Consider the following 288358-nt stretch of genomic DNA (forward strand, 5'->3'; position numbering starts at 1 on the left):
GGCCAAATTATCTTTCAAAAATACACATGAGAAAAAGTATTTTTGAACAGAAAACAAAATGATCTCAATTTGCAGATGGTGTGTTCATATATATAGAAAATCCCAAATAATACATACAAATGCAAACACACACACACACACACACAGACAGACACACACACTACTAGAGTTAATAAGCGAATTCAGCAAACTTTCAGCAAGCAATCAGTTGTGTTAGCAATGAACAATCTGAGAAGAAAATTGACACAATGATTTCATTTATAATAGCACCTGTAAGAATAACATGCCTGGGAATAAATTTGTTCGAGAAGGTGCAGTACTTGTACACAGACAACTACAGAACATTGCTCGAGGAGATTAAGGAAGACCTAAATCAGTGGAAAGACATCTTATGTCCATGGGTTGGAAGTTGTAACATGGTGAAGATAAAAATACAACTCAAAGCAATCACAGATTCAATACAGTCCTATCAAAAAGTGGCCTTTTTTACAGGAATGGCTAAGAAGAACTCCATATTCCTAAAAAATAGCAAGTGTCCCCCCAAAACAAAAGCAATCTTGAAATGCAAGGAGGAACATTCTCTATTCCAAAGGTCTTTAACTGCTCTCAGCAATACTTGGTAGTCTTCAATATATAGGCTTTCACATCTTTTTTCTTCCTTTGTTTCTAGACACAATCTCACTCTTTCACCCAGGCTGGAGTACGGTGGCACGAACACAGCTCACTGCAGCATGGAATTCTCAGGCCTGTGACATCCTAGGGCCTCATCCACTGAGTACCTGGGACTACAGGCTCACACCACCACATCCGGATAATTTTTCTGGTTTTCGGTAGAAATGAGGTCTCACTATGTTGCCTAGGCTAGTTTCAAGCCTCTGAGCTCAAGCGACCGTCCTGCCACAGCCTTCCAAAGTGCTGGCATTTGAGGCTGAGCCTGGCTGGTTTTCACATCTTTGCTATGTAGTTTATATTTCTTGATGTTATTGTAAATGTTTATTAAAGGAATCTTTTAAAAATTTTGTATTAAAATTATATATTTAAGGAATTACATATATATATATTTAGGGAATACAACCTGAGGACTACATATACATATACATATACATATACATATACATATACATATACATATACATATACATAATGAGCTAATGCCTACTAGGTGAGGGCCTTGTGAGTAAACCCAAGGTCCCTGGTTCACGAAGACTTTGTCTAGAAGGATGGAGGGATCAGCAAGGTGGGCACACGGCAGGTTCTGTCTTTGGTGCGGGCACCTGCCCACTCGGGTTTCTGGCAATATTAACCAGGCTTCACAATGGGTGAGGTGAGCTAGGAATGGGAAAGTGGATGACCTCAGATCCAGAGACTGCAGTTGTCACCTGGGGACCTGGCATGTGTGTGGAGGAGTCTCCCATGGATTTGGCCCTGGGTCAATGCCCAAACATGCACAAGGACAGGACTCTCGGCCTCAATGTTTTAGGAGCCCCCGGTCTTCTAAAGAGGGTTTGTGGTGGGGAAGAATGTTCAACAAAACAGAACAGTTACGAGTACTCTAGCTTGGCAACAGAGAATACTTCCTTGTTCTACTAAATGGCAATATTTGACAATTATGGATGACACAATTGAGCAACAGCTTTCACTCTTTAACAAGCAGTGTCTCTGGAACCCTAGGTTAGTGCTATTGGATGTTGACTGAAAAGTCAGTGGTTTGAGCCCATCCAGTCACATTAATGTTTCTAGCTGACATGACTTTCCATCTGAAGAGTCTCTTCCTTGGACCAAATATATCTTAAAGCTTCTCTTCTTCTTGTCTCTTGTCTATTTTCCAAGGTGCCTCTTTGTTGCGTGGGGCAAAAAAAGTCCATTTTTAATCCACACCCAACAAACATCCACCATCTCTTATCCTGGTTTTTAGGGTTTTGAGTTTGTTTGTTTGTTTTCTCAGCTTCTCATATTTGGAATACTGTAAATTCCTAACGTGGAGAACGACAGAACCTGAATCACACCTATGGCGAAGCCACAGGCTCTGGATGAAAAACCTAATCTGCCAGGGTTTGTAGTTAAACACATTAATCTTCTGTGCCTCCATTTCTATCTGTTCAATGGGCTAAATCAGAACACTTAGGTCGTTCAATGTTTAAATGAGCAGTGCAGGAAAAGCGTGGAGCCAATGCCTGTCACATAGTAATTGGTCAACACGCATGAGCTCCTATCAGCGTCAGGGCCTCCAGCATTTCCATCAGGCTTTGATATTTGAAATGTCCTTCTGGATGTGAATGAATCGTTCTTCAAACATCCTCTAACCGATGGCCATGAAATTGCTCCAGTGTGTATTATTACAAATACAACTGCAGGGACCAGACTGACATATGCATCTGTCGTGCATTGCTTGTCTATTTCTCTGTAGACACCTGAGGATGGAATTGTCAGACCAAAGTGTTTATACATTTCAGATTTTGCTAATTTCTTTCTAAATTACTGTGAAAAGAAGATATAACAAATCATACTTTTAACATTTTATGAGAATTCTTTTCTTTCTCCATCTTCTGGCCAAAACTGGGAAGTACTTGCCTACCATTTGCTCTGAACTTACTTTTGCCAGCATTTCTGTAGTCATACAGTGGGATCACATTGTATGCATGACATCAAACTCAAATCCTTAAACGAAAAGAGGGATTAATATGATTGTATAAAAATTTATACTCAAAATACAATGAATGCAAATATATATGTGTATATAAATACATATATTCACACATACATATATGGGAAAGGAAATTTTTTATTTGGTTACTTCATCAAAGTTATATATACTTGAAAATTTGTTTAATAAAACAGCAGTCCCCTTGTGTACTCCCAGAGTTTCATCACATGAAGCAATTATTTATCTCCTTATGTCCAAACAGATATTATAATATTTTTGATTTTCAAGTTTAGGCACTATCTCTCCTTCACATACTTGCTCATCACCACCCCCCACCCAAACATGCCTCTCACTACCTCACCCTCTAACATGTTTGTGTCCTAGTTTGCTGGGTCAATTACTGCATTGTTATAACTTGTACATTTTATTCAGAGCTCAGTCACATTGGATATACATAGCAGGAATGAGAGGCCAGTATCTTCAGGTTCTCTCTCTCAAGTGGATAAGCTTCAGAGATTTTTGTAATCTTTGGTCACCCGTGCCATCTTTTTCCTATTCCAGGTAAGTACTGGATCTGATGGGTCCAGCTGAGGTCAGGCACTCACTCCTTTGAGGAGGGCAGAGCAGGACATCTTCATGTGTAGTACCAGGAAGACACTGTCCAAAGAGGGACAGGTAATTCTAAGACAGAAAAGTCAATCTGGGGTACGGGTAGGCAAAACAAGGACACAAAAAAAAGGTGTCTGTTCTGTGAGGGGAGCATGCAGTAGAGGGTGGATTCAGAGTGGGAGGGGAGAGTTTTGAGAGATATGGGCCATGGATATTCCTCCGTGGGCTGGAGCCACACAGGACTCTTGGGGTCTCTCAGGGGCAGGGAGCTGAGGAGAATCTGCCCTCCCCAACCTCGGAGACTGGTGAGGGGACTGTCCTTGTCACCAGACAGAAATGGGGTCTGGGCCAGGGCAGTTCTGGTGGGAAAGAAAGAACAGGACATCTCCTTAAGGTAAGGTCCTGAGTTCAAGTCTTGGCAGGGAGGGAGGTTACCTAGGGCATTGGCAGCTGAAGATGGTTGGCCAGATGAGGGCACCGAAATCTATGTACTATAAACTTGTAGTTCTAGTAAAAGAATAGCTGCAGTAAAGGGTCTTTAGGAAGAGGAGGTGAAAGACTTGATTTGGGTTGGGGGCTCCAAGAAGAATGTCTGCCTTGCTGTGCAGAAGCCTTCTGCATAACCTCTCTGGTCCCCTTGCTCAGTCTCCTGGCTAGACCCCCAGAGTCCCTGCCCTGTGTGCCCTGGAAGTGCACAGTCAGCTCAGCCAAGGCATCTCCAGCCGGGACTCATCCCTGGGCACTTCTGTGGCCTTGGGTGCCCTGGCCTTCTCCAGGCCCTGTCCTGTAGCCAATTGGCCTGCAAGGGAAAGGGGGAAGGAGGCTACTTGACCGTTAACTCTGAGCAGCTCCACAAGGTCCTGACTTAGCTCCTAGTCACTTGCAAACTTATATACCCCCATGTCATCCCCAAAACGATGAAAAGAAACTTTGCTGGGACTCATGCCAAATAGGGTGATAGGGTGGGACCGTTCCGTAGAGCTGAGTTCTTAGGACATCAATAAGAGATGGAAACCACCTGCTGGAAGATGCCACAGTGGGAACCTTGGGGGCAAGGAGCAGTCACTGAACTCTCAGGGTGAATCCTGGCTCCTGGCCCCCACACACCCTTTCTCCCCCTCCCTCCTTCTCTCCTCCCTCCTATCTGCTCTTTCCCCTCTCTCCCCTGCATCCCTCAGGTACCTTCTATGGGCCCTCACCCCTCCTTTTCAGAGGCTCCAAAGTGAGCCCTCAAAACACTTGGAAACCTTGGACATTTCCAGAACTGGAGAGATTTGGCCACACCATTTTTATGAGCTAGGAAGGTCCACCAGAGCTCTTGCCTAAATTTTTCTGCTGAGAAGAGAACAAAAGAGTTCTCATCTGATCTGGTCCTAAGGCAACTTCTCCTTGGAGCAGAGTCTGGGCAGGAAGAAGGGGGTTGCCCAGGGCCCTGGACTTGCCCCTCCCAGCTGCTCTGCTCCTCTGCCCTTCACTGCGGGAGAGCTGGCCAGGGATCAGGAACCGCTGTTCTCCACAGATGCTGGGATCCCAGGCTCAAATCTAAATATTGGCTGATTTAGGAGGCTAAGGGAGGCAATTTGTTGGAGAGAGGTATCAGGATTTGGGACAAGAGTAGGATCTAGTTGCCGTCCACAGACACCCCAAGGACAGGAATCCACTGGCAGCTGGTTGGAGGGGATCCCATGAAAACAAAATGAAACGCACACATTTGTACTGGACCCAAGGTCAGGAGGTTAAAAACTGTGCCATCCTAAGCGATGAAGGAATTTGGGCATCCCAGAAGTAAAGTTTTTCATATGGGTCATTTCTTCCGAAGAGACACAGGGCAGCGGCCCAATGACGTGAGTAAAAGAAAACTTGGGGTCTAGGATTGAGGGGAGGCAGCCTTTTTAGTGGAGGAGACCTGTCACCTGGAGGCCCAGGGTCACCCTGAGAAGGGAGGGGTCTTGCTGCATCACTGGGTCTGGGACTCCAATTGCACACAGCCAGTGGCCTGGAGGGTCCATGACCACGATTGGGGCAATTTCCCCCATTCCGCTTAGGGAGCAATAGAGAGGAACCTCACTGGAATTATACAGAAAGGTCCCACTGAAACCTGAAGTCTGATTACTGTGTTCAGAGTCCACAGCGCTCACCATTACACCATGGACCCTCACACTAGTTCATAGCTGGAGGTAACTGAGTTCATACTTAGCAGCCATAGTTCTCAGGCACCTATGTTAAAGCATTTCTTCTGATCCCTCAAGCAACACTGAGGAAAGTAGACCTGCGAGGGAGGAGTCGTCCTTTTTCTTTCTCTCTGCCCTCTCCATTGATCAACTTTTATCATTTCATTTGCACCTCAGAAAATGAGGCAAAATCCAGTTTGGGCTTAGGGCCAGAGAAGAGCCCTTGAGACTGCCCTCATGGAAAACATACTCTCTCAGTTTACCAGAGCTTCCTGCACCAAGGGGAAATTTCTGCAAACAGTAGTGTTATATTCTTTTTGCCTTCCCTCTTTTCCCTTTGCCCAGGAAGGCCAGATGATTGTCAGAACAGGACTTGGGACTTCCTGGGTGCCTTGCCCCCTTCCTCCATGTAATAAATAATGGCTGACACCAAGCAACGGTGATTGGGAGGCAGGGAATCTTTTATTTTCTTCTTCATATACTTCTACGTATGTTTGGTTGGTTTTGGCAAGATTTTCTCACCAGAAATAGAGATTTGTTGGATTTAAAATAAAAAGTAATCAGCCATGTTTTACATTTCTATAAAACACTCAAACCAGGCCATACTCCCCTTCTCCCAAAATCACCATATACTGTCAAGATCAGGAGGCAGGGCCCTGACACTTAAGTACAGTGTGTTTTCTCAGAATTGGCCAAGTTGACGCCATTCCAATTTCTCAATATACTACAACCCATTAATTGCAGTTTTTAAAAGTGTACACATATTTTTACCAAATCCCCAGGGGTTCAGTGTAGGTCCTGCTGCTCAGCACACAGAAAGCCAATGATTGAGACATTTAGTACTGCTGAAGAAGAAGGCTTTAATCAGGTGCGGCGGCCGAAGAGATGGGAGATAAGTCTCAAATCTGTCTCCTTGATCTACTAAAGTGAGGGGTTTATATAGTAGGGAAGAATCATAACTGTGTGTGGGAAAACAGGAACTGGGGAGGGGTGAGGAATCACTCATGATGAATGAGGGGTTTGGCATCTCATTATTTGGAGGCTGTGATCAGCTGAGTTTCAGGTCTATGATGCTTTTTGAAAGGCATGAGAGGCCTTTCCTGAGGAAAGAACTCAGATAAAACAAATATAAGTTTGTTTTATCAAATGGCTTGACCTCAGGAGTTTGAAACCATCCTGGGCAATATGATGAAACCCTGTCTCTACCAAAAATGCAAAAAAAAAAAAAAAAAAAAAAAAAAAAAAAAAAAAAAAAAAAAGGGGGTTGCTTCCAAGATAGCCGAATAGGAAGAGCTCCAGTCTACAGCTTCCCCCAAGATCAATGCAGAAAGCAGGTGATTTCTGAATTTCCAACTGAGGTACCTGGTTCATCTCATTGCAACCGGTTGGACAGTGGGTGCAGCCCATGGAGGATGAGCCAAAGCAGGGTGGGGTGTCACCTTACCCGGGAAGCGCAAGGGGTTGGGGGACTTCTTTTATCTAGCCAAGGGAAGCTGTGAGTGACTGTACCTGGAGGAGAAGTACATTCCTGCCCCAGTACTGTGCTTTTTCTACTGTCTTCTCAATCGACAGACCAGGAGAGTCCCTCCCATGCCTGGCTTGGCAGGTCCCATGCCCATAGAGCCTTGCCTGCTGCTAGTGCAGCAGTCTGAGATCAACCTGGGACACTGGAGCATGGCAGGAGAGGGGGTTCTGCCACTGCTGAGGCTTGAATAGGCAGTTCTATGGTAACAGTGTAAACAAAGTGGTAGGGAAGCTCAAATTGGGCAGAGCCCACTGCAGCTCAGCAAGGCCTACTGCCTCTCTAAATTCCACCTCTGGGGTCAGGGCATATCTGAATAGAAGGCAGCAGACAGCTTCTGTAGACTTAAACATCCCTGCCTGACAGCTCTGAAGAAAACAGTGGTTCTCCCAGCATGGCGTTCAAGCTCCAATAATGGACAGACAGCTTCCTCAAGTGGGTCCCTGACCACTGTGTAGCCTAACTGGGAGACACCTCCCAGTAGGGTCCAACAGACACTTCATACAGGCGGGTGCCCCTCTGGGATGAAGCTTCTAGAGGAAGGATCAGGCAGCAATATTTGCTATTCTGCAGCCTCTGCTGGCGATAGCCAGGCAAACAGGGTCTGGAGTGGACCTCCAGCAAACTCCAACAGACCTGCAGCTGAGGGGCCTGCCTGTTAGAAGGAAAATTAACAAAGAGAAAGAAATAGCATTAACATCAACAAAAAGGACATCCACACCAAAACCCCATCCATAGGTCAACAACATCAAAGACCAAAGTAGTAGATAAAACCACAAAGATATGGAGAAACCAGGGCAGAAATGCTGAAAATTCCAAAAACCAGAACACCTCTTCTCCTCCAAAGGAACACAACTCCTCACCATCAAGGGAACAAAACTGGATGGAGAATTACTTTGATGAGGTGACAGAGTAGGCTTCAAAAGGTCGGTAATAACAAACTTCTCTGGGCTAAAGGAGCATGATCTAACCCATCGCAAGGAAGCTGAAAACCTTGGAAAAAGGTTAGATGAATGGCTAACCAGAATAAAGTGTAGAGAAGAGCTTAAATGACCTAAAGGAGCTGAAAACCACAGTATGAGAACCTCGTGAAGCATACATAGGTTTCAATAGCTGATTCGATCAAGCAGAATAAAGGATATCAGTGATTGAAGATAAAATTAATGAAATAAAATGAGAAGACAAGATTAGAGAAAAAAGAGTAAAAAGAAATGAGCAAAGCCTCCAATAAATATGGGACTATGTGAAAAGACCAAATCTACATTTGGTTGGTGTACCTGAAAGTGTCAGGGAGAATGGAACCAAGTTAGAAAACACTCTTCAGGGCCGGGCGCGGTGGCTCAAGCCTGTAATCCCAGCACTTTGGGAGGCTGAGACGGGCGGATCACGAGGTCAGGAGATCGAGACCATCCTGGCTAATACAGTGAAACCCTGTCTCTACTAAAAATACAAAAAACTAGCCGGGCGAGGTGGTGGACGCCTGTAGTCCCAGCCACACGGGAGGCTGAGGCAGGAGAATGGCGTAAACCCGGGAGGCGGAGCTTGCAGTGAGCTGAGATCCGGCCACTGCACTCCAGCCTGGGTGACAGAGCGAGACTCTGTCTCAAAAAAAAAAAAAAAAAAAAGAAAACACTCTTCAGGATATTATCCAGGAGAACTTCCCCAACCTAGCAAGGCAGGCCAACATTCAAATTCAGGAAATACAGAGACCACCACAAAGATACTCATTGAGAAGAGGAACCCCAAGACACATAATTGTCAGATTCACTAAGGTTGAAATGAAGGAAAAAATGTTAAGGGCAGCCAGAGAGAAAGTTAGGGTTACCCACAAAGGGAAGCCTATCAGACTAACAGCAGATCTCTCAGCAGAAACCCTACAAGAAAGAAGAGAGTGGGGACCAATATTCAACATTCTTAAAGAAAAGAATTTTCAACCCAGAATTTCATATCCAGCCAAACAAAGCTTCATAAGCGAAGGAGAAATAAAATCCTTTACAGACAAGCAAATGCTCAGAGATTTTGCTACCATCAGGCCTGCCTTACAAGAGCTCCTGAAGGAAGCACTAAACATGGAAAGGAACAACCAGTACCAGCCACTGCAAAAACATGCCAAATTGTAAAGACCATCTACGCTAAGAAGAAACTGCATCAATTAATGGTTGAAATAACCAGCTAGTATCACAATGACAGGATCAAATTCGCACATAACAATATTAACCTGAAATGTAAATGGGATAAATGTCCCAATTAAAAAACACAGACTGGCAAACTGGATAAAGAGTCAAGACCCATCAGTGCACTGTATTCAGGAGACCCATCTCATGTGCAGAGACACACATGGGCTCAAAATAAAGGGATGGAGGAAGATCTAACAAGCAAATGAAAAGCAAAAAAAAGGCAAGGGTTGCAATTCTGGTCTCTGATAAAATAGACTTTAAGCCAACAAAGATCAAAAGAGACAAGGCCATTACATAATGGTAAAGGGATCAATTCAACAAGAAGAGCTAACTGTCCTAAATATATATACACCCAATACAGGAGCATCCAGATTCATAAAGCAAGTTCTTAGAGACCTAAAAAGAGATGTAGACTCCCACACAATAATAATGGGAGACTTCAATACCTCATTGTCAATATTAGATCAATAAGACAGAAAATTAACAAGGATATTCAGGACTTGAACTCAGCTCTGCACCAAGCTGACCTAATAGACATCTACAGAACTCTCTACCCCAAATCAACAGAATATACACTCTTCCCAACACCACATCACACTTATTCTAAAATTGACCACATATTTGGAAGTAAAACACTCCTCAGCAAATGTAAAAGAACAGAAATCACAACAAACTGTCTCTCAGACCACAGTGCAATTAAATTAGAACTCAGGATTAAGAAACTCACTCAAAACCACACAACTACATGGAATTAGCCTGCTCCTGAATGACTACTGGGTAAATAACTAAATGAAGGCAGAAATAAAGATGTTATTTGGAACCAATGAGAACAAAGACACAACATACCAGAATCTCTGGGACACATTTAAAGCAGTGTGTAGAGGGAAATTTATAGCACTAAATGCCCACAAGAGAAAGCAGGAAAGATCTAAAATCGACACCCTAACATCACAATGAAAAGAACTAGAGAAGCAAGAGGAAACAAATTCAAAAGCTATCAGAAGACAAGAAGTAATGAAGATCAGACCAGAACTGAAGGAGATAGAGACACAAAAACCCCTTTAAAAAAATCAATGAACCCCCAGGAGCTGGTCTTTTGAAAAAAATCAACAAAATAGACCGCTAGCAAGACTTATAAAGAGGAAAAGAGAGAAGAATCAAATAGATGCAATAAAAAATGAAAAAGGGGACATCACTACCGATCCCACAGAAATACAACTACCATCAGATAATACTATAACACCTCTACGCAAATAAACTAGAAAATCTAGAAGAAATGGATAAATTCCTGGATACATACAGCCTCCCAAGACTAAACCAGGAAGAACTCAAATCCGGGAATAGACCAATAACAGGTTCTGAAATTGAGGCAATAATTAATAGCCTACCAATCAAAAAAATTCCAGGACCAGACAGATTCACAGCCAAATTCTACCAGGGGTACAAAGAGGAGCTGGTACCATTCCTTCTGAAACTATTCCAATCAATAGAAAAAGAGGGAATCTTCCCTAACTCATTTTAAGAGACCAGCATCATCCTGATACCAAAGCCTGGCAGAGATAAAACAAAAAAAGATAATTTTAGGCCAATATCCCTGAGGAACATTGATGCAAAAATCCTCAATAAAATACTGGCAAACCAAATCCAGCAGCACATAAAAAAGCTTATCCACCATGATCAAGTGGGCTTCATCCCTGGGATGCAAGGCTGGTTCAACATACACAAATCAATAAATGTAATCCATCACATAAACAGAACCAATGACAAAAACCACATGATTATCTCAATAGATGCAGAAAAGACCTTCGACAAAATTCAACAGCCTTTCATGCAAAAAACTCTCAATAAACTAGGTATTGATTGAATGTATCTCAAAATAATAAGTGCTATTTATGACAAACCCACAGCCAATATCATACTGAATGGGAAAAACCTGGATGCATTCCTTCTGAAAACTGGCATAAGACAGTGATGCCCTCTCTCACCACTCCTATTCAATATAGTGTTGGACGTTCTGGCCAGGGCAATCAGGCAAGAGAAAGAAATAAAGAGTATTCAATTAGGAAATGAGGAAGTCAAATTGTCCCTGTTTGCAGATGACATGATTGTATATTTAGAAAACCCATTGTCTCAGCCCAAAATCTCCTTAAGCTGATAAGCAACTTCAGCAAAATCTCAGGATACAAAATCAATGTACAAAAATTACAAGCATTCCTATACACCAAGAACAGACAAACAGAGAGCCAAATCATGAGTGAACTCCCATTCACAATTACTACAAAGAGAATAAAATATCTAGGAATCCAACTTACAAAGGATGTGAAGGACCTCTTCAAGGAGAAATACAAACCACTGCTCAATGAAATAAAAGAGGACACAAACAAATGGAAGAACATTCCATGCTCATGGATAAGAAGAATCAATATTGTGAAAATGGCCATACTACCCAAGGTAATTTATAGATTCAATGGTATCCCCATCAAGCTACCACTGACTTTCTTCACGTAATTGGAAAAAACTACTTTAAACTTCATATGGAACCAAAAAAGATCCCGCATAACCAAGACAATCCTAAACAAAAGAAAAAAAGCTGGAGGCATCATGCTACCTGACTTCAAACTATACTAGAAGGCTACAGTAACCAAAACAGCATGGTACTCATACCAAAACAGCATGGTACTCATACCAAAACAGCATGGTACTCATACCAAAACACAGATATAGACCAATGAACAGAACAGAGGCCTCAGAAATAACACCATACATCTACAACCATCTGATCTTTGACAAACCTGACAAAAACAAGCAATGGGGAAAGCATTCCCTATTTAATAAATGGTGCTGGGAAAATTGGCTCACCGTATGTAGAAAGCTGAAACTGGATCCATTCCTTACATCTTACACAAAAATTAACTCAAGATGGATTAAAGACTTAAATGTAAGACATAACACCATAAAAACCCTAGAAAAAAACCTAGGCAATACCATTCAGGACATAGGCATGGGCAAAGACTTCATGATTAAAACACCAAAAGCAATGGCAACAAAAGCCAAAATACACAAATGGGATCTAATTAAACTAAAGAGCTTCTGCACAGCAAAAGAAACTATCATCAGAGTGAGCAGGCAACCTACAGAATGGGAGAAAATTTTTGCAATCTGTCCATCTGACAAAGGGCTAATATCCAGAATCATAAAGAACTTCAACAAATTTACAAGAAAAAACAACCCCATCAAAAAGTGGGCAAAGGATATGAACAGACACTTCTCAAAAGAACACATTTATGCAGCTAACAGACATATGAAAACATGCTCATCATCACTGGTCATCAGAGAAATGCAAATCAAAACCACAATGAGATACCACTCACGCCAGTTAGAATGATGATCATTAAAAAGTCAGGAAACAACAGATGCTGGAGATGATGTGGAGAAATAGGAACACTTTTACGCTGTTGATGGGAGAATAAATGAATTCAACCATTGTGGAAGACAGAGTGGCGATTCCTCAAGGATCCAGAACTAGAAATACCATTTGACCCAGCAATCTCATTACTGGGTATATGCCCAAAGGATTATAAATCATGCTACTATAAAGACACATGCACACCTATGTTTATTGCGGCAGTATTCACAATAGCAAAGACTTGGAACTAACCCAAATGTCCATCAATAATAGACTAAAGAAAATGTGGCACATACACACCAAGGAATACTATGCAGTCATAAAAAAGGATGAGTTCATGTCCTTTGCAGCGACATGGATAAAGCTAGAAACCATGATTCTCAGCAAAATATCACAAGGACAGAAAACCAAACTCCGTATGTTCTCACTCTTAAGTGAGAGTTGACCAGTGAGAACACATGGACACCGGGAGGGGAACATTACACACCAGGGCCTGTTGTGGGGCTGGGGGCTGAGGGAGGGATAGCGTTAGGAGAAATACCTAATGTAAATGATGAGTTGATGGGTCCAGCAAAACAACATGGCACATGTATACCTGTCTAACAAAATTGCAGGTTATACACATACACCCTAGAACATAAAGTACTAAAAAAAAAAAAAAAAAAAATTATTTCCTTGAATAAGCGTTCTACTCTTTGCTCCTCCTCAGCCCCCTCTTTGAGCCAATGAATCTTTGATTTTCTCTTTTGAGGTCCTCTTCTAGATCTCTTAAGCATTCTGTGTTCCTTCTCATTGTTCTTTTATTTTTTCTCCTAGGACTGTATTTTCAAATAGCTTTTTTGCATGCTCATTATGCTTGATCAATTCTACTGAGACCCACTAATGCATTTTCCAGCTCCAGAATTTGATTTTTTTCTCTTACTTCAGTATCCTTGTTAAATTTCTGATATATTTCTGAATTGTTTCTCTGTGTTTTCTTGAAGTTCATTGAGCTTTCTCAAAATAGCTATTCTGAATTCCCTGAGAGGTTACACATCTCCATCTCTCCAGGGTTGGTCACTGGGTGCCTTACTTGGTCCATTTGTTGAGGTCATATTGACTTCAATGTTATTGATACTGTCGATGTTTGTCAATATCTCGGCATTGAAGGATAAGGTGTTTATTCCAGCCTTTGCAGTCAGGTCTTGTTTGTACCTGCCCTTCAGAGGACCTTCCAGGAATTCAAAGTAGGCTGATGAGTTCCCTAGGCCAGTGATCACTGCAGCCATGTTTGTACTACAGGGCACCCCAGGCCCAGGTACACTGCAATTCTTACAGATTCCTAGGTCCCCAGCCCTGTGGACTTGGGGGAGATCGTGGATTATTCTCTGCATTCCCAGGTAAAGCCCCTAGCTTACTTCCCTTTCTTTCCCCCAAGCAAAAGGAATCTGTCTTCAGGCTGCACTGCCTGGAGTGTGGGGAGCGGTGATACAGGCATTCCCATAGCTGCTGCAGCTGCTGCCGTCATACTGGCTCACACCTCAAGTCCAGGGTCTTCCAGACCTATGCAGCATCAGGACTTGCCCAAGAACTGCGGTGACTACAGCCTGCCTGCCACTGAATTTTATTTGAAGCCCAGTAAATTTCCGGCAATAAAGCCGGCCAGAACCTTGGTGGGTTCTTCCTGCGGGGGCAGCTGATTCCCTTGTGGCCCAGGGTGGGTCTAAATGCTTCTTTTGTGGACACCAGCCTGGAATCAAGTGCTGTGGGGTTCTGTCCAGTGTCGTGTGTCACTATGGGAAGACTGGTACTAAGTTTCAATATAAAGTCCCACACTTTCCTCCTTGTCCCCAAGCCATTAGATTCTCTCTCGGAGATGCTTTCCTGTGGTTGGGGGAGAGGTGTCATAGGCAATGCAGGACTGTCCTTCCTCCTTTCTTCAATCATCTTTCCTTGTTATCATGTTAAAAGCAGGTGCTGTGATCTCTCACCTGGTTAGCTCTTGTGAAAGTGTTTTCTTGCATAGACAGTTGTTCAATTTGATGTTCCTTTGGGGAGACCATTGCTGGAGAATTCTATTCTACCATCTTTCTCCACCTTCTACCTATTTATTTTTTAAATGTTTCTAGTAAATAATTGTGAAATGGTAGCTTTATTTTAATCTTGGGGATCAAAAGCATGTAGCTAAGAACTTTTCCCAAGGAATATTTTAAAATTTTTATATCTATGTTTATGGAATGACATGCTTTTTGATTCAAGGTTCTTAAATGTCGTTTTAGTTTTGATTCAATGTTATACAACACTGTTTTTTTAAACAGTGATCTGCAGCCCACATGTAATGGAATCACCTGGGGTGCTTATATATATTTAAAAAATGCAGATTCTAGGGCTCACACCAACTAAATCTCCTGGGATTGGAGACCAGCAGGTAGCTCCTATAATCTCCGCAGCTGCTTCTAAGGCACACCAAGTTTAAGAAGCATTCTTTCATATTTTCAGACTGGGGATTCTTACAAAATGACAAAGAAGGAAAACCTTAATCTTTTAAAGTTAGAGTTCGGGCGTTAGACTGTGCACTTCTTCAACACAGTTTGTCTTTCCCATTCTCCCTTTCCAGTTCTTTATACTGTCAAGGGATTGGGGCAGAAATGGGAAACAAAGCAGCGAAAGAAAAACTATTTATTTCTTTATACACATTTTGCTTTAATAATCACCAAAAAGACTTTCATTTTCTGTCACCCACCCTGTCCACTGGTTGTGTTGGCCTTCAATATGTGGCAATAGCAACATATATAAATCTATATCATACATTTATACACACAACACATTCTACCAGCACTGTGCAGACAGACTAGGCTTTACTATGGCTGGGGGTCTCTCCCATGCCACTTAAAAATGAGCACAGGTTTGCTCTATGCAAGACTTTCAACAGAATTGGTCTGGCCATCAGTCCCCAATTTCCCCGAGGTAAGATAGGATGACAAAATGGGACAGCATATTTGAAGTGAGGTCAGTCCAATTTGGATATCATAGAAGAACAGAAATCAGATGTGCTAGGTTAAGCCTGAGATGGTATCTGGGAAGTCACCACATTCATGATGTAAACTCAAAGAACGCAGGTGCTACAGTATAGACCAAAGCCCAGCCTGACTCGACCCAACAGGGTCAGGTGTGGATCTGTGAGTAGTGCTCACTGAGCCCCACCAGCAGTGTCCAGCAGGGCACCGCTGCTCAGTAGTGTGCTTTTAGAACCTGCCAGAGGAGCTCCAGCATTGGGACCACGTGCCCCATTCATCAGAATCAGGGTCCTATATCCACTGAGCTTTCCATCTCAGGACAGCTGATGAGGCAAGAAATGTGCTGTTGCTAGTTCCCAAGCTGCTGGGGCTGTTGAGAAGCAGTACCACGAAACCTTCTATGTAAACTACGCATCTTCTGCTTAGTGCTGGGCCAGGTGGACCTTGGCTAACGGTATTCCACAGCTCTCAGAAAGGCTTTCTGGCTTCCTCCCAGCTCCACCAGGATACATCTCTGACTCCCTCTTCTGGACCCTCCGGTGGACTTGGAGGAACGAGGCCCAGATGCTCCTCAGCAGATAGGTAGCTGCACAAAAGGGGGACAGGCCCACCTTTCCTGCTGTTTTAAGGACTTCTGGTGGCTGCGCTTCTTGCATGGTGCCTGGAAGGCAAGGGTCATAAGACTGGAGTACACGACAGAGCCCTTAGGGATTTCACCTGCAGACAAAAATAAAACAATCCAAATCAGTGTATATTGCCAGGCCCTACTGATGGCTACCTGAAGCTGGAGTGAGAGCTACAGGGTGACCAAAGCCAGGAGCATGGTGACAGCCAGTTAAGAGGATGAGCTAAGAGCATGCGCTGCAGTCTGGAGGAGCAACAGGTACCCGAGGTTACGGGGAGCCTCCCCACCTCCCTGTGTGCTGAGATCCCTGCTCCAATTCACTGCACACTGGGTGGCTGGATCCTACCACTGCCTCTTTAGGGGCCAGGTGACTCTCCAAATCACTTTGCCTCAGCAGAAAGAGGCCTTTGCCATCTCCACCCAAGAAAGAAGTGCTTAGCATGAAACATGCACATACAGAAACAGCCTGTTGTAGGAAGAAGAGGACATTTTGTGGGGAAGTCCTCTGTTAAGTTTATGTCCAGTCGCCATAATGAGGGTGTGGAGGGGCCAAATCCAGAAGGACCTCAAAGCTCAACTAAGTCCAGTTCCATCTTTGACAGATGAGGGTGCAGCAGTCTCACAGAGACTAAGGGACAAGCCGAAGCCACAGGCCAGTTAGTGATAAGCCAGGGATTAGAACCGAGGCCTCGGGTCCTTTCCAGTGATCTATGGGAGGTGGAGGGGAAAGCTTCCACACTGGAGAAAGCCAGTGGATACTAGAGACTTTTGGGTTACCTTTTAGTGGATACTAGAGACTTTCTGGGTTACCTTTTCTGGGACAGGAATAAGGCTTTACAGAGGCAATCCTGTAAGTGTTGCTCTAAAGAGGCTCAGAAAAGAGAAGAATTATCAGAGAAAAACAAAAGGGAATTAGTGAAAAAAAAAAAAAAAAGAGCAAGTTAAACTGGCCCAAGCCATTTTCACACTGTGGAGATCAACATTCTCTCAGGTTACAGTTTAGAAACATTTTTAGGAATGTGCTCAATTGCTTATGGCAAAGCTTTGAAGTCCAGGTTTAGTTTCTGATTTTTAAACCATTTCACATACCTCAAGTTTTTCTTCAAAGCACTTCCTAGGGAATGACTAACAATTAAGTGTTTTAAGTAAACACAGATAATGTCTGGCACATTTGTAATATTCTCCCCCTGAAGGTTCAGTTGTTATTCACTAACAAATTCTCTTTTAGACGAATGAGCGCCAACAGATCTCTTTTGTCATGTTGCTTAAAGATACAGCAAAATCAAATTGCTGTTCTTAACCCAGGAGTGTGCAGTGAAATCAGTTTACTAGGTTGCAAATTGCTTTTACTTTTTCATGAAGAGTAGAACACATAACTGGCCTCAAGATCCCTCTACCAAAAGCTCATTCCGAGGCAGACTCCCGAATGTCTAATGACTTCAAGAGTCAACTGAATTGCATTTCTCCAGTCTCCTGACTTGGCATCAAAGAAGAAAAGTTGGAGTAAAAAGGAGAGATGATGACAATGTGAGAGTGAACCAAGATACAGGGGCAGGAGCTGATGGGGTGGGAGGGTGATGGGAACAGAAAGTAGCAGGACACTCACTGAGGACCTGTGATGTTGCAAGTGGACCCAAATCTTCTCCTGGAAGGCCAAAGCAGGCCAAGGTCACCTGCAAGATCTGCTAATGGATGGTGGTGGGTTGGGGACAGTCTTGGTGCCTCTGATTGGTGCAGTAGTTTCCTTACCTCTAAGTTAGTCCTTGCCTTCTTTAAAACATCGTGTGTTCTGGTTACTGAAACAACAAAAGAGCACCACAGAGTAGAAATCACCAGCAGAAATTAACCCTACTTGCTTAGCTGAGAATTCTAAACCATTTATTTCTTTCTGGCCATTCAGCTTGGAGTCTCCTTCTATCCACCCTGTCCTCCCCTCCCTCTTCATCCACAATTGCTCGTGGCACAGAAGGTTTGGGGACATCAAATCAGTCTCCACTCCCAACATCTCCAAACCCCCGGTCACTGCTCCTCTGCAGCACAAGTGGAGCATCGGGAAGACTGCCCGTTTCTTCCCCCATTCCCTCTCAGGGAACCTACGCTGGCTGACGATGAACTGCTCCATGCTCTCCTTCTGCTGGTTTGCAGTCTTCAGGCGCTCAGCTGTGCTCTGAAGGAGCCGCTCCTGTTTGGATACTTTGGTTCTCAGTTCCAGAAGTTCCCTTTCTGTTGATTCTCCCTGGATAACAGGAACAGACTGTTACTGAACAGGCAGAAGGCCTAAAGCACCCTGTGCTTCGTGGCTCTTTCCAATTCCAAGAAGGATTCTACAATCTTCTCCACCCTCCTGAACTGGATTTCCTCCTTCACAGCCTCAGATACCTCCAGCTGAGGACAGTTTAGGATGAGGCCATTAGGTAGGAATATTTAGACTCTGGAATTCCCCATGTAGACTAGCACAGGCCCACGCACCTGTAGCTTAAGAGAATGTCGCTTCAGGCTGGTATAAAACTCCCAACTCTGAAGAGGACCTTGCTTTAGTCCTGATATCAGTTCTGTCACTCTCCCTTCACAGGCAAGATTGAGAGTTCAGAAATGATATATTCGGGAGAGAGATCTGGACTCAGGAAGTTTGCAAGTTTGTAAATATTTGTGCCAATATGGAGATGGCAAAACACCCTCTCCCTGGAATGAGCCTAGCTGGATCCCAAAGGTATTGGTGACATTGATCTGGAGCTAGAATCCCTGGGGAGGGGATCCTGAAACCTGTCTCCTCGAGGGTCTGCCAATCAGAGTTAGCCTGAGCTCTGAGCAGATCCTGAGGGGTGGCTGACTTTCCCCAGGCCTGGTCCAGAGATGCCAGCTGAAGTGATATGCTGGGATTCCAGGCAGTGGCTGAAAAGGCTCAGTCTCATGGGGGCATTCTGTGATCATGTGACCATGGGACCTGAGGGGTGGGAGATGGGTGCTGAAGCTTTAACTGAATTTCAGCTCAGCCAAACTTCAGAGGTAAAGAAACTGAACCTTTATGGATTGCCAGGGTTACGATGTCTCTGCCTTCTCCACACCCCTTCCTCTTCTTCTTTGATTTCTTACCAGGGGCCAGGGGGCTGGTGGGGAATGGGATGTATTCAGAGCTGTAATGAAAGCAGCCACCATGGGTCAGAGATGTCCCTCCAGGGATACTCCTCTAAGGTCCTGTCTATCCCAATTCACTATGTGGCTCCTGATTTTCTGGAAAAGCTGTGACACTGAAGAGACAGAACAGTATTGGAGGGCAGGAGAATTGAATTTGAACCAAGAAAGGACACTGGCATCTTACCACTTTGCCAGGCAGCACAGGGATGTGGGTGCTTGGCAGGGCCGCTCTCCAGAACACGGTGAGGAGGGAAGCCGACTCCTCTAGGGCATGGTGCAGGGCACTGGTGCTGCTCCGAAGCTCATGAATGCCTTTGCTGCCCAGCACCTGGGGAAAGGTAACACCACAGGAGCGGAGAGATTACTTTCTTCCCCCTGCATGGGCTCCCGCTTCCTTTGTGAGTGAGGCACAGAACATGGACCTGCTTGAACTGGGAAGCCCTCGCACAACCATTTGCAGTTCTCAGAACTAAGGTGCTGGTGCCTTTACCAGGTATGCCTCCCTCCACCTGCAGAAGCCACAAGGCTTTCAAAACTCACCCCCCTTGCTATGTCCTCTAGGAACCTGTTACCTTCCTTGCCTGAGATAAATGACCACGTTTGCATTGGCGGCCTCACAGCACAGAGGATGACTTCTCATGCTGTGCCTGTAGCCCCTTACTGTGCTGATCTACTTGGGTGTGTGTCTTGCCCTCTAGTGTGGGGTTCTGTGGAGGCAGGGCTGCCCCTACGCATCCATGGGTCTCCAGCAGCTCAGACAGCATAGCCACTGGTGCCTGGTCTCTCTCACTGGCAAGGCGCTCTGAGAAGCTTTGCTGACTGCCTTCCCTCCATCTATGCAGTCTGCACAAGGAAATGCCATGGCTGCCAGGCTTCTCACCCCTTCCACATGTGGGGGCCATACACCTGCAAATCCTTCAGTTTCTGTCCATCCCATTGTGTCAACTCCGCCCACAGATGGTCATGTGCCTGCATAAAGCAATGGCAACAAAAGCCAAAATTGACAAATGGGATCTAATTAAACTAAAGAGCTTCTGCACAGCAAAGGAAACCACCATCAGAGTGAACAGGCAACCTACAGAATGGGAGAAAATCTTTGCAATCTACTCATCTGACAAAGGGCTAATATCCAGAACCTACAAAGAACTCAAATTTACAAGAAAAAAACAACCCCATCAAAAAGTGGGCAAAGGATATGAACAGACAGTTCTCAAAAGAAGACATTCATACAGCCAACAGACACATGAAAAAATGCTCATCATCACTGGCCATCAGAGAAATGCAAATCAAACCCACAATGAGATGCCATCTCACACCAGTTAGAATGGTGATCATTAAAAAGTCAGGAAACAACAAGTTCTGGAGAGGATGTGGAGAAATAGGAACACTTTTACACTGTTGGTGGGACTGTAAACTAGTTCAACCATTGTGGAAAACAGTATGGCGATTCCTCAAGGATCTAGAACTAGAAATACCATTTGACCCAGCCATCCCATTACTGGGGATATACCCAAAGGATTATAAATCATGCTGCTATAAAGACACATGCACACGTATGTTTATTGCAGCACTATTCACAATAGCAAAGACTTGGAATCAACCCAAATGTCCATCAGTGACAGACTGGATTAAGAAAATGTGGCACATATACACCATGGAATACTATGCAGCCATAAAAAAGGATGAGTTCGTGTCCTTTCTAGAGACATGGATGCAGCTGGAAACCATCATTCTCAGCAAACTATCGCAAGAACAGAAAACCAAACACTGCATGTTCTCACTCATAGGTGGGAACTTGACAATGAGAACACTTGGACACAGGAAGGGGAACATCACACACCAGGTCCTATTGTGGGGAGGGGGCAGAGGAGAGAGATAACATTAGGAGATTTACCTAATGTAAATGACGAGTTAATGGGTGCAGCACACCAACATGGCACATGTATACATATGTAACAAACCTGCGCATTGTGCATATGTACCCTAGAACTTAAGGTATAATAATAAAAACAAGAAAAGAGGGGGAAAAAAAAGCTCCCAAAGGCTTCTAGGCAATGCCATGTGTTTCTGTGGGGCTGAGGGGAAATATCCAGTCAGCTACATCTGGAAGAGAGCAGAACTCACAGTGAAAATAGGAGATAGAGAAGACAGGGCCTGGCTGCTGTACATGGAAGAGGAACCCTCAGCTGTTGAGAGATGCAAAGCATGAAAAACAAAAACAAAAACAAAAATGGTGGGAGAAGGAGTTAACATCAAAGGAAGAAGGGGCACAAGGAAACAGTGCATCTAAAGCTACAGGTGTGATTACCTCTGTGCCTTGTGCTTCAAGGCCAGGGAAGCTGCACGCTGACCTCACAAGAGACATTATCTTTTTGACCAGCAGCTTGCCCTCCGCAATCTGCTGTCTCAGGGCACTGTAGTCATCCATGTGGCCAATGACATGGCGGCCATGCTTATTGGCAAAGGAGCCATCAGTAGCGTCACCCTCCAGCTTGGGAGGGCTCTTCATTACTGGAGAAGTATCCAAACCCAAGCCTGAAAAAGAAAATGACAACACAACAGAATCTTCTGTTATTCATAATGATATTGTCAGTTTACTCCAACTCAAAAGAGGTAGGAGACAAGAAAAGGAAGAGGCTGGGAACAAGAAAGGAAGCCTTGGAATATACAAGGGTGGGGCAAAGTCCATAGAGTTCTTCTGGCTTCTATATTTTTATAATTTTTCTTACATTATCTCTTAATGATAAATTTGCCAGGGGGCAATTTTTCCTTATAGGCAAATGAAATAGGACAAATCATAATAAATAATAAGTTTCTGGGTAGAGAAAACACAGACAAGGAAATCAAGCTGGATACAGAGAACATTTTCAAGAATGGAGAGATTATGGTGCAATGAAGCATAAACACCAGTAGGAAAACTACAGGAGGATGAACAATGGCAAGAAAGGCAGCCACAGAAGGTGCAGTGAGTAGGGCTAAAGGCCTCAAGGCATGCAGAGAAAACTCTCTAAATACAGATAATATGTTTAGAGACAACAAAAGATTATTTGCATTAATCACTTTCCATCATCAGTCCCTGGGCCCTTTCGTTGCCATATTTACCATTTGTTCTGTGGATTATGGCCGGTTCTGAGCCAGGAGTAGAGGAGGCAGAGCTGGGGAAGACCAGAGCTGGGGAATTCATCGCAACATCCCGGACTGGAGGGGACACAGCTGAATCTAGGGGGTAAAGGCAACCACAGTTTTCAGGAGCCCTGGAATACACAGCACATGAAGCACACGCACACTTAGCCGTCCCCACTGAGGCCTAAGGTGGCAGGACTCTCCTCCTACAGAATTATCCATACCCCACAAGCAAAAGCAAAAGCCAGTGAGTCACTGAGTTCAGAATGTTTCCATTCTTCAGAACAAAAAGATATTCCTTTGACTGAGGGGTGTTCCATGAGAAAGAAACCTCTAGTTTGAAAAATTATTAGGTGTATTTTAATAAACCGAGTGTTGAGTATAACTTGTGTGTGGTATCTAATACGATGCCCTGTAACTAAATGTAATATGTATAAATAAACATAGTACATATTAAAATGTAGAATCAAGGAACCAAGGAATGAATGGATTCATGGGGGACTAAACTCAACATTCTAGTCATCATTCTGATGAGCTAATACTGAAAAAAATCGACTTGTATGAGAAGAACGGAGACAGAAGGCTTGGTGGGTTAACGTTGTCTTGCTGGAGACTAAAAAGTAACCCTATGGTGGAGGAATTGGAAAATATCACAAAGAAGGTAGAAAAGGTCCTGCTCAGGCAAGTGTGGCCCAGTGCCTGCTTTCCAGCTCAGGCCTCGGGGGTGCTGGAGAATGAGGGGCAGGGATGGTGCCAGTGGGGCTGAGTCTTGGCTGCTGTGTGGGAAGCCAGTGAGAGGGGAAGGCCTGGTTAGAAGGAAGAGTTGGAGACATAACTGAACACCACAACCATCAGGGCAGCCCAGAGGAGGGCAAGGCGTCCACCTAACGTTAGCTGAGAAGTTCCTGGCGGCCAGGCAGTTTGCTTTGTGTCCTACGTATGTTTTTTTTATTGAATTGCCAAAACAGCATAATCATGTTATTGTCACCTTCATTTGACAAATAAGGTTACTGTCAGATAAATGAGCATCTACAAGAACCAGAGAAACATAAAGATTCACATGACCCAGAAATAGTTGGCAGGAGAGTTTGAAAGCTCCGCTTTAGAGAAACTGAACAGAAGTGGCTCCTGATTTGAATGAAATTGAAGGTGTGGCCATGGAGGTGAGTGGAGATGGTGTACTAAATGGTGTATTAAAAGGAAAAAAGGACAGAGGAAGTAGAAATTGAACGATTTAAGAGACTAGGGGGACACCACTGACATTTCTATGAAAACTGGGAGAAGTGAGATTGATGGGGGATGTTGAGAAGAGAAGGGGGACCTGGTCAAACACACCTATCTGAAAAGGCAGGCAAGAGGTGGGGTAGAGAAAGCGAATGATGGCCACTCAAAATAAATCACCCACCATCCAGGACTTCCCCAGAGCCCTGTTTCCTTAGGTACAGGAACATTTTGCCACACACTGAGTTCCCCACCTGTGAGGGAAAGGGAGACTAGAGAATCTGGAAAGGTCGGCAATATGGAGACAGGGCACCATGAGCTGGAAGGAAGACAGACTGCAAATCACAACACCTGGTTCTGATCCTGACTTTGTCTATAACTTCTCTAAACCCTCGCTTGTCTGTTAATATCTCAAGACCTAAGTTTTCTTATGTGAAATACAGAGATAGCAAAACCTGCTTTACTTCAGATGAAATTATATATGTGAAAACACTTGGCTAATACTAAAGCACTAATCAAATCCAAGAAAACGATATGAACATACATAGCTGCTAATTACTGAGCAATTCTTAGTGTGCCATGCACTTGTAAGTGATTTCATTTAATGCTCAAAATCATATAAGGTATATATTATTATTATCCTCATCTTAAATATGAGGAAACTAAGGCTTAAACCTCTGAGACTTTAAACACCTTGCCCAAATCAAACGACCTCTAAGCTCAGAACCTGGAGCCTGGTCTGACCTAAATTCCATGCTTTCACTCAGGCTGCTAGACTAGAACATCTCTGATTTCAACCTGACCCCAAGGAGCATGGACCAGGCAGATTGTACCTTCTGCTACAGACATCCTGGTGATCTCCCCACTGGCTGAGGGCTTTCTAAGTCCCTTTTCCTTCCTACCTTGGAGGAGCAGCTGCTTGTTTCCAGGGTCAACGCTGGCTGGGAAGTTCTGGTTAACAGAGGAGGGGCTGAGGCTGGCTTTGCCAGCACCGCTATCCAGCTGCTGTTGCAGCTGCAGTCGCAGACAGTTGTTCCCCTGAATGCTCTGCTCCAGCTGCCCTCTCAGAGTTCGTACCTCTGCCACCAGGTGGCTCAGGTCACTGCTCAAAGGGATTTGGTGACAGGCATCCAGGCTGTAAGCTAAGAGAGAAGAGGAGTCTGGTAACATCGACCCAAGTATTTCCGAGCACTTGTCAGAACCCTCCTCTGTGACATTCTTTTCTGCCAAGGATCCCACTATCATCTGAGTCTCATGCAACCCATCTATGATAGAGATGTCACCATTTCTGTGTATGGCCTGGGGATGGCACTGAGATGGCACACATCCAGTCTGAAACTTCCCTGCGGTTTAAGTTACACACATGCACCTAAACAGCATTTGACTGACAGATGAGGATAATTGATCTAGAGAAGGGTAGCAGATGAGGGAGAAAGAGATTTGACAGTCTTCACTCTCAAAAATGAAAGACGAGGAGGAGGTCTTTTGGTAGCGTGTGAGAATGTGAGTTGGGCACCTTAGACCAGGAATTATAACTGAGTTTTTCAATTTCTCTCTCTCTCTCTCTCTATATATATATGTGTGTGTGTGTATATGTGTGTGTATGTATGTGTACATATATATGCCTACATATAGTGTGTATATATGTTGTGTGTGTATATACATACTATATAGATATATATGTACATATATACATGTACATATATGTACACACATATATATGCATATATATACACACACATATATAAAAAAATATAATGTATATTTACCTCCATTCACTACATGTCTATTTCTTCGTACTGGGGATGAAGAGATCTAAGAAATATTCTACAAGGCCACAATCCCTTATCTGAAAACCTTAATGCCAAATATATTTTGAAAGGTAAAATTTGTTTTAGTTTTTAGCAAGGCAACAGGGTGCATATATCATATATAACATGTACCCAGTTGCATGTGAGCCACAATCCTTAATAAAACATACAACTATCTCTGTAATCAGCTATGTGAATATTCTAAGTAGATAAATACTTAGGAATATCCTCTTGTCAGTTCATCTAGATTTTATCACTAAATGAGTATTTGAAAATTTTAATTTGGAGATCTTACTGGATTTTGAAATTACAGAGAAGAGATTCTGGAGCTTTAGTGGTTGCAGCTTTGAAATGAGTCCTAAAAGGCAGGGAGAAAAGCATGAAAGGAAAGGTAGCTCAGGAGGAAGTAGTTTTAGAGACTTTGGTAAATAATCTACTCTTGAATTTTGCCTAAAGTTTTATGATGTTCGTCTCTCTCTTCCTCAATCCAACTTCTCACTAAATTTTGCTTATTTTTTAAAGAGATGTTTTTAAATCTATCTATACCCTTTCATCTTCCCAATAGCACCTTATATTAGACTGTCATCTCTTAATGTGCCAGAATAGCACTACACCCATCCAGTAGGTTTCCCAGATTCTAGTGTCTCCCAACTCCAGGACATCCCCTGAGACTTAGCATCTTAAAGTTCTGTTTTCATCATATGCGTATCTTCTTTGAAAAAGAACAGACTTAGTTTAATTATCTCTATACAGAATGTCAACTTCCACCCTGACCGGTGAGCTTTCAAGATTTGGGGACTCTGCTCCTCCATCCTGACTTCTCATGCCCCCAACCCAAAGCTTCTCCTGTGGGCAGGCTGGTCGCACTGACCCAACACTCACCATGACTTTGTACGTAAGCTATTCTCCCAGCCTGGTGAGCCCCCTGTATTTCTTCAAGTTCCAGTTCACCTTCTCGTTAGAAAATCAGGAAACTAAATCAGGATTTATGATAATTCGAATCTAAATTCCACTGCCCTTCACCCTTTGTCTAGCCCTCTGAAGGGACATAAAATACATGAGTTTTTTTCACCCGACAGTTCTTCAAATACCCGAAGCCAGTTCTCATGTCCTCAAGATCTTTTGAAAGCCTAAATTTCTTTAGTTTCTTTGACCAGTTGGAGATTTCTGGTCTACACCATTGTGCACCCTGTCTTCATTATGTTCTCTAGTGTGTCAATGCCCTTTTCAAAGATGGTGCCCCTTAATCTAACAATATTTTAGACATGGTCCCCACAGGTGAACATCACACTTACACTACTGTAATGTCAGTTTGAGCTGGCATTTCTAGCAAACTTTGGCCTACGCCTTAGTTGTGTGAACATGTTTCTACCAAACCCCAAACCCTCAAGTCCATGAACGGCTGCCTGTCCTATATTTCTACCCTCTTCCTGTATTTCTATCACTGATATTTGTAATCGAGCTCAGGATTTTGCTTTTTATCTTTGCTAAATTTCATGACATTGATGTCAGTCCTCTGTTCAGCCTGCTGTGACTTACTATGTTTTGAGTACCCTTCTCCATTTAAAAAAGAATGAAGAAATATATCAAAATTCTCAAATATTAGATTATTACTTCAGCAGGCAGCAAAGTCTTCAATAAATGTTCTTATTATTTAAGTACAGGATTGAAATTTAGGTCCTATTAGTGGTATTTCTATAAGGTTTTTTTGTTTTCATGTCTTTTAATTTTTTCCTGTGGGCAGGCTGGTCCCCACTGACTCAACACTCACCATGACTTTGTACTTAAGCTATTCACCCAGCCTGGTAAGCCGCTGTATTTCTTCACATTCCAGTTCACCTTCTCTTTAGAAAATCAGGAGACTAAATCAGGATTTATGAAAATTAAATGAAATAAACTGAGAGCCAGATGTCACTACGGAAAGGGTAATGGTGGGAGCAGACTGCCTGCTGCATTGGGCTGAATGGGTTGTCAGTATGTATTACCGACAATATTAAAGGCCTTTTCAAATGATGATATCATTAGGACAGTTCTTTTGCTTTAAAAAAAGTTATAATCTAGACATTGATAGGAATGTCTAGATTTTCTTACAGTAATTAGGAATGATTAGGCTGGATCTTGCTCACGCCACCAACCTGTCCCCTTGAGGTTTGTGTATGAGAGTTCCTACTGGGAGCCCCAGGCTCAGGTGGGGGTTTCTGAGACAGAATTCTGTCGCTTCCCATGATCTCCACAACTCCCAAAGGAAAGACCTCACTAGCATGCTATGCGAGGGCAAAAAGCTCATGGGGTGAGGGGAGAAGAACACATACCTTTCAGCCCCTTCTTGGAATTGCCATAAAGTGCCTCGTAGATTTGTAGCTCTGACTGGAGGGACTCAAAGAGCTGCTGTTTCTCTTCACACTGTTGCTGCAGGAGGACCAGCTTGTGCTGCAGTCTGACCAGGGAGAGGCAAGGCCCACTGAGATGGCAGAGCCACTCAGCCACACCAGAGCAATAAGCTGAGAGCCAGATGTCAACTCAGGGGGTCATAAAGATTATGGTTAGGGTTACATCTGAGCCCCAGATGTCAACTCGGGGGATCATGAAGACCATCACTTTTATTTTGCAGATGTGGAAATGGAGGCTAAGGGAGGTCAAGTAACTTTGCTTGAAAACACACCATTACCTACATTAGTTCAGAGCAGAACAGACACACCAGCAGTCTCCTTACTGCTCCTACAGTGCTCTTTGCATTCTGACAAGCAGTTACAGGGCTTATGCTGGGACCAAGCATCACAGCCAGTATAGAAGCTTCCTAGGTGATGGTGAGACTAATGTCCTATATCTAACTGAAAGCATGGAAACCCTTCTTTTTCATGTCTCTCATATACTGAAGACTTCTATAATAGAGTTCTACTCTCTCAACTTGGGAGTGACAAGGCATTCCCAGAGAAGTCCTTTCTTCTGCTTAAAGCGCCCCCTGCCCCGATACACAAAAATCAGGAATAGCAGAGGGAACATGGAGGTTTCCAAAAGAGGACACCAATTGTCTTGCCAATATCCCGTCTTCTCATGTAAGAATGAATGTAGGAATGAAGAATGCTTCCTTCTCTGTCAATGGGTCCCCTCTTACCTGGAGTCGTTTTCCTGGAGGGAAAGACGTTCCTCCCTGAAATGCAAGACCTCTTGCTGCTTCTCCCTCAAGTCTTCCAAAAGCTGCTGCCTTTCCACCTTCTGATGCTCCAGCTCCTTTTCCAGCTCTTGAAGGTGGGATCGAGAGGACAGCAGAGCCTCCCTCAGGCTTTCCGTTTCCTGGGAGTGCTCTGGTGAGTGAACACAGGAGGATTGATTTATTATGATGGGGCTAGAGCTCAGCAGAAAGATAACCCCAAGCATATACACCCTGAAACAAAGCTAAGGAGTAGGAAAGGAAGGCCCTATGTTGGTGGGGAAGAGCATGCTGGTTCAACATATCCTGCAGCCTGGAGAATGCTGCATTTCTCTCTTTGCAAAACCCTTCATTCCACTTATTTAATCTGTCCTACCTTGCTCTTAGAGAAATTCTGGTTTCTAATGCTCACCATTTTCCAGTGCTCACATACCATCTGTTCAATAATCCATTCTTGAATTTTGACAAAGATCAACATCAAGATTTCTTTTTGGAATATATCATTTTCATTATTTTGAAAACTGGGATATTTGTTCTTTTTTGGAACTTGCAGCAGTTCTCTGATTTTCACAAGTTGTCAAAGATTATTGAAGGGACTCTGAAAATACAGCTGCAGGTTCAGTAATTCTCTGGGGAAAGATTCACCTAAGCCTGGCAAATTGTACTCGTTTAAATCTCTTACTGTCTTCTCACCTGTGAGGTCTGTTCTATTCTCTCCAAGCATGCAATGGTAGCTTAGTAGTTCTGACTTCTTTCTTATCTGTTAACTTTTGTTATCATCCCCCAGCAGTGACCTTTCCTCTTAACTCTTCTTGCTAATATAGAAATCAATTAATTAAATTAATTAATTAAGGTGGCTAATTTAGAAATATCTCTTGGTGGCTTTTTCCTTTTCCACAAACATTTCTTCATTCTGGGCTTAATCCTTTTGGACACTACTCTTAGTCTTTTTATGGCTGTTCAATATGTTATTAATAATACATTGATCTGATCAAGTAGACTAACACCAAGGTCAGCAGCCTCCCAGCCACACGAGAAATGATGCCTACCAGTGAGTGCCCCCTGGCTAGGGCTGGGAAAGTGCTGGGGGGCATTTGCTAGTGCCACTTGGCACGGAATCATAGGAGTACTGACCAGAGAGGAGCCCTGAGTGTATGAGTGAGGGATGTGGTGAGGAGGCAGAGGATGGCACAGCAGGGCCAGGAGGGACACATGCTGCTGCAGTAAAGTCTGGAGAAGCTTGAGAGGGAAGATAGGCATTCACACTCCCTCCTTTATTGGTTCCAAAACAGTTGTGAGTGAAGGGAGGTAGAACAGATACCAGACTGGTATCCAGATTGATAGCTCGTGACTCTGGATATATGCAGGTGGGCTTGTGCAGAAATGATGGATTTCCTAGAGCTCTTTGCTCCTGGGGACTAGGAGTCTGAGGGGCCCATAGTTGGAACATTTTAGAAAGCAGCCTTCTCTAGACTGAGAATAGCTGTAAGTTTGGGTTGGTGGATCTGAGCAGCTCTGTTACCTTACCTTCTTCTGTTTGCTTCTCCAGTTGGTGATTAGTGTGGCCAGGGAAGAAAGAAACTTAATAGTGACCACAGTTTGTGGGTTTTGACCACGTACCTCTGGAAACATGACTCAGTTGAGCCTGAAGTCTTCGATTTTCTTCCCTGAGGACTCTGTTCTCATTGCAGAGCTGAGGTATGGACTCCAGGCCCTGACTGCAGAAGTTAGAGGTGGATCCTGTCCCAGAAAGTACACATTCGGGTAACAGAAGCTTCCAAAAATTTCCCATTCTTCATCTCTCAAAGATACTGCCCCAACCCAGCAGAAAACCCCAAGGACTCAAGGCCTGACCCAGAATGAAGCATGGGGGGCTGGATACATGTTTTCTGTGTGCCTCTTCTCAGTGGATTCTTTGCATGCATCATCACATGCCATAACTGCAATGGTACAGGAGGCTCAATCTCCCTAAATAGCTGCTGCTGTGGTATAGGCCAGACAACAACATATGGAAAGACTGGCTTCCATGTGTCAGCAGCTCAGAAGAAGAGTGTAAGGAGAAAGGCAACCTTGGTAAAGCAGCCAGGGGTGGAGTTGGGAGGACCCTTACAGACCTGGCTCTACCACTTGTCAATCACACAACAAAGGCATAGACATCAGCAGGCAGTACATAAGCAGATTAAGTATGGGGTGAGAAGTCAGGTGATTCTGGGGACCAGACCTAGTCCTGCCTTAAAGAGAGTTACTCTCTAATCTCAGATATATTCAGAAAGTAGGGATGACAGTACTTGCCCACCTCCCTTGCTGGACTGTTCATAAGGAGCAAGTGAAGTAAAGAATATCTGTGAAGCTCTGCCTAAAGGTCCCTAAATAGAGCCAGAAACAGGAAGGTCTCGGCCTCTCCTACCACTTCCACGAGCAGCAGAGCTCAGTCGGTGTTCCAGTTGCTCCCGTAGGCGGTCATTGATGCAGATGGACTCCTCCAGGCGCTGGCGCAGGTTCCGGATTTCACCAAGATGCTCTTCCAGCAGGTCAGCCCCTGCAGCCAAACCACCAGGACATGGAGAGAGGTGGGAGATGGAGAATCCTGGTTACTGATGGGGGTGGGGCTCAGTCAGGAGTCTTGCAGAAAGACACGTAAATATCACTAGCCTTCTGCCAACTGTGGCCTCTCACATGGACACCCAAAGGAATGGTAGTTTTGTTTAAAGAGTAAATGTGCTTTCAAACACATAACAGTCACTTGCTAAAAAATCTCCATGGGCCTCCTCCCACACAGGGGTCTTGTGAGAGTTCCACATGTTTTAGAAAAATAACTGAGGGCTCTGGACAAGGCCTGTCTAGCATCCGGAAAGGTATGGCCACCTCCTGGGTGTGACTATGAGGTTGAGAGGTGAGCCCTCACTCTACCTTTCTTCTTACTGACACATGACAAACATTCTTTAGCAAGGGACAAAGCCCTTCCTCCCACCCTTAGAAAGAAGGCCTAAAGTAAAAGTATGCGATCTTACAGTCACCCTATGTGGTTAATGACTGACACTGAATGCGTCCCTGAAATCGCTTTTAATATGGAAGATGAAAGAATAGCCTGGAAGGATCTAGAGATCTGAAGGCAAATTAGAGAGGGGACGACACCCCCTCTCCCCCCACCAAACAAAGGAAAAAGATGCAGAAAAGTCAGAGGGATGCTTACACCAGACATTAACTGCACCATTTTGCTTTGGGCTCAGTCTTTTCCCGAAAATTACGATTGTCTTACTGTTGGAACTGAGTGGCATCCTAGCATTTATGAACTTAGCTATACCTCTCCACTTGCTGTGACTGAGTTTTGTGCACAGGATATATGTGCAGGGTCGGGGAGCTGCACCCTTGCACCCTTTCCTGTGACAAGTCCTGACTGATGGAAGAAAGTTCCGTCTATGCCTGGCATTCTGGAGGGGTCTAAGAGAATGGGCTGCAAAGAGGCCAGGCTGCAGGAAGATGGAAGGACATGAGTATAAGAGCACAAGAGGTGGGTCCCTGACTTTCCCATATCCCTACAGAGCACTGAGGCCCTGGGCAGGAGAATAAAGAAATGTACTTGGAAAGGACTGAGCCCTGATACAGCTCTTGCATTTTATACCCACTCTGTGAGCCAGGGATGGAGGAGGAATCAAAGACCTGCCTGAGTAGGAAAAGAGTAGACTCCGAATGAGACTTCTTTTCAAAGGCTGCCGTCTCCACTTTGTGCTTTACCTGTGGGTTTGGAGTTAAGCTGGTACACAGAGGAGCCTGAGGATAGGTCCCCAGATACACTCCCTTTCTGAGGCCTCATCATGTCCCACTGGCCACTGCTGCCCAGGTACCCAGGCTCCAGGATTCTTCCCAGTTCTATGGTGCCTCTTGGAGGCGAGTGAGGCTGGGCAGAGTTGAGGTAGTGGGAAGAGCCGGCTTCCAAGTCATTGCTCGGCAATGTAGCTGTGGAAGCAGGAGGAACGGTGCTGGCACCTGGGCAGAAAAAAACACGAGTAAGAAGCAAATGCAGTGTCAGAAGGGAAGGATTTGCAAGGAAGTGTGTGATTGCTAAGAATAGAGACTAAAAGGAGACCCGTGGAATGTCAGAGATCCCAGTTCACTGTGGTATACTAATTAGACTAAGGCTCGTAACCTAGAGGTTGTAACTCTCACCCTTTGTATTTCCTGGCAGCAGACATAAGAGGTAGAGAATAAAGTATCTTAAAATCATCAGTATACACAATGGAAAAGTCCAGTGGCCCCACTCCTGGCTCCTACTATAATCCTTCATGACAGACTCCAAGGAAAGTTCTAAAAGTAGGATTCACTCCCACAGTTAGAAGTTGTGAGAGCAGTGGCATACAGGATTGAGCTTACCTGTGAACACGAACATTTGTTTGTCTACATGTACTTGCCTTCCCCTGAAACTAACCAGTCAATATGTCAGTTCCACCTTGGAGTTTTTCAGATGAGAAAGGGGACATGAAGTCAAGCTGGATATGGTGTCCCTAGTTCCTCCAGACTGAAGAACTCTTTGCTGAGGCTGGGGAAGGGTCTATGTAAGGCAAGTATTCATTTGGATCCCATCCAACATATCTCAAGGAGCTGCAAAATGTCATGACTCCTGTCTAAAGAATCATTGAATACTATTCCACAGAGGCAGGTGGGACCTTTCATTTCACAGGCTGATATTTTCATAGACCCTTTGAAATCATAGGCCTTTCTCTTGAGCCCCATCATCTCCAGTTCTCTGTAAAAAGAAGCCCAGCATAGGGGAGATGGGGAAAGAGGTGGGCAGAGACACAGTTTAGGAGAAAATTCAGAAGCCTGCTTTCTTTCAGGGATTATGAACACGGGCAGCAGAATAGACAGGTAGCTGCTCCTAAGCAAGTGAGGTCATTGTTTCTTCCAAACAAGCCAAACTCCTCGGAGGGGTTAGTGTAATTGCCACTTGCCAGTTTTTAGCACCACTTGTAGCTAGTTCTCAAATTTGGGTACATATTGGAATCACCTGAGAAAATATGGAAACATACTGATTCCTGGATTCCAGAGATTTTGCCTTAATCAATATGGGATACATCTTGAACAATGGATGTTTTAAATTCATTCTAGGTGATTCTAATAGGCAGAAGTTTGAGAATTGTTGTCATGAGTCTCTCTTCCAATTTGCAAAATACTAGATGTTCATTAGGATCACTTAGTTAAGGAAGAAGATTAAAAATTTAAGCACCTACATTTTAGAAGAGATGCAACAAATACATGATTTCCTACCTCTTTCAAACTGCCTTCAACCCCATCCGAACACAAGGCAAAGGGGGAAATCAGTGGTTGTAGACAGTCAGCTTGCTTTTTAATCAAGGCCATGTGAGGTTTTAAGTCTATCAGTAACAGTGATCAGTATTCTCATGTTCCAGTCCCTTGGCCACACAATACACAGTACATGCTCTAAACCATGCAAAGATACCATATAGACTCTTGCACAAGATTTTAACCCAGGGACCTGAGAGGCCACCATGCACCACTGTCCACATGGAAACTTGGCTCAAAGCAAACGATGAGCTTGGATAAGCAATGGTCCCTTGGAGAGGACCTTGACTTCAAGTGGAGAAAGAAAGGGCTACAATCTTCTCATCTAGGCAGGGACCATTCGAACTCCGGTCAATGGCCTCAGACTTGATGTAATTCCAATTTAACCCCAAACAACAGACCCTACCCTTTTTCATGGACAGTGCTCTCCTTCCATCCTTCCCTTTGGGCAAAGACAAATGGACAAATGTGGAAAGATAAAGGAAAAGGAGGCAAGGGGAAGAAATGGAAGCTAGAAAATACTCTTGCCGTTTGTCATGGGGCACATTTGTTGCCCATCCATTGTTGGAGCCAGAACTGGTAAAGTAACAAGTCTTAGGTTAGAAACACCAGCATCTCCTACTGGTCTCTAAAGAGAGGGAAAAAATTATTGCAAGGAGTCCCTGGAGTTTGAACAGTTGAGCTCAGCCCCATACTCTAAGCAGGATGGTGACAAAGCCATCCTAAGTAGAAAAGATATAACAGAAACATGAAACCTGGAGCAGAAGACCAGATTCACGCCCATTTCTCCCACTTACTAGTGACCCTGAATAAGTAACTTCACTTTCCTGAGCTTTAGAGTTCCTTGCACTGGACAAAATATCCATTTCCTGGGTTGACAAAATAAATAGGCTACGCCAGGTGCAGTGGCTCATGCCTGTAATCCCAGCACTTTCAGAAACCTAGGTGGGCCAATCACTTGAGCTCAGGAGCTCTAGGCCAGTCTTGGCAACATGGCGAAACCCTGTCTCTACAAAAAGTACAAAACTTAGCCAGGTGTGGTGACACACACCTGTAATCCCAGCTACTAGGGGGGCTGAGGTGGGAGAGTTGCTTGAGCCCAGCAGGTCAAGGCTGCAGTGAGCTGAGATCGTGCCACTGCACTTCAGTCTGGGTGACAAAGTGAGACCCTACCTCAAAAAAAAAAAAAAAAGAGGAAGAAGGAAAGAAATAGGCTGGTCCACATGATGACATTTGGGGCTACAGGGAGGGGGATGCAAATTCTTGGCTGTTGTCTTGCGTCACTGGAAACTGCTGGCATGGTGACCCTATCAGTCTCTGGCTCACCTAAGCTTCTTTACAGGCACAGAAAGCGCCTGACAAATGAGTTTAAGTTCATTCAAACTGCTTTCTAACTGTTGTGCTTAAGGTGCTATGAGAGAGCAAATTCATGTGAAGGTTTATCATTTTTTTCTAAGCTATCAGTGACCACCAGCACACTAAATTTATGATGAGCATCCAGCCTACAAGTATATCCAAGCGTTTTCTAAAAGGTGGATAACTACATAACTACAGTCTACATAACTACATAAGGTCAATTATCTTTGGGAGTCAGAGGATGGGATTCACAGTCAGATGCCATGGCTGGTGCTGTGGTTCTAAGCTGCCTATGTGTCACCTGTCCCAGGGCAGGGATGAACCCTGTGCAGTAGGAAAAGTGACTCATCATTTCCTCTTCTGAATCCCTCTACCATTACCCTTTTTGCTCCAACCTAATGATGTCAGGAACTGAACTTGATTAACAGCATTTCACAGCAGAAAAATCTAATAGCCACACAAAGGATCCCACTGAATGTGGCCATCTTTTTCTTGGCCACTTCATCCTGCATAGGCAAAGCATAACATCTCTCTCCCATCCCCTACCAGTGAGCAGTCCACCAGTCTGTCAGGGATTCGGCATACTTGGTGGTATCCAGCGGTGTCTACAGTGTGAGAGCACTAGCTCTAGAACCTCGTGAACGTATCTACCTGTTAACTGATGAGACATACACACCAGAGAAATAACAGGAAATACATTTCCAAAAAATAAGCAAGCAGAGCTTTCCCTCAGTCTTCCATTTGTAACATGTACCCGTGTTGCATTTTTAAACTCTGCCATCCAGCCCGAGCCATGCAGAGCAACACAGTGTGGGGCTGCCATTCGCAAGCACACAAATGCAGAAGTGCTCACTTTCTCCCAACTGCTTCTGCAGCATCTGCAGCTCCTGCTGAGCCTCAGCCAAGGAGACCACCGGTGTCTCACAGCAGCCAAGGAGGGGAGGGCCAGTGGGGCTGAAAGGCAGGAAGCTGGATGGAGCTGAGGGCAATGGTGCCTGAGGAAGGCTAGCCAGCTTGGGTATGGAGTGAAAATGAAAGCCTAGGAACAGAAAGTTAGGGAGAAAAGAGACACATCACCAAAAGAAAATGAGAGAAAGAATGGGTAAAAGATTGAGAAGGTCAAACCATTCCCTGACCAGACATCACCCTGTGTAGTGGCTATTACCTTAGTGGTATAGGATAAGATAGCCAAGGGTGACCATTGCTACCAGAGAGGCTGGCCTGGTTGACCTTCCCTCTTCTCCCCTGCCAGGGCTATCCTGCATACATCCTCTATGTTCATCTTGAAAGCAATTGGCTAAAGAAGGTAAGGTGGCATTATTGAGACCCACCCCAGCAATCCTGGGCATGGACAAGTCAGAGAGCCTGAATCCTCTCAAGGGCCCACGGGGCTCTGCTCCCAGCATGTATCAGTCCTTGGCCCTGGGACAAGTTTCTTTCTCTACCTAGAACTCCTCTCTGATGGCATCAGGTCCCATCCTGAGTAGGAGAGATATGAACAAAGGCTGTGGGGAAATTTTCATTACTAGTGCATGTAGTTCAGGACTCTGATGGAAACAAACTTCAGAATTCCAAATCAATGCGTTCATTCACCAAATTAAAAATAGATGCCTTGGTAGAGTGGCTTAGACAAAATGGCCTGTAAACCCTTCTGGGCATTTAAATCACATAGCAAAAACTCTCAATATATGTAGATTCTTTAGGCCTTCTTGATTCTGTCTAGGCCTTAATGTAGACTTAGAGAATTATAAATTTTTGGAACAGAAAATTTGCATTAAAAAAAGTCTTCCCTGGCGATCTTTAGGCAGCCCATCTACAGACAGGTTTTTAGAAATCCTGGCAAGTTTCAATGTTTAAAATTGTTTCCTCTTCCCTAAAAGCAATTAAAGGGCAGGTAGCCAATGGAGGGAGAGCAGAAACCAAGGCTGACCCATAGAGAATGTCAAAGGTAGAAGACAATGATTACATCCTAAAACACATCCCAATGGTGCTGACACCATTTCAGATCAATACTGCAGATACACCAGATACACTCAAATTGCCAGGTAACACAGCCCAGGCATTCTTTGAGGAGGCATTCTGATTTTAAAATCCTCTATTCTTCATCTTCTGCTCTGTTTGAACCCAAAACATTTAAGCAGATGTCTACAAGTCTGGAAGCACAGCTTTTCCTCATGATTCTGGTCCAGCTGCTGCCCACTCTGGCCTAGAAACTTTGAAACCAGGCTCAGGAAGCATTGGAACACGTCCTCTTCCTTAAGATTTTGGTTGAATTGCCTTCAGGGAAATGAGGGCAGCAGAAGAAAGCACTGTGCCTTCTGGGAGCATCTCTACTCAAGTCAAACCTCACAGCAAACCACACTGAAGGCAGCCAGCCAGCTATGGTGGGAGGTAGGAGGTGAAGACAAGGTTTGACTTTTCCTTGCCATCCCTGGTACAGGGCTGTGAATGAGCAGTGTACCCTCCGGCAACTAAGCTGGACTTGTAAATGAAATGCACCCCTTTAACTGCCCCCAAGATATACACTATGTACATATCAAGGACTGCCAATCCATTCATACATCCATTAACGGTAACGTACCATGAACAGAACCTTGTCTGAGGCTGTTCTCAGCATCCTTGGCTATGAAATAAGTAGCACTACCTCTTGCAAGAGAATCACCATGCAGATTTAATGGGGAACACATACAGTGGATCAGGAGATGTGAATTTCTTTTCATCCTATGTCTGTTGTAATCCTGAGAGAAATATTTTGCCTCTTTGCTCCCAGGATAAAATGAGAGAAAACCAATAAAAATGTTTCTTTTTAAATGATTAGCCAACTGCTGGTCAAAGCTGGTATGCAGATCAAAACTTGATGTGGATTACTTATTTTCTAAAATATTTTCTTAAATCAGACACAACTGGCAAATGAGGATGGTTTCTTGATTCTGTCTAGGTTTTGATGCATTTAGGCCCCTAACAGTCCAAACCTCTGTCCTTGAAGAAAAGTCAAACAGGCAGCAGAGAAAGAGGAGATGAGGCTTCTGCCCCATTGGCTGTTGCATACCTGAATGGGCCTGGTTGGCCTCCTTGGGGGGATTCTGGGGAGTTGGCAAGATGATGGGGTTGCTGCTGGATTCGGCCTTAACCCCCTGAGATGCACTGGTTGATGATGGTTTAGAAGATAACACAGCAGAATGACTCGAATGATGGATGGAATCTATAAAACCCATGAATGAAAGAAAATGTTTGATGTTCTACAGAAACTGGAATCCTGGCCTTATATTTACCCAGGGATACCAAGGCTAGAGTCTTGCTTTCAGGGAAAGAACCAAGCACAAGCACTGTTAGCAGTTGTTCATTTTCTTGCTTGCAGACAGCTCCTATAGTAAGGCAAACCACCTTAGGGATGACAGTGGTGCTCTGAGCTCTGAAACATGAAAATGGCAACTCCAAAAATATCAGGCAAGACCAGCAGCATCTGTGGACACCCACATATACTTAGGGAACACTGCTCAGGAGTAAGTAGCAAGATCATTGCAGGAGAGATGAAGGAGGTTTTCCATCTTAAAGAAGATCTATCCGACAGAGTCACCGAAGAAGAATCTGCCGTGATCTTCTCACTCTCCCCACAATGGCTCACATTGTGCCCAACAGCATGTACACGCCCATGGAGGCCAGGGTAACAGAGGTAACGTGTAGAGTCAGGACCAGGGCAAAGATCCTGACCCACTGGTGCCTGTGTATGGCACTTGGCCCCACAGCCATGTTCAGCCTGATGCACACCATGGTGGAGCTATAAGGCCTGTTTCCTGAGGTCTCCACTCAGCCTAGACAAAGATGGTACCACCCAGAAAGTGGAGGCTACCTGAGTGACCGGGAGAAGCTTTCTTCTCTTCATAGTGTGTGTACTCGCTGGCTATGTCCATGTCAGAGCAGGCTTCCAGCTCATCAGACAGGAAAGAGGTGCTGCTGGGAGAGCGGTGGGAGTCAGACAAGGCACGGCTGCTGGAGGGTGTGAGGGACCGTGCATCCAGCTTGGCCTGCAGGACTTCAATGACTTTCTCCTTCTCCTGCAGCTCCCTGCTGAGCCTGGTGGGGAGAAGGGGGACAACAGGTAAAACCAAGGTCACCCAAACCAACCTGTCCTGACTCTGGCTCATAGGAAAAGCCAAGTAAGCCAAGGGGACCATGCCTGCAGAGAATAATGGAAATCACCCACCTCTGCTTAGGCATGGAGTGTAGGTGGGGTGTAGATGGAGAGAGAATAGCTACCCAGTGCTCTGACCACATAATATGCTGAGGACAAGCAAAGACACAGCTAGCCCTCCTTTTAAGGCACTGCTGCTTAAAGTATGATCCCTGGAACAGTTGCAACCTGCAAACTGTTTGTTACCATCTCCAGCAAGACAAGCATAACAACTGAAAGCAAGCATTGAGAAATGCAGAGCAAACCATTCTCCCAACATCCAAGTGCATGATAAGTGGAATTATGTAGTTAAATGAATTCAGACCATGTATGTTTCTATAATGGAATAGAAATAAAAACAAAACAAAACAAAACAAAACACTGTGTCCTTCACTACAGATATTTTCAGAAGCATTTATGAAGCCTGAGACACAATCATGACCCAAAGAACCCCAACTAGTGGCTACAACTGACTCTGAGCCATATTTCATTGATGATTGTATGAAGCAACTCACTGAGAACTGGTTCCTGAGGCACTGCAGCCTCCTGGTGATTTACACCATCTAGGCCTCTTTCACCAGGTCCTGGTATATGATTCCTTTTTTCCCCCAGGGCAATTGAGTGACTATTAAACTAGCTGTCAACCCAACTTGGGCCAGGCCAACTTTGGAAAAAGCTCATCCTACTTATTAAACACACAGCAGGAAAGCAGGACCCTTAGTGGGGCAGAAGACTCTTGAAACCTAGTTAGTTCACTTTTAGCTCAGACTGTTTCTAGGCTACTAAGCCTGGACAATTATGTGCCAATGTAATTAAACCAAAAGAGAAGAAAGAATTTAGTTAAAAACAATAGTGAAGTGTTCAATGAATGCATGAATTCAATACATTCAGCACTTTCCTTTATTCCCCTTGATTTCTGGAGTTGCCACCATCCTTGACCCTTTGGGCCTCAGTCCCAATCTCTTTACCAGATTCTCCTCTGAATTACCTGAGGGCCAGTGGCTCAGGTCCAGCTTGATCTTTCTCACTTTTATGATCCTCTGCAAACCAAATTTAGAAAGAAACAGTAAGAAATTAGGCTGGTCCCACTTCCCGCATTACAAACACAGGAGCCTATCTGGAGACAGAGTAGTGAGCATTTCATGCGTGTATCCAGAACAGTTATTCTGGGAGGCCTCAGCTTGGGTCTCTAGAGAAGTGACCCCACTGTCCCTGACCTGCCGGTCACCATGATGACTTCCTCTGCCCTAAATCGGGTAAAACATTTGTCTTTTGTTCAATTAATCATGAGGCCCTTGACCAGCTGCCCTGTTGGACACTCCAGCCTCCATGTCCTGCTGTAGACTAGCTCCCCAGTGCATATGTCCCACCACAGCTTTCATGCAGCATCTGCACAGGTCTCTGAGGAGATGACAAGAAGCCCTGCCCCACCTCTGCACCTGCACCAGGAGGTGAGCTGGGTGGTTCCCAAGTCTGATCCTACTTTACTCCCTTGGATATTCTCTAGAAATTCTGGGTAGAGGACCCCAATAATAACCAATGTAGTCATTGAACTACTGCAGCCAGTGCCTAAACCATGTACAAAAGAGCATGGCGCTTTATCCGTACATGGAGTACCTGCATGTACATTACCATGCCATATGGAGACACCACAAGGAAAGAGCATTTAGCAAGTTGGTGGCAGCATCCAGGCTAGAGCTTGGGTCTTGTAATTCTTAGTTCAGGCCTCTTCCTCCTATAACAAGGCCCTTCCATCTCATGTACCCTACTCCCTCTTAGCACCAGAAAGATGCTGCCCCTGCCCCACAGGTCACATTCTATGAGTGGTGAAGTTTCTATTGTTGTAACCATGGCATCTCCAGCCCTCTGTCTTCCTCTCCATGCTACCCACTGAGCAGTCTTGATCCTGTATTAGCCCCAGGAAATGAAATATAAACAGGACCCTAAGTTAAAAAATTGCAGTGGAGATGTGGTGGCCACCAGGGACTGGAACTGTGGGGGTGACTGAGAGTATTCCAAAGCCCTGTGGCCAACTTACTGGTGCTGAGTTTGCTGGTGAGCCTCTCTGTCAGCTGGCTTCCCTGGGTGAGTTGCTCCCGGAAGCTCTGTCCCAGGTAGTAGTCAATGTCATTGCTTCTTAGGAGATCCTCAAAAGATTTTACTGTATCTTTTGCATGCTGGGTGAGAAGATAACAAATACCTCTCCCTTCTCGTATTTTTTGCCGTAGGTAAGATAGTTCCCGGGCCTGATCCTGAATCAGGGAATCATATTTCCTAATGTAGAACAGAAGAGGAAAGAGTAAGTATGGAAAGAGTGGATGATAAGTTATGGGGCCTTCTGTAGAGAGTTCTATGAGAACATCTCTAAGGAACCACCAAGCTGAATTCTGGCACATAAGCCATAGGAGGTATTTAAGAGTAAATTCTACTGTGATAAAATGTTGCATCAAAAAGTTTAGTATGGGCCAGGCATGGTAGCTTACGCCTGTAATCCCAGCACTCTGAGAGGCCGAGGTGGGCAGATCACAAGGTGAGGAGTTTGAGACCAGCCTGGTCAATATGGTGAAAACCCCGTGTCTACTAAAAATACAGAAAAAATTAGCTGGGCATGGTGGTGCATGCCTGTAATCCCACCTACTCGGGAGGCTGAGGCAGAAGAATTGCTTGAACCTGGGAGGTAGAGGTTGTAGTGAGCCGAGATGGCGCCACTGCACTCCAGCCTGGGTGACAGAGTGAGACTCCATAACAAAACAAACAAACATAAAATTTAGTATGCCACTGTTCTTCAACTGTTATATATATGTTAATCATGTCCCTAGATAAATCATAAGGTCTGTGAGAATAAAGATAGTTCTGCATTTTATATTCCTTACAGCACCAGTATCACGCAGATTCACAGCAGTTACTCAATGAATAATTAGAATCATTTCATCCTAAGTCTAGATAGGACTTTTCATGTCTTCTGTTTTAACTATCACCTGATGCCTGAATTTCTCCTGTGTTATGATACTGTGGCTGACTATATTTTGCAATGATGGCCATCACATCAACTCTCATACCATCAATTGATGGAACCCAAAACAAGAGACCCTAAGTGACAGCCACCCAGCTGAGCCCAGTCAAACCACAGAACCAACCACGAAGCATAATAAAGTGTTGTTTGAAATCACTAGGTTTTAGAGTGGTTATTACTTAGCAATAGATAACCAGGACACATACCAAGATGAATGTCTGTGTTTTCAACACAAAGTATCAATAACACTTATAACTATGGCAAATAGCATTGAGAGCTTAATATATGCTAGGCACTATTCTAAGCACTTGTATTAATTTTTTTTTTTTTTTTTTTTTTGAGACAGAGTCTTGCTCTGTCACCCAGGCTGGAGTGCAGTGGTGCCATCTCGGCTTACTACAACCTCCACCTCCCAGGTTCAAGTGATTCTCCTGCCTCAGCCTCCCAAGTAGCTGGGGTTACAGGCGTGCACCACCATGCCCAGCTAATTTTTGTATTTTTAGTAGAGATGGGGTGAAACTCTACTAAACCACTAGGTTGGTCTCGAACTCCTGACCTCAGGTGTTCTGCCTGCCTTGGCCTCCCAAAGTGCTGGAATTACAGGCATGAGCTATCATGCCTGGCCAGCACTTGTATTAATTCATTTAAACCTAATATCCACCCTTTGAGATGGGTTCTCTTATCATCTTCATTTAATAGGTAAGGACAAAGGCACAGAAAGGTTAAGAAGTTTGCATGGGTAGTAAGCATCAGAGCTAGGCAGTCTTATTCCAGTATTACTACTATACTATACCATATATACTATTACTTTACTAATACATCCCTAAGAGGAAACCCCTGAGACCTGTTATCTGCCAGATACTGGGACATCATCCTATGCCCTCCTGGTTGCCTACCTGTCTTTTCCGCAGACCTATATCTACCATTTAAATCAGTGTCCTTGTGAATACCCAGACATGTTCTTTCTTCCAACTGCCTGAGCTACTCTACACCAAGCACGAACTTACACATTTTCAATCCAGAAAGTGCCCAAACAGTGTCATCCTTACCCAGGCCATGAGGCTGATCTCAGCTCCTCAGCCAGCTTCCCTTCTAGTCCATTTTTTGGGAGCTGGGCCTCTAGCTGGGATACTCTCTGGATGAGACTTTCCAGGTCCTTTTTGGCCTGAAGCCCTGGTGAGTAGAAAGCCCCAGTGCCATCAGACAGCCACCCCTCATCCTCATCAGGGACACTGTGAGGTGAAGATCCCTCCAGGGTGCCAACAGCTCTCTGCTTCCGGGGTCTTTCCAGACTAGATGAATAATCACTTGTAACTGAGAGGGACCGGACCCGGCTCTTGAGGTTTTGAATGACCTTGTTGGCATTCTGCAGCTGGGCCTTCAGATCTTTGATGTCCTTTCGTAGGACCAAGATGTTTTCTGACTTTCCATATACCCGGAAGTCTTCCTGCTTCCCTAGCTGGTTCTCCAAGGGCTTCCTCTTGGAGGAACCAGCCAGCGTTGAGCCCCGGCGCCCCTGCTCAGAGCACAGCCCCTCCATCGGGACCATCTCCTTGAGGCTGTTGTGCTCCTCACACTCTGAAAAAGGACAAAGATGTCTTCCTAAATAAAAGTTGGATGTGCTATTGTGGCCACTGCCTTTGAGAGAAGGTAAGTTTGGTCGTGAGGACAATAATTACTAGAGAAAAAGTTGAAGAAGTACTTTATTCAACCCTGACACTTACTAGGTATTCAAATACAATATTTCTTATCTTCCTTATACCTACAAGTTAGGTATCATCACTTTCTATTTTACTGACTGGGGAAACCAAAACTTAAAGAGAGGTGGTAAACTAGCTTGTTCCAGATCACTCAAACTAGCACATGGCAGAACCAGAATTCAAATCCTCCAACGTCCTGTGTTCGTTCCACACACACTGATGTTTCTTAAGACATTAACATGGCCTTATCTATTTAGGATGGCCACAAGAATGTAGGACAAGCTATTCCTGCATGCTGAAAGTTAAATGCTCTCTAAATTTTCCTATAATTTAAAAGTTTATTGGGTTACAACTGTGTGAAAAATAGGCATAAGAAAATAAGACTTTGAATAAATATATCAGCATGTTAACATCAGTGTATTAAGGCAGTGGTAGTCAGAATAAGAACTAATCCATGGCATTTTACCAGATGCCAGGCACTGTTCTAAAGCATTTTATAAGAATTTACTCATTTAATTGACATTGGTACCTGATGGGGTAGGTAGTTCCTTTATTACTATTTTAACATATGAAGAAACTGGGGCACAGGAAAGTTTACAAATTGGGATTTGAACCAACCAGCCTGGCCCCAGGATCTTTTCTCTTAACTGCCACACTACACTGCCTCAAGAATGAGAGAGATAGTGGTTTTCTTCTCTTCTGGTTTTCAACATGGTGGGTGGCCCTATAATTGTAGTCCTTTTATAATGCAAAACAAAATTATTTTTAACTTAGAGTTTGCATGTTTCCAAAACCTCATCTGGTCTCTAAGCAGGCCTTAGTATTTCTATAATAGTCTGTTGGCTAGAACTTTATATTATTATTATTAATATTATTATTATTATCATCATCAGTATGCCAACAACTAATTGTAGAAATTCAAACTTATACTCACTCTCATTTTGGGTAAGAGTTCTCCTATTAACCTCCTGTCCTCCTTTTCCCCACTACTTGTCAGGTGTGGAATTGGCCAACAGCACCCAAATGTGACAGTTGACTCCAGGGAGGGGTGAGCCCCACACCCTATGCTCTTACCGGGACTGGTGGTTTCCTCCCGTTCAGCCTCATTCTCGCTCCGGCCACAAGTCTCATAGCCCAGGTCCTGGAGGTCCACCTGGACCTGCTTGCTGTCCTGCTTCACCAAGGATTCACCTGCTTGGGAAGAGACAGCAGGTGTTACAGAATGTCTGAATTTCCCACATATGCCCTCAGCCTCAGTGGCACATACCCTAACCTTTTGGGGCAGGGAGGTCAGATCCACAGTGGGAGAGAAGCTTCTTTGAACTGGTGGGAGAAGAGACCACCAGCTCCAGGAAGCAGAATTTCTTTCTATAGGATAAGCCTGCATTTGCCATTGACAATCTCCCCTTAAGTCAGGGATTATATACTATCATCTGTAGCAGCCACATTGAAGCTGGCAAGTGCTTTATCCACAGGGGTTCAATAAATGTGGAATGGAGCTGAACTAATTTAGAGTCCCAAGACACCTAGACCTGTACTGTCCAATAAGAGAGTTAGTAGCCACATATGGCCACTTTATACTAAATTAACTAAAATTAAATAAAACCAAAGGTCCAAGTTGCACTAACCACACTTCATGTGCTCAATAACCACGTTATGTCGGTATAGAATGCACAGAAGTTATAAGATACACAGGCTACTTACTTTACTAGTAAGTCACAGTTACTTACTAAGTATAACTCTGTATTTCTCCAGCTCATTAGCCTGAGCAAAGACAGTGGCTTCTGATAGCAGCAGCTTCTCTTGGAGATCTTGATAGCGTTGTTTACATTGTGACAGCTGGGAGCGCAGGTGCTGGGTGGACCCTGGTAGGCTAAATGCTGACTGAGGCCCAGGGTCACGAGGCTGGGACTGGTTATCCAACTGTGAAAGGGTCCAATACAGGGATCAGGACAGTCTGAGGTCACCCCCATGCAATGACGACCACCGCCCCTTCTGAACCCTGTGGACTTTACTCAAGTCTGTCACAGCACTTCTCATGCCATTTGGCAGTGACTTGCTTTCCAGATGGAGCTCCTGGAGCACTGCGGTAACTTTTTCTTCATATCAGTATCCACAGCACACAGCACAGCGCCAATCAAGTCTACAGAGGAGCTCTCAGGAAATGTTTTCTCAGTGGTACAAAAGAGGAGTGTAACCCTCCACTCATCTCCCCTCGCATTCTGTCCCATTAGTTCTCTCAGAATCCCTGTATTCTCCATTTTACTGAATCTTCAGCATGGCTCCTTCCCTAAAGAGGATCCCAATAACCCATCTGAGGCCCAGGAACAGACACCTGTGATGGGCTGTGACAAAAAAAATGGCAGTGATAAGGGATGCCATTACATACCACTTGTCTGGGCTGCCTCCTAACTGATGCATCCCTATGTTACAGCAGTTACCACATCCTGTTAAAATTACCTGTTTGTGTGCCATCTTTCCTTACCATATTAAGTATCTCAAGGGCAGCCATTGGTTTTATTACCCCATGCCAATGCCTAGTGGGTTATCTGAAAAATTAAGTACTCAAGAAATATTTATGTTATAAAAGCCTTTCTAAAGGCTGAATGTAGACTGAATATTATTATTACTGTTTGTGGTACGAAGAGACCCTTCTCTTGGTACCTCCTGATTCACATGGGAGAACGTTTTAAGGTAAACACTGTCATCTCGAGCACTTCTCCAATTGTTTTTCATTCCATCTAAGCCCACACTTACTTGGTGGGCATCCACTGTGAAGGTAGCCCCAAGGTCAAGGCTCTTGGGTCTGGAGCAAGGCCTCACATTCACATTCCCCTCCTCTTGGTGTTGGTGCTTCCCAGGAGAACCAACCAGTTCTGTGTTTATTCTGTCGATGGTGCTGGTCAGATGCACAAGGAGATCTGGAGTAAGTTTACTATTCCCTTCTTTGCTACTCAGCACAAGTTGTTCTTTGAGGAGGTTGATGATATTGTGGGCATTCTTCAGTTTTCCCTGGAGCTTTCTGAACTCAGCCTGAAGGCTACTCTCACTCAGACCCTCTTTGGCTACCACAGTCTCAACCATCACCTCGCCCTTCTCCTTGTCTTCCTCGATCTCCCATCCATCAGACATTGCTTCTCCCATCTGCTCTTTCAGCTCTGCATTCTCAAGGCAAAGGCTCAGCATGGTGTTCCTGCAGGAAACACACATAATTGAGGGCTAGGTCTGGTACTGACAGCAGTTCCTATTAGTACCTCTTACCCACATCTCAGCCCACAATAAACTCAGACATACCCCAGAGCATGAAGCAACCTGAGACCTACAACAGCTCCCTAATTTTATATACAAGAAAGTCAAGGCTCAGGAAGAGTAAGAGACTTGCCCAAACTTCCACAGCTTCTTGGTGGCAGCACCATCACTAGAAGCCTTGGACTCAAGACAGGCAGGCTAGTTTTCTTTACTTGTGCCACGCAGCCTCATATGTTCTAATTTTTAGTAGCCTCTGGAATAAACAAGAGTACTTACACTGTTAAAAAAAAAAAAAAAGACCTTTTCTGTAACAAATTTATTGTTATAAATTCTGCAGTTCTATTTATCATCAGTCAGTTTCAAACCATTGGGACTTAGGAACACAGAATAAATAAATAACACTAATCAGAACTATTAATACAATCAAAACGTACTTAGATAATTATTTGCTTTACGTCTGGCTCGCATGATAGAGATAATCTTCTTGAGAGCAAGACTGTGTCTGTCCTATTCACCCCATATCCCCAGTGCCTACAAAAGTGCCTGCCACATAAATCATTCGTATTTGTTGAAGAAATAAAATTGACCAAAACAGCTATTTTTCACCAAGACATTCCGGATAAATTCTTTCCACAACAACGAACTCATACTAGGGTTGAGTGGAAGCAAACATGGCTGTAACAAGTCTATTCACTTAACTTCTTTGAGCCTCAGTTTCCTTTTATATAAAATAAGGATAATAACACTTACCTAGTGGAGTTAGCAGATGCTTAAATGTTTAAATGAAATTGTATATACAGTATGGCTAGCTCAGGGTCTAACAGGGAAGTCATTCAATCCCTGCTGTACTGGCTGCAGACCTGAGAAATACTAACAGCAGAATCCCATAAGGTGCTTGTTAAAAAGGCTGTATAGCTAAGGCCTATGAATCTACATTTTACTTAAGTTCTACAGGTGATTTTTAAATTATTATTTATTTATTTTTTTGAGACAGAGTCTCACTCTGTCACCCCGGCTGGAGTGCAGTGGCGAGATCTTGGCTCATTGCAACCTCCACCTCCTGGGTTCAAGCAATTCTGCTGCCTCAGCCTCCCGAGTAGCTGGGACTACAGGCATGCGCCACCATGCCCAGCTAATTTTTGTATTTTTAGTAGTGAAGGGGTTTCACCATGTTGGCCAGGCTGGTCTTGAACTCCTGACCTCAGGTGATCTGCCCACCTTGGCCTCCCAAAGTGTTGGGATTACAGGCATGAGCCACCATGCCCAGCCCACATGCTGGGCTAAGCATGCTAAATTGAGAACTCCTGGGCTACAGGATGCACAGGAAATGGGTAATTCACAACTGGAAGGATCAGCAGTGGGCTATGCACCTAGATTGAATTTCTCAGAATCCAGGAGTCTTGGAACCTAGAGCAGAGCTTGTCTGGTGTGTTTCTGGGAGGAAAATAGTATATAGGATACAGAAAGACAATCTATGAGATAGTTTCTCAATAAAGAAAAAGGGGATAGGCATTTTACCAAAACTGGGATGTAGAAGGGGGATAAAGTGGGCACATGTGTATATGGAAAAGAATATTTAATATTTCTAACTTCACATTTAGAAAAAAGTGATGTTTTTAAATACAAACATGTAGAAGAAAAACTCAACAAAACCTTCTTAAAAGGAAGAACAATGCATTAGATTCTACCTTCTACAGTATCAGTGATTCTGTAGGTTGGGTGGAGGGTTGAACAAATCAGAGTTTCAGGTTAGTAACAAAGGAAAATAATCCACAGGGATATCTACAGATGGTTTGATTGTAGGTTCAACAATAGAATCAAAAGAGATGTACTGTTCTTACCTATGACAACTCAATTAAGTTTACACATACAAAAATTTAAGTAAAATAATATTCTTTAAGTAGAACTTAAGGAAAAAGTTATTATGATAATTCAGAGCAAAAGAATCAGCATTAGAACCACCACAAGAATTTTTTTTAATTGTTTGACAAAGTGTATAGTATAGAAACGAGGTTTAGATGTTAGAAAATGGGAGCCACAGACTATTATGCAACCTTGAGCAAGTCACTTGAAACTTTCTAGGCCTGAGCTTCGTCAGCTATGAAACAAGGACATGAGGCTAGATGCCTAGGTCCTTTTCAAAGTGCTAACATTATTTGGGGAAGATTAAGTGGCAGGTAAGATGCAGGGAAACAACAGGGCATGATTTAGAAGTTGGACAGCTGTACTCCAAACAGGCAGTGATGATTGTAGTCCTGGGAGTGAATGAATAAATGGATCAGCCCTACAGTATCAGCATGTTCTCCAAGTATCTTTTGTCAAAAAGCCATCAAAGACAGAGTGGCCAGTCTAACCAATGAATGAGCTATCTGCTATTTTTGTAAAATTACTAAAGCAGCAGAGATGAAGGGGCCTCGACAGAAACCCTCTGGCCAGGCACAGTGGCTCACGCCTGTAATCCCAGCACTTTCAGAGGCCGAGGCAGGGGGATCAGGAGGTCAGGAGATTGAGACCATCCTGGCTAATACAGTGAAACTCTGTCTCTACTAAAAATACAAAAAAAAAAAAAAAAAAAATTAGCTGGTCATGGTGGCGGGTGCCTGTGGTCTCAGCTACTCGGGAGGCGGAGGCAGGAGAATGGTGCAAACCCGAGAGGCAGAGCTTGCAGTGAGTCAAGATCATGCCACTGCACTCCAGCCTGGGTGACAGAGCGAGACTCTGCCTCAAAAAAAAAAAAAAAAAAGAAAAAGAAAATACCTCTTCCTTTGTGGACTGTTCTGGTTCTCTATACAGCAGTGAAACATACTAGGTAGCAGGGATTCCTTATATGTTTCAGTCAATTAAAAAGAGCAATCCTGGTCATGTAATAAGGAGGTTTCCACCATGACTGTCATATGTATAACTGGCAGATGCACAATAATAGTGGGCATTGTTATACTGAATTAAGACCAGGATTATTTGAATAACAGAAAGTGATTACCATTAGCCAATATTACTTACTTTTATCTAAGGAATTTGTAGAAATATTAATGCATTTCTGCCTGGGATATGGACCAAGTAGCCCCTTGTCACACGGATGCCTTGGCTGCAGCAAGGCGAGGCCCTTGGCTGTGGTGCCTCAGGACCCACAAGCTCCCCTTCTCTGGGAAGAACGTCCTACCTGATGTGGGACACTGAGGAGAATCCTGCTTCCTCAATTTGAGCCTTTAGCTCCTTCAGTTCCTCCTCAGCTTTCCTCTTCTCTTCTAAGTGCTGGTGGATCTCAGCCCTCAGGTGGAGTATTTCTTCCTGAAGACACTTGTTACTGTCCCCTCCCATCGGGGAAGGAGGGGAAAAAGATGGGTTCTGGGTCTCCACAGTTGCGAGACTTTTCTCCAAAGCCACCTTGACAAGCTAAAAGAAAATTGTGGTTTGAAGAAGTTAGGCCATTAAAGAGGACCCAAGAGAAACATGAGATTGCAAAGGCAGTTCTCAATGAGAACAAAAACAAACAAAAAAAGCAGATCTAAAATGAACTCCCTACCCAGAACCTCCTTAGTCAGGCATAAGGGCTGGTTTGGGTGGGAAGGACACACCAAATGAACAGGAGGAATGGAGGAGTGGAGCAGCAGGAGTGGAGAACAGGAGAATCCAGAGATGGTGAGGGAGAAAAGCACATAAGAAATTAAAACAAATGCAAACAAACAAGGTTGAAACAGGACTGGAGGGTGTGAATGCGGTGATTCTTCTCTTCCCGAGGAGACAGAGTCCTGCGAGTTTTCTCACAAGTCAGGAAGCTTCATCAGCTCTGTAACACTTGAGTGCTGGATGGCGGGAGATGAAGGCTTAAGGTATCAGGGCGCAAAGCCTAAGGCCCTGCCTGTAACTCTGACTCCCTCAAGGACAGCTGAGAGGGAGGACTTGGGGCACTGGGGAAACAGTCAGCAGACATAGTCACAGAATTAGAATAAGGTGGAGCTACAGGGAAGACAACACCAACCATTTCACTGGCAGCAGAAGAATCACACTCTGCAGCTACTGGGAGGTACAGGTGGAACCACCCTGCCACGCAGCCGACCTCACTTTTTGGTTATTATCCTTATGCCGATGCTGCCAGACAAACTCTCTCTACAAATCTCAGCATGTGGAAGAAACAGAGGGAGGAACAATTGCCCAGCACCTTTTTATTTCTCGAGGACACTCTTGAAGTTATTCATCAATGTTTTAATTAAAGCAGATCTTATGGCTTTTCCTCAAATGGGAATTTGTTAACTTTTAGACTTTGTCTTGTTCATTTTGGGCTTTATTCCATGCTCTTAAAAGTGTAGAAATCAAAATCTGAGTATGATAATCTACTTAGCATATGACTAATTCCTTTAGTATAAGGAGCTCCTGCCTGTCTGTCCAATATTAATCTAAATACGTCCCAATGTCACACTGGCTTCTTTTTCTTCTCAGTGGCAGCATCTGGAGCTTTTACTTAACTTCAGGTCAATTTTGACCTCAATTTTCCACCCCTCCCCCACAGCTGTTGCTGGGTCGTATTGTTTTATCTCTATACATATTGTGACTTGTAATTGTCACTTACAAATTCATTCTAGATATACTGAATCATTCCCCAATTATCCAAGTCATCCAAATATTTGATGTGCATTTCTACAAATCATGTAGTGGCCCCCTGATTGGGGATGATTTGTAGAATTAATTACATGCTTTATATCTCCATTCAGGTCACCAATACATTGAACAGAGCAGGGCTGAGAACAGCTTACATGGATCAATGATTGACAGAGCTGCTGGGGTTGGCACAAAGCCACTGACTTTTGCTATTCCCCATAACAAAGTATGTTCAAATCTAGGTCACAGGTTTGTGGCAGGGTTGATTCACAGTATGCATGTGCAATGGTGTTCAGTAGCATAGCAGTTGAGGTTGTGAAGACCTGTGCACCCAGGTCAAAGAAGAAACATCCTTAGACAAAGCCACTCAATTCCCAGGCACCCAATCTTACTTGGGCTTTATGAGCCTGAGATTTGGCAGGCTCCCAGGAATGTCTGTCTCTAAGACTCTGCTGGCAGGCTTAATCATGCTGGTGGCCATCTCCATATGTGCCCTCCAGCATTTGTGACAAAATAAGGGAAGGGGGACCAAATAAAACCACTTCTGAAAGCTTATGATCCCATCCCTCATTTAAACTATGTGATGTTGCCATTCCATATAAACTCTTTCCAAGTAACTTAACTAAGATGCACTTTGCCATTAGTCTTGAGTGCAGGCACAGCATTTTTCTTTTCTAGGCCTTAAGGGTTCCTTCTGCTTAAAAATAATGTCTAACTTTAATGAAGTTTACCGATTATTAAAGTGCCTTCTGGATATATGTTACCTTGTTCTATTGGTTTCAATATACCTATTTTCTTTAAAAAGAAAAATTATGAACCATGAATGTTAACACCAGAAAAACCTTAAGGCACATCTGATCTAATTTCCCACTTCAAAGTGAGAAAATCAAACATTGCCTAGGGATCTGATTTTTTCCCAGGCTAATTTGGGTTTTCATATTTCCATCTCAAACTAGACTTTCTTTGGCTAAGTTTTAAATGTAAATGCCTGAAAAGTAACTCACGATCTAGCCTTTTCATTAGTTTTGATCACGTATGAAAGCAAATATTTCTTTCCCCCAAATGAAACCCCAGGGTTTCCAGTATCTGTAATGAGAGTGTGAATCCTACATTAGGTCTATTTTTAATTATATCTCTCTTGGGTTTTTTGCACATTTCCTAACTCACTTGTGATATTGCTTCCATATAATTCAACTTTTTGTGCGCTGGGTTCCCATTTGCCCCACAAAGGCCTATGTGCAAATCTGATATCCTGTTTGAATGACACTGTTTTGTTTTTACCCCATTGCTTCATATCTGCCACAATGTTAAGTCAGTGCTCAACATTAAGGCATTAAAAATGAGCTTTTCTCAAATGCTCAGCATCACTAATCATTAGGGAAATGCAAATTAAAACCATAATGAATATCATCTCATGCCTGTTAGAGTGGCATTTATCAGAAAGGTGAATGATGTGTTAGAGATAATGCAGAGAAAAGGGAACACACACATTGTGAATAGGTATGTAAATTAGTACAGCTGGTGTGGAAAACAGTATGGAGTTTCCTCAAAAACCTAAAAATAGAATCTACTCTATGATCCAGTAATCCCATTTCTGGGTATATATCCAAAGGAACTGAAATGAATGTGTTAAAGGTGTATCTGTACTCTCATGTTCATTACAGCATTATTCAAAATAGTCAAGATGTAGAACCAACCTAGGTCCATCAGTAGATAAATGGGTAAAGAAAATGTGGCAGATAATACACAATGGAATACTATTTAAACTTAAAATGTCAGGGGATAGGTCCTGTTATTTGTGACAACATGAATGAATCTGAAGGTCATTATGCTTAGTGAAATAAGTCAGGCACACAGAGACACATACCACATAAGCTCACCTATATGTGGGATCTAATAAAGTTGAACTCATAGAAGCAGAGAGTAGAATGGTGGTTATTAGAGGCTGGTGAAGTGGGGAGGGAGAGTAGAGGGAACCGGTGATCAAAAGTATCGACAAAAAGAGTAGGTCTTAAGATATATTGCATAGCAGGGTGACTATAGCCAATAAAATGTATATTTCAAAATAAGAGTAAATTTCCAATGTCTCACCATCAAAAATTATAAGTAGGCAAGTTGATGAATATGTAATTAGCTTGGTTTAATCATTCCATATTGTTTGTATGTATATGTGTGTGTGTGTATATATATATATAAAATCATATCATACCCCATAAATGTATACGATTTGTCAATCAAAAATAACTTTTTTTAAAATAGCTTTTTTCAAAATAGCTTTTTTCAAGTTTATCACACTTTGTCTACTAACGTCTGTTCTTCGTATTTGAATCTTGATTTTTTTTTCTTTAAGAGGTGGGGGTCTCATTATGTTGCCCAGGCTGGCCCTGAACTCCTGGGCTCAAGAGATTCTCTTGCTTCAGCCTCCTGAGTAGCTGCAACTATAGATGCACACTGCCTGGGCTTGAATCTTTATTCTTGATTAACTTTTTCTCCATTATAACACTTCACATAAAAAATACAATGGTTGATTACTCTAGTTTCTTTCACAGCAATTTCATAGGTATTTATGATAGATCTTACATCTGCTTGAGAATAGAATTTTGTGGGAGATAATCTAGGGAAAATTACCATCATGGCCAGACTTGAGGCTTCCTGAGGTGGCTGAGTCCAAAACATAAGGAGGAAGCAACTTGCATTGGCCAAAAGGTAATTATCACCTTGGAAGAAAGATAAGGTTGGATGTGTCTGTTAGGAAAAGTGTATGAATGCTTGGAGTAGGAAGGGAGCTTGGTGTCAAGCAAAAGTTTACCTTCCAAGGACGTAACAAGGAGAAGCTCAAAATCTACCTTGAGGGACCACTTCCCTGGAAACAAGCAAACAAATTTTGAGAATCTGGACACAAAACAGTTACGGCAAAGTAAGCTTTATTTAATTGGTAGCAGGAGAGTCACAACCTCAAACTCCAGAAAGATGAAGTAAATTTGCAATGATTTCATACCCCAAGATTCCTCCTACCCAAAGCTGAAGATGTATTTTCAAGGAAAGGTGATAGAAAGAAAAATGGTGCTTACCCAAGAGATTCTTCCATCCAGCAGGCACATACTTTGTCTATCATGAGTCAAGCCCTGATCCAAAGGCTTGTTAACTCATAATTACACTAAGCATGTCTCCTATGCCAAGTAATGTGGCAAGTATTGTGAGGGAAATACAAATGCCCTAATGTAAAATGTTCATTCCAGGGTGGACTGACCTTCTCAAAATGCAGTCTGGTCAGATTCTTCATTCTAGGCTATAGAAAAGAAGGCTGAAGAAGAAGCAACTTTACAACTCAGTTTGCCTACAGTTGAGAATTAGAGCAAATGACTTGCAATACCAGGAGCACTTCAGACCATATCAATCAGAATCTGACTGTCTTCATATCTGTGTCTCCTGTTCATTTATTCTGAAGTTAATCCTGTCCCACAGTCATTATAACCATCAGTGACCAGCCAACCTCCCAATCTAGCTCTCTTAGAGTAGACATTTGTTCATCCCGCAGGTCCCTCTCTCTCACCCAAGATCCTCAATGAAATCAGAGAGTGAGGACAGAGGGATCTGTCTGGAGGGACAGAGATGTATATAATTAAAGACACAACCATCAGTAACGAGGACTCAGGAGAAGCTGTTCAAGTAAAAGGAAAAGTGGAGCTCATGCAGGCACTCAAGGGAGCAGGGAAGGTCAGGTACAGCTATAGCAACAAGAAGGTTGATCCTACTACAAGAAGGTGATCCAACTACTATAAAGAAACTGTTGAGAACATGACATATCCCAGACAACTAGTCATGTCCCCAAGTGCCAAATCCCAAAAGATTTGAGGATGCTCACTTGGGCTCTTCTTATTGGTTGATTCAATGGCTCCTCTTTCTGTTATGCAGAAGACATACAGGCAGACCCAGAAAGTCTCATTTCTTGTATAGTTTTCCTAAAAGCCCCAAGAAAGCTGTCACTGGAAAGTCCAGCTGCTTGTGTGGGACACCTACCAATGATTCACTTTCTCCTTAAGAATCACAGGCACAGTCCATCTAGCAGATGAGATTGCTAAATGGCACGGACAAAGTGGAGACATTACAGGAGTTCCAGTGAGTGCTTGTGGGATCACTATTGGTGACTTAATCTCTGAAGTCCAGATTATTCACTCTTCTAACATGCTAGTTACATCTGCACTGATGGTGGATGGAAACAATGTTTCAGCCTCAAGTTCTGAGGCTTGACAGGGGATTGCTGTTGAAGAACCATCTGCTGATCATTGAGTCACCATGACCTCAGTGGTTTGTCAGGTTGCATAAAGTTCTCTCTGTATGATGAGATTTCACTGAGAAAGATCCTTGCTTTGGAAGCATTCCAGTCTTCTTGGAGTTTCTTCCCAAGCAGGTCCTTCACCCCAACACCTCCCCGAGCAGCCCTTTGATGACTCCCTGTCTTCTGTGGTGCTTTTCAGTTACAAAAAGCCCAAGGGGAATGTGTCCATTGTCTTGCAAGTAAAAATTCTTCTGAAGCTATAGCTACAGAGAATAAACAGAGGCAAAGGTGGGTAGGAAGGGGCAGGAAGCAGAAGAAAGAGATACAATACAAACCAAAGGGTGGATTGGAGAGAAAAATGGAGTGAAGACATGGGTTGGAAAGGCAGCTGGGAAGCTCAAGGAGAACAGGAAGATGACTGAGAAGTGGTTTATATAAAAAAAAAATCTTCTCACTCTAAGTCCACAAGGGCTGCAGGAGACCATCAGACCTCAGAAGGGCTGTGTGCCATCCACCCTGGAAGCTCCAGACCCTGACACTGACTTACTTGCTGGTGACTATGGTGTGTGGCCTCCTCCTCAATACTGTCAGTGAACTCAGTGCTTGCATCTTCCGTATCATCCCCTGCAGCTGCACCTGGAAATAAGTCCAGAAAAGAAAAGTGATTCCCTTCACAGATGGCTTCCAGACAGCAGGTTAAAGTATACTCTTTTTGCTAGCTGCCTCTGATTTCTTCCTTTCTCCATATACTTGGGGAAGAAATTCTCCCTAGCCAGCAGGGCTGGCAAGAAAAATAGAACTTTTTGTATCACAGACACTTTCTTACTCATAATCAAGTCTGAGCCTCACAACATAAGCTGACTTTGCCTGCACAGACCCATTTCTAAGGAGCCGACTGTCAGATACACTGGTTAACCCACTCAAATGTCAAAAAAGCCTGAATTATTCCCCACTGCCTGGCAACATAAAAACTTTCTCTTCCACAACATGAATCCAACATGACTAACCCCTTCCCACCACTGAGTGCCTGGAGATTAGAGCTGCCCTGATTCTCTCAGAGGTATCTATTGTTGGGATCATTTGTGCATAGGGTGACAATCTCTCTGAGGAACTTCCCTCTGGGGGTCCTGTGTCCTCATAAGGTTCAGGTCTAGTCAAGATTCAAGACACCCAATGATTCAGTTGTTCCATAATTTCTTCTTCTAACCTCCCTTCCTCCTCACCTCTCTCAAACTCTTATTCTATGCAGACACCCTTCGCCTGAAGGGTTTCTTGCACTGCTTTATCCACATGCGATTTAACCCATCCTTTCATTCTCCAAAGATGGACACAGCAACTCTAGGGCCCAAACATCTACACCTTGCTCTAAGGTACAAGTAGCTGCAGTTTGTCGTATGGGCAAAGGTCTAAGGCAGCACTGACCAAGAGGACTTTCTGCAATGACAGCAGTGTTCCATGCCAGTGTTGCCCAGTACAGTGGACACAGTCATATATGGCTATTGAGCATTTGAAATGTGGGTGGTAGAGCCCACATTTCAAATCACTGAATTTTAAATTTTATTTAAATTAACTTATATTTAAATGACTACATGTGGCTAGTGGCTACCCTCCTGGACAGCACAAATCTAGGGTGTTTCTTCCTCCTTATATTGATTAAAATTAAGACTGTTCATATATTTTAAGACCAAGAGCTATGTTTTACATTACTGATTTTTCGGGAAGTGTAGAAATTTGTTATGGTTAATTTATCAAAGAAAATCTACTGTGACACTCATTGTGTCTTATAGAACCTCCCCAACTTAAAGAATCTTGAAATCTTGTTCTGATCATAGCCTCAGCAACCAACCAGTTACAACTCCACTTCTGTCCACTGATTAACCTGGATCTCAAAGAGATTAGGTGGTGAGTCCAAGGTTACACAACTAGCCCTCACAAGAGCTGTGTCAATAAGTCAAGACTCTGGACTCTTAGAAGCCACTCACTTTTTCTTCTGGTGACAAATCAGATCTTTATCTTTGCTTCTTCCTCCAAGACCAAAGAACCTTCCATTGAGTTCAGACATCCAGGCATGAAAGGCTCTGCTTGAATCATGAGCATTCACTACCAAATGCAGGTAAGGTAAGTGGGGCAGTTCACATCTACATGCTTGCAATGGCCCAGGCTGATCTCATGGAAGTGCTAAGAGGTAGTAAGTTAGTAAGTATGCTGTGATAACAGCTTAGGTTTCCTCATCTACACCATGAACTTTGTGTTAACTTTGGATCAAAGAAAAGGCTTGTTCAGTGAAGCCCCTACCACTTCTACCACTCAGCATCTTTAGAGGTCTGTGGCAGACAGTGTACAAGAGGAATTTCCAATATTTACTCATTGAAACCAACCCCAGAAACCATCTCACTCAGGATGCTAGCTGAGTAGAGGTGTATGGACACATTCCCTAATCTTTTGCTGCTTTAAAAACTTACTGAACCCAGGATTTACCTAGGACACCCATATCATGTTATGCTTACTTTAGAAAATCTTTCCCTGTACAACAGTAGCAATCACAATCTTTTATGTTTTTCCAGCAAAGGAAATGAATTGTCTCACTCAATGACAGAAAACACTGTTCACATTGTTTCTCTTTTGAACACGGGGCTGGAGAAGGATCCTGTAGTTGAAGAAAGCTCAGCTCTATGAGGTCAGGATCCTCATCCCCTACCATTGTTGCTGGGTTGTGTAGTCAAGCTGGACTCACATCCCAGGACCATTCCTGCCAGGTTCCAGAAGCGAGAATTGAAAAGGGTGACTGTCACTGGTCTTGACGGTTTTTATCTGACACTTTCTGCCCTCCATTTATCTTGGCAGCCTTTCTGGTGCCACATCTGCATTCTAGGATAATGCTCCATCTCATTTCACTTAACAGCAGGATGCTATGGTTCTGGCTTCATAAGGAATTACATGGAGACAAACAAATGCTCATCTCATCTCAACACTCTACTACACAGGGGTTTTGTTTCTTCCCTTCTTTCTCTTCTTTAAGCTAGCTTGCAGTCTTCTTTCATTATGGCAACTTTAAGGGTTGCTCAGCCTTTTAATAATTTGAATTACAATGCTGAAATTTTTCTCCCATGTTTGAGGGGTAAAGCTAAAAAATTTATAGAAAATATGGGAATAAAAGAGTAAGTTATCTCATACAAGGTCCCATGTATAAGTTTAAATTAGACATCTTTTATCATTTTCCATTTTTTAAATTAATGATAGAACTTCTCTTTTGTGAGTGATACCCTTTTCTAAACTTTTACAGCACAACGAAACACTGTCTTCAGAACTAACTTGGCATACTTTGAATTTCTAATTTAAAGGTACCTATGCTTTTATATTGATGACTCTTCTGTTTATTTTTTGATAAAATATAAAATAGTCTGCTACCTTTAGATTCTCTGGAAGCTAAGAATGGCTTCATTTAACTTGCTTCTTCGAGATTAAGCTTTACATGTTAGACTGGCAATTTTATCAAAAACTTTTATTTGAGGCTTCAATAAAGGTTCTCAACTTGTGGTTCTTGGAAGTTTCTAGGCTTTGAACAACACAAAATGGAGGTGATACCAAGATGTCCCTTATTTAGATTTAGAAAATTATTTTCTATCAGCTATCTAATTCCACAAAGTACACAAAAATAAGCCTCTAAAACATAAGACTATAAAATCCTCGGGAGAAAATGTAAGCATTACGCAAATATAAGGTATTCTTATCACTGAGGCAAAAATTCATACTACTGTAGAACTTTTTAAATTGACTATGGTATAATAATAACATGAACTATGGAGATAGACTGTCTAGATTTGAATTGTGCTTTTTTCGTTAGTTATGTCACTTTAGGCAAGTCATAACCTTTCCATAACTAAGTTTCTTCATTTAATAATTAGGGTTAAGAACATTATCCGCTCCATACTGTCGTGAACTTTAAAGGGTTTGCTGATTTTGAAGTGCTTAGAACAGTGCTTGGTACACAGTGTGTACTCAATAAATATCATCCTTAAACAATATTATTATTATTGTTATTGTAAGTAAACTGAAGCGGTCCATGGGCTTATAAGTTGAAGCCTGAGAAAGTTGAAGGCCATAGAACCTGAATATCATCAGCAGAAGGAAGTTTTATACTTGATGTTATTATCTGAAAGATCTTGATGGATTCCACCTGCACTTCTTCATTTCTGAATACTTGTTTCCCCAGCAGGAGGCTTGAAATGACACTTTGCTCTCTGCCTCACAGGACATTGAAAAAGTAAGGAGTTGCCAGTAAAGTAGGTTGAACTCTTTGGAATAGGCGCCTTACAAAAAGGATTAATCATCATTAAACGATAACTGTCTTAAAACTCCAACATGCATAAATAAGCCTTAGGGGAAACTTCATGACCTTTTTTTGGTTTTGTTTTATTTTGCTTTAGGGATGAGGTCTCATTATGTTGCCCAGGCTGGTATTGAACTGCTAGGCTCAAGGGATCCTCCCACCTCAGCCTCCAAGTAACTGTGACTACAGGTGCATGCCACCACACCTGGCTCATGACATGTTAATTCTTTAGTAACTAGTCCAAACTGGGTGGAGTCAAGACCATTTCCCCCAAATTCTACTCTGTTGTCATTATTATCTTCCTTTAAGCCATTAATATGGGATCAACAGAAAAAGAGTGTTTTTCCATATAGTTACTTAGAACATGGCAATGTTCTAAGATATTTTATTAATTTTAAAAGGTGATCTGAAGAACTAAAACTTTAAGCATGAATAAGTTGGCAGTGCCAAGTGTTCTTTCCTTCGGTACTGGGCCCTTTTGTCCGATACTCTCAGCCCCATCTCACTTTCACTGCCAGGTGCTCTGCCATGCGTTCATTACAAGAACGCTCACATTTTCATGTCATGAACCAACTACTGCTGACTTTAATATTATGGTGCTGTATGAGAGAATCAAGGAAAAGAGGCCTCCTATCAAACTACAATTTCGCCTGCACACATTCCCTTCAGGATCATAAGAAAACTATTATGATTCCATATAGTCCTCCATAGTTTCTGCTAAGAAATAAAATTCTCTATCTAGACAGATTCTGATTATGGAACAGAAGTGGTAGAAAACTGCTGTCTTTATGGTGTATCTTTGTCTTTAAATTGCAACATCTCTTAGGTAGCCTTAGGGCTTTCCAGCACATATGTTTCAGAAAGTAGCTGTTTTAAGTGACTTGAAAAGGTCAAATCATAATCTAAAACACTTTTGGGGGTATGAAATCCCACTAAAATTCTGGAAAGAGTTTCTACTTCTCCAAAAGGGTAATTATTCAATACAGCTACAGTTTTCTATACTTAGGCTAACCAAGGCACATGTAAATTAGGACTCCTGGGCAGACCAGGAGATACAACCACTGCACCTATTCTGTGATGCCATAATTCTGTAATGTCAAGAAATTCTTCCTGCTCATGGTCTCTTTTTTCTTCAAAGAACACGAGAAACAGGCTTTTCTAGGAATGTTTAGAGACAGCACTACCCACCACAGTTGGCTCCTCAAACCTCTGTCATGCTTTCTACTCTTCTCCTACAGCAAAGAAAGCAAGCAATGGTTTTTAAGGTAAAGTAGCCTGTGTCACATTTCTGGGGAAAGTGTAATACTGTTTCTTTAGTCTTACTTCTTTGAGAGGAGAAAAATTCGGGTTTCTTCTTCCTTCCTTTAGTTAAATAAAGACTCATTCTATGAGCCTTGCTTTAACTTGGAATTTAGTAAATAATCAATAGACTGATTCTCCTATACGGAAAACAAAAAAGATACAAGCTTTCCCTACCTCCTTTTTTTTTTTTTTTTTTTTTTTAAATAAATCCTTTAAGAATAAAACCAAATAATTTCTTCTGGCCTTTGATAATTTTATTGGATCAGTAACAATTTTTTTTTGTTTCAACTAAGATAGCTAAAATTCTAACACTTATATATAAAAATTACACTGCATTTTAGCACAAATGTTAACACAAATTAACAGCACAGTGCCATGAAGAAATGAAAAATATACAGCTTATTTTGGTGGGGAAATGGTCTTGGAAACAATGTAATGCCAAGTTTCTGATCATTTAATAGATCACTCACCTCCTTCTTCATCTGATGTTATGAACCACTTTATTTATTTATTTGAGACGGAGTTTCACTCTTGTTGCCCAGGCTGGAGTGCAATGGCATGAGCTTGGCTCACTGCAACCTCCGCCTCCCAGGTTCAAGCGTGAAGTTATGAATCACTTTAATTCTTCTCAACAACCCACAAAATTTTAAGCGAAAACTAGTAAGACTTCATGGACGCAGACAGAAACTCATAATTTATAAAACATGCTGGTATAAACGCATGCCTCCAAAGGTTATAGATTGAGAGAGGTCAGTATCTTGGAGCTATGACTTTGATTATTGTAAAAAGAAGCACTACATATTCATGTTATATACTAAAAGTAAACCTACAAGGAAGCCAATCTGGTTTATGTACTTAAACCCCTATTCTTCATATTATTTTAAATACAACATTTTCTGACGTTGCTGAACTTTCTATTTTACTCTTCCAGTTTTAGTAAGAGGAAAACAGTATGATAAAGATTTTTACTTCTGGAATTTGATTTTAAACAACAAAAAGGGAGAGTAACACAAAAATAATCAGTATGTCCCTTTATAAGTTTAATTATTCTTATTTGAAACCTGGTAGAATTAGTACTGTCAGGACCACAGTGTTGTGTTTCCTTCCATTTCCCATTCTTTGTTGGAGGCAAATTACGATGCTATTTTTTATTTAGAGAATTCATCTTGGCCCAGGTAAGAACAGGGAGAAGTTGAAGACTTACCTTCTGTTAACACTTAGATTACTTAAAAGCAGCAGGCTTGTTATTTGATCATAATAAAATGTTTTAACAAAGCTACTGGTACAGAGGGTGAGAAGGTGGCTTAAATCCACATTCTAAAACACATTATAACTGAAATCATTACCCTACAGAAATTACTCCAATATATCCTAGTGACTCATTTCTTCTGTTTATTACTGTATTGCCATACTCAAGTTCCATATTTCCAGCTATTTTTTCTATGGTACATATGGTTCCACACTACCAAAGAGAAAAGAAAAGCTCACTGAGCTTTAACCCTGAGAGAACTGAGAGAAAATACTCTGTATTTTCTCAGGTATCTCACAGGATATACCTGGAAAAGAAAACTAATTTCATTTGTTCTATCTCTAGTACAAACTTCTACAAGGTAAAATGGAAAATGGACTGTAAGTGTGTGGATTACTAATATTTCTTCCTAACTTCACAGGAAGTTTGTCACCTTTCTTTGCAGGATGCTGACTGTAAAGTCAGTAATACTCCATGAAGCCCTATTTGAAAAGGCCACTTGAGCTTTTCAGGGATGCCAAATGTCAAGATTTTGTGATTGTTTTATAAAAAAGACCCTGAAATGGGAAAACAAGTTTATCCTATCAATGGGAACTAGAGTTTTCTAATACTACCTCAAGAAAAGCAAAGGTATTATTGTTCTCTCTAAGGCTTACAGTTCAAAGGAAAGTGACTTTAGGTAGCTCAATCAACCTTTATTTCTCAGTGAAAAGGACAATTTTCAATATAATGTGATCTGCTCTTCCTTTCCACAATCAGTAGACTCCAGATCCAACTGGAAGATCAACATAGAGAGAACTGAAATCAGTTTTCTTGAAGTTTTTTGAAGCTTTGAGCCAAACATCTCATGACCCAGACACTGAATTAGGAGGATGAATGAGCATAAAAGTGACAGGTTTTTAATGTATATCTGCCACAGAGTTTACTTATGTATAAACTGTGTAAACAGAATATACTCAAGAACCCTCAAAGAAACTAATTCTTATGGTTAGGAACACATATGCTATACAGATTAAGATTTTCTGGATCCTTAATAGATCTCTTGCTATATATAATGTAATAGAAACATCTTTTAAAAATATAAATAAGGAAAAATGTATTTCCTCTAAGAAGCAAAGGTACTGAAACTATTACTGCTGTCCACAACTGAATGAAGAGAAGAGGGTGTGGAGAAGGTTGGGTGACAGGTAAGAGTGCACATGATCAAAGGAGAAGGCGGACCTACTAACATAGTCCAATAATGTCTTTTCGAAAAAGTTATAACTTGGCTATCTAAAATGAGAACAGCAGATGAATGTTGATTTATACTAGGTGCTAATAGTCATCAAATTTTCAATACTATAAACTTTCAATAGCAAAGAGTTTAGGAACAATATCTGTCTAAGGACATTTAGTTCACTCATTAAATAAGTCCTCTTGGAGGTTCTTTTCAACTCTATACTTCTAAAACCTACAGACTTCATCTACCCTGAACTCTTACAACCATTACTCTGCATTATTTGCTATTATTCAAAAAGGAAATGTGAGAAAAACAAAATCTATCACATGAATTTTTTTTCTCAATTTAAGTTCTATGCTTCCAATTAAGTATGGCCTAAGGAAAAATTTACTTCATTATTTTTATTTGAAGATTATTTTTACTCAAGCACAAGGTTCTATAAGCACACGATGCTTTATCTAAAATTACTGTCATGTTGAAAAATGACTGTCAAAGGTAGAATAATCCAGTATGAGAAAGAGTCTGTGCTCCTGAAGAGAAAATGGAATATTATATCATGCTAAATACTATTAAATGATGTGTCCAACCACAGCATGATCTATGTGTGGATTATAAAATTTATCAGACTCATGCCCTCTAATCAGATGCCAAATTATCACCCAAAGTTGTTAGACCAGCAAGCTCTCTCCAGGTAACACTGTTTGCAAGCCTCATTCCAGCTATCTAGACCAGAAAAAGTTAGTACCATATTTTAGTCATATTTATGACATTAAGATCAGACTTTTAATTTATCCTGCTCTCAATCTACTCTTGCTGGAGGTTAAGAGAAGTAGAAGTGATTATTAACATAAACTGTAATCACTATGAGCCATTAGTAACCAAGAATCACCCAGAGCTGAATGTTAATAGCAGACTCAGAGAGCTTCCTTGGTCTATTAGTAAAATTAAGGAGAGATGTTCCCTAAATGCCTTGTTGTAACAACATGACAAACTAGTCTTCGATGGGTTGGCATTTCTACAGCTCCATTACCTTCCTCTTTACTTCTGGAAAGTTACAAAAAATTTTGTGCAAGAAACGGTCTCTTAAAATTAGGAGACTAAGAAAAGTGGATGGATCTGCCTACACTTCCTATCTCCTTCCTTAAATGACTCCTTTTTCCTCGAAAGCCATTGAAACTGAAATGGCAGATCCATTAAGAGTAAGGCTTATGGCTATCAATCTTTTGCAAATTACTTAATCAGAAGATTCCAGAATGCTTCCCCAGTAGAACATTTTCTCCCTGTCCACTCTAGTTTGACTGATGTTCTACCTGTTACAGACACAGCTAAAGTTACAGAAACAGATGAAATTTACAATGTAATACAAGCCATGTCAACATGTGAAAGAAATAAAGTGTCATGTAAAAAAAAAAAAAAAAGGAAAAAAAATTGTGCCCCACTTAGTTTAGAAAGGGTATCCAGTCACATTTATTGTGCTAGAAAGCCTCAATCACTGTTCCCAAATTTCATATTTAAAGTAACTGAAACCTCAGCTTCTAACCTAGGAAACGTACAACCACAGGAAATAAAAACAAACTCATGGTGTTGAACCCACAAAGCTGCAAAGCAATCTTGGTTACTTTTCACACTCATGATTGTTAAGATATCAGAAATACAATCTCCAGTGCCCCTCTCCTTACACCTGTCATGTTGCCACAAGAAAGCATTGAGACAATGATTAAAACTATAAACATACATCTGTAACATTTCTTTCTAAACTATTCAAGCACTTCAAAGCCTGAAGCCTATTACTAATTTTTATATGGAGAAATGTATACGTACTAAATAGTGAAAAATATAGGACCCTATTTAGTGCCACAAATGGAAGATGCAATACCCTCCTTTGGCTATAATGAGTTATTTGGTGAAACACTGAATGTAAAGAGGGATACTACATTTGAAATTATCTTTGTAAACAGAGATCATTCTGACACTGGAAGACCACTCTAGAAGTCATGTTCTAACTAAACAGCATGACCTTGGTTTAAAGAAACCTAAAGGAATCAATAAAGAACAAATTTTAAATAGAATTTAATCTGTACCTAATCTAATTTCACTTATGTACAACAGTCAACTCTGAGACAGTATTGGAGATAAAAGTTTACTATGATCACTTTCATAGTTTTTGCCTCTGTTCTTTAACTTGGCCTTCCCAATACTTGCAGTCTACTATTACAAGACTACTCTCCTGGTTTTGATTACCTTCTGATAAGGATTATATCACTTTTACGAAGTCATTCTTACAGACTCTCAATCTCCTTCCCACTCTCTCATCTTAAAACTCATCTTAAAACTTGTACTCTTTTGATTTAAAAAATGCTCTCACTCAAAGAGGAGTTGACTAAATGGCAAAAATAATACACACACATGCACTTATGATATGATATGGAACATATGAAATGGATTGTGAAAGTGGGGGAAGAATAAACTTTATTGGCCCACAGAAGGGATGAGGGAATGAGAAGGGGCTAGAGATAAGAATGAATAAAAGTGGAAAAACTAAAGCAAAATGATTTAAAATGTGCAAATACACTTTGCAACCTCCACCATTCAATTTGGGGATTGATATGTATGTACAGTGAGATCCATGTAGGCTAAAGTGAGTTTCACTTTGTAGTTGATGCTACTTGTACCAGTTCTATCATTAGTAAGTCACCGTTTAATTCTGCCAAAATCAGATAAGGATCTTTCTGGTTAGTGCAAACAAGGTTTTCCATCCTGGGCTGCAGTCTGACCAGCCAGTGCTCAGTAGGCATGCTTGTGATGAATTCGCACACTTTCCAGTTCCCCACCTCCAATGGCGGCCAGGGTCTCCAGCCTGTTTAAGCGCTCCAAGCTTCTTCCAAGAACTTCTTCTAGCCGACTGCGTAACACCTGAGCCCCTTCCAGTTCCACCTGCAGAGTTCGGTCTCTCTCAGAGCTGATTAAACATGCCACATGGAAGGAAAATGGATTAGCCATCAACTGTAGTGAGTCCACATTTGCTTCCAAAGAACCATCAATGCCACTTTGCGCCACACGACTTTGTAAAGTAATTGTTCTCCAGGACACAATAAATGAATGTAGTCTGTGTGGCATTTGTGTTCACCGCTGATAGATGAGTAAAGACTGCTCCCGTTTTTAAAAGCTTGCCCCTTATGCTAGATTCTGGGCCAATTTCACATAAAATTATAGCCCCTAAGATTTATCTCACACCCCTATAGCCTAAAAAAGAGAAATTTTATTATTTGACTAAAAGCTTTTTTTCCTGAAAAACTAAAACCCAGGACAAACTAAATATAAACTGGAGCAAGACTGAGCCAAGTAGAACCACTACTGAAGATACTTGTTTTCTCATTTGTTACCAAACTTGACTGTGGGATGGTGTGCTGAAAAGGAATCTGGTTCATAAACACTAAAGCTCCAGAGGCTCTTTAAAAAGTAACACAATCAACTGGTCCTATCAGACCTTTCCTCTACCTTAATTTTCCTTGTAGAAAGAATACATTTTTAAAGCCCAACAATAAACTACAAGAAACTGAATAGCAAAAATAATAATAACAATAAAAACTGAAAAAGAGTAAAAGGGGCTAGTAGGGAAGGCAAAATGAGAGAAAAAAATGAAGAGAATATAAAATGATCCAGAGAGGTATCATATATGTGACCAAAAATCAAGAGGTAGAAGAAAATATATTCATCATGATAGTTATCGGTGGTCCCAGGATGATTTAGCCATCCCAATTAATATATTTTCTTTGATGATATTAAATGAATATCAGTGCCCATGATAGCCTTACTTTTTTTTTTTTTTTGAGACAGAGTCTCACTCTGTCACCCAGGATGGAGTACAGTGGCAGGATCTTGGCTCACTGCAACCTCTGCCTCCCGGGTTCAAGTCATCCTCCTGCCTCAGCCTCCCGAGCAGCTGGGACTACACGCACGCGCTACCTCATCCAGCTAATTTTTGTATTTGTAGTAGAGGCAAGGTATAGCCTTACGTTTATAATAGAACAGCCTTTAACAGGACGTGGATCTCAGAAAAGAAATGAACATACATTGAGTGCTTACTCTATGCAAGGCATTGTTTGAGACACCAAAGCTGTCTTCTTATTTAATCTCTGCAATAGCTGCGTGAAACAGGCACTATTCCCGACTTAAGATTTTGACACTGAGGCTCAGAGCAATCCATAAAACAAATGACAAAGTGGGTAGCCCCAGGAATTGTCCCTGCTTTTTCTCCCCTCTTCAGTATCATAAGCATCTGCACTTAATGAAGAATAAAAGGCATAAAAATAATACAATAGTAAAAGAAATAAAGATTTCAATAAAGAATAAAAGGAAAAACAGCCAGTCTCTTACCTCTCTGGATGGGCATGGAACTTCACCAGACTGCTATACAGCTGTCTCTCTGCTTGTAAGGCCTCATTGAGCCGACTCCGTTCATCTACTAGTCCTTCTAGCATCAGCAGCAACTGGGGAAAGAAGAGAGAAGAAGCAACACACAAATGGCACAGTGAGACATGAAGCCACAGTTAACCCTGAGAAACAAGAAAATGCATTAGCATGTACTAGGACTTAAAAAGCCCACTATCTTAGTACTTAAGCTTTTGATACCATTTTATAGTTTTCAAATCAATGTCATATTACCTTTTTTTTTTTATCTTTAAAACCCTGTAAGGTGGAATTCAAACATGGGAGCAAAAAGAAGAAAAAGGAGAGAGAAGCTAGAAGCACAGGAAAGCAGCTAAGAGAAAGGAGTAAGAGGGAAACAGGACAGGCAAGAGGGAAATATGTATAATAGGACTCACTAATATTCTTCATTCATTCAATAAATATTTACTGAGCACCTTCTATGGGACAGACTGTTCTAGGTTCTAGGGGAAAGCTTACTATCTAGTGGAGGAAAAAGACGTTCATTAATCATAGATGTGTGTCACTGTGCATGTAATAAGTGCTATAAAGATAATGAGCTATGACAATGTATAATCGACAGAGTTGTTTAAGGTAGAGTTAAAAGTCAGAATGGAGTGGGGTGAGTAGTCAGTGAGAGGGATGATAATGGAGACAGGGAGTACAGGCAAGTAAGTCTTTTGGAAAAGTTTGGCATTGAAGAATGGTTAAATGAGGCTATAGCTACAAAGAAATCTGGGGAAAAGACAGGGGTTTCTCTCTCTCTCTCTCTTTTTTTTTTTTTTTTTTTTTAACTGGGAGAGACTTGAACATGGTTAAACACAGATAAAAGAGAAAGATTCAGTTGAGAGGGAGGTGACTTATGTATGAGTGTGAGGGGTAACTATTGGTATGTGTCCAAAAGAACTGCTGCTCTTTTCAGAACTACAAATGTCAGAAAGGGGCATCTATAGCTGCTACCGACCAAAGTAGGAAACTTTAGAGCACAGTTCTCTATGAAATACCATCAACTAACCCTCCACAAATAGCTGAGACTGACAGCTTTACCATGTTTTATTTCACAGTAGAAAAATAAGGCTTGAGCTGGGCGTGGTGGTGTACACCTGCAGCTCCAGCTACTCAGGAGGCAGAGGCAGGAAGATTCCTTGAGCCCCAGAGTTTGAGGCTGCAGTGAGCAGTGATCGTACCACTGCACTCGAGCCTGGGTGACACAGTGAGACCCTGTCTCAATGTGGTGACTCATGCCTGTAAGTAATTCCAGCACTTTGAGGAGCCGAGGAGGACGGATCACTTGTGGTCAGGAGTTTAAGACCAGCCTGACCAACATGGTGAAACTCTGTCTCTACTGAAAAAAAAAAAAAAGTAAATAAATAAATAAGTTTACATTCCAATAACTTACCTGTTGTCTTCGGTTTTCTGACATTTCTTGACCCTGGGATTCTACTGAAGCAACTTTTTCCCGAAGAAGTAAGACTTCCTGGGTCAGGCGTTCCATGGCTGGTATGTCTTCAGGATCAACCAGTTGCATCTGCAGGTCCTACAAGCCAAAAAATAAGTGTGGATGTGAAAACAGCAATAAAAGGGTTATTCAGCAGAGGAGCAGGGAACAAATGTTCTTGAAGTAGTCTGCCTATACTTTCAAGTGGGATATTGATAATCACTGGCCAAGGGATTCATGTGTGCAAATACTGTCTGAAGATGTCCTACAGCTATTCTGAGCTGTGAACATTTCTAATGGTCTTTGAAAAGTTTTGAAAGACCTTTATGAGATCTTCTTTAATCTGTATGTTCCTGGTCAGAGACTCCATGTCAGCAGCCTGCACCTGCAGCTCTTCTTCTTGCACAGCCATCATGGACTGTAGAGCAGAAAGTTCCATCTGTGAAAAGAGGAAACAGTATCTGCCATGTTTACATTTTAACACCGAGGCAAATGCTTTTGCATATCATATCACTATCAGCCAGTAATGCAAAAGAAAAAGAGAATATGAATAGGGCTCTACAGTATCAAATCAATAATCCATGCAGTATGGTACCAAAGGATGTTTTATGGGAAGATGTCATAGCTGTTCTTAATGACGTCTTCCACTTTAGCTGGCACTATAAAACACATCAAATTTGTTTAACAAGCTTATTATGATACTGAAAAAGAATGGTCACCATTAGCAGAAGCAAGAAGAGATGAAGTTTTTATGTATTTCACCCAACAGATGAAAAAATGACAGCATGAGGATATCTCCATTTTGCAACCCTTAATGAATAAATGGATAAGGCATCAAACAGCAACAGCTGCTAACGTCACGAGAGATCACCAAATATTACATGCCTCCTGATGGAAGAACATGCCACCACCTAGGAAGAAATATTGCCAAAAGCTGGCACTACCTGCCCTAAACTTTCAGTGTTCTCACCAGAAAATGACAAATACTTGGTTATGACAAAGTTCATTAAAAATCATAATAGGCCAGGCACGGTGGCTCACGCCTGTAATCCCAGCACTTTGGAAGGCTGAGGTGGGCGGATCACAAGGTCAGGAGTTCAAGACCAGCCTGACCAACATGGTGAAACCCATCTCTACTAAAAATACAAAAATTAGCCAGGCGTGGTGGTGTGTGCCTGTAACCCCAGCTACTCAGGAGGCTGAGGCAGGAAAATCGCTTCAACCTGGGAGGTGGAGCTTGCAGTGAGCTGAGATCACGCCACTGCACTCCAGCCTGGCAACAGAGTGAGACTCCGCCTCAAAAAAAAAAAAAAAAAAAAAAAAAAAATTTCATGATAATAACCATAGCTGCTAACACTATGCCCCGGGCTCTCAAATAAACGCTTTGTATATATTTAATCCTTTTAACAAACCTAGTGATCTGGCTCCTGCCTACTTTTCCTACTTTAATATCTGCCATTTTACTCCTCACTCATGACTCCGTAGGCACACTAGACTTTTTCTCTTCTAGGAACACCAGACTTTCTCTTGACTCGGCCTTTACAACTACTACTCCCTTTGCCTGAAATATCTTTCCCAGGGCTGCCTCCTGTTCATCCTCAGGTCCCAGCTTATGTGTCATCTGCTCAGAGAAGCCTTCTTTGGCCACCCTATTTAAGATGGTCTCCATCCATGTTGCTTTCTATCATTTTCCTCATATCACTTACTATACTCTATAACTATAATGTTTGTTTATTTATTGTCTGTATCTCCCCAGTAGAAATTAGCTATATAGAGCCAGAGACCTTACTGATTTCATTCACTACCTCATCCTCAGCACTAGCCCAAGCTTAGAGAAGGTCCCCATATAGCTAATGAATGAATGAGTGAACCCTCACAACAATCCTATGAGATAACTACTCTTTGATGTATACACAAGGTGACTTCTTCTACTCTTCAATTTACAGACAAGGTGATTGAGTCTGAGAGAAATTAAGGAACTTGTTCAAAAATCACAGGGCAGCTAGTAAGTGGTAAATCCAGAACGTGAACTCAGGGAAGCTGACTCAGAGCCACTAGGTAATAATGTCTTTCCTGTAGATACCATATATCCATACAGTCTTTATGGTAAGGACAAGCTATTTTAAATAAACCCTTTAAAGGAATTTAGCAATAGTTAAATATCACCCACTCAAAATACCCATTCACAGGCATTTCAATTTCATGACCCTGAAAACAGGACAGAACCAAAAAGTAACTTTACTTTGGATTTGATAAATGTGAGAAAAACAGGAAGAGGATGTGGAAACTAAAATATCTAACATGAATAATCAGATAACGGCTAAGGTAGAACCACAAAGAGGAAGGGAGACTAGGGGATTTTTAAAACTGGTATTTCTTAAACGCCACACCTTCTCATATCCTGAAAACTGAGTCATAAAACATGAGTCTGTTTGTAAGCAGAAATATGGTAATGAAATCAAAAGATAAAATATGATAATTCCATCACAAATACAAACACAGGTTTTATATTATAGATCTAGCTATGGCAAAAGGTAGAAAAAAACTAAGGAGCTATTTGGACTAGCTAGCTAAACTGAATTCAGGAAGCCATGACACTGACTGATCTTCTAAAAGAGATGCAACATAGTAACAAACAAGCTTTCAGTTTCAGTCTGTAACTCTGCGCTGTGGTCTTAGCATTTCTTCAACATCACATTTGAGTATGCAGCTAGCTGTGGAGGAAATGCAGGGGGAAGGGAATCTCTAAGGCTGAAAGGCCTCTTCTAAAAAAATTCATGAGAACTCTATGCTAGAGAGAGTTAAAGCGTAAGGTGGGAAAAATGTGCTCTAGGAAATGAATCTTCTTAGGAAGTATGTGAAGTCACAAAAGGCTTGAGTTTGAATCATAGCTCTGGCATTTATTAATTACATGATTATTCTCCACTCCCATTTTAAAAGAGAAATCAGTGTTTCAGCTTCTTCGTCTATAATAATTGGGTCGACACCACTTACTTCGTGTAGAGCTGTGAGCATTAGTGCTAATTTAAATACCTAGCACAGTACATTGCACATGAATACTTGATAAACTTTTGATTATACTCAAATTTCTCGTTTCATGTTTCTAAAACTAATTTCATGGGTCTAATGTCATAACTCTAAGCAGCAATCACACAACACTTCCTTTTTTCACTAGTGCTTTACAATTATTATTATTATTAGTGGTAGTAGTAGTATCTTGGAGGCGGAGTTTTGCTCTTGTTGCCCAGGCTGGAGTGTGATGGCATGATCTTAACTTACTGCAACCTCTGCCTCCCGGGTTCAAGTGATTCTCCTGCCTCAGGCTCCCAAGTAGCTGGGATTACAGGCGCCACTACAGCCAGCTAATTTTTGTATTTTTAGTAAAGACAGGGTTTTGTCATATTGGCCAGGCTGGTCTCGAACTCCTGACCTCAAGTGATCCGCCCACCTCGGCCTCCCAAAGTGCTGGGATTACAGGCGTGAGCCACCACTCCCAGCCTTTACAATTATTTTATTTCATTTAGCAATGGGGAGAGAGGGTTACGTTTTTCCAGCACTTAATAAGTTTTAATGGTCCCAATCTAAAAACAGGAGCATCTTTTTGAGATAATGTATATATAAAATAACTTTCTCCAAAAAGAAAAAAGTCATACCCGGCATTTGGACTCAGATATTATACTTGGAGAATTATATGCTTTTAAATATAAAGTATTTTGAAAGAAAAAATAACAGGGATTTTGAAATTAAGACTTAACTAGAAAACTCACCTGACTTTCTCTTTCCTTTTTAGCCATGAGTTCAAGTTCCTCTTTGGCATTACTCAGTTCTTTTTCTAGCCCTGCAACTGTGTCCAAGTCTCCTGAAATAAAAATATAGCGCTAGTTTTAATTGCTTTTAACATAATGTGGTATCTGCTGCTTCCTTTGAGTAATTTACAGAGGACATATTCCAATAATAAGAAAAAAGAAAACATACACACAGGTTGTTCTTTGTAGCATTATTTGTAAGAGCAAAACACTGCAATCATCCTAGATGCTATAAAGAAAAGACTGAATAAACAACAGTATATTCACAAATCCAACATTCTTTTATTCTTTGATTAGTATAAAGTTTTCCTACTAGAGAATGACTACTTGTAAGACTTTTCTAAACCATCCCCTGAATGGGGCTAGGCTTGGCAAATAACTCAATGTACACTGCCTACCCTTCCTAACAGTTTAATGTAGGTAGGTAATGTCAACTTACACTGAGTGTCCCCAGACTTGAAAGATACCCAGGAAAAGGTGTCAGCTCATGGCCCTGCTGGGCAGGAATGGAACCACTACCTCTTGCCCTTTCTGAATCCCTGCAAAGCTATCTGAAAAGGAGAATAAGGATAGAGTTTCTCTGGGTCAAATTGTGAACCCAGAGCAATAACCTCGACTCAATATAAGATAAGGACAGTTCTTCAGCCTTTCAGAGGAATTCCAAACTTATTTGTTCCATTAAGATAGGAAGAGAAAAGAGTCTTGGCCAAACCTATTAATACGGAGATTACTAGAAGGAAAAACAGGAGAAAAACAAAGTCCCTTAATGAAATGAAATTTGATACTTACCTAATGTGGATCTGGGTATGCTGGCATCCTCTTTGGCAGTCAGTGAAGTGCTACCATCTCTGGAAGGTATCTGCATTGAACCCTAAAAAATTGGAAAAGTCGGGGGACTTAGGAAGATGCAGGAACTATGATCACAATGACAGGACTGAGAATATTCTCAGAATTTCGTCTTAAAATTATCAAACATACACCTCAAATGTAAAAAGAAAATGGAATCAGCATGAATTATATAAGTCTATAGTTCTTACTTGATCAGTCTGTTCTCCAAGAGGGGGGCCACTGGGGGTAACTTCAGCTTGTTGGTTAGAGATGGGTGCTTGGGACATCAGGGAGTCTCTCCCTCCTAAATATTGGCGCAGGGCCTGTAATTCTGAATTTCTTTCCATTAAGGCTTGCACCATCTTCTCTGCAGCAGCCTAGTAAGAGGAAATCATAAATAACATTAGAAAGATATTCTAGTAAAACAAACTTTTTGTTCTGGTATTATTTCTTCAAAGTCAACCATTTGTAAAAAACAAACAAACAAATAAACAAACAACAGAAAACAGTGGGTCCTTAGGAAATAGTTTCCTTGCTTTCAGTTTACAGGGAAAAACATAGTTAAGTGAATGGAAAGAAAGTCTCACAGGCAGAATATTGGGAAAAAAACTGAATTTAACACATCTGTAACAGATAAGAGAATCTGAAATAGGTTCTGCTAGAACTGTCAGGCTAAGGTGTTAAGATTCTGGTTTGAATTAGTATAACAAATATCTTTATTCTTGGATCAGCTGCTTCTTAGGGGAAGATTGCTCTTCAATCAAACATTTGTGTGGTTTGCTCCATTCAGGTCGTGGCCAAATGTCACCTTATCAGGTTGGTCTTCCCTGTATATCCTATCCAAACAGCAGTCCGGCTGGCCAAAAAGTACAAGCTTTCAGGTATAAGATGAATATGTTTTGGGGATCCAATGTATAGCATGGTGACTTTAGTTAATAATACTGTATTATTTCCTTGAAATTTGCTAAGAGAGTAGATCTTAAGTGTCTTCACCATACACACATAAAATGTGTAGTGACAGCTGTGTTAATTTGAGTGTCGCAATCATTTCACAATGTATACGTATATCAACATGTCATGTTGTACACCTTGAATATATACAATACTTGTCAATTATACCTCAATAAAGCTGGGAAATTTTTTTTTTTAAACCCAGCAATCTCTTCTCTATCTCCAACACTCCTTACTGTGCCTATTTTTTTTTCAATGCACTTACCATTATCTAATCTCTCTCTCTCTCTGCTTCCCCTACATGGAATGTGAGGTTTCCTAAAGGCAACTTTGTGCTGAATCTCAAGCACCAAGTACGGTGTCTGGCACATAATAGACACTCACTACATATTTACTGAATGAATCAATTACACACATAAACATTTTTATCAGACCACATGATTAGGAGAATCTCAACCTCAAAATCACCAAACTCAGCTTGTTTCATTTCAAATCTCAGTTTTCTAAGACAGATGATGATACAATAAGGGAAAGAGCTAGAACATTTTTAACTATTAATGCACAGAAAGTCTACATTTAAACAGAAAATCTGGAAATCATAAATTGATATTAAAATTACTGAGGGTATATGATGATGAATCGTAACACCAACTGTCTCTGAGGAAAAGTACTACTGTTTTAAGGGAGAAGCTGACCTCTTGTCACAATTTCTAAGGGAAATACGAACAAAAAAAAAAACTTCAATTTTTCAGTAAGTAAAATGTGGGCTCTTTGGAGATTTGAATATAACAATTTTAGAAGTATCAGTATATTATTAAAGTACCTTAATAAAAATATCTGTGAAAACTGTGGGAAAAAAAACGTAATAAATAACATACAAGACATATACTGTGCTCTATCTGCCTTGGCGCTCTTTTTCTGGTAGGATTTAAGAGTTTTTAGCAGTGCCCCTCCAGTGCAGTCCATGAACCTGCAGCATCACTATCACCTGGAAACTTGTTAGAAATGCAAATTCTTAAAGTCCCATCTATACGTCCTAATTTCTTTCTCTGGAGTTGAGCTCTACAATCTACATCTTTAAAAAGCTATTCAGGTGATTTCTTTTGCATAAATTTAGAGAATCAGATGTAGAAGAATACAACCATCAATCTTCTTGAGTTGAAAAATCTCCTGTAATTTCCATCATCTCCATTATTCTATTACCAGCAGTGTATAATTTTTTTTTCTCAGGTATAATAAAGACTAATTCTTCCAAATCACAAAGAGGTTAAAAAGAAAACTCAAAGATCCTAGCCTCTTGCCAAAGACTTAAATTATTTAGAATAATGTTGTTAGGTCTATTTTAGAAACAATTTCTGAAGCACACAGCAGGACCTTTCTAGTAAGATGTGTGTTTACTTCAGTAGGCCTAGCAATTAGAACAGTGGTGTATAATCCTTTCACAATATGAGGAAATGTAAGAAAATATTATGGGGTCAAATAACATAGGCCAAAAAGAGTCTATCTTCCTCTAAAAACTGTCCAGGGGGATTCAGAGCTACTGGTATCTGAAATGCAGCATAAGTCAACTAAGAGTCTTTAGCCTTGAGAAGAAAACACATAGAAATGAGGAAAAATTAAGAATTTACTTATGGGCAGGGCATGGTGGCTCACGCCTGTAATCCCAGCACTTTGAGAGGCCGAGATGGGTGGATCACTTGAGGCCAGGAATGATCCAACATTTCAGCCTGGCCAACATGGTGAAACCCCATCTCTACTAAAAATACAAAACTTAGCAGGCATGGTGGTACATGCCTGTAATCCCAGCTACCTGGGAGGCTGAGGCAGGAGAATTGCTTGAACCCAGGAGGCAGAGGTTGCAGTGAGCCGAGATCGCGCTACTGCACTCCAGCTGGGTGACAGAGGGAGATGCCATCTCAAAAAAAAAAAACAAAAAACAATTTACTTCTTAAATATTATAGAATTAATATACCCCATACTATTATGAGATTGTTTATTCTCACCATGACCTCTGAAAAATGCAATCTTTTTTCCCTCTTAAGATAACTCAGATTTTACAAAAACTAAGAGTAAACATGTTGAGTGTAAGTTTTCCCATACCTTGACTGGAAATGCAAAATATCACTCAACTCTTAATAATTTAGAATCAAAATCAAAACACTCACAACCCCTATGCCTTTCTCTCAAAATGATCAGATTATTAAGGAAAAGAAAATGTATGTAATGAAGTTAATGGATACATGTATTGTTTAGGCACCCTTCCAAATGCAAGGTTTTTAAGAAATTTTTCATACTTTGATGATTAATGTAAAACTGTGGTCTCAGGCCAGGTACAGCAGCTCACACCTACAATGCCAGCAGTTTGGGAAGCCAAGACAGGATGATTGCTTGAGCCCAGGAGTTCGAGACCAGCCTGTACAACACAGCAAGATCCCCACCTCTAAATAAGTAAGTAAATAAATAAAACTGTGGTCTAGGTAATAAATAGAAGGAAAGAAACTAACAGAGTTGACTGTAAAATATATAAATATACACACATCTATAGTCTGCAAATGCTTCCTATTTGCAGACTATAAATGCACTACATGATACTTTTCTGATCTGTGCATTAATCCTTACTTGGCTTTCCTGCTCCCTGGTGCTCATAGACTGAAGCAGGCCTTGAATCTCCATTTCATGTTCCATCACTAGTTTGTTTCGATCACTTAGAAGGTCCTGCAGCATCCTTTCCTTTCGCTGTAGACGCTGGCACAGCTCCTCTGCTATCTCACTCTGCCCTGGTCCAAGTTTGCACAGCAATGTTGCACTAAGATCCTAATGCAGAAAGGACACTGTAAGTTTCTGGAGGAAAGAACTGCCTCTACTAAATATTAAAGGGCTTATAAGAATCTATCATAGAAGAAGGAGGTGTGAGATTCTTGAGAGTAAGTATCACGTTTTACTCATTTTTGTTTTACCAGATCTAGCACAGGCCTGGAACACAGAAGTCTCTAAATACATGTCCCAGGAATGAATACAAACAATACAGAAAACTATCTCTGGTGGCCACTTACATACATATTGTTTTCTGAAATAAGTCTTTTTCCTATTCGTTCAGGACATGTAACAATTAATGTTAGATGAGGATAAATGGACACTCAGTTCATTTATTTGTTTTCTCCCAGTGTAACTTTATAGGGGGAAGCATAAAACGAATTGCTGAAAGGAATACTAAACACTGTATTTGCTATCATAGTGATGGTTTCTATTTCTGTACTAACCACCAGCACATGGTGGAGGAAACGGAGGCACCATACTGCCTAGGTTGATACTGGATCTGCTACTTATTAGCTATGTTAGCTTGGACAAGTTACTTAGCTTCAGAAGTCTGTTTCCTCCTCTACAAAACAGGGATAATAGAATGTGCCTCATGGCCTTGTGAGGATTCAACGAGTGAATATCCATTGACATCTGAAAACAGCACCTGCCCCAGCATGAACACTGTAACTAATAAAGGTTAATAGCTGCCAGACGGAAGAGGCAATGTTTGGTCTCATTCATTCTCACATAACTTCTTTGAGAAAGTTAATTGCCAACTTAAGTTTCTAGATATGGGAAAAAAAAAATCCCAGTGAAAGTCAATGACCTGCCCAGGCACAGAATGAAATTAAAGACTTGGGTCACAGGCCTCCCGATCTGAAGAGTCCTAATCCAAGGCTGAGATTACATAATCACTGAACCAACTGCCTTTAAGTTAACTGAAGTCTTGCCTCCACTTCTTTGTTCCTATCATGCAGAGATGTCTGTAACTGCTGAATGATACTCTCTTGTTCCTTCTGCCAATGGCTAAATTTGGTTTCAATTTCTTCTTTCAGCCACCGGAGGTTTTGACAGGTAGTAGATAACTGTTCCACTTCCAGGCCTTTGGCCCTCAGGAGACTCTCCATACTCTACAGCCATAAAGAGAGCAATCATCAGTCAAAACGATTACCCCATACTCCTCAGGATAAACAACAAATTACATCCACTTTTAAATAATCTCCCATCAATTTATTTTTATTTGCGAGATGAGAGCATTGATCTAACAATGCCAGGCTAATCTATTTTTTTTTTTTTTTTTTGGTTTTTAGAAACTTTTATCTAGTTTGTGGAGAGATTAAATATAGAATATATGATAAAAGGAAGCATTTTGGAGGAAGTGCACTACACTATAAAGGATTTCTCAAAAAAGTGGCAGATACCTAAGCTCTAAAATAAATACACAAAAAAGCCCACAGTAAATATTGATAAACACGTGTTCTAATTATGGCAATTCATGGACATGTAGATAATATTAAGGTAGAAGACACAATTTAATAGTTGCACCCTGATAATGCTTCAGTAAAAGTAAGACAGAGAGAGAGGACAGTGTGTGTGCATGTGTATTTATGTATGAACAAGAACTGGAAATAAATCAGAACTACGTAAACAGAAATCAATATTCACTGGCTCGCCTCACAAAATTCATATTACAAACGAAAGTAGAAGTGCTAAAATCTCTCACTTCCTAATCGACAATGATGGAACTAGTGACTGCTATTTTTGGTTTTCTCCCCCCTTATAAAGCAAAATCCCTGGTTTTCAGAAAATGATGGAAGGGGGTCATGCTTCAGGCTTAGAATAGAAGTGGGAGAGGAACACCAAGTCAGAGATAGGTTTTGCTCTCACTTGCATAGTAGTTTCATTGGAGGAGAGGACACCTCTCAGTCTCTCTAAGTCATGATCTCGCTCTCTCACAGCAAGACGAAGCTGGCGCAGTTCTTTTTCTTTCTCTTCTAGAGCAGAGAATTTTTCATCTATAGCCCGCTGCAAGGAAAGGAAGACTCCTAAAGCTCTGTAAGATTTACTATCCTGATCACTCTTATTCCACAAGATGGCAGACTAGAAAACCAAATCCCAGAGCTGCAAATGTAAGTAAACACAAATTTCTATAATACCTATGTAGATAGAATAATCCATAGCATAGTGGGCAAAATGGTGATACATACCTCCAGAGCAACAGCTTTATCATGTATGCGCTGGCGAAGTTTCTCAAGCAACATTTCATTTGCTTCAAGGGTTTTGTCTGAGTTATCTCGATATTGTAGGAGCTCCCGAAATTCCTGAGACCAAAAAATCGTTTCTTTTATTCTTTTATCCAATATTAACTAAATTACCAAGTAATTTGTTAGTTATTCAGGATGAAAAAAAAACAAGATGTGATCACTCTCCTCAAAAGTAACAAGTTTAGCAGACATAACAGACATATAAATTGTACACTATTCTGCAACATACAACAGACACAACACATAGAATTAACTGTTCTGCATCCTACGCTAGCTACCAGGGGAACACAGGATGCACTGCCTAACTCTGCCTGCAGGTGTCAGTAAAGACCTCACAGAGGAGGTAACATTTGCGGTGAGCCTTAATTAAAGGACTAGGATTTCCTAAGTGAAGAAGGGAGAGGACTGTATGCTAGAGAAAAAAAATATGCACACTACGCATACAATGAAAAAATTGTACATTCAGTGAAATGTAGTGGATTCAATGTGACTGAAGCTTAGAGTAGGTGGCAGAACAGATCAGTCTCTTCTTAATGCTCCATTTTCCCCTCAAACTTTCATTCCATCATCAAAATGACTCTGGAAGTTTCTGTAGTTTGTCTTCATCTATTAAACTGAGAGCAGTAGCCAAATCTTTTGTCTTCCCAACGCCCAGAAAAGTGTGTGACTCACAGAGGTGCTTAATAACTATTTTCTGAATATTAAGTCTTTATAAAAGACTTCATAAAAGACTGCTTAAATCAGGGCTATATGTACTGTTTCTTACACTTGTTAGTAAGCATCTTAATTCACAAATTATACTTTCTATTTATTTTAAATCCTCTTGATTCCCACCTCTCAATGTTTTCCATATAGCAGGGACTCAACACAGGTGGAATATCTTAAATTTATATAAACAAATTTCAGAGTTCTATGAGCCCAGTTTTCATTGAAATCATGTAAACTTACCTGAAGCAATTGCTCCTTGTGAGTCAGACTATGGTTTAGGTGCTGGATGTTTTGTTCCTGGGTTCGAATCTCATTGTATTTTTCAGCATCCCGGGCACGAAGCTGTTGGCTCTTGTTCTGCAATTCTTCTTGTAGCTGCTGCAAGGCTTTCCGCAATTCCTGAATTAAACATATTACCTTTTTAAAGAGATCTAAAATTGTCACATGGTTATTAGATGTAGAGGACTTAATATTTTCAAGGTATATAAACTGAAAGAGCAGTAGAGGATGCCATTATTAAAATTGCTATAGAAGTATTATACATGAATTGAATGGGATATGGAAAATTATAAAAGTTGTGAATGGGTAGGACGTAAGCTTGATAATTATAGTTCAACACTTATTTTTTGGCTTAAAAAGGATACATGTGTAGAACCATTAAATGAGAATCTGTCCTATGGTAAACCTGAATTATTTACAGTAAGCTCAAGGATAAACTATTCCTATCATCCTTTTTTCTAAAGATCTCATAGAGACCATCACTCTTCTTTCTTAGCTTGCCATATTTATCTTTCTGATAAGAAAGTCAGTAATCTTTAAATCATCTGTTACTTTAGAGAGCTCCTAAAATACATATTCTCATCAACCAAACAAATCTTGGGAAAATGTTTCCTTTAGCTAAATAACAAAAAGTTAAGAATTATTTCTATCCCCATCCCTCCACCACTCCCCGACCCTGCCCAGACATCTGAAATTTTAATTTTTTTTTTTGAAATGGAGTCTCACTCTGTCGCCCATGCTGAAGTACAGTGGTACAATCTCGGCTCACTGCAACCTCCGGCTTCCAGATTCAAGCATTTCTCTGCCTCAGTCTCCCGAGTAGCTGGGATTACAGATGCCCGCCACCACGCCTGGCTAATTTTTGTAATTTTACTAGAGACGGGGTTTCACCATCTTGGTCAGGCTGGTCTTGAACTCCTGATCTCATGATCCACTGGCCTCGGCCTCCCAAAGTACTGGGATTACAGGTGTGAGCCACTGTGCCCGACCGAAATTTTAATATTTCAAAAGGAAATTCAGGGCTAATATTTAATCTCCAAACCACTAAACCAGGGAGATCCTTCAAAAATTACACTTTTAAACCTGAGTGTTAAAGAGCTTAAGAAAAGAGACCACGAAAAGAAAAATCTTTTAAATCTTAAACATATACGCTCTAAGCTAACAAGATAAAGGAACCATTTAAGAATTGTACATTTTGGCCCAGTGTGGTGGCTCATGCCTGTAATCTCAGCACTTTGGGAGGCCAAGGTGGGCAGATCACCTGAGGTTGGGAGTTTGAGACCAGCCTGACCAACATGGAGAAACCCTGTCTCTATTAAAAATATAAAATTAGCCAGGCATGGTGGTGCATACCTGTAATCCCAGCTACTGGGAGGCTGAGGCAGGAGAATCGCTTGAACCCGGGAGGTGGAGGTTGTGGTGAGCCAAGATTGCACCACTGCACTCCAGCTTGGGCAACAAGAGTGAAACTCCATCTCAAAAAAAAAAAAAAAAAGAAAGAAAGAAAAGAATTGTATATTTTATTATTCAAAAATAAAAAAAAAAAGACAGGGCTGATTATTATGCATGTCATTCCTCTGACCTTAGTGATTCTTCCCCACTTTTCTGACTGGTTTTAACCATCCTTCAAGAATAACCTCAGATGTCTCCTCCTTCATGAAGCTTTCCTTGATTCCTTTTCCTTGACTCCTTTCCTAGATATTCCTGTAGGACCCCATATATACATCCCCTTCAGAATTTACCACTCTGAAACTCAGCTTATGTGACTGTTTCTCTTACTGAACTATAAGTAACTTAAAAGAAAGGAGCCTGTGCTATTCATTCTTGTATTTCCAGGGCACAACTCAATACGGTAATCACCGCTTACCCACAGGGGATACATTCTAGGATGCCCAGTGGATGCTTGAAACCAGATAGCACATAGATAACTATGATAAAGGTTTACTTACAAATTAGACATACTAACAGATTAACAATAACAATAAAATAGAAGAATTGTAACAACATGCTGTAACAAAAGTTACATGAGGGAGGCCAAGGCAGGCAGATCACGAGGTCAGGAGATCGAGACCATCCTGACTAACATGATGAAAACCCGTCTCTACTAAAAATACAAAAACAAAATTAGCCGGGCGTGGTGGCGGGCGCCTGTAGTCCCAGCTACTCGGGAGGCTAAAGTGGGAGAATGGCATGAACCCAGGAGGCGGAGCTTGCAGTGAGCAGAGATCATGCCACTGCACTCCAGCCTGGGAGACAGAGTGAGATTCTGTCTCAAAAAAAAAAGTTACGTGAATGCGGTCTCTCTTGAAATATCTTAATGCTTTTTGTCTGTGGTTGACCCCAGATAACTGAAACCATGGAAGGTGAAACTGTGGATAAAGGGGGACTACTATAACTAGCATATGGTACAAGGGCAGCAAGTGTCGAACTGAAATACTTAGATTATGCAACTGATTCAAGGGTTCAACACAAACTATCCTGCTAAAAAGTTATTATCAGGGCAAAGTCAGCATTTAGGGAAATAAAATAGTTAATGATTTACCTGGTTATGTTTCCAAGAAGCCTCTTTCTGCTGTTCACTCTCGTGTGCTGCAGCCTCTACAAATTGCACACATTGTTTGGCATCAGCCAGTTGGCGCTCTTTCTGTCGTACCACCCTCTGGAGCTTCTGTATTTCCAGCTGGCTGCAGAATAAAGCACTCTGAAGATCAAGCAGAGCCACCTGTTGCTGAGCTGGGGAAGTACCCTCTGAGCTCTGAAAAGAGAGTAGAAATCACAATTACAAGGAGGGCAAGCACTGAGCTCCCACGAAGACTGAAAATAAAGTCAAGACTGCAACCAAAATGGCATATCCCCAACTGAACTCTCTTCTGTCCTATGTGACCCTCACATACGTGAAGTTGTCCAAGCTGGCTTTGGTGCAGCATTTCTCGAAGCTTTGCCATTGTGTCATTTTGACCTTCAATCACTTGGTACAACTCCTCAGTCTGAAAATGAGAGAGGGAATATCAAACATGTTAGTAAACTAATTATAAATTCCATTATCTCACCTGTACAGATTTTAGTAATGTGACTATTCCAAAATATCAATCGAGGTTAAGCTACAATATCTCCAGGCTAAGATACGTCTGACAATATTCATTTTGACAAAATATGAAATACTTGTCTACTTTGAAGGGACCAATTGTTTCCACACAGGTCCTTGATAGCTAAATATTTTACCTCACTTTCCCTGCTTTTCAGAGTTTCCTTGAGGTTCTGAATTGTACCATCTTGCTTTTGAGATGACTCCTGAGCACACTTTAGTTCATAGCTCATTTCATTAAGTTTCTCTTGAAGAATCTGAATTCAGCAAAGAAAAACAGTTTTTCAGGTCAATGATGTCTTTTAGCCTCAAATGAATAAAGTCTTTCCTCAAATCTTGGATTTAAAGAATTTCTTAGGGGATATTACCTTGTTATTTTTCCAACATATAGTAACCATTGAAGTGGTAAGTCAACCAGCAACAAATAGTAGCAGGAGAAATGAAATACTTCCTTCAATACTAAATTGTCTCAATTTTCATGCACTGTGATCGCTCTATGATGGCAGCCATACCAGGAACTTGTCCACATGGACCAAGTAGGCAAGTGGTTCCTAGTATGGATCCCTAATACAAGGACCAAAGAACTTCTGCTACCTAGCATAGGAGAGGGCACTATAGGGGAACAGAGGCCACAAGTTCAGCATCCCAAATGTAGCAATTTTCTTCTAAGCCAGACATTAAAATTCAGGCGCTAGAAAGTAGTAACAAGATAAGCTAAAATAAAAAACACAGACCTCCTATCTCAGTGTCTTTTACAGTGAAAGATTGCATGCAAGTTTTTTTTTTGAGACAGAGTCTCTCTCTGTTGCCCAGGCCTGAGTGCAGTGGCGTGGTCCTGGCTCACTGCAACCTCCACCTCCTGGGTTCAAGCAATTCTCCTGCTTCAGCCTCCCAAGTAGCTGGGATTATAGGTGTCTGCCACAACGCCTGGCTAATTTTTTGTATTTTTTAGTAGAGACAGGGTTTCACCATGTTGGCCAGGCTGGTCTCGAACTCCCGATCTTGTGATCCGCCTGCTTTGGCCTCCCAAAGCACTGGTATTACAGGCGTGAGTCACTGCACTGGCCCGCATGCAAGTTTTAATTACACACCTGAAAAGCACCAGAAATTATGATCTGTACAGAACAAGCTAAAATCTTGATAAGAATAAAGGGAAGAACTACACTTTTACACGAAATATTCCCTAGAGCACAAGGAGTACACAGTATCCATCTCCCAAGTCCTACACAGGTTGACAGACTCAGGCTACAGCCAGTCACATCCTCAGGAAAACCCTGTCATCTCCTAGGGGATAGTACTAATCATACCTTGTTGGTGGCCTCTGTTTGCTGGATTTTTTCCTGGAGTTCTGCCAAGTGGGAATCAGATACAGACTGCTGAGTTATAGTGGTCTCATGTGAATTCAGCTTTTGTTGTTTGAGTAACTCTTCAGTCATGGGCTAGGAAGAAACAGCAAAACAAGTAAGGTGAGTTAAACACGGCCAACAAAATTTTATTTCTATCTTCAAAAATATCTATTGCATCTTTTGCCAGAGATTTAGAGAATCAGATTTGTTGCATAAATTATCAGTATGAATTCCTAAAGACAGGCCTGTTCCTTATTAAGAACACTGATTCACCCCCATTTGTACTATGCTTCCCAGCTTCCCTTTCCACTTTTCCCTACCAATTCACACAAACACTACATGTTTATTCACTGAAAGCAAGTAATTCAGAGTTCAATGAGAAGGGGAGGATTTAATAAAGGAGATGATCACAATGACCAAATATTTGTTTTATTCTATTTTTAATCAAGGAGTTGAAAAGGCATACTCGTCAAACTTATACTACTCCTGAGAGAAGTTACATTTCAGCTACCTTTCTTACAACATGCTTGTTTCACATTATTGGAAAAAATTGGCAGATTTTGATATGGACTATATATTAGATAACAGTATTTTATCAATGTCTAATTTTCTAAATTTGATAATTGTACTGTAATTATATAAGAGATGTCCTTGTCCTTAGGAAATAATGCTGAAGTATTTAGGGTAAAGGAGTATACTATCTACAACTAATTCTCAAATGGTTCAAGAATTTTAAAAAAATACTGTGCAAATACAGAGAGTGGGAGAGTTTATAAAGCAAATGTGACAAAATATTTGCAACTGGTAAATCTGGGTAAGGGATATATGGGAGTTCTTGGTATTTCTCTTACAACGTCTCTGTACATTTGAAATTATTTCAAAATAAAAAGAGAATAAACTAAATTTAAAATAGATGTGCCTACTTAAAGGCAGATTTATAGCATAAGCACAGATAAATAATCCACAGTGAACTGGGAAGGAGACATATTTTATAGGAATATCGATTCACTTAAAAGATTCAGGAGGAAAAAAGTATGATTTACATATGGGGCAATTTATATATGGGACAATAAGATAAACTTATTGAACCATTCTTAGTAATCATTACAAGCTAAGGATGTTAAAATAAAACTTTACAAATTTACTGCGGCAATTACATTTGATCTTCCCGCCTCCATACCCTCTTCCATTCCAATTAGGAATATAAATTCATTAAGGGAAAAAAGACAACTGCTATTCATTCTTTCTTTCGCTCACATTTTCAGACTTGATTACCACCTTCAAGGCAGTGGAGTTACAGCTTACCTTAAATTCCTTCCTGCTAGCAACTGACTGGAAACATAAAGATTTCAGAAGAAAAATCTTTTCTATTCCTCCAGTGCTATTTATCAACTTTTCTAACACCTACTAAATGCTATAATAAGCAAAGCACCATGTGAGGCACTGTGAGGAATACCATGCTGACATAACATGTATCTGTTGCACACTAACTATGTGCTAGGCACTGTCCTGAAGATATATCATGCAAGACAAAGTCCCTGTGCTCTTGAAACTTATATTTTGCAGGTGTTGGAGGGGGGAGTACATGATAAACAAACAAGGAAATGCAAAAAATATTATGGACAAGCGCTATGTGGCAAAATAGGAAAGCATAATACAGAGTGGGTGGTTAAATTACTCTAAATTGCTTGATCAGAGAAAGGTCTTTATGAGGCAGCATTAAGTAGAGATCTGAAAGAAAAAGAATCAGTCCTGCAAAGATAAGCAGAAAAATCCAGGCAGAAAGAACAGCTAATGGAATATGAGCCTGGAAAAGAGAAAGGCCTCTGTGGCTAGAATAGCACTCTCTAACAGAAATATAATGTGAGTCCTGTATGTAATTTTTAATTTTCTAGTAGCTTCAATGAACAAATTACAAAATAAATAGGGAAACTTAATTTTAACAAAATATTTTTACCCAAAATATCCAAAATGTTATCATAAACATGTAAACAATATAAAATTATTGAGACACTTTACATGATTTTTCCTAAGTCTGAAATTCAAGGCATATTTTATACTCACAGCCCATCTCAATTTGGACTAGCCACATTTCAAGGGTTCAACAGCTCCTGAGACTAGTGGCTAGCTTACTGGATAGCACAGGGCTAGAGCATAGTGGGCAAAGGGGATAGGAACACTCAATGAGGTGGAGAGGCAGGCAGGCACTAGGTCACATCCAGCTTCAGACAACGGGGTTAATGAACTGGATTTCGTTTTAACTGAAATGAGAATAGACCGCAGTTTTTTAACAGGTAATCACACATAAGTTTTGAAAAGATCACGCTGTGGTGAATGAATTATTGGGGAGCACCAATAGAAGCAGAGAGACCAGGTGGGAGGCTGCTGCGGTAGTGCAGGTGAAAGACAATAGTAGCTTGGGTTCTGGTGCTTAGTAAGGGAGGGGGAAATAAATGGATAGATATGGATATGTTTTGAAAGTATAGCTAACAGGACTTGCTGGTGGACTGGATAGAGGGAGAGGGAAAAAAGCAGCAAGGATAATGACTTCTGGAAAAATTATTTGAGGTATTTGTTGTTGGGGGTATAACAGGAAGCTTTCACCTGAGGCAACGTGAACTATGTCACACCATGGGCCAAGTAACTGCATTAATAGATATTGACAACGATTCTAACTAATAAATAAATTTACCATTTACTTAATGATAAAACCACCTCTATAAAATTTGGTTTCTTACTTCTTCAGTGTAAAACAACAATAACATCTACAGTAAGATATTTTGAAATTCAAACGACAACAGGCAGAATTAAAAGAGCTTCAGGTTTAACATGGCAAGGAAGGTGGTCATATTTATTTACTTAAAACCAAACAATCTTAGAGCGGTAAAGGAAACTTTATAAACTAACCATCTGATCCGATCCTATTTCACATACAAGGAAATGGAAACTTAGAGAAGTAATTAGTCCAAAGTTTCCTGGGAAATCAGGAAAAAGATCCAATTAAACTGAACTGGATTCCCACTCAGGTTGGGAATGTATCCCTCATTTCTATAAACCCATTGCCTACCATAATGCTGGGAATACTGCAGAGATCAAAAGTTTTTGTTTAATGAATGAATAAGAACAATAAAAACAAACGAAAACGGGCCTTCAGTGGCTCTCTTAGAAATACGACTGTATGTAACATATATTCGAACAGCAACTTTAAAGCCAAAGAATGCCACAGGAAAATACATGAATCTGAATCTCACATGAATCAATCTTGACATGAATAATCATAAGAAACCTCTTTTTCTATAAATAATGTACTCACCTAAAAGTTGGAAGATATTTGTTTCTTCTTTATTTGTAATAATTTACTATTTTACATCTCAGAAAAATGTCCTTGCAGAGAACAGTCGCCAAAAGAGCACTTAGCAAGTACCACTAAGCCAACAACTTAATGAATTCTTGTGAAGTATCAAGTACATAAAACAGTCACTCCTACAATGATAGTGTAGCCCATGAAATAAGTAATACCTGGTTTGGTAGAATCAGTGTTACTCTCTAGACACTCAGGTACTAAAATCATGTGGAAATGTTAATATATTTTAAATTAAGTCACTTTTCACTCAGAATTAGGACAAAGGCTTTCCAGTATCAGAAAAGAGAACTGCTTCCAGGTCAAGTGTTGCACAATATGAGACTTTCAGGCTAAGGGCAGTGTTTAGACCTTTTGTGTTGACAGCATTTTTTTTGGCACTTTCTAGTCCTCACAGTAGTGAGTTATAGATCTCGAACTGCTATAATTGTCAACCCTATTGTTAATACTAGGAGACAGACAAGAACCATCGACTACCATCAAATTAAAGGCCTAATCTTTTACCAGCATCTAATGCCAACATCTTCCAAAGGGCCTGATCCACTTCCTAACTAAAATATGAGTGGGATAAATTTACCATAGTCACAAAGGAGCAGACCTTGGCATTGCAAGGTTTAAAGCAAAGATCTCCTGTTCTTTGACTTTAGATAGAAAGGGAAATTGCACATGGGCCAGAGCTCATTGCTGTTTACTAAGGGACCACACCCCTCCCATCATAGCTTTTCTAGTTCAGGGCCAGACAATAAAGAAGGGAATTACCAGCTAGAATAAGGCTTCAAACCTTTCTTTAGCTATCTGAATAGCTTTAGGTTGTCATACATAAATTCTGTAGAAGGGAAATAAATTACTTTGTGTAATATCAGAGTATCAGTAAGCAGAACTACACTGTTAGTTTTCTTTAATAAATAAGAAAGGAACAAAGAAAAAGAGAGGGAAAGAAGGAAAGAAAAAAGAAAGAGGAAAAGCAATCAGAAGGAATTCTGATGTCAATATTTAATAGTGCATACAGTATGGTAAGTGGAAGATTAAACAAAGGAATCCAAATGACCTTACAGAACAATCTTGCTCTTTAAGATAAAAGGTTTTCTCCATATTTGTGGCAGAACTGAACTAAAGGAAACATTTTTTTCTTCCATGGTTTCATGTTTTCACAAGCTAAAAGGAGAATTACCAAAAAAAAAAAAAAAATACATTGTTTCTATTCTTTCCACATTTGTTCAGAGAAATAGACAAAAACCAGTCTGCCATTGTCCTATCTAGCACTGGTTTTGTCATAAGGCTCTTAAGGAGCTTAAAAGTAACCGGATTGAAACAATAGATATGCTGCCCATTTTATTTACAAACACGTTGGGCCCAATTCATCTATTTTCCCTGACATCTTAAATTATTAGAGAAAATGGTATAATAATTAAATGCCACATTTCTTGAAAGTGAATGACATTTTCTCCCTCCCAATTTTTGTTTTTCTAGAAACAGTAAACAATGTAAGAATGTAAGTTAGGTCACAGCAGAAAGGTCATATGCTACTATTTTAAAGCTTTAATGTCCAAATTTAGTGAAGTAAAGGGACTTGACCTAAAGATACAGTTACCATAGTTTATATGTGTTCATTCAGATGACAATTTTTTTCACATAATCTCTAAAAAATCCCCCGAGCATCCTTAGGTTAGAGAAAGAGGGCTCCTGGTTTTAAAAAAGTACTTACTTAAATTTATATGCTTCAGACAATAGGGTTTAATGTATAGAATTAAAGTGTCTTGCCTGAGAATGGTCAGAAACCTTTGTCTGCATGGGCTAAGTTAGTTAAAGAATGAACTTTCTTTCCATATCTCCAAACTGAGAGACTGCCTGAAGATGATCTTTAAAATTCTTCTCAACTCCAAAATCCGGTCACCAACATATAGTATTTTATTTAAATATGGAGAAAAAAGGCCTTGTTTTGGCTGTTATTAACTCCAAAATCCGGTCACCAACATATAGTATTTTATTTAAATATGGAGAAGAAAGGCCTTGTTTTGGCTGTTATTTTCTCAGTCTTTATGTAATGTTCTACAATATTGGCCATATTTGGTGGCGGGTTGCCCCAACCACCACCGGGGAATGAGTTTATTTCCCATTCATCCTGGCCCAACTAATGTTAGACCCTAATAAGAAAATACCATGTTTAATTTGTAACACCTATGTCTGGTCATAGAAATACTGTAAAGCCCAAATTTAGCTGTGAGGCTCCACTGAAAGAAAAAGCAAAAGAAAAGAAGTACATACATTTTATACAAATGAAAAAGCACTGACTTTTTCATTTGTATGACCTTTCATGACACTTTCATCTCTGCTCTTTCTCATCTATGCTGCTACTCATAATTTTGTGTAAATTTAAAAACTTTTCTCCTGTTTGCTGCTTAGGTTCTTATTGTGATAGAAAGTATACATACCACAGAACTATTTTCCAAAAGTTTCATGTGACCATCAACAATGTCACTTATCAAGCTCTAAATTTCTGGAATGATGTTGACCAGTAGCAGGCTTTCTAAAAATGCCTTCTAGATCACATCTACCTTTGTGACAGTATCGCTAAATAAGTTGTATCAAGTGGAACATGCCAGTATGTTTCACAAAGTTAACTGAACCTAGCATTTACTGTTGCTATAGAAACAAACTACCATAGCTGAATTTAAAAGGTTGGTACAGAATCAATTGGGCAGACATGAATGGTTCAAATTAAGCAACTGTCATCCTCTAGTCATTAAGAATTCAAGACTATAATGAATGAAACTCTCCTCTGATCCAATAATGGGTTAATCCTTTCTTAATATCAAATATCTTCCAGTAGAACTCAGCAGAGTTCTGGCTGTGAACAGTTTATGCCTTAACGTTTTGAGTGACAATACTGTACTTGAATACTTGAATTCCTGTCTCTTTTATGAATGAGTCATCACTAATCCTCAAATGAACTGTTAATTATAATAAATATTGTCCAGATGTTATAATACTTTACTGGTGGATTAATAGGTTTCCCCCAAACCTTTTACCTTATGCTCTAATCATTTACAGGCATTTTGTGGATGAAAGCTTCAATGCTCTGGGAAGAACTAACTAGAGAACTAACTGCCTTACAGAAAGCCATTGGGAGGAAACGTCTATAAATCTGAAAACAAGAACAAATTTTAAAAGTTGTTTAAAAAAAAAAAGGAAAGAAAGGAGATAAGAGGAAAAGTTCTAGTGCCAGAAATGAGATTAAATGTCTTCTTTTTATACGATAAAAGTGAAGTGGGAATCTTTACCTTTTTGTTTTAAAAGGTATACAATTTTGATAATGGGAAGGCCAACAGATTTTACAAAGACTGTGAAAAGCAAATTATCTGAGTGCGAATCACGTTTACTAAATGAGACATAGAAAAGGTGCAGCAAAAATGGGCTCATGACTAATTTTCTCAAGTCTAGAATATTACTAACCTCCACCTAGACCGAAATCATGTGAAGCCAGAGGCCAGCTAGCTATAATCAGAAAGGCACTGTGTAGCCGTTTTGTATACCTGGACCCGGAGCGGCAAATAATCTTCACAGAGATCATCCCACAGCTCCTGCAGGTCTGAAAGCTCCAAGGGATAACTCACAGGTGTCTTGTAAAGGGGTTTCAAAGACCTGTTAAGGAAACCGGAACTAACTCCATCTGTCATGCTATGGCCAGGCTTGGCTCCAGGTGGGCTGGATTTCACTGGAATCGGAAGCCTGCTCCCTCGAGGGCTCTGGATGGGCTTATAATCAAGACCTTTAATCATGCTAAGAGCTAACTCCAGCTTGTGATTACACCCATGCGGCGGAGCCTGATCATCTGAACAACAGTCACACTTTCCAAGTTCCTTTGCACTTCTCTCAGTCTCCTCATCTTTCTGTTGTGGAGGGCTAGCCTGGACGCTTGCATCCAAAGATTCCACAGAGGAACCCGGCGTCTCTTCCTCCATGCTTTCTCCATCTGGGGGTACCTTTGTGCTTACTAAGTCGGGTGGCCCAACCTCAGACAACGCTGGTTCTTCAGTGCAAATGCTGGTCGACCACCTGCTAGAAGGGCCACAGGAGATACTTCTGGCCACCTTTCGAGGTACCTTACAAATGGCTTCATAGTCAGAATCAGCAACCCGCAAAGCTGCACAACCACGGCATCTCCTGGGTCGGTTTCCAGGGCCTTCCGAACCATGGCAACTGTGTGGCTCCTGGATCTGATCCTCATTCTCCACCCAGCACTCAAACCCTGAATAGGCGAAGTCCTCCTGGAGCAGTGCGGAGTATCTCGCATCGGGTAAGACGGACATGTCAACCGTCCCATTCCCCGCCTTGACCTCCGGGCCAGAGTCATCGTTATTCTTCCGATACATACTGGCAATGCAGAACTTGAGGCGATCCTTCTCCAGTAGCAGCTTTTGCAAGCGCTCAATAGAAAGTGCTTCGATCCGGGCAATAACCGTGTCGAATCGATAGATTCGATCAAGCATGAAAGCACACTTGCTGCAAGCGAACTCGGCTTTGCCATCGCGGGGGACATCCTTGCCCAGGACGTGCGAAAGCAGAACCTGGAGGTTGAGCTTGGACGCCGTGTGGAAGATCCAGCGCCGCTGGTTTCCACACAGCTCTCGGGCACAGATCCTGCAAATCTCCTTCATCTTCCCTCCTAGCGGGTGCCAAGCTACCTGAGGCGGCGGCGGCGGCGGCTACTGGATGACCACTCAATGGCTCTTCGCCGCGCTCTGTCTCCCGCCTCAGTGGTCTCCGGTCAGCATGGCACAGCCCAGTGGGGTCCCCACTCTGCAGGGGTGCACCCCTACCCCGTGCGCCGGCTCCGGGTACCACAGCCGTCAGCCCCGCCCCTTGGGCAGGGGGCGGGCGTGGAAACGTCTAAGAGGATGCTGAGTGACAGAGGCGCAGGCCGCGCTCCGACCCTGCCATGTCTCTCCCCAGCTGTCTCTCCCGCCAGCCGCCGCGTCCTCAACGTCCTACCCTTTTAACAGACTCGGCTCCCGGAGCAGCAGCGGCCGGCCGCGCAGACTCAAAGGCTCGGGGATTGAGAATCAGATTTCAAGATGGCGCCAGCGCCTCCACGTCTGCGGCTTCCACAAGGCTCCTCTGGGAGCTGTAGTCCGGTCAGCGGGCTCCCGGCTCTGCGCATGCGGGGTGGCCAGCACGCCCCTCGCCCCAACTCCGGTTGCGCACCTGGCTCACTGGGAGTGCAGAGCAGAAAGCACTACTGGCGCCGACCACAGCCAGCCGCTTTTATCTGCTAAGAGCTCACCTGAAAGGCGCACCAGTGCCCTCAAGGATCCTCCCGCCTCTGCAGGATGTCCCGAGGCTCCTCCTCGCGGGGAGGAGAAGGCCGAATCCCCTCCCCCTGGATCCTCGGACAGTGCCACGTCCTCCGGCTGCCAGCCGGGCAGCGCCGCTAGGTACCGCTGCGCGCCGCCGCCGCCTCCAGCCAGCAGCCCCACCTCTCCCGGCCTCGCCCCGCCTGGGTTCTAAGGCCCTGAGACTGCGAGGCGGGCGGGAGAAGGCTTGGTAACGGAGGGGCGGGTGGGGCGGGGCCGTGCAACCCTTACCTCGACTCTGAACCGGAATGTCCAGAAAAGAGTAGAGGACTGTTTCTTCCTTGATGTGGGTGGGGGAGGGTTAGCACCCTTGGGTGACTTTGCCCTACTTTCAGTAAAAAAGAGCACTGAGCAGTCACCTGAGAAAGCATCCTGCAAATACAATGTGAATCTGGTTAACCAAGATCTTGAAGATAGTAGAAGGGAAATGTGCGTTTTCAAGGATCAGCCAGCCGCGAGTGGATTACCGCCACTGAAGTCTGTTTCCCTCAGGTAGAGGGCATTCATTATTTTAGGGCAGGGGAGGGTAGACAAACACTAGCGCAAAAGACGGAGCTCCTTTCAGCAAGAGCTGGAGTGTCTGGGAATGCAGCTCGCGCCAGAAAGGACTGGGAACTTCACTGACTTCGGTGAGAACCCTGTCTTACTCAGCACTGTACAGTGGTAGGTCCTCCACCCTTGGGTCTAAAGCTTGGATTGCACACAAAGAGGAGGGAAGCTAGAACCCTGACTAGGTGGGATGCAGGTACCTCCGGCCATTTTTTTTTTTTTTTGGAGTGCAGTGGCGCGATCTTGGCTCACTGCAACCTTCGCTTCCCGGGCTCACGCCATTCTCCTGCCTCAGCCTCCTGAGCAGCTGGGACTACAGGCGCCCGCCACCACGCCCGGCTAATTTTTCGTATTTTTTTAGTAGAGACGGGGTTTCACCGTGTTAGCCAGGATGGTCTTGATCTTCTGACCTCGTGATCCGCCCGCCTGGAACTCCCAAAGTGCTGGGATTACAGGCTTAAGCCACCGCGCCCTCCGGCCATTTTTAATAAAGAATTCTCTTCCTGACCCGAGAGGCATTCAGACACGGAACAAGAGGAACAACCGCAGCAATCACTTGCAGTCCCCTAGAGCAGGTCATTTCTCAGTTCTAATCATGTTAAATTTATTTATTTATTTATTTATTTATTTATTTTTTATTTTTTATTTTTTTTTTACTAACTTGACCTTGTAAGCTAAGGCCAGCAACGTCTAAGTTTTTCTGAACCTCATCCCCAGGACAGAGCCCATCCTTCTAAACCTGAAGACATCCAAATGCCATCTATGAGAGTTCATAATAAGCCCCCCAAACTTCATATTGAAGACCAAATGAGATAATTTTGAGGAAATGCTTTAACTATGTTTAGCTCATTAAATAATGGCTATTATTATTTTAATATGAATTGGAATATTTTAAGTCACTTTAAAACATTATGGGGCTCTGCCTACATAAGATTGTATTGTTCTCTTAATCACCAAAGCAAAATCTTGTAGCTCTATTGTAAGAGAGAAAGACAGTACTTAGAGCTTTGGGCTTAGTAGGCGATATGATTTGAATATATGGCCCCACCAAATCCCATGTTGAATTGTAATCCCCAGTGTTGGAGGTGGGGCCTGGTGGGAGGTGTTTGGGTCAGGGGAGCAGATCCCTTTTGGGTTTGTGCTACCCTTGCAATAGTGAGTGAGTTTTTCTGAGATCTGGTCATTTAAAAGTGTGTGGTGCCTCCACCGCCCCATCTTGCTCCTGCTCTGGCCATGTGACTTGTTTGCTCCTGGTTCACCTTCCACCATGATTGTAACCTTCCTCAAGCCTCCCCAGAAGCCAAGCAGATACCAGCACCATGCTTCCTATAAAGCCGGCGGAACTGTGAGCCAATTAAACCTCTTTTCTTGATACATTACCTGGTCTGAAGTATTTATAGCAATGCAAGAATGGCCTAATATCATAGGCTGTAGAATTTTTGCATATGTAATTTCATCTACTGTGTGTATTCTGACTCAAAAACCAAAAATATAAAAGCGTTTCAAGTAAAACTACAGCTGCATTTTGCCTGCCTCTAGGTATGTGAGCTTCAAAGTTGGAAGAAATTAAGCAACGTGCTTTGGAATCTATGGTGATCTATAGAAAGGCAAAGAGTTTCTGGACTTACCCTGACTGATGGAAAGACAGACTGCCTGCCAGGACACTACCTTGCCGTACCCAGTCTTAAGTGTAATCAAGATCTCATTTTTTACTGTCAATGCAAGCCACATTTTCCTATTAGGAAAATGTGAATGAAAGAAAGTGCTCTTCAAGAGCAAACTCTGAATTATACTTTGGGTTATTCTCTGTTCCTCAAAAGGATTTTGCATCTAACTGATAGTCTCCAAATTTTAATGACAGTATATAGATAGCTTGGTGTAGTCATACAGGTCAATACAAATGGTGAAAAGGCAATTTGCCATTGAAGAATATGTTTGCTATAAGTAAAGATCAATATACTGAGAAAACTATACATATCTAGACTTCCAAAAACAGATGGGAATAAACCACTCAGCAATCAGAAAATGTGAAGATGGCAGTCTGTTCACTTCCAGAGAAAATAGTTCAAAACTGTATCTCAAAGTCGATATAAGCTGTTGTACTAGAATTAGTCCCTATATGAGCATTTGGTATTATGAAATAAGGTGTTCCCAATGAAAAGATCACTGGTATATAGAAAATAAAAATTAAAAAATAAAACTTAGAAAAATTATGTGATAATAAATTTTGCACTTCTTGGTCCTTATCATTTTTATCTTGTGGTCAAGAGTTTGCAGTTGAACTGGTTACCTATGGTGGGGCTATGCAAGGACATTTACTTTTTATTCTATATACTGTGTATCATTTGAATTTTGGACAATGAATGTTTATTCAGGTATTTTAGATTTTAATTTAGAAAATATTTTGTAGTTAAAATAAGGGCTGCCAATTTAACACACTAATATAGGGTCTAAGTGGTAAAACTTGAACCTAAAATAAGAATTTTTATACTACATATGATGATATATAATGTAAGAAGATAACTTATATAAACAAAAGTTCAAAGGGGATCCACAAGTTATTAGTAATGGTTATCTCTAGAGAGTGGAATTATGGATATTTATTTTCTTTTTTCCTTATTTTCTATAATTTTTTACATTATGTATTACATATTTTACATAACTTAACAGTAAGTACTTAACTGCTTTTGTGATAAGAAAAAAATATAATTGTTACTAAGAAAAAAGGTAGATGAAACACATTTTAGTGTATTCATACAATACAATACGGTACTAGCCAGCAATGAAAAAGAATGAACTCACATACATGCACCATGGATACATCTCAAAAACATCTTAAGTGAAACAAGCCATATGCAAATGAGTACATACTGTGTGATTCCATTTATTTGAAGTCTGACAACAGGTCTACGGCCGTACTACCCTGAATGTACCTGATCTCATCTGAAGTCTAAGAAACAGACTATAGAAAAAACAGGTCTATAGTGATGTAAGTCAGGAAGTGGTTGAATGGTGAAAGACAGGGTGAGAAGTGATTGAAAAGGGGCACAAAGAAATCTTCTGAGGTGATGAAGCTGTTCTGTATCTAGTTTTGGATGAAGATAACATAGGTGTGTAGAGTTGTTGAAGCTCATTGAATGGGGCACTTAGATCTGTAGATCGTGTACATATTAGTATATTTCAATCAAAAAGATTAAAAGGAGTAAATAAGTTAAAACTATGTATTGCCCCAAAAATTTTAATTTGAGGGATTTCTTTGGTAGAAAGTCACCCCACTTTAAGAACAGTTTTGAAAATTAGGAAAATACTATAAAATATAGCCCAGAAGAAATTCTGTAAAAGACCCAATTACAAATTAAAAACTTAAGCCTATCCATATGAGCTTTTTTTTTTTTTGAGACGGAGCCTCACTCTGTCATCCAGGCTGGAGTGCAGTGGCGCAATCTCGGCTTACTGCAACCTCTGCCTCCCGGGTTCCACTGCGCCCCACCCTAGTATAATATTTTATATGCATGTGTGCACCAAACACTTATGATTGAAGCAAGGCATGTTGTTAAGGTGAGACTTAGGGCTTCTGTAATGATTTAGTATAAAATTATTACTTCTAAAACTTAGTGAAGGCACATAACAAAAAATTTGAGAATAAGCTTCATATTATGATTAAACAAATTATTAATTTTATATATCAACAGTTCACCCTGAACATTGATTGATAAATACATTTATAAGCACTTCTTTGCTTTATGGCCTAGGTTAAGTCACTTATATCTGGCTTTTAATTTCCTGATCTACAATGAAATATGTTGAATTTAAATGGCAGTTTTCAAACTTAAGCATGCATCAGAATCACCTGGAGGGCTTGTTAACATAAATTATTGGGACCTACCCCCTTGAGTTCCTGACACAGTAAGGTCTGCGGTGGGGCCCAAGAATTTGCATTCCCGACAAGTTCCCAGATCACGTTGATGCTGCTATCTGGGAACCACACTTGGAAAACCACTGAAGGAGAACTATCCTAAGCTGTATCAGACAAAAGATCAGAACTTCTGCAGATAGAAAAGCACATCAATGAAGAACTACTTACAAAATCTATGTTGAATTTAGAGAACTGTATCCGCATTTGGAACAAGATTTATAAATATTACTGTGGTGTGGGGTCTTTCGCACTATCTCTGTTTTGATCTCTAAATGTTGCAGTCACCATTGTCTCTTTTGCACTCCTTGTGTGGCAACTGGGTGGTAGTGTTCTAAGACCTTCTTCTGGGCTGAGAGGGAGTTTCCAAAAGAATTGGAGAGGTGGAAAATCCCCATGTCCCAAACCAGTTGTATTAGGTTTCACTGCCCTAGTTATGACATGGGAAATAACTATTCTAATTACTAAAAAACTATGCACCAAAAGAAAAATGTGATTCTGGCAGAGAAACTAAGGCAGATGAGAAAATGCAAGAATGTCAAAGTAAAGCCAGTTAGGCTTTGTGGTAACACACAGGCAGGTGCGTGATTTCCCTGTGCTCTTTGAAAACCTTTAAGAAGTCAGAAACAATCATGCTTTCCATTAATTAACAACACAGCATTTTGAAATGCTTGTTTTAAAGCCAGGAGATTTCCAGTTCATCTGCAGATTATAGTAGTATGCTTCTCAGCAAAATCCATCTAATAGTAAACATTAGAGTCTTTCAAGTTATTAAATACCCATAGGTCGTTCAGTAAATTTTAAAGTATTTGTTAATCAATGAGCAAGAATGCAAACATACCTTTTTTTCTCTTTTCAGTGAACTTTCAGTTTAGTTAAAAGGGAGAAAAGGTGCACGCTACAGTTAGAACAATTGACTGGTAAACTAAATGGTACTGAGTTCAATTTAGTGTGAGTACAGAAAAAGTTGAGGTTAGTATGGGCTGGTATAGTTGAAGGGACAAGAGTGGCACTTGAGATGGGTGTTAGGATGAAGGAGGCCAAGGAAGGGACTCCAGCAAAATAAAACAGCTTCATTAAAAGCCACGGAACTTGGGTTAAACGCAGTGCTAGCCTGTAGGTAAAGGGAGATGTTGGGGATTTTTGAATGACCAGGTTCATCCACACATACATCTAATCCTCTATAGTTGTTCATTCAAAGAACATGTATCAAGAGCCAACTGTAAGCCAGACACTATGCTATGGAGTGCCTCGGCAACTAGAATTTGGTTAATGTTTTGACAAAGGCAAAAGAACTTGGACTTAATGTTATGGACTTAAGCAGAGAATGACATGATGAAAACCCTTTTTTAGGAAGATGACCCAGGCAACAGGATGGATTACACTTTCAAGGAGAACTTTGGGATAGCTACAGGAAGATCTGCTAAAAAGACCCTACAGTTATTCATGTGTGAGGTAATAAAGGTCTGGCATAGAAATGGAAAGAAAGTGGTAAATATGAGAATCACCTTGAAGAAATGAACAGCAGGACTTGATGGTGTATATGCAGAGAGGACAAAAGAAAAGAAAGGGTTTAAGATGGAGATAACGGTTTGGAGTCTGGAAGACTGGTAGAAAGTAGCATAAATAAACAAATGTAGGAGTTGGAGCATCTGTTTGCAAAAAAATAACACTTATTTGGGACATGCTGAGGTGACTGAGACAACTAAGTGGAATACTAAGTGGAGCAGTTGCACAGTCAAAGCACAGGTGGGAGGGGGAAGTTTCAAGAATGATAGGGATGGTTAACATTGTCAAAATCTAGAGAGAAATTAACAGGACAGATAAGGTGAGGCATAACATTTCCTAATATGACTGGGTGCAATGGGTAGACTTGTAAACCAAGTGGATTTGAAAACATCAGAGTAGACCTTTACTTCCCAGAATCCTTCCCTGTCAAGCCAAAAGCTAACTTCTTTTCTATCCTTTTTCTGAACATCTCTAGCATGTGTATCTTGCTTCACATTTTCACTGCACTTTCCATTTTCAGGTTCTTGAAACCTGATACCTGAATTGTATCACACAGCCTTAGAAGCTTACCACTGTAATTATCGTGCACGTTATTTGCAGAACATTCACAGTAAAGATCCATCATTGTGCACTACCTGTAGGTTGACATTTCGTTATCTCTACAAAAAGATCCTAACCTACTTCCCTTCCAGCTTCATCTCGTACTTCTTCCCTAGGCAGATGGTGAGAGGGTAAATGTTTGGATATACATTTGTTTTTTTACCTGTGTAATGTATCTCTGCCTCCCTCTTTTCTTTTTTTTCTTTTGTGAGACGGAGTTTCACTCTTGTTGCCCAGGCTGGAGTACAATGGCGCGATCTCGACTCACCGCAACCTCCACCTCCCGGGTTTAAGTGATTCTTCTGCCTCAGCCTTCCTGAGTAGCTGGGATTACAGGCATGCACCACCACACCCAGTTAATTTTGTATTTTTAGTAGAGACAGGGTTTCTCCATGTTGGTCAGGCTGGTCTTGAACTCCAGACCTCAGATGATCTGCCCACCTCAGCCTCCCAAAGTGCTGGGATTACAGGCGTGAACCACCGCGCCTGGCCCTCTCCTTCCCTCTTTTCTAATCTGATGATCAAGCCCTTGGCATTTCCTTGACTCTGGAATTTTTGCAGAGCAAAGAGCAGAGGATGTTTGAAGCCAAGTGCATTTCTAGACTTTTATGAAATTTTAAGCCCATTGAGAAGATTGAGCCAGATGTCCCATTGGTGAAGAGAGGAGAGAGAAAAGTTTTTGAAGTCAATGAAGAGGAGAGAGTGACATTTCACCCAGATGGAAAGAGACTGGAGGTCAAAGAGTAACAAGTACCCACCTCCATTCCATATCAGTGCCCTGGAGAAGCAGCAGGACCTCAGAGAGGGAAGTAATGGGGTGACTTGGAAAGGCTGCACTTTTCAGCAGGGGATTCTGGCTCCATAAAAGGTTCAATATAACAAGCTTCTAGGGTTGGCAAAAGCCTGCTTATTGAGGCAGGGATGCTTTAGTGGGAGATCGATGATCAGAGTAGTCTCCTTGGTGCTTTGGCACCTGGTGAAACCTACGGACCTTTAACTAGCTGAGAAAGTAGGGATAGGAGGAAATACCAAACGCATGAAATTGGATTTCTCACCATCCTGACTCAGACAGGGACTTTAAATTGATGACTGCCTTAGATTTATGAACTAAGAGTCATACACTGTGTACCTTTTGTTCATTGGTGCTCAGTCCTAGACCCTTTTCACCTCTCTGTTCTCTTCTGGTGTCATCTCATCCTTTCCCATCTTTATACTGGTGGCTTCCAATTTATATTTTTATTGTAGAATTCTCCTCTGAGTGCCACTCTCAAATACCGGGTTACCTATTTGATATCTGCATGTGGATGTGTCATAGACATCTCAAAATTACCGTAGGAAAGACTGATCTCCTGATTGTTGTCTTCCCCTTGTTTAAAGTGCCTCCCTTTCCTCCTAGTACTTTATATGAGGAGTCAGAAAACTATGGACTGTGGACGAAATCCAGTCCCCACCTGTTTTTGCAAATAGAGTTTTGTTGGAATACAGCCATGTTCATTCATTTGTGTTATGTATGACTGTTTTTATGCAACAATGGCAGAAACTTTACAGCCTGCACAGCTTATTTACTATCTGGCCCTATACAGAAAAAGTCTACCAATCCCTGCTCTTTGCTTTCTTCAATGTACTTATCACAATTTGAAGTTATATATTTATTTGATTATTTGGTTATTTATCTGTCTCCTTCATTAGAAGGTAATTCTCTAGTACCTAACAGCACCATTGCCTAGTCATGGTAAGCACTCAATAGTCATTGACTAGAATATATGAATGAGAAAATGAACTATTATATACTAAGATTTTATTTTGGTTTTTTGCCTTAGCACAAAATTTTCATCCTTCCTTACCCTCTAATGACTTCGTATCTTTTTTGTTGTTGTTGTTTTGTTTCGAGATGGAGTCTTGCTCTGTTTCCCAGGCTGGAGTGCAGTGGCACTATCTTGGCTCACTACAACCTCCACCTCCCAGGTTCAAGCAATTCTCCTGCCTCAGCCTCCTGAGTAGCTGGGATTACAGGCACGCATCACCACACCTGGCTAATTTTTGTATTCTTAGTAGAGGCAGGGTTTCACCATGTTGGCCAGGCTGGTCTCAAACTCTTGACCTCATGATCCACCCACCTCGACCTCCCAAAGTGCTGGGATTACAGGTGTGAGCCACTATGCCTGGCCCTAATGACTTCATATCTTAAGTAATAGAGTTCCAAAATAATGAGTCCCCTCAACTTCTTTGCCCTCTACTCTATCCTCCTTTCAGATTAAGCTTTCTAAAGCAGAGCTCAGATATCACTCTCCTTCAAAGAAACCTGGAGACCCAATGACTTGCCCATTAATCATAAACTTCTTTACCTGCCTCTTAAAGTTCTCTGAATCTGGCTCCACTCCATTTTTCTGTCCCCCTATATTCTATTCCTGCTACTATTTCTCTACCCTGAACTTCCCTACCTCTATACTTCATACACTTGGAATATTCTATCACTACCACCTCCACCTGTCACAATCCTATCCACCCGTCAAGTATTTCCTTCAAGCTGCCTTTCTAAGTACCACCAAAAGACATCTTTGTCTTCTTCCATCTTCCAAAATACTTTTTGTACATACAGTAATTTGTATGTCATTTCTCCATCCTGCCTTCTCCCCATTAACTGGTAAGCTACTTAAGAAAAGGAACCACAGCTTTCTCATCTTGGTATCTGCTATGGTTTGAATGTTTGTATTCCCCTCCAAATTCATATGTTGAAATCTTAACCCCCAGCATAACGGTATTAGGAGGTGGGGGCTTTGGGAGAAATTAGTGTCCTTATAAAAAAGAGACCTCAGAGAGTTAGCTAGTCCCTTCCACCATGTGAAGACACAACAGGAAATCCATAAACCAGAAAGTGGGCCCTCACCAGACACTGAAAATGCCAGTGCCCTGATCTTGGACTTCCCAGCCTCCAGAACTGTGAGAAATGAATTTCTATTGTTTATAAGCCACTCGGTCTGTGGTATTTTGTTATAGCAGCCTGAGTGGACTAAGACTGCTTCTGAAGTATTTGGAACAGTATCTTTCTAGATCTCAATAAATAATCATTGAATGAATGAATAAAGTAATGCCTTTCATTTTCATCTCTACTTAGTAAAATCCTACTCATTCCTCAGAGACCAAAATCTTTGCTTCTGAACCCCATCCATGATGATTTTTCCTTTCTGTACTGCCTTGTATTTTTTTCATCAGTGACTTTCTCCTATTGTAATCTCTAGAAGGCAGAGACTAAATCCTATACATTTTTGTGTTCTTCCTTCACCTAACAGTACGTCGTGCATTACAAGTGCTCAATAAATATTTTTCATTAAGTTGTAAAGCAGCTGCCTATTTTTCCACTTCCTTTGCTGCTCAAAAGGATTAGAGTAATGATTGTTTTAGCTGATAAGGCCTGCTTCGGAGACACATTATTAATGAAGGTTGTCTGGGAGACAATAATGTTGAACGGAGATTTGTAAATGAGTCTCCAGCTTCAACATTCATCAGTGAAAGAAGGCGATACTGAAAAGCTACTCTAAAAAAATCTCCTTATATGAAGTTGTCCAGAGCTGCCTGAGCTACTAATCCCTGCAAGGTTTTCAGTCTCTGCCTTGAGCGTTTAGAGCACATTCTTGCCTTAACCTCCAAGCAGATCTCTCCATGGTAACACAGGAATGTTTGCTATTTTAGGAAATATGCCTCACTGCATGCAGTACTATTTACATTAAGTTCCAAACAAGGCATAAATGCAACAGCTTGACTGTGCTAATTTGTGTGAGTGGGAAGGTCTCACTTACTTAATGTGGGCCTCTCCCTAATTGTGTTATCCTGTTTCATTTTATAAGCCAATAACAGTGAGATTACATGTTAATAAATTTTGCTTATCTTATACTGAAGGAGAAATGCAGAGAGAGAAAAAAGGCAACAAACAAAACAAGAATTCCTCCAGACCTCCCTTTGCAAGGGCATCATTTTTTCTGCCTTCACACCCTCCAGGTCTGGTTTCATTTAAAACCTTCATTGAGATGAAGCTTCTAACATGTAGAAGGAAATAATATCGATAACTGAAACAATTGCTAGCTTTTCCCTGCAACTTTGTAGATACCTTTACTGAGGAAGAGAAAAATGCTTTGTAAACTTTATTAGATTTTCTGACTCCCTAGTGAAAAAGATGTGGACAAGATGTCACAACCTCACATCAAAAAGCTCCTCAACACTCTGATCACACATACTATTGATCTGAATGGACATCAAGAAGGATTGGAAGGAAATATGGAATGATGTCAATCAATGGCATGTCTAGTTAGTGGTACTTTTTTTGTTTTGTGAGAATTATAGATGTTCATAAATATTGTACAAGTGCGCTCCCACTAAAATGAATGTTGTAGAATGTTTTGGTAGAATGGAAAAGGAAAACAGCTAAAAAGACTGTAAGATCAATTAAATAATCTTTATCAAAAGTGTCTGTCTTATTTGAGGGAATGAAGACTCTGAATGAACTTCCTGTACTCAGATATTATAATGAGTATATTATACTCATTATACTCCAGACTTTCATACTGGGATCACATGAGAAATAGTTATCTGTGGGATGTGGGGTCAATGAGTGTTCTTCACCTGGACAATTCAGACCTAGAAATGCAAGATCTGTGAGCTCTTCTTTCTTCTAGGGCTCAGCTGTTTGTGGTATTCTCAATTGTGAAGTGTAGGTGGAATTAAAGGACATGAATAAGTCTTTAGAACTCAAGCTCCTCCATCCTCCAGCTGAATCAGTGAGGGATTCCAGGGATGGCTTCACTGGAGTTGAGGAGATTCTTTAGCCTCTGAAGAATAGGCCCAGAGCTTAGAAATTGAACTTTTGCCTTCCACATTGTAAGGGTCTTTCTTCTGTGGTGACAGTTGGCATGGCAGACAAGGTTTGAGTAGAATACAGTGGAACTCTAACTGTTACAGCGGAAGTATACTGTTAGCAGACAAGGATAACACCCACAACATAGGCTCCAAGAGTCACAAATACCAAGGTTCATCATACATTACCTGTGCAGAGGGGAGAGACAAAGTGCTTTGTAATTGGTTTTATAATATTCTTTCCCCCAACCAATTCAAAGAACAGACTTGACAAAGCAGTTCATAGCTGTGTCAGATTATGATTTGCTCTCTCAACAGGTGACATCAATTATCTGCTCTTCAAACAATCCTCAGTATCCACGACAACTAGGATTGCCTTTCTAAATGCAAATCATATGCTTTTATTCCCCTTGCTTTTTTTTTTTTCTGGTGCCTACAACATGAAGCCCTTAGCTCAACATTTATGGTACTTTCCAGCTATGTATTTTATAATTCTCCAATACTTATTTTTGGTAACATCGATTACTCCCAATTCCAATTCCTTAGTTGTGTTCCACATCACTTTATATATTGCTCCATTTCCTATTTTCTACCTGGTGTTTCCAGTCTTTAAGGCTCAACAGAAGGGTGACCTCCAGGTGAGTTCCTCCTTGGAGTTAATCCCTTTCAGCTGTGGGTTCCTTTAGCACCATGCGTGTATTTCTGTCTCCTCATTTATCACACTGTATTTTAGTTCTTTGTTTACATACCAGTCTTTCATTGGACTATAAACCTTTGGAAGGCTAGGACTCCCTATACTAGTGGTACTCACTGAGCAACTGTCTCATCTCCTAGAGAGCATTTTGAAAATTTATGGGGGTGTTTCTTGTTTTTGATGTTGTCACAATGATAAGTGAGGCAAGGGATGTTACAGGACAAAGTATTGTCCCAAATTCCAAATGACTTTTGGAATTTGAATGTTCCATTGGTTGATGATAAAACTGTTTACAATCATCTGAACCTAGAACTTAATTCTTCTGTATATAGGAGCACGATGTTAATTTACACTAAATTTTTCCATGAATTAAACTACTATGTAAATTGAGGGAAGACACTACCAGTCCTTGGGCCCAATTTTATTTTATTTTATTTTTTTTTTCCCGTAAGACGTAGACCCAAAGGGAGAAACAAGGAAATATGCTATGGGAGGCTTTCTATTCTCCACACTCGAGAGGACCAACTATCAGAGGCCTCCTGTGGCAGAGGTTTCCAACCTGGGTATTCCAGCACAGTGTACCTCAGCATGGTCCACCATTGTGCAAAGATGCTGATCCCCTCACCTCTCAGGGTGGCGCATGGGTCCTGAGGGGGCCATGAGCAATTGCCTCAAACCGTGAGCAGCTATGGTCACTTATTTCAGAATACCATAGATGTACACATTTCCTACGAAAATGAATTTTCTATGAAAAAGGGTAGGAAACACGGTCTTATAGAACAAACAGCACAATGTATCAGGTTTCTAAATGTACAACGTATTGGGTAATAACAATAACAATAAATTTTTATTAGGCAATGTTAAAAAAGCATATCAATTTAGTACAGTTTATGTGATTTGATGCATTTCTTCTGCCCAATGGTCATGCAATATTATCCCCTGGATGCTGTACTTATTCTTGTTCTAAGCATCCTTTTAGAATAGAATATAAATTATTTAGTCTCTTTGAAATTATAACCTTTTGGTTCTTTAAGTCTTCTGAAAACTGGTACCAAACCAATTCCTTAATTAGCATCGAAAATACTGAACTAAATATATTGATTTCAGTGCTTACCAAAGATGATGAAAATACGTATATGTACAAAATATTTTAGTATTTATGTGCCTGTAAATAAAAAAGGAGCAATAAAAGTGATTTCATTTCAGAAGGTGAACATTTTGAAAGAAATAATACTTGTGTAAATTCTGAACTAAAATAGAATGAAATAAAATTCTGAAATAAGATAAAAATAGAATGTTAGCATTATAGGAAACTATAGAGATTATTTGAGGTAATCTTCCCATTTTATGTATATGGAAGCTGAGAAATGACATATTCATAGTCATACAGCTAACAAATAATCAGGATGGAAATTCAATTCTTATTCTCAGTTGAGCTTTTTTAAATTAAATGTATTATGAAATATTTTCGGCCAGGCATGGTGGCTCATGCCTGTAATCCCAGCACTTTGGGAGGCCAAGATGGACGGATCGCAAGGTCAGGAGATCGAGACCAACCTGGCTAACACAGTGAAACCCCGTCTCTACTAAAAATAACAAAAAATCAGCCAGGCGTGGTGGTGGGTGCCTGTAGTCCCAGCTACTTGGGAGGCTAAGGCAGGAGAATGGCGTGAACCTGGGAGGCAGAGTTTGCAGTGAACCGAGATCGCACCACTGCACTCCAGCCTGGGCAACAGAGCGAGACTCTGTCTCAAAAAAAAAAAAAAAGAAGAAATATTTTCAAGAGTCCCTTAAGAAAATTTCCATATATTTCAACATGTATCTTTCAAAAAGCCTATGAACTTCAATTTGTATTCATACTTGTAAAATTATGTGCACACACATCATTTCTTGAGTTTGTTAACCAGAGCTTTCCAACCAAAATGAAGCTGCAGTCTAAGAAGTTTGTAATTGTGGCCAAGATAGTGATTTTTTTTCTGCCCTCGTAGTGGCCTAAGCACCCAAATTGGCCACCTCCAAGTAAGAAGCTTCATCCGTTTACCTCCATACCTTACAAATATTACCATTTGCTATATGTGCCATGAAATGGAAAGGTTGGGAAGCAATGGTTTAAACTAATTCCTATCATTGCTCTTTTATCTTGACCCCAACCTTTCCATACGTGAACCAATAAAGTAAACCACCCACATTTTGTCTTATCAGTAGTCTAAGACCAGTGCAAGAATATAAGGATACCAGGTAATTGCTTATGTTGTTTGGGTGCAGGTATATTCTAAAGTTCTTTTAGAAAATATCTTTTTAATAAATTAAAAGTTGAATGAAGGAGAGGAGTTCCCTTTGAGGTAACTTCCCAGAAAATCAATGCAATTATTTTTACCACAGTGAGTTCTTTTTTTCAATATTAAAACCACATTATGGCCAGGTGCGGTGGCTCACGCCTGTAATCCCAGCACTTTGGGAGGCCGAGGCAGGCAGATCACCTGGGGTCAGGAGTGTGAGACCAGCCTGGCCAGCATGGTGAAACCCCATCTCTACTAAAAATACAAATATTAGCTGGGTGTGGTAGCATGTGCCTGTAATCCCAGCTACTCAGGAGGCTGAGGCAGAAGAATCTCTTGAACCTGGGAGGCAGATGTTGCAGTGAGCTGAGATCATGCCACTGCACTCCAGCCTGGGCAACAGAGTGAGACTCTGTCTCAAAAAAAAAAAAAAAAAAAATTTGGAGGCAAATTTCTGTCTTTGTCTGATAAAATTGTACAGAAATAGTAATCACCATTTTATCTAGTACCCAGCACATTTTCAAGGATCTGCAAGGTTCACACTCTAATATATACAAACAGAGAATATGCCTAGCTCATAGATGATTAGTAACTGTTTATTTGAACCCATAGTTTGTACACTTCAGCACAGTATTTTACAACTTAACCCTCAAGAAAACCCCTAAAACATTGTATGTTCTATATAATTATAAATCACTTGATGCGGCTGGCAAATTCTAAGGTAGTCCCTATAATTCTCACCCACTGGCCATCACATCTTTGTGTAATCCTCACCCCTTGAAGATGGGCAAAACCTATAACTTCTAACCACTATGGTAAAGGTGATGGGATGTCACTGCATAGTTATGCCATGTTATATGGAAAAAGTAAAGAGGTCGTATAGATGTAATTAAGGCTTCTAATCAGTTGATTTTAAGTTAACGAAAAGGGAGACTATGCTGGTGGGCCTGACCTAATGAGCCCCTTAAAAGAGGGTCTAGAAGTGAGAAAAGTAACAGACTCTTTCCGCTGCTGGCTATGAAGAAGGAAGTTGCCATAACTTCTACAGCCACACAGCAGTAAATCCTTCCAACAGCCTGAAGGAGCTTAGAAGTCGATCCTTCCCTAGGTGTGCCTCCAGATGAGAAAAGAGCCCAGTCTACACCTTGATTTCACACTTATGAGACTCCAAACAGAGATCCCAGCTAAGCCATATCTGGACTCTTGACTCACAGAAACTGTGAGATAACAAAAATAAGGTATTTTAAACTGCTAAGTTTGCAGTAATCTGTTACAAAGCAATAGATAACAAATACACGTAGATATTAAAAAGTAGGGCTTATGAAAGCATGAAGCAAGTGCCTCTGGATGTACTGACCAAGCCTTACCTGCACTTCCATGCTAGTTGGCTCCTCCAACAGATGTAGCAGTTGTTGTTTCTCCTGAGATAGCTGTTCTACAAGCCTCTCCTGGGCAGCCAGGCTCTGATTCAGTTCTTCGATTCTCCTGAAGCAAAGGAAAAGTAAGGACAATAATTATGATCATGATACTATTATTACCTTATTTTTTCACCTCATTCCAAAGATAGCATGGTCTAGTACAGCAGGTTTTTACCCTTTTGGATCATTGAACATTTTGATACATTTCTTTAGAAAACCATGTATTTTCTGCCCAGCCCCCAAATACATACACAAACAACTTTTTGCTTACATTTTCACCAGGTTCATGGACTTCCTGAAGTTTATTCATAGATCTTTAGACCGTAGGTATTTAACTCTTGGAATAAGGGCCTAGAATTTTTTGGTGGTGGTGGTAGTGGCTGTTCCATTCAAGAAACGGTTCTTGGATAACTATTTTGTGTACTCAATGCACTCTCCCAAGTACTGGAAATATGAAGTTGGAAAAGAAACAATCTCTGTTTTGCAAAAATTTAAATTCCACCGGCACATGTTTGCTAGTGATTTGGAGAGTGAGAAGACACACAGCTACAGTCATGTGCCATATCCTGTTTCTGTCAACATTATGTCATCATACTGCATATATCCTATCACCTAGTAAAGTCCTAGCTGCAGTAACATCATAGTGCAATGTATTTCCCACTTGTTTGTGGTGGTGTTGGTGTCAGCAAACCTACTGCACTGGCAGTTGTATAAAAACATACCATATGTATAGTATGTAATACTTGATAATAAATGTTACTGGTTTATGTATTTACTATACTATACTTTTATTGTTGTTTTAGAGTGTACTCTTTCTACTTATTAAACAACATAACCGTAAAGTAGCCTCAGTCAGGTCCTTCAGGAACTATTCCAGAAGAAGGTGTTGTTATCATAGGAGATGACAGCTCCATGCGTGTTATTGTCCCTGAAGATCTTCCAGGAGACAAGATGTAAAGGTGGAAGACAGTGGTGATGATCCTGACACTGTGTAGACCTAGGCTTATGTGTATGTTTGTGTCTTAGTTTTTAACAAAAAAGTTTAAAAAGTAAAAAAAAAAAAAAAAAAAAATTAAAAATTTAAAAACAGAATAAACCTTTTCTAGAATAAGGATATAAGGAAAATATTTTTGTATGACTATAAAATGTGTTTCAGGCCTTCATGTTCATTCACTTCACTACTCACTCACTCACCCAGAGCATGTTCCAGTCCTGCAAGTTCCATTTATGGTCAGTGCCCTAAACAGGTGTACTATTTGTTATGTTTTATACAGTATTTTTACTGTATCTTTTCTATGTTTAGATGCACAAATGGTTACCATTGTGTTACAATTGCCGATGGTATTCAGCACAGTAATATGCTGTACAGGTTTGTAGCCCAGAAGCCACAGGCTATACCATATAGCCTAGGTGTGCAGTAGCCTATCCCATCAAGGTTTGTGTAAGTATGCTCTGGGGTGGCCACACAATGAAGAATGAAATTGCCTAAAGATACATTTCTCAGAACATATCCCTGTAGTTTGTGATGCGTGCCTGTACATAAGCAAATAATAGTAATAGAATATAATAAATGCTACCAGAATGGAGGCACCATATAGTACATTGAGTGCTGCCATAGAGCTATAGGAAGAAAGATAAAGAAATGATTCATTTGACTTGAAGGAGTATAGTGATGCCCAGGAGAAGAGATTTTAAAGATTGAGTGGTTTCAGAATAAACAGAAAACCTACAGAATGGGAGAAAATATTTGAAAACTATGCAATGGACAAAGGTCCAATATCCAGCATCTATAAGAAATGTAAACAACAAGAGAAAAACAACCCCATTAAAAAAATTGGCAAAGGACATAAACAGACACTTCAAAAGACATACCTGCAGCCAACAAGCATATGATGAAAACCTCAACAACACTGATCACTAGAGAAATGCAATCAAAACCACCATGTGATACCGTCTCACACCAATCAGAATGACTATGGTTAAAAAGTCAAAAAATAACAGACGTTAGTGAGGTGCAGAGAAAAGGAAACACTTATACACTGTTGATGGGAGTGTTAAATTAGTCCAACCATTGTAGAAAGCAGTATGGCGATTCCTCAAAGAACAAAAAGCAGAACTACCATTCGACCCAGCAATCCCATTTCTGGGTATACCCAGAGGAATATAAATCTTTCTACCCTGAAGACATATACATGCAAATGTTCACTGCACACTATTTACAATAGCAAAGACTTGGGTGGTTTTCCAGGCTCAGAAGGAGGAAATTGAACAAAGGAACAAAGGCATGAAGACCCAGTGTACAATTTGGGAAGAGTCACTGGAACTAAGGCCCAGGGAAGAGGCAATGGCTGGAGAAGAGACTGAAAATTCAGACCCTCAGACTAGGGTTAAGTTTTAAAATATTGTGCTGAGGTATCCAAACTATGGGTTCAATTAAACTTATTGATCATCTATGTGCTAGGCATATTCTCTGTTTGTATATATTAGAACATGAACCTTCCAGGTCCTTGAAAATGCGTGCTGGGTACTAAATGAAATGTTTCCAGTTGTGATTTTTTTTTTTTTTTTTTTTTTTTGAGACGGAGTCTTTCTCTGTCGCCAGGCTGGAGTGCAGTGGCGCAATCTCAGCTCACTGCAACCTTCGCCTCCCCGGTTCAAGCGATTCTCCTGCCTCAGCCTCACGAGTAACTGGGACTACAGGCATGCACCACCACGCCCAACTAATTTTTGTATTTTTTAGTTGAGACGGGGTCTCACCATGTTGGCCAGGATGGTCTCAATCTCATGATCTGCCTGCCTCAGACTCCTAAAGTGCTGGGATTACAGGTGTGAGCCACCGTGCCCGGCAGAAATAACTTTAAAAACTTAACATTACAGGCTCACGCCTGTAATCCCTGTAAACCCAGCACTTTGGGAGGCCAAGGCGGGCGGATCACCTGAGGTCAAGAGTTTGAGATCAGCCTGACCAATGTAGTAAAACCCTGTCTCTACTAAAAATACAAAAATTAGCTGGGCGTGGTGGTGCACGCCTGTAATCCCAGCTACTAGGAAGGCTGAAGCAGCAGAATTGCTTGAACCCGGCAGGCAGAGGTTGCAGTGAGCTGAGATCTTGCCACTGTACCCCACCCTGGGCAACAGAGCGAGACTCCGTCTCAAAAAACAAAAACAAAAACAAATTTAAAACATTATACAAATGTAAACTGCAATGATGACGAGGAGGAGGAATGTGGACTCCATATGAAATTCCCTCATGGTATCTGCACTAGAACATCTCTACTTTTCTTAAACCTCAAACCTCGCTCATCTCTTTGACCCTCAGTCTCTACAGAGGATCTGTTCTCCCACTCTCCAAAATTGCTCAAGGCCATCTGATATGAGTGGCCTCAATTTATTTTCAGATATGCATGTGCTTTACTTGGGGTTTTGTTTTGTTTTGGTTTTTAGTTCAGTTTTTTTTTATTGGGGTTCAAATAGGAGACAGTCGTGGGGAACCTAGAAGGCAAAATCTGAAAGCAAGCAAATACAACACCACACTGAGAATTGTACTATATATATATAAAAGAAACAATACAGAAACTTCATTCTGCTATCACAAAGCCTTCAAAGAAACGACGATTGATGCCTTAGTGAGGTTCACTAGAAGGGAAAAAGTTGGCAGATGTTTCCTACAGAAGGAAAAGCATGAGCAAAATTCTGGAGACCTGCCATAGCTTCTTATGCTCCTGGAGGCAGTATGGATTCAGGGTTTGGATGTCAGCAATCCCTGAAACCATGTTTCACAACTCTCCAAATGCCAGTTTTTTCATTAATAAAGTATAATAATTCATATCTCATGGGGCTGTTAAACAAGAACATAAAGTACTCAGCTGTACGGTAAGAGCTCAACAAAGCCTGGCCATCATTATTATTATTACTAGCCTGGCATGAATGAAGTATGAAGGAATGGTGGTGGGTAATGAGTGTGGGAGAAATCAGAGGTTACATCATAAAGGCTCTGATGGCCACATGCTGAGTATGGATCTTACCTCCTAAAGGTATTGGAAAGCTTCTTAAATGGCTCTGCAATGGTGTGATTAAATTTATGTCTTGGAAAGATCACATTGGTCATGGTGTGCACATGTGGTTTTTGCCTATTCAACTAAAAGCTCCTTAAAGCTTTTTATGCCATCACAGTCTTACGCACCTAAGAGGCTAAAGAGGCTAAATTATTTGCCAATTTGTGGTTGTTGAATTATCTATTTCAGAACTACTCTGAATTATCAGGTTGAGATTGAATGAGAGGAGCAGGACTGGAAGTAGAGCGGACATTTAGAAAGTTTCCGCAGTAACCCAGACGGTAGATGGTGGTGACCTCAACAATTGCCCAGTTACCTTCAGGACCAAGTCCAAGTTCCTTGTAATGGTGTACAAAGCTGGCACAATCAGACCCCTGTTCTCAAAACAGCCTACCTCTCACTTGTCTTCTCACTTGCTCCACTTATGAACAATTATTTAAAGTTCTTGAAATATTCCTTTCCCTGTGTCTTCCCTCCATAGTTTTCCTTCTGCATAGAATATTTCCTTTCCCTATCCACTTTCTACCTATTTATTCTAGCTCCTATTCATCCTTCAAAGCTCAGCTCAGATTTCACTTCCTCTAGGAAACCGTCAATGTCATTATCTTAGTCTTTTTGGCCTGCTATAACAAAACACCATAAACTGGGTGGCTTATAAACAACGGAAATGTATTTCTCACAGTTTTGGAGGCTGGGAAGTCCTAGATCAAAGCACCGACAGGTTCAATGTCTGGTGAAGGTCCACACTCTGGCTCCTAATGGTGCATTCCCATTATATCCTCACGTGGTAGAAGGGGCTAACTAGCTCCCTGGGGCCTCTTTTACAAGCGTATTAATCCCATTTATGAGGGTTCCATCTCCCGTGTCTATGATCTAATCACCTCCTAATGGCTCCACCTCATAATACTTCTGGAGGCAGAAGTATTAACCTTAAGGGTTAAGATTTCAACACATGAGCTGGCGGGGGAGGGAGGTGGGGATGGGACACAAATATTCAGACCGTAGCAGACAACTTGCTCTTTTAATGTAGAATGGATGACCCTCTAATATTTCCCCAGAGCACTCCATGCTCTTCTATCAGGGAACTTACTAAAATCATGTAACATGTTTCTTGGTGACAAGAACTAGGTCTTTTGTTTCTGTAACTGAAGTGCTTAGCCCAGTATCTGGCATGTGACGTGCCCAGTAAATGTTTGCTGAATAAGTGAATCCATGTCTCTTGTTTGCCACTATTTGCCCACTGAATCCATTAAGTGAGTTTTCATAATGGATACCATTGAAAATTCAACCCTGAAAAGAACGACTTTGGTTGTGGACCCATAAAGTCTTAGAAATAGTGAAGCTCCTACTGTCAATCCTTGAAAGGGAACAGTGCAGCTGCTGTATGCCTTGAGAATGGGCAAAAGACAAGTGACAAAAAGAGCACCAAAGGCACCTACTTGTCCCTCTGGGCCAGGGCCTCAGCGTATTGGTCGGGCTTGACCTGGTCTCCTGGTACATCTTCCCAGTTTTTGGTGACTCCCTTCAGTTTCTCTGAGAGCTCCAGGTTACACTCCTTCTCTGCTTCCACCAGAGCTGCCATGCGTGCAGCTTCATTCTTTGCTAGCCTGGATTCCTGGAAAAAGAACAAAAACTGAGAGGCCACAAAATTTCTACCTAGGTTAGGAGCCCTAAGACCCAAGAACACTGATGAATTTGAGAGGAAAAGTAGAGATGGAAAAGGTGAATGCCAGAAGGCATGGCAGTAGGAAAAGGAGTATGAATAAAAGAGAACCCCTAGCTATGGACTTTGGGAGCTCCTCACCTCCTGCAGAAGCTGGATCTTATTCTCCAAGAGCTCATAAACATGCTCCGTCTCCAGCTGTCGCTCCTCAAACTGGCGTCGGAGCTCAGCTTCATTCTGACTGTTGAGATTCTCCACATCAGCCCTAAAACCACAGAGCATTAGCTGGTCAGAGCCAGACATACAGTTTAGCAAGTGGAACCATTAAGGTTGTTCCAGTAATTCAGAGTGACACCGATAAGAAGAAAAATTGAGCATTTTTTCCCTCTACAGTTATCTGTGGAACTGAGCTCTTCAACTTCTTCAGGTTGAAAAAGTTCCAAACTTTTAGAAACTCTAACTTTGTGTTGTTTGTCAAGTAGTATATACTTGACTTCCTAGTGCCTTCATTATCTTTATAGCTTCCAGAGGAACTTTCATTTGGAAGGCAAGTAGTCATCAAATGGCTCACATTCACTGTTATCTGTCCTGGGACTCTTCCACTGACACTGCCTCCTAGAATGCTTTGCTAGTTCCTTGCCTTTTTTGCTATTTGAAATTCAAGTGTTCTTTCCATTTAGGTTGCTGGGACAGGATATCCATTTGGACAGCCACAGAAATGCTCTCTTCCTTTAAAACCAGTAATCCATAGTAGGCTGTCCTACATCTGGGCTACCTATCTAGAGTTCTATCCAGCTTTCCCATGGTCCCATGCAGAGACATTTAATCCATGAAAGCTCAAGATTTGGGCTGAGCTTTGCCTCTCTGATATCCCTAGGATTGAATGTCCAGGCGCTAGCATGAAGTGGGTAAGGTATCATCAACTTATTTATAGTGAACAACAGCTGCCCTCAGATGTCTGAGGATTAGAAATTTGGGAGCAATATCAGATGCAGAATGATTTTGATTCCTATTGGTTTTATACCTGCTTTAAGCCATTTGTTGAGAACCATGGGCCGTCTTCTTGTTCTCAGGACAAAGAACAATATTGAACTGGTATAGGATTATGGGGCACTAAGACCAGTGGTACTTTAGTATTTGTCTCAGGGGGTTGTGTCCATGAAGAGCAAATGATGCTTCCCTAAAGATTACAGGATTCCTTGTTGAATAGTGGACACTACTGAGCACCATCCCAGGGGCTATATTTATCTTGAGCTCCTCTGTCATTATATAGCTTTTGGGGGGTATGAGGATCTTGACCACAAAAGAGACAAAAGTCAAGCGTATAACCCAAGACCCCCAAACACGCAGACTCCAGGAATCATCAACTTTTATTTTGAATCTATATTTGACTCCATATTTCTTGCTAGTGCAATAGATAACTACCAACTATAATCTATAGAGAATGGAAGTTACACATTTTCTGAGTAACTCCATTAGCCAGGAACGCCTTATTTAAGACGCTACGGCTGTTTGAAGTCAGAAGATCCTAAACTTTGGCTGGGCGCGGTGGCTCACGCCTGTAATCCCAGCACTTTGGAAGGCCGAGGCAGGTGCATCACAAGGTCAGGAGATCGAGACCATCCTGGCTAACACAGTGAAACCCCGTCTCTACTAAAAATACAAAAAAATTTAGCCAGGCGTGGTGGCGGGCACCTGTAGTCCCAGCTACTCGGGAGGCTGAGGCAGGAGAATGGCGTGAACCCGGGAGGCGGAGCTTGCAGTGAGCTGAGATCGCGCCACTGCACTCCAGCCTGGGCAGCAGAGCGAGACTCCATCTCAAAAAAAAAAAAAAAAAAAAAAAAGAAGATCCTAAACTTTATGACAGAAGATGGGGGTTCTGCCACTGATTTGAGAAGAATATACTTTAGTTTTCTCATTTCTTAAAAATAGAATAATGTCACCTGATTCAAATGACACTTTTAAAAGTTTTTTAAATCAAAGCATTACACAAATTTCAAAATTTATTGTCATTGTAAGTTGTTCTAACATTTATTAGCCTATTTAATGCCTTTAAATAGTAATACCAGCACATTGTGTGTAATTTAATTTGGTTTTAAATATTCTGAACTTGCTGGATTGTCATCCTAAATATCAAGAAATACTGTAGACACAGAAAGAATGCCAGATCAGATTGATTGTGTACTGATCCCAGGACATAATCTGAAAACATTGTTTTTTTTTTTGTTTTTGTTTTTTTGTGTTTTTTTTGCATTTATATATTATTTTCTTCTATTTTTCAACTTTTATTTCAGCTTCAGGGGCTACTTGTGTAGGTTTGTTACCTGAGTATATGACATGATACTGAGGTTTGGGGTACAAATGATTCCATCACCCAGGTACTGAGCACAGTACCCAATAGTTAGTTTTTCAACCCTTCCTCCACTCCCCACCTCCCCACTCTAGTAGTCCCCAGTTTCTACTGTTGCTATCTTTATGTCCATGAGTACTTGCTGTTTAGCTCCTGCTCACAAGTGAGAACATGCTACCGCATTTGATTTTCTGTTTCTGCATTAATTTTCTTAGGATAATGGCCTCCAGTGGCATCTGTGTTGCTGCAAAGGACATGATTTCATTCTTTTTTGTGGCTGTATAGTATTCCATGGCATATATGTAAATGTGATGTAACACTTTTTTAAAATCCAATCTACTGTTGATGGGCACCTAGGTTGATTCCATGTCTTTGCTATGGTGAAGAGTGCTGCAGTGAACATGTAAGTGTATGTGTCTTTTTGATAGATTTGTTTTGTTTTGGATGTATGCCCTAATGGGATATATCCAAATTAATGGATATATCCAATTAATATTTGGGTGCAATGGGATTGCTGGGTCAAATGGTAGTTCTGTTTTAGGTTCTTGGATAAATCTCCAGACTGCTTTCCACAGTGACTGAACTAATTTATATTTCCACCAACTAAGCATTCCCATTTCTGTGCAGCCTCGCCAGCATCTGTTGTTTTTAGACGTTTTAATAGTAGCCATTCTGACTGGTGTGCGATGGTATCTCATTGTGGTTTTGATTTATATTTCTCTGGTGATTAGTGATGTGGAGCAATTTTTCATATATTTGGTGGGCATTTGTATGTCTTCTTTTGAAAAGTGTTTGATCATGCCTTTTGCTCAGTTTTTAAATGGGGTTATTTGTTTTTCATTGTTCAATTGTTAAATTTCTTACGGATTCTGGATATTAGACCCTTGTCAGATGCTAGTTTGCAAATTTTTTTAGATTCTAGAGGTTGTCTGTTTACTCTGTTGATAGTTTCTTTTGCTGTGCAAAACTCTTTAAATAAATCCCACTTGTCTCTTTTTGTTTTTGTTGCAATTGCTTTTGAGGACTTAGTCATAAATTCCTGAGGCCGATGTCCAGAATGGTGTTTCTTGGGTTTTCTTTTAGGATTCTTATAGTTTGAGGTCTTACATTTACATCTTTAATCCATCTTGAGTTAATTTTTATATGTGCTGAAAGGTAGGGGCCCAGTTTCATTCTTTTGCATATGGCTAGCCAGTCATCCCAGCACCATTGAAGAGGAAGTCCTTTTCCCACTGCTTATTTTTGTTGATTTTGTCGAAGATCAGATTGCTGTAGGTGTGTGGCTTTATTTTTGGGTTCTCTATTTGTTTCCATTGGTCTATGTGTCTTTCTTTCCTTTTTTTTTCTTTTTTTTCCAGCAACATGCTGTTTTGGCAACTGTAGCCTTGTAGTATAGTTTGAAGTTGGATAGTGTGATGCCTCTGGCTTTGATCTTGGTCATTTGATGAATGACATTGGTAGTTTGATAGGAATAGTGTTGAATCTGTAGATTACTTTAGGCAGTGTGGCCATTTTAATCATATTGATTCTTCCAATCCATGAGCATGGAATGTTTTTCCATTTGTTTGTGTCATCTATGATTTCTTTTAGCAGTGTTTCATAGTTCTCCTTGTAGAAATCTTTCATTTCCTTGGTTAGATGTATTCCAAGGTATTTTTTTTTTTTAGTGGATATTGTAAATGGGATTGCATTCTTGATTTGGCTCTCAGCTTGAATGTTATTGGTGTGTAGAAATGCTACTGATTTTCGTATGTTAATTTTTGTATTCTGAAGCTTTATTGAAGTCTGAAAATATTTTTAATAATTCTAATACTTGTCATTTAACACTAAGTTTTTAAAAAACTATAAATTATAAAAGTAACCATTTGAGCAATGCAAATGTATATTAAATAAATATCAAGTCTTCTCCCTATCACGGACTGTGATCTCACTCTTCCTCAATATACTATAAATATCACTCAGCAACTTTCCCCCTTACTTAATCAAGGAATTCCCACTAGGACAATAATATAGAGCTAACTCATTCTTTAATAATTGCATAATAGTCCACCGTGTAGTAATACCAAAACTTATTCAATCAAAATTTATTCAATCAATTGGTAATTGTTTCTAGTTTTTTGCCATTACAACTAATGATGCAATAAACATCCTTATACGTTTATCCTTTCACACTAATGCTTTTATTTATAAGAAACAGATTCGTTCTAGGGATTGTTTGATCAAAGGAAATCCTCCTTTTTTACGATAATAGGTAACACCACATACTAAAAATGTTGTCACAATTTACACTCACTGGTAGTGTGTGAGAGTGCCCATTTTCCCCAAATGTTATCTCAGCCCTTGATGTTATTATAAGCTGACTGATACTTTTTTATAAAGCTTATTTGCATTTGCCTCTACTAAAAGTGGAAACATTCATTGTTTCTGTTTAATTGATTGCTGACTAAAAGGAAGTTTGCAATCTTAGGTCTGGTGGATTTACCAACTTATGGCAAGGTCCATCTGACCTAGTAATACACAGAGAGTCCAAGGGAAACACAGCATATGAAAATCTATTGTTTCAGTTCCTGAATCAGACACAGGATTCAAATGCCATAGATAGGTTAAGGAATTTGGTTCCAAATCTGTTGCTCTCAGGTTAGCAAGCCAGACTCTGGAAAGGACCAGAGCTTAAAATTACAACTCACCATGTTTTATCCAGATGCTGTTTCTTGTCCTGGAGTTCTCGTTTCAAGCTCTCCACTTCAACCTTCAGCTCAATGTTCTGAAAAGCACACAGGCATTAATTGTTATTAACTGCCACAGACCCTCTATCCTGGATCCAGGTTCCCATTTGAGTCTTGCCTTGGTCTACAGCCTCTCGCCTCATCTCTGTCCTCTTTGTGACCCTTGACGTAGTTAGCTATTTAGCTGGATCAGCAATCTAGTCAAGGAAGAATAAACTGTACAGCTTCAGGGTTTCCCCTGAGCTACCTTATCGATTTTCCCAACCTATTCATCATTACCCCTGGCTCATGAACACTGCTCAACCCTATTCGTTCTCTAAACCATTGCAGGACAGAGTATGTATTAAAATAAATTTTTCCTAACTAATACAGATTGTTCCTGACAACCAAATTGCTAGAATAATACTTTTAATAGAATTATAGTAATAGAATAATACTTTTAAACGCCTGGGGATTTAATTAGTTAAAGAAATTTGGTTGTAAACATTTTTAAAAACAATGCTTTTATCATAAAATTGGAATTTTATAAATTAGGTTTGCTTAAGGTGAGAGGGGACTCTGATGGTAAAGTTACACAGGGAACAATTAATTTTTATTGAGGTGAGGAAGCAACAAGATTTGGGGAAACAGAAATAAGGAAATAAAAAAATCCCAAGTGTGTCTGGTGCAGGTTAAGTGGCTTAGTGTGGGTAAGGAGTATAGAAAATAGTTTGCAACTAGTTTGTGAAAATCCTGCTAAGACAACTGGATAGGCCAGGCACGGTGGCTCACTCCTATAATCCCAGCACTTTGGGAGGCCAAGGTGGGTGGATCACTTGAGGTCAGGCTTTCGAGACCAGCCTGACCAACATGGTGAAACCCTGTCTCTACTAAAAATACAAAAATTAGTTGGGCGTGGTGATGCACGCCTGTAATCCTAGCTACTTGGGAGGCTGAAACAGGAGAATTGCTTGAACCCAGGAGGTGGAGGTTGCAGTCAGCCAAGATCATGCTGCTGCACTCCAGCCTGGGTGACAGAGCCAGATTCTGTCTCAAAAAAAAAAAAAAAAAAAAGCAAAAAAAAAAAAAAAAAGGATAATAATCAGTAGAGATCAAAGACTCATCAGGGAGCTTTAAGCAAAGTATTGCCATGATCAGGTCCATGTTGAAGAAGGAATTAGGAAGAAGATGGGTGGGTCAGGGGCAACTGACCAGAATAGGGAGGGGGACTGTCTAAGGACAAGAGGTACAGGGAGAAAGACTCAAAAGACGTTTTAGAGACAGAAGCCACAGGCCTTGATGACTTTTGAGATTCAGATTAGACTGGAGGGAGGACCAAAGACAATGCTGAAATTTCTAGCATGTCAGTGGGAATGCATTCTATTAACTAAAATAGGGGCAGGTTTGTGGGGGAACCTGAGGAGGACTCTGCAAAATGTTAGTTGAGGGATTACTTTTTTTTCAGTTTAAACCTCAGCATACAAAGATGAATTAGTCCGGTCCCTGATGAAGTCCATAATACAGTATTAGGCAAGAAGAATGTTATTAATTAAAAAAGTAAAGAAGTCTTTAGATCAGAGGTTGACAGAGAGACTGAAGGTATAGTAGCTAAAGTATGAAAAGTAGTATTGTGGGTACTAAAACAGTAGGGAGGATTTTACTTTACTACTTTACTACCATATAATAACCACCAACACCTAGACTTCTAGAAGTCCAAGGCAACACACAATAGCAGCATATTGCCTACCATACTTGTGAAGACATTTCATAACCCATGTTTCCATGCAGGGTGGTTGAAACACAAATACTATTGGGAAAAGTAGAAACCTGGTTTAGATATTTGAGAGTTACTTAGAATTAAAGAATTTTAGAGTTGGAAGGCAGTTGGACTCGAGGCATTTTAGATTATATTACTAGTATGTTTCTAGTGACATACTGAAAAGAATATTTGTTTCCCTCATAAGTAGGTACCTTTTGACTAAGGTTAGAACATTGGTTCGGATCCAGTGAGATGAAAATATCCTAATTTCTTCAAGGCTTACATTATAGCATGTAAGAAGAAAATGACAGCCCTGTCTTTTCAGGATATCCTTTAAAGTTATTATTTTATGAACACGAGATAGCATTACCAGATTTAGCAAATAAAAATATAAGATACCTAGTTCAATTTAAATTTCAGGTAAACAACAAATAATTTGTTTCATTACAAGTATATCCTTTGCAATATTTGAGACGTAACTTAAATGCTAAAACATTGTTTGTTGTTTATCTGAAATTTAAATTGAATTGAGTACCCTGTATTTTATTCTGCAATGCAAATACCAAAAGATTAACAAATGGAAACAAGCATATTTCAATTTTGCATGAGGAACAAGTCCAAGATCTCTATATCAGTTTCATGGTGTGGCACTGCGAGAATAATTCATCTGTACCAATTGATCAATCGGTAAAATAGAAGATTTGATAAACTGTTGCTATGTCCCCAGCTTTGTGGTCAATACTTAAAGGAATTCAAATGTCTTCATAAGAAATGGTCCCTAAGCTAGAGGCCCTTCATAGAGGTGAAGAAATATGCATTCAATTATGTGGCAAATGCAGAGAGGGAGCAATTTCCTCATCTGTAATATGCAGATAATTGTATCTTCCTCATTCATAAACCTACCTTAGAGGATTGTGAGGCATAAATAAATTAATACATGTAAAGGACTTAGGACAGTGTTTCTAACGCAGGTATAATTAAAATTTTAATTATAATAATATTATCACCATCATCATCAAGAACAACAGCATTATCATTTGGGAACAGCAGTTTGCTTTCCATGAGACCATAATATTTCAAGTGGATTCAGTGTTCAGGATATGGTACTGACACAGAGGACTCTTAAGTTTATTATTATTTCTGCCACCAATTGATTCACTTCTGTGACCTTGGGTAAAATTCTGCTAAGGCTTCTCCACCTGGAAAATGACAAAGAATGGGCAAAAAGCTATTTAAATCTCATATGAAAGAAAATGGAATCTATAATATGAAATGTTATTATCAATGATATTCCTATGCCTGGCTAATTTATATAAATCAGAAAAGTCTGGATATGCTAAACCACCTTAGATAAGCCAAAACTGCTTGAGCAGATTTTTTAAAAATCTCATATCTAAAAATACATGAGGTCTCCAATGACTGGAGCTATATCGATGCCCTCTGCCTAGTTCTCAGTCTCATGATGTGACATAGGGAATCTCTATCAGGTATAAACTGATCAACAGAAAGTTCCCTGAAAAGTCCCTTACTATTAATACTACTTTTGCATGAGGAATCTTTGAATATTCAAATAAAAATAAACAAACAACAGGGAATGTGAGAGGCACTATGAAACCAACCTAAGGCCAGAAAGAATTAAGTTCAAATCCTGGCTCTATCACTTTCCTGCTAGGTGACCTTGGGCAGGTTAACTCATCACTATGAGCCTCAGTTTTCTCCTAAGTATAGTGTGGTTGCTTTCTTTTTTAATGAAGATAAGTATTCACGAGGGATTCTGTGAGGATTAAATGAAACAATGTACATGATAAGCATAGAACAATGCCTTGCACACAGCTGTTCAACAACCTGGATTCACTGTCCCTTCATGTCCAGGCTAACTAGTACCAGTCAGAGACCTCAGCCTTACCAGGAAAAATACTTAGATCTAAAGGAAGAAAAATGGAGGACATAAATTAGTAGATTCTATCTGTTCTAAATCCTACTGAAGAAAATGAAGTCAATGCTTCGACCAATTTTGCCAAAGATTCACAGATTTGAAGACCTTAGCATTTCTGTGTTCTAGTTCTCTTAAAGACAAGGAAATTGAAATCCAGAAGGATTACCTCCAAGGTAAAAGCCGTAACTGAAACCAACCCTCCACTATTGCTTTAGCCTTTTACCAGAGAGACCAGCTCAGGAAACACTGCCCAGTTTTGTCTGATTTTGTAGAATGTGGTAAATTATAGAATTAGAGAATGTGCTGCCTGAAGTTAGTCTTGAAATAATATGTGGAGGCAGTAAGTATAATGGTCAAGAGCATAGGTGAAGGCGAGAAGAGGGCTTGACAAGTCACCTGCCCCTTCTAAGTGCCTCATTCACCTCATCTATCAAGGAGATAACAATGATATTAATCTACAAAGGATTTTAGGGAGACTAAATGAAATAATGCACAAAAATCACATTGCACAGTGCCTGGCATGCAGTCAGCATTCAGAAAATGATAACTATTATTAACTATAAAAACAATAACAATTTACCCACTCTGACTAGGATAGCTGAAATCCAGAAGGGTTTTCAAGGGAAAAGCAATAATTTATCTCCAAGGTAAAGGCAGTAAGTAGAAAAGGAAAATGAAAAAGCCTATTCAAATAGATAATAAAGTTTATGAGTCTCACACAGAACTGCTAAAATGGCTTTATCTCCACAAGATTAAATCCTGAATATTATAATCAATTATTTCAGTGGATCAAAGTGATTCAATTTCACAAGTAATACAAAATCTTACCCCATGAAAATGCAAGGACAAACCAGTTTACAGTATCTTACATCAAAGTCTAACCTTCTTGTACCTTCTTTCTATAGAAAAATCATCATATAGCTATCATATTTATTCATTCTCCATTAGTAAATATTCATGTGTAAATTGCTAAATTCTAAGTATAGCATAAGTAGATTCCAAATTAACTGCATTTGCTTATTTTATCACCAAGTCTTCTTGGCTCTTTGTCAAGATATCTAAGGAAATTGATGTACTCAAGAAAGGGTAGATGGGAAGAGAAAGCACTTCTCTTTCTTCATGCCTCCAAAGGAGTATTCGCCCATCTAACTCAAGAAAAAGTTTCAATGATGAAGCTGAAATTAAACTTTTACTATAATGTTAGTACCTAGAACTAGAGCACAGGGCTAACAAGTTTATGGATTAACTGTGTTTAGTTAGACTTTCTCTGTGTCCACAGCTTGTTTTGTTTCTGGAAACATCACTTGACCAGAGTCTTAACACCAATCCATGTTAAATACAGGATTGTACTGAAATGATTTCCACACTGATGTTTACTGCAAAGTTCAAAATAGGATTAGGTTAAAAGCAACCAGCAGTAACCAATTAGCTAACTCCTTTCCAAGGCTTCAAGTTTAACTCTATCACTTGTTCCATTGCTCATATAATCCACAATATGGCTATCTTTTTAAAAAGTATTATTTTCAAAATCTTGCCCCAACAGAAGTCATGGCAGAGCGAATCCTTAAAAACTACTTTTTACAAAAACAAAGAGAAATGGCTTTTCCTAATCAATTTTTAAAAATCTTAATCCAAAATTAATTATTTCATCATCAAATGCTGATTATTGTCTATTATTCTAACTCGGTCAATAGTTTGCACACTGCCTCCTATGTAATACTAATATTCCACAAAACATTTCTGCAAGTAGTGGAATGAGAAGTTTCAATCGAATACATCGCCAGGGAGTGTTAACAAATCCATTCGGACTCTTAAAGGATTGATTCTCCATACTTAGCAACTCTCTTAGTGTTGAAAGGGATTCAGAGGTCCTGTAAGGAATAATGGAGATGTCTGATGTGTATTTCTTATACTTGGTATGTCTGCAATCCAGTTGAGAGGCTGAGAGCAAAACACGAAGGTATGAATTTAAAATGCTAACGGTGAAGTTTGGTGAGGGAGTTCAGATATGGTTCAAGTTCCCAAGTAAGATTTAATGGGTAAGTAAGATATAGAGGGCTAGAGATATGATAGATAAGGAAATATGGTATTAAGAGTGAAACTGCTATACAACCCAAATGTACAAGTACCATTTGGTAGCTCACTTCCTTCAAGCATAAATATTTAATACAGCAAAGTTCTAGAACAATTTTTAAAACTTCATTAACAAATGATTGGATAAACAAAATGTGGTATATCTATACAATGAAGTATTATTTAGCCATATAAAGAAATGCTACCACATGGTCACCACATGGATGTCACCACATGGATGAACCTTGAAAATATTATGGTAAATAAAAGAAAGGCAGTCACAAGTCACAAAGAACCACATATTGTATCATTTCATTTATATGAAATGTCCAGAATAAGCAAATCCACAAAGCATAGATTAGTGGTTGATTGCAGCTGGGGGAATAGGGAAATTCGGTGCTGATGGCTGATGGGTCAGGGTTTCCTTTTAGAGTGATAACTGTCCTAAAATTCATTACAATAATTGCTGCACAACTCAATATACTAAAACACCGGTGTATACGGAATTCTACACTTCAAATGGGTGACTTGTAATGGTATGTGAATTATATTTCGATGAAGTGGCTATGAAAATGTTTCAAAAGGCCCTAGGAAGTTTTAATAGTTTATAATGAAATGATAATACTTATTAAATTAAATATACACTTAGAAAGTGTTTGGCAAATGTATTGCCTTCAAGTTCCTCTAACAGAGATTACTTATCACTGGATATTTCCAAATCTCTCTCCAATCTTGCCCCTCGTCTTCAGCCCTCTCCCCCACCCTCCCGGGTTACCACTCTATTAGGTATTTCTTCCTTCTCCCTAGGACTGGAGTACATGAATCGTCTCATATCTGGTTTCCCCAACCTGAGTCCCTCTACTGCTTCATTTTTTCCTAAACCATAGCTCTGGTTATTTCATTCCCTCTCTTCAAAAAGCATTTAATATGTGATGCAGGTCCAGCTAAAGAAGAAAAAGGAAAGAAAGAAAAAACCTTTTAATGATTTTTAACTGCACAGCAATTAAATTTTACACAACTGGCCTGATAATAGAGTCTATTCAAAATTTGACCTCAATCTACCTATCCAGCTTTATCTCCATCATTATCTGCTAGCCTAACTGGATTTCCCAAACATGCCCTATGCTTCTCGGTGCCACATCATTGTGTGCCCTTCAGCTTCAAGGTTAAATGCCATGTCCCCTGTGAGGCCTGCCTTTATCTCTCCAAATTAAAAGTAATTTCTCATGATGTGACATTATGAGCTTTCAAATATCTTTTCATACTGCAACACTATCATCCTGTGTAAATGCTTCATATTTCTACACCTGCCTTATTTACCCTTTTAAATTGCAAACTCCCTAAGGACAGAGGTAATGATGGTGTGGCGGAACTAGCCAGGTGCATGCTTCTTAAGATACTGCCTCTCAGCGTTGTCATGCTGGGGCAGGAATTTCAGGATAAGTAAACCTAGGTTCACATACCTTTCTGCCACTTCCTAACTGGGGGACATGTTTGTGTAAATTACTTAACCTTTTACAACCTAATTTCCTCATTTATAAAATAGGGGTTGCAAAAATTACCTCAAAGTCTGTAGTAGGAATAAATGAATTTTTGTAAAGTACCCAGCACAATGTCTGATACAAATAACCGGCAGCTCGGGCGCGGTGGTTCACGCCTGTAATCCCAGCACTTTGGGAGGCCGAGGTGGGTGGATCACGAGGTCAGGAGATCGAGACTATCCTGGCTAACACGGTGAAACCCCGTCTCTACTAAAAATACAAAAAAACTAGCCGGGCGTGGTGGTGGGCGCCTGTAGTCCCAGCTACTCGGAGGCTGAGGCAGGAGAATGGCTTGAACCCGGGAGGCGGAGCTTGCAGTGAGCCGAGATGGCGCAACTGGACCCCAGCCTGAGCTACAGAGTGAGACTCTGTCTCAAAACAACAACAACAACAACAACAACAACAACGAAAACAAATAACCGGCAGCTGTGACTAATCTGAGGTCCTCGCAGTGTCTCGCACCTCTATGTGCAGTAAAAGCATTGAAAGAGTGAACCAACAAGAGAACAAATAAGGAATAGATGACAAGAGTCAGAAGTGGAGTAACAATGATACGTTTGTTGAATGAGTGAGAAGGCGATAGATAATGCTGTGAGATTATATGGAAAACTTTTTATCTGAAGTCTTTAAAAGGCATTCTCAGTTTTGGCTGGGTGAAGTGGCTCACGCCTGTAATTCCAGCACTTTGGGAGGCTGAGGCGGGCGGATCACTTGAGGTCAGGAGTTCGAGACCAGCCTGGCCAAACTGGCGAAATGCTGTCTCTACTAAACATACAAAAATTGGCCGCACAGAGTGGTGGGTGCCTGTAATCCCAGCTACTCAGGAGGCTAAGGCAGGATAATCGCTTGAACCCGGGAGGCAGCGGTTGCAGTGGGCCAAGATTGTGCCCCTGTACTCCAGCCGGGGTGACAGAGCGAAACTCCTCCTCAAAAAAACTAAAAAATAAGGGCCAGGCACGGTGGCTCATGCCTGTAATCTCAGCACTTTGGGAGGCTAAGGCAGGTGGATCACGAGGTCAGGAGATTGAGACCATCCTGGCTAACACGCTGAAACCCCATCTCTACTAAAACTACGAACAATTAGTGGGGTGTGGTGGCGGGTGCCTGTAGTCCCAGCTACTAAAGGCGGCTGGGGCAGGAGAATGGCATGAACCTGGGAGGCAGAGGTTGCAATGAGCCGATCTCGCCACTGCACTCCAGCCCGGGTGACAGAGCGAGACTGCATCTCAAATAAATAAATAAATAAATACTTTTCCAGGTTTTTGTTTTGTTTTTGTTTTTTCGATGGAGTCTCGCTCTGTCGCCCAGGCTGGAGTGCAGTGGCGCGATCTCGGCTCACTGCAAGCCCCTCCTCCCGGGTTCACGCCATTCTCCTGTCTCAGCCTCCCGACTAGCTGGGACTACGGGCGCCCGCCACCACGCCCGGCTAATTTTTTGTATTTTTAGTAGAGACGGGGTTTCACCGTGTTAGGCAGGATGGTCTCGATCTCCTGACCTCGTGATCCGCCCGCTTCGGCGTCCCAAAGTCCTGGGATTACAGGTGAGACACCGCGCCCTGCGGACTTTTTCAGTTTTAAGCTAAGAGTGTTCTCTAATAGGTATATTATTGACCCATTGACAATGAAAGATCGCATACACTTTAGGATTCCAGCCTCCTCTTCTACTGCTCATGCTCTCAGGTGAGAAGGGCTAAACATCCTACTCCTGTGCACTACGTTGGAGCTCAGAAATACTGACTTAAAATCTCCAGATCTTAAGCTGAACGTTTTAGAGGGAAAATTGAGTATGGACCCAGTATTAGATGGTATTATGGAATTATTTTTAAGCTTTTCGGATACAATAATGGTACTGTGGTTATGTTTAAAAACAAAGCCTTCGCTGGGAGGGTTACATTCTGATATCTTTCCAGATAAAATTATATGATACCAGAGAGTTGCTGTAAGGGGTGGAGGAGGACAAGATGGGGAAAGAACAGTGCAGGGAGGTCACTGAAAAGAACAGCAAAATGTTGGGAACCGTTGAAGGTGAGTGATGGGAACATGGCTCCCTGGTAAATGGGACAGGTACATAGGGAGGTACTCTTCTCATAGTCTTTGTTTATATTTGAAAATTTTCAAACTTACATAATGAGAAGTCAAAAGGGGCATTTTCATCCCAAAAAAGTAAATGTCCATATTATTTTTTATTTTTTCATTTTCAATTCTGGAATTACCTAAACTCAGGTCATAGACAGCAATGAAAATTCGGCTCCCTGTGGCAGCTTCTTTCAGCCACCAGACTTACATAGACTCAGTGGTGCGGAGTCCGTTTCCCAATACTGAAGGATAAAGAAAATTAAACCTGCCTCTAGGCACGTCTCAAACTTGGGAGACTCAGAATACAACAGAGTATGGGTCACAGGGAGGAAAGAAGAGATGCAGAAATAAATTAAAAACAAGATTTGTTTAAAGAGGAACTGCAACTTCTTTAATTGGGCAGATTGAACCAATAAAAGCACAGTTCTCTCCCTTCACCTCTTTAGTCTCTTCGACTTTCACATTGTTTCACTCACTCTCTTCCTCTCCCTTTCACCCGCTCACCTTACCCAGCTTGAACTGTGCCCTCTGATCTGACACAGGATGACGATGACATCAGTCATTATCCGACAGCCATTTTTTCTGATAACTAAAGTTCTGAGTGATGATAGTTCATGGTGAGATAATTTCCAAGACCTCGCTAGCCATTGGCGGCACTACTCTCCATTAAAGACAAGTGCATTTATTGACTGAGAAATCAATTATACAAGTGTCCCTGGAGGCCACCAAGGCTTTGCCTGAACTGTTCTCAGCCTATGATGGTTTCTCTTTCTAAACCTGTTCTTCTAGGTTCAGCTCAAACATTCTCTCCTATACAAACCTTTCCCCAACCTCCCAGTCAGAACTAATAATTTGTTTTCACTTCAGCTGTACTTAGTTTATAATTTATATGACTATAATTTAATAACTGAGACTCTTCTGATAGTACAAAGAGGTGCCATCACAACTACCTCTGGGCAACAGGCAAAAATCAAGACTGTCCTTAGTAAACCAGGATTCATACGAGGTCATCTGATGTTTACCTCTAGTATAGCACTCATCCGTCTCTGCCTTGCATTGCTTATTTAAAATGTCTGCTTCCCCTTCTAGGTTTTAGAAAAGTTCTTTGCTCACAATAACTCTTAGTATAAGTTTCTGGAATAAACACTTTGTTATCACTCTTGAACTGATGACTTACATTTTTGTTTTGGCATTTAACTTCACATTTGTACATTCATGTGTATGCATTTCAACTCATCTACAAGCTTATATCCTTCAAAGTTTGCTGCTGGGCTAAGAGCAGACATTCAAAAAATAATAATAGGCCAGGCACGGCAGCTCACGCCTATAATCCCGGCACTTTGGGAAGCCAAGGCTTTGGGAAGCCGAGGCGGGTGGATTACTTGAGGTCAGGAGTTCGAGACCAGCCTGGCCAACATGGTGAAACCTCATCTCTATTAAAAATACATAAATTAGCCGGGCCTGGTGGCAGGCGCCTGTAATCTCAGCTACTCAGAAGGCTGAGACAGGAGAATTGCTTGAACCCAGGAGGCGGAGGTTGCAGTGAGCCAAGATCGCGCCACTGCACTCCAGCCTGGGCAAGAGTGAGACTCTGTTTCAAAATAAATAAATAAATAAATAAAAATAAAAATAAATTAAATAGTTTTTTAAAAAACCTTGATGGCATACCAGCATACATTCATTGATAAAGTCGATAAAAAAGTATTGGAGATTAAAGATTGCCAAAACCTAAATGCTTTCTTGGCATCATTGTCCTTGACCTCAAGGAGCTCTCAGTGTAATCAGAGTTGCGTTAAGGTCAGTGAGTGACGGAAATGGGTACTGCACCTTTGCAAGATAGTAGGAAGCAAGCCAGAGAGGAGCTGGCATTCCACAAAAGAGTCTTTATTTGGGACAAAAATCAACATGACCAAATCCCATTCTAATCAATTATGTAAACTAAAGGAATTTTTAAAAAATAATTTAGCAGGAGGAAGAGTTTCAAAATCTCATAGGGAGTCTCTGATGTAACTCCTGATTATTCACCCAAAGTGAAAAGTAACTATTAATGAATGGGTTTTATTTTCAAACCTTTCATTTTTAGAATCTTATCTCTTCTAGGAAAAGTATAGTACATACATATTTTTTGTATGCAGAGTGAATTTCTTCTCCAGGCTTCTCTGACATCAATGGGGCAAGGTCATAAATCTACAAAACAGGGAGAAGCACTGAGCATTTTCAGAAGGGACTCTATCAGTCTTGACCAAAAGACAAAGGACTGGTCATTGCAGGATCCCTAGAAATACATTTTAGTGGCTTCCAAGTGAATTCTTTAGTAAATGGAGTTTCTCTCCATTCATAAGTTTTAGAGCAAAAATGAAGCCTTAGTGGGTCTAGATATCTGGCTAACATTAGCTCCCTGTGTGACCTTAAACTAGTCGTCCCCAAAGCTTTATGTTTTTGTACAATTAACTTGAATTACAGCCTCTCCTTCTTGCCCATAAGAACGATAATATGACCTGCATTACTCATCTTTTATGCTTCTGTGAGACACCTAGCCACCAAGCAGAAGGTGTTCAAATGCAAAGCATTGAGTTTTTAGACTTTAATGTGAAGTGGAAGAAAGCCTTGATTCAGATGCACAATCTCTACCTTTCTACAGATTCCACATTTGCTGTCTTTTACTAGTGCAGTTAAGTCCCAAATTAGAAACATAAGTCACCCCAACATGTGACAAGTGTCCTTCGTTGCCAAAGAAAGGACAGCGGCGCTGTGTCCTCAGCCTTAGCAACCAGAAGATTCTGCAAGACCAGGACACTCTCCTGCCAGAGCCTGCTTTAGTGTCCAGTCCTGTTCTCCAAAGAGATGGAAAAAACCAAGTGGAGAAGTTTCAGTTTATTCAATGTAAGGCTCCATATTCAAATGGCAAAACTGCTCTGTTCAGGTCATGTTTCAAGCCCAACCTATGTCAGTCCTTAGTAAAAGCTTCAAAGCAATATCAATCCTTTCCCAGCCTGGTTTACCTTGATTAGACAAACACAGATATCCATGTCTGAGAAAGCACTGAGGCCACGGATGAGTGCTAAGGAGATTAGGTGTTTGGATAGACACAGCTAGTGTGTGTGTGTGTGTGTGCTAAGGAGATTAGGTGTTTGGATAGACACAGCTAGTGTGTGTGTGTGTGTGTGTGTGTGTGTGTGTGTAGACAAAGAAACAGAGGCAAAGACAGAGACAGTGCTCATTGGGCAGAGGACAGAGTAGCTGAGATAGTATCATTTGTTCATTTGTTTTTTCATAAAATACTTAGTAAGCACCTACTTTGTATGTGCAGACACTTTAATAGGTACTAGAAAGAGCAAGATAGACAGAATCAGTCTTCAGAGAATTTACAGCCTATGGGGGTAACTAAACCAATAATTATCATAGCATGTAACAAACAAAAGAGAACCTAGAGTCAGACAGCTGTATGGAAATGCACACAGGTGGCAGACATAAACAGCAGAAGATACACGAATCAATGCGGGTCCATCATGTAACTCCTAGCTTTAGTCTCTAAACCTAGGCTCCTACTCGACTCAACTCCTACTCTAACTCAAGATATACCATACCTTGGTTTGCTCTTTCTCTAAGCATCCCAGTTCTAGTTTTCTAGGGAGCAGGGATATAAATCTACATTTATGTGAAACTACAGCACCCCCAAGGGAAAATAAAGAATCCAGTGCTATTCTAGTAATTTTAGGGCAGTGGTACAGTACAATGCAAAGTATAGGCTTTAGAACTAAATTGGTCTGGGTTCAAATATGAGCCCTCTCACATTCTATTAGGTTGAACCATATAAAAATGGAGATATTCAATCATTTTTTACAGTTTCATTTAGTTCAGCTCTGTATTCTAGAGGTAAATCACTTTAACCTAAGTTTCATTTCCTTCTGTTGTTAGTTTTTTTTAATAGTGCTAAAACCCCTACCTTTCAGGGTAGTAAATGAAAAGATGTAAAAAAAAAAAAAAAAAAAAAAATACCTGACATATAGTGGGTGTTCAATAAATGTTAGTTTTCCCAAAGGTAGTCAGATGCATGAATCATAATAAGAGGAATTTCTGGTCAACACTAAGCTTAAGAACCCAAGAAAAGATATATTAAAATGAGACATCTTTGGGTTTTGATAGTGGGGGAGGCTGAATATACACGGGTATGTATGTAGGGACAGGCAGTAAATAGGAAATCTCTGGCTCTTCTGCTTAACTTTGCTGTGAACTTAAAACTGCTCTAAAAAAAATCTGACCCGGCCTGGTGGCTCACACTTGTAATCCTAGCACTTTGGGGGTGCTGAGGCAGAAGGATCCCTCGAGCCCAGGAGTTTGAGACCAGCCTGGACAACCGAGAAAGACCATATCTCATTAAAAAAAATTAAAAATTAAAAAATAAAATAAAAATCAAAATCCATTTTTTAAACAAAAAGAAAAATGGGGGAAAATGAGGTGTTCTGTTTGTTTTATTTAGACTCTGAGCACAGAGTTCCCAAGATACACTCTGCTGTGGTATTCACACTGATCTCCAATTAAACCCTTCTCAGTGTGTCATGAGCTATTCATTCCCGATAGTCACTCTGTTAGAATCTTGGTCGTGTCCCAGAGGCCTCTGTTGATGTGGCTCAACTGAGCTGGCAAGTGAGAAAACATACACATAAATACCAATGATCTCACTGATTCTCTCCCCTCCCCAGGACATTCCTTAGCAGAACCAATCTCTCTCACTTGGCTGGAGCCTCTCTGTTCACAGATAGGCCCGGCTGGGCTAAACTTAGCAAAGGGCAGGCCCCCTGCAAAAGCCAGGGGTAAGGCTGGAGCCCCTGCAATGCCCCAGGACACCTTGTGTGGAGACAGGAGCCCAGCCCTGCCGAAGTTGCTAAAGGGGATATCCAGAATGTTTGTTTTTCTCAGCTATTTAGGAACTGGAGCTCAAGGGAACCATCCTTTACTTCCTTAACTTCTCACATAAATGTTATCTTTGGGCAGCAGCTATAGAACTGGAAACGAAGCAAAACCTTCCTTTGGAATATAAAAATTATATTAATTTTTCTACAGATAAATTGTTGCATAGGAAACCTGCTAAATATTTTTAAATTATCTGTGACATCTAACATAATCTGACATTTATCCCCAAATTCAGCTTTCAATTCTGGATTGAAATATACTTTGATCTGTTCTCTAAAAAGGACAAAGCCAGTCACTGGTGTTTTGCAAAGTCTAGGACCATTTTTCCTACACAGAATCTCACACAACTAACAGACAAGATATTAGAAACTAAGTTCTAATATCTAGCAGTCACTCTTTCCCTGGAAGCCTGGCTGTGTCCTGAAGCCAGGTCCTATGACCAGGCAACACTTCTGAAGCTCTCCTTCCACTAGGGACAGCACTTACCCTGTAGACTCTACAGATGTGCCATCCAGGACGGCAGGCATGAGCCACATGTGGCCATTGAACCCTTGAGATGTGACTAGTCCAAATCAAAATGTGCTGTAAGGATTTCAGACTTAGCACACATTGGATTTCAAAGACTAACTACAACAAAAGAATGTGACATCTCATTAATAATTTTAAAATGTTGATTTAATGTTGAAATGGTAATGTTTTAAATATATTATTAACATTAATTTCACATATTTCTTTTTACTTTTTTTAATGTGGCCATCAGAAAAATTTAAATTACATGTGTGGCTTATATTTACATTGGACAGCACTGCTGTATAAGATGTTAGAAAAAAGACGTATTTGCTTTAAGTACTTTGCGTTAAGACATAGTGTGACCTGCATCACAGTTAATCCTGTGGTCTCATAGCATCTTAGAGAGTTTTGTGGGGTGCTGGCATCCATCAACCATCAAAATACCAAAATGACTCTAGGCAATTATAAGTGAAGCAAAACCATTGGGTAGGGATGATAACAGGCACTACACTTAACAGGAGTCAGCGCGTATCACAATGCTGCTCAGACTATGTTCAGACACTAAACTCTAAGTGTCATGAGGGCAGGGACTCCCTCTATCTTCTCATCACTGTAGCATCGCTAGCACAATGCCCACACATAGAAGATAATGATATATTTATCAAACAAATGGATGTTGTTCAAAATAAAAATATAGCCCTCTGGAAAAACAATTCTCCCTGTCAAACACTTCCTCTTCTTACTGTTTCTTTTCTCAATTTTTTTGCTTCCTACTTCCACCAACCCCTCTTGCAGAGACTGCTCCATTCCAGTAAAAGGCAAAGGTTCAACTGGAGTCCTCCAAAGTCAGCTGGGCCTAAGGTTTGGGTAGGCAATTGCTGGAAGAGCACAGAGAAGGAAAGATATCAGGTAGTGGTGATAAGAAAAGGCCCACCTGGGCCGGGTGCAGTGGCTCACGCTCACATAATCCCAGCACTTTGGGAGGCCGAGGTGGGCAGATCAAGAGATCAGGAGTTCGAGATCAGCCTGGTCAACATAGTGAAACCCCATCTCTACTAAAGATACAAAAAATTAGCCGGGCGTGGTGGCGCATGCCTGTAATCTCAGCTACTTGGTAGCCTGAGGTCAGAGAATCACTTGAACCCGGGAGGCAGAGGTTGCAGTGAGCCGAGATCGCGCCACTGCACTCCAGCCTGGGCAACAGGGAGAGACTCTGTCTCAAAAAAGGAAAAAAAACAAAACAAAAAAACCCCAAAAACAAACAAACAAACAAACAAAAACATAAGAAAACACTGGCAGTCTCTCACCACCATATCAGTCCATCTAAGGCATCTTGGGTCACATTCTCTGTCTTTCCACTTATGACCATAGATCAACTATCCGTGCTCCTATCTAAAGCCAAATCTTCCACTTATGTATTAATTAAGTGCTATTCCCCCTGCCTCTCAAAGGCACCACCTAGAAGGTCTCCCCTTCTTCTCTTTATCGATATTTCACTTTCTAATGGAAAATTATATTGGCATACAAAAATGCTATTATTCATTTATTTTTCTAGAAATCCACTATGGACCTCATACCCTTATCAGGTATGCCCCATTCTTTTCCTCTCCTTTGAAACAAAACTCAAAGTAATTATTCATTCTCATTGACTCCAATTCTTCTCCTCACATTGTTTCTTAAACCCACTGCAAGCAGGCTTTTGTCTCCACCACTCCACCAGAATTACATTAATTAAGATCACTAATGACATCCATGTTGCTAAATCCAAAGGTCAATTTTTTTTTTTTTGAAACAGAGTCTCGCTCTGTCGCCCAGGCTGGAATGCAGTGGTGCAATCTCGGCTACTGCAGCCTCTGCCTCCCGGGTTCAAGTGATTCTCCTGCCTCAGCCTCCTGAGTAGCTGGGATTACAGGCATGCACCACCACGCCTGCCTAATTTTCGTATTTTCAGTAAAGACCGGGTTTCATCATGTTGGTCAGGCTTGTCTCAAACTCCTGAACTCAAGTGATCCGCCTGCCTCGGCCTCCCAAAGTGCTGGGATTACCGGCCTAAGCCACCACGCCTGGCTGGCCAAAGGTCAATTCTTAATCATCATATTACTCAAGCTCTCAGCAGGATTTCGAAAGGTGGATCCTGTCCTCTTCCACTATACACATTCTTCATTTGGCTTCTGGGACTCCAGACTTTTTCTCCTACTTCACTGGTTTGTATGTTCTCTATCTCCGTTTCTGATTCTTCCTCTTTTCTCCAAATTATTAATGTTTGAGCTATACAGGACTTAGTCTCTGGTCCTTTTCTTTTCCACCTGGGAAGGTCTAACTCCAACTCCTTTGGTGATCTCCTATCGTTTCATGGCTTTAAATATTTAAATTTAATATTTAACCATCTATTTGCTGATAACTCCCAAATTTATGTCTCTAGCCCAGCCCTATTTCCTGAACTTTAGACTTATGTATTCAATTGCTTACTTAATATTGCCACATAAAATGTCTAGCAAATAGCTTACACACCAAAATTTCCAAAATTCTTCTATTCTCCACCTTCAAATCTCCTCCATCTATAGCCTTCCCTATCTCAGTTATGGCAACTCCATTCCAGTTGCTTACGCCAAAAACCCTGGAGTTTTCCTTGATTCCTTTCTTTCTCTCCCATTCCGCATCCAATCCATTGACGAATCCTTTTAGATTTGCTATCTTCACCATTTGTTCCCACATGCATCACTATTACCTAAGTCTGATCGCCATCGGCCCCTACATACGATACTGCAGTGTCTTCCTAAGAGTACTCCTGGTGTCTACTTTTGTTCTCCTATGGCCTATTTGCAACACTGTAACCAGATTTATCATTTCAACAGTCAGACAGGACTAGCATTTGTTAGACCCCTCCTCTGCTCAAAACCCTTCAATAAGTTCCCATGTCACTCTGAGTAAAAGCTGAAGTCTTTAAAATCATCTACAGGGACTTACTACACAAGCCCCATACCCTCTGAGGCCTCATCTTCCAGCCTGCTTAATCTTGATGCTTTGTCAGCCACAATGACTTTCTTGATGTTTCTCTGCCTGGAATATTCTTCCCCCAGTTCTCTGTTTGGCTAACTTCGTCATCTCCTTCAAGTTGCTATTTAAAAATTATTTTCTATGGCATAGCCACTTTGGAAAATAGTTAGTATCTATTTAGAAAATAGGCAGAAATACCGATTGGGCATCCCTAATCTAAAAATTCAAAATCCAGCATGTTCCAAAATCCAAAACTTTTTGAGGACCAACATGCCGCCTCAAGTGGAAAATTCCATACCTGACCTCGTGAAGGGTTGTAGCAAAAATGCAGGCACACAACACAGTTTATTCAGCATCCCCAAGAGAAAAATAAAATTACCTTCAGGCTATGTGTATAAGGTGTATATGAAACATAAATAAATTTCATGTTCAGACTTGGGTCCCATCCCCAAGATATCTCACCACATATATGCGAATATTCCAAAATCTGAACAAATCTGAAACGCTTCTTGTTGAAGCATTTCAGATAAGAGATATTTAATCTATATATACTTATTACATAACCTAACCGTTCCACTACTGGGCATTTACCCAAAAGAAATAAAAAAGACTTGTACATGAATATTCATAGCAGCTTGATCCATAATAGCCTGTCACTGAATACAACTCATACATTCATCAATAAATGAATGAATAAACAAACTGTATTATATTCATACAATGGAATACTACTCAGCAATAAAAATGAATGTACTACTGATACAAATAACATGGATGAAACTCTAATGATTAGTGATATTGAGCATGAGAATTTTTTCAAATATTTGTTGGCTCCATGTATATCTTTTGTTCATGTCCTTTGCCCATTTTGTAGTTGGGACAGGGTCTCAATCTGCCCAGGAGTGCAGTCTGATCACTGGAGTTCAGTGATGCAAACACACCTTACTGCAGCCTTGACCTCCTAGGCTCTAGCAATCCTCCCACCACTGCCTCCCAAAGTGCTGGAGTTTCAGATTTGAGCCACCACACCTTTGCTCATTTTCAAAGTGGGACAAGACACCCACTTCATAGGACTATTACATGATCGAGATTAAATATGTGTAAAATGCATAAATGGTGCCTGGCTTATAGTAAACACTAAATGGATTTCTTCTTCCATAGGATTTAAATAGGGAGCAATTTTTTTTTCCTATCAAAAGCTGATCAGAAATAAATGAGGAGCATTTAAATGCCCTCCTTCCCCTGCCCCAAGAGGACTTTCACTTTCCAACATTCTATGTATTTTATTTATTTATAATATCTATTGTTTATTTTCTGTCTACTCATGACAGAATATAAGTTCTATGAGGATGGGAATGGCTGTATGTGCTTATTACATGACCTAACAGTTCCACTACTGGATATTTACCCAAAAGAAATAAAACAAAGACTTATACATGAATATACTGATATATACTCCAGTCACTTCCAATAGAATCTAGAACACAGTAGGGGCTTAGAACATATTTTTAAATGAATGAAGCCTAATCTTTAGTTTAAACTAGGATTGACCTATTCTTATCCTCGGCAGGGATAGAGAATAACTAATTACCACTTGTCACATATTGAGACTTCAGGTACCTAAAAGGCACTATTAGGTCACCTCTAAGTCTGTTTCCCCTCAAAGTGAAAATCCCAGTTCCATGGCCCTTTTCACAGAAGTCTCATTTTCTAACTTTTTTAGTTTGGTTTGACTAATTTCCTATTTCCTCTGAATTCTGGAGTTCCAAACCAGACTCAGCACAAGTCTAACAGGGCAACCTACAGAGATAAGGACAGCCCAGGCACACTGCACATGGCAAGTTGCACCTGTTTTAAGAGTAAAAATGAGGTCAATGCCACCTTGTATTGCAGATACCTCAATGAGACAATGCCACCCCTTCTCCCACAATCTTGGCAAAAGTCACTATGAAAATAGGTAACATTTTACTAGGGCCCTTTCTTTCTCTCCAGTCAGACCTAACACAATGTAGTTATTCACTGGAAAACATCATTTGCATTTGAAAGAGTTACTAACTAAATTCTAAAGAATGTACCAAAGCCTTACTTAACTGTAGAATGAGGCCACACCGCTGCTGGGATACCAGGTACTCTCCCTGAGCCTATCAGTGGCAAATTTGGTCCTATGAAAAATGGGAACAAGACATCTACTTCATAGGACTATTATATGGTTGAAATTAAATATGTGTAAAATGCATAACATGGTGCCTGGCACAACAGCAAACACAAAACGGATTTCTTCCTCTATAGCATTTAAATGAGAAGCATTTAGCATTTACTTTCCATGTGCATAAGTGAATTTGAGGAAAGGGGGTAGAGGATATGGGGCAAAGAAGGACAGAAAGGGCCTAAGAGTAGGAAGAATTTAATACCATAAGATGGGACAAGACCTGGGTCCAGAAACCTCTTCTGCAGATAAAGTAGCTGCAAATTACAGAGAAGGAGTCCTCAGGCTGCTTTCCTTATGGCCATTTATTTTCCTGCATCTTATATCGAGAACCTTAGGCGCTGGTTAAGACCCTGTCCCCTTGCAGCAGTAGAGAAAACAGGAGGAGGGAGACGGGAGGTAGAAATTTGGAAGCTAGCAATTGAAGGCCAACTCAGAAAGCCTCAGGTGGAATTCCATTCCTAATTGACATCACCATCCTCTAACTGCAGCAATTCTCACCAGCCCTTTTATGTGCTCCCTACAGAATCTAGCTTTCACACAGCTGAAGGAACCTGTCTGCTTTCACCCCAGCTTCGCAGAAGGTGGCAGGGACTGGTTATTACTAACTTGCCTCAGAGTCTTCTGAGGCTCCAAATGGTTTTGTCAGTAAGCTGGGCTTCCCCACAATCCCACAGACTAGAAGGGGTCGGAAAGAACAAGCCTTAGAACAAATACTGCTCCCCACCTCTAAGGGATCTGCTCATCTGAGTCCCAGAAGTTCACTGCCTTCATTTGATCTCTGCTACAGGAAGACTCTGAGAATCCAGCTCTCCACCCAGCACTTCCTGATTTTTGAAGTAGAGAGTTGACAAGCCTGTTGTCATCAATACAACTATGCTAGGTGAGTGTGAAAGGAAAATATCTTGGGCGCCCAAAATCACTAAACTAAAAGGAAAACTCAGGATCATGGGGTACGGAACTCAGGACTAGATTGCAGCTTTGACTCGGATGCACAGAGAAGCATGTGGAGGCTTATATCATGAATTTTTGCTCATTACAAAACCTGAGAGGACCCACAGGCCCCCTGAAGGAAGCAGATTGCTCCTGCAGGACCCAGGAGACACCCTAAATACTATGTTAGTATTTACTTACAGAAATGCAAAATGGTCTGGAAAGGCTCAGTAATAGAATCAAACACGTCGAAGAAAGAAATTCAGAGCTCGAACACAAGGTCTTCAATTTGACCCAATCCAACAAAGACAAAGAAAAACAAATAAGGCCGGGTGCAGTGGCTCATGCCTGTAATCCCAGCACTTTGGGAGGCCGAGGTGGGTGGATCACTTGAGGTCAGGAGTTCGAGAACATCCTGGCCAACATGGTAAAACCCCGTCTTTACTAAAACTACAAAAATTAGCTGGGTGTGGTGGCATGTGCCTGTAATCCCAGCTACTTGGGAAGCTGAGGCAGGAGAATCACTGGAACCCGGGAGGTGGAAGTTGCAGTGAGCTGAGATCATGCCACTGCACTCCAGCCTGGCGACAAAGCGAGACTCGGTCTCAAAAAAACAAAACAAAACAGAAAAACAAATAAGAAAATATGAACGAAGCCTCCAAAAAGTCTGGGATTATGTTAAATGACCAAACCTAAGAATAATTGGCATTGCTGAGGAAGAAGAGAAATCTAAAATTTGAAAAGCATATTTGGGGGAAAAATTGAGGAAAATTTCCCTGACCTTGCCAGAGACCTAGACAAACACAAGAAGCACAAAGAACACCTGGGAAATTTATCACAAAAAGATCATCACCTAGGCACATTGTCATCAGGTTATCTAAAATTAAGACAAAAGAAAGAATCTTAAGAGCTGTGAGACAAAAGAACCCAGTAACCTATGAAGGAAAACCTGTCAGATTAACAGCAGATTTATCAGCAGGAATCCTACAAGCTAGAAGGGATTGGGCCCCTATCTTCAGCATCCTAAAACAAAACAATTATTAGCCAATAATTTTGTATCCAATGAAACTAAGCTTCATATATGAAGAGAGGATAGAGTATTTTCAGACAAACAAATGCTGAGAGAATTCGCCACTACTATGCCAGTGCTGCAAAAATTGTTAAAACAAGCTTCAAATCTTGAAACAAATCGTGGAAACACATCAAAACATAACCTCTTTAAAGTATAAATCTCATGGGACCTATAAAACAAAAATACAATTTAAAAAAACAAAACTCAAAAAACCAGGGTATACAGGCAACAAAAAGCACAATGAATGGAATGGCACCTCATATCCCAATACTGACATTGAATGTAAATGGCCTAAATGCTCCACTTAAAAGATCCAGAATTGCAGAATGGATAAGAATTAACCAACCAACTATCTGCTGCCTTCAAGAGACTCACCTAACACATAAGAGACTCATCTAACACATAAGGACTCACATAAACTTAAGGTAAAGGGGTGGAAAAAGACATTTCATGCAAATGGACACCGAAAGCAAAAGCAAGCAGAAGTAACTATTGTTTGTTTGTGATGGAGTTTCACTCTTGTAGTCTAGGCTGGAGTGCAATGGCACGATCTTGGCTCACTGCAACCTCTGCCTCCCAGATTCAAGCAATTCTGCTGCGTCAGCTTCCCAGGTAGCTAGAACTACAGGTGTGTGCCACCATGCCCAGCTAATTTTTGTATTTTTAGTACGGACAGGTTTAGTGCAGGCGGGGGTGATCTGCCTGCCTTGGTCTCCCAAAGTGCTAGGATTACAGGCATGAGCCACCATGCCCGGCCCAGCAGTAGCTATTCTTATATCAGACAAAACAAACTTTAAAGCAATTGCAGTTAAAAAAGACAAAGAGCAACATTATATAACGATAAAAGGCCTTGTCCAACATGAAAATATCACAATCCTAAACATATATGAACCTAATACTGGACCTCCCAAATTTATAAAACCACTACTAAAAGACCTAAGAAATGAGATAGACAGCAACACAGTAATAGTGGGGGACTTTAATACTCCACTGATAGCATTAGACAGGTCAATGAAACAGAAAGTCAACAAAGAAACAATGGATTTAAACTATACCCTGGAACACATGGACTTAACACATATATACAGAACATTCCATCCAACAACTGCAGAATATACATTGTATTCAACAGTGCATGGAACTTTCTCCAAGATAGACCGCATGGTAGGCCACAAAACAAGCCTTAATAAATTTAAGAAAATTGAAAGTATATCAAGCACTCTCTCAGGTCACAGTCAAATAAAACGGGAAATCAACTCCAAAAGGAGCTTTCAAAACCATGCAAATACATGGAAATTAATCTGCTCCTGAATGATCATGAAATCAAGATGGAAATTTTAAAATTCTTCAAACAGAAAAAAAATAATGACACAACCTATCAAAACTTCTGGAATACAGCAAAGTCAGTGCTAAAAGGAAAGTTCATAGCCCTAAACACTTACATCAGTCTAAAAGAGCATAAACAGACAATCGAAGGTCACACCTTGAGGAACCAGAGAAACAAGAACAAACCAAACCCAAACCCAGCAGAAGAAAGGAAATAGCCAAGATCAGAGCAGAACTAAATGAAATGGAAACAAACAAACAAAAAATACAAAAGATAAATGAAACGAAAACCTGGTTCTTTGAAAAGATAAATAAAGCTGCCAGGTGCTTGTAATCCCTGCAATCCCAGCACATTGGGAGGCCAAGGTGGGCAGATCACAAGGTCAGGAGATCGAGACCATCCTGGCTAACATGGTGAAACCCCGTCTCTACTAAAAATACAAAAAATTAGCTGGGCACAGTGGCGGGCACCTGTAGTCCCAGCTACTTGGGAGGCTGAGGCAGGAGAATGGTGTGAACCCAGGAGGCGGAGCTTGTAGTGAGCCGAGATCGTACCACTGTACTCCAGCCTAAGCGACAGAGCAAGACTACATCTCAAAACAACAACAACAACAAAAAACACCTAGAAGAGATGGATAAATTCCTGGAAAGATACAACCCTTCTAGCTTAAATCAGGAAGAATTAGATACCCTGAACAGACCAATAACAAGGAACAGGATTGAAATGGTAATTTAAAAATTACCAACAAAAAAAGTCCAGGACTGGATGGATTCACAGCAGAATGTCCAAGCATTCAAAGAATTGGTACCAATCCCACTGACACTATTTCACAAGATAGAGAAAGAGGGAACCCTCCCTAAATCATTCTATAAAGCCAGCATCACCCTAATACCAAAACCAGAAAAGGACATAACCAAAAAAGAAAACTGCAGACCAATATCCTTGATGAACATAGATACTAAAATCTTTAATAAAATACTAGCTAACCAAATCCAACAACATATCAAAAAGATAATCCACTATGATCAAATGGATTTCATACCAGGGATGCAGAGATTTTTAACATACGCAAGTCAACAAATGTGATACTCCACATAAACAGAATTAAAAACAAAAATCAACATGATCATCTCAATAGATGCAGAAAAAGCATTTGGCAAAATCCAGCATCCCCTTATGATTAAATTGGCATACAAGGGGCATATCTCAATGTAATAAAAGCCATCTATGACAAACCCACAGCCAATATAATAATGACTGGGGAAAAGTTAAAAGCATTTCCTCTGAGAACTGAAACAAGACAAGGATGTCCACTCTCACCACTTATCTTCAACATAGTTCTGGAAGTCCTAGCCAGAGCAAGACAAAAGAAAGAAATAAAGGGGATCCAAATTGGTATAGAGGAAGTCAAACTGTCACTGTTTGCTGAAGATATTATTGTTTACTTAGAAAATCCAAAGACTCCACCAGAAAGCTCCTAGAACTGATAAAACAATTCAGCAAAATTTCTGGATACAAAATTAATGCATGCAAATAAGTAGCTCTTTTATACACCAACAGTGACCAAGCTGAGAATCAAATCAAGAACTCAATCCCTTTTGCAACAGCTGCAAAAAATAAAATAAAATACTTAGGAATATACCTAACCAAGGAGGTGAAAGACCTCTAAAGGAAAACTACAAAACTTGCTGAAGGAAATCTTAGACGACACAAATGAATGGAAACACATCCCATGCTCATGGATAGGTAGAATCAATATTGTGAAAATTACCATACTGCCAAAAGCAATCTACAAATTTAACACAATTCCCATCAAAATACCACCATCATTCTTTACAGAATTAGAAAAAACAATTCTAAAACTCATATGGAATCAAAAAGGAGCCCGCATAGCTAAAGCAAGACTAAGTAAAAATAACAAATCTGTAGACCTCACATTACGTGATTTCCAACTACACTATAAGGCCATAGTAACCAAAACAGCATGATACAGGCATAAAAATAGGCACAGAGACCAATGGAACAGAATAGAAAACCCCATAAATAAACTCAAATACTTACAGCCAACTGATCTTCAACAAAGCCAACAAAAACATAAAGTGGGGAAAGGACACCCTTTTCAACAAATGGTGCTGGGATAATTGGCAAGCCACATGTAAGAGAATGAAACTGGATCCTCATCTCATACCTTACACAAAAATCAACTCAAGATGGATTAACGATTTAAACCTAAGACCTGAAACTATAAAAATTCTAGAAGGTAACATCAAAAAAAACCCTTATAGACATTGACTTAGGCAAGGATTTCATGAGCAAGAACCCAAAAGCAAATGCAATAAAAACAAAGATAAACAGCTGGGACCTAATTAAACTAAAAAGCTTTTGCACGGCAAAAGGAACAGTCAGCAGAGTAAACAGACAACCCACAGAGTGGGAGAAAATTTTCACAATCTGTACATCTGACAATGGACTAACATCCAGAATCTACAACAAACTCAAACAAGTCAGCAAGAAAAAAACAAACAATCCCATCAAAAAGTGGGCTAAGGACATGAATAGACAATTATCAAAAGAAGATATACAAATAGCCAACAAACATGTGAAAAAATGCTCAGCATCACTAATAATCAGGGAAACGCAAATTAAAACCACAATGTGATACTACCTTACTCCTGCAAGAATGGCCACAAAAAAAAAAAAAAAAAATAGTAGATGTAGATGTGAATGCAGTGAACAGGGAATACTTCTAGACTGCTGCTGGGAATGTAAACTAGTACAACCATTATGGAAAACAGTGTGGAGATTCCTTAAAAAACTAAAAGTAGAACTACCATTTGATCCAGCAATCCCACTACAGGGTATCTACCCAGAGGAAAAGAAGTCATTATACAAACAAGATACTTGAACACACATACGTATAGCAGCACGGTTCACAACTGCAAAAACATAGAACCAAACCAAATGCCCATCAATCAATGTGTGGATAAAGAAACTGGTGTGTATCTATAGTATATATATACACCCATCATATATGTGTGTGTATATATGATGGATATATATATGATGGAATACTACTCAGCCAATAAAATGAATAAATTAATGCATTCATAGTGATCTGGATGAGATTGGAGACTATTATTCTAAGTGAAGTAATGCAGGAAAGGAAAACCAAACATCGTATGTTCTCACTCATAAGTGGGAGCTAAGCTATGAGGATACAAAGGCAAAAGAATGACACAATAGACTTTGGGGACTCAGGCGGAAAGGGTGGGAAGTGGGTGAGGGATAAAGACTACAAATAGGGTGCAGTATATACTGTTTGGGTGATGGGTTCACCAAAATGTCACAAATCACCACTAAAGAAATTACTCATGTAACCAAACACCACCTGTTCCCCAATAACCTATGGAAATGAAAATACAAAAAATAAAAGGAAAATTCAAGCTAGAAACTGTTTAAGGCAAACCTGCCTTCCATTCTATTCAAAGTTATCTCTCTGCTCACTGAGATAAATGCATATCTGATCGCCTCCTTTGGAAAGGCTAGCTAGAAACTCAGAGGAATGCAACCATTTGTCTCTCACCTATCTGTGACCTAGAAGCCCCCTCTCCACTGCAAGTTTTCCTGCCTTTGCTTCACGTTGTCTCGCCTTTTCAGACCAAACCAATGTACTTCTTACATACATTGATTGATGTCTCATGTCTCCCTAAAATGTACAAAACCAAGCTGTGCCCCAAACACCTTGGACGCATGTCATAAGGACTTCCTGAGGCTGTGCCAGGGGTGTGTGTCCTCAACCTTGGCAAAATAAACTTTCTAAATTAACTGAGACCTGTCTCAAATTTTTGGAGTTCACAGTGGGCAAGACTAGATTTACTTTTGTGTTGAGCAGATACTGAGCTTGACTGATGAGAATCTGGGGTGGGAGGTCTGACGGAGTAACTCTGAGAGACGCAGCTACCTGTGTGGTCTCAGGGAGAAGATCTCAGACTTACCAAGAAAAAGTGACCTGAAAGAACTGACTGACTTCAGACCCTTGACCGGTGCCTAGACTCTCCTTTCGCAGCTCCAGATCATAGCCTTTATGCTGGTAGCCTCCCCGCCACTCACCCAGGGACCTTAAAGAAGGGCTTCCTCTTCCCAAGCCTTTGGGTGGGCTTTCTAAGGCCCTGTGTGCATGAAGAGGTGGCTCGTAGCCCTTCGCAGCAGCAGGGCTTCCATGAGGCTGGGAGATGAAAAGCTGGCATTACAAGGCAGCCTGTGCCTTTCATTCACTCCCCACTTCATCAAGCCAAGTTTCTAAATAACAGGGATGGTAACTGCCCACTGTGGTCCAAAGTCACTTCTAAAGTTGCTTGGCAAAAAGCCACAGGACTATTACTTAGCTCTCCACAGAACGGCATGTACCAAGTCGGATCACTGCTGTCGGTGTGTGAGTGGATTAGCTGCTATTGAACATGATAGGGCGGGCCCCTTTCCAGTCTGCACCAGCCCCCTCTGTGCCTACTCCATGGATCATAGAGCCACCTTTCTCTGCAAAGTTGAACTTGATCAGATGAGATGGCAAAAGCCAGAGCAGGGAGCAAGGCAAAAGAGAAAAATATGTTCACAGTGGCTTTTGAAAACACGGACGAAACTCCTGAGGAGGCTGAGGAACTAAATCTTTTCTTTTGGCAGTAGGCACAGAGTGCAGATTCATCTATCCGTGAATCACTCTAGCTCCTGCTACGTGGGTTCTATTTTAGCCCAGTGATGCAAAAAGAAAGAAAAACTAAGTTCTGACAAGCACTTACATTTCTTGAATTTTTGTTGAAGATCCCAGAGGTCATTCTAAGCAGCCTGAACAGGTAGTTAGGGCTCCTGGATTCTAGTCTCAGCTTGGCTACTAATTTACTGTGTGACGTTAGGCAAATTACTGTTCTGAGCTTTAGTCATCTTATCTTTAAAATGAAGGGTTTATTCTTTAGAGGAAACTGAGTGAATGGCATATGGGAACACTCTATACTATTTTTATAACTTTGCTGTAAGTCTCAAATTATTTTTAAATAAATGGTTTTCTTAAAAAGTGAAAGGATGGTGTAGATTATCTTCAAGATCCTCTCTACCTCCGAACAGTGATTTTATGTTCTTACTTATCTTCCTTCAGGTGAAAGTAAGTCTCTTTCCAGCTATCCAAACATGTATCAGAGTAGAATTTTTTCTCACTCCTTCTGCCCCAGGCAAGATGTTGATTAGCCCCAACGCAAACTTGTTTTCTGCTTTAAACATATCCTATACCTAGGGCAAAATTTAAATTATCTAAAACACATTTTAAAACACCCCATCCATACCCACTTTGTTCTTTCAAATAAGTAAATTCATCCAGCAGGGAAAAGCTGTTGCTGGCAGTCCACGCTTACAGAATCTCAGCCTTGCCCTAGCAACTAGGCTAATTATAACTCCGGCTACCTGGTAACAGCACTAGATTTCCCTGACATTGGCTGGCAGTTCTAAAGCCATCTCAGCTCTGCCTGCCACCCCCCATCCTAAGAAGCTGTCAGAGAAGCTGAGAAACTGAGTCTCTTTTAAGCAACTACCTAAGCTGGAGTGAGAACACCCATGTATCATAGAGCCTCCTTTCTCTGAGCCCAGAGAAAGGCTGCCTGCCCAGAATCACAGGACTTCATCTGGGAGGGATGCGTGTGTCGCTCCTGGTCCAGCCCAATCATTTAAACACAAAGAACCGGAAGCCCAGAAAAAGTGACTTGCCTTAGCCTGGCCTTCCTCTTGACTCCTTTCCCTCAATTCTCCCATCCTGATCAATCATCAAATCCTACAAATATTTTACCTCTTACATATTTTAAAGATGAGTTGCCTCCCCTCTATTCCTACTGCCACAGCCCTCATTCGGGCCTTCGTCTTCTTTGGCTTGGCCAGTTTGTTCTCACTCACTTCCTGTCTTGACTCTCTTGAATCCACCTTTCCCATGCATCAGAGGGATCTAGCAGGTTCCCTGCAGCTTAAAGCCCCTCAGTTGTGCCTTATCTTCCTCAGGATAAAGTCTACACCCTTTAAAATGGCACAAAAGACTATGTCCATCATATCAGTCTCATTCTTCTCCTAGTACTTAAATCCACCAACACTAAACCACTTCTAATTCTGTGCAAGCAACCTATGGTTTCTTGCCTCAAGGCTTTTGCTTGTGGCAAAAACTCTGTCCTTCCACTTCATCGTCCATTGACTGACTAGTGCTTACTCCCCTTTGAAGACGAAGTTCAGGGGTCATCACGAAGAATCCTTTGCAGATTTTCTTTCCATCCACTCTATTCATTTGGGATAGAAGTGCCCCCTTTGAGTTTCCTTACGCTTTGTACGTAGCTCTGCTACTGCCTTTTACTATACTCTGGCACCTGTGGTTTACTCATCTTTGAAGTCCCAACTTCTAGTACTTGGAACATAGCAGGTACCTAATGTTTATTAATGAATGAATGGATAATTCCAAAGCTTTCCATGATTTTTCCCCTGCAGCCTCATCTTACTACCACCACAAGCCCTCCAAATCACATGATCTAGCCATACTGAATGATTCGAGTGTGCCAAGTGCACATTGCTTTTGTACGCCTCTGTGCTTTTGTATATTGTTTCTTCTGTTTGAAATGCCTTTTTCCACCGGGCTCGGTGGCTCACGCCTGTAATCCCAGCACTTTGGGAGGCCAAGGCGGGCGGATTACCTGAGGTCAGGAGTTAGAGACCATCCTGGCCAACATGGTGAAACTCTCTCTCTACTAAAAATACAAAAATTAGCCAGGCGTGGTGGCACACGCCTGTAATCCCAGCTACTTGGGAGGCTAAGGCAGGAGAATCACTTGAGTCCGGGAGACGGAGGTTGCAGTGAGCCGAGATCATGCCACTGTACTCCAGCCTGGCTGACAGAGCAAGACTCTGTCTCAAAAAAGAAAACAAAAACAAAAACAAACAAACGAAAAGGCCGGGCGCGGTGGCTCACACCTGTAATCCCAGGACTTTCGGAGGCAAGGCAGGCGGATCACGACGTCAGGAGATCGAGACCATCCTGGCTAACATGGTGAAACCCCGTCTCTACTAAAAATACAAAAATTAGCCGGGCGAGGTGGTGGGCGCCTGTAGTCCCAGCTACTCAGGAGGCTGAGGCAGGAGAATGGCGTGAACTCGGGAGGCAGAGCTTGCAGTGAGACGTGATCGCGCCACTGCACTCCAGCCTGGGAGACAGAGCGAGACTCCATCTCAAACAGAAAAAAAAGAAAAAAAAAGAATGGAAACTTAATTCACACAAGTTGGACAAGTAGTCATCAGGGGCCAAAACCCAGTGGATGATGGTTTTGTGTGCTGTTTGGAGACTGGGTGTTTACCACACAGCAGTGGATTTCATAAATTCCAGGATCAGACATGATTGCAGTGGCGACATACTTGGCTAATATGAGAAAATGCAGGATTAGGCAATCAACAATGAGGAAGTCAGCCAAGTTGCCACCCAAAAATTACTTACCACAGCAGCTGCAGTCCAGAAATGCTAACAAGCCAGTCTCCCTAGGAGTGGGCCATACTCAGCTGTGGACCACTCACAACATTTTCTCACTTTATCTTGCTCCACTGTCCGTGTACTGCAATGATTTCTCCTTTGCTTGCTTTGTATGTTTAAAATTGTCTTCCCTAAAAACTGAACTTACAATTAATGTTTGCTACCAAGAGGGGGTAGCAGTGCCTAATCATGTAGGCATTTATCCCACTCTGTCGGTACTGAGGGTAAGCAGCCTCTTCCTTTTTAAACAATTTATTATGATGATTTACAAAAATGGGAACTTACAGGATAAACACTCAACAAAAAAGTAGCCAGTCTCAAGAAACCAATTTTTGTCTATGAATTAATACTATTTTATTAATCAATGGCCAGGATGATTCTTAAGATTATTTCTTAATTCTCTGAACAGCTTAAAAGAGAGAAACTCCTAACTTCTTTTTTATTTACTTGCTTTAAGGTTGATACTCAGGTTTTTAACACAACTCTCTAGCTTTGACAACTCCTCGTATAATTTAAAATCCTTATAGCTTCCATTTACAAGTAAGGATTATATCTCTTTTAGTCTCCTCAATCAACTACCTAGAAGACTTGCCACTTGGAAACAGAAGGATAGCACCCACTCTTCCCACTCTCTAGTCCTCTTCTCCCAAAGTTGCCCGTATTTCCCTTCCCTGAAGTCAATCAAATACTCTATTGTTTCTCGCTAAGAGTAATTTTTCACTCTTAAGTACGAATAGCTCAACAAAAATTCCCAGTAGCATAAATACGCACATCAATAAAATAATTACTACTCACAATAGACTTTCCATTACATATGTTTCACAAGCATTGGTTTTCTTAAAAAGAATCACGCATACAGCACTCAAATTATTGCAGATTCTAACTCAGTTGAGTTCGATTTAATGTTTTTGCTACTTTTTTTTTTTTTAAAGAAGTGTCCTTCCAACACTAAAGAAAAAAAATCAGAATCAAGAAAATTCTGTTTCTTAGCAACAGAAAAATCAAACTTCTGTTACTAAGTTTGGTAACAGAACAGTACTCTAAATTATCCTCTGAACCACACGATTTACCATGTGATACTGGGCACATTACCCATGACATCTCTTCACCAACATTGCTGCTAATTAATCTTCTTAATCTTGTGGGATCACAATATGAATAACAAGAATGAACATAAGACACATCTGTGGGAATTATGAAGGTGAGATTATAAAGAGTCAAACCTCGTCCCCATTTTTAAATTTTGTAATAACTATAACCACTAGTAGAAATATAACTACTACCCTCTCATATATATGTGATGTTATCAAGTTTACAAAGTGTTTTGATATTTCATCTTCATGGTTGCTATTTATTCATAGAAAAAATAATTCTCAGTTTCTGTAGCATTATTCTTAATGCCAGTCCTACAGAGGCTGAAACAGGCTCAGAGAGGCTAAATAACTTGCCTAGGTCTCCTGGTTGACAATAGGTCCAAAGGCAGTGTTTTCCGAATCCCTTGTTCTTACATCAAAACAGAACTGTGGCCGGGTGTGGTGGCTCATGGCTGTAATCCCAGCACTTTAGGAGGCCAATGTGGGAAGATCACTTGAGCCCAGGAGTTTGAGGCCAGCCTGGGCAACATAGTGAGACCTCAATCTCTGAAAAAAAAAAAAAAAAAAAAAAAAAAAAAAAATATATATATATATGTAATTAGCCAAGTGTGGTGGCACACCTGTAATCCCAGCTACTTGGGAGGCTGGGGTGGGAGGATCACTTAAGCCCAGGAGGTCAAGGCTGCAGTGAGTCATGATGGTCCCACTGCACTCTAGCCTGGGTGACAGAGCGAGACCCTGTCTCAAAAAATAAAATAAAATAAACCAGAACTGCTCTAGTTCCTATCAATCCCTCATCATGACATAGTGTGATAAACTAATTTCAACTCTGAATGGTTGATAATGACTTTATGTGTTCTGTTTCCCAAGTAATAAGAACATTTTAACACAAACCTTTAGCACTTTTCAAATAATCATAGCCAAATGAGAAAATTAATATGACAGGCAGATTGAACAAACATTTGGTGAGAAGGAAGAGGACAGAATACAATAGTTTGGATCCCTCAAATCATATGATGCAGTAGCTGCCTGACAACTCTGCTCACACGTAAGACTAGATAGAGACAGGACCATATCTACTTCCTGTAGGGGACCCATGGCAATGCTAGAGTCTAGCAAAAGGGTTGTCCTCTCTGCATGTGACAATATACTGTGTTCCACTCCCCCCACATACACCTTGTGCAGCTCCAATAATCTCATTCATCACACTTCTCCAGGTGAGAAATGGTGCCTTCTCACACCCCACCCAAAGTGTTTCCTAAAGATCTTTAGCTAGGGCGGAGCAGAGAGTGAGACCAAGTGATTCAGGCAGCCATCTGATTCAAGCTTTAAAAAAAAAAAAAGTCCTGGTGGGGTGCAGTGCTTCACGCCTGTAATTCCAGTACTTTGGGAGGCTGAGGTGGGCGGATTACCTGAGGTCAGGAGTTCGAGACCAGCCTGGCCAACATGGTAAAACCATGTCTCTACTAAAAATACAAAAATTAGCCAGGTGTGGTAGCAGGCGTCTGTAGTCCCAGCCACTCAGGAGAATCACTTGAACCCAGGAGGCGGATGTTGCAGTGAGCTGAGATTGTGCCACTGCACTTTAGCCTGGGTGACAGAGTGAGACTCTGTCTCAAAAAAAAAAAAATAAGAAACAAAAAACAAAACTCCTTTCCCTCAAATTACCTAAGAAATTGTCCTTTCCTTCTTTGCCTTGAAGACAGTTAATGGGGAAAGTTCCTCCCTCTGCACAGTGAACAAATCCATTCACTATTCCTACCCTAAGGCAAATCCTCCCACACATCCTCCATCTCTTACAATCTCTCTGTTACCAGCCCTCACTTGGCAATATCCTTCTTGACACCTGGCAGCTCCAGTGAGGGACACTCATTATATAGCTACATAAAAGATAAAAGGTGAATATGGACCAACTTCTGGAAAATTTGGACTTAAAACATGGAAACGCAGGAGAGACAGGAAATAGGGTTAAATCCCCCAGATTTAGCTATACACGTTAATTGAATTTACCAAATAATCCTTTGGGTCTCATAGACACCAGCTATTCCCCTGATCCAAGATGTTATCTAGCAGCCTGTAATGCTTCCCAATCATTCTCTTGACAGGACAGGGCACACATAGAAAATGATATTTGTATAGTTCTCTGGGGTAAACAGTTGGAGAGTTAGAATCTCTGATAAGGTCAGAAGCAACCAGTCCCCAGTCACTTGGGCCACTTCAGGTCCTGCTTGTCCAGACACAGAGAGGACTGAGGAAACCAATATTGTGGTGACCAGCTATGAGGCTTAATCTTCATAACTCATAGCCCAATGTCCTCTTACCAAGCTGTTGTCCTATCTCACCCACAGCTCAGCCAATCCAGTAGGTCTTCCTTCCCGACCCCGATCACTGACCCGTCAATCAAGATAGCCCTCCCATCCAAGGAAGCGGCCATTTCCCCTCCCACTCCACCCAGGCCAACTGCTATCCCACAGGTTACTCTCTTCTTCATTCTAAGGCAAGCTATTCCAAAGACTAAAAATGCCTAAGATTCTGTCTTAAAAGCTTATCTGCATAGTGATCTTCAAAAGCAAACATGAATTTCTCAAGGAACAGAAACACCCTTAGCCCCTGCCCTTTTCTCCATAGCATCATTCTCTGTCCCACAAAGCTGGAGCTGGGAAAGGCCTTTCTCTGGGAGAGGTATGACCTGGAGATGGTCTGCTTCAGAGCCACCTCAGGGATCTTGTTTAAAAATGCATATTTTGCCAGGCAAAGTGGCTCATGCCTATAACGCCAACAACTGCGGAGGCTGAGGTGGGAGGATCTAAAGGCCAGGAGTTTGAGACCAGCCTAGAAAACATAGTGCCAGCCCTTTGGGTTTTTTTTTTTTTTTTTTTTTGAGATAGAGTCTTGCTCTGTCACCTAGGCCACAGTACAGTGGCGCAATCTTGTCTCACTGCAACCTCCGCCTCCTGGGTTCAAGCAATTCTCCTGCCTCAGCCTCCCAAGTAGCTCAGACTACAGGCGCGTACCACCACACCCGCTAATTTTTGTATTTTTTTAAGTAGAGATGGGGTTTCACTGTGTCGGCCAGGCTGGTCTCAAACTCTTGACCTCAAGCCCTCCCTCTGCCTTGGCTTCCCAAAGTGCCGGGATTACAGGCATGAGCCACTGTGACCTGCCAAAATTTTTTTTTTTTAATTATCTGGGCCTGGTGTCCCATGCCTGTGGTCCCAGCTGCTCAGGAGGCTGAGCCAGAAGGCATCACTTGAGCCCAAGAGTTGGTGGCTTCAGCGCTATGATGGTGACACTGCACTCCAGCCTGAGCAACAGGGCAAGACCTGTTTCTAAAATAAATAAATAAATTTAAAAAAATGCAAATATCCACCCCAGCCCCACCCTCTAACCCCACCTTCCCCCACATTACTAAATCGGAATCCCTAGGGTGAGGCATGGAATCTACATTTTAAACCAGCTCCCAAGGTGATTGTTCCGCAGCATTCCACGTCAGAGTTTGAGAGAGCCTCTGATTTATTCCGGCCCTCTTTCTTTACAGAGAAGGAAAGCAGAAAGCAGGCACCAGAGAGGTGAAATGAGCTTGTCCAAGGTCACAGGTTGTTAAGGTGACCAGAGCTGGAGGAAACCCCATCTCTCTCGCTGACTAGAACAGCGCCAGCTAGGAAGAGCCTGGAATAGCGACCGACTGGCAGGCCAAACCGTCCCCTGCCCCTGCCCCTGCCCTGGAGAAGCGGGCCCCTGCACTCACCCGCTTGTAGATGTCCTCCCGGCTGGCCTCATACTTCTGTTGCATGCGCTCCTCCAGGAAGTAGATGCGCAGCTTGAGGCTGAAGTTCTCCTTCTTCAGGTCATTGAGGTGCTGGGACAGAGTGCGATATCCATTAGACATGATGGGCAACCCATGGGGAGGAGCGTGCCCGATTGCCCCCTCAACCCAGGAACATGGTGCAGCTGCACCGCAGCATGAAGCCAGCCGGCTGGGACGCTGCTGAGGCTGCGGACCGAGAGGCTGGGGCTATGGCGACATGGCCCCTATTGCTGGAGCTCTCTCCGGGACTCAGGACTGGGCTCACTGCTCTGGGTACTGGAGCGCAGCACACTTTCCTTTTTTACCTCAGGGAGATATTTGTGGAATCCCTGACAGAGGAACATGCTGCGTGAACTCAGACACAAGTGGTGTAACCCGACTCCAAGCCAGGACTCTGCTGTCACCCTCATGGAGCCTCCCAGGCCCAACTGTAGGCAGTGAACAGCTTCTCGGAAAGGAGAGAATGACCCCCAAGAGCTTCCAGGAAAGGCAGAGGGGAGTAATTCAAGGTGACAGTGAGGTTGCAAAGAAGAGAAGGAAATAAAGGGTGGGGAGGGGGTGTTTAAGTGACTTGCGGCTGATTTGGACTATAAGACCAAAAGGAGTGTGGCCAGAAGCAAGAAATAAGGTTGCTATAGAAAAGACCACATGTACATAAAATGGCCCACAAAATGGTAACCACATGTCAAATATCCCCTTTCTGTCCAGTGCAAATCTCAAAGAGCTTCTAACCAGAGGAGTCTCAATTTCCTTTGATAATCCAGAGCTCACCTCTAATGAGTTCCTTTGCAATTTTCAGCCCCAAGCTTTTCGAGCTCTGAGGCAGTTCAATTAATAGCCTTTATTGCCATGAGCCATCCCCCAAAACACACCATAGCTACCCACAAAGAAACAGCAAATCTTCTAGCTCAGTGGAATCTTTGCAGACTTCTGTTAACCAGTTACAAAGTTCAGAAAGAGGCAGGGTCAAGGGATCCTCCCTCCATGGAAGAAGGGATGGGCAGAAGAGAGTGTGGGAGGATGACAAAGAGGGAGCCGTCATCCTGGAGCCCAAAGATTTCAGGCAGTCACTGGTTCTTAACTCTGGCACCTGCCAAGTGGAGCCGGGCACTCATCACAGATCTTGCTCCTAAAGTAATTTAAGATCCTTGAGTGACAGCTGCAACATTAGCAGGAAGTATTATTTATACCACATTACACTGAAGGTGATGGGAGACAATCCCACAGCACAGATACCAAACACGGGTTCTTGGTGGCAATAATATCAGGTTGAAAAAAAATATATTAACATCCAAGGTAAAGGAAACTAAAAAATTTACACTTAATTCAAGCCCTCATTTCCTCCCCAACCTACCTGCTTTTCAGTCTTCCAAATCCTTCCCAAACCTTCATAATCATTCCAGTCAATAACTCCTGAGTACCCACCAGGTAGGACATTGGGCATGAGGGATATATAGATCAAGAAAGTCCCAACTCTGAAAGAGCTACGTGGCCATACAGCTGGTCATGACATGTTAAGATATGTGTTTTACATTATGATCCCCCAAACCTGTGCTTTTCAACTTTTACATGTTACATTGCAATCTAGTACATATGCATACACTCTTAATTGAAGTAAGTATTTCAAAAAGTAATTATCACCATCACTCCGTGTGATGTACCCTGTTATTTCCTATTTCTTTTTCTGGGAGTGACCCACCAGATGGATTTCATGACCCACTAAGAAGTTTCAGCCTAAGTTTGAAAAACGTTGACTCCGGGGGAGCCCGTAAGAAAGGGTAGTCAGTTCTTACTGGGGTGATCAGAGAAAGCTGCATTAGGAGTTGAATTTGCACTTTGCCTTGAAAGATAGAAAATGTTTCAGTGGATAAAGTGGCCTCAGGAGGGCATAATTAGAGCGAAGCATTTTCCCAAATAGATTTAGATTATAAATAGGCAAAATAGGCTAGCCAGAATATTTACCATTTGAAAAAACAAAACTACACATTTAAAATTCATTTAACTATTTTCACTAAATCTGAATTATTAGAATAAGAGAATGCCAATTAGGCTTAGTTAGAGACAGTGAAGAAAAAAGTCTAAGTTAAAACAACTCAAAATAACCTTTCCCATTCCCAGTTCTCTTACTAAATAGCTATGTTATCGACCATAGGCGTGCACTTCTCTAGAGGCCTAACTGTTCTCACTTTAAAATTGGTGATTTTTCTTTTTTCTTTTTTTTTTTTTTTGAGATGGAGTCTCACTCTGTCACCCAGGCTGGAGTGTAGTGGTGCAATCTCAGCTCACTGCAACCTCCGCCTCCCGGGTTCAAGCCATTCTGCTTCAGCCTCCTGAGTAACTGGGACTACAGGTGCCCGCCACCATGCCCGGCTAATTTTTCGTAGTTTTAGTAGAGACGGGGTTTCACCGTGTTAGCCAGGATGGTCTCGATCTCCTGACCTTGTGATCCTCCCACCTCGGCCTCCCAAAGTGCTGAGATTACAGGCATGAGCCACTGCGCCTGGCCAAAATTAGTGATTTTTAAGGCCCTTTCCTGGTCTAAGCTCTGCAAGGTGATAACCCAGTTATTATCACCTCCATTTTGCTCAAAGGAAGCCAGACTGCTAGAGTCTAGATTAGTGTTTAATCATGCTTTGGCTGTCTACTTAGATTCCTTTATCAGGTAAGATAATTTCAAATAAGTTTTACAGGAAGTAAAACTGCATATGAATCCATGCATAAGGGTATTCTTATGCATTCTAGATTTCTGTTGGACATTTATGCCTCTTTCCTCTGTGATATCTTGTTCTTCTATCTCTCTGGCTCCTTTTTCAATGTTTTTTGCCAGCTCCTGAAAGTGGGTATTTAAATAATGGTAAGTCCTTAGCCTTCTACTTTTTCCTTCTACATTTTTCTGTTCACACTTTTTTTTTTCCATGGAGGTTTTATCCACTTTTAGGGCTATACTTTCACCTTTGAAACAACTCCCAAATCTCCAACCACGTCTTCTCACCCAAGATCTAGCCCTACATATTCAACTCTTTGCTTAGATCATTCAACTTGAATGTTCCCAAATTCCACCCAAGCAAAGCCTTTCCTGTTACCCTAGCCTGAAAAGACTTCTTCCTCTTTTGAACTCTAAGGCAGATATTAACGTTCGACAAGTGTTCATCTGCTGCCTTATGATGTGGCTTTTGTTATCTTGAAGGTTATTTACATCTTTTAGAGTTATGTGACTTTTTGTGTGTTTGATCTTTCCAACTAGTCTGAAGCTGCCCCAGGAAAAAGTCAATGACTAATATGTCTTCATAAACTCCTACAGCTTCCATAACAACCTGAGACCTCTCCAGCAGCGTTCATCCCATTGTGCTGCCACAGCCTGTTTACAACGACCTCAACCCAGCTAGAGTGTTCTGAGGGCTGACAAGGCATATTTTGTGTCCTTGTATTCTTACTGCGTAATATTCAGGAAGCACTCCCTAAATATTTGTGGAATAAATGAATAGGTAAGTATTCCATAAATATCGTATGTTTTGCTTTGTTATATATGGCCTGGCTCATCTCATAGATTTCCAATACTATGAAAAAAGTTTATTTTAATAGTCCCAAAGAAACTATGTTTGGTAGAACACCTAGAATAGGAAAGAAAAGGACGTTTTGTTCACTTAAATTTCTAAGTTTATATGCCCACCCTGATCTTTTCCCTGAACTCCAATTGATATCTGACTTCCTAGTAGAAATCTCTGCTTGAATTTAGACTTCACATACTTGTGATATCTGAAACTGAATGCCTGATCTTTCCCGGTAAACATGCTCCTCCCTCACTACATGTTTTTTCAATTTGTAACAAGTCAATATTTTCAGATTTTTTGGCCTAAACCTTTGAATCATTCTTGATTCATTCTGTCTCCTACATATCATCTGTCTGCAAATCTTATTATATATACTATATATAATAGTATATATATAAATAACATATATGGTAGTACGTATATGGTGTAGCTGTTGTATTATGTATATAATATACATTATACTATATTATATATACTATCATACTACTATATATATATTTTATATATATGTTATACTACCGCTACTGCCACTGGTATTTCTACCACCCTGATCCACAGTACTGCCATCTTTTCCTTACACGACCTGAATAGCCCCTTAACTGGTGTTCCTGCTCCCACTCTTGTTCCCTTATAGTCTATTCTCAGCACAGCAGCCACAGTGACCCTTTTAAAATCCGTCGGATTACTCCTCTGCTGGAGAGCACCCCTGGCTTCCCATCTAACACAGAGTGAAAGGTGATGTCCCTTCACCAGACTGCAAGGCCTGAGGCCCTACACCCTCTTCTCGCCTCTCCTCTTACTTCCTCTACTTCTTCCTACCACTCTCCCCCTGCTCTCTGCTCCAGCCACACTGTTTCTCTTTGTTGTCTCTCAAAAACAGGAAGCAAGAGAAGGTTTCTTTTTCGATGCCTTTGAACTTGTTGACCCTTCTGCCTGGCTGCTTTTTCTCTAGGTAGATGCAGGATTCTCTCCTCACCTTCTTCATCTTTGATTGAATGTCACCTTCTCAGTGAAGTGAATACTCTATTTAGGCACCCCGTGCCTCATCCCAGCTCTCGGATTCCCCCTTCATTGTTTTTTATTCCGTAGCCCTATCACCTTCTAAAATACTACATGTACTTATTTGTTTTGTTTCTTGTCTGTCTCTCCCCACCAGCATGTAAACTTCCTGAGAAAAAGGGGCTGTTTTCTTGGTTTGTTCACTGCTGTGTCACCAGTGCCCTGCTGTGTCACCAGTGCCCAGAATGGTGCCTGGTACATGGCAGGTGCACAATAAATATTTGTTGAATTAAAGAATGGATAAGTAATTAACCTGCCGATTTATTTCTCATTGGATTAATATGACTTAATCTATACACAAGATTATGTAGATGTTTTAGGATAGAAAAGCACACCTAATAGCATTCCTCCTTATAAAAAGATTATAAGTAAAAGAAATTATTCTAACAGACTCATTTTAATATACCATGCAGAATCTGGACTTTCTACAACAGTTCTGAACAAATATGAACAAACACATATGACAAAATATAAAGGACAATATGAACTATACAAATAGTAAAAACTGGGTCATGCGCGGTGGCACACGCCTGTAATCCCAGCACTTTGGGAGGTCCAGATGAGTGGATCACATGAGGTCAGGAGTTCAAGACCAGCCTGGCCGACATGGTGAAATCCTGTCTCTACTAAAAATACAAATATTAGCTGGGCATGGTGGCACGTGCCTGTAGTCCCAGCTACTCAGCAGGCTGAGGCATGAGGATTGCTTCAATCTGGAAGGTGGAGGCTGCAGTGAGCAGAGATCATGCCATTGCACTCCAGCCTGGGCAGCAGAACAAGACTCTGTCTCAAAGGATGAGTCGAGCTTGGAAAGGCACAAGGCAGTCCAGGCAGGTGGAACATGAGCAAAAGTTCAGTGTCCACCAGGCCAAAGCAAAGGGCACATACTGTCCTGAAATAGGACACAGAGATGAGGGGAAATAAAAAGCCGTTTCAGGGAGATCTTGAAAGTCAGGGTGAGGAGCCTGGAGTTTGCCCCTCCAGGATCCTGGCTCTCAATCTGGAGAAGAGTTAGGGGAAGGGAAGTGGTGGGGAGAAGGGCAGTGGGGGTGGGGAGGGTCAGGAACTGCTGACTGGAAAGATTATTTTCTTTGTGTATTGCTTAGGTTTCGTCTTACTTCTTTCCTTGCAGCTTTAACAAACATCAGTGCTGCATGTGGAAACTTGGAAAAGAAATTAAAAAAAGCTTTACCAAACAAAAACACACATACCTGAGATGCACACGCAACCTACTAGCTCACAGCATACAGGCCTGTGTGTTGATAACCTCTGCATTGCTTAGGAAATAAAACACTGCAGATTCTTGAGCAAGGGGTTGTGCTTCTACCTTTGTTCTTGCTTTTTCTCATAGTACATCTAATATCTTTACTTTGGTCTCAAAATGTTTCTTGCAAACCTTAATGGCTCTTCCCTTCTTTTTCCTTAATTTCTTCATTCTACCCCTGGAATAACGTCCTAGTCCAGACTAGAAATACGACATAAATAAAGACTCAATCGATACCAACAGTAGGAGGAGGATTACCACCCAGCTGTTGCCTGTCATGCCCCATTAACACAACCAACTGTCAAGTCTGCCTTTAAAAAAACCCAGCTTGACATTTGCTTAATCATACTCAGACCCCCCAGATCGCTCATCTAATGAATGCACTTGAAAACATATTAATTTTTTACCAATCTTTCTCCTAAAAATAAAGCTTCACTAACAAAAAATGATTAATCATCTTAATCGACAAATTATTCTCAAATATAATAAAACTTACACAATTTTAACTCTACTAATTTGGTATCTGTGGATAATTTTTATCTTTATCTTCCTTGAACATAAAAATATTTTAAGGCCAGGCGTGGTGGCTCACGCCTATAATCCCAGCACTTCGGGAGGCCGAGGCGGGTGGATCATGAGGTCAGGAGATCGAGACCATCCTGGCTAACACGGTGAAACCCCGTGTCTACTTAAAATACAAAAAATTAGCCGGGTGTGGTGGTGGCAGGCACCTGTAGTCCCAGCAGTAGCTGAGACAGGAGAATGGCGTGAACCCGGGAGGCGGAGCTTGCAGTGAGCCGAGATCACACCACTACACTCCAGCCTGGACAACAGAGCAAGACTCTGTCTTACAAAAAAAAAAGAAAGAAAGAAAGAAAGAAAAGAAAAATATTTTAAAAATAAGTTAATATGGCAAACAGAAGAACAGAAGAGAAGTGCTTTAAGTAACCCTTGACACTTTACATCTGTTTACACATAGACAATAAATACGATCACTATTATACATATTTATCTAGGTTGGGTAGCATGGAATTGTGAAAAGAGCAATAGCTTTGAGCTAAGAAGAGCAATGTTCAAATCCCAGCTCTCCTTTTTTCTCATTGAGTCATTTTTTTTTTTTTTTTTTTTTGAGACGGAGTCTCGCTCTGTCGCCCAGGCTGGAGTGCAGTGGTGCGATCTCAGCTCACTGCAAGCTCCGCCTCCCGGGTTCATGCCATTCTCCTGCCTCAGACTCCTGAGTAGCTGGGAGTACAGGTGCCACCACCACGCCCGGCTAATTTTTTGTATTTTTAGTAGAGACGAGGTTTCACTGAGTTAGCCAGGATGATCTCGATCTCCTGACCTTGTGATCCGCCCGCCTCGGCCTCCCAAAGTGCTGGGATTACAGGCATGCTCATTGAGTCATTTTGAGGAAACTACTTAATAGTCAACTATAGGAAGGCAGTCAGAAGACTGGGATGTGGGCAGGATGCTAAGAAGGTTGCAATTGTATCTGTAATGCTCACTTTTGTTTCTTCACCTGAGACAAATAAACTAAAAATAATGTTTGCCACCATTTAGATACTCAATACATGGACAAGTGTTTAATTATTCTTTGAATATTCCTGTTGTTTGTAAAACAGCTTATAATTTTTAAAAAACTATTTTAAAGGGAATGAAAGTAGGAATTACAGGGAGGCAGTTATCAATTAGATATAAGGATAAATTCTCTAGTAAAGTTAGATGTAATAAAGATATTGCCACACTCTATCCATATGTCTATACATCAGATTTTTAGTGAGCACATACATCATAAGACAGAATAAACTTCCTGTCACAAAAGGGGCTTGACCAAAACTAAAGAATCACCTGTCAGGGATACTGTTAAAAGATTTCCCACATCAGCTAGGAGTTAGATCTAGAGGGCTTTTAAGACCTTTGGCCATCCTGAAATTCTGTGCTCAAAACACATTTTCTCATAGGAACACTCCTAGCAAAGGCCAGTGAGACAGCTATTACTTTCTGAAGAATTTCAGAATGCCCACAGGCTCTCCTGTAGCCCTAAAAGGTAATGAGAGTCTACCTGTTGAGACTGAGAGCTCTGGCTGCCTTGTGCTACAGAAGCGGTAAGTGCATGTAAAAGACACCATATTTCTAAGACAAAAGCAGTAACAATGACTCAAAGATGATGCCCAATAGGTGATTTAACCTATAACTTTACTAATTGTCATATTTTCAAAACAGCCCTATGGGAAGGGTACACAAATGTCTTGGGAGTATTTCCTGCTTTTTAGCATCCAGGGAACTACAACCAGGAGCTCAACTTATTTTGGATTGGGGATGGGGATAGACAAGAAGAGATGGGGCAGGAAGAAGAGAGGGCTGGTTCATTTTACATACACATATTTTATTTATAATACATCTATGTGTCTGAGCGTCTCTATGCTGTTCTCATAAAATCTGAATTGTACAGATAAAAAGTTTAATTCCTGGCTGTTTTGAATGACTTGGCCCTGTATTACGAAGTTAATCAGATACCATTATACCGTCTTCACAACAACAATCATCTACATTGGATTTGACAATGTACCAAGCACTTCCATGTGTATTATTTCATTTATCTTTACCACAACCTTTGAAGTAGGAGATATGATGATCCCCATTTTACTGCCTAGGACAGAGAGACATCAGGAGGTTAACTGAGTTGTTCACTGAGAAAGTGGAGGAGCACAGACTGTAACTCCAGCATTTTGACTCCATACTGCATACACATCAGGGCCTTAATCATGAGGCTGTATGACCCTTCTGAGCCTGGGATTCACTTGCAGCTGATAAGGTATTCCCTCTTCTACCTCAGGCCCCCTGTAACTTTTCAAAAAGTATCCTTCACTGTAAATAATCTTCCTGGTGACCCTAAAGGATCTGACCACCGATCTATCTTAAAAAAAATTGTTTTCTTCATTTTCAAGATGAATAAACTAAAGTTGGCTCTCAAAAGGTTAAACAAAGAGTTACCGTACGACCTAGCAATTCCTTTCCTAGTTATATACACAAGAAAATTGAAAACATATGGCCACATGAAATCTTGTATACAAATGTTCATAGCAGCATTATTCGTAATAGCCAAAATTGGAAGTATCTCAAATGTCCTTCAACTGATGAACGGATAAACAATATTTAGCATATCCAAATCATAGAACATTACTCAGCCGTAAAAAGGAATGAAGTACTGATACACGCTTCAACATAAATGACCTTGACAACATTATACGATAAGGTGAAAGAAGCCAGATACAAAAGGTCACGTACTGTATAATTCCATTTATATGAAATGTCCAGAATAGGCAAATCCAGGGAGAAAGTAGATTAGTGGTTTCTGGGAACCAGGGAGAGGGAAAATGGGAAGTGAGTGTTAACGGGTATGAGGTTTCCTACTGGAGTGAGAAGCACATACTGGAATTAGACAGTGGTGATGGTTGCACAACTCTGTGAATATACTAAAATCATAGAATTGTACGATTTAAGAAGGTGAGCTGTATAGAGTGTTCATCGTTTCAATAAAGCTTTGTTTTTAAAAGAAGACAAAGAGATAAACCAAAGCTGAGAGAAGTAACTAACCCAATCCTTTATCTTTTAAAAGAGATTATTTTTAATGATAAAGATTCAGTTAAAGTCAAATTTGATTCAATTCAGTTAAAGGTAAATGGCTGAGAATGAATCACGTCTAAATATTCTGTATACCACTCCTACCTATATTATACGGTCTTAAAAGAAGGGTCAGACGAAGTATCTATCCTCTAAGTGGCTCTCAATACTGAATACTCACAGATTATTAAGTTTTATAAAAAGGTAAAGTTTTGTGATAACCCTCAGATAAAACAGAAACATATGATCTAATATATAAGTATTAGGCTGTTCTGAAAAATATATATAACTTTCACACACCACATTCTACCATGGAAAATGTCAGCCAGAGCCAACCAACATGGTGTTTCCTTTTTTTTTTTTTTTTTTTTTGAGACGGAGTTTCGCTCTTGTTTCCCAGGCTGGAGTACAATGGCGCGATCTCAGCTCACTGCAACCTCCGCCTCCCAGGTTCAAGCAATTCTCCTGCCTCAGCCTCCCAAGTGCATGCCTGGGATTACAGGCATGCACCACCACGCCTGGATAATTTTGTATTTTTAGTAGAGATGGGGGTTTCTCCATGTTGAGGCTGGTCTCGAACTCCTGACCTCAGGTGATCCGTCCGCCTTGGCCTCCCAAAGTGCTGGGATTACAGGCGTGAGCCACCGCACCTGGATCAACATGGTGTTTCTACCCTTGTCTCAGAAGCCAACTACTGATACCTGCTTCAGAAAGCTGACTATGAATTCCACAAAGTCCTGCTTTTTTCTTTTGGATTATACCATAAACAAACAAGTCACCTTTCTAAAACTCTGTTTCTGAAATTTTAACAAAATTCCTGAAGTTCCAGAGTCTCTTAAATCCTAAAATATTAATAATACCGTTCAACTTTTTTTCCCCTAACACTCGGAAGCATACTGATACCCATCCTGTACACAGCCTTTTCTTGAAATAACTGGCCTGATAACAAGAGCACTAATGACAGAGCTATTGCATCAGGTTGATTAATAAACCCTGTCTTAGGCAGCCTCATCATGCGGATAAAGAACAGGAGTCAAGATAATGTTCCTGCTGCCTTCCCCAACACAGATACACACCCACACCACCCCCAATCCTGGAATAACCAGGTGTTATCTTCATCATCGCACTAGAGCACTGTAAACCATATCAAAACAAAACAAATAACAACTTCCCTGGCCACCAAAAATAAAGATAGCCCAGCCAGAAATAGTGCTGCCAGAGGCTGTTAAATGAGCTGCAAGGCAGGAATGATAGTTGAGCTGCAGTGATGCTGGGGCCTCCCAAGGATTACCAGACTCCAAACTAGATTCTCCATCACTTTGGCCCAATCAGCATCAACACGACTTGGTGTTTGTTCACAATTGGTTCAACTCAGATTATTTGCTAAGCTTCTGGAATTCAGAAAGAATGACTTATGGTCTCACCTTTTTCTCTAGATTTTAAATAATCCTTTCTCCATTTCTTTTCTAGGAGTGAAGGCAATTTTGAAGCCATGACTAGGACTTGCTCTGGTCACAAGAGCTAAGAGTTGCTGGGTACGGTGGCTCATACCTGTAATCCCAACACTTTGAGAGGCCAAGGCAGGAGGATTGCTTGAGGCCAGGAGCTTGAAACCAGCCTGGGTAACATAGTGAGACCCTTGTCTCTACAAAAAATAAAAAAACAGGCCAGGCGCAGTGGCACTTTGGGAGGCCAAGGCGGGTGGATCACCTGAGGTCAGGAGTTCAAGACCAGCCTGATCAACATGGAGAAACCCCATCTCTACTAAAAATACAAAATTAGACAGTGTGGTGGCACATGCCTGCTATCCCAGCTACTCAGGAGGCTGAGGCAGGAGAATCGCTTGAACCTGAAAGGCGGAGGCTGCGGTGAGCCGAGATCGCGCCATTGCACCCCAGCCTGAGCAACAAGAGTGAAACTCCATCTCAAATAAATAAATAAATAAATAAAACAAAGTTTAAAAAAATCAAAGTTAGCCAGGCATGATGGTATGTTCTTGTAGTCCCAGCTATTCAGGAGGCTGAGGTGGGGGATCTCTTGAACCCGGGAAGTCAAGGCTGCAGTGAGCCAAGATTGTGCCACTGCCCTCAAGCCTGGATGACAGAGCAAGACCATGTCTCAAAAAAAAAAAAAAAAGAAAAGAAACAAAGAGTCAAGAGTCCACAGTGACATCATGAATGCCCGTGGCTGCAACAATAATGCTTTGACCAGAAGTAGGGGGATAAGGGAAAAGACACAGCCAACATGAACCCCAATTGACCCTCCCTTGCTCCATCTATGACAGAAAGCCTCCTATTTCTGAATTCACCAGGCTCATGCTCCCTCCAGGACTTTGCATGGGGAGCAGCATTAGCCTAGAATGTCACTTCTCTTTAATTCCCACCCAGCTCTCACTTAACTAATCCCAACTCACCCATAGGATCTAAGTCAGAAATTACCTACTGAAAGAAACCTATCTGGCCCTAATGCCTGGGCAAGGGCTCCTCCTGAATGCTTCCACAGCACTGCGGACCTACTCTTATTGTGGCCCATTTCACAGTATATAGGGATTATCTGTTTGACTGTCTCCCCAGTAGATTTGGAGTTCCTTAATAACAGGAAGAATCTTCTTTACTTTTCTTCCAAAAACAGAAATCGCTTTACTGTTTTTTGGTTTGTGTTGCTGTTGCTTCACTGGTCATAAAAGTAGTACATGTGCCTGTTCCAGTTGCTCTCTTTCTCAGTGGAGGGCATAACCTAGTTGTTGCCCAAGCGAGAAAACTTGACATCATTTATTCATCCAAAACAAACAAAAAAGAAGAAAAGAAAAGGGACATGCCTACTATATACCAGGCATTATGCTAATCACTGTATCTAGCAGTGAAAAGACAACCACTGTCCCTGCTATGGTGAGCTCATGTTCTAACAGAAAAGGCAGACTTTGAACAAATAACTCATGTTATTGAAGAGAGAGGTGAAGGTAGTCTGGAAGTTTATGACAAGGTGACAGTGGGTAGGATGTGAGTGAAGAGATGAATGGGTGGTCAGTCATCTTTGGGTTTCTTCAGCCTCACTGGTTCTCCATCCAATCAATGGCTTAGCCCTATACATTGTGCCTCTGAAATCTCTTTCACCTGTCCATTTCTCTAATTTTTATACTGGCATCTCCACCAATGTTTGCCTGGAATGCTGCAACAGCCTCCTAACTGTTTTCTCTGCCTCTAGACTACTCCTCCTAGGCAGAGTCCATACAGAAGCCAAAAGGATCTTTCTAAGAGGAACATCCGATCATGTCGCCTCTCTGACTAAAAGCTTTCAGCAGTTCTCTTGAGCTCAGATAAAATGTGAAAGCCTTTACATAACTTGCAAGACTCTGTACGATGACTCCTCTCTCTTTTCTCCGGTTTCAATTCTCTGCATTCCTTACATCCCATGCTCTAGGAATACTGATTATGGTTCTTTCTCTCCTCTGGATCTTGATTCAAGCTATTTCCTATGCAAGGAACATTCTTCATTCTCACACTCCCACCCCCTTATTAGTGGCTAATTCTTATTCCTTCTTCAGGTCCCTGGTTAGAGGCAGTTTCCTCTAGGAAACTTTCCCTGAATCCCCCAACCTCTTCAGATTGAGTAAGTGCCCAGCTATATTTTCCATAGCACTCTTTACTTCTATTACAATAATAATTACATTCTCGTGGAATTTGCTAATCTGTAAACTCTATGAAGGCAGGAACCATGTTTGCCTATTCAGTATTGTATCTGCAATGCTTAAGGCGTGCTGCACATATTAAAAGTCTTAGAATATTTTCTCAGTGAATAGATAATTAAAATAATTATAATACTCAAAGTTTTAAAGAAGGCAATAGGCTAATTCCATCATCCAGACATAATCAATATCAATATTTTGGTATGTATCTTTCCAGACATTTCCATCTTTTCTCCCTCAAAAATGAGATCTTATTTTTTTGTAATATTTAGTCAAATTGTTGTTGCTGTTGTTTTGTTTAATCTCAAATTTGTTATAATGGACATCCTCCCAAGTCAGTACATTGCTCTATAATGTTCTATTGTATACATATTCCACACTTGAAATAATCCTCACCTTGAGTACTAATACTATATTGGTATAAAGAATACTGAAATAAACACTCATCCTTGAACATACATTTTCTTTTCTTTTCTTTCTTTTTTTTTTTTTTTTTTTTTTGAGACAGAGTCTAGCTCTATCACCCAGGCTAGAGTACAGTGGCAATCTTGGCTCACTGCAACTTCTGCCCCTGGGTTCAAGCAATTCTCCTGCCTCAGCCTCCTGAGTAGCTGGGATTACAGGAGTCCACCACCATGCCCAGCTAACTTTTGTATTTTTAGGAGAGACAGTGTTTCACCATATTGGCCACGCTGGTCTTGAACTCCTGACCTCAGGTGATCCACCTGCCTCAGCCTCCCAGAGTGCTGGAATTACAGGCGTAAGCCTCCACACCCAGCCGAAAATACATATTTTCATACATTCATCCTTGATCATTGTGCAACTAACAGGTAGAACATGGCCTGGCACACAGGACACACTCATAAGTGGATGAGTGGATTAACAAACAAATGAATAAGGGGGTCAGCTATCAATAGGCATAATAAAATTGTGACTAAGAGTTCAGGCATTAGAACCAGTACACTTATGTCCAAATGCCAGCTCCAGCACTTTCCATCAATTACTAGTGTTTTCCTAGCTCCAGTGTCTCTCTCTTTACAAATGAAGACAATGGTTGTACCAACCTCAAAAGACTATTAGGAGAACTGAATAAGATAATAAGGTCAAGTGCATTCTCAGAACTTGGCACACTGTAAGCACTTACAAATATTAATTGGTATCATGATCTTTGTTGTTATTTTTTAAATTTAGTATTGGAATGGAAATTATCATTAGAATGGAAACTTTGCAAAGTCCACAGAAAGCAAGATAGGGCTTCTCTTCGATCAATGGAGAAGAGAAGAAAACAAGTTCTAATGAGGAGACAGAAAGCAGATAATTTAAAATTACAAAAAGAATTATTCTAATTCAAGTGCTACATTCTCTGTGAAAGTGATTGCTCTCTTTTCTGTGTTGGTAATCATACCTTTCAGAATGTTCAGGGTTGTCCAACTTTTGTAATTTCATTCTTTTTGATAAAGTTTCTTTATTAATTGTATAACCAAATGTAAGCTAATATTTACAACTTTGAAAAGTTTACACACACACATACGCGCGCATGCAAATTAGAAAAAAAAGTTCTAGTATTTAAGATTTATTTATTTATTTGAGACAGAATCTTGCTTTGTAGCCCAGGCTAGAGTGCAGGGCTTGATCTCAGCTCACTGCAACCTCTGCCTTCTGGGTTCAAGCGCTTCTCCTCCCTCAGCCTCCTGAGTAACTGGGATTACAGGTGCATGCCACCACGCCTGGCTAATTTTTGTATTTTTAATGGAGATGGGGTTTCACCATGTTAGCCAGGCTGGTCTCAAATGCCTGACCTCAGGTGATTCGCTCGCCTCAGCCTCCCAAAGTGCTGGGATTACAGGCATGATCACCACGCCTGGCCATATTTAAGTTTTAAAAACATACGTTAGTTTGGCAAGTACTCCCATCTTGAAATATCTCTTTCAATATTGCCTTAGATGTTATTTAAATTAAATCTTGTATAATTTAAATTTTTTATGCCCCAATCAGATGGTACATTCTTTGAGAATGGAATCTCATGTCCATCTTTGTATCTTCTAGGCACTCAGAAGCATTCCTTTTACTCTGTAGTTCTTAAGAAAAAAGTAGTTGATTTGATTCATAACTTTGGTAATGTTGCTTAGGAATGAAAACTTTGCACAGAAAGTCTGTGGAATGACTGTGTGTGGAAGACCCCTCTTTCCCTTTTTAAACATGAGATTGAAAAGGGAAAACAAACTGCACTTGTGATTGCTGAAAGTTTAATAGTTACCCCCTGCCTCCTAATAACTTTTTGCATGTCTTAAGATACCCATGAAAATAAAACCAGTATGTTTGGGACACTGTGGTTTGGAAGAATGAATGCATTTTTTTAAAATAAAAATGCACTTTACCAGTAGCATTCATTTTCCAAGGTTGTAATTAGAGAGAAACACTCAAGAAGCACCAAAACTGTGGAACATAAAGAGGGCAGTGACAGGACCTCAGTTAACCTAAATTAGCACAGGTTACCCAGAGCTCCAGAAACTCCCCGAAATGAAAAGCCTTTTGCTTTTAGCACTTTTTTTTTTTCTTTTTTCCCCCCAACGACTTCAAGATCCAAGTGGAAAAGTTCGCCAGGATGGGTGGGACCTGAACAGGCTGACTCACTGCGGTTAGATTCAGACTGCCAGGGAAAGCTGCAGAGTACAGTTAGGCAAACACTACAGCTGGTTTTGATGATGTTTTCTTGTTAAAGACAACATTATTAGAAAAATGTGTAAACAGGACAGGGCAGTGGAGGCTCCCTCTTGATTGTATAGCCAAAGGCTCCCACCCTTCTGTGGCTTTTCTGTACCGTCTGCCATGTTGATTCTATGTAAAAAAACCCAACTGCAGGCATTCCACCAATGTAATGCTCTCCTTCTCTGAGAGTTCTTTCATTTCCCCAAGAACTTTGGAATCACGGGAGTTATAGTGGCTCCGTTACTTTATTCTTATATAACTTTGGGCAAGTTATTTGAACCTTGATCTCTTCACTAGTATAATGGTTGTAAAAATATCTATCTCATAAGTTAGGAAAATGAACTGAAAATACACTAAATTAAATATGTTAAATATCTAGAAAAGTGCCTGGTGTATAATGAGCACTCAGATAGTAGTTATTGTTATTAGCTACTATCGTGATCTTAACAAATCCTGTCAAATATGATTTCAGAAAGACTCTGTTTCTCTCCTGTCCTTTTCATTTTCAGTTTTATCATTCCATTCAAAGTGGAAAAGAGGCCAGGCGCGTAGTTTGCGCCTGAAATTCCAGCACTTTGGAGGCCAAGGAGGGCGGACCACTTGAGGCCAGGATTTGGAGACCAGCCTGGCCAACTTAGCGAAACTCTGTCTCTACTAAAAATACAAAAAATTAGCCGGGTGTGGTGGCAGACTGAGGCAGGAGAATCGCTTGAATCTGGGAGGCAGAGGTTGCAATGGAGCTGAGATTGCGCCTCTGCACTCCAGCCTGGGCGACACAGCGAGACTCCGTCTCGAAAAAAATGAACAATAAAAAAATAAAATAAAGTGGAAAAGAAATGTACATTTCTTGACTTCCTGGTTTCCCATCCTACCCAATCAATGAACACACCAATACCCTCCTTAAAAATATTCAACTTATTGTGAATACCAAGTAGAGGCAGAAGAAATACAAACCCAATAGGATATCTAATTTTTAATACTTTTCAGCTAGTTTAGTTGATGAATATTTACTGAGTACTTACTATGTACTATATTATGCTATATTCTAGAGACTAGAAAAGAATGAGCAAGAGGTTTTTCTGCCCTCAAGGAGCTAGAGTCTTGGTATATATCCTGGGATTAGAGAATAAGAGAAGGCATCTTAAAATTAAAAAATAAATAAATTGGCCGGGCGCGGTGGCTCAAGCCTGTAATCCCAGCACTTTGGGAGGCCGAGACGGGGGGATCACGAGGTCAGGAGATCGAGACCATCCTGGCTAACACGGTGAAACCCCGTCTCTACTAAAAAATACAAAAAACTAGCCGGGCGAGGTGGCGGGCGCCTGTAGTCCCAGGTACTCGGGAGGCTGAGGCAGGAGAATGGCGTAAACCCAGGAGGCGGAGCTTGCAGTGAGCTGAGATCTGGCCACTGCACTCCAGCCTGGGCCACAAAGCGAGACTCCGTCTCAAAAAATAAATAAATAAATAAATAAATAAATAAATAAATAAATAAATAAATAAATTTAAAAAGGCACCTGAGCTGAATCTTGAAGGATGAGTAAGCTTTAACCAAATAAACAATAGGAGAGAAAAGGTTTTCCAGGCAGAGAGAACAGCAGGTACAAAGAAATGAAAGTATGAAATAGCTTTGAATTGCAAGCAGTTCAGAATTAATAGAGTAAAAATCATGTAATAGAGAATATTGGAAGACAAAAGTGGATTTACAGTTTACCTAGAGAGGCAGGAGTCTGGTAGAATTTTAATATGCATCAATCTAAATAGGAGGAACTAGTGATTCCATTTCCAAATAAGCCAACACCTTCATTAGCACCAAACTTTTCACCAGCTGAGTTCCCCAACATAGGAAATACCCACTATCTTTAGGTCATAAAGACATAAGGTGTTTTCAGGCTCAATCATGAGTCACTGGGCAAGTTCCTTTGTTATTCTTTTTGCCATTAGTTCATCATTTGTAAATGGGAATAATAATAATGACTTTTCTTTTTTATTATATTTGAAGTTCCGGGATACATGTGCAGAACATGCAGGTTTGTTACACAGGTATATGTGTGCCATGTTGGTTTGCTGCACCCATCAACTCATCATCTATATTAGGCATTTCTCCTAATATTATCCCTCCCCTTGCCCCATACCCCCTGACAGGCCCTGGGGTGTGATGTTCTCCTCCCTGTGTCCATGTGATCTCATTGTTCAACTCCCACTTATGAGTGAGAACATGTGGTGTTTGGTTTTCTGTTTCTGTGTTAGTTTGCTGAGAATGATGGTTTCCAGCTTCATCCATGTCCCTGCAAAGGACATGAACTCATTCTTTTTATGGCTGCATAGTATTCCATGGTGTATATGTGCCACATTTTCTTTATCCAGTCTATCATCGATGGGCATTTGGGTTGGTTCCAAGTCTTTGCTATTGTGAATAGTGCTGCAATGCACATATGTGTGCATGTGTCTTCATAGTAGATTGATTTATAATCCTTTGGGTATATACCTAGTAATGGCATTGCTGGGTCAAATGGCATTTCTAGTTCTAGGTCCTTGAGGAATTGTCACACTCTTTCACAATGGTTGAACTAATTTACACTTCCACCAACAGTGTAAAAGTGTTCCTATGTGTTCACATCCTCTCCAGCATCTGTTGTTTCCTGACTTTTTAATGATTGCCATTCTAACTGGTAATCATGCCTTTTCACAGGGTTGTTGTAAATGAGATAATGCTGTCACATACTTAGAACCATATTTGCCACGTAGAAAGTGATCATCAAATGCTAGCCAGTATTATGCATGTGCTGCTCCAGTCTCACTCATCCCAGCGATACTGCAACTGGGTGCTGTGATCAGTGAGAAAGCATATGGCAAGGGATTTTTCTCAACACATCATTGTGGCCATTTGTAGGTAAAAATTATTTCTGACCCAATAACCTGTTCAGATTTATGATCATGGTACATAAACTTACGGCCCTGAAAAAGTCAAAATTTCTGTGAGTCCTAGTTCCCTCTCTTAGAAAAATGGGGAGATTGATGCTTGTTCCATGTCTTGTAAAGACAAAATAAGATGACTTATGAGATACACTTAACCCACTGCTCAAGTCTACAGAGCTGAAAAGAATAAAGATCCCTTCATCGGTGGATTCTCTGAGTGGGGAAAAGCCCCTACACAACGAAGTTGGCAAGGTTGGGAAATTAATTAAATCACTCACTCATTCAAAAATACAAATGAAGCATATATGCTAAGCAATGCCCTCCTTTCATCATGGAAAATAATACCTATTGATCTCAACCTGACAAACATACAATTGGAGTTTGTATACACATACAACCATGCTGTTGGTTGTGGGTGGAGAACGAAAGAAAAGAAACACTGTTGTTTGTGTGAAATGTTGCCTTCTTTGTCCCTTTTTTCTGCACCAACATAAATGATAATTGTCATTTTCACTTGTTAATTGACTAATTATGTTTTGGTTCCATAATGTGCCAGTATTTGCATTTTAAGTCTGTTATTTCTTTCCCTGCAATCAAAGGGCCTTTTTTCTCTAGAATTTCCTACATCAGCAAACATTTTAGAGGTAGCCACATTACTGAACAATTACAATTACTTTCGACAAATTAAGTACCTTTAATATTACTTCTCTCCTGTTCTAACTCTCCTTTCCTTACCTCTCTATAGCCCAGTCTCTTATTTGCTCAATCCATGAACATACCTCTCTTCCTTCCCCCAAATTTCACCTCTATCTGGAATATTATACTCTACTTCTCTGACTAGTAAAATCTAACTCAGCTTTGGAGACCGTGCTCAATGTGCAGCTCCCAGGAGAAATGTCCTCTGGTAAGAGGCCTTTCCCTATTCCTTTAATAAAAGTAGACATTTTCTTTCAAGACCTCAGAGTGCACTGTCCTTATCTCTATAAAAGCACTTGCCATCCTATATTGTAATTAATGCAATGTCTGTACTTCCAAATAGATTATAACTATCTAAGGGTAGGAACTAAAGTATCTCATTTAATGTGATCATGTGTTTGTTGCACGGATAAATGAAATAAGAAGGGATTCCTGGCTGCTCCTTCCAGGCCCGTATCCCTTTGTCTTTAAACTCTGGAGGAGTCGACCCTACTCTGGCAAAAAACATTTAGCATGTCCCTTCCTCTCTCTGAGTACTGCTACCCGTCCTATATCCCAAGGCTACTGAATGCATATTTTAAACTTTACAGAAAATACCATGTTATTTAGTATTTTACCATTTTTAGGGTGGGGCATTGGAATGTGTTCGTATCTCTCCTATATTTTTTCTAACCAATGTTTTCTCTAATTTTTAAACCCTTTCATGGAAGCTTTTTGTATTTTAGGTGCTGTCATTCAGAGTCCACAGGATGGATGAATGGATATAAAAATGAACAAACGTGGCCAGGCACGGTGGCTCACGCCTGTAATCCCAGCACTTTGGAGGCCGAGGCGGGCGGATCACGAGGTCAGAAGATCAAGACCATCCTGGTTAACACGGTGAAACTCCGTCTCTACTAAAAAAATACAAAAAATTAGCTGGGCGTGGTGGTGGATGCCTGTAGTCCCAGCTACTTGGGAGGCTGAGGCAGGAGAATGGCGTGAACCCAGGAGGAGAAGCTTGCAGTGAGCCAAGATCGCGCCACTGCACTCCAGCAGCCTGGGCAACAGAGCAAGACTCCGTCTCAAAAAAAAAAAAAAAACAAAACAAAAAAAAAACAAACATGTGACACAACACTGCATGATTTACTGGCAATGACTTTCTGATCAAGCCTGAAGTGGGTTGTAGCCTCTTTATTTACTTTTTATTTGACACATAGCAGAGAGAGATTTAAACTATCTCTTATTGGCCTTTTCCCTGCATCTTAGCTTGGTTTCTGTCAGTGTTTCCCAGCATTGAGAAATCAGAACTAATCTGTCATATTAGACCTAAACTCTAAGAGAAAAGGACTTTGGGCCTTATATCTGCATTCCTTCAATGCATTCCTTCAATGGAGGTGACACTGCTTATTTCTATATTTCCAGTCATCTCTCAATGAAAGGGAACATGCAGGCTGGCTGTCCTTTAGAGAGCACCCCACAGTTTTGAGGAGCTCTGCAACTCTGCTCACCCTTTCTGCATCACAGCAGATCCAAAAGGTGAAAAAAAAAAGGAGGGGGTTGCGGTGTTAGCATCCTTGCTCCCCCCACCAGCACCACACAGCTGTTCAGAGGTTTAGTCTTCAAAAGCCTCTTAATTATCACGCAAACTCTCCGTGTCTTTAAAAAAAATACACACAGTATACATGAGAACGCTGAGCAAAAAAGATGAAGAATAGGCTGATAATTATTAGGCACATGTTATATGGTGCATATTCTTTGCCCACAGAAATATCTGGTAGGATGTACAGAAAGTATTGGTGAAATATTTCTACTTACAAATTGAGAAGAGATGCGGTAAACCCAGGTCAGCGCAAACATTTTTGAAATTAGAATTTTACTTTATTTTTTTTTTTCTGTCAAAAGTTATCAATTCCAGAATGAGAGAAACCCCAGTATCTTACAATTTACACATTACTTATGTGGGACCTGCTCACTGGGTATCCCTGAGGGGGCACCAAAGAGCTATTTCTTTCTTTCTTTAGAGCACAGGAGTATAAGAAATTCCAGCTGCCTGTTTCTGGGCTATTTAAAACCCAGTAGACATGTCCTCTTCTACAGACTTCCTGGGATCAACCCAGCTCACAGGCAGCTGGGGAATCTGTATTACATTATCAGTTATTGTTTTTGGTCAAATCTAAGAACAAACATATGAAGAAGCAGAGCACGCAGCACTGGTTCAGGAGGTTCAAGCAACATTATCAGATTCTTGTTGAGAAACAAACGGTTGTTACTGTGCCACCGCATACTGCAGACAATTCCTAGATATCGAGAGAGGTCCAAGTGAGCAACAGAGAATATAATACTAGCTGCTAGACTGGAACTCCCGGACTCACTATGTTGCAGCTACAGATTCTCAGAATGCCATTTAAACTTCCTGAGTTTATCTGAGAAGTAAACCAAGGGTATAGGTGATGAAGCAGCATTTACTGGTATAGTTAGTCCCCCTTTATCCACAGTTTTGCTTTCCATGGTGTCAGTTACCCATAGTCAACCACAGTCTGAAAATATTAAATAGAAAATTCCAGAAATGAACAACTCATAAATTTAAAATTGCACATTGTTCTGAGTAGCATGATGAAATCTCGTGCCTTCCGCTCCATCTCACCCTTGAATCATCCCTTTGTCCAGCACATCCAGGCCGTATACATCGCCCACCAGTTAGTCACTCAGTAGCTGTCTGGGTTATCAGATTGTTGCAGTATCACAGCGCGGTGTTCAAGTAACTCCTATTTTACTTTCTAATGTAAAAGTGCAAGAGTAGCAATGCTGGTATATTGTTATAATTGTTCTATGTTATTATTAACTATTGTCAATCTCATTAACACTCAATTTATAAATTAAACTTTATCATAAGCATGTATGTATAGAAAAAAACATCGTAAATATAGGGCTCAGTACTACTCAGTTTGAGGCATCCAAAGGAGGTCTTAGAATGTACCCCCTACAGATAAGGGGGGGCTGCTGTACAGGCAAGGGGGTCCATAAACCACACCCCCCCAGCACACAGCTAACAGAGCATATGTTTACTGGGACACGTGCTCTTGAAAGAGACACCATAATGATAATACCATCCATAATCCAGACCAATCCATTGGTCATATTTTTATAAGACATCACTATTCCATAGTACTGCTTCTAATTGGAATAAGAATTATCCACTCACATGACTTACCTTCTCAAAGTCTCGAAGAGCCTGGGTCTGTACCTGAGGAGGTTTCTCAAATGCTCTCAAGGAATATGTCTGCACAAAGGGGACCTTTTCACCGCTTCTCCAGATCTGTGACTGCACTGGAGGGCCTCGATCTTTAGTGTCACTAAGAAAAGCTGTCAGTGAAACAGAACAACAACAAAAAAGGTTTATATAATAATGGCACTAGGATCATTCTGACTGGCACATTTCAGCAGAATTCAGTTTCTGCAAAATACAAACTCAATCTAGGCCACATAGAAAAAGTTTACATAAAGCAGCCTGTGGTAGATCATATTAATAGCCATCCCCAGTGAATCAAACTAGTTTGTGTCCATATGCCTTTGCAATGTGATACTCCTGCCATCAAGAAATGAAGCCTATTTCCCCAGCTCTTGAATCTGGGTTGGCAAAGTGGCTTGCCTTGACTGGCAGAATATGATAAATGTGCTACTGTATGAGTTCCAGAGACTAGCTTTAAGAGGCCTTGCATTTCTGCTCTTGCCTTATTAGCATCCCAAGACAACCATGCTGTGAAGAAGTCAGTCTACCCCACCGGAGAAGGAAAGGCTGTTCAGGGAAGTGAAGATGCCCCAGCTGACAGTCACCACCTGCCAGACATGTCAGCAAGGCTGTCTGAGATCTTAAGTCCCAGTCAAGCCATCAGAACGTTGCAGCCAGTTGAGTGATCCCAAGTGAGACCAGCAGTGACAATGCCCAGTTTGCCAAAACAGAATTGTGAGAAATAATAAATCATTGTTATTTTAAGCCAGGTGTGGGCAGACTTTTTCTTAAAGGACCAGACAGTATTTTAGGCTTGTGGGTCATATCGTCTCTGTCACAGGTACTCAACTCTACACTGTAGCACGGGGCAGACACAGACCATCTGTAAATGAATGAGTGTGACTGTGTGGCTATAAATCTTTATTTATAAAAACTGGCTGTTGGTCCATGGGCTGTAGTTTGCTGCTGACCCCTGTTTTAAGTCACTAAGTTTTGGGATGGTTTGTCACATAACAAAAGGTAACCAAAACAGTCTAAAGGAAAGAACCAAGCTACTAGCAAACTCTATCTACAAATATCCCTACAGATAATTTTTCAGGTAACTATTTAGTAATAGTAACAATTGTAACAACCAACATATTTAAAGGGCATTACATATTACAAAATAGTTTCGCATGAATTATTTCATTTATGAAATCACTGCAATCAGTGAAATAGACATAAGTGATTATTAAATCCATTAAATCCATTATTAAATTTCATTTTTACTGATGAATAAGTAAAGGTTCAGAAAGTTTGCTTGTCCAAGATCACATTGCTAAAAAGTGGCAGAACCAATCCCATATTTTCTCCATCTGTCTTTCTTAGCAGTATGCTACTACTGTGTTATTTTAGCAATTAAAGGGATTGCAATAGGTCTGAGAGGGGGGAAAACAGGTAAAGAGTCAGAGATTCAATCACTCCATTAACCAATGGAAGCGTTGCTTTGAGAGAACCTAGTAGAGTCTAAGCTGTAATTAACCCTATGCTTGCTTTTGAAAAGTAACATTGTTAAAGAATGAGAAATCAGACCTCTGTCAAACAAAGTACACAGAGGACTCCATGTTGGGGCAGGGTTGGAGTTACAGACTCAGGTAGAAAACATAGAAAGCTACATTACTTTCTTGGCTGACGGAAGGAAATAATGAACCTTTACTATGGAACTATTTTTTAAATAAGAAAGAAGACAATCATGGCAAAGCATTAAGCTCTACAGACAGTGTCAGGGCAAGTAAGCAAAACAGGTACAGGGTGACTGCCTCGTTGAGGAAAAGTTAACTAGACACTTGGGCAAAGGAGATCCAAGGCAGTAGGAGGCAAAATGCCATTGCATGCTTTTCTTCCTATCTCTTTTTCTTTCTCTCTTTCTCTTTCTATCTTTCTCACTCTCTCCCTTCCTTCCTTTTCTTCCTTTATCTTTCTTTTTTCTCTTTCCCTCCTACCTCTCTGCCTGCCTCTTTCATTCCCTCCCCTTCTTTCCCCTCCTTCCCCTTCCTTCCCTCCCTCCTTCCCTTCCCTCCCTCCCTTCCTCCTCTCTCCCTCCTTCCCTGCCTTCTTTCCTTCATTCTGCCAACTTGCCAGAAGGAGCCCAAGAAAAAGCACCCAGATGCTTCAGTCAACTTCTTAGAATTCTTTTTTTTTTTTTTATGTTCAGAAAAGATGGAAATTCATTTCTGCTAAAGAGAAAGAAAAAATTTGAAGACAGGGTGAAGGTGAACAGGCCCATTGTAAGAAAGAAACAAAAATCTATATTCTCTCTGCAAGGAAATGAGAGAGAGAAAGAGAAACAGAGAGAGAGAGAGAGAGAGAGAGAAAAGAAGTCCCAGGATTCTAATGTACCAAGGGGATCTCCTTTTTCTTGTTTTGTTCTGAAAATTGCCCCAGAAGAGCACAGGAGAACATCTTGGCTAATTCATTGGTGATGTTGTAAGGAAACTGAGAGAAATGAAAGAAATGAAGAATTACTGCTGCAGATAATATATAGCCTTGAGGAAAGAAAGGCTTTTAAGATCATAGATATAAAGGCTATTGCTGTATTCTGGGATAAAAGAAAGTCTGATGCAGCGAAAACGGAAGTTGGAAAAACTGGAAAAAGAAAAAAGGAAGAAAGAAAAAAAGGACTGGAAAGACATTGGTGAACAGAAAGATGAAAAGGGTGAAGAAAAAAATGATGGTAGTCAATGGGGTGGTTTTAAAAGAGGCTTTTGTTTTGTTTTGTTTTTTAAATTTGTTTTTGTGTGAGTGTGTGTGTATGAGTTTGTTTTTTGCCTAAAAGTATTTAACTCCCCATTACATCACGGATTTCAAAGAAAAAAACTGAAATGTAAGATCATATCATTTGTTTTTAAACTGAACACTGTACACTGTCTTTTTATTTTTGCAAAATTAATGTAGTATCCAGTGTGTCTTTAGATAACCCTGTCCTTAATGATATTTTCAATAGCCACTAACCTTGCCTGGTACTGTGTGGGGGTTTAAACTAAAACAGAAATTTAAAGCAGGCTTTATTGGTTCATAGCACAAATCAATTACATATATAGAGAGATATTATTTTTTTGCTCTTCAATTGTTTTTCATGCAGCTTACCCAATATAATTGTTCTGTTAGTTGCATACTACTCTGTGATAGCAAATAATAAAATAATTATGATGATATTGCACCTGTTTTGGTGATATTCTGAATGTTTCTAAGTAAATGCAAAATTTTTCATTAAAAGTAATTAGAGGCTGGGCATGGTGGCTCACACCTGTAATCCCAGTATTTTGGGAGGTTGAGTCAGGCGGATCATTTGAGGTCAGGAGTTCAAGACCAGCCTGACCAACATGGTGAAACCCCATCTCTACCAAAACTATAAAAATTAGCCAGGTGTGGTGGCAGGCGCATGTAATCCCAGCTACTCGGGAGGCTGAGGCAGGAGAATTGCTTGAACCTGGGAGGCAGAGGTTGCAGTGAGCCAAGATGGCACCACGGTACTCCAGCCTGGGTGACAGAGCAAGACTCTGTCTCAAAAATAAATAAATAAATAAATAAATGTAAATAGAAAAAATGATTTCTTCCACATTTAGGTGAAATTAAATATACTACTAAGGGGAAGATAATTTGATAAGACAGAATAACAATACTTTATAGTTAGATTGGCAGATATGATAGAAAGAGCAATGCCTTGAGGCTTAGATTTGAATCCTGACCACTTGCCAATTGTGGGAATTCAGGCAAATCTCTTAGTTTTGCTGATATATTGCCTCTGTAAAAACAGGGATAATAATATCTGCTTTATAGAGCTGTTACATGGATTAAATAAAATAATAAATAAAAGCACCTTGCCACATGTTTTACATGTAGTAAGCATTTTATCCATTCTCCTCACATTTTTGCCCTAGTCCTTCAATTTTTGCCTCAAAATGTAGAATATTGACATTTAAAATGTTGAGCATAGTAACCCTTGGAATTTGTGGATTTAACACACAATTTCAAATACTAATTTTAAGTGACTCTGAAATTCTTAACTTATTCAAATTAAAAACTTTTTTTCCAAATTGTGCATATAAGCAATCTGTGCTTCCAGGCTGTTACAAAAAAGGCAAAGAACTTAGCAAGGAAGTAAAATCCTCAGGTTGAGAACAAGTTTTATGAAAAATAGACCCCAAAAGAATGTTATCTTCTCTTTGGTTTTGCAATTCAAGTAGATCTCTGTCTAATGTTAGTGCACTAATAATTGTGCTGTTGTTAGGAATACATTAATAGTACAATAGGTAAGATACTGAGTGCTTAGTCCTTGACAGCCTCTGTACTAAAAGCTTTTCTCCATCTCACATATGAGATTAACATTATTATTATACCCATTTTATTTATTTATATATCTATCTATTTATTTATTTATTTATGTTTTATTTTTTGAGACTGAGTCTGCTCTATCACCCAGGCTGGAGTGCAGTGCTACGATCTTGGCTCACTGCAACCTCTGCCTCCCGGATTCAAGAGATTCTCCAGCCTCAGCCTCCTGTGTAGCTGGGATTACAGGCATGGGCCACCATGTCCAGCTAATTTTTGTATTTTTGGTGGAGACAGGGTTTCACCATGTTGGCTAGCCTGGTCTTGAACTCCTGATCTCAGGTGATACGCCCACCTCAGCCTCCCAAAGTGCTAGGATTACATGCTTGAGCCATTGTACCCGGCCTATTATACACATTTTAATGGTGTATTAAGATAGAGCTTTCATTTTAGTAACATAATTTATTTTAATCATTGTACAAGTGAGTTTAGCCTTGCAATTACAGAATCATTAAAAGTATGAAGAATTCACATAAGTATCTGTAATGATTTACTGTACTGTGCTGCTTGTCAGTACATAGAATTATATCTAGCTTATAATTCTCAGTGTGAAATTGCTACAGTAGTATGTGCAAATTTGGAAATGCACAAAAGTTTGAAGATATTGCCATGATGAATTTAAAGAGGCCATAATTCAAGAGAATTATGATCAATAGAAAACCAAGAATTGGCCAAGTGCCAATTTCTCCCACACACTTTGGAAAGCTGAAGTGGGTGTATCGCTTGAGGTCAGACATTCAAAACCAGCCTGAGCAACATAGCAAGACTCCCATCTCTAAAAAAAAAATATTAAAAATTAGGCATATGTCTGTAGTCCCAGCTACTCAGGAGGCTGAGGTGGAAGGACAGCTTGACCCCAGGAGTTTGAGGCTGCAGTGAGCTATGATCACACCACTGCACTACATCCATAGTAAGAGAGTGAGGCCCTGTCTCAAAAGAAAAACAAATGAATAAACAAAAGAAACAAAGAATTTAACAAGGCAAGGCCCATAACATCCTTACCTGCTGTGTGACTTGTTCTGGGTACCATCTCCCCATCATCCTCTGCAAAATAATCTCTGTGGAGAGAAACACATCATTAATGAATGAGATACTACCCCACAAGGCTCCCAATCCCAGGGATCGAGGAGAAGACACCTACCTATTTGTTGTTTCTATTTATCGCTCTGCAAGTATTTACTAAGCTTCTATTATGTATCAGGGACAGTGTCAAGTGCTGGGGATACAAAGGCAAACACCACAGAAGAGTTCCTGTTCTCAATAAGTACATGAGAGCCAGCCTTTAAATAATTTCACAAGTATTAGCTACTATTGTAGTAAATGTTTTGAAGGAAAATGCAGAGGGAACTTAACTAGCACAGGGACTCAGAGAAACTCATGGAAAGGAACGTTTAAATGTAGATGGGAGGATGTCAACCAGGTGTAGAATGGGAGACTGGGAGTGGGAGAGTGTTCCACCATGAAAGAACAGCAAAGGCCCCGAGTCAGAAAGGACTCTGGCCTGTTAGAGGAACAAAGAAAGCCAACATTGCAACCAAGCCATGCAGGCAGGACCTGTGGTATGGGGTAAGGCTACTGAGTCTAATGTGGAAAGCTATGGGAAGTCCATGAAGGATTTTAAATGAAGGGAAGAGTGGTAATGATCAGATTTATATTTTAGATAGGTCATTCTAGCTGCATTCTGGCTCTACACAGTGAGACTGTGGAGGGGCAAAAATGGATGGTAAGAGTCTATATTCCAAATAGGAAGTTGTGATGGTTTAACAAAGGGGAAATTTTAAAAATTCAAGCTATGTTTAGAAAGTAGAATTGACACAGAAACCTTGAAAAACAGACAAAGTTTATGAGTGGAATTGTTAATAACACCATGATTCAGTAGCAAGAGGTGTGTCTGTTCAGCATAGTAAATACCACCATCCCTAGCAGAGAGGGGACAGTATCTCAAAATGTATTCAAGAAATACTTGTCAAGCCCATGCTATGTTTTTAGGCACTGTTGTAAGCTCCGCAAATGCAGCAGTGAGCAAAACAGACAAAAATACCTGCACTCATGGAATGTTTACAGTAAGGGGAGACAAATAAATAAATTGTATAGTAGCGCTTGGAAACAAATGCTATTTTAAAAAAAAGTAAAGTGAGGAATGTGGATAGGGAGAGCTGGAGGTAGGAGGAGGTAGAGGGGATTGCAATTTTCAGTAGACAAAGCTGCTCTATGAAGCCATAAGGATAGGCATGGAGGTCTCTAGGGAAAGAGTCTTCTAAGCAGAGAACATAAAATGCAAAGGCCCATAAGAGGGAGCATACTAGTTAGTGGCTGGGCGCAGTGAGCACGTGGTGAGTAGTAGGAGGTGAGGTCAGGGAAGTAATGGGAGGACTGGGCAGAGGGCACAGACTGAAGCCTTTCATGACATAGGGAGGCATTTAGCCACTAGAGTCTTGTGAATCAAAAAGAAAGACGGACTCAGTGACTAATGTTTTAAAGGGCGGCCAGCTACTGTCTTGACAACTGACTGTCTAATGGGGAAGTCAGAAACAGATTATTGCAATGGCCCTACAGAAAGATGCTTTCAACAGATAGCTTATTCTTTAAACTCTTGAGGGCTCCCAAGAATTCTGTAAACAGAGATTTAAAGGACTTCTCTCTCTCTCTCTCTTTTTTTTTTTTTTGAGACAGAGTTTTTCTCTTATTGCCCAGGCTGGAGTGCAATGGCACGATCTCAGCTCACCACAACCTCCACCTCCCAGGTTCAAGCGATTCTCCTGCCTCAGCTTCCCCAGTAGCTGGGATTACAGGCGCCTGTCACCATGCCTGGCAAATTTTGTATTTTTAGTAGAGACGGGGTTTCTCCTTATTGGTCAGGCTGGTCTCGAACTCCTGTCCTCAGATGATCCGCCAGCCTCGGACTCCCAAAGTACAGAGATTACAGGAGTGAGCCACCACGCCCAGCCTACAGGACTCCTCTTTTTAAAAGCCAGAAGATATTCACAGGGAGGCAGAGGAGGATCTGGCATTTGCTTGGAAATTGGTTTTTTCTTCCCTGCCTCAGGGCTGGATCTTGGCAGAAATCTTCACTTAGTTAAGTCCCAGATGGACATGAAAATACCAGACAGGGCACATTGGGCTGCACGTGCCACCTGACAATTATTTCGTATCTAAAAGTAGATCACCAGCTTGTGATCCTTCCAGGCCCCCTGCCTCTTTCCCTTCTCCTCCTTAAAAGCTTTCCCTCAGAGTAAACAATGCCAAAGAGGAAGGTACTACATACGCACTCCCCTCTGTGGAGGTAAAATAGAAGGATGTCAAAATTATCAACCAGAACAATGTCTTAAAAAAATTTGTGGGGAAAAAATTTATACTTAGCTGCTGCTATTCACTGAGCATTTTTGCCTAGTCCACAGACAAAGGTGGCTGCATCTGCTGTCAGGAGCAAGGTCAACCCTCAGGCCAAATTCAGCCCATCCGACATGTTTTACTCAGCCCACACAAGTTTGACCCATTTCTAACTGCTCTTGGGAAATGACCGGGTCTACCAACACTGTGCCTGCCTTCCCACACAGGGGGATAACTTGCCCCCTTTACACAGGACAGGGATGTGTTTTCCAGTTTGCCACAGTTCCTGCCACTCCCTGTCCTTGTCGTCCCTCATTCACTTAATTATAATACTTGTCTGGCATCTTGCAGGCTTCTGATGCTGTTACCCCAGTAGAGACCAAGTGCAGACAGAATTTCATTTCTGCTTTCTTAAGACGCAGTCTAGAGAAACCCATTGGCTTCAACACACAATTAATTAATTTGTGGTGACAAGCTACTATACTGGCTTGTATGTCACTTTCACCTCTCTGGGTATTAGTTTTCTCTAATATGTATAAAAGAAGGACATGAATTTCTAAGGTTCCTTGCAGTAATTATGCAATTCTATTCTAATAGATGCTTAAACATAAAACCCATTTTAATACTGTCCAAGGATCCAGGGTACCTTCCAGACATGATCTCACTCAATCTTCTCTGCTCTGCAGATTACTCATTATAGGTCAAGAGCAAGCTACAACATAGCAATACATATCAGCCCTACCAGACACCTCACCCTTCCCGCTTCACCCACATCCACTCTGAGCACACTGCCTGCCCGATATGAATCAATAACTGGAAGGATAGAGAGGTCACTTTAGATGGGTACTGAGTTAATAAGCATACTCTCAGTGTCTCAGGAGATTTTTAAGAAATCACTTTAGCTCTATTAACAGCTCAAGTTCCCTCTCTTATTGCCAGAGAAAGGGGCTCACTCAGCTGCTCCACAAGTTAGAAAGGAATCTGATGCTCCCCAAGGGAAGGGGCTCAGAGTGAAGAAACACAGTATATATACCCTGTGGTCCCAGTACTCAGAATCTATTGAGGGAAGCAGGAGTATGACTCAGAGAGATAATTATTAGAAAAATTAGATTTAACAGAGATTTCAGAACATAAATAAGATAGCAACTAATTTTGTCCTGGTGGGGAGTGGGCTGGGGCAAGGTTGTGGAGGGGGAGGAAGTCTAGGAAATTTACAGAAAACAGAGAACACTGAATCTAGGTCTTAAAGAATGGGTGTAAATACACAAGGAAACATAACAAAGACCCAATGACAGGAAAATGAACAGTGTGTTCAGGGGGCTTTCATTTTGTTTTCCCCTTCACAACAGCCCCCTCCATCTTCCTGCCCCCAGCCTAAGGAGCCCTAAACTGCCTCCTAGGACATCTTCCAACTTCCTGTTTACCTTTCCCCCACCTCAAGCCTTCCTGCCCGAGCGCTCACCCTCCGGTGGAAATATGAAGGAAAGCCAAGGGTGAAACTGTTTCTTCATTTGCACCTCCCTCCTCAAACAGTATAGCTTAGAAGCCCCCAAAATGATTTAAAATAATGTCAGCAAGAAAGGGGCTAAGATTTACATCACTGTGCAAATACCCATAGAAACAAACTAGAAAAGGCCAGGTGCGGTGGCTCAAGTCTGTAATCCCAGCACTTTGGGAGGCCGAGGCGGGTGGATCACGAGGTCAGGAGATCGAGACCATCCTGGCTAACCCGGTGAAACCCCGTCTCTACTAAAAAATACAAAAAACTAGCCAAGCGAGGTGGCAGGCGCCTGTAGTCCCAGCTGCTCGGGAGGCTGAGGCAGGAGAATGGCGTAAACCCGGGAGACGGAGCTTGCAGTGAGCTGAGATCCGGCCACTGCACTCCAGCCTGGGCGACAGAGCGAGACTCCGTCTCAAAAAAAAAAAAAAAAAAAAAAAGGAAACAAACTAGAAAAAAACCCAGAGAAGTGAAAAGGCCTCAAGTTTAGAATGGTAGAAAATATACTGAGCATCCTCCCCCTTTTTTTCTTTTTACTATTTTTCCCAAAAGGCTAATCTTATTTTTGAAAAGCCTGAATAGTGTATTTTTAGTTATTTTACATTATTCTTCCTAATTAATGACCTTGATAAAAGATGAACTCTGGAAATGATTCGGTTCGGCGTGGCCTCTCAAACAGTGAGGGGCATGTGACATGACAGCAAGACTGCTGAAGTTTGCTCTTCCTTGGGGTCCTCACAGGAGTAGGCATTGAACCAAACACAGATTCTGTTCCAATTCCCATATTCTTGGAGCTCATTTAACATGAGTTGCTGGTTTCTGTTTCAAATTGAATAAATCTTTCAAATGTTCCAAGATCCACTTTTCCTATTTTTAATTTACAGCTATATTCAACTATGGCAAACACAAAAGGGTCAGAATGAGAGGAACTGTGGCCTATTTTTTGATATGTGAAGCTCTGGCCCTGACAATTTATAAATGGTAAGATTTCAGAAATAGTGTCAACTCAAAAACAAAGACATCTACAGTTAATTTCTGGACTGTTGGTGCATAACTTAACAATTCCAAAGGTTTTCTTGCCCTGGAATTTTCGTCAATACTAATCTTGTATTAAATGAACATACTATTATTAATATCATTATTTTTTTTTTTGTTTTTTGAGACAGAGTCTCGCTCGTCGCCCAGGCTGGAGTGCAGTGGCCTGATCTCGGCTCATTGCAAGCTCCACCTCCCGGGTTCATGCCATTCTCCTACCTCAGCCTGCCCAGTAGCTGGGACTACAGCTGCCCACCACCACGCCCGGCTAGTTTTTGTATTTTTTTTTTTTTTAGTAGAGACTGGGTTTCGCTGTGTTAGCCAGGATGGTCTCGATCTCCTGATCTTGTGATCCGCCCACCTCGGCCTCCCAAAATTCTGGGATTACAGGCGTGAGCCACCGTGCCCGGCCTAAATGAACATATTATTATCATGGACAACCATCACCACTCCACCAATGCTGCCTCTGAAATTTACTGAATGCCTGATACTTTTCTAGGCATCAGTTCATTCAGTCGTCATGGAATCCTGTGAAGTAGGTACTGTTATCCCTGTTTACAGATGAGGAAACAAGGGACTTGGAAGGATAAAGTAATTTGCCCAAGATCGCACAGCTAGTTAGTGTCAGAGCCTGAACTTGAAAGCTGTATCTATTTGACTCCAAACTTTTACTCTTCCCCATACGCCCTATTTCTAACCACACATTTACTGGGAACCTCCTTTGTACCTGTGTTGACTCCAGGGAACTGACCCCTGAGAAGCTGAGGCGAAAGGAAGGGTGGACTGTTTGCTGTACTAATGAGATGGAATTTTTGTCTCAAATCCTGACACAAATTTTTTCTTTGACTATGAACTTATCCCTGACGGGCACAGCTTACACTTGAGTATTTGAGTACTGGTGTAACAGATGTCATGTAACAAAATAATTAAAATCCCAAAAGGGAAGTGGCTAGCATGACTTTTTATATCGGTCCTATCATGAAAAGTGAGTCATCCACCATTTTATACTTTTCTATCTCTAACCCACTTTTTTCAGAATATTTACACCTTTCTCCAGCCCCTCCTGTGATAACACTTGGCATTGTCCCTTCCCGAGGGAATAAACTGCAAGACAGGAAAGGTGGTGGAAACAGAAACAATTAAAGTGGAAAAGGCATTAGTGAACAAGCTCTGAGACTTCTCAGATTTTTTTTTTTTTTCTCTTGCCAGGGAGAGACACTGGATATATTTTCTGTGTTCCAAATGTTGCCAAATACCCTCCCCACAATGTGGCACCAGAATTGCAAAAACACATATTCAGATGCAAATAGGGTAAAAGGCCCAGATGCAGAACATTAAGACTATTATATAATACAGTGAGATTACCATTTTTTTTCTCATTTCAAGACCTATCATTATAACCTCTGCAAGTGAGGATGCTTAATTGGCAAAGCCCCCAGAGCAGAGAAAGCATCACGGTGCGCCTCCTTCTGCATGCTGACTAAGTGTGGGCTGACTTGGCACTGATACAGAAACATCCACTTTATTCCAGTACAGGCTGCAATTACACCCTTCACTCAAAGTCTATTCACTGACAGTGACCATCACTCTGAGAAGCTGTTTTCTGGAGTGCTAAGACCCCAGTAGCTACAGTGAGCTACAAAATCATTGTGCATCCACAACAACTTCTTTAAGCTTTAGGATCTTTGTTTTGTTTTGGTTTTGGTCCTGCACTAAGTCTTCATCCTAAAGAAAATAAGGAAACTAACATTACTTTCTTGATGCTATTCATCAAGGTTCAGAGAAACCCCTTAATAAGTAAGTAATTATTTTTCTTCACTTTGCCTTCTGAGGTCATCACATACCCAAATATCTAATAAATTTTCCTCTACCTCCCCTGCATCAGCCAAGACACAGATATCACTCTTTCAAAAGAGACGTGAAAATAACCTGCTTTGGATTCAGTCACATCACCCAGGGATGGTGTATGGTCTCTCCACCCACCTCTGAAACTTACCTTTTGCATTTTGCTTTTGGTCCTGGCAATGCACCCTGCAATCCTGTTTTCATTAACAACTAATATACACAAGGCACTAGAGTATATTGCAGTTGGCTCAATCTTTCTAGACCCCTAGACTGAATGTTAAGAAATAGGTGATTTTTTTTCCCCTTTCCACCTACTTTTATATTCGCATAATCTTTCAGTTTCTTTTCTTTACAATGTTTATTTTTAATGATTTTAAAAGAATTACATGACTCTTGCAGAAATTTTGGGAAACAGAAAATTGTACAGAGAAAAATAAAAATAATTTTTAAAATCCTACCACCTAAAGGCAACATTGATAAAGATTTGTATGTATTTACTTTAGTTGTTCTTCAGTTTATTTGCCTGTGTGAATTCTGCAAATAGAAATAATATTGAACATACAGTTTTTCATCTTGTTTTTATTTACACCATGGAAATCAAAGGTTGTGAGGAATATATTTTTAGAGGAAGAGAGTCAGGGAAGGAGGAGCAGGGGAAAGAGGCAGGTGGGAGGAGGAGGAGAATTTCTCAGCGGCATTATAGACCTGTTGAGGATTAGCAAGAATGAATCCAGAGTCTTTCTTCTTAGTATGGTTTTATAACATACGAAAACAACACTCATAGAATCCTCTAGGATTTTAAAATAAAGTTGACTAAGGGTTACCAAGCTGGGAGATTGTTAAGGCAGTGAGAGATTCTAAAGCAGCGTTGAGAACATGATTCAAAGAGCTGACCCTGACATCTAGGTTCAGTATGGAGGTGAATAAAGAGCAGATGGCTTGGAAGATACAGAGAGTTGAGGAACTGGAATACATGACGAGATAAACAATATTCAGAAAGAATGAGGAAGTGGGGGACTTGACCTGTGGTCAAAAAGTATAATTTCAGCATTAGAGATCCTAAGGGTGGAAAATCTGGAAGAAAGATGAGCTACAAAAGATGGCTGTGCTTATAGCATTCTGAAGTGAATTTGAGTTAAGGCACTGTCAGGTAAAGGTATAACCATGAAATATGTGCATGCCTAGTGACCCCTCTAGAATGTCAGTCTCTGGAAGGGAGGGTTTTTAGATCATTCACTATCATCCGTCCAGCATTAAAGAAGTCTAGATCATAAGAATTTGATGCGTCTTTCTGTCTTTCTTTCTTTTTTCTTTTTTTTTTTCCTTTGCTTTTCCCGTAAGTGAGGAAACAAGATGCATATTTCTTAAACAATGATAAATACAATCTGAATGTATAGTGGCATCAAGCTTTGATAAACTGCTGTATCCATTCTACAATAAGAAGACACCCACCAAACAGATATTCCCATCAGCCTTTTGGGGACTGTTCTCTGGAAAGCTCTTAATAGATGACCTTCTAAGTGCTAGAAACAATGTTAGATGCTGAAGACTTACAGACAAAAACATTCTATTCTGTCGATAAACTTGGAGTATGGAAAATATCAAGTTAACCAACCAGCTATGTGCTACAGCAGAGTAGGCAGAGCGTGTTCTGGCTACAGAAAACACCCAGACCTAGGTTCTAAAAATAATTCCAAAAGGAGGTACTTCTGAATCTAACCTCTGAAGGGTACACAAAGTTATCCCAGCAAAGGCAAGGCTAGATGTGTAGGTGGGAACAACTGGCCTATTAAGGCCCACTCATAATAATTTTAGCTCAGGGTGAATTAAGTCACAATGACTCTACAAGTGGCTCCCTGGGTCTGCTGGCAATAATGCTGCTCCTGTGGTGCCAATAACCCGAAAATCTCCAAGTAACACAAGAAAGTAATACAAAGAAAACCTCCAAGTAATACACAGAGAAACCTAAAATCAACTAAATTCCAAACTTTACATGTTGTCATTTGGTAGACACAAATGCGAACTTCTTCCTGCAAGAAAAACCTGTGTTGACTTAGGTTAAAAGCAGCATATAAAGGATGTTCCCCATAATCCCCTAACCAAACATGGCATCTATTTTCTCTTTTCTCTTTCCTTATAATAGACATTCTAATAGGTATACATAGTTTTGATGTAATTTACATCTACCTTTTACTTTCTTATGTTAAAATGTTCTGTTTATTATCATTTCAGGAAACATTTCAGGATAGTAATAGAGATTAACAGCAACAGTGAAGCATTTTACCCTAGAGAAGGGTAAAAGTTGGAAATGGAGCTATTGATTCACCTGGGTTTGTCACTTTATGTCAGTGTGCCTCAGTTTCCCCCTTTACAATACAGGGATTCAGGTCTTGAAAAAGAGATTTAAAATGAATGAAATATCCTTCTTATGAGACTATAACTTTAAGAAATTTGCAATGTACTTTCAAGACCTGGAAATGTTGACATAGTTATTCTACTTCTGAACATCTATCATTTAAAAAATAACACTGTGGAAGAAGATGCTTTATGCACCTAGATATTTATCAAGTATTATTTGTAATAGTTAAAAATTGGAAATCTACATGCTTTGGGATAGGGTAATGATTTAAAGATATTGTAAATCCACAGCATGTTATTCTACATTATGAATGATAATATACCACATTATGAAATGGAAAATAAATTCATTCTTAAATTATGTGAAATGATAGAAATTATTCAATTTTCTTTGTCAGTCAATGCTTTCTTTTCCTTTTTTTTTTGACAGAGTCTTGCTCTGTCACGCAGGCTGGAGTACACTGGCATGATCTCGGCTCACTGCAACCTCTGCCACCTGGGTTCAAGCGATTCTCACGCCTCAGCCTCCCAAGTAGCTGGGATTACAGGCACCCCCACCATGCCCACTAATTTTTGTATTTTTAGTAGAGATGGGGATTCAATATGTTGGCCAGGCTGGTCTCGAACTCCTGACCTCAAGTGATCCTCCCATCTTGGCCTCCCAAAGTGCTGAGATTACAGGCGAGAGCCACGGCACCAGGCCAGTCAATGCTTTCTATGTGTCAGAAGTTACTGTTTCTTTACACCGTTTCCACTATGACCACGATAAGAAGACACTAGTTCCAAGTTACCTCTTTCCTCACTGGCCTTGGAAAAAACAAGAAAGAAAGATGTTTCTGTGGAATGTAACAAGCAGAAAAGGACTGAAGATAATGAGACAGATTAAGGAAAGATGAATCACAGGCTGTGAAAGTGCTATGAAAATAAAACATTATTATTATACAATTTATTATAAATAGTCTACGACTAATTTAGCACTTTAGCCATAAGGGTTCAGAAAAAAGAAATTCAGATCATGCTTGTCTTGCTGGCCACAGAACTCAGAAAATGCTCTGAGACAGAGGAAAACAAGTCCTCAGTGCATTTGAGTGTTTTAAAATAGAATCACATAGAGCCACCTTGGGTCATTATGACATCTCTTGTATTTTGGACTTTCTTCTAACTTTAAATGCTATTTGAATTTTTGCCAGAGACAACTTGTGGAATGTTCTGAGCCCAGTTTGGAATTTTATTTATAAAATGGGGGTAGATTTCAATAAGAGTAGTGTCCTGGGGCATCCACTGAATGGATGGAAACTCCACCTAGCCTTGAAAATATGATCCCTTAGCCACAGTCAGGCAAGCCTCCCAGGATGGGGAGGGCACCATGAGGAGTCACTTATCCTTTCTGAGACAAAAACAACCCCTTCCCAGTCTTTAGGTATTTTAAACATAGTCCTAGTATGTAGCTGAAAGAAATGGGGGTTGGGGAAGTCAGGTCCAGACTGATCTAGTATGCAGAAAATAAGCATGTAGGAGTGAAACCATTGATTCTGGCAAATTACCCAAGCCAAAATCCAAGTATAGGCCCATTTAAAAGTATGCCAGAGTTTCCAAGGCAGAATTTCCTTCTTAAAATTCAGATAATTAGTTGCTAGCAGTGCTGAATATTAAACAGGAAATTCAACTTCCAAAGATGTTTCAATAAAAGAATTATGAAAACAAGCATTTTCCTAATATGAAGTGTTACATGCAAAGCACCAGCACCATAATAAGTAAAGATATTGGAATTAACCAAGCCTTCATACAACACATACTAGTTGTGTGAACGCCAGCAAATCACTTAACCACTTTAACCTCAGTGGCCATAAATCTCTGGTTGTAACTATGTCTTTGTAAACAGGACTCTCTACTAACTCACCATGAATTGAAAGAAAAATAAATGTCCCTGATTCCTCTAGGCTAAAGATTTATACAGAGAAAAACAAATTCAAATAAGCTATCAATGGAGATCTGTTAAGTACAATATAGCTGTGTAAATGGACACCTTGTCTTGCTTGAAGGCTGTACTTCAGAAAAGAAACAAAGTCAAAATTCTTAAATTTTGAAACCAGGTCATTACTCTTCTTGAATGTTACTTCCATTTTCCAAATTTTCACAGATACAGCAGGCAAATGCAATTAATGCTTGCATTTTATTAAATCAAATTGCAGGGTAATAGAAAACAAAGCAAAACAGACTAATTTGCTTTCCTTTTCTAACTAACCTTCAGTCTTACAGCTTGCCCTTAAACATTTCTAGTTCACTCTTTTCTTGAGTTATGTGTTCGGGGAAGTTGTATAAGGTTCGTATATGATTCACCTGACATTTACTCAGCTTTCCCATATGCTGGAAACCAGAACATTTCCACTGAAATGGGGAAGAGAATTAGTAATGATTTTTTCAGCATTGAAAGATGTGGTAGACTAAAATAATGGCCTTATAAGAATGTCCACATTCCTAATCCCCAGATCTGTGTATATGCCACTTTCCATAGCAAAAGAGGGCTTTGCAGATGTGATTAAAGATTTTGAGATGAGGAGATTATCCTGGATTATCTCGTTGGGTCCAATGTAATCATAAGAGTCCTAGTAAGAAGGACACTAGAGGGTCAGAATGAGCAAAGGAGATGTGATGATAGAAGCAGAGGCCAGTGACGGCATTGCTGGAAGGGGCTATGAACCCAGAATGTGGGCAGTCTCTAGAAGCCGTGAAGGGCAAGGAACAAATTCTCCTTTAGAGCCTCTAGAAGGAGCTCAGTCCTGCTGACACCTTGGTTTTAACCCAAGACCAAAGTTCAGGCTTCTGACCTCCAGAACTTTAAGGCAGTATATTTGTGTTGTTTTAAGCCACTAAGTTTGTGGTGATTTGGCCGGGCACAGTGACTCACACCTGTAATCCCAGCACTTTGGGAGGCCGAGGTGGGTGGATCACTTGAGGTCAGGAGTTTGAGACCAGCCAGGCCAACATGGTGAAACCCTGTCTCTACTAAAAATACAAAAATTAGCTGGGTGTGGTGCCATGTGCCTGTAACCCCAGTTACTTGGAAAACTGAGGCAGGAGAATCCCTTGAACCTGGGAGGTGGAGGTTGCAGTGAGCCAAGGTGGCACCACTGCACTCCAGCCTGGGCGACAGTGAGACTCCATCTAAAAAAAAAAAAAAAAAAAAAGTTTGTGGTGATTTGTTACACCAGCAATAGGAAATTAATACAAACAGTAATCCTGAAATACTGATAATCTTTAAAGCAGAAGGTGTAGTGAGTTGCTAGTCCAGACAGGTGGATGCTAAAAATTTAGAGCAGTAGAAGCTGCTTGCCTGGTTGACACTGGCCCTGCCAGGTGGGAAAACCTCCCCTCATCATCAAGTTCTTCATCAGCTCCATGAGCTTATTCTTTTGACAACCCTCGCCCTGTTCACGGAAATAAGTCTGAAAGCTGGTGACCAAATCAGCTTTTTGTAAGGCCAGTATATTCATAGAAAATTTGCTATTCTAGAGCCAACCATGCTCTGTCCAATTGATTTAACCAGTGAGTTTAGCAACAGTCAGGTAACAGCCCCAGCTGGTAGGGGGACCTTTCCATTGAGCTGCAGAGGGGCAGATGATGTGTAGCTAGGAGTAGAGCATATCTAACTTTGAGAACTAAAATACAAAGCACCTTGTCCTTTGTGGGTAAATTGAGCAAGTAGCTAGCTTCAGAAGCAAGTCATAAACTGAGTCACCTACAAAACTCTACTAAAATAAAAGCATAGATTTTGGAACTAAACAGTTCAAGGTTATATTTATTTCTCAGCTGTGTATGTCACTCTGGGCAAATTATTTAATCTTTCTAAAGCTCAATTTGCTTTTCTTAAAAATGAATGTAACATTTACCTCATAGGGTTGTAAGGATTAGGTGAATTAAATATTCAAAGGGATTAGCACACAATGAAAGCTTAATAAATGTTATCAATTATGGTTAATTTTTATTCTTTCAATCCCCTATCCACCATGTACCCAGAGCAGCCAGTGCATATCTCTGCCTTAGTGTTTATTAAAATTACAGATGATGAGAATGTAAAGCCTTCAAAGGCAGAGACCCAGTCTCATTCATTGCATTCATTGTTTTATTCTTAGCATCTAGCACAGAGTCTGGCCTGTTTGGGGCTCTCAAAATTTATTTATTTATTTATTTGTTTGTTTGTTTATTTTGAGACAGAATCTCACTGTTTCCCCCAGGCTGGAGTGCAGTGGTGCAATCTCAGCTCACTGCAACCTCAGCCTCCCGGGTTCAATGGATTCTCCTGCCTCAGGCTCCTAGGTAGCTGGGACTACAGGTGCAGGCCACCACACCCGGCTAATTTTTGTATTTTTAGTAGAGATGGGGTTTCAGCACGTTGGCCAGTCTGGTTCCGAACTTCTGACCTCAAGTGATCCACCTGCCTCGGCCTCTCAAAGTGTTGAGACTACAGGCATGAGCCATTGCACCCAGACCTCAAACTTTTGATAAGTGTTTATGAACTAATCTCATCTCTGAGTTAGGAAGGATCTGAGATATCAGCCATGATCTGTGATTACAGGATTTTTCCTACTGTGACCCATGAGGTGGAGAAATAAATTCAGTGAATCAGAGCCAACATTTTATTTTTAAAGAAAAAGAATAGAATAGCAAATACCAGAGAGCAAAACACATAGTAAAGTTAAGTATTGTTACAAGAAACTTTGTTTGTTACATATGTAAGTGTACTTGGTTGCAATGTAAATATATTACTTATTGTGAGTAGAGGTTAAAAAAAGTAATGTGAACATTCTGAATGTTCCACCTTGCCAGCATTTGCTATTTTCTATCTTTTTAATTTCAGTCATTCTGACATGTATACAGCAGCATGGTGTTGTGGTTCTAATTTGCATTTCCCTGATGACTAGTGATATGGAGCACCTTTTCACTATGTTCCCTCCTTTGGATACCCTCTTTAGAATCTCTTTTGTAATCTCTTTAAAACAACAATTGGCAGTATTTACTAAACCTGAACATGCATTTCCTATTACCCAGAAATCATACTTCTACTTATTTACTCAACAGAAATGTGTACATATGTTCACCAAAAGACCTGTACGGAAATGTTCATAGCAACACTGTTTGTAATAGCTCCAAACTGGAAATTGCCCAAATGCCTATTAAGAATAGAATGGACGAATAAATTTGATATATTTATACACAATAGAAGCCTATTTAAAAGCAAGAATAAATGGACTACAATACCATGTAACAGTATAGAACTCCAAAAGCAAAAGATTGAGTGAAAGAAGCCACATATGAAAGAGTAAAAATGGTGTATAATTTCATTTACATAAAGTTCAAAACTAGGCAAAATTATTCTATGGAGTTAAAAAAAAATTAGGATAATGGTTATCCTTGGAGTCACCAGGAGGGCTTCAGGGATGCCGGTAATGTTCCCTTTCTCTATCTGAATTCCCATCCCATGAGTATACTCAGTTTGTCAAATTAATTGGACTGTAAATATGTAATTTGTGATTTTCCAAATCATTTCTGAATTTGTCTGAAATTGTTACATGTAAATATAAAATTTTTAGAACTTAATAAATAATACTTTTTTCTACAAGTGTGAAAAACACTGGCAGAGAGCAAAAAGCCGATACACTCACTCGCATCACCATCAAGTGGTCATCTAGACTTTGCCTGAGTGATTCCAGGGTCAGCAATCTCTACTGCCGAGGCAGCTAACTTGTTAGAAAGTTTTTTCTTTCTTTCTTTCTTTCTTTCTTTCTTTTTTTTTTTTTTTTTTTTTTGGTGAGACAGAGTCTCACTCTGTTCCCCGGGCTGGAGTGCAGTGGCGCAATCTCGGCTCACTGCAAGCTCCGCCTCTCGGGTTCATGCTATTCTCTTGCTTCAGCCTCCTGAGTAGCTGGGACTACAGGCGCCCGCCACCACGCCCAGCTAATTTTTTGTATTTTTTAGTAGAGACGTGATTTCACCGTGTTAGCCAGGATGGTCTCGATCTCCTGACCTCGTGATCCACCCGCCTCAGCCTCCCAAAGTGCTGGGATTTACAGGCGTGAGCCACCACGCCGGGCCTTTTTTCTTTTTCTTTTTGTTTTCTTTGAGGCGGAGTTTTGCTCTTGTTGCCCAGGCTGGCGTGCAATACCATGATCTTGGCTCACCGCAACCTCCGCCTCCCAGATTCAAGGGATTCTCCTGCCTCGTCTCCTGAGTAGCTGGGAATACAGGCATGTGCCACCACGCCCGGCTAATTTTGTATTTCAGTAGAGATGGGGTTTCTCCATGTTGGTCAGGCTGGTCTCGAACTCCCGACCTCAGGTGATCCGTCCGCCTCGGCCTCCCAAAATGCTGGGATTACAGGCGTGAGCCACTGCACCGGGCCAGAAAGCTTTTTCTTTACTCTGAACCGTAACTTGCCTCCCCACAACTCGCTTGCATCGGTTGTTCTGTCCTCCTAAGAGATTCTAAAATGATTCAATCCCTCTACCACCAACAGCTCTTCAGAAATTTGAAGGAAGCTACCACATCCTCCCCACTCCCAGTCGTCATTTTTCCAGACTCAGGAGTCCAGGGTTCTTTGGCCATCCCTCAAGGCATGGCTTTGAGTTCCCTCCTGTCTCTTGATTGTACTTATTTTATCTAATGATGCCCAGAACTAAGCACAGTCCTCTAGGAGAGGCCCAAGAGCAGAAAGGAGCCAAAAGTAGAATCTCTTTTGATCTAGACAGAATCTAGACAGCCTACTTCTTCTGTCAACAAACCTTAAGCTTCAATTTGCCCCTTCTTTAATATTCACATTATACCATTCATTCCTGTTGAGCTTAACAATCAACTAAAAGCACCCAAGTCTTTTGCATAAGCCCCAAATTTACCTTCTGTGTTTGTACCATCTTCACTCTCTCAGGAGTCAGAGTGCTCATTTGGCCCTACCCCAATTCTCCAAAGCTAAATCCTGCAGATGGAAGCTTATGTGTTATAGAGACACCTCTGGAATAGTCTCTCTACCCTTCCGCCCACTAAAAACCAGAAACGAAGTCTTTGTTTCAATACATGGTCTCTTATCCTTACCCTTTCCTTGAATAGGGCTTCATTTTAAAGTGTATTTGGGGGAAGGACTGGAAGAAAACGCAGTTTCACAGGCCATCTCCAAAATCTGACCTAAAAGCCAACTGTTGCCTGGCCTCAGTAAAGCCTGAGCAGTGTAGGGTGGGTGCCCTGATCTCTTTCCTTCTCCATTCCTCCCCCAAGTGGGCTCCAACTTGGGAGGTTGTGGAGGTGAGTACTGCTGGGCTCTGCTCACTCAGTCCCTTTGCCTTTGTGTGAGTAGTGAGAGATGAGGCCGAGAAGGAAAACGTGGCAGGGTGAGAATAAACCTGATATTGTTCAAAGCATCTGACATCAAACATATCTCTCAAGAAGACGTACTGGAATCCCTCTGGCCACACGAACAAGCAAACGACAGAGAAACATTCCTACAGAAAGTTCCAGGCAGCCTCCCTGGGTATTTTTAACATCAGGACTCGGTGGAAGGGAGATTCATTAAGCAAGGGAAACCCCGGAAAACAGAATATGTGCAGAAGGACCAAAAGAGGTGGACTGGGAACCAGGCAGGGCGAGTAGGCAGAAAAGAGAAGCTGTCATGGGGCCCTGGTGGTGAGGGGCGACCTCTCCCTAAGGGCGCAGGGGGAGGGGAGGGAGGAGGACCACCAAGTCTGGAGTGCGGCGAGAAGGAAACAGCCCACCTACCTCGTCCAGGTCTGCTCCATTTTCCAGGCTCTTTCCTTAGTCTCAGGGCGCTCCTCACCCGGGAGGGGAAGCAGCCTGGGAAAATGAGAAGCCTTGCCCACGAATCTCCAGCGCAAAAAGCAGCAGCTTTTTCCTCCCCAGCTCCTTCTTTCTGCGTCGGCGACGAAGAGAGAGCTCTGCTCCCTGCTTTTTTAGAAAACGGATTTGACGTGGCCGAACCTGCGGCTAGCCGTGCGACCGGCACAAGGGAGGGACTGTTCTCAGTAGGAGGCTGGGCTCCGAGCGGCGAGGCGCCCGGGGCTGTTTCGTGAGCTGGAGCCAGCGGCTGCCCGGGCGGCGGTGCGCGCACTCTCCAGGCTGAGACACGACTGGCTGGCACGAGTTGCTCGGCACCAGCTGAGCTGTCAACCGCGAGCGGAGGCGGGGCTCCCGACAACCAGTGTGCTCAGGGCAGAATCGGCCCAGGTTGCACGCCCCCTGAACCACCCTCGCATCTCCCCGGCCCCTCTCTCGCTGGCTCAGATGAACGATGACGGCAGAGGGCAGAGAGCTTAGAGGACGCTCTACCAAGCCCCGTCCCTCGCCCATCCCAGCCAAGGGCTTAGAATAAAATCAACCAACTATAGGGAGAATTTGTAGAGGAGGTCTTCCCGTGTGTCTGCATCGCCCCACCCACAGGTAACCCGAGAGCCAGAGATGGAGTCTAGAAAGGGTTTAGGAGCAATCCCGGCTGAATGCAGATGTACACCCTAGGTGGTCATGGAACACGATGTTATCCTCCTAGGGATGTAACATGCCAGTTTCACCATTAATCTAGGGACAGGACCCTTCATCAGGAAGGGAAGCATCCCAGCAAAACCTTACAGCCTCATTAGCTGCCTGCATCTCAGACATCTCCTGTTTTAGGGTATTCTACCTCCTCGTTTTTTCAATTTCACCAGCAACTGGGCTCTACTAATAGCTTCAAGGAGGGAGAAGCTTCCTGACTCCCAGAACACTAGAAAAGCCTCAAGACAGTAGCCGTCAGGACCTAGACTCTCCCTTGTGACTGTTTTAAGATCATGGAAAAGGGCTCTTTGGAGACGGCATTGCCTCAGGCCCTGTACCATGTACTTATGTATCAAGGTTTAAACAAGGCAGACATACTATAATTAGAGTGCTTGCCACCCTGAAGCTCCTTTTTAGCTCTCAAATAAGACCGTTTTATTAAATGACATAATCACTGTTATTATTAGCATTATCACTGACCTTTTTTTTTTATTTGCAAAAGGCTTTATAGTGCCCACATGTGGCAATGTTGATTTCATTGTACTTGTTTCAAAGATGATAAATTTGATACCCACAAAGGCCCAAAGTCTCTGCTAAGGTTCTAATACAGGCTGTGTTCTCCACTGGATGGCCCCAGAGATATGTTCCCTGAATTTCTAAAGATACAACCCACAAGACTTCTCCAGGATGAATTTATTCTTTCAGGTCTCCTAGGCATTTAACTCAGGAATAACCTGGCATGCCTGGGTATTGGTGAGACTGTGGGGAGTCTGTGGTCTTGGGGCAACCTGTCATCTTGTCTGTTATCTCTTGAATTGGCTCCCCTACATGCTAGTACAAAGTAGGGGTGCGGAGGGGAGGATAATAAAACATTTGAAGGGTTAGCAGAACTGTCTAAAAGGCCACTAGTCTAGGCTCCTAGATTTATTGGTAGGACCACACTGCTCCCGAGCTCAGAATGTTACCAGGAAAAATTTCAAGGTCCAGTTTGATCTTAGACAAGGCTCACAGGCCACCTGTCTTGCAAAGAATATCCTGTTGCCTCTGATGGGAGGGAAAAAAGGCAGGGAGAGTCAGATTTCCATCCTTCATACCAAAGTTGGGGCTATATTTAGCTTTGTCTCAAATCAAATTATGGGCTACCGAGTTGTGGAGAGGAACTCTGTCTACAGGCAGCTCTGCATTGGATTCAAGAAATGGTGGCACTAACTAAGTGAGCTGTGGGGTCTCAGAAGTGATGCTAGAATATATGCTCATGTATTTTTAAAATAACTTTTTTCAAAAGTTTATAAACATTCATTGTAAAAACATTTGAAAAATACAGAAAGATATATAGATTACTCAGAATACTCAGGGATCTTCAATACTAAAAATGTGTAGCATTTTTTTCCACTCTTTAAAAAATACATCTTTTAATCCAAACACCAACTGTTTCTTACACACATGGGTATATCCTTGAGAAATTTCCCTGTTGTTTTAAAAATTATACTTATTGTCAAAAGAACAATTTTTTGCATTAGATTTCAGAAGAAAAATATTCACCCATGTAACCATTGCTACAGCACAAATGTTTAAATTTCTCCAAATTCTCTTTAGTTATTATCTATATATTAAATACATATTTACATAATTTTGATTACAGCTTAGGTATGTGTTTATATTCTCCTTCTTTCACTTAGTAAATATTTGTCCATGTTGTTAGGGAAAGTTCATTGTTATTATTCTAATGATTGTACAATATTTTATAATATTAGTAGAACCATAGGTTACTTAAAATATTCTATTATTGCATGGTTATGCTATTTCTGATATTAGACTGTTATAAATAATGCTTTAATGAAGAGCTTTCTGCCTTTATCATTCTACTTTTTTGAATTACGCTATGGTTTGAATGTATATATGCCTTCAAAATTCATATATTGGTACTTAATACAGAGTGTGATAGTATTACAAGGTGGGGCCTTTTAGGAAGTGGTAAGGCATGAGCGCTCCACTCTCATGAATGGGATTAGTGCTCTTATAAAAGAGGTTGAAGGGATTACTCTGGTCCCTGTTGTCCTCTGTCCCTCCAGCCATGTGAGGACACAGCGTCTGTGGCAACAAGAAGCCAACTTGGGAGCAGAGAGCAGGCTCTTCCAGACACTGAATCTGCCAGCACCTTGCTCTTGGCCCAGACTTCAGAACTGTGAGAAATAAATTTATATTATTTACAAATTATCCAGTCCAAGCTATTTTGTTATAGCAGCAGGAATGGACTAAAGATGATTTTCCTGGGATAAAAAGACTTTCTAATTTTATTATCTTAGCCTCAAAAGCACTAGAAATTCTCCTTTTAATTTTTTTCCTTATTTAACTGGTAAATAATTGGATAGTTACATTTTAGTTCTATATCTAGCTAGTGTATAAATAATGCAACACCATCTCATTTTGCTTTACATTTCTTAGAATACTAGCTAGTAAGATCTTATTTCATATCCTTTCTTGCAAACCATATCTGTGGTAGCTAGTCTCATGAAATCCTTGTGCTGAGTCACTGTATCAGTCATCTTTTTGCTGAAACAATGCTGCTTAACAAAGAACTCCCCAATCTCAGTATTATACAACATACATCCATTTCTTCCTCAAGGATCTATAGTTTAGGTATGGATTGGTTTAAGTCTGTCATTTTCATGGCAGAGTGCAGGAGTGCAAGAGAGTTGGCAGAGACTCATGATGTCTGTTAAAGTCTCTAATCAGAACTGGCACACTCTCGCTTCTGCCATTTTCCATTCACCAAAGTAAGTAATATGGCCAAGTCCAAAGTCATTGGTGCAGAAAAGTACAGTTTGCCTACAGAGTGCAGGAGGGGAGAGTAAATATTTGTGGAACAATAATGCAATCTACCAGTCATGATATGTAGTGCTTTTTGGCTTTTTGTTAAGCTTTTCTCCTTGCTGATACATGGTAACTTTATTCTTCCTCAACCTATTTTAACTTAGCTATGGCTTTTGAACAATGAAACGTAACTTGTTTCGTTGGTTGAAACGTGAGAGGAAGTCTCATGTGGTCACTTCTAGGAAGAACGCAGACATTTTTAAGAGCTAGTACATAATTGGCCCTTTTCAGTTTCCACTGTTTTATTGATCCTTGAAGATCAATACATGCTAAGATGAAGCTTTCATCAACCTAGATCTCGGAGTTACTGTGACAGTCAGAGCCTTCCTGCTAACCCTAATTGAACATGTAGAATGAGCAAGAAATTCATTTTTGTTGTATTAAGTTACTGAGATTCGGGGATTATTTATTACTGGAGCATAATGTGGCCTATCCCAACACATTGCTTTTTATTCCAGTTTTGCAACTGAGGATTGTTATGTGTGTGTCTGCTCACAGTTTTCTGACTTGGAACTCAAATAACCCGGGTAAATGATGTTGATAAATTAAACTATTCATTTTATTCTTTCCTGAGGGCACTGCTCTTAGTTTGGTCAACTGTGCTTCAGCGAATACCTGAATTGATGATAAGGGACAAAAAATCGGAAGGTGTCACGTCTTTACAGTCAGCTCCACATATTCCAGTGATACTTTTACCTTTCATTCAGTTTTTAAAATTTATTTTCCTTTTCTTCTCTCCAAATTGTTTCTGGGTAAAAAAGGACTATTGATATTGATATAGTTTACTGCATAATCTGTACATCAATAATAAAAATAACTATGTCTAATATATTTTTGCCAGATCCTCCTCTAAAAATTTTATGTGTACTAACTCCTTTCATCCTCGCAGCAGTCTTTTGAGGTAGGCTCTAGTTAATGTCTACTTTACAAATGACTAATGTGGAGCACAGGGAGGTAAATTATACTGCCTACATTCACAAAGCTGATAGATGGCAAAGTTGAGATTTAAAACCAATCAGTTTTGTTTCAGAATGGCCTGCCTAACCATTTTGTGTACTGCTACCCTGAGTTTGACACTTAACATTCGCTGGGCACTTGGATAGGAGGACAGTATGTCTGCAACATCGGTCACTTCAGTGATCCTTGTGATCACTTGGTTAGTCAGAACATGATGTCTTCTTGATCCATCACAGCTCCACGTGTGTCTCTCTAACCTTGGGTTTAAAAAACAAATGTCCTTTCCAGACAAAGAGGCATCATTCTGAGATCAAGGATACAGTGTCTGTAGTAGATTAAAGATGACCACAAATTACTTGCTACTTCTCCTACTGAGAGGTGGAATCTAATTCCCCTCCCTTTAATATGGGCTACCCTTAGAGACTTGCTTGACTAATAGAATACAGTAGGAGAGATGTCTGACTGCCCAGGCTAGGTAAGTAAGAAGCCTTGTAGTTTCCATGTGAGACTCTTGGAACATGTCTTCTAAGGCCTAAGCTGCTGGATAAGTCAAACTACCATGCTAGAGAAACCATGTGCAGAGGCCATGAGACCACATGACAAGGGGAAGGGCCTAGCTGAGCCCAACGACCAGCAGTTCCCATCAGGGTGCCAGGCATTATGTGTGAAGCAGTCTTCCATCAACTGGACACAACTGAGCAACCCTAACTGTGACCACTATGGAATAAATTTGCCCTGCTGAACCATGCTAGAATTATTGATTACCAAAATGATGAGATACAATACATGGGTTATTGTGCTAAGTTTTGGAGTAGTTTACTAAGTAACAATAGATAACTGGGACTAAATTTGGTATCTGAAAGTGGACTTCTGCTATAACAGAAACTGAAAACAAATGGCAATGACTTTGGTACCTGGTTGCCACAGAAGATAGAAAGGCCTCGAGAAATGTGTTAGTGAATACTGGAAGGACACCGAGGAGACTGCTGGAGAGACTGTGAAGGACAGTGAAGAAAATACTATGGGGGGGTGACTGAAAAAATGACCTGTGTTATGTAGTCGCAGAAAGTTTATCAAAACCATTATCTTTGATAATGTGGGAAAGTAGAAAAGGCACCCAGTGAATGGGAGGATCTGGCTAAGGAGATTTTCAGCAGAATTTCAAAAGTACAAAGAGGTTTCTTTTAGCCACATTATTATAAGGTATTGCTAAAAAAAAAAAAAAAAAAAAAAAAAAAAAAAAGGTGGGCTAAAAAAGGAGCCATTTGGTTTTTAAGCCGAATTTAGAGGAATTATAAAGAGCCAGGACTTGCTAGGTTCAGAAGACTTCGGGTGCATTCAGGGCGGTATGGCCATAGACTTTGCTGGGTTCAAACATCAAACTGCTTCTCATCCTCAATCTCTCTAGACAGGAAAAGCTTTCAAAATAAGAAATGGCTTCAGGGCAAAAATAAAATCCAAGATGTGACAGCTAGACCTCGATTAAGGTGGTGCCTCATACATCCTTTCAGTTAAACAAAAAGGCCTCTACAATCTTGGGCAATGTATCTCTCCACTGCACAAAAGAGTTTCTGAGAATTTTAAGGTTCTGTTATCCCATGTCAGACTCACAGGTAGTCCAAGCAAGGTGAAAAAGCTGGCTTCAGGATGAAATATGGGTGTGGCTTTTGCCTAGTAGGGTTGGTTATCAATTAGTATATAAGATGCCTTAACATTTTTAAGTGAATTATACCAGCATGGACTGACTGAAGAGGATGAAGAGAGTACAGAGTGAAAAGATGCCTTTGGACCCTTAACCTGTCTCAGAGAAGCAGGCTGAGAAAGTCACCCAGCCGAAAATAAGGATTACTTCTTAGGGAAAAAGAAGAATGACTTGAAGAATGGAACCAGGAGCCCAGAGGACTGATGGAGAGCCAGAGGGAATCATTCCCAGGAGCAGGACTGGGCCCTAATCAAGGAACTGGTAATATGTACTCAGCTAGATTTCAAAATTGCTGTGGACTACTGACCGCTGTATGCCTCTGTTCTCTGACTCTTTGAATGGGAGTGTCCATCACGGTTATCCTATCTCTGTCCCATTGTTTCTTGGGTGTGCAAGCCCCAATGACTTCAGAGCAAGGGGACTATACTCAAGGAGCTGAGTACCAAAAGCCTCATCATCACCTGAATTTGAGTTAGATGATGAGAAAGTGGACTTCTAGGCTGATGCAGTAAATGTCAGGAGACTTTCGAGGGCTTTGAGGGAGTGTGAGTTTATTTCGCTTGTGGTAATAATGTCTGTGGCCAGAGGAAAAGGAATGTGGTAGATTCAAGATGGCTACAAATTTTTTGCTACTTCTCTTAATCAGAGGTAGAATCTAATTCTCCTTCCTTGGATCTAAGCTGGTCTTCACGACTTGCTTGACCAATAGAATGCAGTTCTAGGCCATAAACTTCTGAACCTGGGCAATAAGAAACCTTGCAGTTTCCACTAGGCCTCTTGATATACTGAGCTGCCATGAAAGAAATCCAACTACCTTACTGGAGCTATAGAGAGGACAAGCCTTGAGGCCACTTGTGGAACATCATCCAGCCGTCCTTAAAGGCATCAGGCATAGAGTATAAGTGAAGTTACCTGGGACCTCCAGAGTAGCCCTGCCTTCCACTGAATACCACCAAGTGATCCAGTCAATACCACATGGGGAAAACAAATTGCTCAGCTGAGACCTGTCCAAACTACTGACCCACAAAATCATAAAATACAATAAAATGGTTGTTTTAAGCTACTGAATTTTGGGGTAGATTTTTTGTGCAGGAATAGACAACTGAGACAATGCTTTAAAATGGACACAGTATTTCTGATGCATTATCTCATTCATTGATTCATTCAATAAATAATTACTGTGAACCATTATGTGTCAGGCACTACTCTTTATTCTAGAGACACAGTAGATTAAAAAAAGGCCAGCAAAGACCCTGTTTTCATGGAGCTTATAATCTATTGGTTTAGATAGATAATAAGGAAAGAAATAACTACAATATGCCAGATGGTGATAAGGGCAATAAAGATAAGTGAAGCATGTCAAGGGATCATCCCAGCAAGGCAGCCTTCTTTTTATAGAAGAGAAAACAGAGTCTTAGAAAGATTAAATAATAGGCAGTAAGAGAAGCAGGTTCCCAGGTACAATAAAACTGGAGTTTCACTTGATGAATAACTGTTCAATAGAATTTATAAATTCAAATTGTTGTTTAGCACAACAGAGGAACCTAATGGGCAGAAGTGTGGCTTGGATGTTTGTTCCTGGCTACCAAGGCTGTCCGAGTAAACTGTTGTATATACAAGAATGAAAGGATTTGCCCTTCACTAGCTGCAGTGGAGTGGGGCAGGAAGGTTTGGAGGAGGATGTGTGGCTCTGAAGACTATACGTTGTAGGCAAAGTGCCAGCTGTGACTCGGAACAACCCAAATCAGGACCAGGAGCAGTTTCGAAGAGAAAACAGTTCTTGGAAAAAGCAGAAATATTTGTGGGGTACAGGGGAATTTGTAAGGGACTTCGTTTCTCAAGTGAACAGGTAGGAGTTCAGAGGCAGCTAATGCTCATGGGACTTAATTTTATTTCCACAGTTGGTAAAATTCAAGGACAATGTGGTTACCTTCATTCATTTGATTAAACAAACACAGAGCATATGCTAGGTATTGCTAAAATCTAGTGTAGAAATCCAGTGTTAAAATCTAGGGTAGAAAGCCAGGCAAGCATTCATGAAACCATAATACAAACTAGATCGGGTAAAGTGCTACAATAAAGGTACACACCAAGCAGAACGCGAAGGAGGGAGTGAGTAACTAAATTCCACCAGAGAAGTTTTTTCTAAAGAGGGTAGCATCTGAGTAGAGTACTGAAGTATGCTAGCAATATAAAATTTTATCATACATTGGGATTACAAAATACAGTGCTTTTATTTAAAATTTAAAACAAATTAGCTTGTTTTCATCATTCCGCAGTGTATGCGTATATCAAAACATTGTACCCCATAAATATATGCAATTACCATTTGTCAATTAAAAAATTAACTTAAAAACAGTATTGATGAAAATAATTTTATTCTTCACTGGTAGAAGGAAAAATATTCCCGGTCTCCTGTGAGTGCCTAGGGTCCCATTCATCTGAAAGAGCAATGCAGCGCAGCTGAGGTTGCTGGCAGGCGTTACAGCAGAGCAGTTAAGATCACTGGCTCTACAGTCAGGGACATGGGTTCCAATCCTCCTCCTCTGTCAATTTCCAACCATGCAATTTTGGACATTACTTAAACTCTGTGCTTTAGCTTCCTCATTTGTAAAACAAAGTTAATGATAATAACTACCTAATAGGGCCACTGTAAGAACAAAATGAGCTAATATATGAAAAGTGTTTAATTCATTGTCTAGCGCATTTTAAGCATTCTATAAATCATAGTGATTTTTCATTAATGTTTGCATACCAGGCAGAACTCCAATACTGTATAGAAGTCATGAATTTTAATTTCAGTTCTGCTCCAAAGTGCTCTCTAGGGCTAGGCCAGTGACCCAGATTTTCCAGTTCTCATCTTTCTGATTCATCATGTGAGACCAAAGCATTGGCAAGGAAGCTGAATAAGTAGATTTCCTCACTTGCTGGCTGGAGGTCTAGGGAGCAGAAAAGGTGGACATTTCCCCCATCTTGTATCTGTCTTAAGGAATGTGTGTGTGTGTGTGTATGCAGGAATAGACAACTGGGACAGTGCCTTAAAATATACACAGTATTTCTGATGCATTATATCATTCATTCATTCAATAAATAATTACCGTGAACCGTGTGTGTGTGTGTATGTGTGTGTGTGTGTGTGTGTGTGTTTATTCAGATCCATCCCTTTCAGTGGTTAGCCTTGTCTGTCAGCTAAAACAAAAACCTCAAACCTCAAGGAAAGAAATTACAACTAGGCCTTCAGACAGCTGGTGGTAATTTACTCACACAATCCCCTTTATCCTTTCAACACCCACTATTTATGTGTATCTGACGTTGGGAGAGGGGAAATCATGCAAGAAATATGGTATGTAAATTTCTGGAAAGGGGGTTGGAATAGTGAGGGAAGACTTGTGTGAATTACATGAATAATTCTTCTTGATTTGAACATAGATGTCAGATCTTGAAAATTGAAGGGACTGATGTTAGGGTCAATAAATACATTTCTGGAACCAGAAACAATACTGGAATAAATTCATAAATAACTTCCAAGGCATTCATGACAATCACACCATCACTAAAATCTGAGTCATTTTCCAGGACGGGACAAGTAGTTCCAGTACAAGTCAAAGGAGCATGTGTCAATCAATCCAGACTGCTTTAAACATTCATAGCGATAACAATAACTAAATGGAATGCATGATCCTAGTTCAGATCTTGGACTGGATTCTGAATTAGAAAAAAAAATATTGCTGCCACGTTCAGTGGCCCACGCCTGTAATTTTAACACTTCAGGAGGCTGAGGCAGGAGGATCACTTAAGGTCAGGAGTTTGCAACCAGCCTGTGCAACGTAGTGAGATCTTGTCTCTACAAAAAAAAATTTAAAAATTATCTAGGCATGGTGGTGCATACCAGTAGTCCCAGCTACTCTGGGGTCTGAGGTGGGAGAATCACTTGAGCCCAAGAGTTGAGCCTACAGTGAACTGTAATCACACCACTGCACTCCAGCCTGGGTGACAGAGAGCAAGACCCTGTCTCTTAAAAAAAGGAAAAAATACCTCTAAGGACAAGACAGCCATATATAGCCATGTTCCTTGCCTTTGTTTCTTATATCAAGCCATCTACTAGCTGGTCCCTGAAGCCATATTTAACAGCTTCCGCTCATATACACATATGAGTGAAAAGTAACATTGATTTTTTTTTAACTTTCCAGCTTGAAAAATTTAAATTTTTCAACTTATAGAAACATTGTAAAACTAGCGCAATAAAGTCCTATAAATCTTTCACTTGCTTTATAGATTGTTAACATTTTGCCATATTTGTTTTCTCTCTTTACACACACACACACACCCACAAGCACACAGATACAATCATTAATATTATTTTGATGAACCATTTGAAAGTAAGATGTAGATTCTTCACCCCTAAATATTTAATGTGTATCTCCTAAGAATATTTAAAATCGTTAAATAACTGTATTATGTAAAAAACTATAACACCCTTTTCAGGTCAGCTTTTATCACTATTAAGGAGAACACTTTACATCGTAATCTGAAGTCTCAGCAGTGAATTACTTAACTAAAATCAGGAGCTATCCTCTGCTAGATATTTGGCTCACATCTGTACAATCAAAAGTGCTGATCAAAATAATCACTCCCAGGACAAAGGCAAAATATACAACAAAGACAAATTCCCTCTTCTATGCACCAGCCAATTTCTTGGCAGTTTAGAACAGCTGTTTTGTCCTTTCTTCCAGCTGGCAAAGGTTCAAAAATATCAAGATACAGCCTCAGAAAGCTTCACACGAGGAAGAAATTTTAATGAGAAAAATCTCACATTCTGTATTCACTTTTGATTTCATTTTCATTTTAGCATGTAAAGTGTCAAAATACTGAGCTGTTGAGTACAGTATCAAACATCTGGCAATTCTGGACAAAAGATGAGCAAAACTCAACAGTCCTTTATCTTTGCAAAATTCAAGTGGCTTTAGGAGTTAATACCATAGGGGTAGGGTGCCGTGGCTCATGCCTGTAATCCCAGCACTATCAGAGGCGAGGCAGGCAGATCGCTTGAGCTCAGTAGTTTGAGACCAGCCTGGGCAACATGTGAAACCCGTCTCTACAAAATATACAAAAAAAATTAGCCAGGCGTGGTGGTGCACATCTGTAGTCCCAGCTACTCAGGAGGCTGAGGTGGGAAAATGGCTTGAGCCTGGGAGGCAGAGGTTGCAGTGAGTGGAGATCATGCCACTGCACTCCAGCCTGAGTGAAAGAGCCAGACCCTGTCTCAAAAACCAAAACAAAACATTATATCAGCTGGTAAAATAACAAACACATCCAACATTAGCCACCACGATTCCTTTCAACCAGAATAATCTTTTACTCAGATAAAAGTATCCCGGTTTTAGGCTATGCGTGTGATATAATAATAACAGACAGAGAGATACAGAAATACCCAAGCTGGCCTAAGCTCAGAGCTTGTGGTATACAGAAGAGAATTACTGCATCCTTTATTTGCTGGCTCCGGTACATTCTTAGGAGATAGAGGGAGGGAAAAAAAAAAGAAAACTAGAGGGGTCTGGTGTTGATGGACCAGATCAACTTGTTCAAACTTTGATTCAACTGTTAAGATATTCAGGGCTGGAACTAGGATGAGAGGAGCAAGGTACTCACCTGAGGTGTGAAATGTAAAGAGTGTGCCAAAAACTCAGTAATCAAGATAAATAATATTTTAATGCGATATTTTAGAAAAAAAATTAAGGCAAAAAAATCCACAATGAACAAAATATCAACACTTTAAATAAAGACAGGATCCAACCATGCATTTTCACGATTCAGGGAGTGTCTTACTTGCTCCGTCCTAGTCCAGGCCCAACTCGTTCATCCCCAGATGATGTGCCAAAAGCCAAATCTTTAGAGGCGTCTCCTCTGGTGCTGTCTAGTGCTATGCTCTGCTGACCTTGTTGGCAACAGCTCTCTGTTATGAATGGTCGGACATCAGGTGGCACCTTGAAGACATCACAAGGTAAAAGCAGCTCTCTGAGCTATGGCCAGCTCTTCCAACCTCCTTCTAAACAGTCTTATGTCTCAAGGAGAAGTTTCTATAATGTATAGGGCATCAGGGAGAGGGTAAAATGAGGTAGAAAGGGGAGATAATGGGAGAGGGAAAAAAGAACAGGTGACCTCACGAGTTGGCACTAATGTAACTAGAGTGCAATATTTCAAGAGTCTATCTTTTTAAGAAAACCTTGAGCCCCAACTCTCATTTGGAGGCACCTGCTCACTCACCTCCAAAACCAAATCCACCTCACCTCTATTCTTCTTTTTCACACTGTCTACAGGTAGTTCTGGAAATCAAAGTGGCCAGGCTGCTTCCTGCATGCAGCCTGTAGTGAATTCAAGTAGTGTAGGATACTTCAAATTGGAGCCTCTCCACTGTGAATAGCTGCTCATCCCCAAGTACCAAACCTAATTTTGTGACAATGAAAACCATCTGCAGGTGCCCCCTGCTGGTAGTACTATCCTAAAGACTTGCCCTCACTGATGTATTTTGTTTGGTCAATGGTTCAGAAAGTCAGTCACAGTCATCAACACTATTCCCTATGCCCTTATACCTAAGCAGGTTCACTTATGTATGCTACCTGCCAGGCAACTGCAGGTGTGTGGCATTTGCATTTTCCTTCTATGGATTCCTAGTTCCTCATGGTGGGAACCTGGGGCTCGACTTCTTGCCTCTCAAACTACTAATATGTCTGCCTCACAGGGCCAGGCACTTCTCTAGTCTTGAGTCACTCATGTCATCTTTTTAACCTACCCTTCGGTAGGACACTGGAGCCATAGATGTGAACCTCAGCCTTTAAGGCATGCAAGAAGACAGCTGAAGTCCCCAGGGCCAGTCACTGCCAGCAATGTCTTCCAGGGGTGTTTGAAGGGATGACTGAGCAAGTAGAGTCTGAGTTTGTTATTATTCTGAGGATATAGACAAAAATGTTTAACAAGGCTTACATAGCTTGGCATAGTCTTCAGCCTCAGCTCTGGTTATACTCCCCCTCACCTTCTGTGCTTAGTTTGTACTAGTCTTGTTCCAGAAAAGAAAGAGAGAGAGAACTAATTCTGCTGCTCTTCTGGTGTCCAGGAGCTCAGGTAATGGATACAGACTGTAATAGGCAATCTCTAAGTTAGTCCCCAATGATCCCTGGTCATCAAACCCTTGTGTAATTTCCTCGCCTTGAGTCTAGTACTCATTTCTAATGAATACAGTAGGGCAGCAGTGATGGAATGTCACTTCTGAGATTAGATTATTTTTTAAAAAGCAAGAACAACAGTGGCTTCCATCTTGAGGATGCATGCTCTCTTTCTTTTACATCAGTTGTGCTGGGGGAAGTAAGCTACCGTGTTATAAGCAGACTTACGGTTTGGACAGGAACTAAAGCCTGCCAAATACCATGTGTGTGAGTCTGAAAATGGACCTTTCAGTCCCTGTCGAGTCTTGAGATGACAGCAGCCCCAGCTGAGTGCTTGACTGCAACCTCATGAGAGAACTTGAGACAATTCTACCCAGCTAAGCTGCTCCCAGATTTCTGACCCTCCAAAACTGTGAGTACTAAATACTTGTAGTTTTCAGGCACTGAGGTGGTTTGCTATGCAGCAATAGTAATAGTAACTAACACACAGACTTCTGAACCTTTCCTCAATCCAAGGTCATTGTGTGGAGTTAGAGATCCAGCTCTCCCATTCACAAAGAAGCTATTATTCTCTCTACAGTAAAGAAAGACAAAGAAGTCAGAACAGTTTTTTAAGGCTGCACATCAGGAAACTAGATGTATGGTGAAAATTTGGGAGCAATAAGTAGGACCTTTCCCAGTCTATAGAAGATAGCACCAAAGCATGCTTACTCGAGAATGTGCTTTTAATTACTACCAAGCACACTTTTTTTCTTTTTGAAGATATGTGCAAACAATGAAAACCCTTCTTGCTGAAATTACAATACAGCTGTACATTTTGGTTGAAATGTTTATTTGGAGATTTCAAAGTCAAGGTTCATATAGCCAAAAGATCATAGATTAGACTATCATGGAGACAAAAAGGATCTAAAATTTGATATTGTTTGTACACTAGGGTCACTGCTCATGTTAACATTTCCTTCATTGCATCCACTTTCTCTGAGCTGGTGTTGTAGGGTTAGATGTGAGTGTGAATGAGCACGCATACAGTGGACAAAATCCCCCCATTCTGTAAATGCATGTGCCCATTATTCCGGGCAGTGAGCCCAGCTTGCTTTAAGTCTTTGTTATTTGAATAGTGTCCCACATTCTCCTTTGAAATGTGCAGTTCACCTATTTTTATTAACCTTAATATGGAGCTCTCTGATGCTTTTTTGATAGATTCTTGGTCGTGCCCGGGTACACTTCCTTTCGTTTTAAACAGGTCATATATTTATCTGTGCTGGCCTTCAGGTGGTATGCCATATAAATTAGAAAGCAAATTCTCACAAGGTCAAATTTTAATCAGGTAGCTTATTATTTTTAAACAGATGACATTTTCATATTTGGTATGCTAACTTGGAGACCAGACTATGTTTGTCCAAGTTCCACCAAAGGCTTTTGTTTTATTTGTTTTGGTTTGGTTTACTTTTTAACAAAAAGCAAACCTACAAAAAAAATTTAAAAACATACAGAATGCACAAAAGCAATTACTCTAATACACATGAAACAGAAAATCAACACCTGCCAATTAAACACAACTTTTACCATTTCATAACTGTGTGATCTTGTCAAATTACTTAACCTCTCTATAAAACTGGGGATCATGATAGCACTTTTCTCACAGAATTATAGCGAGAATTAAATATTATTCTTATGAAATGTTTAAGATAGGGTCTAGCATTTATCATTCACTCAATAAATGTATTAATCATGTAATTATATATGTAATTATGGTGATAATGATAATGTTGCTGCCATGAGATGTCAGGTTTCATAATATAAAATCGTTATAGAATTCTGTTTGGAACTCCTGTGAGACCTAGTATTAATCACCTGTACTTATGAGGCTGCTCTAGCAAATAAATCTAAGAGAATAGGCAACTTCATCAAGAGGTTAAAGGGTCCTAGGGCAGTGGTCCCCAACCTTTTTGGTACCAGGAACCAGTTTCAAGGAAGACAACTTTTCCATGGACGGGGTGGGGGATGGATTTGGAATGATCATCAGGTATTAGATCCTCATAGGGAGGAGGCAACCTAGATCCCTCAGATGCCCAGTTCACAATAGGGTTCGCGTTTCTCTGAGAATTTAATGCAGCTGCTGGTCTGCTGATTGACAGGAGGTGGAGCTCAGGGGTAATGCTCACTGGCCTGCCACTCACCTCCTGCTGTGCAGCCCGGGTCCTAACAGGCCATGGACCAGTAGCAGTCCATGGTCTGGGGGCTGGGGACCCCTGTTCTAGGGGAATACCATCACCATGTCTGCTACCCTTCCCACCGTGGGCACTACCACCATTTGGTCACCATATGCAACCCTGTGTGAAGATATTTTTAATACTATCCAGGGTCCTTTCCATTTGAGTGACCTCTATCTCCTTGTCCCACCATCTAACTCCCACCTTCATAATGAGTGGGGAGAAAACCTCCACTAGGGTGAAACAAAAAACCTCAAACAGAGGCTTCAAACAAAACTTAATATAAAGACTCCAACCATGAAGTTGTCTCTCTTTATTCCCCAGTTATCTTCTTGGTAGGTTTTGTTTTCAGGATCTGCAGGGTACCAAGTTATCTGCTAGAAGGCCCAGGCCTTCTCTTCTTAACAACCCTGCTGCTACCACCATGATGTAAATCACTATGATCTTATATTGGTGTTACTTACTACAATAGCCAGCAAAGCAGCTATTAGCCTCCTAAGGTCTGCTCTCCAATAGCAAAGTGACTTTTTAATAATTTTTGGATCATATGATGTTCCAGGTTTTAACCTTCATTGGCTTCCCAATGTCCTTAGTATAACAGCCACTTCTTACCACGGCCTATAAGGTCTCAGGTGACCTGGCTCAGGTTCACCTCTGCCCCCTCCTCTTATTTATTATGATCCAGCTGCACTGGTCATTTTGTTCCTCAAACACACTAAGCTTATTTCTACCTTAGGGGTTTTGCAGTTCTTTCACCTCCTGCTTCAATTCCTCTCTAACGAAGTTTATTTTTTAATAAACTTTATTAATATCAGAAATCACTTTATTTGTGTATTTATTTATTTATTTATTTATTTGTTTTCTGTCTATGTCCTCACCAGGCCTACTACAACTTCATTAAACTTAAGCTTGTGAGAGTAGAGCCTTTATCCAATAATCTTGTTTCTCATTCTATTCTAGCACCTAGTATTGTGCCTGATATTTCATATATACCTTTTGGAAAGATCTGTGAACAGACTCCAGCTATACTATTTTTTAAAATAGGATTTAATGGAAGAGGAGACCCACAGAATCAAAGGAACAGTTGAAGACTCAAAAGAACAGGCTCAGAAGGGGCAGGAATAGGGGAAGCAATAAGGATCTAGGTAGCAAGAAGGGGCCGATTGGTTCTGGCCACTTTTTTCTACTCTTATGTTGCTCCACTGATGATGCAATGCTCATAAAATCAGATCATCCTCGTGTGGGTCTCAAGATCATCACTGAGCTCAGGATACCTTAACCAAACGTCCCACCAAGACTATAAACTACGGCAAAAAAGGCAATTCTCGCCACCCAAAAAAAAAAGTAGGGTTATTGTCCAAAGAAGGGAGGAATGGATACACCCATAGCCAAAAACCCAAAACAAAACAAAAGTCTGCAATAATCTCTCACTTGATATTTTGTCATCTAGAAAACAACTACTTTCTTTCTTTCTTTCCTTTTTTTTTGAGACAGAGTTTCCAGGCTGGAGTGCGGTGGCGCAACCTTGGCTTACTGCAACCTCTGCCTCCCGGGTTCAAGTGATTCTCCTGCGTCAGCCTCCTGGGTAGCTGGGATTACAGGCGCCCACCACCATGCCTGGCTAATTTTTTGTATTTTTAGTAGAGACGGGGTTTCACCATGTTGGCCAGGCTGGTCTCAAACCTCTGACCTCAGGTGATCTGCCCGCCTCAGCCTTCCAAAGTACTGGGATTACAGACATGAGCAACCATGCATGGCCAACATCTACTTTCTTGCAGTATTCACTGATGTTTGTTTAAGAGATATAAATAGATTTCAATATTAAGTCAAATAAAAGAAGAAAGATACCTCTGTTCAAAATTATACAGCATACTAAAAAGATGCTTTTAAATGTCTTCTCTGTCCTATGATTCAGAAGAAACTAGAGGTCAGGGGACAGTTCTATGAGACATGTCCTTTTGGATATCCCAAACTAAATTAATTATCTTATTTCCCTGACATCTGCTTCTCGTACCACATTATCTATCTCAGTTAATGAAATTACTATTCACTCTCTGACTGGCCTAGGAATTTGTTTAGAGAGAGTTTATTTGTCTAGAGTAATAAACTGGAGAGTAATATTTGTTTCCACCATCTCCCTCATTTCTCACACTCAATTGATCAAAAAATCCTATCGATTCTAACTCAAATTCTCCAACCTATCTCTTCCTTACCATTCCCAATACCAATGCCTGTGTTCAGGTCCTTATTACCTTTGGCCGTGAACCCCCTGCAACAGTTTCTCAGTGATCCCGTCTCCTCACCCAATCCACGTAAGCCCATCTCCCACATGGTGGCCACACTCATGACTCTAAAACAAAGATCTGTGTCTGCCAGACTCTTCTTTAAAACCTTCCATAGGCCGGGCGCGGTGGCTCAAGCCTGTAATCCCAGCACATTGGGAGGCCGAGACGGACGGATCACGAGGTCAGGAGATCGAGACCATCCTGACTAACCCGGTGAAACCCCGTCTCTACTGAAAAATACAAAAAAACTTGCTGGGCGAGGTGGCGGGCGCCTGTAGTCCCAGCTACTCGGGAGGCTGAGGCAGGAGAATGGCGTGAACCCGGGAGGCGGAGCTTGCAGTGAGCTGAGATCCGGACACTGCACTCCAGCCTGGGCGACAGAGCCAGACTCTGTCTCCAAAAAAAAAAAAAAAAAACTCCACACTGTCTATCAAAAATAAAAGCCAACCACCTCCGTGTCTTAGTTGAAATGACAGAACACAAAAGTTTCTCAGAATGATTTATAAATGCAACCCTTTCTTTAATATGGAGGTTCTTTCACCCTGCTGTACATGAGAAAAGCTGTAGTGCACTTAGAGAACACTGATGCTAAGACCTCAATCTGAAAAAGTCTGGTTTAATTGGTCTGGAATTAAGCCTTTACATCACCTTTTTAAAGACCTCCCCCGGATAATTCTACTATGTAGTCAGGGTTGAAAACTACTAATTTATAACATGGCTAGGAAGACACTTCTACTTCCAGACAGCATGCGGTAATAGGGTTCGTATTCATTCCCCTTCACCCCTGACAGGAATTACTAAAAAATAGGACAAGATATATAAAATAATTATTTTCAGACACTGGATATCAGACAACATAGTAAAGTTATTCAAGAGAAGAAAGAAACAAGCAAAGTAAGCCACACAACTATCCTATTTAACTGCCCAGGAGCTCACAGGTGGTAATAGCAGAGAGGGAATCCAGGCAGAGCCTGGTGATCTTCCTGAGTTGAAAAGATAATGCTGGGATTTGAGAAGGCCAAGGCAGCTAGAGTTCATGGTGAAGAGTACCAAAAAGAAGAGAAAATTCCAGAGATCTGTGGAGAGTCTTCCTGAATATTCAGCTGAGTATTGATCGGTGTATCAGAAAACTACCAAGGCTGGGGTAAGAACCACACAAGAGAATCAGATTAAACAATCCTTTTGACTCACACAAGGCTGGAAGTAGTTTCTTTCATCATCTACTAAAGTGGGAAAAGCCTCATAATTAACAGGATATTGGGTAGAGTACTCAGAAAGGTATCACCCAAGTAATGGGGAAAATTAATCATCTTTAAAAAGCTTCTTGGGTTTCCCCATAATGAAACTTAAAAACAAGATCAAGAAGGATCTGTTTCCAACTAACTTAACTGTGACCCAGAATAAAGCTCAATAATATTTACGGGAATACAAAACTATCTAACACCCAATATGTAAAATGTTCAATGTGTGGCATCAAATCAAAATATTACCAGGTGTGCAAAGAAGCAGGAAACAGTACTCAAAATGAAGAGAAAAATCAATTACTAGAAACATACTCAGAACTGAACAAATGTTAGAATTGTTATTATAGTATTTCAAATGTTCAAGAAAGTAGAACAGATTGATCAAGTGAAGTAAAATATTAATACATGGGCTAGGCACAGTGGCTCACACCTGTAATCCCAGCACTTTGGGAGGCCGAGGCAGGCAGATCACCTGAGGTCAGAAGTTTGAGACCAGCCTGGCCAACATGGTGAAACCCCATCTCTACTAAAAATACAAAAATTAGCTGGGCGTGGTGGTGGGTGCCTATAATCCCAGCTACTCGGGAGGCTGAGACAGGAGAATTGCTTGTACCCGGGAGGCAGAGATTACAGGTAGCAGTAAGCTGAGATTGCAACATTGACAAGAGTGAAACTGTCTCAAAAAAAAGAAAAAAAAATTAATACATGAAAGTTACACACTTCTAGAGATGAAAAAGACAATATCTGAGATGAAGAATACACTGGATGGAATTAACAATGAATTAGACACTGTAGACAAAAAAGTTAGTGAACTTAAAGACATAGGAATAAAAATGATCCAAAAATAAAACAAGAGAAAGGAGACAAAAAGTGAACAGAGCATCAGTGATCAATGGGAACAATTTAAATGACCTAATATATATATAATTGAAGTCCCCAAAAGAAAGGAGTTATAAAGGGCAACAAAAAATTTTTGAAAAAATCATGGCTGAAAATTGTCCAAGTATAATGAAAACTGTAAACACACAGATCCAGCAAGCATAACAAACCCAAAACACAAGAAACATGAAAATAACCACACCTAGGCACATTTTAATGAAATTGCTTAAGATCAGCGATAAAGAGAAAAATTTCTAACTATTCAGGAGAAAAAAAAACCATTATAGAGAGGAACAAGGATAAGAATGACAGCATAATTTGAAAATTAAAAGACAACAGAGAAGCCGCGCGCAGTGGCTCACGCCCGTAATCCCAGCACTTTGGGAGGCTGAGGAGGGCAGATCACCTGAGGTCAGGAGTTCGAGACCAGCCTGACGAACATGGAGAAACCCCATCTCTACTAAAAATACAAAATTGGCTGGGCGTGGTGGTGCATGCCTGCAATCCCAGCTACTCAGGAGGCTGAGGCAGGAGAATCACTTGAACCAGGGAGGTGGAGGTTGCAGTGAGCGGAGATGGCAACACTGCACTCTAGCCTGGGCAACGACAGTGAAACTCTGTCTCAGAAAAAAACAAAACAAAACAAAAAGACAACAGAGCAACACCTTTAAAGAGCTGAAGGGAAAAAAGAGCAGTCACCTGGAATTCTATAACCAGCAGAGTAGGTTTCTTGTGCGTACAACCCGTGTAGTCACACAGGGCTTTGCACTCAGAAGGACTGTGCTTTGTTTAATGCTCTGTTGTTGATTACTTGAAATTCTTTTTTTTTTTTTTTTTTTTGAGATGGAGTCTCGCTTTGTCGCCCAGGCTGGAGTGCAGTGGCACCATCTCGGCTCACTGCAAGCTCCGCCTCCTGGGTTCAGGGCATTCTCCTGCCTCAGCCTCCGAGTAGCTGGGACTACAGGCTCGCACCACCACGCCCGGCTAATTTTTTGTATTTTTAGTAGAGACGGAATTTCACCGTGTTAGCCAGGAGGTCTCGATCTCCTGACCTCATGATCCACCCGCCTCGGCCTCCCAAAGTGCTGGGATTACAGGCGTGAGCCACCGCGTCTGGCTGAAATTCTTAATAATATTTGAACAGAGGGGTCTACATTTTCATTTTGCATTGAGCCCCACAAAGTAGGTAATCAGTCCTAATAACCAGCAAGAATGTCTTTCAAACATGAAGGTGAAATAAAGACTTTTTCGCATACAAAAGCCAAAAGAATTTTCCCACCAGCAGATCTGCACAAGAATAAGAAGGATTAAAGAAATTATTTCAGGCAGAAGGAAAATGATACCAGATGAAAATCTAGATTTAAACAAACTAATGAAGAATACTGGAAATGGTAAATATGTCAGTAAATATGAAACTTTAAAAATATCTTTCACATCACTAATGAGTAAGGAAATGCAAATCAAAGCCACAATGATATTTCACTTTACACCCATTAGGATGGCAATTATTTTAAAAAACAGAAACAGAAAATAACAGTGTTCATGAAGATATGGGGAAACTGAAACCCTCGTACACTGTTGGTGGGAATGTAAAATGGTGCAGTTGCTGTAGAGAACAGTATGGTCGTTTCAAAAAAGTAAATATAGAATTACCATATATGCAACAATCCCCCTTCTTTTGCAACCCAAAAGAATTGAAAACAGGGACACAAACAGACATTTGTACATCTATATCTGTTGCAGCATTGTTCACAGTGGCAAAAGGTGGAAACAATTGAAATTTCCATCAACAGATGAATGGATTAATAAAATGTTGTATAAACATACAATGGAATATTATTTGGCCCTTTAAAAGGTACATAATTATAAGCCTGGGCAACGAAGTGAGACCCCATCTCTACAAAAAATACCAAAAAAATTGCTTGCAATCCCAGCTATTTGGGAGGCCAATGTGGGAAGATTGACTGAGCCCAGGAAGTCAAAGCTGCATTGAGCCATGATTGTGCCATTGCACTCCAGCCTGGATGACAGAGTTAAGACTCTATCTCACACACAAAAAAGTATGTAATTACAACACAGGCTACAACATGGATGACCCTGAAAGAGATTATGCTAAGTGAAATAAGCTGGATGCAAAACAACAAATATATGATTCCACTTATATAAGATGGCTACAGTAATCAAATTCATAGAGCCAGAAAGTAGAATAGTGGTTACCAGGAGGTAGGGGAGAGAGAATGGGTAGCTATTGTTTAATGGATTCAGAGTTTCAGTTTGGGAAAAAGAGAAAATTCTGGAGATGGATGGTGGTACTTGTTGCATAATAATATGGATGTACTTAATGCAACTACTGAACTGTACACTTAAAATGGTTAAACTGGTAAATTTGTGGGGGAAGAAGAGTTTACTTAGCTCTTTTATTTATTTATTTATTTTTAGACAGAGTCTCACTGTGGCCAGGCTGGAGTGCAGTGGTCCAATCTCGGCTCATTACAACCTCCAACTCCCTGGTTCGCGCCATTCTCCTGCCTCAGCCTCCCAAGTAGCTGGGACTACAAGTGCCCACTGCCATGCCCAGCTAATTTTTGTATTTTTACTAGAGACAGCGTTTTACCGTGCTGGCCAGGATGGTCTCTATCTCCTGACCTTGTGATCCGCCCACCTTGGCCTCCCAAAGTGCTGGGATTACAGGCGTGACCACTGTGCCTGGCCTATTTAGTTCTATCTATTCATTTATGCAATGATGGTCTCAGCAGTAGGTAACAGAAATATAACCTTATATTTAAAATTCATTTTTCATTTTGAAATGTTTGGGTCTTTGTCTCTTCTTTCTACTTTATTATATTTATTTATTTGTTCATTTATTTTTAACAGTGGTGGATCTGAGATCTACCTTACTGTTTTAAATACTTAACTCCGACCAAATAGAAGATAAATAAAAATTGTATTCCCTTACTTTTCTCTAAGGCCATACTGGTATAACTAGAATTGGCTCTTTAGAATTTAGGTATCATTTATAGTAAGCTGGAGATCTGATCACAGAATGATACATGTAAGAAAGTTATAGCACAAAAAAATGCACAGATATTTTTAAAAGGACAAATTTCAGGACACTTTCCATCTGAGTTCATAAGAAAGTCCTCTTGAGTATCCTTCAAAGTTAAAACGCTCTTCCCTTCAAGTTCATGAAAATATTAGGATTCATAGAACACAGTGGTCACTGGTGACACGGCCCATGGTAGCTGAATTAGATTGAGTATAAATGAAGTCTTCACATATTAGCGAAGAGGTTAACAGAAGAAAGGCCAGGAAGCCACTTGAAACTCATGTCCATGGAAGGCCAAATGAAGTTGATTTAACTGTTCCATTAGAAAGATATTATCCCACTGCTTAGCCCTCAAAGTGCTCATACTGCTACTTTCCTTCTTTATACCACCAGTTCTGGGAGCAAACCTCCTGGAAAAATGGAAGTATAGACTGTAAACACAAAACTGTGGGGACAGCAAAGGGGCTCTGATGCTCTAGTTGTGTCTAGATACTGTCAAATGTCCCTTGTGATGCACAATTGCCCTTAGTTGAGAACCACTAACCAAAATAAATTAAATAATATGTCGTGTTCATGCATCAGAAGACCCAATATTGTTAAGATATCAACTCTCTATAAGTTGATCTATAGACTCAATGCAACCCCAATCAAATAGTCCACTGGCTTTTTGTCTATAGTTACAAGTGAATTCTGAAATGTATATGGAAATGCAAAGTACCTAACACAATGAAAACGATTTTGAATAAGAAGAATGAAGTTCAAGAATTTAACTACATGATTTCAAGACATGTAAAGCTATTTCAAGACATGTAAAGCTACTGTAACCAAGTCAGTGTGGTATTGGTCTAAAGATAGATAAGGGAGGCTGAGGCAGGAGAATTGCTTGAACCCAGGAGGTGAAGTTGCAGTCAGCCGAGATCGCACCACTGCACTCCAGCCTGGGCGACAGAGTTAGACTCCGTCTCAAAAAAAGAAAAAGAAAAAAAAAAAAAGATAGATAAATAAATCAGTCAAACAAAATAGAAACCCAGATACAAATAATTACATACATTTCAACAAAGGTGCTAAAGCAATTAAATGGAGAAATGATAGTGCCCTTAACAAACAGTGTCAGAACAACTGTACATCTACATTCGAAAAGAAAAAAAAACCTTGATCACCATATACAAAAGTAAACTCAAATGAATCATAGGCCTAAATGTAAAAATGCAAAACTATAAAACTTCTAGAAAAAAATAGAATATTTTTATAATCTGGATTAAGCAATGATTTCTTAGATATATCATTAAAAGCAAAACCATAAAAATTAAAAGCAAAACCAAAAAAAAATGATAATGTTTATTTACCGCAGCAAAATTTTAAAATGTCTGGTCTTCAAAAGACAGCGTTACTAAAATGGAAAGACAATCTGCACAGTGCGAGAACATATTTGCAAAGAACATATATAATAAAACTTGTATTTAGAATATGAAACCCAATGAACTCAGTGAAACCCAAACAACTCAATGGAAAACGGGCAAGAGATTTCAACAGACACTTCACCAAAAATATGTAGATAATAATCAAGCACATGAAAAAGAAAGCTCAATATCATTAATCATTAGGGAAATTTAAATTAAAAAAAATAAGATTTTACACCCACTAGAATGGCTATAATAAAAAAGATGTACAGTAACGAGTATTGGGAAGGATGTGGATAAATGAGTACCTTCATACATTGCTAGTGGGAATGTAAAAGGTATAACCCTTTTGGAAAACAATTTGGCAGTCTCTTTAAAAGCATGCCTAGTGTTATATGCCCTGAGAAATGTACCCAAGAGAAATGAAAGACGTGCACAAATAATTATAGCAACTTTATTTGTAATAGCCATAAAACTGGAAACAACCAAATGAATGGTGAATTAATAAAGTGTAGCACATTCATGCAATGAAATACTACTCAGCAACAAAAGAAAATGAACTACTGATACCCACAACAGCATAGATAAGTTTCAAAATAATTATGCTGAGTGAAAGAAGCCAGATAACAACAAAGAGTAGATACTATATGATTCCATTTGTACGAAATTCTGGGAAATGCAAAGTAACATATAATGACAAAAGCAGAGGGGTGGGAAGCAGGAATTGAAAAAGGGCAGAAGGAAACTTTTTGGGATGATGGATGAGTTTGTCATCTTGATTGTAGGGATGATTTCACAGGTATATACATATGCTGAAATTTCAAATTGCACACTTTAAATTTACCCAGTTTATTGTATGTCAATTATATCTCAATAAAGCTGTAGAGCAGCAATAACAAAGAGATGGCTAGACAAGCATATTACAGTAGTTGAAGTCTGATGTTAGAAACTCATTGAATCTTCTCTGAAGTCTTTGTCCTCTGCAGTTGTCTGCAGGTTTCAGGCTATCCACCTACACAGAACGTGCAATCTGCTGGGCTTCAAAAGCACACATTGAGGCAGATGGCCAACAGCTGAAAATTCACTTAATTTCCTTTTTTAAATAGTTATATACTTGAAAAAGGATCGACTTTGAATTAAATCCTCACAGAAAATTTCTATCACAGCATGGGATTCACTTCAATAAAGCATCTTCCCAGCATCATAAATCAGCTTGTGTCCTTCTGGCAAAATTTGCTTCCCACTCAACCTGGCTTTGTTATCTGGTCAAGCCAGACAAAAATTCACCTCCTGTGTAAAGCTGTCTCTGATCATCTGCCTTTTTTAATTTTTAATTTTTTTATTTTTTATTTTTATTTTTTGAGATGGAGTCTCACTCTGCCACCCAGGCTGGAGTGCAGTGGTGCGATCTCGGCTCACTGCAACCTCCATCTCCCTGGTTCAAGCGATCCTCCTGCTTCAGCCTCCTGAGTAGCTGGGATTACAGGCACACCGCCACGCCCAGCTAATTTTTTTTGGATTTTCAATAGACATGGAGTTTTGCCATGTTGACCAGACTGATCTCGAACTCCTGACCTCAAGTGATCCGCCTGCCTCGGCCTTCCAAAGTGCTGGGATTAACAGGCATGAGCCACTGTGCCCGGCCTCATCTGCCTTTTAGCACCATAGAGAGGTACCATTAACCACCTGGTTTATATTGCCAGCATGTAGGGGCTGTAATATGGTACCCCAGCCCCACCTCCCTACCCCCATCATTCTTTTTTCCTTAACAAAATAAGCTTGCCACTTAGAATTTAAACTTTACAATTAAGATAAACTGATTTAGAGAATAAATGGAGACACTTGAAACAGTCACAAGGATCCCCAAACCAGACTATAACCTGACTGAAAGTATTAGCATATCAGAGACAGAAAAAGAGGTGTACCTAAGAAGGGAGGATAATCATCAGTGGACACTTACTGTCCAGGAAAAAGAATCCATGTGTACCCCTTGATGCTCTGAAGCTATCAAATTATTTGAAATTTAGAATCCACTATTTAATTCCTCTTGCTCTAGATTCAAGTTTCAAAAACAACCTTTAGGCTATAATTTGGCTCTCAAATGTGGCACATATACCAAGAGATATTTTGCTGGGATCATAAAAGAGAGTCTAGTTCCCTAAGATGTTAAAATTCTCATTATAAATTAATAATTTGTTATTCTGGGTTTATAGAGTAGTCCTGTGACTTATCAGTTTAAAAAACAGTCTTGGCTGGGCGCAGTGACTCATGCCTTTAGTCTCAGCACTTTGGGAGGGTGGGGTGGGAGGATTGCTTGAAGCCAGGAGTTTGAGACCAGCCTGGCAACATAGCAAGACTCCATCTCTACACAAAATAATTTTTAAAAAGTAGCCAGAAATGGTGGTACACAACTATGATCTCAGCTACTTGGGAGGCCAAGGCAAGAGGATCCTTTGAGCCCAGGAGTTGGAGGCTGCAGGGAGCTATGATTGCGCCACTTCACTCCAACCTAGGCAACACAGTGAGACTCCATCTCTTAAAAAAAAAAAAAAAGAAAGAAAGAAAAAGAAAAAGAAAAGAAATAGACTTAACAAGTTAAAGACCGATTTATACACTAACACTAATTAAACCTCTAACACTATAGCTAAAATTGTTAAGTTTTTTAAAGAATGCTAAACTGGGGAATTGATTTTTAAATGAAGGGAAAAGTAGCACTAACCTCAGTCAAGTTGCTGTAACTGTTTCATTTGGGAACTGTGAAATTTTATAAAAACATTTCAAGATTTATCATTACATCAATGAAGATGAATATAGGTGTACTTTGTCAGATGAGTAACTATTAAGGAAAACATGAATGCTTGCTATCTATTTTCACAATTAAACCACAATTTAGAAGATCAAATTCTAACCCTACAAACTTCTTTTAACCAAAGACAGGGAGAAAAGTCATACTCTTGTGATAAGGAGTCATAATTCATTTTAAATTCTGCAGGATTAATGCTGCTTTCCACATGAAAAGAATTCACCCTGTGTATGTCAAGTGATTAAGGAGCCTTGGAATTATAAACACACATTCAGATTAATTTTTTTGTTCTAAGCTTTAAATAAAATTTCAAAGTATTTTATAAAATAATTAACATCCCATATACTTTTTTAAAAAAAGTAATTATGTCTATAAAAGTAATTTGTATAAGGTAATAAAAATTTTACTTTATAAAAAATCAAACAGCAAATACTTTTTGCTTAATTATTTCTTAGGAGCAGTAATTTATTATGGGTTTCTTAGAAGACATGTGATTCATCAAAAAGCTTAAACACCATGATCAAGTGAGCTTCATCCCTGGGATGCAAGGTTGGTTCAGCATACACAGATCAATAAACGTAATCCAGCATATAAACAGAACCAAAGACAAAAACCACATGATTATCTCAATAGATGCAGAAAAGGCCTTTGACAAAATTCAACAGCCCTTCATGCTAAAAACGCTCAATAAATTCGGTATTGATGGAATGTATCTCAAAATAATAAGAGCTATTTAGGACAAACCCACAGCCAATATCATACGGAATGGGTAAAAACTGGAAGCATTCCCTTTGAAAACTGGCACAAGACAGGGATGCCCTCTCTCACCACTCCTATTCAACATAGTGTTGGAAGCTCTGGCTAGGGCAATCAGGCAAGAGAAAGAAATCAAGGGGATTCAGTTAGGAAAAGAAGAAGTCAAATTGTCCCTGTTTGCAGATGACATGATTGTATATTTAGAAAACCCCATCATCTCAGCCCAAAATCTCCTTAAGCTGATAAGCAACTTCAGCAAAGTCTTAGGATACAAAATCAATGTGCAAAAATCACAAGCATTCTTATACACCAGTAACAAACAAACAGAGAGCCAAATCATGAATGAACTTCCATTCACAATTGCTTCAAAGAGAATAAAATACCTAGGAATCCAACTTACAAGGGATGTAAAGGACCTCTTCAAGTAGAACTACAAACCACTGCTCAGTGAAATAAAAGAGGACACAAACAAATGGAAGAACATACCATGCTCATGGATAGGAAGAATCAATATCGTGAAAATAGCCATACTGCCCAAGGTAATTTATAGATTCAATGCCATCCCCATGAAGCTACCAATGACTTTCTTCACAGAATTGGAAAAAACTGCTTTAAAGTTCATATGGAACCAAAAAAGAGCCCACATTGCCAAGACAATCGTAAGTCAAAAGAACAAAGCTGGAGGCATCACGCTACCTGACTTCAAACTATACTACAAGGCTACAGTAACCAAAACAGCATGGTACTGGTACCAAAACAGAGATACAGACCAATGGAACAGAACGGAGCCCTGAGAAATAATACCACACATCTACAGTCATCTGATCTTTGACAAACCTGAGAAAAACAAGAAATGGGGAAAGGATTCCCTATTTAATAAATGGTGCTGGGAAAATTGGCTAGCCATAAGTAGAAAGCTGAAACTGGTTCCTTTCCTTACTCCTTACACGAAAATTAATTCAAGATAGATTAGAGACTTAAATGTTAGACCTAAAATCATAAAAACTCTAGAAGAAAACCTAGGTAATACCATTCAGGACATAGGCATGGGCAAGGACTTCATGTCTAAAACACCAAAAGCAACGGCAACAAAAGCCAAAATTGACAAATGGGATCTAATTAAATTAAAGAGCTTCTGCACAGCAAAAGAAACTACCATCAGAGTGAACAGGCAACCTAGAGAATGGGAGAAAATTTTTGCAATCTACTCATCTGACAAAGGGCTAATATCCAGAACCCACAAAGAACTCAAACAAATTTACAAGAAAAAAACAACCCCATCAAAAAGTGGGCAAAGGATATGAACAGACATTTCTCAAAAGAAGATATGCATGCAGCCAATAGACACATGAAAAAATGCTCATCATCACTATCAGAGAAATGCAAATCAAAACCACAATGAGATACCATCTCACACCAGTTAGAATGGCAATCATTAAAAGGTCAGGAAACAACAGGTGCTGGAGAGGATGTGGAGAAATAGGAACACTTTTACACTGTTGGTGGGACTGTAAACTAGTTCAACCATTGTGGAAGACAGTGTGGCAATTCCTCAAGGATCTAGAAGTAGAAATACCATTTGACCCAGCCATCCCATTACTGGGGATATACCCAAAGGATTATAAATCATGCTGCTATAAAGACACATGCACACGTATGTTTATTGCGGCACTATTCACAATAGCAAAGATGTGGAATCAACCCAAATGTCCATCAGTGACAGACTGGATTAAGAAAATGTGGCACATATACACCATGGAATACTATGCAGCCATAAAAAAGGATGAGTTTGTGTCCTTTGTAGGGACATGGATGCAGCTGGAAACCATCATTCTCAGCAAACTATCACAAGAACAGAAAACCAAACACCACATGTTCTCACTCATAGGTGGGAACTGAACAATGAGATCACTTGGACTCGGGAAGGGGAACATCACACACCGGGGCCTATTATGGGGAGGGAGGAGCGGGGAGGGATGGCATTGGGAGTTATACCTGATGTAAATGACGAGTTGATGGGTGCAACACACCAATATGGCACAAGTATACATATGTAACAAACCTGCACGTTGTGCACATGTACCCTAGAACTTAAAGTATAATAATAAAAAAAAGACATGTGATTTATTTAAGCACTATTAACTGAATGTCTGAGTCTGTTTTCTGACATAAACAGTGGATAGTGTTATGAAAAAATAAAATTGTCAGTGAATATGCTAAATGTCATAGTTCACAAGTACAGCTATCCGGAACATAGAATACAGATCCAATGACTATTTAGTTTTATAATTAGCACCGTTTTAATCCAAATTCCAATTTTATGCACAGGAAACTGAGGCCTACAGAAATGAAGTAACTTTTTACAGACCCATTAGCTCAGAGGCTGGAACCACTATTGCCTGGTAGTTTGAAATGAGTACTACCTTCCATGAAATAAAAAGCTAAAAATGCTGTGATGAGGACATGTTTTTTTCTAGAAAGGCTGCAGCACAATCTATCTCTTCTCCCAAAAATCGTATGTATGACAGATTTTTATGTTACTGCTACTACATGAAGAAATTGAGCCTAATCTGTTCGGTCTTCCAGGCCAAAGCAAAGGAAAGGATTGATTTTAGATGGTGCTTGTCCTGCATGGCCTCCATCCAGCCATCAGGCAGGGCTCCAGCTCTGCAGGGGAAGAGAGGTAGCCCAGGAAGAGGCAATCACCACCCGCCCCACCCTGCAATCTGTATCTAAGAGAAATAACCCTGAAAAGAAGAGGTATAAGAGAAGGCAGCGTGTGCTTTCGTCCGGGTGCATTTCCTGGTCCTTCATCTTCCATGACCATCTCTGATGTTTCCATCCTGGTATAGCCTTCTGAGCCATGTATTCATCTCTCCTTTGGCTCAGTCTAACAGACACAGCCTGCAGTTTCACCTCCATCAACACAGAAAATGTCTATGCCTCAAGCAAAGACCTTGAGACAGAGACCAAGCTTCCCACGCTTTAGCCCTTCCAGGGGCACACCTTTATTTCTGGGCAACTCAACACTGTCCCTCCTCCTCCTGCCTCCACCACGGGCCCCATTACCTCCCTAACCTTCTCCAAGCAGTAGTCACTCAGCGCCAACCCCTCTCAGGCGTCGGGATCTCCAGCCCGGGGCCCCAGCCCTCCGCGCGGTTCTCCTGCCCACCGCACCGTGCGTTGCCTCCCCCATCACGTTCCTCAGCCTCCGGGGCTCCAGAGGCAGGAGCTGGCCATGCTCTCACCTCATCCAGGGTGCGGCCGCCGCGGCTGCTTCTTCCTCCTCGGCTGCCGCTGCCCAGCTCCCGGCTGGCTCCGGGCGCCGTCTTTCCCGGCTCGGGGGATGCCGCGGGGACTGAGGGGTTCGCGTCGCGTCCCCGGAACCGTAAGGCGCGTGGTGAGCCCGGCGGGACGCGCGACAGCAGCAGCCCAACTCGTATCGGCGGCGGCAGCAGGACCCGCTGTCTGTCCCCTTCATGGATTTCCTGGGCCTGGCCACCTCAGTCTTAGCTACGGTTCCTGCTTGTTTTCCTGGTGTCTTCCGGGACTGCCAGGGCGCATCCTCTGGGCCTGGCTGAGCATTCCCGTCAGTTCCCTGGGCCTCCTCCGCGGCTGCCCCTGCCACCTGCTCCGCCCAGATTGCTTTGGTCCTTCTCCCGCAGACACACTCACTGCCTTTCATCATCTGTCATCTCCCCATTCTCTCTCCACCCACTGCCTCATTCCCAGATCCCACTCCGTTTCTTCCTTTCTATCCGCTCCAGTGTCACCTTCCCTTTATTTCTAACCTCAAAGAAGTTTCTCCTTTTCTGCCTCTCAATAGTTTCTCTGGCTTCATCCTCCTCCCCGCGCCCCCGTATCAGTCATCCTTTCATAATTTATCCAGTTTTTCCTATCCTATTAGCTCCAAAGAATCATTACTGCAGGTTGTTGGCTAGCCTCTTTTCTTCCTCTCTGTTTCTCTCTCTTTCCTAAAATCTTTTCCTTTCAATTTTCCCTTTAGTTTTTCAATTGTAAAAACTTTCTCCCAAACAACCTAAATTTTCATTTCAGTTGAGACTGATTTCAGTTTTCCATGAACTCATAGTAAAGCATATATAGCTCGGTATCCACCATAAACCAAGAAAGTGTTTTAACCTTTTTTTGAAGTTGATTAGTTAAATAAATTATCTAGTAAATATTCATTCCGAAAATCCAGTTCTTATATCCAACATATGTCTTTGAAAGCAGAGACTAGTTTGCTTTTGCATCTATCGAAGCAAAATGTTTCTGCAACACTATTGCATATAGCAAAAGGTCAGCAGGGGAGGGGGAGCAAGGTTTATCTTTGTAGTTGGGCACTGTGGATCTCAAGGTTCATAGGCAATAGCTATTATTGTTGACTGACTGAATGCCATCAAAGCTGAATTCATCTCAGCTCATCCTTCCTTACAAATCTGTTGCTAGGTTCTGTGTTTTAACCCCAGCCCTATCTACCCAGCTGCTCAATCCTCAAACTAGAAGTTGTAAGGGACTTATTTCTCCCTTACCCATCTCATCCAGTCATTAATTCTACTTCTTTACTCTCTCTCTCTCTCTATATATACACACACACACATACATATACACATATATATACACACATACACACACACACACACACACACACATATATATATATACTCTTTTTTTTTTTTTTTTTTTGAAATGGAGTCTTGCTCTATCACCCAGGCTGAAGTGCAGTGGCATGATCTCAGCTCACTGCAAGCTCTGCCTCCCGGGTTCATGCCATTCTCCTGCCTCAGCCTCCCACGTAGCTGGGACTACAGGTGCCCGCCACCATGCTTGGCTAATTTTTTTTCTTTTTTTCTTTTTTTTGTATTTTTAGTGAAGACGGGGTTTCATCGTGTTAGCCAGGATGGTCTCGATCTCCTGACCTCGTGATCCACCTGCCTCGGCCTCCCAAAGTGCTGGGATTACAGGCGTGAGCCGCTGCACCCGGCCTCTTTACTGTATTTTTAAATGGTTTTTTTCTATCATGATTCCAGCTGCCTCCAGAAAATGGAATTTTCAGGTATCTCATCATTCTTTCTTTTATTTTTTAATTTTTTTTCTTTTTTTTTTTTTTTTCTTTGAGATGGAGTCTCACTCTGTCACTCAGAGGGCTGGAGTGCAGTGGCGCGATCTCGGCCTACAGCAACCTCTGCCTCCTGGGTTCAAGCGATTCTGCTGCCTCAATCTCCTGAATAGCTGGGATTACAGGCATCTGCCACCACGCCCGGCTAATTTTTGTATTTTTAGTAGAGATGCGGTTACACCATGTTGGTCAGGCTGGTCTCGAACTGCTGACCTCAAGTGATCCTCCCATCTCAGCCTCGCAAAGTGCTGAGATTACAGGCGTGAGCCACTCACCTGGCCCATTATTTCTTTTAAGCCTCCTAACTTAAGCTTTATCTTTACCTCACCTTATCTTTGTCCAATCTGTCTTATCTGGGCTCTTTATCTAACAACTTCTACCAGAAAATTCTTAATTATCTCTTCTTGTTTTTGTATCTTCTTCCTCTCCCTTTCCATTAGCTTTATCCCCAGCCCACAAACATGTTTAACTCTCCTCATCCCTAAAACAAAGTCCTTCCCTCTCTACCTATCACCATATCTCTCACTTCCCTTCACATCCAATTTGCTTAATATATTGTATTCATTTGATTTCTACACTTTCTAACTTCCCAATCATTCTTTACCAGATTTTCTGCAATGAGGCTTCTAATCCTATTGCTTAATTTAACTAAAGGTATTCTCTGAGAGGTCCTGGTGAATTTCATGTCAGGCATAGGTAGGCAATGCCAGATCAGTTGCCCCTAGTTTCTTTCCCCCCAACAAAGGAATTCAGATCTAAGAAAAAAACAAACAAAAACTTGTGGTATCAAGGTCACCACATTGCACTGCACTTAACCGCCATTTAACCTATATAAATAGTACCTTACCCACTGAAGCCTGCACAACTATATACAATGGCCTTGAGCGGTAGGGCTAAACTCGGGTTCATGTGGTTTATCCAAATGCAGGCTGAAAAGGAATCCCCATTATATGACTCCAGATTTATAAATTACCTAGTTTTGATTATGGCCTTAGATTTTAGAGATTCAGACTTTGGTTTTGCCCAGAGACACGTGGTAGATTTTATCTAATACACAAATTAAAAGGAATGGGGCTCCATAACTTATAGAGAATATGCCATCTTTTGTAGTTGTGACAGATAAACAGTTCAGTGAAGTTACTGCAAGCCCATAGCATTCATTACTGCTATGAAGTACTGAGACCTCCAACTCCAGCCAACATGGAGTAGTATATATCAAACTAAACCTCCACTTCAGGGGGAAAGTGGGATAAAATATATATAAATATTTACATATTTGTATATGTGTGTGTGTGTGTATATATATATATAGTCATGAACTTCATAACAAAGTTTTTTTTTTTTTTTTTTTTTTGAGACGGAGTCTTGCTCTGTCCCCCTGGCTGGAGTGCAGTGGCGTGATCTCGGCTCAGTGCAAGCTCTGCCTCCCAGGTTCCTGCCATTCTCCTGCCTCAGCCTCCCAAGTAGCTGGGACTACAGGCACCCACCACCGCACCTGGCTAATTTTTTGTATTTTTAGTAGAGACGGGGTTTCACCATGGTCTCGATCTCCTGACCTTGTGATCCGCCCGCCTTGGCCTCCCAAAGTGCTGGGATTACAGGCGTGAGCCACCGCGCCCGGCCATAACAAAGTTTTGATCAACGACAGACTGCCTATGCAACTGGTGGTCCCATAAGATTATAATATCATATTTTTGCTATACCTTTTCCATGTTTAGATGCACAAATACCTACCACGGAGTTAAAATTGCCTGCAATATTTAGTACAGTACCATGCGGTACAGGTTTGCAGCCAAGGAGCAATAGGCTAGGAGTGTAGTAGGCTATACCATCTAGGTTTGTGTAAATATATTCTGAATGTTCATACAACAATAAAATTGTCTAATGATGCATTTCTCAGAATGTATCCCTGTCATTAATAATGCATTTATACATATACAGATGGTCCCCAACTTACAATAGTTTGACTTAAATTTTTTTGACTTTACAATGGTGTGAAAGTGACAAACAGTAGAAACTGTACTTTGAATACCCATAGAACCACTCTATTTTTCATTTTCAGTACAGTATTCAACAAATTACATAATCAATACTTTATTATAAAATAGGCTTTGCACTAGAAAATTTTGCCCAACTGTAGGCTAACATAAGTGTTCTGAGCACATTTAAGATAGGGTAAGTTAAGCTATGAGGTTTGGTAGGTTAGATGTATTTAGTGCATTTTTGTCTTGCAATATTTTCAACTTCTTTTTATTGGGATATAACCCCATCATAAGCCTAGGAGTATCTGTATATCTATGTCTATAATTCTTTGGAGGCATTTAAGAGTAACTAAAGCAGGCAGAGCTTAAAGCTATGATCCTGGAGAGAAGGCACATGAGGTGAACTCAGTGTTTACCCTGGAATATTTCTCTTGAGGGAATGCTCAAAACTAAGTGCAAGATAATAAAAGCCAAAAAAAAAAAAAAAAAAACCAAAAACAACAACAACAACAAAAAACACACACACAGAGCAGTTTTTCTGGGCTGAGGAATAAAAGGCTGTATTAGTCTGTTCTCACACTACCATAAAGAACTACCTGAGATTGGATAATTTGGGAAGAAAAGAGATTTAATTGACTCACAGTTCTTCAGGTTTAACAGGAAGCATGACTGGGAGGCCTCAGGAAACTTACATGCATGGTGGAAGGTGAACGGGAAGCAAGCACGTTTTACCATACTGGAGCAGGAAAGAGAGAGGGGGGAACTGCCACATACTTTTAAGCCATCAGGTCTCATGAGAACTCACTTTCACTACCATGAGAACAGCCTGGGGGAAATCTGCCCCCATGATCCAATCACCTAATACCAGGTCTCTCCCCCAGCAGTGGGAATTACAGTTCAGCATGAGATTTGAGTGGGAACACAGAGCCAAATCATATCAAAGGTCAAAGTTGAGGGTTACCAAAGTGCCTCTGATTGAGGGCAAACTCCGAGAGGGGACAATTGCAGAGGAGCTCAACAATCTGTGCAAATTGCCATCATGATAGTGATCTAAGTTCCTACACTCAGCATGCACAAAGAAGGATGCCAAAAAAAAAAAAAAAGAAAGAAAGAAAGAAAGAAAACAGCAGTTTAGGGTCTAATGAGGTAAGTGAAGATTTCAGCATCCAACAGAAGTTGGACTTCAAGCCTTGAATAGGTACCTAGATACCCAGGGTTTTCAGTTGAGATCTCAGCACATCCTTGGAGTAAGAGCAATATAATACTGAAGTAAAATAGATCTAACAAAGCTAAAACCAAGCCTTTTCAGGATCAAAGTTATCTGCCACTATTCTTTCTATATTCTAGGAGTAGAAAGTAGAAACTCCTTAGAGGTAGATAATATTATCCAGAGTCTACAATTTTTTCTTATACAGTATCTGGGATCCAATATAAAATAATTATGAGCCATGCAAAAGATCAAATCCAAATGACTAAACACTAAGAGAAAAATGTTAATAGAAACAGAACTAGATATTAGAATTGGCCAGGACTTTAAATAACTATAATTAATAGTTTTAAGAAAATAAAAGAAAAGATGGACAAAGATGAAAGATGGGTAATTTGCTTCAGTATAGAATTGGAATCTGTAAAAAAAATCATTGAACAAATATTCTAAAACTAAAAATTACAGGCTGGGCACGGTGGCTCACACCTGCAATCCCAGCACTTTGGGAGGCCAAAGCAGGTGGATCACGAGGTCAGGAGTTCGAGATCAGCCTGACCAACACAGTGAAACCCCATCTCTACTAAAAATACAAAAATTAGCTGGGCATGGTGGCAAGCACCTGTAATCCTAGCTACTCAGGAGGCTGAAGCAGGAGAATTGCTTGAATCTGGGAGGCAGAGGTTGCAGTGAGCCGAGATCACACCACTGCATTCCAGCCTGTCTCAAAAAAAAAAAAAAAAAAAAAAATACAATAACTGGAAATAAGAACGTTTTGGGTGTGCTTAACATACTTTTAAACCATCAGGTGTCTGAGTACAGCAGAAGTCAGGATGCATGAACTGGAAGACAGGTCTATAGAAAATATCCAAACTGGAGGACAGAGAAAAAGGAAAAGAACATAACAGACCTCAAAAACACAGTAAAAATGTCTAATAAATGATTAATTGCAGTCCCTGAAAGAGAGAGGAAAGAGAGGAGCAGTATTTACTTGAGGAGACAAAGCTCAAGAATTTTCTAAAACTGATAAAAGGCATTGACCTCTCAGATGCCAGAAGTTCAGCCAACCCCAAGAAGAACAAAAGACTATTGTCGCTCAGAAACATTAGAAGCAGTTTCAATTTAGATATTTGCTGAAGACAATTCTTAAGTTGAAACAAAGGAAGAAATCTTGATTGAGAGGCAGGTTTGATAGGCCTAAGCAGTTTCACAGCACTAGACAGTGGCATGAGTCGCGATGGTATGGGCTTGAAACGTCCACATAGGAGACAGTGTGAAAATTATATAATAAACAGAACCCACACTCAGATCAGCCCTTTAGTGCCAGAAAAAAAAAGAGGGATTCAAAAGAGAAATGGAAATTAACAGATTTTGATTATCCTTGTGGGAAATCAAAACCAGTCAGTTCACTAAATCACAGTAACTGGAAACTGAACCTGCCAACCTGTAACTTTCTAAATTTAGTAATGAAGTACCAAGATTTCAAGTGTCGCTCTCTGAGAGGGGAGACTTGTATAGGTGATTTCCAACCCCTATCTGCCACATATTAAACACAGTATAATCAACCTCTTCACAATAACAGTTATCTCAATTAACATTATGGTTATAGGTCACAGGTTCAGATAATTGGCATACAATGGTTGTCAAACCAGATAGGCTAACACTAAAAGGTTCCCTCTTCTTTGTCTACCTGTGACACTGAGTTTCTGCTGTGAGTTTGGAGGCAACTATGAATCTGAATTGTTCCAAATCTTGCACTGGGTTCTGATAATATCATTTTGTTTGGTTAGCTCTAAGACCTTGAAATTGACATTTTAAAAAGTAGACTTTATTTTTTAAAGCAGTTTTAGGTTCAGGACAAAATTGAACAGATGATAGAGGTTTCATACATACATCTTGCCCCCAAGACACATATAGCCTCCCCCGCTATCAAAATCCAGAGTGTACATTTATACAATCAATGAACCTACATTGACATACATTGTCATCCAAGGTCCATAGTTTACATTCGGGTTCACTCTTGGTGTTGTACATTCTATGGATTTTGACAAATATAAAATGGTATGTATTCACAATTATAGTAACCAACAGAATAGTTTCCTGGCCATGTAAATCCTCCATGCTCCACATATTCATCCCTCTTTCCAACCCCTGACCACCACTGATCCTTTTACTGTTTCCACTATTTTGCCTGTTCCATAGTGTCATATAGACAGAATCATACCATATGTAGCCTTTTCAGATGGGCTTCTTTCACTTAATAATATGCATTTAAGGTACCTCCATGTTTTTGCATGGCTTGATAGCTCATTTCTTATTAGCACTTTATAATATTCTATTATGTAAAGGTATCACAGTTTGTTTTTCCATTTACCTACCAAAAGACATTTTGGTTGCTTCCAAATTTTGGTCATCATGAAAAAAGCTTGCATAAGCATTCATGTGTAGGGTTTTGTGTGAATGTGAAATTTCAACTCTGGGAAAATACCAAGAGGCCCAATTGCTGCATGGTAAAGTAAGAATATGTTTAGTTTTGTAAGAAATAACCTGTCTTCCAATGTGGCTACCATTTTTGCATTCCGACCAATAATGAGTAAGAGTTTCAACTGCTCTGCATTCTTACCAGCATTTGGTGTTGGTGTTGGCCTTTCTAATAAGTATGTGGTAGTACCTCATTATCATTTTTATTTGCAATTCCCCAATTATGTATGATGTTGAGTATTTCTTCATATGTTTATTTGCCATTTGTACATATATATATATATTTTTTTGCAAAATGTCTTTTGGCTATATTTATGTGGGTCTCTTTCTGCACTCTCTACTCTGTTCCATTGATCTGTATTTCTATTATTTTGCCAATATCATGCTGTCTTGTTTACTCACATAGCGTTAGTCCTCCAACTTTGTTCTTCTACTTCAATATTGTGTTGGCTATTCTGAGTATTTGCTTCTCCATATAAACTTTAGAATCAGTTTATAAAAATCCACAAAATAATTTGCTGGGATTTTTATTAGAATTGCATTGAATATATGGGTCAAGTTGGGAAGAACTGACATCTTGACAATACTGTCTTCTTATCCATGAATATGGAACAGCTCTCCATTTATTTTATTTGTTTATGTATTTATTTATTTTGAGGCAGGGTCTCACTCTTTTGCCCAGGGTGGAGTGCAGTGGCACGATCTCGGCTCATTGCAAACCTCCACTCCCAGGTTCAAGCGATTCTTGTGCCTCAGCTTCCTGAGTAGCTTGGATTATAGGCGCCCACTACCACCCCCAGCTAATTTTTGTATTTTTAGTAGGAACAGAGTTTCATCATGTTGGCCAGGCTGGTCTCAAACTCCTGATCTCATGTGATCTGCCTACCTTGGCCTCCCAAAATGCTGGGATTACAGGTGTGAGTCACCGCACCTGGCCAGTTCTCCATGTATTTAGCTTGTTTTTTATTTTTTCATCTGTTTTTTTTTTTTTAGTATAGTCACAGAATTGTGCAATCATTATCACTATCTACTTTGAGAACATTTTTATCAACCTCAAAACAAACTCCATACTCATTATCAGCCATCAGCCACTTACCCTTTCCATTTCTACCACCTGCTGTTCCTCTCCCCAGTCCCTGGCAACCACTAATCTTTTTATATTTATAAATTTACCTATTCTGGACACTTAATATAGATGGAAACAGCTAACATGTAGCACATTATGTCTGGCTTCTTTCAATTAGTATAGTGTTTTGAGGTCCATCCACTTTACAGCAAATGCCAATATTTCACTCATTTTTTATTGCTGAAAATATATTGTAAGGAAATATCACATTTAATGTACCTATTTGTCAGTCGATAGACATTTAGACATGTTTGTTTGTTTTTTGCTATAGTGAATAATGCTGCTGTGAACGCTCATGTACATGTTTTCCTTTGGACATACGGTTTCAATTACTTTGGGTACATACCTAGGAGTGGAGTTGCTGGGTTTTATGGCAACTCTGTTTAACTTTTTGTAAACTGCCAAAGTGTTTTTACAAATGGCCTCATAATGTTTACATTCCCACCAGCAACTCAATGTTTTTCCACATTCTAACCATTTGTTAGTATGTGTCTTCTTTGTTATAGCCATCCTAGTGGGTGTGAAGTGACCTTTCATTGTGGTTTTGGTTTGTATTTCCCTAGCTAATAATGTTGAGCACCTTGTCATGTGTTTAGTATTTATTTGTACATCTTCATTGGAGAAACATCTTTTCAAATTCGTTGCCTATTTTTCAATTGGGTTGTTTGTTCTTATTTTATTACTGAGTTGTAAGGGGTGTGTGTGTGTGTGTATGTTCTGAAAGGAATTCCTTTACCTGATATGATTTGCAAGTAGTTTGTTCCATTTTGAGGGTTGTCTTCTCACTTTCTTGTGTTTTTTAAAGAAAATAAGTTTTAAATTTTGACGAAGTCTTTTCATCTATTTTTTTCTTTTGTAGTTTGTGCTTTTGGTGTCATAGCTAAGAAACTATGCTGGATCAAAGGTCACAAAGATTTATTCCTGTGCTTCATTCAAAGAGATACATAGTTTTAGCTCATAGGTTGACGATCCATTTTGAGATGACTTTTATATATAGTGTGATATAAGAGCCCATCATTATTTTGCGTGTGAATATCCAGTTGTCATATATCATTTGTTGAAAATGCTCTCCTTTCCTTATTTTTTTTAATTAGACCATATATATATGCATGTGTTTATTTCTGGGACTCTAAGTTATATTCCATTGACCTGTATGTCTATTCTGATTTCAATACCACACTGTCTTAATTACGTTGCTTGTTATTAAGTTTTGAAATCAGAAGTATGAGTCCTTCTCATACCTTTTTCCTTCTTTTAAAGATGGTTTTAATTATTCTGGGTCCTTTGCATTTCTATCTGAATTTTAAGAGCAGCTTGTCAATTTCCGCCACGGGAGAGAGAGAGAGAGAGAGAGAGGGAGAGGGGGGGGGGGAGAGAGAGAGAGAGGGGGGGGAGAGAGAGAGAGAGAGAGAGAGAGAGAGAGAGAGAGAGAGAGAAACTAGTTGGGGTTTTGATAGAGATTGCAACAAATCTGTAGAACAATTTGGGATTATTGCCATCTTAACTCTCTTAAGTCTTCCAATCCATGAACATGAACATGAACATGGAATTCTTTTCTATTTATTTAGATCTTTTAATATTTCCTTCAACAATGTTTTGCGGTTTTTAGTGTACACTTTTTTGTTAGATTTATTCCTAAATATTTTACTTGTTTACTTATTTTAAATTTCAACTTTTAGACACAGAGGGTACATGTACAGCTTTGTTACATACTCATGGAAGTTTTTCTACCCATGCCCCCTCCCTCTATCCCCTCTCTAGTAGTGCGCAGTGTCTATTGTTCCTGTGTTTATGTTCATGTGTGCTCAGTGGTTAGCTCCCACTTACAAATGAGAACATGTGGTATTTGGTTTTCTGTTTCTGCATTAATTTGCTAGGGATTTTGGCCTCCAACTCTGTCCATGTTGCTGAAAGGACGTTATTTCACTTTTTATGGCCATATAGTATTCTACAGCATATATGAACTGCATTTTCTTTATCCAATCCACCCTTGATGTGCACCTAGGTTGATTCCATGTCTTTGCTATTGTAAATTGCGCAGTGATGAACATATAAATACATGTGCTTTTTGGTATAATGATTTATTTTCCTTTGGGTATATACCCAGTCATGGGATTGCTGCATCAAATGGTTGCTTTAAGTTATTTGATAAATCTCCAAACTACTTTTCACAGTGGCTGAACAAATTTACATTCCCAACAACAGTGTGTAAGTGTTCCCTATTCCCTGCAGCCACACCAGCATCTGTTGTTTTTTGACTTTTTAATGGTAGCCATTTTTGACTTTTTAATAATAGCCATTCTAACTGGTGTGGGGTAGTACCTCATTGTGGTTTTGATTTGTGTATTTCTCTGATAATTAGTGATGTGGAGCATTTTTTCATATGTTGGTTGGTCACTTGTATGTCTTCTTTTGAAAAGTGTACATGGGGCGGAGCAAGATGGCCGAATAGGAACAGCTCCAGTCTCCAACTCCCAGCGTGAGCAACACAGAAGACAGGTGATTTCTGCATTTTCAACTGAGGTACTGGGTTCATCTCACTGGGGAGTGCCAGACGATCGGTGCTGGTCAGCTGCTGCAGCCCGACCAGCAAGAGCTGAAGCAGGGCGAAGCATTGCCTCACCTGGGAAGCGCAAGGGGGAAGGGAATCCCTTTTCCTAGCCAGGGGAACTGAGACACACAACACCTGGAAAATCGGGTAACTCCCACCCCAATACTGCGCTTTAAGCAAACAGGCACACCAGGAGATCATATCCCACACCTGGCCGGGAGGGTCCCACACCCACGGAGCCTCCCTCATTGCTAGCACAGCAGTCTGTGATCTACTGGCAAGGCAGCAGTGAGGCTGGGGGAGGGGTGCCCGCCATTGCTGAGGCTTAAGTAGGTAAACAAAGCTGCTGGGAAGCTCAAACTGGGTGGAGCTCACAGCAGCTCAAGGAAACCTGCCTGTCTCTGTAGACTCCACCTCTGGGGACAGGGCACAGTAAACAATAACAAACGCAGCAGAAAGCTCTGCAGACGCAAACGACTCTGTCTGACAGCTTTGAAGAGAGCAGTGGATCTCCCAACACGGAGGTTGAGATCTCAGAAGGGACAGACTCCCTGCTCAAGTGGGTCCCTGACCCCTGAGTAGCCTAACTGGGAGACATCCCCCACTAGGGGCAGTCTGACACCCCACACCTCACAGGGTGGAGTACACCCCTGAGAGGAAGCTTCCAAAGCAAGAATCAGACAGGTACACTCGCTGTTCAGAAATATTCTATCTTCTGCAGCCTCTGCTGCTGATACCCAGGCAAACAGGGTCTGGAGTGGACCTCAAGCAATCTCAGACCTACAGCTGAGGGTCCTGACTGTTAGAAGGAAAACTATCAAACAGGAAGGACACCTACACCAAAACCCCATCAGTACATCACCATCATCAAAGACCAGAGGCAGATAAAACCACAAAGATGGGGAAAAAGCAGGGCAGAAAAGCTGGAAATTCAAAAAATAAGAGCACATCTCCCCTGGCAAAGGAGCGCAGCTCATCGCCAGCAACGGATCAAAGCTGGACGGAGAATGACTTCGACGAGATGAGAGAAGAAGGCTTCAGTCCATCAAATTTCTCAGAGCTAAAGGAGGAATTACGTACCCAGCGCAAAGAAACTAAAAATCTTGAAAAAAAAGTGGAAGAATTGATGGCTAGAGTAATTAATGCAGAGAAGGTCATAAACGAAATGAAAGAGATGAAAACCATGACACGAGAAATACGTGACAAATGCACAAGCTTCAGTAACCAACTTGATCAACTGGAAGAAAGAATGTCAGTGATTGAGGATCAAATGAATGAAATGAAGCGAGAAGAGAAACCAAAAGAAAAAAGAAGAAAAAGAAATGAACAAAGCCTGCAAGAAGTATGGGATTATGTAAAAAGACCAAATCTACGTCTGATTGGGGTGCCTGAAAGTGAGGGGGAAAATGGAACCAAGTTGGAAAACACTCCTCAGGATATCATCCAGGAGAACTTCCCCAACCTAGTAGGGCAGGCCAACATTCAAATCCAGGAAATACAGAGAACGCCACAAAGATACTCCTCGAGAAGAGCAACTCCAAGACACATAATTGCCAGATTCACCAAAGTTGAAATGAAGGAAAAAATCTTAAGGGCAGCCAGAGAGAAAGGTCGGGTTACCCACAAAGGGAAGCCCATCAGACTAACAGCAGATCTCTCGGCAGAAACTCTTCAAGCCAGAAGAGAGTGGGGGTCAATATTCAACATTCTTAAAGAAAAGAATTTTAAACCCAGAATTTTATATCCAGCCAAACTAAGTTTCATAAGTGAAGGAGAAATAAAATCCTTTACAGATAAGCAAATGCTTAGAGATTTTGTCACCACTAGGCCTGCCTTACAAGAGACCCTGAAGGAAGCACTAAACATGGAAAGGAACAACCGGTACCAGCCATTGCAAAAACATGCCAAAATGTAAAGACCATCAAGGCTAGGAAGAAACTGCATCAACTAACGAGCAAAATAACCAGTTAATATCATAATGGCAGGATCAAGTTCACACATAACAATCTTAACCTTAAATGTAAATGGACTAAATGCTCCAATTAAAAGACACAGACTGGAAAACTGGATAAAGAGTCAAGACCCATCAGTCTGCTGTATTCAGGAGACCCATCTCACACGCAGAGACATACATAGGCTCAAAATAAAGGGATGGAGGAAGATTTACCAAGCAAATGGAGAACAAAAAAAAGCGGGGGTTGCAATACTAGTCTCTGATAAAACAGACTTTAAACCATCAAAGATCAAAAGAGACAAAGAAGGCCATTACATAATGGTAAAGGGATCAATTCAACAGGAAGAGCTAACTATCCTAAATATATATGCACCCAATACAGGAGCACCCAGATTCATAAAGCAAGTCCTTAGAGACTTACAAAGAGACTTAGACTCCCATACAATAATAATGGGAGACTTCAACACTCCACTGTCAACATCAGACAGATCAACGAGACAGAAAGTTAACAAGGATATCCAGGAATTGAACTCATCTCTGCAGCAAGCAGACCTAATAGACATCTATAGAACTCTCCACCCCAAATCAACAGAATATACATTCTTCTCAGCACCACATCGTACTTACTCCAAAATTGACCATGTAATTGGAAGTAAAGCACTCCTCAGCAAATGTACAAGAACAGAAATTATAACAAACTGTCTCTCAGACCACAGTGCAATCAAACTAGAACTCAGGACTAAGAAACTCAATCAAAACTGCTCAACTACATGGAAACTGAACAACCTGCTCCTGAATGACTACTGGGTACATAACGAAATGAAGGCAGAAATAAAGATGTTCTTTGAAACCAATGAGAACAAAGATACAACATACCAGAATCTCTGGGACACATTTAAAGCAGTGTGTAGAGGGAAATTTATAGCACTAAATGCCCACAAGAGAAAGCAGGAAAGATCTAAAATTGACACTCTAACATCGCAATTAAAAGAACTAGAGAAGCAAGAGCAAACACATTCGAAAGCTAGCAGAAGGCAAGAAATAACTAAGATCAGAGCAGAACTGAAGGAGATAGGGACACAAAAAACCCTCCAAAAAATCAATGAATCCAGGAGTTGGTTTTTTGAAAAGATCAACAAAATTGACAGACCGCTAGCAAGACTAATAAAGAAGAAAAGAGAGAAGAATCAAATCGACGCAATTAAAAATGATAAAGGGGATATCACCACCGACCCCACAGAAATACAAACTACCATCAGAGAATACTATAAACACCTCTACGCAAATAAACTGGAAAATCTAGAAGAAATGGATAATTTCCTGGACACTTACACTCTTCCAAGACTAAACCAGGAAGAAGTTGAATCCCTGAATAGACCAATAGCAGGCTCTGAAATTGAGGCAATAATTAATAGCCTATCAACCAAAAAAAGTCCAGGACCAGATGGATTCACAGCTGAATTCTACCAGAGGTACAAGGAGGAGTTGGTACCATTCCTTCTGAAACTATTCCAAACAATAGAAAAAGAGGGAATCCTCCCTAACTCATTTTATGAGGCCAACATCATCCTGATACCAAAGCCTGGCAGAGACACAACAAAAAAAGAGAATTTTAGACCAATATCCCTGATGAACATCGATGCAAAAATCCTCAATAAAATACTGGCAAACTGGATTCAGCAACACATCAAAAAGCTTATCCACCATGATCAAGTGGGCTTCATCCCTGGGATGCAAGGCTGGTTCAACATTCGCAAATCAATAAACATAATCCAGTATATAAACAGAACCAGAGACAAGAACCACATCATTATCTCAATAGATGCAGAAAAGGCCTTTGACAAAATTCAACAGCCCTTCATGCTAAAAACGCTCAATAAATTCGGTATTGATGGAACGTACCTCAAAATAATAAGAGCTATTTATGACAAACCCACAGCCAATATCACACTGAATGGGCAAAAACTGGAAAAATTCCCTTTGAAAACTGGCACAAGACAGGGATGCCCTCTCTCACCACTCCTATTCAACATAGTGTTGGAAGTTCTGGCTAGGGCAATCAGGCAAGAGAAAGAAATCAAGGGGATTCAGTTAGGAAAAGAAGAAGTCAAATTGTCCCTGTTTGCAGATGACATGATTGTATATTTAGAAAACCCCATTGTCTCAGCCCAAAATCTCCTTAAGCTGATAAGCAACTTCAGCAAAGTCTCAGGATACAAAATTAATGTGCAAAAATCACAAGCATTCTTATACACCAGTAACAGACAAACAGAGAGCCAAATCATGAATGAACTTCCATTCACAATTGCTTCAAAGAGAATAAAATACCTAGGAATCCAACTTACAAGGGATGTAAAGGACCTCTTCAAGGAGAACTACAAACCACTGCTCAGTGAAATAAAAGAGGACACAAACAAATGGAAGAACATACCATGCTCATGGATAGGAAGAATCAATATCGTGAAAATGGCCATACTGCCCAAGGTAATTTATAGATTCAATGCCATCCCCATCAAGCTACCAATGAGCTTCTTCACAGAATTGGAAAAAACTGCTTTAAAGTTCATATGGAACCAAAAAAGAGCCTGCATCTCCAAGACAATCCTAAGTCAAAAGAACAAAGCTGGAGGCATCACGCTATCTGACTTCAAACTATACTACAAGGCTACAGTAACCAAAACAGCATGGTACTGGTACCAAAACAGAGATATAGACCAATGGAACAGAACAGAGTCCTCAGAAATAATACCACACATCTACAGCCATCTGATCTTTGACAAACCTGAGAGAAACAAGAAATGGGGAAAGGATTCCCTATTTAATAAATGGTGCTGGGAAAATTGGCTAGCCATAAGTAGAAAGCTGAAACTGGATCCTTTCCTTACTCCTTATACGAAAATTAATTCAAGATGGATTAGAGACTTAAATGTTAGACCTAATACCATAAAAATCCTAGAGGAAAACCTAGGTAGTACCATTCAGGACATAGGCATGGGCAAAGACTTCATGTCTAAAATACCAAAAGCAACAGCAGCAAAAGCCAAAATTGACAAATGGGATCTCATTAAACTAAAGAGCTTCTGCACAGCAAAAGAAACTACCATCAGAGTGAACAGGCAACCTACAGAATGGGAGAAAATTTTTGCAATCTACTCATCTGACAAAGGGCTAATATCCAGAACCCACAAAGAACTCAAACAAATTTACAAGAAAAAAACAAACAGCCCCATCAAAAAGTGGGCAAAGGATATGAACAGACATTTCTCAAAAGAAGACATTCATATAGCCAACAGACACATGAAAAAATGCTCATCATCACTGGCCATCAGAGAAATGCAAATCAAAACCACAATGAGATACCATCTCACACCAGTTAGAATGGCGATCATTCAAAAGTCAGGAAACAACAGGTGCTGGAGAGGATGTGGAGAAATAGGAACACTTTTACACTGTTGGTGGGATTGTAAACTAGTTCAACCATTGTGGAAGACAGTGTGGCAATTCCTCAAGGATCTAGAACTAGATGTACCATATGACCCAGCCATCCCATTACTGGGTATATACCCAAAGGATTATAAATTATGCTGCTATAAAGACACATGCACACGTATGTTTATTGCAGCACTATTCACAATAGCAAAGACTTGGAATCAACCCAAATGTCCATCAGTGACAGATTGGATTAAGAAAATGTGGCACATATACACCATGGAATACTATGCAGCCATAAAAAAGGATGAGTTTGTGTCCTTTTTAGGGACATGGATGCAGCTGGAAACCATCATTCTTAGCAAACTATCACAAGAACAGAAAACCAAACACTGCATGTTCTCACTCATAGGTGGGAACTGAACAATGAGATCACTTGGACTCGGGAAGGGGAACATCACACACCGGGGCCTATCATGGGGAGGGGGGAGAGGGGAGGGATTGCTTTGGGAGTTATACCTGATGTAAATGACGAGTTGATGGGTGCAGCACACCAACATGGCACAAGTATACATATGTAACAAACCTGCACGTTATGCACATGTACCCTACAACTTAAAGTATAATAATAATAAATAAATTAAAAAAAAAAAAAAAAGAAAAGTGTACATATCCCTTGACCATTTTTAAGGGGATTATTTGTTTTTGTTTATTGATTGAAATTCCTTATAAATTCTAGATATTAGATCTTTGTTGGATGCATAGCTAGTGAATATTTTCTTCCATCCTGTAGGTTATCTGTTTACCCTGTTGATTGTTTATTTTGTTATGTAGAAGGTCTTTAGTTTAATTAGGTCCCATTTGTCAATTTTTGATTTTGTTGTAATTGCTTTCGGGCACTTATCCAAAATCTTTTTGCCAAGGCTGATGTTGATAGAAGTATTTCCTAGGTTTTCTTCTAATATTTTTATATTTTGAGATCTTACATTTAAATTTGTACTTACCTTGAGTTAACTTTTGTATACAGTAAAATGTAAGGGTCTAGTTTCATTCTTCTGCATATGGCTAGCCAGTTATCCCAGCACAATTTATTGAATAGGGAGTCCTTTCCCCATTGCTTCTTTTTGTCAGCTTTGTTGAAGATCAGATGGTGTAGATGTGCAGCCTTATTTTGATGCCTTGTAAATGGAATTGTGCTCTCAGTTTCATTTTTGAATTGTTCATTTCTGGTGCATAGAAATGCAAATTTTTTTGTATATTGTTCTTGTATCCTACAATTTGGTGAGTTCATTTATTAATTCTTAAATTTCTGCATGGATTCCTTGGAATTTTCTAAGTACAAGATAAAGTCATCTACAAATAGAAATGGTGTTAACTTATTCCTTTCCAGCTGGGGTGACTTTATTTCTTTTTCTTGCCTAATTGCCCTCATTAGAACATCAAGTACTATGTTGACTAGAAGTGGTGAGAGTGGACATACTTGTTTTATTCCTGATCTTACAGGAAATGTTTTCAAGTCTTTCCTCTTTAAGTATGGAGTTAGCTGTGGGTTTTTTCATAGATACCCTTTATCAGGTTGAAGAAGTTCTCTTCTTTCCTAGTTTGTTCATTGTTTTTAACAAGATAAGATGCTAGATTTTCTCAAATGCTTTTTCTGCATTTATTGAGATGATCATATGGAGTTTGTCCTTTATCCTATTAATATGGTGCATTACGTTTATTGTTTCATATGTGGAATCAACCTTGCATTCCTAGGATAAATCTCACTTTGTCATGATGTATAGTCTTTTCCATATGTTGCTAAATACAGTTTGTTGAGAACTTTTACATCTATATTTATAAAAGTATACTGGCTTGTCATTTTCCTTTCTTGAAGTCTTGGTTTTGGTGCCAGGGTAATACTGGCCTCATAAAATGAGATGGGAAGTGTTCTTCTTCTCCTTTCTTTTGAGGGGGTGAAGAGTTTGTGTCCTATAAACGTATTTGGCAGAAGTCACAGAATAAGCTATCTGAACCTGGGCTCCTCTTTGTGGAACATTAAAAAAATATATTATCACTACCAATTGAATTCTTTACTTGTTATAGGGTATTCAGATTTTCTATTTTTCTTGAATCAGTTTGGGTAGCTTGTTTCTTTCTTGAAATTTGTTCATTTCATCTAGTTTATCTAATTTGTTGGCATATAACTTCTCATAATATTCCTCTATAATACTTTGTATTCCACAGGTTGGTAATAATGTCCCCTCTTTCATTTGTGATTTGATCTATGTGTTTCAAGGAAAAGTTTGTGTCCCCACGAGTATCCCTCTATAAAAACAACACCTCCAGAAAATTCCATCTGAGATAAATTTCAACAGTTACAACGTTACAACAGTTACAAAGACAAATTTAAAGCCAAAATGTCTCTGGTGTAATTTGTGGTAAATGATAGCTTGTATTCAGACTAGACTTGATCATCACTGCTCAAAAAGTGTCCTTTAAAAATTATGCAAATTTTGATACATCACCCATCATCTATTACATCTATCTTCCAAAGTCTTAAAGTATTTTAGAAGTTCAATTAAGGCTTATCTCTTATCAGTAGTTTCAAGTTTTCTCAGCAGCAATTCATAGAGCGTACTGAACAAAATTAAGCAGCCACACAAAACTTGTCCAAAATCCAAACACAAATGCAGTAATTTTAGATAAGGTTTTGTCATTTGTGGCAAATAAAATGATAAATACCAATAAAAATGCACATCCTATCCCACAAGTAACATAAAAATCTAGTATTTCTTTTGGTGTGGCAACTGCAATAAACTGGAGTACAAACACAGAATAAGGAAATTCATAAGAAAGGCACTGTGTCACATGAAATTCACATAAGTGACGTCCTCCACAAAATGTGTATTACAGGGACAAACCCTTTTCCCAGCTAAAGGCTGGGAGAGAGAGAACAGCTGGAAGTCTCCACCACCACTGGAGTTGGCCAAGGGAGACAAAGGTACTAAGATGATTTCTGCTCTCTGGTAGGAGAGCAGAAGGTCCTCCTCTGTGTTGGGCTGCACTCTGGTTCCTTCTTCCTTGAGAATCTGAGAAGTCTTCTGGGGATAGCTGAGCACTTAAGATGCCAGCCTCAGAGTAGGTCATTCTGGTTTGCCCTATGCCATGTGGCAAGGAGCCAGTCAGCCTGCCCATTTGAGAAAGGCCTGCTGTTTCTGGAGTGAAGTATGCCTAATTCTGGAGTGAAATATTAGCAGGACCTTTGCAGCACCACAGATCTAAATTCAAGTTCTCCACTTGGATCAGTAATAAAGGTACTGTAGTGTTATTAATTCTCTGTTTGACTTCTCTATTTCCCAATTTGATCTGAACTTAAAAGAAAAAGAAAGGATTGTTATGTCTTGAGCTCCTAAAACTCCAACTCAAAGCTTTCACTGGAGTATTCTCAAGAAGTGATAGGCTGCATAAATAGCAGATTTTTAAAAGGAAATTCCTTCTAGAACTTTGAAATTTTGGTTATTATCTGCCTGAGAGCTTGGAGGTAGACCTCCCTAGAGAAATGGCACACAGAGTTTGGGGCCTGACTTCAGATTTCCAGAACCAGAGGATCACGATCCCTAATAAAAAAAAAAAAAACAAAGAAAAAGGTCCCATGTCAGGTAGTGATGGAGTGAGAGGATGGGCCGGGGATTAGGGGAAGAACCAAGAGGGACTGATTAACAAAAATTACATCTTTGGAAGCTGGAGAATTCACCACAAGCAAGCACTAACAGCAAGTTAGACTATGACCCACTGTGTCACCTTTAATGTCGTATTAGATTTAATTATTCGGCAGGTGTAGCTGAATGAATTTGCTTAATACTTTCTTCCCAGGAAGGATAGCAAAGACTAGTAATAACTGAAAGATCTGGCCAGATATGGTGGGTCATGCCTGTAATCTCAGCAATTTGGGAGGCCAAGGTGGGTGGATCACTTAATCCCAGGAGTTCAAGATCAGCCTGGGCAACACGGTGAGACCTCATCTCTACAGAAAAAAAAAAAAAAAATACAAAAATTAGCCAGATGTGGTGATGTGTGCCTGTAGTCCCAGCTACTGGGGAGGCTGAGGTGGGAGGATTGCTTGAGCCCAGGAAGTCGAGGCTGCAGTGGGCCCAAGATTGTGCCACTGTACTCCAGCCTGGGTGACAGGGAGACCCCATCATAAAAAATTGAAAATAAAATAAAATATTACTACTATTAATAATAATACCTGAAAGATCCAAACCTTAAGATTGTAAAGAAAAGTCAGTCTGAGAGGGAAATTTTCACTAATTTCTGAAACACTGAACCACCACTATGAGTAGAGGACAGATGGTCCAATAAAAGGAGCAGGAGCTGGAGGACTATTAGAGGAGGAAGTCAAGCTACAGCAAAGCTGTTGAGACAGCAGGTAAGATGAGGAAACTGTAACGGCCACTAGGAAAAAACAAATCCATTTAGACTCCACAGAAAGATAATAAAGCTGCAGGTCTGAAGGACAATCCGGTTGTATATTCAGAGTTTAAAAAATCACCATCCAGGCCAGGTGTGGTGGCTCATGCTTATAATCCCAGCACTTTGGGAGGCCGAGGAAGGCAGATCACGAGGTCAGGCGATCAAGACCATCTTGGCTAACACGGTGAAACCCCGTATCTACTAAAAATACAAAAAATTAGCCAGGTGTGGTGGCAGGTGCCTGTCATCCCAGCTACTTGGGAGGCTGAGGCAGGAGAATGGCGTGAACCTGGGAGGCAGAGCTTGCAGTGAGTGGAGATCTCGCCACTGCACTCCACCTGGGGCAATAGAACGAGACTCCATCTCAAAAAAAAAGAAAAAAAAATCACCATCCAAAAGTTTGTATTGTTGCAGACTGAGAGGTGGGAACACCATGCGGGTAGAGGTGGGTTGGGGATAATGGAAGAGAGAGCCAGCTACTATGTAACTGTCAGAGGCATTCAAATCAGAATGACTCCATCTTGAATAGGGGCTGGGTAAAATGAGGCTGAGACCTACGGGGCTGCATTCCCAGGAGATTAAGCATTCTCAGTCACAGGATGAGATGAGAGGTTGGCAGGACTGGTATCACAAGATATAGGTCATAAAGACCCTGCTGATAAAACAGAATGTGGTAAAGAAGCTGGCCAAAACCAATATGGTGATGAATATGACCTCTGGCTATCCTCACTGCTCACTATATGCTAATTACAATACATTAGCATGCTAAAAGACAATCCCACCAGCACCATGACAGCTTACAAATGCCACGGCAATGTCAGGAAGTTACCCTGTACGGTCTAAAAGAGGGAAGTCCCTGCCTCTTTCCCAGAAAACTCATGAATAATCCACTGATTATTTGGCATATAATCAAGAAATAATCATAAAAATAGCCAACCATCAACCCTTGGTGCTGCTTTGTCTATGGAGTAGCCATTCTTTTGTTTCTTTACTTCTTTAATAAAGTTGCTTTCACTTTACTCTATGGACTTGCCCCCAGTTCTTTCTTGCAGATCCAAGAACCCTCTCTTGGGGTCTGGATAGGGACCCATTTCTACTAACATATATCATGTTCCTTTTGTTAACCTCTGTATAATTCAGTGCCTGATATTCCTAGCCCATAGTAGTTAAACAATAAATATTTGTTGAATAAGTAATTGGAAGAATGAAAGATATGGGGGTTGGATATGTTTTCACTTAGTACAATACCAACTGTGAATCGTGCTGTATACAACCAATGAGTATCATCTCAACCCATGAGACATGCCATTCATTCAGTCATTTAGTCCATAAACAGTAACTGAGCATTTGCTAGGTTCCAGGTACAGGATACTAGACCCTTGGGAATAACTAACTAGTTTTCCTGTCCTGAAAGAGTTTGGAGACTAGTCGTAGAAGAAATATGTTTTTTAAAAAAATTAAGTTTCATACAATATTTTAGGTGCTATCAAAACTACACCAATTTTATATGTAAAATGTGTATTTACAAACAGAATGCTTGTTCCTCAGTACCACAAGGAAAAATTAGCATTCAGACAAAAAGTTTTCTCAGCAAGGTAATTTTACTTTCTGCAGAAAGGGTGCTCCTTGCAGATGGAACAATGGCGAGAGCACACCTGAACAATGGAGGGAAGCAATTTTTATCCCTTACGCAGCTTGTCCTTGCTACTGTGTCCTGTCTCTGTTGGCTGGAGCCAGATGGCACAATCTAAAGTAAAACCTGACTGGCTAATAATTTAAAACTTTTCTAAATAGGTAAAGGCAATGGAAAGACAAAGGAAAAGAGGAAGTTGCTTCCGAAAGGACTTAGAAAAGTAATAATATTCCTAAATAAGGAAGGGGCATAGGCTGTGAGCTGAGACATGCCTGTGAGCATGTCCAGCACAAATATTTTGGTTAAAGTACAAGGACATTGAATGTACTTATTCCTTTATGTCTAATAACTACACAGGATAGGGCTTAACAGAGAGTTAATAGCACAAAGCAAGGAGAATTGAAGGAAGTTAGTCTTTAAAAGAAACTATTATTTCTAACACTTATGATTTATTCTTTAACAAGAAGGGAAACTCTGAAGAAGAAAATTTCTACTTTCTACACCCAGTTATCCCACTCACCCCACACATCCCAAGCTCCAAGGTGTGAACCAGCTGGGCCTGCTCTCTGCTAGGCTTTCCTGACAAAGTAGGGAAATCAGACAGACATGATGGAAGAAGTATTACAGTTTCATGAAACAGCTTCTTCTAGAAGGCAAGAGACAGCTTTGCTGTGGCTCCATGTTTGAAATAGGCTATATAAAGTTATACTTTTTTCTTTTTCTTTCGAGACTGAGTCTTGCTCTGTCACCCAGGTTAGGGTACAGTGGCGCACAATCTTGGCTCACTGCAACCTCCACCCCCTGGGTTCCAGCAATTCTACTGCCTCAGCCTCCCTAGTATCTGGGATTACAGGCGCCCGCCACCACACCCGGTTAATTTTTGTATTTTTAGTAGAGACGGGGTTTTGTCATTTTGGCCAGGCTAGTCTTGAACTCCTTACCTCAAGTGATCCGCCTGCCTCGGCCTCCCAAAGTGCAGAGATTACAGGCATGATCCACTGCGCCCTGCCAAAGTCATAATTATTTTAAACAGAGGCTTTCACGGCACTTAAAAGCGCACCTTGTTCTTTTCGGCTCATTCCGCCTTCCCCCTAACCCTTTCACTTCACTGGATGAACTGTGCGGAGGGCACAGTTAAGGGCTGTGAAAATTCAAGAATAAAGAAAAGTCCTGCCTTCACGCAGCTCGCACTGTAAGGAGGTTTAGTCAGGGATGATAATTCAAAATAACTCGCTTTTAATCACCAGTACAGATGGTGTCAGTAAGCCCGCCTGGGGCGCTGCTTCCCAATCCCCGCCCCGGCCTGCGCCCAGCAGCCGACCGGAGGCGTGGCCCGAGGGCAGGCGCCAGGGCGGAAGGCGGGGCCGTTCTAATTCCCTGGGGGTAGCTAATGGCTATGCCTGGAGGCGAAGCTTTTCAAAATGACTAACATGGAAAACCGCCAATGACAATGGAATCTGGCTGAACTGTGGGGAGCAGGAGTCTTAAGCGTTCGCGTGTTGTTGGGGCAGAAGGGGCTCAAGAAGGGGATGCTCAGGGCAATAGCTTTTTAACGAATCTGTAAGAAAATGTTCCAATATTTTAATAGCTAGTACAGCCATACTGGTGCATACAGTCCAGAATGATAGATACTGGTCCAGATACAGTGGCTATCTGTTCTTTTGCCTGCCAGGAGCAGTTTCTCAGAAGAAATGTTTTTTCCATGTATATAATCATGTAATTCAAACAGGAGCTGCCGTTTACTTGCAGACCTCTTAAGTGACAGTGTTTGGTCTGGGGGTAGGTACGGGTCACAAGTTGCTGGGACTATTCTTTATTCGTCCTTCTTAGCTCAGTGTCTGGAATAGAATTAGGCACTCGATAGAATTGTTTAAGAATGAATGGACACAAACCTTTAACTATTGCTTCATTTGATCTCACTTGCAAAATTTCTGCAACTGTGTGACTGCTGTAATGGAAAGTCTTATCCTGTTTAGGCAGCTTAATATAAGTTGATTTAGATATGTGCATTTCACGATTTCTTTGATAAGTTTCAAGAATTTGCTGGCAGCTCTAACAATGACATTCAAGGCCTATGTTTACTTTTTTTTTTTTTTCCTAGTACAACGTTTACAAACACCAAGAATTTTATCCATTTCACAGGTGGTTGTCAGATTTAGGGCAAAGGACATACGTGGGCTTTATAAATTTTAAAGTTCGGTACAAATGTTTGCTGATACTCCTGTTTAATTAAATGTAAAATAGTTGAGAACCTTCCATGTACTTACCGATCACAGTGTTAACCATTATTACACAGTACTATATTGCTCCAAGAATCAAAGGGCAGCAGCTCAAAGACAACACTTAGATGTGAATGACATGAAGCTGATCAAGTCAGAAGGAAAAGGAACTCAGATGCCAGAGTTCCCAAGGTCTGAATAGTGGGCAGTTTCAGAGACAACTCTAGTTTTCTCCTGATGGCTGAAATTATTAGCGGCCTAAGATCACTATCCTTTTTCTGGAATCAATTGTGTTTGAAGGGTGCCAGAGTCATCTAGTGTGTTTAGAAAGGATAAAAGTAAGAGGTGTGAGTATGAATGTTGTTGTTCCAAGAAATAATTGCTCCAGGGTGACTCCATGCTTTTATTAGTTTTTTTGGGTGTGTGTGTGTGTGTGTGTGTGTGTGAGTGAGTGTTTTGGTTGTAAGTAACAAACTAACTCAAAGAAGCCTAAGCAGGAAGAAGAGGGAATTTGTTATAAAGAAGCAATAGTGTCTGAATGGCAAGAATGTGTATGGGCCTTGGGAAGAGCCTAGAGTCAGGAACTGAAAAAAGATTTGGATTCTTACTCCGAATTTGCTTCTCAGCACACACCTACTACATTCTTCTCTCTCTGCTTCTCTAATTAACATGGCAGTCTGTATCTTTAGTTAAAATATTTGTATCATTAATTCCCCATTACTCAAATGACCATCATTTGAGGCTGTGGAGAAGGCATGTCCTTGTTGAGTGGGAGAAAGGGAAATTAGAACAACTTATATCTATGGGCTATTTTAAATGTAAGGTACTATGATTCTACTAACTTAAACTCCCATATACACAAGGATTCACTTCCATTCCACTTTCTGTCTCTGTTAATAGCACAATTGTATATATATATTTTTTGTCTTATTTATTCTAGTCTTTCATCTTTAATGTGGAGTCAGTCACTAGGTCTTACTGGGTTTTGGTCTCAAAAGTCTATCATTAAATAATATTAGTTTTCTTAGTAGCATAATTCACAATTGCAAAGATGTGGAACCAACCTAAGTGCCCGTCAACTAATGAGCGGATAAAGAAAATGTGATACACACACACACACACACACACACACACACACACACCGTGGAATATTACCCAGCCATGAAAAAGAATGAAATAATGTCTTTGCAGTAACTTGGATGGAGCTGGAGGCCATTATGCTAACTGAAGTAACTGAGGAGTGGAAAACCAAAAATCGTATGTTCTCACTTAAGTGGGAGCTAAGCTTTGAGTACACAAAGGTATACAGAGTGATATAATGGACTTTAGAGACCTAGAAGGGGGAGGGTGTGAAGGGACCTAGGGATGAAAAACTACTTTTTAAGTATAATGTATGCAACTCGGGTGATGGGTGCACTAAAATCTCAGCATTCACCACTATATAATTCATCCATGTAACAAAAACCCACTTGTAACCCAAAAGCTCTTGCAATAAAAATCTTTTTAATAAAGAAAATGCCACACAAAAAGAATATTAGTTTTCTTCTAATGCTGAAGGCCAATATAAAAGGTAACAAAAGTCTGAGCTCTTTAGTTAATGGGTACAAGTTAAGACAGAATCACATCAGGATTTGAAGTTGAACCGGAGCTCAAATCCTGTTCCCATCACTGTGAGCTCTCTGAGGCTTTCCTGTCAACTACAAACTGGGGATACAATACTAAACAAGCTTACTGGGTTGCTTAATTAATATCTAGAATATACTTAACAGTGTTTCTATTAATGTGAGAACCAACTGTAAGCACTTAGTAAACAGTAGTCATTATTAAGTAATGATAAAGCATTTTTACGATTCTTGTTTTAGCTTATGAAACCCTTGCACCTAGATTTTCTCATCTAATATTCATTAAAACCCTGAAAGGCCGATAATATCCCCACTGTAGAGATGGGGACACCAAAGAACAAAGAGATGGGAACACCTAGATATATCAGAGATCCTAGCTTTTTTTTTTTTTTTTTTTTTTTTTGCTCTGTCACCGGGCTGGAGTGCAGTGGGGCTGGAGTGCAGTGGGGCTGGAGTGCAGTGGGGCAACCTCGGCTCACTGCAAGCTCCGCCTCCCGGATTTACCCCATTCAACTGCCTCAGCCTCCCAAGTAGCTGGGACCACAGATGCCCGCCACCGCGCCCGGCTAATTTTTTGTATTTTTAGTAGAGACGGGGTTTCATCCTGTTAGCCAGGATGGTCTTGATCTCCTGACCTCATGATCTGCCCGCCTCGGCCTCCCAAAGTGCTGGGATTACAGGCGTGAGCCACCGCGCCCGGCCTGATCCTAGCTTTTTGTAGGCTGACTGACCTAAGTGGTAAAAGATGTCCTGTACTTGTTCATTTATTCACACATACAACAAATATTTATTGACTTCTTACCATAAACTATTTAAGGAGCCTGGTGGGGATGCCGCATAAACAAGCAAAAATAGACAAAAATCTTTGTCTAGAAATACATAAATATAGAAAATTTTATAGAATATATAACATAGAAAATAGAAAAAAATATGAAAATAGCCTAATTTTCAGGGTTTTCCTTTTTTTACATACCTTTCATGGTTAACGGTTAATGGTTAATGGGGAGTACCCATTAACTCCCACCCTCCTTCCCAGCTCTCTCCCAAGACTTAGTTTCAGGAACTAGAAAATTCTGATTCAGCTTGGGTGCAATGCCTCTCAAAGGGCGAGGCTTATTCGAAGCCCCAAATTCAGAAAAGCCGGCCAGACCTTGGAAGTTTAAGAAGGTGGAAGGCAGATCGCGGAACCAGTGTTCTGATGGTTGTGGTTCTCTGAGGGAAGCCAATTCTGGGGACCGGTAGTGGAAAGCTCTTGCGCTGTTTCCGGCCACCTCAGCGGGAAGCGGAGACGCAAGCAGCTGGATCTCCGGTAACTGAGACATAGGGAATAACTGTTGTCGCGGCGGAGGAAGTGAGGACGACACCAACGGCCTTCCGGGCCAGTGTTGGATCCCTGTAATTTGTGAAGATGGTGTTGCTAACAATGATCGCCCGAGTGGCGGACGGGCTCCCGCTGGCCGCCTCGATGCAGGAGGACGAACAGGTGAGCTGCTTACTAGATCCCCGCGACCCCAAGTCTGCCAGCGCGCTTTGCCCTCAGCATCGGATTCCTTCCTAGGGCCGAGAGACCTTTGTGACTTCTCGGGCACTCCCGACTTCTCTGAAGTGCTGTTTTATCTTTTGGTGTGGGAGAGACTACCGGTGAGAGGAATCTTTCCTGAAGGAGGAGTTCAGATTTTTGTGTTACCTGTTTCTCTTTAGAAAAACGCTCTGGAGAAGTGATAGCTTTGGTTGATGGTGATCACCCAGTGTTCTTTGACTCTTTAGGGACTTGGTTAAAAATCAGGATTTCTAATTTTCTGCTGCTAATAGGACTGCTGACGGATAAATCCTGGGACAAATCAGCCAAGTTCTTCAAGTCTATAACGTAGCACCTGATCCTTGACCTAGCTTGCTGACATCTTTTGAAAGTGGGTGAGGTAATATTGCCACATAAAAGACTTGTTAAAGTTCAGTACAGCACATTCTTTCAGGATTATTCCCAGTTCCCACCTTCTCCAATACGCCGTACCACATTCCTGCAATACATTGTAACTTATTTTTTTGTCTTTTAATAACTTGAGTTTCCTAGCGGGCAAACGACGGATCTTAATCATCTCTGTGTTATTCATACCTTTTACAATGGCTGCTTTATGCTAGTAGGTGCTCAAAAATATATTGAATTGATTAAAAACAGCAATAACTCCAGGTGTCTTAAAAGAAAGCTGTTTTGTGTTTTAGAATCACAGTGGAAATTTCTGAAGACAAGTTTCTGGAGCAAGCTTGGGAGGTTCTGAAGACAAAACTGACAATGGAATTTATATAATTTGTTTAAAGTGATCAATTTTATTTTACGTTTTCATACAGTCTAAGTAGTGTTTTAAAACCTTGAGCCTTAAAAAAAGATGAGATATAGAAAAAATAGGTTGCACATTTCTTCTATTGGACTTTTCATTCATATATTAATGCAAAAAAAATTTTATTGAGCACATCAAATGTGCCAGGCATAGTGTTAATGCAGGGGGTTAGAGTACACAGTCTCTACCTTTGTGGAGCTTACAGTCTAGTGGAAAAATCAGATAACCAACATACTATTAAAATGTAGTTTAACTGCTAAGGAGAAGGAGGAGGGTTTTGTCAAACATGGAAAATGTATCTAAGTTGGTTTTAGGAAATCAGGAAAGTCTTCCCAGAAGGTATGACATTAAGGTAACAGTAGGATCCAGTAGTAAGTAACTATTCTCTTTAGTTATGTGCCTTTTTAGGTTTGATTTGGAAATGTATTTACTTTCACTTTTAGGAGAGTGGTGATAAAGATAATAAAGTTGCAGGTCATGCTAAGTGAAATATATTCTATTCATTACATAAAAACAAAGTCTAATCTTTGAAATAAACTGTGAACAATTTAACATACCCTGATTTGCTAATGTGAAATGTTTTTCAGGAATATTCTAGGACCATCCTGCAGAAGGAATGTAATTGTTCCAGTGAACCTAGGAATATGATTTGAACAAAGTAGATAGTGTAGGGAAATATCCTTGAAGGATGTGTAGTTTGACTAAAAAATAGTTTTCCTATAGTGGGTGGGTATGTGTTGGGGGTAGCAGGGATGGAATCTGGTCAGTTTTTAAACTATGGCATTGAATTCCAGTGTGGGCAAAGAATACAAAGTGAACTCGAAAGTCTACTTAATATTAGTGGCCCCTACTCTCTGACGTGATGCTTTTTGAAAAATTAATTGATTTATTGTTTTTTAATTCTAAATTTGGTATTGATTTCATATTGGTTTATCAAGATGGATTGCTTTGTTTAATTGACAAGGAAAGAAATTTTACACACAAATATTTTTGTGATTGTAGTGCCATAATATTTTCCTTTAGGAGTTTTGACTTTGAATAATAAAGTTTGCCTAAACTTTTAATGTCTGTAAAAATCTGAATCTTAGACTTAATTTACTATTTTAATAGTATACATAACATTTATAAAAGTGCCTACTACATACCAAACACTGTGCTAAGCCTATAAAGTGCATTTTTAAATTTAATCCTCATACTACCATATTAGAATAGGTACTATTAAAATCTCCAATTATAGATAAGGAAGCTCTGAGGTTTAGAGAGGATAGATCGCTTGCCTAAATTCACACAGCTAATAAGTGGTATAATGAAATTTTTCATCAGGGTTTGTCACCTTGGCACTGTTGACATTTGGGGATGGATAATTCTTTGTTCTTGGGAACTGTCCTGTATATTGTGTGGGAGGTCCAGCAATATCCCTGGCCTCTACCCTCTAGATGCCAGTAGTACCACCACCCTTCCCTACTTCGTTTGTTTGTGTGGCAACAAAAATATTTCTAGACATTGCTAAATGCCCCATGGGGGCAAAATCACCCCGACTGAGACCCAGTGATTTTTATTAAGGATTGTCTGAGTCGACTAGAGCTTTAGTGCCTAACCACTGTACTTTACTGCCTCGTTCTAAGGCCTTTTCATGATGCCTTAACCTCTTAGGAGTCCAGGAATCACTTTTTAATAAACAGGTATCTCAACCAAACAGTTTTATATTTAAGCACCTTAATTGTCCAGGCCAAATAATTCAATGTATCTTCATTTTTGTTTGTTTTTGTTTTCTTATCAGTGTACTTTCAATATTTATACTGATAATAGATATCATATTTTAGGTATTTACTGGGTGCCTGTACAACCTGCCGTATTACCGAAGATAGACAGTTATTCAGATAATACAATAGAGAGTAAAATTCACAAAATAATGTAGACAGAGTATTTTATACAGGGTGTTTCCTCTGGGTTTAACTGAAAATTTAGACTTAGGGCAGGAAGAGAGATGAGCTTTTCTTCTCAAATGTGGACTCCCTAACTGATATCCTATTTATCTTTTTTCTTCATTCCTTTTATGGTATGTTTCTCCTTTTAGGATTTTTGCAATTTCTTTATCTACCTTTCTGGTCTGCCTCAAAATTATTGTATTTTCTTTCATTTTCCTCTGACATCGTGAAGGGCAGTCCAGACTTGAAGAAAGTGTTAGATCTAACCAAATAGGCAGCAGGAAGCTCTAGGAAAGCAGATAACATGTTGTACAGTTAAATAGTCTCACGCTCCGAATCACTGAGGGTTGATTAATCCACTTACTGTAATTGCTTTTACAGGAAAGTAGTTGATTCTTGGTGCTGCTGGTCTTTGACCAGCTGAGTTCAGTGGATATTTAAAAATGATAAGAGCTATGAAGGCAAAAGTTATTATTTGATACAACTAGTTGTTCAGCAGTCCCAGGTGACAGCACCGAAAAGTATTGTGGTTGTGTGTCAAGTTACTACCTTCTACCTTTTGTAATATATAGATCCAGATCCTAAATTTGCTATTGGATAACCTCAAATTTATTTCACAGTTTTTCCAATTATTCCGATCCACTGCATTATTGGATTACTAATAGATATCTTATAATTATATCATATACAAATTTCATTAATCTTTTCTAGATGAAGTAGAAAACAGAATGAGGACATCTAAATATTTTTAGGTGGACTGGCTAACTCTTGGCCCTTTGTGACTTTGATCTTGAAAGCAAACTAAAGGTCAGTATGTAAAACAGTGGTTATGTTGTTTTGTGAGATCTAGATCAGAGCTGCCCCATGGTTTCTTGAGCATTTCCAATGAGTTAGAATTACATAGTAAGACTTCACCTAAAAGTTGGATCTACTATTGAAACAATTTCAGTTATAGAGTTAGGATAGCATAATGCTTAAGAGTAGGGGGTCCAGGGCCAGATTGCCTGCTTTCAGATCCTAGTTCCTCCCTTTTTAGCTTAGAGTCTAAAAAGTTTGACTTCTCAAGTAAAAAACTGGCCTAATAATTCTAATCACCTCATGAAGATTAAACGAGTTAAATAATGTAAAGTGTTCAGAACAGTGCCTGGCAGAAAGTGAACACTTAATAATTTCATATGATCATTTCTGAAGAATCTTGTCTAATTCCATCTTGCCTTTCTTTTTTTTTTTTTTTTTTTTTTTTTTTTTTTTGAGATGGAGTCTCACTCTGTTTCCCAGGCTGGAGTACAGTGGTGGAATATCGGCTTACTGCAACCTCCGCTCCCCAGGTTTAAACGATTCTCCTGCCTCAGCATCCTGAGTAGCTGGGATTACAGGCGCCTGCCACCACACCTGGCTAATTTTTGTATTTTTGGTTGAGACGATGTTTCAGCATCTTGGCCAGGCTGGGCTTGAACTCCTGACCTCGTGATCCACCTGCCTTGGCCTCCCAAAGTACTGGGATTACAGGCGTGATCCCCCATGCCCGGCCTCATCTTGCCTTTCTTAAAAGTTCACAGATCAGAATTGCATATAATCAATACACTGGATGCAAATACATAATGAATGAATGATTTTTCACATTACAAAATTAATTTGTGCATATTAGAGAAAGGTCAGTAAATACATAAAAGCAAAATGACCAAAATGTTAACAGTGTGTATTAGCTATAATCTGTACTCGAATTATATCCATTTTGGTGGATGACCTTAAACATATGTATGTGTATATAACATTAAATAATAGATAATATCGTAAGACTGTTTCACCTAATTTTTTCCACTTAACAGTGTTTAATGAATATTTTCTCATATCATTAAACTCTATACATCATTGTTTTAATGGCTGCATAGTATTCCATTATATGAATTTGCCAGAAAGAGTACTGTTTAACCAAGAAGATTGTGCTAGCGTTGTGTTCTCAAGGATGGTAATGCTAACTGAACCAGCACGGTAAGATGTTGGTTGGCATACCATAATCCCTATAAGTGCATCCCCAGTGTTGTGTATTGGCAGTCTTTACATTGCTGTTTGCAAATTCCTGAAATTGTAGAATGCTTTTGGCCAGTTTCTTATTAGGTGATACAGTTGTTAGTCTTTCTCTCAGGTTACAGTAATGTTTACAGTGCCTCTTGTAAAGTCAAAGGATTTGTACCAATCTGAGTGACAGTTTTTTCCATGTTTCTTCAACTAGTCCTTTTAAGCAAAAAACTTATATTTAACACCGGTGGTTGCAGTTATGTAAAAAATACTGATGTCACAGCCCCACCTCCAAGATGCTGACTTAATTGGTTTGGTGGTAGAGACTGGGCATAAGTAGTTTTATTTTTGAGATTCCCCAAGTGATTCTGTTTTGAAGCCAAGGTTGAAAATCACAGATCTATGTTGATATTCTTTCTTGGCACTTTAGTAGCATTCCCAACATTATTTGCATCCCTTTTATCTACTCTTGTGGGTTCAGATCTCTTCAGAATGGCACTGGGGAAACAAAAAGATTGGTAAGTACCATTCAAATTTAGGAAAATAGAATATTGTGCACTAGTTCTTATTGGCTAAAAGTATATGACAGTATTCACTCTTATTGGCTGACCATATAAGTAGTACTGTTTAATATGATAATTTCAATATAATTATTATAAAGTACTGTTTAATATATAAAACTGTACATATATACATACAGACATACATATGTTAATATAGAACTATTTCTCAAATACGTAACAAATATATGTCAATAAAACAAATCATTGCCATAACAGTGGTATTAAGATAAATCTACAAACTAATACCTCAACTGGACTCTGCCTATCTCCCCTGGTTCACCTCATGCTTATTCACCTTCTTACTCATATTGAAATTTCCAGTTCACCATTTTTATATATAGCTTAGAATCTTATTATCCTGTAATTGTACATTTGTTGATCTGCCGCTTTATCATTTTATTATTGCTTCCTTGTTTTTACTATCAACTTAGTAGTATACTATCTACAATTTTAAGATATCACTTTGTACTTTATCAAAGTTAGAGCTCAGATCCTGGGAGACCCTAGCATAAATACTTTTCTACTTAAATATTTAGTTATTAAACATCTGCCAAAGGGAGGCTATTCTTTCTATGTAAAATAAATAATTCCAAAATAGAATTATGTTTTTGCATCACATGGCAGTGTCTTAGTCTGGGTTACTATTACAAAATACCATAAACTGGGTGGCTTGTAAACAACAGAAATTGATTTTTCTAGTTCTGCAAGGTGAAGATCAAGCACCAGCAGATTTGGTGACTATTGAGGGCCTATTCCTGGTTCATAGATGTCACCTTCTGGCTGTTTCCTCACATGGTAGATGGAGCAAGCTAGCCCTCTGGGGTCTCTTTTATAAAGGTACTAATCGCATTCTGGAGGGCTCTACCCTCATGACTTAATCCCCTCCCAAAGGTCCCACTTATTCATACCGTCACTTTGGGGGGTTAGGATTTCAACATGAATTTTGTGGGGATACCAGCAAACATTCAGACTATAACTGGATAGCTGGCAGAAAGCTCCCCTTCCCCACATGTGGATGGATAAAAAACGTCTATTTGCTTCCCATTCTTCAGGCATTTCCTTTCCCTGTTGGATCTAGTAGATTGGTGATGCATGGTTGTCTTCTTTTGAAATGACACTGCTATTTTTCCAATAGATTTGCCCCCTTTTTTAAAAGAATAATAGTAAAATCAGTTAGAAATTGTTCAGGAAAATATTACCAGTAATTATAACATCTGAATGCTGTTATTTTCATTTTTGTCTGCATATATCCCTCGATATTCAAACTTTTGCTGTCCAAACTTGGGAACCAAATAGATTTATTCAGTAAAGAGTATCTGACATCCTAGTCTTTGTGTCTACTCTTGGTCATTTTTACCTAATTGCAGTCAAAGTGTTCATAATAATTTGCAGTTATGAGTACATACATTTAGTTTTGTTTAAATGCTCAAAACTGTAACACTTGTGGAAGGTTCTCCTGGATATTCCAACATAAAAATGGAATTCATCAATCTTGTTTCTGGGATTTCCCCTGAATATAGCACATGCTGTATGGTTCTGTGCCAGTAACTGCAAATGAAATGGGTTAGGAGGAGAGTACTGTCCTAACAGTGGAAAGAATACTGGATTGAAAGTTAAGAGTTCTAAGTGTATTTGAGGTATATGCTTTTGCTTCTTAGCAAATAACAAATGCAGTCATCTTGAAGAAGTACGGGTTAGGTCTTCCTCTGTACTCTGAAAGTAGGTTGTCTTTCTTTCATTAAAATGAATCTTACTTACCTGTAAATGAAGGACCTCATTCAGAGTGTCCTCATAATATGATGTTTCTCACTAATTGATACAGCTTTTTGTGGAAAATTCTTAAATGAAGGTGTCTTCTTTCAGTCTGGCCGGGACCTTCAACAGTATCAGAGTCAGGCTAAGCAACTCTTTCGGAAGTTGAATGAACAGTCCCCTACCAGATGTACCTTGGAAGCAGGAGCCATGACTTTTCAGTGAGTATAATCTTGATTTCTTTATGATCATTTAAGTGTGAAATACAGTAACAGAATGCCTGATAAAAATAATAATTTTTTAAAAGTAAAGATTACTTAAAAATGTAGTCTTTTGGGAGAAGCGACTTCTCTGGCTCTAATTCTACAAAACGGACATCTTGTTTGTTTTTTTCAACATGTTTACAGTAATTTAACCTGTTAACAGGTGTCTAATGAATGCTGTGCCCATCATGCAATAATAGATAACTTCTTGCTTTAGGACTGTCTTAGAGCCAGATATGTGTGGGTTAGTCCCCTTGCTCAAACATTTCCTAACAGTGTAACTTTGAGCAGCTCACATAACTTCTCTCAGCCTCAGTTTCCTCTATAAAGTAGTGAAAATAAACATAGGAGGTTTGAGAGGTTTGTGGGGGAATCCACGTGTATTATTTAGCATCTTGTCTGACAGACATGGGAAGAGTCAATAAATATTAGTTACTATTATTTTGAAAAAAGAAAATTATAGAAGAGAAGAGCATTTTAATCAGTGGTTATAGACAATGATATAGCTGATAGAGGACTCAAAGGAACATTATTGGATTTTAAATTGTCTACAAATAATTGGTATTTAATGTTTAATGCATGCCAAGTTTGAAGCTGACAAAATAAAAAGGATTAAAAAGGAAAAGAGTACAGGAGCATCAGAGGAAAATAAAAACGGATTAGCTAAATAATCTTTACTATTTTAAGGACTTAGATAGTAGAGTAACTTAGGCCAGGGAGGAAGCTGCTATGTTTACTTTTAAAAACAAAAATTACCTACAAAAGACAAGTAAAAAGTACATCAAAACAAAAATAAAACCCTAGGCAATTGGCTAAGAAAATGTTGGACATTATGTTTTATAAAGTATTAATTTTTATAATATCTGAAATATTTTCTAGAACTCTAATTTTTAACACCAAAAATGTAGTCACTTAATATCTAGTATGCTCCTTTTCACCATGGTTTAGGGAACAAAGACCTAAGAAAATTCTCGTGGAATTGAGAGAGATTTTCTTCTGCCTGATTCCTTTAGACATTCATAATCTCATAACATCCTTTATTTCCATGCAAGAGCTATTAAGGGTTTATTCTTTGTCAGCCCTTATATTGAGTCCTGCATTTAATGTCCCTACCTTTTTTGTTTGTTTGTTTGTTTGTTTGTTTGAGACGGAGTCTCGCTCTGTGGCCCAGGCTGGAGTGCAGTAGTGCAATCTCAGCTCACTGCAAGCTCCGCCTCCCGGGTTTACGCCATTCTCCTGCCTCAGCCTCCCAAGTAGCTGGGACTACAGGCGCCCGGCCGGTTTTTTGTATTTTTAGTAGAGACGGGGCCGTGGTCTTGATCTCCTGACCTTGTGTTCCGCCCGCCTCGGCCTCCCAAAGTGCTGGGATTACAGGCGTGAGCCGCCGTGCCCGGCATGTCCCTATCTTTTAACGCTGTTCTCTTAGTACAGAGAGAGACATACACGCAAACAAGTATACTATAATGTCTTAAATGAAAACGTGCTGTAAATTAGATTTAAATGAAATATTTTGGGAACAGAGAGAAGGAAGGAACAAATTCCCATTTGTTTGGGGGTAAGTTCGAAGAAACGGGACAGAGGAGGGGAGTATATATAAAGAAGTTTCACAGAAAAAATAATGGTAGAATTGAACATATGAAAATGAACAGGATTTCTCCAGGTACATAAAAGAGCATTAATGGTTAGAAAAAACAATATAAGCAGAAGTCCACAAATATCTAAAGAACCTAGCATGTTGGAAAACAGTCTGCCATTTGGATTACTAAAATGTATGATAGAATGTTGCTTACACTTGTTTTGAAAGGCTGTAAATATAATACCATGGAGTATGATTTTGTTTTGTAGGTATTAGGGAACCCTTAGAGTTTGTAAGCAGGGTAATATGGCCATCTGTAGTCTCTGGGAATAAAACTGATGGTATAGAAGATGGTGTAGACTAAAAGCAAAGAGACCAGTTAATTCAGGTGCCCAAGCAAGGAATAAGACAGCTGTATTATTAACATTATTTTAAGGGGCCTGATATAATAGTCTTTATCCTTTATGGAGCCCTAGGATGCCTCAGGAGCCACATAGAAAGGGCAAGGATGGGAGTATATATAATGCTTTGGGCCCCTAAACTCCTCCTTATGTTTTAAATTTTTTCCTTTTATTTTCAGTGGACATGTAATAATTACACATATTTATAGGATATGGAGTGTATTTCAATACACATATACAATGTGTAATCAAATCAGAGTAATTAGCATATTCATCACCTCAAATATTTATTATTTCTTTGTGTTGTGAACATTCAAAATTCCCTCTTGTAGCTTTTTGAAAATATGCAGTAAGATATAGCTAGCCATATTCACCCTACAGTTCTGCAGAACACCAGAACTCATTCTTCCTATCCAGTTGTGTTTTTTATCCATTAACTTGCCTCTGCCCATCCTTCCCTTCTCTCTACCTTTCCCCACTTCTAATACCCACAGTTCTATTCTCTACTTCCATGAGCTCAAAAGTTTTTTTTGGCTCCTACATATGAATGAGAACATGCCATATTTATCTTTCTGTGCATGACTGATTTTACTTAACGTAATGTCCTCCAGATTTATCCATGTTGCTGCTAATGATAGAAATTCATTCTGTTTTATGGCTGAATAGTATTCCATGGTGTGTGTGTGTGTATGTGTGTAAAAAACACTTTTTAAATCCATTATTCTGTTGATGGACATTTCTCTTGATTATCTATCCGTAGATATTATGAATGGTGCTGCAGTAAACATGGGGTACAGATAAGTTTTTAACATAATGAGTTTTTTTCCTTTGGAGAAATACCCAGCAGTGGGATTGCTAGATTGTATGGTAGTTCTGTTTTTAGTTTTTTGAGAAACCTCCACACTGTTTTCCATAGTGTATAAAAATTCTCTTTTCTCTTCATCCTCATCAGCATTTATTGACTTTTGTCTTTTTAATAGACTTTTTAACTGGGGTGAAATAATATGTCATTGTGGTTTTTATTTATATTTACCTGAAGATGAGTGATGTTGAGCATTTTTTCATATACTTGGCCATTCGCATGTCTTCTTTTGAGACATGCCGATTCTGTTCCTTGCCTACTTTTTAATTGAATTATTTTTGGTTTTCCTGTTGAGTTGTTTGAGCTCCTTGTATATTCTGGATATTAGTTCCTCATCAGATGAATGAAACTAGATCCCTATCTCATCATATACAAAAATCAACTTAAAGTAGACTAAAGACTTAAACATAAGACCCTAAACTATAAAACTACTAGAAGAAAACATAGGGGAAATGCTTCAGGACATGAGCCTGGGCAAAGACTGTATGGCAGAGACTTCAAAGCACAGGCAACAGAAAAGAAAGTAGACAAATGGGACTGTATTAAACTAAAAGCTTCTGCACAGCAAAGGAAACAACACAGTGAAGAGACAACCTGCACAATGGGAGAAAATATTTGCAAACTCCTACTTAAACTAAAGAACTTCTGATTTTATCTGATACATACATTGGCCTTCTGAATATAAGTTTTGCTTATTATATATACATATTGCATATATAAATATATATATTTGTGTGTGTGTGTGTATACTATGGCTAAAAAGAAGTTGGAAAACCACTTAGTAGCCTAACATTTTTCTAAGAGTTTCTCAGACGTATAATCATATAGCCCCTTCCAGAGTGCGTGGGAACTCATTATCACAAAAGAAAGTCAGTTGCATTGTTAAAAGTTTCAGTTGATTACAGAGTTCTCCTGGACTGGAAATTAAGGAGTGTTATTAGTCTTGTACCCAGTAAACATTGTCATTAACCTTACATTTCTATCCACAGAAATTTCCAGATCTACTGTTTTTCTTTGTGGCGGGAAAGAGTTTAAATATTTGTATGCTAGTTTACCATGCAGAATCAAAGGTGGATGGAGTCACAACTGTGAATTTTTCAAGAAAAAGTCTTAAGTATTAAGCAAAAAATAAATAACCCCATTTAAAAAATGGACAAAAGACATGAGCAGACATTTCTCAAAACATACTAGAGGCCAACAAACTAATGAAAAAGTGCACATCACTAATTATTGGAGAAATGCAAATCAAAACCACAATAAGATACCATCTCACAACAGTCACAGGGCGTCATTAAAAAGTCAAAAAACAACGGACGCTGGTGAGGCTGTGGAGAAAAGGGAATTGCTTATACACTGTTCGTGGGAATGTAAATTCAGCCACTGAGGAAAGCAGTTTAGCGATTTCTCAAAGAACTTAAAACAGAACTACCATTAGATCCAGCAAACCCATTAATAGGTTTATATCCAAAAGGAAACAGATCTTTCTACCAAAAATCATGCATTTGCATGTTCATTGCAGCACTATTCACAATAGCAAAGATACCAACCTAGGTACATATTAGTGGTGGATTGGATAAAGAAAATGTAGTACGTATACAGTGTGGAATACTGTGCAGTCATAAAAAGGAATGAAATCATGTCCTTTGCAGCAACATGGATGGAGCTGGAAGTCATTACCTAAGTGAATTAATGCAGGAGCAGAAAACTAAATACTGTATGTTCTCACTTATAAGTTTATAAGCTAAACATTGGGCACTCATGGACATAAATATACTGAGGACTTACTAGAAGAGGAGGGAAGTAGGGGGCAGGGGTTGAAAAACTATTGGGTACTATGCTTAGTACTTGGGTGACAGGATTGTTCATACCCCAAACCTCGGCATTATGCAATATAATATACTCAAGTAACAAACCCGCACATACACATCCTCAAGCTAAAATAAAAGTTTAAAATGTTAGTGGAAGGATTGTGTAATGGGCTGGGTGCAGTGGCTCACACCTGTAATCCCAGCACTTTGGGAGACTGAGGCAGGTGGATCGCTTGAGGTCAGGAGTTTCAGACCAGCCTTGCCAAAATGGTGAAACCTCATCTCTACTAAAAATACAAAAATTAGCTGGGTGTGGTGGTGGGTGCCTGTAATCCTAGCCGTTTGTGAAGCTGAGGTACGAGAATCGCCTGAACCAGGGAGGCGGAGGTTGCTGTAACTGAGATTATGCCACTGCACTCCAACCTGGGTAATCTGGGTGATGGAAAGAGACCCTGTCTCAAAAAAAAAAAAAAAGATTAATGGATGAAAAAATATAATAAATATGTCTAAATACTCCTTTTACAATGTATGTCTGATAGGCTGGGCGCAGTGGCTCACGCCTGTAATCCCAGCACTTTGGGAGGCTGAGGCGAGCGGATCACGAGGTCAAGAGATCAAGACCATCCTGGCTAACATGGTGAAACGCCGTCTCTACTAAAAATACAAAAAATTAGCCAGGCGTGGTAGTGGCGGGCACCTGTAGTCCTAGCAGTAGCTGAGACAGGAGAATGGCGTGAACCCACAGGAGACGGAGCTTGCAGTGAGCCGAGATCACGCCACTACACTCCAGCCTGGGCGTAGTGGTGCACACCTATAGTCCCAGCTGCTCGGGAGGCTGAGGCAGGAGAATGGCTTGAACCTGGGAGGCGGAGGTTGCAGTGAGCCGAGATCGGGCCACTGCACTCCAGCTGGGGCGACAGAGCGAGACTCTGTCTCAAAAAAAAACACAAGAAAACAAAAACAAAAAAGAATATACGTCTAATAATGGGAAGATGTTTGCTTTCTGATTCCAGGGATTTGTGATTTTAAATTGACTTTCTCATTTAGCCAGCCTTAAAGTGTTTAGGCTAGATTTTTAAAAAGTTTGCATGGTACAGAGATTCTGCTTTAACCTGTTGTCAGTACTGTTACTTTACAGACAACTTCGTCTTGCTTTTTATGTCTCACCAGCTACATTATTGAGCAGGGGGTGTGTTATTTGGTTTTATGTGAAGCTGCCTTCCCTAAGAAGTTGGCTTTTGCCTACCTAGAAGATTTGCACTCAGAATTTGATGAACAGCATGGGAAGAAGGTGCCCACTGTGTCCCGACCCTATTCCTTTATTGAATTTGGTAAGTTTTTGCCCCTCACTTCTCTCTATCAAGGGAGCAAACAGTATGGAGAAGCTGTTTGTTACACTGCTATAATACTGATATATTTTTTTCTGATGTTTACTTGTTGAAGTTTTAGCTTCTGCTCCCTTTTCCATTCCACTTCTTTTTGTCTTTTTGAGTGACTAAGGCTTCCTTCTAAAAAGTAATTTTCTCTAGTCTTTTGATCTTTCCCCCATAGAAATTGTTGCCTTTTGCCCTTTTCTGTTATTTGGTTTGATTCTTCATTAGAGTCACATGTGACAGAAACTGCCTAAAGATCTACTTGATTGGCATATAATGGCTGAGTTCTTCTTTACCCCAGTCCGCAGACTCACAGTCATAACAAGGCTCATTTTTGGAGATCAGAATTGGGAAATCAGAAAGAATGGTGTTTTGTTTCTTTTAGTAGAATAAGATCCTCTAATTAAAAAACAAAACAAGACAAAGACATAGAAGATACATGGTACTCATGGTATCGGAGTATAATATTTACTACATTCAGGAATAGTGAGCATAGGTGTCTGTATATGTATAAGAATTGTAGAAAGACTAGTCACCTCAGACCTGGTAAAGTATCTGATGGTAAGGGATCAAAGGAAATGTCCTAAGTACAATAAGTACAGGAAGTGAGAACAAGTAGGATCAGGCTATATTGCTGCAATTTTTAGTTAAAAGAGAAATTAGTTTTACTGTCTCAGAATTTCTGAAGTGTTTCAAGTTTGCTAGATAAATAGGTCATCTTGCTTTGGAAAAACACTCTAGCGTTTCATAACTGTACACTGTCCAAGTGCTGCTTTATATAATGTCCAGTTTTTCAAATTTTATTTTTGTAGGCAGTAATAGTCCTGTAAGCCTCCCTCAAAAATAAGACAAATGTATCAGAGTCATACAGGAAATAGATGGCACACCCAAATTAGCTTAAGGGATTATATACAAAGATATGAATAGGCTGTAGGAGAATTACAAGGTACAGTAACCTTGGACCAGTAGCATACTGGTTGTTACCATCCCTAGGCCTGAATATATAAGGGGAAGGAGCAGTTTCTGAAACTGAAAAGGAGAAAATTTCTAGAGAAGCCCAGCTTGAGAGGAGCAGTAACTTTTGGTAGAGGGATACTTCCAGAAGAAGGATACTTGCTTCTCTGAAAGAAGCCAGGGGAATAACATCCTGACATCCTAATAATAGCCTGACATCACCGTCTGTTCTCCTTCTTTCCTACTGTTGGGGCTTCTTCATTGCCTGAACCTAACTGGCACAGGGCAAGGAGTCTATTGAGACATTTCATCCCAGTCAGCTTCCCAGTGCAGAAAGCAAGGTGCAGGAGGGCAGAGAGGAGATCTAAAGAGGCAAATGAAAGGGGTACAGCACACTTAAATTAAGATTTTTGCCAAAAGTTGAAAATATCTTTAATAGTAAATCATTCTTCTTATAGTTTTGAGAAATACTGATATGAGCAAAAGATGGAAGAGACTTCAGTTTTTATTTATTTATTTAGAGACAGAGTCTCGCTCTATCGCCTAGGCTGGAGTGCAGTGGCATGATCTCGGCTCACTGCAACCTCTGCCTCCTAGGTTCAAGTGATTCTTGTGCCTCAGCCTCCTGAATAGCTGGGACTAGAGGTGCATGCCGCCATGCCCAGCTAGCTAATTTCGGTATTTTTGGTAGAGATGGTAGTTTTGCCTTGTTGGCCAGGCTGGTCTCAAATTCCTGGCCTCAAGTGATCCACCTACCTTGGCCTCCCAAAATGCTGAGATTTACAGGTATGAGACACAGTGCCCGGCCGAGACTTCAGTTCAGTTTTATATTGGTATTTTGGAAAGCTCCCTATTACATATTTGCTTTACCTGAGGTTTTAGAATGGAATGAAACTGGGAATGTATATTAGGGAAAATACTTTAAAGTAATGTTTCTCAGCTCTTTAATGATCATGAACCCTTTTGCCATGTTAGGCTGTAATAATGCTAGAGTGTTACCAGCATCCTTTTAAGGAATGTATAGAGTTAAGTAACCCTAAGGGTCCTCAGAATACTGTTTGAAAATTTCCGTTTCCAGGAAAGGCTTACTATAGTGGGTCTTAATTTCTCTAAGGCTTCTGATAGCAGCCTTATATAGCAAATACTTCTAATTCAAAGGAAATTCAAAGGACATTTCTCCTGAATGGTCATCTAGTTATACGTTTACATCTTACAAATGAAGAAATCAAAAGCCTAGGTTTTGATATTCAACTAAGAGTTTGGTTAACCATGGACAGTGGCAAATCCAGGAATAAACTCAGAACTTTTTTGGGTTTTTTTTTTTTTTTTTTTTGAGGCAGAGTCTCACTCTGTCACCCAGGCTAAAGTGCGGGGGTGTGATCTCGGCTTACTGCAACCTCTGCCTCCCAAGTTCAAGTGATTCTCCTGGCTCCGCCTCCCGAGTAGCTGAGATTACAGGCGTGTGCCACCACACCCGGCTAACTTTTTGTGTTTTTAGTAGAGACGGGGTTTCACTGTGTTAGCCAGGATGGTCTCGATCTCCTGACTTCATGATCCTCCTGCCTTGGCCTCCCAAAGTGCTGGGATTACAGGCGTGAGCCACCGCGCCTGGCCAACTCAGAACTTTTAATTTCCTACCTCAGTACTTCGATGGCTGTGAAAGAAATTGTTCATGGTCACTTTTCTTCATCATTCTAGATACTTTCATTCAAAAAACCAAGAAGCTCTACATTGACAGTCGTGCTCGAAGAAACCTAGGCTCCATCAACACTGAATTGCAAGATGTCCAGAGGATCATGGTGGCCAATATTGAAGAAGTGTTACAACGAGGAGAAGCACTCTCAGGTATCTAAAAGCAATGAGCCTTATGAAGAAATGGTTCTCATTCCATAGACAAGGATAGCTCATTTTGCAGTGCCTTTTATGCTGTTAGATTCTACCTAGGACTGTTAAGAATTTATCTCCCAGAAGTACATTACATTACAATGATTCCAATATGATGTGTTTTTTTCCTAGCGTGATTAGTTTTTGTTGACTTGGAACAGTGTAAAGGACTCATCCATATTAGAAGCAATGATTATTTCTAAGATATTCACAAAATTCAGTAAATTATATACAGAAACACTTGTATAAGTTAAGGGAAATGAAAAGAATGAGAGAAAATTGTCAACGATTTATTGCAGTGGATTTTAGAGTAGCCTCTTTGGGAGACTTTACTGCTGCCAGATCAATCTTTATAAAATGCCATTTTCATCAAGGCATTCCTCTCTGAAAAACTTTTATATCTGGGACTACAAGATAAGATCCAGTCTGACTTATTTTTCCATCAGTCAGCCATTGTTATTGAGAGCTTGTTATTTGTAGGGCATTGTGCTCTATATATGGAAAATAAGGATGCAAATATCTGTCATTCTCTAGTTCACAAACATTCTGCTGCAGCCACGCCAGCTTCTTCACTATCCTTAGTGGTCTATTCTGCCTTAATGCTGAACCTGTTCTATAAGACGTGCATAAGAACTGCCTCTTTAAAGAAGCCTTCTCTGATCCTTATAGCCTGTATCCCATTAATCTCTTCTGTACTTTAAACTCCTAAAGCACTTAGTAACATAGTGTTTTTAAAACTTATTACATGTATGTGTGTTTACTTAATTTACCTTAAATATACATATTTATTAAATACCTAACTTACATATTAAATATATATTAATATATATTAAATATATTTCCATATAACATAAATATATATTTCATATATTTAAATATTTATATTAAAGCGGGTAAACATATTTGGATAATTACATATTTTTATATAATTTCATATATTTATTTTTTTGAGACAGAGTCTTGTTCTGTTGCCCAGGCTGGAGTACAGTGGCACGATCTTGGCTCACTGCAACCTCCACCTCCTGGGTTCAAGCGATCCTCTCACCTTATCTTCCTGAGCAGCTGGAGCTACAGGCATGTACCACCATGCCTGGCTAATTTTTGTATTTTTTTAATAGAGATGGGGTTTTGCCATGTTGTCCAGGCTGATCTCAAACTCCAGGGCTCGAGCAATCCAACCACTTCAGCTTCCCAAAGTACTGGGATTACAGGCATGAGCCACCACACCCAGCCCTTTAAATAATTTTAAAAGTGTAGGTAATTAGGAAAAATTAGGTTAAAAGTATATGTATATTTACCTGATATTTAAATATTACCTAAGTGTTTAATGTGGATATGTAAGCTCTTTAAATACAGTGTTTATGTATTTTATATCTGTTTCACATACTTATATATCGCCCATAGTAATGGTCACAAATAGGTTCCTTAATAAGTATTTTTGAATTTAGCCATGCTATATATTCATTAGTAAATGAGTTTTCTTTTATTATGAACTACAAACTTTAACTTTTTTGTGAGTAGTGAGCAGTTATTCATTTACCTTCACACTCTTTAAATATCAAATTTCGAGTGAGTGAGTGTGTAAGTTTTTGTCATACAGACTTGCAATTCCTATATGGGATAAAGTAGACTACACAGGAATTTTTCTTGTATCACTCATGCAAGACTCTAAATTCCTTAAAGGCAGGGATCATGTACATTTTGATCATTGTTGTATCCTCAGCACTTCACAGGGTGCCTGTAACATAAATATTTGTTAAATGACTTCTCTAAGCAATAGCTTTGTCTTTATGTTATCCTATATTTCAAAATGTTCATATATAAATTCTCTCAACTATGACTTGTTTCACATGGTCTAATAATTGTTCCTCTGCTGAGTTATTCTTAGCAGATTTAGATTTATTGAGCACTAACTATATACCAGGCCCTGTTCTAGGCATTCAGGATATAGCAGCAAACACAATAATTTAGAATCCCTGTCCAGTGGAGTGTATATTCTTGTAGACTCTGTAAAAAGATGCCCTGTGCATTGTCATGGTGATTTCTCAGTCTCTGACTCTTTTTTCCTGGCTAGATGTTTTTCTTATTCATGTGATCAGTTGCTAATTCAGACGTGGCTGTCACGCTTGTGTTATTAAGTAACGCCATGTTTCCCAATCAAAACCAGTCTCTATTAAGCAACTCCAAATATTCCAAAAGCATTCTTTAAGGAAGAAACAATCAGATTGCAAAACAGTTTTTCTGAAATTTAAAGAAGTGAAAAGTTTGATCAGAATTTATTATGTCAAATGGAGAGTTTGTGTTTATTATTCAAATATGCCCTATATTTTGATCTGGTCTAGCTTGTGTCTATCTGGCTATTTCTCTAAGTGCTCAGTTAACTGTTATAAGAAGATAACATTACAAATGTCCTTGGGGGTGAAAAAACTTGCCAGAAAATGCTAAAAAGCTTAATTTACTTGGGTTTTTTTGTAGTACTTCTTATTGTATTTTAGTTACAACTTTCCTGTGTCTATTGAAATATAAATCCTGATAGCTACTTCATAGTAGTCTTTACTTTGTGGTTTAGCAGTCATTATTGAAGTATAGCTTAAGACTGTGTTTGGTTAGTTGAATTTTCTGATTATCTGAGTTTGTTTTACATAGATTATCATTATCGTTTTTCAAAATATAAGAGAATATGATTCAGACCATTAGGTTATGAAGATAGTAATTATTAACATGTAACAATTATTATTATCATGTGCAGGCATTGTTGCTCACTTTACAGGCAATCTCATGTACGTACAACCTTATGACATAGTTACTATTATTATCCCCATTTTATAGATGAAGAAACTAGGTTTTAAATCGGTTACATGTCTTGACCAATGTCACATAACTGGTACAGGTGATATCTGCACCAAAGAGTCTGAGGCCAGAACCTGCACTTCTAACCACCTTACTATATGGCCTCAAAAATTCAGACATAATCTGATCTGATAATTTTAAACTGTATTATAGATTTTACAGTGTTTCAGGATCATCAATTAGTATATGCAATGTTAGCCTTAAAATAAAAATGATGATTTAAGATTCATGGTTGTTGCAGTGCTGCTCATTTTGGTTATTTTTAATGCCTTAATACTTTTGGCAAAATACTTCCAGGGACTAATTAATGTTTTCCTTTTTTGCTCTTTGACAGCATTGGATTCAAAGGCTAACAATTTGTCCAGTCTGTCGAAGAAATACCGCCAGGATGCGAAGTACTTGAACATGCGTTCCACTTATGCCAAACTTGCAGCAGTAGCTGTATTTTTCATCATGTTAATAGTGTATGTCCGATTCTGGTGGCTGTGAAATAACGAATACAGTCACTGGTAAGGGAGAACCTAGAACCCAGTAGGTGTATATTTTCAGGAAACTGAGCTCACAGAGATGTGTATTAGAATCCAAGTGGAACTTCTGCCTCTAAAGACCTTGAAAGAAAAGAGATGTCCTGAAAATGAAAGGTTACACCTCATTTAATGAAGCTTAACCCTATGTAGAAAGTCTGTTTCGGGGGCAGAGGCTTTCTCTGGGTGCTAAGCCATATATGTTAGGGAACAGTAGATTGTTATTTCTTTTTTTTCCCTCCCAGTGCATTTTAAAAACAGCACTGACTGGGGCATTCTCATTCTCTAATGGAGCCATCAATGAGATTTAGTCAACCTGTGCTAGCAACATTCTGAAATTCCTTCAAAGAAGGCAGTCCTTTCGGAAGGTTTTTTTTTTTTTTTTTTTTTTTTTTGACTCTAATCAACATTCCTTTTGTTGGTGACATTTGTGATTTTCAATAATCTGAGTTTTTGATGGCCTTTTAAACAAGACTCCAGTATGTGAAGGTTAATTGCTGTGCTCCACAGATCTTGTCTATTGGCCCCAGTAGAAAGTTAACCTTTGTTGTTTTCCTTTTATAATTTGCTTATTGCACAATTGCTTTAGGGTTAAGTGAATTATATTAAGATACCTTGAAATTATAGCACTCTTCGATTAAGAAGCTACAATGTTTCTCTCATTTACTCCTTAAACAAAAGACTTAAATTAGTTTGGGTCGTTATTACTTTTATTTTGCAGCATTTGGTTTGTACTAGTGTAAGAGCAAGTATAGGATATGGATGAAGCCTCTGGCTTCATGAGAAGAAAGAAAGGCCCAGGTTGTAATTACAGCTTTCTCCTGCCTCTTCTTTACTTTCTCTACCACAATTTTCTCCACTGTTTGTTTTCCTCCTGCCACAATTTGCTAACATTTAAAAAATTTTCCTGCACCCAGTAGTTTCATGTCCTGTAGACATCCTCTTAGGACATTCTCAAATTTCAAAATAAAAAATATTCATTTATGTAGTTAATTAAATTTAAAGTTTTTGCAGATCAACTACTCAAACTACTAAATACATTTACCTGATAAAAAGTCTCTGAGAGCACTTCATTCCTGTTTTGGTTCATGTAAATTCTCTGAGAATGTTCTAGAGATAGATAACTCATTTACAGTGGTTTCTATTAACTAATTAAAGTACCCATGATTTTTTCCTTTTCTGCTCAGGGATGATGGGGATTTCCTTTTACCTTCTGAGGTAGAATTTTTTAATGGGGAAAATAGGCCTTTTAAATATTATCGCAAGGGTCTACAATATAACGTAGAACTCCTGTACATACTGCAGATATTTCTTTAAATTGTACAGGAAAATGAGCGAACTTTTTATTTCTTAATATCTTTGGCGATAACTTTAACCAGTAAGCAATTTTATAACCCTGAGGGATCCTCAAAGATACTATCCTGATTCCTGGTAAGAAAAAAATATTATTTCCTTATAACAAGGCAAGGAATATTATTTCCTTATAACAAGGCAAGGAGGAATGCTATTTTATTCCTGACAATTTATAGAACTAGAATTTTTTTTTCTTTTATGGACCTAAATCTGCCAATTGGGAATTTTGTGCATGCAATATGAAGTTACTTTTTATAGATAATAAGTGCTTTTAAGTCCCTAAAAGGCTCCTGCCTGAGTAATGATGATGTTGATAATAAAAGCCTTTGAAAGGCTGAAAACCTAAATAGTGGTACCATAGTATTTGGAGCTTCTATAGGAGTGGAGAGGGGCAGCTCATTGTTGAGAGTTGCATGCTGCAACCTAATGGTCAGCAATGAAATAAATACTTCTAGAATATTCACTTCAGTGTGAAGTTTTATTATCTAGTTAATTTATGTACATATATCCTTTGTAGATACATTTCTCTCTAATCTTGTTGGGCTAATTAAGAAAGGGATGGGGTAAATGTCAACAAAGGAAGAAGAAAGTGGTTTAAGATCAGGGTGGCAGAAAAATTAGAGAACAAGAATGTCGTAATATGGCTCCTGGTTTTCTATGTAAGAGGCAGTGGGAAGATCTGACTAGATGAAATGTATCAGCAACCAAAGTGGCATCTAAAATAGAGTGGGATAAATACTGTATGGGGTTATTGGAGGCACATTAAGAAAGGACACCTAATTTATTTTGGGAAGAAGTATGGTAAGAGAAGACTTTCTAGAGAAGGAGAATGGGGCATTCTAGGGAGAGTCAATGGCATGCGCAAAGGCATGAATAAAAAAAGACAGCGAGGCATATTTTGGAAATGTAACAGCTCGGTTCAGCTTAGCCCATAGGGTAAGCACAGACAACAGAGGAGACTTGAAGAATGAGAACTAGATTGGTACACTGTCATAAAGGGACTTGTCTACCATGCTGAGGATTTTAGACTATCTTAATGGCAGTGGCAAAGGATGGCATCAGATTTATAGTTTCAAGTGATTGTATAGGCCTTGGCATAAAAGATATATTAGGGAGGAAGCCTGGAAGTAGGGAGATGAAAATAAGGGGCCATCAAAGGCAGAATGAAACTTAGGCAGATTTCAAGTGATTTTCAAGAAAGATGTGATCAGAGGCACCAGATAATAACTATTACATAACACTTTCTTTGTTAGGAGCTTATTTCTCACACTGACCAAACCTTTTGAAGTAAGTGCTCTTCACACCACTATATAAATAAACTTTACAAAGGATTCTGCTTTGAGACATGAGAGAGTTAAGTAATTTGCCCAAAGTCACAGAGTTAGAAAGTGAGAGAGCTAAGATTAGAACCTAGGCAGTTTGGCTCCAGAGTCTGTGCTCTTACCCTATATTACCACCAAGAGGTCAAATAAATACCAAAAAATGTATTTCCGAATTTAACAACGAGGAACTTAATCATACAGGCAGAAGTAATTCCAGAGCACTGGGGACAGAAGCCAGATTGTCATATGGGTTAAAGAGTGTGTAAACCACTAGGAAGTAAAGACATAGAACTACTCTCACAAGAGAAATAACTTTTCTGGTTATTATGACACTGAACTTCATGGCTTGTTTTAATTAAGACATCTTACAAGTGTCAAAATCTGAAAATATTTGGACACTGTATACACTCCGGTTATTTAAATGTCTGACAATGGTTCTTGAGCATTTCAAGAAACCTTTGAAAATCTGATGAAAGGTATGTGCCATTACTCTAGAAAAAATGTTCTTGTGTACATGCACATTAAGTATCACATAACTGTTTCAGGCTGTTCAAAGACTACAAGTCTGTTCATGACCTAATGGTCCATGTTCCCTCAGTTAAGAGCTCCAGAGATATAGGATGTGAAACTCAAAGGTAAGTACCCAGAGCCATGAAAACTCCATTTGTGACTTGGAAGAATTCTACAATTCAAATTAACTTTGTGGAGAGAGAGAGACTTTCAAAAAATTGTGTGTACCAAAAAAAAATTCATATCAAATAATATTTTCCTGTAGTGCATTCAAGGATCTGGTTTCACAGCAAAAAATTGTTTTGGTCTCAGTTCCTCAAAATCACATTTAAGGAGCTTGAGATTTATATTTTCTACTTAATAAGTCTTACAAAAACAAGAAGGAAAATGGATAATCATTTCTGCACACATAGGATTTAATAAAACATGTATAATAAAATATCTCATATTTTAAATTTCCACCCTATTGGTAGCTTTCTTTTTTTTTTTTTTTTTTTCTTGAGACGGAGTCTCGCTCTGTCGCCCAGGCTGGAGTGTAGTGGCCAGATCTCGGCTCACAGCAAGCTCCGCCTCCCGGGTTCACGCCATTCTCCTGCCTCAGCCTCCCGAGTAGCTGGGACTACAGACGCCCGCCACCTCGCCCGGCTAGTTTTTTGTATTTTTCAGTAGAGACGGGGTTTCACTGTGTTAGCCAGGATGGTCTCGATCTCCTGACCTCGTGATCCGCCCGTCTCGGCCTCCCAAAGTGCTGGGATTACAGGCTTGAGCCACCGCGCCCGGCCCTATTGGTAGCTTTCATGACAAAGGGCTCGGGTGCTGGTGGCCATACAATTAAGGTTTTTGGTTCGTTTTGTTAGCAGAACTAGCTGACTCCTACCCTGGTGGGTTTTTCTTTTGTTTGTTTGCTTTCACAGATGGCTCAGGAGGAAGGTAAATAGCAGTCATTGTATGTGTGACAGAATTTGAGATAGAATGAGCATTTTGAGTCTCATATCCTATTCTTGTTACTGTCAGGCAGGGTTGACCTAGCAGTGTAAAACTATCACAAGCAATTTAGTCACTCATTTCTCAGTTTAAAAATAAACTTTATGTTTATTTCAAGTACTGTAATAATTCATGTTTAGATTAGAAAAGTCACTAGAAATTTGACTTCCATATAGTAATCTATACTTTTTTCTCTCATTTCCTTCATTTTTTGAGTCATAAGTATAAGGCACTTTACAGGTATTTTTACAATTGTTATAAGCATTTTCTTTGCTTGCCCAAGGTCACATAGCTAGCAAGTTAAAGTAGATTCAAATCCAGGCCTGCTAGACACCAAATTATTATTTAAGAGTACTTTTCACTACTCCTAAATAATGACACAGATGTGTTTGTCTTACATATTTCACTTTATTGTCAAGTTATTAGTATGTTTATTTTCAAAAGATATTTTTTGTGATTTCTTTTTATTATTCCGTACTTTAAAAATTTACTTCATTATCACCTCTTCCTTTATTCTTTTTAAATAGCTTTTGCTTTTGTTATTTTGTTTTCCCTTTTTTACTCTTGGTTTGTAATACATCTTTCCTTATTTGCTTCTTTCTCATTTGATCTCAGTGTTAATCCGTTTTCCACATCTGATTCACTAAAATTTTAGGCCTTAAAAAATTCCTGATTTTCCTACGTCCTTTTGCCCATTCTCTTCTCCTTGCCTCACTTCTTTTATCTTTTTCCATTTTACTTTCATTTTTTGTTTCCCTAGATGTATTTACATATAAGTTAATGTATTGTTGCAATTTTGCATCTGTAAATTAGAGCTTCAGATTCAACTGAGTGTATTTATTCTTTATTTTTAGGCCTAAATTTATCTTACCTTTTTCTGATTTTATAATATACTATGCTTTCATTTTAGTCTGCACATGTTAGCCAAAGAAGATAGGCCCCTGTTTTAAGAAGTCTCTGTAAAAAATGTCAAGCATGACAAGAATTCTTCAAGAAACAAGCTCCTCTAGTTTGTCTTCTATATTTAGAGCTTCAGCAGTTACCTGTATTACTGGTAACTCCCAAATATACCTTCAAACTTGTTTTTTGGGCCCAAGTTTTTTTGCTTCTTATATATCTGTTTTGAATATCCCATAAATACTTAAAAACCACATGATCATCTCAATAGATGCAGAAAAGGCTTTCAATAAAATTCAACATCCCTTCATGTTAAAAACCCTCAGCAAACTAGGCATTAGAGGAACATACTTCAAAATAAGAGCCATCTATGATAAGCCCACAGCCAACATCATACTGAATGGGCCCAATGCTAGAAGTATTCCCCTTGAGAACCAGAATAAGACAAAGATGCCCACTCTCACCAATCCTATTCAACATAGTACTGGGAGTCCTAGCCAGAGATAACAGGTAAGAGAAAGAAATATAAGACATCCAAGGAAAAGAAGTCAAACTATCTCTGTAGACAATATGATTCTGTAGAAAACCCCATAGTCTTTGCCTAAAAGCTCTTTGATCTGATAAACAATTAGCAAAGTTTCAGGATACAAAATTAATGTACAAAAATTAGTGGCATTTCTATACACCAATAGCATTCAATCTGAGGGTCAAAATCAAGAACGCAATCTCATTCACAATAGCCATACACACACAAAAATACCTAGAAATATAGATAACAAGGGAGGTGAAAGATCTCTACAACAAGAATTACAAAACACTGCTCAAATCAGAGATGACACAAATGGAAAAAGATTCCATGCTCATGGATAGGAAGAATTAGTATTGTTAAAATGGCTGTGCTTCCCAATGCAGTTTATGGATTCAATGCTATTCCTATCAAACTACCAGTGACATACTTCACAGAATTAGAACAAAAACCCTTAAAATTCATACGGAACTTAAAAAAGAGCCTGAATAGCCATAACAATCGTAAGTAAAATGAGCAAAGCTGAAGGCATTACACTACCCAATTTCAACTATACTACAAGGCTTTGGTAACCAAAACAGCATGGTACTGGTACAAAAACAGACACATAGACCAATGGAACAGAAGAGAGAGTTCAGAAGTAATGCTGCACACCTATGATCTGATATTTGAAAAAAGTTGACAAAAATGAGCAATGAGAAAAGTACTCCCTATTCAATAAATGGTGCTAAAATAACTGGCTAGCCATATGCATAAGATTGAAACTGGACCCCTTCCTTATGCCATATACAAAAATCAACTCAAGATGAAGTAAAGACTTAGGTATAAAACCTAAAACTATAAAAGCCTTGGAAGATAGCCTGGGAAATACTATTCTGGAATAGGACCTGGCAAAGATTTCATAACAAAGATGCCAAAAACAATTGCAACAAAAACAAAAATTGACAAATGGAATCTAAAGAGCTTTAGCACAGCCAAAAACAAAACAGTGAACAGAGTAAACGTAACTTACAGCATGAGAGAAGATATTTGCATATTATGCATCCTACGGAATTCTAATATCCAGAATTTATAAGGAACTTTATAAGCAAAATACAACCCATTAAAAAGTGGGCAGAGGACAGGAACAGACATTTTTCAAGAAAAGACACATTTGGCCAAGAAGCATATGAAAAAATGCTCATATCACTAATTAGATAAATGCAAATCAAAACCAGAATGAGATACCATCTCATACCAATCAGAATGGCTATTACTAAAAGTCAAAAAGTAATAGATGCTGGCATGGTTGCAGAGAAAATGGAACACTTGTATACTGCTAATGGGAATGTAAATTAGTTCAGCCATTGTGCAAAGCAGTTTGGTGATTTCTCAAAGAACCTGAGACAGAATTACCACTCGGCCCAGCAATCCTATTATTGGATATATACCCAAAGGAACATAAATTGTTCTGCCCTAAAGACACATGCACGCGTATGTTCATTGCAGCACTATTACCAATAGCAAAGACATGGAATCAACCTAAAT

At 40.4% G+C, this 288358-nt stretch overlaps 2 protein-coding genes and 1 long non-coding RNA gene across 34 annotated transcripts; 2 read left to right on the forward strand and 1 right to left on the reverse strand.

The window, feature by feature from the left end:
* Nucleotides 1-15171: 15171 nt before the first annotated feature.
* On the reverse strand, nt 15172-234324 carry LOC103224084 (myomegalin). Of its 32 annotated transcripts, XM_037997380.2 has the most exons (48): nt 233620-234157; nt 185457-185512; nt 180066-180217; nt 157309-157419; nt 121569-121645; nt 116673-116796; nt 116308-116483; nt 110763-110880; nt 86250-86381; nt 85080-85199; nt 84752-84844; nt 84400-84612; nt 81819-81977; nt 80814-80927; nt 80494-80631; nt 79557-79736; nt 78427-78621; nt 75066-75233; nt 74818-74899; nt 73990-74081; nt 70545-70661; nt 70184-70321; nt 68734-68846; nt 67188-67315; nt 56804-56892; nt 50542-50774; nt 46890-47325; nt 45863-46055; nt 45207-45326; nt 43482-44010; nt 41458-41693; nt 40408-40459; nt 39099-39322; nt 38298-38450; nt 36102-36287; nt 32327-32578; nt 30999-31130; nt 30212-30331; nt 28556-28745; nt 27753-27877; nt 24532-24771; nt 22388-22504; nt 21594-21820; nt 19470-19613; nt 18248-18386; nt 17900-17946; nt 16961-17012; nt 15851-16242 (listed from the first exon to the last, which is right to left on the reverse strand). In XM_037997380.2, the coding sequence occupies exons 1-48, from the start codon at nt 234057-234059 to the stop codon at nt 16097-16099; spliced, it is 7818 nt and encodes a 2605-aa protein (XP_037853308.2). In that variant the 5' UTR covers nt 234060-234157; the 3' UTR covers nt 15851-16096. The 32 variants fall into 32 exon arrangements, with proteins under 32 accessions (XP_072864139.1, XP_037853295.2, XP_037853296.2 ...); XM_073008038.1 differs by lacking the exon at nt 16961-17012 and having other exon boundaries at nt 15172-16242; nt 45207-45323; nt 233620-234156; XM_037997367.2 differs by lacking the exon at nt 16961-17012 and having other exon boundaries at nt 15172-16186; nt 233620-234156.
* LOC119624198 (uncharacterized) lies at nt 95222-97388 on the forward strand. The gene is made up of 2 exons (XR_012089856.1): nt 95222-96127; nt 97092-97388. It is a non-coding gene; the product is annotated as an uncharacterized lncRNA (long non-coding RNA).
* Nucleotides 234325-261407: 27083 nt separating the features above from the next.
* SEC22B (SEC22 homolog B, vesicle trafficking protein) lies at nt 261408-284455 on the forward strand. The gene is made up of 5 exons (XM_007977334.3): nt 261408-261629; nt 268856-268965; nt 274825-274985; nt 277680-277826; nt 281050-284455. Exons 1-5 carry the CDS (start codon nt 261555-261557, stop codon nt 281202-281204), a joined length of 648 nt encoding a protein of 215 aa, XP_007975525.1. The 5' UTR covers nt 261408-261554; the 3' UTR covers nt 281205-284455.
* The last annotated feature ends 3903 nt before the right edge of the window (nt 284456-288358 follow it).

Source organism: Chlorocebus sabaeus, chromosome 20, assembly GCF_047675955.1.
Source record: "Chlorocebus sabaeus isolate Y175 chromosome 20, mChlSab1.0.hap1, whole genome shotgun sequence".
Classification (NCBI taxonomy): Eukaryota; Metazoa; Chordata; class Mammalia; order Primates; family Cercopithecidae; genus Chlorocebus; species Chlorocebus sabaeus.

What these genes read in the sequence shown, in the direction of transcription:
- SEC22B (XM_007977334.3), top strand. Translation starts at nt 261,555, where the DNA reads ATGGTGTTGCTAACAATGATCGCCCGAGTGGCGGACGGGCTCCCGCTG. An exon ending in GCAGGAGCCATGACTTTTCA is followed by an intron (nt 268,966 to 274,824) that starts GTGAGTATAATC and finishes ATGTCTCACCAG; the next exon opens with CTACATTATTGAGCAGGGGG. An exon ending in ACGAGGAGAAGCACTCTCAG is followed by an intron (nt 277,827 to 281,049) that starts GTATCTAAAAGC and finishes GCTCTTTGACAG; the next exon opens with CATTGGATTCAAAGGCTAAC.
- LOC103224084 (XM_037997380.2), bottom strand. Translation starts at nt 234,059, where the DNA reads ATGATGAAAGGCAGTGAGTGTGTCTGCGGGAGAAGGACCAAAGCAATC. An exon ending in TCCTCAGTGTCCCACATCAG is followed by an intron (nt 47,326 to 50,541) that starts GTAGGACGTTCT and finishes TGTTTCCTGCAG; the next exon opens with GAACACCATGCTGAGCCTTT. An exon ending in AGCTTCTCCCGGTCACTCAG is followed by an intron (nt 38,451 to 39,098) that starts GTAGCCTCCACT and finishes TGGGTTTTATAG; the next exon opens with ATTCCATCCATCATTCGAGT.